At 42.0% G+C, this 288,358-nt stretch overlaps 5 protein-coding genes across 19 annotated transcripts; 1 reads left to right on the top strand and 4 right to left on the bottom strand.

Moving 5' to 3' along the window:
- Positions 1-5,927: 5,927 nt before the first annotated feature.
- Positions 5,928-48,636, bottom strand: CD47 (CD47 molecule). 5 transcript variants are annotated; one of them, XM_073306423.1, is made up of 11 exons: positions 48,451-48,636; positions 43,471-43,821; positions 28,475-28,564; positions 27,386-27,484; positions 18,930-19,022; positions 18,294-18,392; positions 15,574-15,666; positions 13,493-13,521; positions 11,770-11,794; positions 11,048-11,075; positions 5,928-8,228 (listed from the first exon to the last, which is right to left on the bottom strand). In XM_073306423.1, the coding sequence occupies exons 1-10, from the start codon at positions 48,494-48,496 to the stop codon at positions 11,050-11,052; spliced, it is 951 nt and encodes a 316-aa protein (XP_073162524.1). In that variant the 5' UTR covers positions 48,497-48,636; the 3' UTR covers positions 5,928-8,228; positions 11,048-11,049. The 5 variants fall into 5 exon arrangements, with proteins under 5 accessions (XP_073162524.1, XP_073162534.1, XP_073162559.1 ...); XM_073306433.1 differs by lacking the exon at positions 11,048-11,075; XM_073306458.1 differs by lacking the exon at positions 18,930-19,022.
- Positions 48,637-78,490: 29,854 nt separating this feature from the next.
- Positions 78,491-111,750, bottom strand: IFT57 (intraflagellar transport 57). Of its 5 annotated transcripts, XM_073306370.1 has the most exons (12): positions 111,496-111,748; positions 105,534-105,696; positions 98,868-98,986; positions 97,773-97,863; positions 94,852-94,920; positions 94,173-94,295; positions 93,792-93,830; positions 92,039-92,110; positions 87,172-87,303; positions 85,635-85,697; positions 80,222-80,288; positions 78,493-78,864 (listed from the first exon to the last, which is right to left on the bottom strand). In XM_073306370.1, exons 1-12 carry the CDS (start codon positions 111,693-111,695, stop codon positions 78,686-78,688), a joined length of 1,317 nt encoding a protein of 438 aa, XP_073162471.1. In that variant the 5' UTR covers positions 111,696-111,748; the 3' UTR covers positions 78,493-78,685. The 5 variants fall into 5 exon arrangements, with proteins under 5 accessions (XP_073162491.1, XP_073162471.1, XP_073162499.1 ...); XM_073306390.1 differs by lacking the exon at positions 94,852-94,920 and having other exon boundaries at positions 78,491-78,864; positions 111,496-111,750; XM_073306380.1 differs by lacking the exon at positions 93,792-93,830 and having other exon boundaries at positions 78,495-78,864; positions 111,496-111,746.
- Positions 111,751-114,926: 3,176 nt separating this feature from the next.
- HHLA2 (HHLA2 member of B7 family) lies at positions 114,927-143,594 on the top strand. Of its 4 annotated transcripts, none has more exons than XM_073306354.1 (7): positions 114,927-115,470; positions 127,654-127,741; positions 130,137-130,448; positions 131,067-131,327; positions 134,526-134,837; positions 138,692-138,768; positions 140,201-143,594. In XM_073306354.1, exons 2-7 carry the CDS (start codon positions 127,687-127,689, stop codon positions 140,240-140,242), a joined length of 1,059 nt encoding a protein of 352 aa, XP_073162455.1. In that variant the 5' UTR covers positions 114,927-115,470; positions 127,654-127,686; the 3' UTR covers positions 140,243-143,594. The 4 variants fall into 4 exon arrangements, with proteins under 4 accessions (XP_073162455.1, XP_073162430.1, XP_073162441.1 ...); XM_073306340.1 differs by lacking the exon at positions 140,201-143,594 and adding an exon at positions 124,417-124,462 and having other exon boundaries at positions 115,430-115,470; positions 138,692-138,825; XM_073306329.1 differs by lacking the exon at positions 140,201-143,594 and having other exon boundaries at positions 138,692-138,825.
- A 1,780-nt stretch (positions 143,595-145,374) lies between these two features.
- MYH15 (myosin heavy chain 15) lies at positions 145,375-206,347 on the bottom strand. Its single transcript, XM_073306318.1, has 42 exons — positions 206,257-206,347; positions 205,098-205,201; positions 204,033-204,176; positions 202,616-202,772; positions 199,288-199,315; positions 197,303-197,396; positions 195,485-195,505; positions 194,814-194,906; positions 193,740-193,803; positions 193,542-193,640; positions 191,741-191,844; positions 191,120-191,258; positions 190,861-190,979; positions 188,942-189,091; positions 186,151-186,321; positions 185,383-185,562; positions 182,124-182,256; positions 180,384-180,451; positions 176,442-176,529; positions 176,088-176,205; positions 175,670-175,793; positions 174,362-174,498; positions 173,717-173,972; positions 172,764-173,006; positions 171,939-172,115; positions 170,874-171,019; positions 170,014-170,104; positions 168,297-168,686; positions 167,003-167,129; positions 165,706-165,824; positions 164,833-165,029; positions 163,680-164,029; positions 162,057-162,181; positions 159,442-159,557; positions 155,369-155,561; positions 154,202-154,405; positions 152,841-152,966; positions 150,467-150,637; positions 149,740-149,844; positions 148,877-148,972; positions 148,067-148,204; positions 145,375-145,504 (listed from the first exon to the last, which is right to left on the bottom strand). The coding sequence occupies exons 1-42, from the start codon at positions 206,345-206,347 to the stop codon at positions 145,487-145,489; spliced, it is 5,814 nt and encodes a 1,937-aa protein (XP_073162419.1). The 3' UTR covers positions 145,375-145,486.
- A 45,286-nt stretch (positions 206,348-251,633) lies between these two features.
- Positions 251,634-286,946, bottom strand: CIP2A (cellular inhibitor of PP2A). 4 transcript variants are annotated; one of them, XM_073306287.1, is made up of 21 exons: positions 286,664-286,946; positions 281,260-281,407; positions 279,421-279,533; positions 275,958-276,052; positions 275,210-275,306; positions 273,459-273,581; positions 273,143-273,288; positions 272,498-272,573; positions 270,332-270,559; positions 269,557-269,716; positions 266,566-266,704; positions 265,601-265,700; positions 264,376-264,494; positions 263,529-263,721; positions 261,354-261,428; positions 261,138-261,248; positions 260,043-260,239; positions 258,670-258,783; positions 255,770-255,852; positions 255,030-255,169; positions 251,634-253,931 (listed from the first exon to the last, which is right to left on the bottom strand). In XM_073306287.1, the coding sequence occupies exons 1-21, from the start codon at positions 286,763-286,765 to the stop codon at positions 253,761-253,763; spliced, it is 2,730 nt and encodes a 909-aa protein (XP_073162388.1). In that variant the 5' UTR covers positions 286,766-286,946; the 3' UTR covers positions 251,634-253,760. The 4 variants fall into 4 exon arrangements, with proteins under 4 accessions (XP_073162388.1, XP_073162380.1, XP_073162398.1 ...); XM_073306279.1 differs by having other exon boundaries at positions 266,563-266,704; positions 286,664-286,945; XM_073306297.1 differs by lacking the exon at positions 261,138-261,248 and having other exon boundaries at positions 266,563-266,704; positions 286,664-286,944.
- Between the last annotated feature and the right edge of the window lie 1,412 nt (positions 286,947-288,358).

Raw genomic sequence — 288,358 nt, 5'->3', positions numbered from 1 at the left:
GTCTGCTAATTATTATATGACTATTATTCAACTTTCATATTTTGCAATTTTGGGGTGTAATTCACCTCTGTGCATAGGTTTATTTACCACTTAAATCCTCAGTATAGGACTACAGTGGGATTCAACTGACGCCCAGACCTTGTGTTCACACTCTGCATAGGGCTGACTTACACCCTCAGTATATTGCTCTACTCAACCAAAAACACCAAAGTGATTTAGAAGCACTAGTTCCACAAAGTGAATGAGATTTGTGCTCCTAAATCACATAGGGTTTCCGAAAAGCCCACCCCTAGTCCGTAGTTGGAAGGGATAGGCCCTTCTTAAGGGTAAGAATGATCATTTTATGGTGAAATTGTGGTTCTCAAGGACAAAGCTTTAATGTAAATGAAGATTAAGGTTTTTCTCACTGTAACTAAGAGGCTTGAGTCACCACTGTATTATGCTGCTGTATCTTCAGTGAAATAAATGGAGTTATACCAGTGTAAAACTGGAACAATGAAGTGATGAATGAGGCCCATAGTCTGTGAATGGTGAAATACATCACCCCTTAAGAGCTGTCTCAAACGCACATGGAAAATCCATCTTTGCCCAGAGAATATGCATTCTAGGAAAATTTCAGTTCCCGTGACTCTTTTTGGGGCTTTCCAGCAAAACACTGTGAGATTCTGTTTTTTGTCCAATGTCTTCTCTTCGCTACACTCCTGGGGCCAGATTCTGCTGTTCCACTGGTGAATAGCTTGTCACATCATTCACAAGCTTCAGTGGATTTACTCTGGATGTAGACCAGTAGAACCAAGAGCAGAATTTAGTCTTTGATTAATTGGCTCAAGTATGTGGGGTTGGAAAAGTGTCTTATTTTTTCAGGTAAATAGCAGAGAGGTGTCTTGTGTCTCAAACTTTATTACAGTGAGTTGATTGACCTACATTTTTATTCTTTACAATTTTCCTCCTGCCTTTTTTACTTGCATCATTAACTCCTGGAGGCTGTCCAGCAGTCATCATCTTGCAGTCACCCATGTGATAACATTTAACTGCATCACAAATGCTCCTAGTTAGGATAGACAGAAAGCACCTTCAGAGTAGGGACCATTTCCCCTCTGTTCAGTACCGTGATGGGCACAATGATGGCCCATAATAGTTCTTCAACCATAATTTGCTCACTGTTGCTATGGTTAGTTTCTTTCACACTCAGTGTGTTATTAAAAGCCATTCACTTCCTGATGCAGAGTACCAGCCTTTCATTGTTGTGCCAAGATTAGTAGCCCAGAACTCAGGGTGAGCTGTTTATTCCCTTTTTGCTGATTATCACTCAATTTTTCTTAATATACTCCCAAAAGTCTGCTAGGAACATTAGAGATTGTGTAGGAACCAGGACAGCACAGAATCTAGGTAGTTCAGGGTGGAGGAAGTGGTCAGGCACGGGGAGAAGAGTAAATAGATTGGGAAATTAGACTGGTGAAAAGGACAAGGGCCAGGAAATGCTCATAGGTGACTTTGGTAACAGTAGTTTTAGTTGCATGTAGATGGCTGATGCCAGACTGGAGAGGATGAGGGGAGATACAGGGAAAGAAGGCACGTAGGTGAAGGGGCCACAAACACAAATATTTTGGGTAAAATTGCAAATGCACCTAAGTCACTCTGGTCCAGATCCTCATCAGGATTTAGTCACCTAACACCTATTGATGGGCCAAGCTGTTATTAAAAACAAGGATGGATCAGTGGAATCTCTCCACAGCTACTCTATCCCCTTTAGAAATCCTGTTGTAACCACAGCACCAACTAATTCACTCCATACCTGACTATTCCCAGCTTTGGGAACTGGTGGGAAGAAAGGGAAAATGGGGCTGTGGAAAACATCTATATTCAGAAAGATGCCTGTGAAATTTCTGGCCTTGCACCAAATTCCAAGATACATTTTAGGACAACACTAAGGTTCTCATTGCGACTGTGAAACCTGAAAGCATTTGATGCAAACTTTCCATTTTATTAATACCAATAACTTGTTCTAGCCTGAAGAAAGCCTCTAAGGTGTTCATTGTTGTACTGACCATGGGTGGCGGGTATCAAAGGCCAGGCTATGGCCCTGCCCATTTTCTACCCCAAGGCCTCTCTCCCTTGAAGCCGGTGGGGGCTCAGGCCTGCCAGTGGCCAGGGGCTTGGGCAGCTCGGGCCAGCCTGGGAGGGGTTGGGACAGCAGCCTGAGGTGGTGCTTGGCCCATGGCCAGTGGCTCAGCCGGCCAGAGTCCCTCCAGCTGAGGGGTTAGGGAGGACTCAGGGATCTTATGGGCAGGGCCTCAGGTAGAATGTTTAGGGTCGGCGGGCTAGCCTCCCCAAAGAGGGGGGTTCACCTACTGCCCATGGTATTGACACAGCACTTGCATCTATTGCAAGTTGTACTTTAATGCTTAAATTTTCCATGTTTTGGAAGGATTTAATTGACCCTTTGACAAACAAATCCATCAAACCCCATTCTCAAAAAATAAGGGTTCAGCTTCCATTGACTGCAGCAGGAGCTGTGTGCACTTAGCCAACGGCAGACTTGAGCCAACTGTGATTATACCCTCATTTGCCATTCATGCCGGATAGAACCCATTTTTATATTCTCATTAACCCACAGTGGTAGAAGCATAAACCTGGCAGTAAACGTTTGAAAGGAGTTCACGATTTATTTTTGATAGTCTTTTAAATGGCTGAATTCTTTCCTTTCTGTGCAGCTCAAGAAATCATGGAGGAGGAATGGCATCTTTAGTTTTGAGTCAACTCCACTCACCTTGTTGTGCTCAACCTTGTACTGGCACCCTGATGAGATAAAGGAAACACCTTAATAGGTCTCTTTGAACAGCTGATCTTTTTTGTCTGGGGACATGACGAATTACCAGCGTGTATTTCTGCTGCTGCTTTGTTCTTGAGTAAATTTAACCAACAACAAACAGAGAGAAAAATTGGGCTTCCCTCAACATTAAAAGCTGCCGTTGGTAAAGGCCAAATTATGCCATTGGTTCTGTAACTCCCAATGCCCTCAAGGCGGGTCACGCGCATGTAACTGAAGGGTGAATTTAGCCTCGAGACTTTGTTCATGCTAAACTGAGATCAGTTAAACTGACCATATATAACTGCTTGTTTTCTTAGCTGCATTTTTTTTTATTACTTACAAGGGTGGCCAGAAACTTGAAAGAACAGAGTCAATTTTTTCCAGACTAAGGCATGAACTCAAAACCTTTCCGTGGGATTCAGTGCAGGTAAGGAGTATACACCAGATAGATCTTCTAAATTGAGATGTTTTACCATCTCATTCTACAAGATTCTTAAAAGGGAAATGAGCCTTTTCCAGATTAGACCATTGTACTGATCCCCTCTAACCAGTCAAATGGGAATAGATACAGCCATTTCTGAAAGTACTAAATTTGCCTAGTCCAGCACTAACAAGGATGATTGAACCTTTGCTTCTCCTGATCTTGGGTTATACAATTCAGCGAGCAGGTTTGGAACACTGCATGAACCAAGACCCAGTCCTGCTGTAGATACGGCCTCTATGCCCATGGAACAGAGGTGGGCAAACTATGGCCTGCAGGCCACATCCAGTCTACGGGACCGTCCTGCCCAGCCCTTGTTTGGGGAGGCACAGCCTTCCCTATCCGGCTCTTCATACAGTTTCGCAACCCTGCTGTGGCCCTCGGGCTAAAAAGTTTGCCCACCCTTGCCATGGAATGTAACACTTCACAATTCCAAAAAAATTCCTATTTTATCCTCTCAGATCTCCTGCAAGGTCGGGAAGGGTTGTTACCCACCCTGGAGATGAAGAATCTCCTCAGAAAGATTGCCTCAGACAGCACAGGAATCACATGGCAGACAGGGTGACTGAATCCAGCTCTCCCAAATCCCACTTAATACTTTAATCACAGGAGAAGACCTTCCTTCCTCTGATATCAAAACTGCCATGCCAGCATAGACCAATTGTTTATCTACGTTGGTATCCTGGGTTTAGGATGTTTCAGAGGAAAGTCACAAGGAAAAACAGGCAGTTTGGATTGAATCAAGTCAGAAGCACGGAGGATGGGAGGGAGCAAGAGAGAAATTTGAAATAGCCAGGAAAGCTTGAGAAAAGACATTTGAGTAATGACAGCAAGTTTAAAAATTAAATGAAACTAAAGTCCTCAGAGCTGACTGCCATCATGTTAAAGCCTCAGAAGATTCAGCTAAGAGCTTTCTGTCCTGGATAAATTTCAGTTATAATTTACCGACCTAAAATTTTCACTGCATACAGGTATTAGCCAGTCTTCCATGATGAACTGGCCTGTTAATTGCAGGATGCTCTTAAATTACTGCTATTTTCCATACCACTGGGCTGTTTCTCTGGTGAGTGAAGAGATTTCCAGATCTATTTTACGAAGATAGTGAAATCTTTGCAAGAAAAGTGCTATAGCAATGTCTATTGCCATTATTAATGCTTGAATAACTGTCCTTATGAAGAGATGAAATAAAGCTTTTCTATCAGTTAATGAAAATTTAAAGAGTACCTGTTTTTTAAAAAAAGGGGTTAAGCAGCTTGCAGGCAAAATGACCCAGATTCAACCTTTAGAATGGCCCTGATTACCATTTACATACTTTTCTAACATGTCTCTATGTTTGAAAAGTATGAACTTTGAAATGTAAACAGGTATTGTTAAAGAACTGAAAGAAGACAGTGATTGTAGTAGTTTGTTTACCTATAGCTTGTTAGAGGTTAACAGTATAACCAAACAGTTCCTGTCAATTCAGAGATCAAAAGGAAATATTAACATTTAGATGAAACTTGTGTGTAATAACTTCAATGTCTATATGTCTCTTTAAAGTTAAACAGATAAATTACCTTATATTAAGCCATATAGTTAATGTTTGAGAAACAGGTTATTTCCAAGGCCTATCGTTCATCCAAGGACTCTGTGCTGAACTGTATAAAGGACTCTTGGGACCTGATCCTTTCATCTCACATCTGCTTGAACTTTATTCGGGGGAAGTTGGAGATATCAGTCTTAGGACTCAAATTTAATTTGGATCACCCTGGTATAGAACATAGAATTAGTCAATAGGTTCAGTTCAAAGAACTCTTTGCAACTCCAAAGCTCAGTCTCTATTATGACACTGATTCAGAACTGTACTCATGTCTGTACGCATAATCTTTTAACCAATACTCTTTTTTCTAATAAATTTTAGTTTAGTTAGTAAGAATTGGCTGTAGCATGTATTTGGGTAAGATCTGGAATATTCATTAGCCTGGGTGGTAATGTGTCTGATACTTTGGGACTGCTAGAACTTTCATATTTGACTTGACTGTCTGGGAGGGAACCTAAAGGCTGGGTTGCAGCAGCTTTGGGAATTGTCTGCCACATTCTTTGCAGTTTCCCTAATTGTATAACCTCAGTGTGCCCCCCTGCAACTCCAGTCACAGGTTGTTTTGAGAAATGTGTACCTTTGGCTCTAATCAGGATGATCGGGGAGCGGCCCAATAATGTCCAAATGATTTCACTCACCTCTCAATATTGTATGTAGCATAGTATGACTTTAATGATAGTTATGAGCACTCAGCACCAGGTACTTTCAGGTTGTGAAAGCTTTGTCAGTGCAGAGGGCAGGACAGCTTACACTGCGATTCTGCAGCAGAAGTCGTTGTAGCTACAAGATAATTAAATTGCTTACCCAGGCATGGCTTAAGACTTTAAAGGGCACGAGACTGTGGTATCAAAAGTGCTACTAACTTTTCCTGTTATGATTTCAATATAAAATAGGTTTTGTTAGGGTATACTGGAATTACTTACTTGATTCAACAGTGTTTTTCACAATTTACATAGCCGCTGTTATGGAAAAAGCAGGCCAACATTCCCTGAAATTATGTCTTTAAAGAGCAGTTACACCAGTAGTTAATTGTGGCAGGAATAAAGACTCACAGAAACAGTTTAACATAGTTTTATTTTAAGTATAATAGCACACTATTTACAAAGTTATGTTAATAACACTTGGGTAAAGACTGCAGAAATCCAAAATGCCAAATCATGAAAATCTGGTTTATATATATACACACACACACACAAATCAGTAATTTAAACAACTTTGGTTTTTACTGGCGGGAAGGCAGTATTAAGTGACTTTAACTAACCCACTTTTAACTGGTGCCCAAGAGAAACCCAAAGCAGAGCCTTTGCATACAGCAGTATGATTAACAGACAAGTACTGGGTACTGAATTTTTTGGGTAATATTTTATTAAAGGAATTTGACTTCACAACAGTGGCTGCTAAATTCCAGTTTGCTGACAATTGATTATAAAGCTATATTAAGAGTAAGGCAAAACAGAATTTCAAAGCCTGCTACTTCGTGGAGCTGCTATAAACTACTAGAGGGTATCAGTAACTAGAGGTGTGTAGATGAGGAGCCCCATGCATAAATGTAGGGAAGTTCTGGATTGCCTCTTATTACTGATTCATACTATCTCCCACACCTTACTTGGGCTATTTTGATCAGTCCTTTGGTTAAGTCTCCCCCATTAATCTATATGGATTTCAACTCTCTAGGAATACCCTTGTTGAGATACCACATTCCAAAACCATACATCTTTAAAAAATTAAAGCAATACTAATTAGGTCCTTACAAAGCAGACAGGTTTCAGAGTAACAGCTGTGTTAGTCTGTATTCGCAAAAATAAAGGAGTACTTGTGGCATCTTAGAGACTAACCCATTTATTTGAGCATAAGCTTTCGTGAGCTACAGCTCACTTCATCCTATGAAGTGAGCTGTAGCTCACGAAAGCTTATGTGAGCTACAGCTCACTTCATCCAATGAAGTGAGCTGTAGCTCACGAAAGCTTATGCTCAAATAAATGGGTTAGTCTCTAAGGAGCCACAAGTACTCCTTTTCTTTTTACAAAGCAGATACAAACTTAGGGTCCTCAACATTTACACATCTGAATATCCCATTGTCTTCTGTAAGAGGGCAGCTTGGGTTAGCTGAGGCGCTCAACCCTGCAGTCCTCACATGGGGCCTAATCATGTGAGTGTAGGCTGTAGGCTCAGACCCCTCCCCCTCCCCGAAGTTAATTCCGAGGTTCCTATATCAACCTGCATCATGGCCCTGGCTGTCTAAAGGAGAACACTGCTTTCTTACTAGTTACAGTGGGTGAACCCTCAAAGTACAGCTGTTAAAAGCGCAGGCAAGGCCTCACAGACTACACAAGCATGGAGAAATTATTCTAATTAGATTTTAATAAATTTTTATATGTAAAACTTCAATACACTCAGCACCTGCATTTACTTATTCCCTGTTTGAAAGAGCCTGAGACTGGTTTCAGTATGACAGACTGAATTTGGCTGAGGGGTAAGTAATTTTTAATCAAGACTACAAAGAGGCAAAAAGCCCAGACTAAAATATCAGTAATCAAAGCACACCACACAACTACCATATATACAAGGAGCCTATTTAGTATGGGGGGGGGGGGGGGGAAGAGGAGGGATGGGACGGGCCATGGGTAACCATTAAAAAAAGCATGAGAATCAAGGTTTTGTTTATGCAGTTTTTTTCAATGTGGTAAGTGCCTCTGTTTTCGATAATACATACATTGAAAGTGGAAAGAGGAACATTTGTACAACATCCACTTCCTTTTCATACCATTTAGGCATTAATATATTTTGCCCATGCAAACACAAAACCCCACCAATCTAAATGTAATTACAACTTATATCATATTTAACTTCATAGTAGTGACAGTGGATTTTTTTTTAATATTTGAGGGGAGAGAGGGTGAGTCAGGAGAGAACAGTGTGGCATGTTTTATACAATACCAATTTGTTTAAGTTATCACAAAGGCCTGTTCCAGTAGCACAGTGCTAGTATCATTTGGTCACGGACCTAGCCCAGTTTCCAAGCGATGACTGATGTTTTTTGAAAAGGGTACCACTACTAGTGACACTATAACGAAATTGTGTGGTCGATAAACAGTGCTTTTTTATGCTCTCACTCACCACCACACACACACTCTCCAGGAAAAAACCTCTCTCTCTTGAATGGAACTACTGCAGCTGTGACTATAAAATTACATGTAAATCATTTTAGCATTTTTTTTTCCAAACGTGCAAAACAGCTAAGTTCCTGATTTTCTTCTCTTTGACTAGCGCACCATCAAAGGCCACAGTGTATAAACAAATGTATTTCTTTTCACCATCTCTGTAGCAGATTCTATCACTCTCACCAGTTAGTTACCCTGGAAAATTACAAAACAAAACTATTATTCAAGAATGTTTTGATTAACATCACCCACATCCACCTACACTTTGTGCTGCATAACTACATTCAAACATTACAATTTTTTTTAAATGTAGACAAATTCTCTCATAAAAGCAAGAGCGGCTAGTATTGGCTTGAGCCAGGTACAGTAAAAACAACTGTTGTATAATTTCTCTGCACAGCTTTGGCACCATATCTCAGTTTTGATGTTAAAACCCTTTACTCTAGGAGGCGATTTTTAAAGGTACAAATAGCAGGTGCCTAACTGACCTATGTGTTTTTAAAAGTCTTCACACAGTATCTACAAATACAGATATGATGTGAAGAATTTTGATAAAACAAGGCCCAGGAAAACATTGAATAATTCATTTAAAATTGTCAAAGCAGAATTCACCTTCAGAAGTGAAAGGTTGTTGCACTGCCCCATTTTGCTGTCTGACTTTATTGACATTTAAAAAAATGTAGATGACACAGTACAATGATCTGCTTGTGTTAATCATTGCTGAGGGAAAAAGAGTTTTGATTTCCAAAGTAGAAGCTATAGACACTTCCTCTGAAAGAGCCTTCCCCCCCAGTCTTTATTTCAGTTATACCAAATGACTAACATATTTTATCACTCTGGATGCTGGTAAAGTTATTCATTGTATCATATGAGCACATACATTCCTTCTGGTTTAGAAAGCAGTCCTTATGTGTACTCAGATGAATCACAACAGCTTAACCATGAGTTACATAAATTCGGCAGTACACTGTACTTACTTACAAACTGGAATATTAAATTATCAATAAATTAGCATCAGCCAATAATCTACTGGCTGCCTCTAGTTCCATTTGTGCTCTCCACAAGTGGCACAAGATAAAATTGGTTGGAACACCCCCGAGCCTCTAAAAATTTAGAGTTCTCAGGGTCTGGCAGTTTCCTTGAACTGGCATTCTCAGTATCCAGGGGCAGTGAAAGTAGAGTTAGTGTCTTCTAGCACTTATGTGGATGGCATGTGAGAACAGGAAATATGACATACTAGCGGGAAGGAGAAATACAAGGAGAAAAATATGTAGTCAACATGCAAGATTAGAACACAGACCATTAAAACAATAACTGAAAAGGGTGACAAACCCACAAAGCCAAGGAAATTCTCTACTGGACGAAGTCAAACAGTGCAGAGACACTATGGAATGTCTGGTTTGCTATTACAAGTTTCTACAACAATGGGTGAGCATACATACTCAGGGTAGTATTTAATTGTGGAGCTCCTCCTCTAGTAGGGGTGTGTATTTCTTTCTTAAAGTGTTTGGTGGCTGCCTTAGCTCAAAATTTCTTTGCTAAAATGTGCACCTCATAAAACTAAACAAAAAAAAAAAAAAAAGCTATTACCTGTATTAAAGCAATTTTGTCATTCTACAAGCAAGTTCATATTGTAACACAGCTATTCTCAAACTGCTACCATGACCACACTGGGTAAAGTTGCTAGATTCACCAGTGTGTAGTCATTAAGATATCCGTGTGCAACTAATGTATTGGGAGAACTGTAGCAATACCAGTCAAAGCAGATAAAATATACAGCCACCAGACTAGCTTAGTATTTAAAGTTAAATACTGTAACTATTTCAAAGCTAGTTTTTCAAATATATACATCAGTGAACAGAAAACTAAATGCACCATTAAATATTAATGTGAAATATTTTTTTAAAAATTATAATTGGTCAAAAGGCAGACATGAATATATTTTTTTAGTTTGACAAATTTAGTTTGATTATTACAATTATTACAATTGCTAGAGATTTTAAAATGACTTTAATAATTTTTTATTTAACTTCTTGGACATCATGCTGTTTGGATAGTCCATAGTAACCTTTCTGGATCTAATATACTATTAAAAAGTGATTGTTTTCATTTTAAGCATTCTCCTGTTTTGCTGGAAACCCAAAGTAGTTTTTCATTTCTCTTTGTATATTCTTGAAAAAATATTCTGTTTTTTAAAAAGAAAAATCTTCAAAGCCTAAAAGTTGGGCCCACACTACTTGACAATGTCCCTTCAAATATAATCAGCAAAAGAGAGGAAAATCTGTGTGTGTGTCTCTGTCTGTCTGTGTCTTCTTTTTGGTGCATTATAGTCCATAAAGGAGACCGAAAGGTCTACACACATGGTTTCCTTCACAACCAGGGGAAAAAAGTAAGAACTCTGCTTGTTTTTTACATTATAAATGCTGTTCTTGGTTACCCTCTTTTTACTGGAAGACTCCATAGATGATAGGAGTGTTAGGAAGCTTATGACATCACAAAGTGGTAACAAAAAACACTTTCCCTTTCAGTTCATCAGGTAACACCTATTTAATTCACACACCTACCAACTGGTGGGGGGTCAGGGGAGCTCTTTTTTGTTCATGATTCAATACCTCTAGCCCTTTTGGTAAGAGATAAGAGAGGTTCCAGTTTGCATCTCTGATTGTTACAAAGGAAACCTACAACTGAACAAAGATGATAATACTTGACATTTCTGCTTTTTCCAAAATAAAAAATAGCAGAAATAATCCAATATTTAAACAATCCTACACACCTTTCACAGTCCTTCTTTATATCATAAAAAAAGGATACAAACACATCTGTCTTCAGGTCACCTCTAACATTCCAGTACAATGCAATATAACTTAAAGATTGCACCTTCCATGCAATCTGTATCCTATGCTGTATCATATATTAGCAGCTTCCTCGGTACAGGTGATTTTTAATTTCAAAATCCCAGAGTAAATGTTAATTAACTGATCAAAATCTACAGCGGCAGGTAACATTCGACTCACCATCATTCTAACATCACTCCTTTTGCATCTTTAAAAGTCAAGCAGAGGATTAGTAATTAACCAAGCAAATAATTAGAAATGTTACAAGATTAGCATTCTGATTAGTTTTAAAATAGGTGTTGAGACATCACTACTTCCCAGTATGCCAACTAGTGAATTTCTGAACAGCCTAAGGAAGACAGGTTTCAGGGCCACCCTTCTTCCACTGTAAAAATCCCCCACACCAGGCATTAACAGTGTTTCCTTCCCATATAGTTTTACACCACCACCATGGGTCTTCCCAAACCCAAGAGACCACAGAGAAGAGGAGTGAGATTTTGCCTTACCCCACTGTGAAAGTCCCTTATCCCACTTAAATGCACCGCATAAAGAAGACTGGCTCAACAACAGCCTTACAGAGGAGCGCCCCTTTTCCTCAGTAAGAGGTGTATTTTTGAAAAGCAGACAGGAATATTGTTCCAACTGTGAAGCTACTTTTGTTCTAAAGCAGTCAGCAATCAATGGCTAGCAGATGTAGACAGTACACAATACTCCCTTATGCCCATAGTTGCAGGCATCAAACCTCGGTGATACATCAAACTTTTAGTGGCTTAGGGAGCTGGATAATTTGAGACACCTTACGCAAAGCAACAGCACTCAGTGCTAAGCTAAATTTTGACCCATCTCTAAAAGGCTTTGTATAATCCCTTAAGTAAAAACATAAGATTTTGATTACCACCTACCATTAAGTGGTTCTTCTACAGCTTTCTGTAAAATATTTAAAAATATTTATATACATATATATGTATATATTAAAAAATCCTTCATGTCTATTTTTGGCTCCCCACAGTTAAATTACTCTAATTGACATATACAGTAAGTAGTGATTCTACAAAAATGAAAGAAGCTGAAGATTAGTAACTACGGCTACGAAAAACAAATCCATCAATAACTGCACTCTCCATGTTATCTCCAACCGCATCAGGAATCTAATTTTCCTAGTGAAATGTGTAGAGGCGGAAAGAGATACACAAGACACACTACTTGTAAGTGAAGCAGCAATGGCTTCTCTCCGCAATCTGATCACTGGTGCAGAAAGCAAACAGCACCAAGATTAAAAAGCACGAGTTAATAGCTCTACAGAAGACATCCCAAATATTTATGCATTTTATCTGGTAGGGAACTAAGCAGAGGCAGAGTAATATGGACAAACAAGAAACTTGATAGATTTTAAAAGGAAATTGATTAAGGTTGACAGTCTCAAATACACGCCCTTTTCCCCTGGGCCTCAAGAAAGTGTCAAGAGTTATTTTAGAAATATGCCCCTAATAAAAATAAATCACAGGTCTCTGAGTGCAAGGTTACCATAGCCCTTCGGTTATAAAGAATTAAAAAAAACCTTTTAATTTTAAAGGGAACTGTACATCTTTTTATAAACCCCTTTAACACACAGCAATATGTGCTGAATTTCTCTTGATGGAGGCAGGCAACCCTAAACCTGATTTTCAGACCAGAATTTCATTGGGCCTTTAGACTCCTGTGTACTTTACTGCACCCACAAAACAATCTGTCTCTCTCTCTCTTTGGAATCATCCAGTGGCCAAATGCTGGGGTACCTAGCCACAAGTCCATCCAGTAATTAGACATCCAAAATTATAGGGATTCTGATTGCAGTTGTAAAAAGGGCCAGTTTGCATTTGATTACCCTTTGGAAAACAGGGTAACCACAATTTTAGGAAGCAACTGCACTTAGTATATTTTTTTTAAAAAAGGGCAGGCTGCAAAACCAGGATTACCTTCCTTAGAAAGATTAAAAAACATACACTTATTCTGCATGACCTAAAGATAACAGCCACTCTGCTTTCAGATGGCCTCTTCAGTATTAGGGGGATTGTAAAGAAAATTATAAAGGGTATAACATTTGTGTACCTGGGAACCCAAAAAAGTGTTAGACCTTCAGTGTGAAAGAGACTGACAAAGAAAAAAAATTTGGGGGTGTGTGTGGGGGAATAATTTATTAAAGACAGACTGAAATCTTGTTTATTAAATGTTTACACATCTATTAGTGCCAACAAAGGGTGCACTGTCAACTGAAGGTATCCATTCGGCCACACAAAATATGCAGCATGGTCAGTAGAACAGCAAGCTTCCTTACACAGCCTGACCACCCAATGGCCCTTCCAACTCGAGTTGGATAGGGTAGCTCTGTTTCCATGTCCATTCAAATCCTTGGCCTGTCAGAAAAATTAGCCAGCAAGGGGACCAATTACAGAGATCTGGAAGTACATAATCAGGAACTAGACTAAGGCCACCAATTCAATTAACACAGACTACTGGACAGCTACCATATAGCAGTGACTTTTGCTTGCTACCAACCTGGTCTGAATTCAAACTAGCGGTGAAAGGCTCAGTATCTCATTACCATTCCTCATCTAATCACCCCAAATTTATTATTTTTAAGCTTACCCTTGGAGGTTGATCTTTCTTGCAGGAACCTAAAAATATTACAGAACATAAAAATGAGCACATTATTAGCTATACAAAAGAATTCAACTTTTAACTGAAGAAAAAGATAAAAGTTGGAGGAAAGCAACAACAGTCAGAAGGAATCACATCCTTGGTTATTTATCCCAAACTACTTTGTGCGATCTATAAATTCTAGGAGACTGCATCACTCTTCTGTAGAGGGGATAAATGTTCCAAGCACAAGTGCTCCATGTATTAATTCAGCTAAAGCACTTCCAGATCTATGAATGAAAAACATTACACAAGAGCATTATTATTGTTACTATGGCACTCTTGTGTTGGGTGGGTTGGGAGCTATTGTTTCAACAATGACACATTTGCTAGGCCAGCTCACCGCATAAAAATCTACCACATGAATACTGATCTTGTAATGGGATTTCACTGTAATAACATCTACTTCCTATCTCCCAAAATCATATCTAATAAGACTGTAGCAGCATAATCTCATAATATAAAAACCACAAAAGTGAAGCTAAATAGTTTAGATCATTAGCATGTTGTACCAAAACAAAACTCTGCCCTGAGGTACACACAGTGCCCATCAAAATCAATGGAAGTCGTGTTCGCGTTACTCTGTTGCCTAGTCTGGTCTCTCTCAGTTCACCCCCTCAGGTGTCAAGCTCCATGCCTTTACACCTCCTGGGATGGAATTCTCCGATTCTCCTATTATTAGGCCAGGTCCAGAGTAGTATGAACCATGATAATATGGTTTTTGATACAGGTGACCAGATCAAACCATTGTTTAATCTTAGCAGCACAGTATACTGTAAGAGTCAAAGAATTTTAACACAACAAAGGGGCTACATGTATTTCTGTTTTACCCTAATCCCCACCACCCTATGTTAATAGGCCAGGCATGTTTGCTTCTTCAGACCATCATGCAGAATGTCTGTCTCAGTCAGTCTTCTCTCAGCAAACAACTGCCTGGCAACTGCCTCCCCCTCTAGAGAATAACTTTTTACAGTTTAGTGTCCTTTTGAACCATTCTGGCTTCTAGCCTGAGCAAATTTGTAACTTTGGCTGGAGCCTTGAAGTAGTATCTTCCTAGTTCACAGCTCAGGCAATGTCACTTAATAACCTCCACCTTGCTTATGGGGAAGTGGTGTATCTAGAGTCAAACTGTGTTGCCTTCCCTCTAGTTTCCTAACAGTCTTGCTATTAAACTAAATCACCATCTGAATACAATAAACAGTTCAATAATCACATATAGCCATACAGTATCTATCCCAATAACCAAGTCACAAACAAAATAAAGAACATATTACAGATCAGCCTCACAACTTCCAGTCTGCACATATCCAGAAGCAGAATTTGTCCCATAACAACATCTGATACATAGGAATATAAAAAATTTTCTCCCAAATTAATCCCTCACACCTACCTCAATTCTCCTTCTGCATTTAAGTTTCCCTCCTGCCTGGGTCATTTTACCTCCTCACTTTTTGGTCGCCCCCTTGGGTCCACTTCCTAAAGTAGTTTGTTTTTTACACGTAATTTATTGTATATTCCAAAAGCACATCATTAGATTTTATACTTTTCTGATTACTTTATTCTGATGCCAGTACTGGATGAGGAGACCAGTTCATGGAATGAGACTGAAACACAAATCAGGCTATGTTAATAAGACCCATTCTAGAGTTATCTTGCTAGCCAGAGACCTTCCCGGAACTTTGGCTTTGAAAAAGCGTAAGTGGGCCACACTGTTCACTCCAGGAGTTCCCCTCACAAAATATCTACTAGATGTTCTACCCACTCATCATTTAAAAGGGTTTTTGGGGACAAGAGTTCACATGAGGGAGGGGAATATGTCATAGATCAGTGAAGAAAAGGAAACTGGTGTCTGGAGTTAAGAGACCTGTATTTTTTTTAAAAAAACAACAACATAACATATCAGATCACATGCTATTTTAAAATACAATTATATTCACCTCCAAAAAAAATGAATTCAGGGAACAGTTCTTCTGAATATTCAGATTAAAACACCAGAAAAAATGTAATAAAAAATACTAGGTGCTACTTACCCAAAGCAATAATATAAATTAGGACAACAACTGACATAAGAGCCATAATGGCTAACCCAGCAATCACGACAGCACCATTTTTCGGAGGGCATGCTGTTGAAAACAAATTAAACATTTATATTATTTTAAGCAGGTAAAGGAACATATAAAAAATGTATTTCAGAGTAGCAGCCATGTTAATCTGTATCCGCAAAAAGAAAAGGAGTACTTGTGGCACCTTAGAGACTAACCAATTTATTTGAGCATAAGCTTTCGTGAGCTACAGCTCACTTCATAGCCGATGAAGTGAGCTGTAGCTCACGAAAGCTTATGCTCAAATAAATTGGTTAGTCTCTAAGGTGCCACAAGTACTCCTTTTCTTTTTATAAGATGTAATTTCTCATTGAAATTTTTCTGTTCATAGCATGAGCATTCATTTTCAACTAGTAAGGGACAATAGCCTAATTTATCTGTTTTAACAATATGCAGAAAAAAAATCCTTGCAATTTTTGAAATGTCATTTAACATATAAAATTATATTAATCTGTTGCATTCTAAGAGCATTTGTAATTATTCAGTGTTTTTCTCCTTTAGAGCAGAACTTCTACTCCCTACTCCTTTACAATATTGCGCAAATTTAATAAAAAATAATTTTGGTGAGAGACATACTTAAGTACATAGTAAATGTTTTGGGCCAAATTCTGCTCTCCATTACATAAGTCTAAATCTGGAGTGGCTCCAAAATATCCCCCAGATTCTCCAAATATACATCAATAGAGCTGAGAAGAGAAGTTGGCTGTTAAAATCTAACCCAGTCCCCCACCAAAATGCCCACTCACCCTGGCCCCAATAAGAAAAGAACTTTAGTTTAACTTCAGTAGGGGCTACTCTAATCTGCTCAGAGTCAGGCATAGGCTTAGACTCAAGGCCTCTAATTTCTACTGAAATATTTAAATGTTGAATTTTTAAAAGATGTTGAACATAACATTCGGAAATATACACAAAGTCGGTCTTATGCTGTAAATGGGTACTGTGAAAGGGACACAGTTTGGGAAAATATCACTTCTGTTTGAAAATGTTGCACCTACTATAATAAAAACATCACCTAAGACTACGATAAATGAAAAAGATTAGCAAAAAAGTTATCAGGTTATTTAATTGCTGCATGACAGCATTTAGGCCATGATCCTGCAAACACTTACTTAAATGCTTAACTTCATGTATTTGTGTAAGTGTTGGAAAGATCAGGATCATAGTGTAGTCAGATTGACTCTTTCACCTCTATAGTCCGTTTTTCCTTTGCTAAAAGACCCTTTGAAAAACAGAGCAACAGAAAACCCTTATTTTTCCTCAAAGGAGTTTTTTGTTTGTGATATTTTTAAAATCAAGACAGTATTTAAAGGATGCTCTATCAGAAGCAGGATTTTTTTAAAATTAGGCAATTAAAAAAATCCAAGTTAACATAGCTTTAAGAACCTGTTTTCAAAAATTATTTATAAACAGTTTTGAGGCCAGTGCAAAGACAGTATTTTTTTCCTTTTTAAAGAAGATCAGTTATTGAAAACTCTCCATAACTTTTCTTCCCAACCCCCAAACACCATTTAAAAATAGTTACACCCTGTTCACACTGGCCAAAACAGCAGAGCTACTTGACACCATTTTCAAGATAAGTTTTTGAAACTGTTTCTTAACATGGTGCATTTAGTAGAACAGAGGCATAATTCTCTCAAGTCAAATTCACATTTATGCTTTCTAGGATAAGTCACTTCAAGACATCTACAAGAGAAAGTATTCTGTATGAACACAGTTCAGTGTTCCACCATTATTAGAGTCCTGCGTGGATACAAAATTTGTATCTGCATCTGATCCGGGAGCTGCAAAAATGGTCCGCTGATAAAAAGCAGGTATCTGCGGATTTGCAGGGCTCTAACCATTATTCGCAAACACACTGCCAAGCTTGGCCAGCCCTAAATTTGTCCTCTCTTTCTTCTGAGATTACTTTGCTCTGTGTTTTACTCTTGAAGAAAAAAAGCTTCCATTTTTTGCTGGCCCACGAGAAAATAAAAATCAAATTTTAATCAGTACTGTATCAAAACACTGCAGGCATTCTTCCAAGTTTACTATTTAATGAATTCGCATTCTTGCTGAAGCTCTTGTGATTCATTTGCCTCAACGATACTGTTAAAACATACACAGCAAAAGCAAAGGTTTGACAATACACTCTACTGATTTATTCATTTAAACATCAGAAATGGATTCTGCCTCTGTGCATGTGTTCTTTTTAAGATTGTTGAACACAATCAAAACAACATACTAATGAGGGTCAATGCTGGTTGTAGGTGACTCTTTAGGGTATGCAGTACTGCAAAATAAGTAGTAAATTAAAGCAATCCTTTTTTCAGGCAACAGCTTGCAGGATGCAGCCATGCTGGATAGTCATACAAATGAAACTATAATATGTAACATAATGCCTTAAGGTTATTTTTCCTTCACCAGATACAACAGTAGTAACACAGCAGTTCTAGAATATATTTATAGCAATTCTATTGCTAAATCATGAAGCAGAAAAGTTACTTTACAAAATATTCCAGTGTTAATGTGCAAATAAACTGGTCCCACTAGGTACAGACAAAGGTAAAAAGAACAGATACAAAAAAGTATTTTGTGCAAAAGATTCTCATTATTAAACCAAATTGCTAAAATTAAGTATATTTTCTTTTAAAAGAAGGTATATTGCTTACCTGTGATGCACAGGGCAAAGCCGATGACAGCAATCAAATAACCAAGTGATTCCAGAACTACCACAAGAATTGCAAACGGTGGTAGATTATTCTTAAAAACTGGAGGGAAAAAGCCAAATATTTTACTGTAGCTTTTGAAAGGACAACAAAAGAAAACATGTGAGGTTTGTGATCCAAACTGGACTAGGAACCAGAATCTTCTGAATACTAGTCCTGGCCAGCTTGTGTGATGACTAAAGAAATCCTGAGACAAACAGCTAGGCCTTTCCCTTAAAGGACAAGGGACACAATAAAAGCAAACAGCGTAAGTGGAAAAGTAAACAAAAAATCCCTGAAGGTTGTGATTCAATCCAATCCTATGACCCTGGATGAGGAGTCTGAGCTACCCAAAGACATTCTACCCCCAACTCCATCTCCCAAGCAGACAATTCACAGTTCTTTTCTTGATCACCTAAGCCAGGTGATCTCAGGTTATTCCCTTGTTCACAGAACATTAGGAAGACCAGGACCGCAGCACACTGTCATAGTGCCTATTTATGAATGACAAACATGTAGGTTATGAGTAAAAAAAAAAATTGTGTTTCTAATATTAGACTGAGATGCTTTTAATGAGACAGTAAATAAATGAATCCTCACCTATCTTAAGCAGAAAATACTGAAGTGGCACTAAAATCACAGCAGGGAGTACAATTAAGCCAAGTCCAGCTTGATTCTTTGGCTCAAACCCATCTGTAAACAGTTGTACAAATTAGTAAAACAGAAAATCATGGCTGACATTAAGCACATGCAAAGCAAGTAACCTCTTGGGATCCTCACACTTTTAGGGGTCTGGAAATCCCAAGCATGCTCTGCAACTCACTTCCTGACCTTTGATCTCTTCAAGCAGTAGAACAGGAGGAAGAAATCAGTTTTTGGCCTAATTCTCCCCTTCTGCAGTTTGGAGCTCTACAAATCACAAGGCTGCCCTGGAGCAAATCCAAATGGAGTAATACATTTTAAATAAACACCCAGTAATTATATAACCCATTGAACCCTGGTGAAGATTTTGTACTCTTTTCTTTCACCTGGCCATGTTCAACCTGGAGGTCTGGACTTCTGCTGGGACTGTAAATGTTTGTTCTGTACATAAGGGAGTCTTTGCCCGAACTTGTTTAAATACCAGGTTCTGGAGAAAATAACATTCCTGGATGGGATATTCCAAGCCCAAGGTATAGGAGTTTTGTTTAATATACTGTGTTGTTTACAGTGATAAGGTTTGGTTCAGTTCTTTTCTCAGTCCTGTTCATTCCTCCTTAAAGAAAGTTTTCATTGCCTATATGTTGTATATTTAATACTATCTTCTCTTCCGATTCTTCCTTCTATGATAGTGGATTATCTTGGTAGTGAGATACACTAAGGTTTCGGAGTACTCCACACTCAGATCCTATTGAACTTCACTTAGATTAAAGACATTCTTCTATTCTGGTAAAGTTTGTGGCCCGGCCCAGTCAAGTACTGGACCAGACCAGTTATGGGTTAGTCTCATAAGAGGAGGAGAGAGAATCTCTTCTAAGCCAGCTCCATATATATTACCACATATGGGGCCAGATCCTCAGCTTCATCAATTTACAACAGCTCAGGATCTGATCCATTGTGTTGGATACTGATATTAATATGTTTTGATATTGCTTTGTACAGATTTGCATGTTGAACAGAGGTCTTCAGAAGGATACCTTGTGAATTTGATTGCAAATATGGACAAAGATTAAACTACTTTTTGAGCCCCAGTTTATCAAAACTGAACTCCAGATATGAAATTTAAGCAAGCACCTCTTATGAGCTCAGAATTACCCATTAGGAAATCAAAATAGAAAGAGTACACATTTGAAATGGCATCATTACCAAGAATCAATAACTCCAAACTAAGTGTTGCTTTTATGTTTACTAGATTTGTTACTTAAAAAAAAAATCCAGTAAATAATAATACATTAACACTATACAATCTATACCACGTCAACGCATTTTAACAGATTTTTACATGTTTTTGGACTCAATCCTGCAGCTGCTCCTCATTCAGAAGTCCCACTGACATCAATTGGAATTCTTGGTGAGCGTGGAACAGGAATTAAAAAGCCCTTTAATTAAATCTTTTAATCTGCATATGAAATTGATTCTCTTTCTTTTTGCAGTTTAAAAATAAAAAGATTATTTTAAACAGAGGCAAGCCTCTACAGTATGTTTAAAGAATTAGAAATACTCTTATCCAATACTCCATAGTTTCTTAATGTGTAACTTTAATAACTTCCATAATGTGTAAGTTTAATCTAACTTTAACAAGTAGTCTTATGTGACAATTACCCTTGACTTTAATGAATAACTTTATTCACATGCATCAGTGTTTGCAAAACCCAGGCTTCAGTCAGCACTTTGTAGCTGTGGAAGTTATACAAGCATTTTTTTCCTCCAGGATCTACATGGTCGCACTCAAATTTGGCATTCTCCTCTCATGAGACATATGGAGGTTGCTTTTACATTAATGGGAAAGACACACTAGAATTTACACAACTAAAGTCAATAGGAGGGCTATCATTGACTTTAATGGGAGTTCTGATTGGCTCAGTTCTTAAATTATGAATATTTTGACTGCACCCTCCAAGGAAACTTACTCTGCAGCTGATGGAATAACACTGCTCTACCCTGATCAGCCCTTGCTTCTGGATAGCACTGGGCACGTCAAGTAAATTGCCTTGCTCTGTCTCCCTGCATATGTGCACAGACAGCGATACAAAAACAGAAATCCATTAATTTCTCAACTGCCTTTCTCTCTAAACAAATTGAATACTGCAGTGCAAACACATATGGGTTACACAAGCAGAAGTCTTGGATTGTTGTTAGTTCTTTTATTTTTTGGGGGAATTCTGTAACAAGGGAAAAAGAGCAGAGCGTGCAACCAGAAAGGACGACACTGTGGGAAGAAGAGAGAACATTCTTCAGAGTGCAGCCTCTACTGCTGATTTCAACACCTGGTAACTGGAGCAAAAACTGCCATGCACGCAGGTCGTAAAAAATGCACTACTTGGGAATATTTTCACGAAATTCCTGTACCTCTGGATTAAAAAAAAAATGAACACATGCCAAATGCAAACAATACAACAAAAAGATGTAAGGCCTGGTTGCCAGAATGAAACATTATGAAAAATAATCCTCAGAAAGCAAAGACTTTGAAGATGATGATGTAAACATGTCTGAACCATCAGGATCAAATGGTTAATAAACTTATTTTTCCACCATTCTATGGACTGCCTATGATATCTTACTATGCTAGTGAACGATAACTTAAATTACTGTCATAAATTTGTGTTTTGGGTGGATTACTTATGAATTTCAAAATGTTTTTGTTTAAAATATAATTGATGTTAGTTGTGGGAGTATTTATCAATTAAATTTTTATGGTTACCGCTGCACTTTTGAAATATTTTTTTATTGCTCAAAATAATCAAATATACTAGGCGACGATTTTCTGTTTAAAAGTAGTTTTATCAGGCATTTATTAATTTTAACATTTAATTTTTTTTTCAAGCTGTTTGGTATTTTTGAGATAAGCATTTAAATAGATATAGATAATCCTTATAACTTATTTTTACTATACAACTGCGTTTAGAATAAATTGTATTCATTTAAACAGTGGTACAAACAGCAGCAGTAGGAGAAATCTTTTATTTACAATCTTCTATTTTTTAAGCAGGGCCCTGAATCACAGGGAGTGAGAGTGGCTTTTTTTTTTTACCATTTTATTTCAGGATCCAACTTATATACAAGGGGTTAAAGAACATCCATCATCTGAATGTCTACAACTTCACAGCCATCTGCTGGTAGCACCAGCAGTGCTGCAACTAAACATACATCAGACTATAAATTACCTATATTAAAAAAACCCCAAAAAAACGCCTTCTCTTCATCATCCAGTAAACATCATGGATGAGTCTGTAATCAGGACCAGCTAGTTCCATCAAGACTTCATCGATGAAAAGACTGCTCAGTACATTTTTGCAACAAATTCTCCCTTTTGTCTTGTTAAGAATAACCATTTCAATGACATGGTTCGATGATTACGATGAGGTTCCACTCAGCAGAGCAGACATTACTGAAAGGTTGCTGGATACAGTGTATGAGAAGGAAACTGAACAGCGTGCAAAAACATTGACAAGAAATTATTTAATCTGGGTCTTGATAGAGAAAGCAATGTGTACACTGATCCAATAATATGTGCTTGTGCGGCAACAAAAGATGGGGATGTCTACCTTATAGAAACAACTGGTACCGCCGAGTACTTAAAAGTAGCAGCAGCAAAAGCTATAACAAACTGATCAAAAATTCAAGTGTCAAGTGCATAGCTTTTCATAGACAATGCTGCAAATGTAGCACAAATGAGAAGAAATCTAGAAGAAGATAATGAAAGGAACATGAAACTTATAATGTATGGGTGCATTGCTCAGTTGATGCATCTTCTATCTAGCCACAGACTTAAGGACAATTCCAGCATAAAGGAAAATGTTGCTGAAAATTGCAAAATACTTCCATAACAAGCACGCCGCTTCAGCTTCACTGAAGAGAGAAAGAGAGCTAAACTAATTCTGCCCCAAGACGTACAACAGAATTCACTGGTTGACTTTTTTGAGCTATTTATCAAGAATTGGCCTATTCTGATGACAATTTATGAAGAAAATCATGACAAAATAGATGGAACTATCACAGTCAAAGAAAAATGTAGAAGATATGCTAGTTCTGTAGCCTTGGACAAACTGCAGAAAGATAGCTGCTGTATTGCTAATGCTGTTGAAATCTGGAAAGTCAAGAGACATGGTAGAAAGAAATACTCAGCAACAAAGTTAAATTTCATGCAGCAAAGAAACAGATGGATCAAGCACTTACTCCACCTCATTTTCTTACCAATATTCTCAATTAAAAAATGAGGAGGGAGTGTTCTAAAAGTTTGAAGGACAGTCGCAGTAACTTAGCCCTGGTCTACACTACAAGTTTAGGTCGAATTTAGCAGCGTTCAATCCAACTAACCCTGCACCCGTCCACATGACGAAGCCATTTTTGTCCACTTAAAGGGCTCTTAAAATCGATTTCTGTACTCCTCCCTGAAAAGGGGATTAGCACTAAAATCGACATCGCCGGGTCGAATTTGGGGTAGTGTGGATGCAATTGGACAGTATTGGCCTCTGGGAGCTATCCCAGAGTGCTCCATTGTGACCGCTCTGGACAGCACTTTGAACTCAGATGCACTTGCGATCCTGCGCAAGCCAGGTCGCTGTGTCACATGCACTCTGTGCTGTGTCAGCCTTGGGCGGGGGCATGACTGCTTTGTGAGCAGGAAGGCCATAGATATAGACATTGCATTAGGTAGCTTCTATAGCTAGAGAAAACATTCCTGTGCATTCGGCAAAGTCTGTGGCAAAAAAAAAAACAGAAGCCCCGGGACACATCAAACTATTAATAATACACAACCACACGTTACATAAAGTGTAACAGGGACCACGCGAGGGATACATTCAAGTTGGGTTTCTGTAGTGTAGTGGTTATCATGTTCACCTAACACATGAAAGGTCCCCGGTTTGAAACTGGGCAGAAACAGGTCACTGTTCCTTTTTCTGACTCCCCTCCTGCATTTTTAGCCTTAGAACAGACCGTGCTGTGAAATTTTACTTTGAATTATATCAATTATGAGTTAAATAATATGGAAGCTCTAATTTATAGTCCCGGGTTCCTTTCCCTTTCAGCTGCTCTGATAAATTAACATTTTTGTTGGGGGCGGGGGAAAATTTTCATGAAGCCTTTTATAGGGACTAAATGATATCTAGGACTCTGAAATAATCTTAATGTGGCCCACAGAGTGCAATCCTTCATTCTGGATTTGTCATTCCACAAATTGAACTGCTCCTTATTACTGTCCAGGCTTCACGAGTCTGGGGCAGGCTGTGGTAGGTGTGACCGCGCCATGCTGCTGGCTGGGAGCGCAGCCTGAGGCAGAAGCCTCCAGCTCGCATGATATTCCAGGCTGGACTGAATCTTCATGAGACGAAACTTAAAGAAGAGAATGACCTGGAGTCACTCCCATTAGGTGCTCTAAGAGGAGGATAGCCATGTCTGTCCAGGCACCCCTGATTGACCTCACAGAGGTCTGCCAGGACCACCCAGGAGATGTACAATGGCTATCAGTCCTACTGCACCGTCTGCCACGAAGGCAAGGAGCTGCTGTTGTGTAGCAATGCAGTACAGCTTTTGCCAGCAGCATCCAGGAGACGTACGGCGATGGTGAGCTGAGTGAGCTCCATGCTTGCCTTGGTATAGCAAGCATGGCAGCTGGCTGAGTGGGAGTCGGCAGCCGGGACCCCAGCTGGCAGGAGTTGGCGGACGGAGCCCCAGACCGGCAGCGGGCTGAGCAGCTCAGCCCGCTGCCGGTCTGGGGCTCCGTCCGTCGGCCCCACTCAGCCCCCTGCCTGCTTGGGGTTCCGATCATCCAGGATGGCAGTGGGCTGAGCGGGGCCGGGACCCCGGAAAAAAGGCGCAAAATGATTGTCTGCCCTTGCTTTCATGGAAGGAGGGGGGCCTGACGACATGCACCCAAAACCACCCGCAACAAAGATTTTGTCCCATCAGGCATTGGGAGCTTAACCCAGAATTCCAATGGGCAGTGGAGACTGCGGGAACTGTGGGATAGCTACCCACAGTGCACCGCTCTGTAAGTCAATGCTAGCCACAGTACTGAGGATGCACTCCGCCAACTTAATGTGCTTAGTGTGGACATACGCAATTGACTGTATAAAATCGACTTCTATAAAATCGACTTCTATAAAATCGACCTAATTTCGTAGTGTAGACATATAAGGAAACTACTGTCTCATTTTCATGAGACTTAGCCAAGTAGGAACTTAAGCTTCACTCACTTGGGCATATTTGAACATTTTTCCAGGCTGACCTGAAATAATCAGTTTAATTCACCAATTACAGTTAATCTCTTTGTTCCTTTAATAATTCATTTAGTTGTAAGTGTGAAACATATTTTGATAAAAGATGTTTATGTATCCAAAACATTTAAGGTTGCTTTGTTAAATAAAAGTAATTTTATATGCTGTTTTTTGTTTAATTAAATTCCAGTTACCATCCTAATGCAGCTTGTCACAAATCATGAACAAAAAGTTAATTTAACTAGTAAATAAGCAATATATCATTCACCATTTTCTAACATACTCAAAATGTACAATTAATAAAGAATCTGAAAATAGTAAGCTATATAACTGCTTAAATCAATGTATATTGGTATAGCATACCCTAGGCAGCAAAAAGAAGAACCAAATCTAGTGTAAATGCTCTATTTAGTTGTAAATCAACATGTTTAATGGTTATATGACCTAATGGGAATGCACCTTTCTTTAGAGAATAACTGAAGTACAAATGGAAAAACTGATTAAAATCAATTCTTTAAATTGAGACTTTCCATTTGGTGATTAAATTGTCTTGATTTAAATCAATCCACCCTGAATCAAAGAGTAATTATCAATGTTTCACTGTGAAACTGGGGGTATATATCTAGTGGGTCCTCACAGGGGTCTGTCCTGGGTCCAGTACTATTTTATATTTTCATTAATGACATGGGTAGTGGAGTAGAGAGTATGCTTTTAAAATTTGTGGAGGATACCAAGCTAGGAGGGGTTGCTAGTACTTTGGAGGACAGTATCAGAATTCAAAATGACCTTGATGAATTGGAGAATTGGTCTGAAATCAACAAGATGAAATTCAATAAAAACAAGTGCAAAGTACTACATTTAGGAAGAACTAAAAAATGGGCAATAACTGGCTAGGCAGTAGTACTGCTGAAAAGGAATTGGGGGGGTTATTGTGGATCACAAATTAAACATGAGCTAACAATGTGATGCAGTTGCAAAAAGGATAATATCATTCTGGGCTGTATTAACAGGAGTATTGTATGTACAATACGGGAGGGGCAACTGCCCAGCTCTATTCTTCACTGGTGATGCCTTAGCTGAAGTATTGTATCCAGTTCTGGGGTGGCACACTTTAACAAAGATATGGACGAACTGAAGAGAGTCCAGAGGAGGGCAACAAAATTTATAAAAGATTTAGAAAGCCTGACCTATGAGAAGAGGTTAAAAGAACTGGGCAATTTCTGTCTTGAGAAAAGATGACTGAAGGGGGGCCCAATACCAGCCTTCAAATATGTTAAGGGCTATTATAAAGAGGACAGTGATCAATTGTTCTCCATGTCCACTGAAGGTAGGACAAGAACTAATCACTTTAATCTGCAGCAAGGGAGATGTGGATTGGACATTAGGAAAAGCTTTCTAACTATAAGGATAGTTAAGAACTGGATTAGGACTTCCAAGGGAGGCTTTGGAATCCCCATCATTGGAGGTTTTTAAGAACAGGTCAGGGATATCACCTGTCACTATCACTATCACCTGTCAGGAACAGTCTAGGTTTACTTGGTCTTGCCTCAACGCATCAGACTAGACTAGATGACCTAAATTTCTATGGTTCTATAAGACACTTGAAAGATAAGCAGACTGGTTTTTTTACTGAGAAAATTTAAACATAAACTTTGAAATAGAAGGTAAAGAGGCTCCTTTGTGGTATACAACTTTAATTTATGATCCTCTATTTCAAGTAATTTTGGCTGTACTGGCAAAGGAAAATAGGTAAAACATTGTTGAGCAAGTGATCTCTCTTTCAGTTCACCGACTCCATATGAAATTCCTAGGGGAATGTCTCTAGTGAGTTCCACCTTTTCACAGCTATTGTTATGGCTCCTTTACCAATCAACCTACAGAAACCTTGAAACATTGATTCTATCAAGAAATTTCAACTCCTCCTACCTTCCCATCACAAATTACCCATCTTCCCTTTAACCATTTTTACTGATGGTGCACAGAAATTCAGCATTATACCAACTAAAACACAGAAGAGTGAACTTCTGGCCTGATTTTCAGAGGTGCTGACAACACGCATTTCTCAATGAAATCAACCTTCCGTATGCTTATCACTTCCGGCCACTGATATGTTAGACGACAAATAATTATTACACTTACCTAGAACTAAAAGGATAAAACCAACAACAGCAACAACTGAGATGATGATTCCTGCAATAATTAAGCCAATGTTCTCCTGAAATGTAGTTCCCTTTGATACTAAAGGAAAATGAAAGTAAGAGAGATAATTTGTTTAGTAATGAAGCATCATTTACAAGAATACACATCTTTTAAATTATGACCATGGTCAGAAAAAGGATCCCTTCAAGAATGGCATCTTGACGTTGTACATCTTTCCAGTTGTCTCTACAGTACTGACAGCAATAAAACTTGAGATCAGTATCCTAGATAAATTCCTAATTACAAATTAATTTACATCCTGCCTACCACAGGGCACAAGTCAACTTCCATAGATTTCACTGCAAGCTGGATCAGTTCCATAAAACCCTTTTGCCATTTCAATTAGATATGGTTAGTCTTCATTTTTTTTTTTTTTTCAGTGCGTTATGAACTGTTTGTTCAGGTGATTAGGATGCTAGCCAAGGACATGGAAAACCTGCATTCGATTCTCTGTTCAGCCACAGACTTCCCGTGTGACCTAGGACATCTGACAGATTCATAAATTCCAAGGCCAGAAGGGACCACTGTGATCATCTACAGTCTGACCTCTTGTATAAAACAGGTCTTAGAACTTCCCCAACATAATTCCTAGAGCAGATCTTTCAGAAAAACATTCAATCTTGATTTAAAAATTGGCAGTGATGGAAAGTCCATCATGACCATTGGTAAATTGTTCCTTTGATTAATTACTCTCACTGTTTAAAATGTACACCTTATTTCAACTCTCCATTTGTCTAGCTTCAACTTCCAACCATTGGATTGTGTTATACCTTTCCCCACTAGACTGAATAGCCCATTATTAAATATTTATTCCGCATAGGAGGTACTTCTAGACTATAATCAAGTCACCCTTTAACCTTCTTCTTCTAAAAGGTCTACACAAACTGGCTTCTACTTTCCATCTGATTTTTTAAAACACTAGATTCCATTTTCTGTTGCTCCATTTTACCCTGATGCTTCATTTATGAAAATGATATTCGCACTAACATTTAGCATTTGTAAAGAACTGAAACAAAATTTAATACTTACCAGTAACGCCTAACTGAATCCAATAAAACAAAATAGCGCAGACCAGGAAGAGTATGATGAAAATAGATTCTACTTGTGGGAACCATGGCTCTGAATTGACACACAAAAAGAGGGAAAGGGAACAGTGGGGGACATAAAATTTGAAGTTATTGGGTTTACATTATAAGTGCTCATTTTAGCCTAGTCTGTAGGCTGCTTAACACTCTCTCTGCTACCAATTTTAAAACCTATAACTACAACCTTTGATCTTCTGATGTAATTGGGTAAAATATGACAGGCTGTTCCCTACTCATTCAAGATTCCAATTACTGTTGTTGTACCAATAAAATAAAAACCAGCAGGATCTTATTAAAGGGAAAAAGGCAAAATACCACATTTATTGTGAATACAGAAAGAATCATAGTAAGCAGTTAGTTATAGCTATAACATTCCATTCAATCTCATATTTATTCTCACATTCATTCATACAAACACACACACACACACATACACACCCACACACACAGGTTCTGCAAGGTTGTTATCATAGTTACCAGCCTTAGAGTTGCTCATGCCAAGCCACTGGCCAGGTGGCCTGGACATGAGGAGGGAGCAGGGCCTTGTCAGATGCTCATCTGATGCTCCTGGAAGTTGGTTTGCAGAATCAGACCCCAAAGTTCTCACTTTTTAGAGTCTATTTTTATAGGAATTTCTTCCTATGGCAGTCTATGGGAATTGCTTCATCATGCTGTTGCTGAATCAATCAGCAGATAGCACATTCCTGACGGCTCCAAGATGTTATCTTGTTCTTTGGTTCTCCCATTCTTGAGGCTGTTGGGTGGATTCCAGTCTGCCCTCCGGGGGGGTCCTCTGGTTATTTCCACTTGACGCCTTCTTCAGCCGATGGACACTGGATTCTTAGGCTGGCACCTCCCTGATCATTCAGTTATCATCTACACCAAGCATCCATCCACATACATCCTCTATCTCTATTTTAATCACAATGGTTAATACAACAAAAGGGCGGGGAGTCTCTGGGTGCTGTTTCTGTTGTTAGAGTATTGCTTTGAGTCTCTCTCTCTGTGAATTGCTTTGAGAACAGACTCTGTCTTGGAATGTACTAACACAATTAGCAGCTTGCAAGTTTCACACATAGAGGGAGAGAAAGTACCAAAAACCAAGAGACCTCTTAATTAGTAATACCCTGGAATTTAAACTCTGGGGAATCAAACTCATTTGTGATTTTAATACAGAACTTCTTTAATGTGATCCAACATAATCCCCCTTTTGACACTAAGATTTATAATCGTCAGTGTCACTTTCTATGTAGCCTATTCAAGAGAAAGTACTGTGAGGCAATTTGAGTTTGTGATTCCAATTCATGCCACATACATGATCCTAGTGATGCATCTTTACTACAAGGTTCTGGGGCAACAGGCAAGGTGAGGCACACCCACTTTTGAGGAGTCCATTCGGTACAACCTCTAGTGTCCAATAGCTTCCCTCCCTCCCCAGCCCACTGGCTCAAGGTCCAGGGTAGCCAAAAGGATCCCATGTGTAATATGGGGAGTGGGTTAACCTTCAATACCTTTGCCTCCAGGGACTGTTGGTGTGCAATTTTGACAACAATTTCTCCCATTAACAAGTCTGGTTTACAATGCTGGAAACATATTGCATCCATTCATATTGATAAGTGTCAACCAATGATCTCTTTCTTTTTTAACAAATGCATCAAACCCTTAATATTTCCCAATATGACCCAGAACATTTTGTGTTCCAAAGTAGCTAGTGCAAGTATCTGCATTTCAGTGCATCCCATAGTTATGGCTGTGTAGTTTCCTATTTCTAATATTTTTTTTTTCTTATGGATAAGCCATGTGGTAGTATTAAGCCATTACTAAGGATTCCATTGGCCTTTTAGGTTACCCAGACCAATTTGGACCAAGTCTACATTGGCATGTACTTGTTTTTGTATCAGGCTGTCCTGTAGCTGGGACAGAAAGCTTAATTTATTTTTAAGTTCCTGCAGGTCTTCAGTATTTTTTTTTTAAACACACAACAGTGCGAGCAACAACACAAAACACAAGACAAAACATAGAACACAGAACACAATTTCTATTGTGACAGTAGATTCATGGTATTGGGTTGCTTTTCAGCTGGCAGCTTTTCCTGATTTTCTGAAAGACAAAAAGAACATGTTTCTACCCCTTTTGGGGTGGCAGATTATTGCTTAAAATATTTCTTTTACAAATACCCTTGCTGATTGCAGGCAAAACAGAAAAATTGCCCCCATATTTTCCTGTTTTTGTTCTATAGGCAGGCCAGGTTTCAAAGGCTTTTATCTTTTAAGGGTTATGGGGAAATTATCCCACTGTTTAGTCATTAAATCCCTGAGTTTTCCTTCTTATACAGCAGACCAAGTTTATAATGTTTTTCCTGCTGTGTTAAGCTTTAAGTTTTATTTACAGGTAATAACTGAGAAGCATCATTACCATACGACCTTAAAGGATTTTTCCAAAAATCATACACACTATACGTTGTTACAGGGATACTTATTATCATTAAATGTATTAAAATTATCTTGTTATCCCATGCCTTTTATTTAGACAATTTGTTTGCTGACCAGGTATGTCCTTTATCTGCAGCTCCTTTGTGCTGCTAGTTCTTTCCTTCCTTTATCATTTAGGTAATTTGCATTTTCACAGAAACTTCCTGCTTTTGGATTTAAAGCCATCAGCAGCTCAGAGACTCTATCTTAAAAGGGACACAATCAACTTTCACCAGAGTTTTGATTACTTTTAACTTCTGCTTCCAAAACACACCGCAATCTGAAAAAGAAAACCCAACCTATTGTGGCTCCCTTTGGAGCCCTAATAGCATTTTAATTAAGTAGCATGGTATGTTTGCATTTCTTTTGCCCCTTCTACAATATACCCTGCACATGTTCTGGGGCAAATGCACATTCCTTCCATAGTTTAACTTCTATAACATTATCCAGATCCATTTTTACATAAGGTGTCACTATTTCTTTTTTTGCTTACAGAGTTTTCATGTACCTTTATCAAAGTGACAGTCTGATTACTCAGAGCCATTTTAAGACTCAGTGTTTCTAACATTGCTCCTTTTTGTTTTGTGCACCTCACCCCTGCTGTTGCTTCAGAGAGGCACTGTCTTTTTTAATTTTTTTTTTTTACTACAACTCTCATCTGCTATTTTGTTACAAAAACAAACAAACAAAAAACAAACAAAAAGAATCCAAAATTTTTTTTATATTCTCCTGATTTTGACTGCCCTGCTGCAGCCACAACTTAAAAACATTTTAAATTTTGTAAAGCATTGAGTTACCTTTTAAGGGTTAAATGCCAAATCCCAAAGCCAAACAACACTAATTACCTGTGTCTAGCAAAAAGGTCTGTCAGTTTTGCAACTTTGAATTAAAGAGTCAAATGGATTTTTAGTGGCATTATTTAAAACAAAAACAAAACTAACTGGTCCTTAGAACTTTACATATTTACACACACACAGACAGATACATACACATTTTCTTTTCCTTAACATCCCTTCCACACTGCTCTGTTTTTTACATCTTACATTCCCTTTATACATTTGAGGCAGTTAAGTTCCAATAGAACCCTCTTATGTTCTTTTAGCAAATTTGACTAAATTGTCCAGTCAAATGATTTTAATCAGTTTATTTTTGCCTGGCTAATTTACAGACATTCCTTTGGAAAAGGGCCCATTTTTCTTTCAGAATGGCTGCAAAGAAACCAAGAATGCTCTAACACTTTTCCTTTTTAACATTTTCGGTTAAAAGTTGTTTGGGTGAAATACAAAGTTTAACTGCTTAATTCCCTCCAGCCTCTGCAGAGTTAACTTTTTTTCTTTTTTTTTTACTCTCTTTTCTCTTTGTAATTATGCCTGGGGGTGCCGTACATAGGGCCTTCTCCCCCTTTACATAGGGCCTTCTCCCCCTTTACCTGCGTCCCTCCAGCCTCTGCAGAGTTAACTTTTTCACTCTTTTTGTATTCCTGGAGTGCCTCTTTCACTATTTTCAGCTGGCTTTGGATATTTGTAGCCAGCACCTTCCAATTGTCTGCTCCCTTTTCCATTTGTGCCTTTTCCTCTTTACATGAAGACAAGCGGAGGGAAGAATCCTTACATGCCTCCCACAACAACCAAATTGCTGCTGCATCTCTTTTGGCAGCACTAGAAGGTTTGTATATGAGGATATACTGAGCCAATCTATCCTCTAGGTCCGAAATAGTGCAGACATCAGCTAGGCCTTGTTTAGTCCAAGGACTGTGCCCAAATTTTTGAAGGATTTGTTTAAAAGGTGTAATTTCTTTAACAAAAGGTGAGATTGGAGTTCCTTCTGACTCCATTCCTCCCTCTAGTACTGGCTTACCCTGTTTTCTTTTAAACATCTTAACATGGATATTTCAATCTCTTTGTCACTGCTGGTATTACTTAGCAAGTGACACAGCCTAGATTCTGAAATCATAGCTTAATCTATGCGTTTTTCCCCTGCTACCTTCCCGGAGGCCAGCAGGTCCCCTGCTACCTTCCCAGAGGCCAGCAGGTCCAGTTAACCTATTTCTCCCTGCTACCTTCTCGGAGGCCAGCAGGTCTGGTTAACCTGTTTCTCCCTGCTACCTTCTCGGAGGCCAGCAGGTCCGGTTAACCTGTTTCTCCCTGCTACCTTCTCGGAGGCCAGCAGGTCCGGTTAACCTGTTCTTCCCTGCTACCTTCTCGGAGGCCAGCAGGTCCCCTGCTACCTTCTCGGAGGCCAGCAGGTCTGGTTTAATCTGTTTTCCCTACTACCTTCTCGGAGGCCAGCAGGTCCCCTGCTACCTTCTCGGAGGCCAGCAGGTCTGGTTTAATCTGTTTTTCCTGCTACCTTCTCGGAGGCCAGCAGGTCCCCTGCTACCTTCTCGGAGGCCAGCAGGTCTGGTTTAATCTGTTTTCCCTACTACCTTCTCGGAGGCCAGCAGGTCTCCTGCTACCTTCTCGGAGGCCAGCAGGTCTCCTGCTACCTTCTCGGAGGCCAGCAGGTCTCCTGCTACCTTCTCGGAGGCCAGCAGGTCTCCTGCTACCTTCTCGGAGGCCAGCAGGTCTCCTGCTACCTTCTCGGAGGCCAGCAGGTCTGGTTTAATCTGTTTTTCCTGCTACCTTCTCGGAGGCCAGCAGGTCCCCTGCTACCTTCTCGGAGGCCAGCAGGTCTGGTTTAATCTGTTTTTCCTGCTACCTTCTCGGAGGCCAGCAGGTCCCCTGCTACCTTCTCGGAGGCCAGCAGGTCTGGTTAACCTAATAGAAATGCCTAGCTCACTAGAGCTGGCGGTGTGCACACCAATATTTACAATAACTGAGGTTTTTTACCAATATTCCCCCTTTCGCAATTCTCCACCAAAATGTTGTACCAATAAAATAAAAACCAGCAGGATCTTATTAAAGGGAAAAAGGCAAAATACCACATTTATTGTGAATACAGAAAGAATCATAGTAAGCAGTTAGTTATAGCTATAACATTCCATTCAATCTCATATTTATTCTCACATTCATTCATACAAACACACACACACACACACATACACACCCACACACACAGGTTCTGCAAGGTTGTTATCATAGTTACCAGCCTTAGAGTTGCTCATGCCAAGCCACTGGCCAGGTGGCCTGGACATGAGGAGGGAGCAGGGCCTTGTCAGATGCTCATCTGATGCTCCTGGAAGTTGGTTTGCAGAATCAGACCCCAAAGTTCTCACTTTTTAGAGTCTATTTTTATAGGAATTTCTTCCTATGGCAGTCTATGGGAATTGCTTCATCATGCTGTTGCTGAATCAATCAGCAGATAGCACATTCCTGACGGCTCCAAGATGTTATCTTGTTCTTTGGTTCTCCCATTCTTGAGGCTGTTGGGTGGATTCCAGTCTGCCCTCCGGGGGGGTCCTCTGGTTATTTCCACTTGACGCCTTCTTCAGCCGATGGACACTGGATTCTTAGGCTGGCACCTCCCTGATCATTCAGTTATCATCTACACCAAGCATCCATCCACATACATCCTCTATCTCTATTTTAATCACAATGGTTAATACAACAAAAGGGCGGGGAGTCTCTGGGTGCTGTTTCTGTTGTTAGAGTATTGCTTTGAGTCTCTCTCTCTGTGAATTGCTTTGAGAACAGACTCTGTCTTGGAATGTACTAACACAATTAGCAGCTTGCAAGTTTCACACATAGAGGGAGAGAAAGTACCAAAAACCAAGAGACCTCTTAATTAGTAATACCCTGGAATTTAAACTCTGGGGAATCAAACTCATTTGTGATTTTAATACAGAACTTCTTTAATGTGATCCAACACTGTAACTCCCAATTCCAGAAATGTATTTTTCCCCCCCATGTTCCTTATCCACATCTAGACTAAGGAAGGCATTAGCAAGGTTTTTGTTCTTGTTTCACGCATTTTACCACCACTACACATACTGGTATCTCTGCATTGATTTCTACTCATCAGTACGCTCTGATTTCACCTGTCTCTTGGTTGCCTTTCTCTCACTAATCTTTCATACCAGGTTACCAGCCCTTCCTCAACGGCTCTGGATGGGATCAGAGCCAACTGAAAGTTACATTACTTTTGTCAAGTGCATGCTGCTGTACATGGGCATAACATGCAAAACAGCAAGGAACAGAAGCAGAAGAGATTATATCCAGGTAAAGTCATATATCTTCGTATGACACCTTCTGGCATTCATGCATGCCAAGGGTTGCCGCCCAGTTACAGGACACAGCAATTTCGAAAATACCACTACTTTGCTAAAAGGCATGCATAAATTCTGGATTTCTGCACTCGGCCTTCTTGGTTTAAATTCATTCACCAAAGACCAAAGTCTACCTTTTCTATATTGCCCCGACACTTGTTCCTCTATTCCAGCCTCTCCACTCAATGGAATTTTGCACTTTCAGCTACTACTGCTAAAAAAAGTTCACACCTTCAGCTAGATTTACACTGCTCACACACATCCCTGACAACACAACTCAACAGCCAGATTCCCAGCCCCAGAAGCAAATTGTTAAGTACAACTACACCAGCATTTTGTGGTGGGACAAGCTGCCACACTCTTAACACCATGCATTGGACTCCTCGTGGTTAGCACGATGCTCAGCATTTCACATGTATGCCAGTTTGGAGTTGCTAGAACCATTGCTGCACGGAAATAGCATAGTAGCAGGCTTGGTGCCTGATGTTCCCTGGAGGTATGGGGAGGGATGCTAGGAGAAGGGCCAGGATGAGGAAATCACAAAAGGGTTGAAGGACATGAGAAGAGAGTGTGTGGGGATCAGGGGAAGTATATCAACTTCCCTATCACAGCAAGAGGCCTGACATAGTAGGTGGTTTTATTGATGGCCCTTTGTTTTATCAATGACCATACGGCAGTGGGACAATCACAAGTGATACACCTTGGGATTTTTGTGGAGAGCAGTACAGTAGGGAGCGTGATGAAATACAAGGGTAATGTATTGTTCCACATGATCTCTCTGCCAAGAAATGTTGGACTGTCTTTTCCATGTAGCTAAGCACACAGGCTAGTGGATCTCAGAAGCCATTCCAATTTATCTGCCTTCCCATTTTGCCCCACAAATGCACACCGGGGGCTGCCCATTAAAATGTCTATCAGGAACAGGGCTATGAAGTCCTTCAAAAAAAATCATAGCCAAAAAAACTTTTTTGTCAGTGAATATAACTGAGCACCAGACTCAGGTATCCACAAACATTCTCAGACACATAAAACATATCAACAAACCCAGGTACCGGGATTTATTCATTTGGTCATTCTATCTGTACTGCATGAGAGAGCATTACACTATTCTATCAAGGAAGTGTGGCCCAAAGGTCAGGAGTCAGGACACCCTGGCTCCGTCACTGACTTCCTGCATGACCCTGGGGAAGTCACTTCATCTCTCTGTTGAACAATTTCCACCACTGTAAAATGAGGATAAGTACACTTTTCTATATAAAGTATTTTGAGATCTACCAACTGAGAGCACTATATGTAGAGATCTGAAGACAGAAGGGCCTGATCATAGTCTTCAAATGTGTTATGAAGAGGAAAGTGATCAATTGTTCTCCATGTACACTGAAGGTAGACAAAAAGTAATCTGTTTAATCTACAGGAAGGGTGATTTAGGTTAGATATTAGGAAAAACTTTCTAACGGTAAGGATATTTAAGTACTGGCTTTCAAGAGACGTCGTCGAATCCCAGTCACTGGAAATTTTAAAGAACAGCTTAGATAAACACTTGTCAGGGATGGTCTAGAGCAGTGGTCTCCAACCTTTTTAAGCACAAGATCGCCTTCTGAATTTAAGTACAACCCAGGATCCACCTCAAAGAAAATGTAGAAATAACAGTTTATTATGTTATATAAAGCTGAGATCAATTGCTTAATATACATAATTATACATTTTCCCTTCTTACTAAGTCTGACACTTGTGACTGCACATTACCAACCAGTGTCTTGAAATTCGGGTTGTAATTTGAAATAGCTAGTCGGAGGCAGTCCTGCAGATGTGCATCTGTGATGTGGGTGCGATACTTGGACTTGATAATCTTCATTTGTGAGAACGCCATCTCACACAGATTGGTGGAACCAAAGTAAGCTTTCACTTTTAAAGCACAGGACAACAGAAGGGGATACTTTTCTCGGTTTACGGGTCCCCAAAAATCGCTGTCCCTTGATCTGGCTTTCAGCTCAATGTTATTCTGCATGATAATTAGCTCCATATAAACTCCATTACTTTGTAAATCAAACACCTGATGGAATGTCAGGGCCAACCCACCAATGTCTGCTGGAAGGAACGGATTTGAGATCTACATGATGACTGGCTCCATCATGTCTAATTCTTGAAATCGCCTCTTGAATTCCTCTGCTAATTTGGTCAGCTGTGCACAGAACTTTTCAGGGTGGAACCATTTTTCTTTGTCTTCAATTTTTTCTAGTATTTTCTCCATACTGGGAAGTGCTGCAGCATTTTATCCTTTAACTGGAAGGATTACAGACTCAGTTTCAATTTGAATGCATTCACCGCTCTGATTGTATGTGGTAAGTTTCTGCCCTTTCCCTGCAGTTCACAGTTCAGCTCATTCAATGTGGACGTTACATCAGTAAGTCCAGCAGCCATACATTATCTGAGAGCTCATTACACACTTCATTCCTTGATTTTAGAAAAGTGATGATTTCTGGCATTAGATCCAAAAATCTTTGCAGGACTTTCCCCCCGCTTAACCACCTCACATCTGCATGGAGGAGCAGCTCACCGTAAGTAGCATCCACTTCGTCAAGTAAAGATTTAAACAGGCAGTGCTGGAGGGCTCTTGCTCGAATTGAGATTACAATTCTGACAACGATTTTCATTACATGTGAGAAGTCCGTAACTTTATTTGCTAGTGCTTGCTGGTGGATTATACAGTGGTAATTCACAAATGAAGGAAAATCTGGATAATTTCTGCAAAATGAAACAAAGTCTGCATGTGCGCCAAGCATGCCGGATGCACCATCCATTGAGACTGAAACAAGTTTCTTGATTAGAATGATTTTCTCAAGAATGTACTTTTTGAATTCATTATAGATATCTTCACCTCTTGTTCTCTCCTTAAGGGACAAAACAGTCAGAAGGTCCTCTTTAGTTTTGTCATCCTTAAAAACCATTTGAACAAAAACAACTACCTGGGCTGCGTCGGTCATGTTGATCAATTCATCAAAAACTGCAGTGAAAAGCATTTGCAGTCATTAAAATCCTGCTGTAGTTGCTGAAAGACGTCGTCGGACAAAGATTCCACCCATCTTGCTACTGTGGAAGCACCAACTTACATGCTCTGGATTGCTGTCATCATTTCCTCTTTGTTTTGAAAGTCTTTAAATAAGGAGTCTGCTGCCACAGTCACTGCCTCTTTAAATACTTCTCCATCCGTGATTTATTGTGTTTTGCCAGCAGATGGCAAACACTAAACGATGCTTCAGTAGAGGCCTTCCCTTTTGCTGCTGGTTTAGTAAAACATGACTGTTGAGCTTTCAAAACAGCCTTTAATTCATTAACTTTCTTTGTACATAGTGGGCTAATCAAGGGAAAACTGTTCTTGAATTTGCTATGCATTGTTTAGTGGTGCTTTTCTAAATTCTCCTTTTTACTTATTTAAATACTTGTGTGACACAGAAGACACATGCACTTATCTTTCACTGTCGCGAGCAGAAATTTATTTTCCCATTCCGAATAAAAGTTGTAGGTTTTCGGTTTCTTTTTAGATGGCCCGGGGTTGTCACTCATTATTAATGCTAGCTAGCTAGGTATGTATTTTTTAGTATAAAAAGAGAAAAGAGGAGAGCACTAGCTACAACTATAGTCTAACACTTCTGAGTGGTAGACATGCGTGCCACGCATGATAAGCTTTTTTTCTTTTCTTTTTTTCCAATTCTGCACTTGCAACCAAAGGTGCCAAGAGTTATGGCGCCTCCTGGTTATTAGGAAAGAAGAAGAGAGCACCCCTGTACTTTGTGGAGATAAGACTGGTCATGCTGGAGCCTGTCTCTACCCCTGGCTCATGTGCAAAGAAGAAATAAAGTTTCAGGAAATTTAACAGAGAACTAAAACCCAACGACCTTCAATGAAAGGGCCCTCAAGCTTGGCTGTTTCTTTGCATTCATCTGTCAGGTCCAAGTGCTCAGATCTGACCAGCGCTGCGTGCAGGCTGCCCAACTCCAGAAGGAGAAAGAAGTCAGCTCTTTTGCTTTCCCCATGAACGCCTTCCTTCCTGAGCAAGCACCCAGGCCAAGGAGAAACCCCCTGCAGGGCCTGTGGGAAGCAGGGCTTTGCATTTTCCCCCTCAGCTCCCTCTAGCATGTAGGACAGCTGTCCCATGGGCTGGAGGCCCAGGGGAAAAGCCTGTGAGGGTTGGTGCGCCATGGGTCTTGGTGGAGATTGTTTGCTTGACCACAAGCCCTGTAACAGGGGGTGGTCTGGGCTGTCGCCTAACTGCGTCTGTGCTCCTAGCCGAGGAAGCACTTTCTCCTCAAGGCTCGCAGGCACCAGCCCCAACTTCCCATGGCAGCTGGTGAGCTGATTGTTTTAATCCTCCACCAGGGAGCTCCCTGCTGAATGCACACGGGCAATCAATGCCAGCAGCCTCGTCTCCCCTCCTGAGTCTGGGGGCATGGGGGGCCGAAGGGGGAGGCCGTACTCAGAGAAATACCTTCTTGTGGGCTAGATCCACCACTTTCCACGGCAGCTGGACCAGCTCTTTCTCATGGAATCCCAGCTTAGCCCCCTGAGCACCAGCAGTCTTCCCGAACAAGATCACCAGGTAGTCAGGAGGAGAGGAGGCAGCAACGGTCAGGGGTAGCAGCAGGCGAATTGGTGGCAGGGGCAGCAAAGAGTGGGAGGAAGCAACAACAAAAGGATGAAAGGACAGAGGTAGGTTGGATAAGAGGCGGGAATACCAAACTGGGGTTGAGGCAGCTGCAGGAAGGACGAAAAGTAGAGGGGTTCCACAAGGGGTAGCAAAAACTGGGGATAAGTGGGTGAGAGGCAGCAGGAGACAGAGGAGCCAATAGCACAGGGAAAGGGAAGCCATAACCCAAAGGTAACGGGGCAGGAGGAGAAGCCACTTCCTAGCAAATGACAAAAAGTTGCCTATGATATCAACATATCCTCTAGAGCCCAAAGGAACTCAGTTGAGACCTGGCTGTTCAGCCCCTCACTTGCTCTGCATGGTTATTGCATCGGCCCTTCTCCCTGCTGGTGACGTGTAAAACCAAAGAAATGTGAATAGCTATGACACCGCTTCACGATCACTAGAGTCCCAGTGCCATTCTCTCCTGGAGCTCCATGAAAGAAGGGAGGGTGCCCTGGTTTGTAGTGCAGAGAGAGGTTCAGGGGACATCGTGTCCACTGCCTATCCACCCCACTGCAGGAAGAAGAAACTCCATCACGCGCCACATTTTAAAGAAGCTCAAATCAACTCCACAGGGAAACCGGCTCTGCTGAAGCTTTGAATGTGGGGGAGGTTAGATGGGGAGTAGGGTCCGAGATGGGAAGGTGGATTGGCGGGGGGGAGGGTGGTTGTGGAGCCAGGCTCCTAGGGAAGAGGAAGGAGATGATGACGAGCAGGTGAGGTGTCTTCTCCGCTGGGAATGGAAGGAAAGCGGCGATCATGTGGAGCAGAGGGATAGGATTGGGGCTGGGAGCGGAAGGGAGGCAAATGTGGGGTTTGCCAGTATAGCTTATTTTGCTCATAGGTGCTGGATAAGATACTGATAAAAGCGCAGTTTGGCTGGGATAAGCTAGTTTGGCTAAGAACGGTCTGCCATACAGTATAGCAGTGCTCTAGCTTCTAGCTAAGTGCTCCTATCATAGGTCTGGCCTCCGTTCCTTACACACCCACCTCTCCTGGCCAGTCATGCACCCTGCATGTGTACACAGCGTGCAAACCCCAGTCCATTAGCACCAACAGGTATCCCAGATACACTAGAACTGACATGCTGGTTGTGACGGTCCCACAGACAGCTCACCATGGTACAAACACATGCACACAGCTGTCCACATAATAACAATCCCAGTCACATGCTCTCCTTGCTCAAGGCCCCAGGTAGTGACTGGATTTTCTTCTGGAAGCAGAGGCACTGTCCCTCCTGCCTGAGATTAGTGGAGCCTCTTCCCTGCCAGTCCCTTCCCGCCCTTCCTTCTCCTTATTCAGCATTAATGTCACCCCCAACAGCTCATTCATCCTCCCAAATTAGCCAAATGAATTGTGTTGTTATTCCAGTTACGACACTGAATGACCCGACATCAAAAACCATTCTGAATTCGCAGCGAGAAGGCAATCTATTATTTCGTTCCCCTGCCCGGCTGGGAGCACCAGGTTTTGGGCTGGAAACAGGCTCTGCTCCATTAATGGTATTTCAAAGCCCCAGTCAGGAGACTAGAGTATTTCATTTCATGCCATGGCAATTACCAAGGTGGCTGTTGTTGTTAACCCCCTGCAGCCTCTGACAGGCTAAGGCTGCTCTTTTGTTTGGGATGGGGTTGGTATACGCCTTGCATGTGTGTGGTTTAACCTGTGTGGGGCTGCTTGTTTAATCAGGGCTGTTCTCAAGCTGGGGCTTCCTTTGACTGGCAACACTGATTTCCTGCTCCTGCCCCACCCCCGCCACTATTGAGTGACTGGGGATTTCCTCTCTGCTGGTTTCCCCCAGATGTAGTGTCTTCTGGCTGGGTGTGGCAAGGGAGCACCCATCGGCAGTTGCTGGAACTTGTTCTGTGCAGAAGCAGAAGCGCTGCATTTCTGCCCAGGTTAGGAAATGGGTGATGGGCAGTTTTCTGCTGATGCCTTTTCAGGATCAGAGGAGAGAGCCTAGCAGCAATTCAAGGCAGTAAGCCCAGCCCTCTCAACACCTCCCTGTCCCTTTAAGCATGTTTCAAGGGTAAGAAGAAGGCAACACCACCCGCTGAGAATGCATCCACCAAATCAGCGCTGCAGCTACGCCAGCAGCATTGCAGCCTGTGGTTCGGGCAGAGAGCTGCATTTCAGCTGTACTGTGAGTTCAGCGGGCGCATCTGGCATCTGGGCTGCCCTGTTCCTGCAGCGTGCGCTTTGTTAAAGTGCCGTCTGCTACTGGAAAACCACCACCTCTTTGGCTGAGAGTGCGATTGGGTGGGATGTACTCCCCTAGCTGGCTGCGATGCTGAAGGAGGTGACGGGACAAGATGGAGGACCGAGACCGGGATCGATGCTCAAAGGCTCCAGGATTGACCAGTTGGTGACCACTGGTCTAGAGCAGTGGTTTTCAAACTGTGGGTCGCGACTGGAATGTAAGGCACTGGGTCAGGGCGGCTCTGGTCAGCACCGCTATCCGGGCCGTTAAGAAGTCCCATTGACGGTGCTGCCCAGCTAAGGCAGGCTAGTCCCTACCTGTTCTGACACTGCACTGCGCCCTGGAAGTGGCCAGTAGCAGGTCCAGCTCCTAGGCAGGGTGGCCACATGGCTCTGCGCGCTACCCTGCCCCAAGCACTGGAGCTGGAGGGGAGGCAGTGCCTGTGGGCAAGAGCCGCTTGCACACCTCTGCCAAGGAGCTGGACCTGCTGCTGGCGGCTTCCAAGATTCAGTGCAGGCCGCAGTGCCAGGACAGGCAGGAAGCCTGCCTTAGCACCTCCGCTGCGCCGCTGACCGGGAGCCGCCTGAGGTAAGCCTGTGCCCCAACCCTGCGCCCCAATCCCCTGCCCCAGCTATGAGCCCTGCAAATCCGGAGCCCGTTCCTGCACCCCAAACCCCTCATCCCTGGCCCCATCCCAGAGTCTGCACCCCCAGTCCAGAGCCCTGACCCCCTCCCATACCCCAACCTCCTGACCTACTCCAGAGGCCTCCACACACCCTGAATCCCTCATTCCCAGCCCCACCCCGCAGCCCTTACCCCTGCACCCCAACCCTCTGGTTCGGTCCTGAGCCCCTCATCCCCAGCTCCATTGGGTCGTGGGCATTAACAATTTTCTTCAACTGGGTTGCCAGAAAAAATGTTTGAAAACCACTGATATATATATTTGGATATATATTTGGTCCTGCCTCAGCTCAGGGGCTCAAGGAGGATGTGTGGACCACATGATCTCTCGAGTTCCCTTCCAGCTCTGTATTTCTATGATCTAGAAAATGGATCAGCATATACATAAACTAAAGTGAGTGTGGCACAAATACCATATAGTCTGTAAAATCTAAATCAGGTGAAAAAGCCTCAGCATCCTTAAAAGTTAACAGAGACAATGCCAGCCGGCAGGCCCAACTCTTACTCACAGAAATATTCCCCTGGACTTTGATATAACTATGCTCACAAGGACTGCTCAGGTGAGTAAAGACTGGGCTTTATGTTCTAGGTATTTTTAATGGTTCATTTTCACATTTGTTATTTTATGTCCTCTCTCTCAAGACCTGGTTTGTTTCATTTCATAGCAGGCTTACAAAATCACATGACATCAACTTACCTACACGGTATATAAGTTCAATTACAGTTTCTCCTTCCCTATTCGATTCTGTCACTTCACAACTGTAGTTTCCTGGAACTGCTTGCGTTTTTGAAATTGACAAGGAGGCACTGCCCAGACTTAAATTTTGTACAGATTCTAACACAGCAGATGAAAAATTCTTGTTTCTGTGGGTCTCTGCTGTAAATCCGTCAAAACTGAAAAATTCTTTTTTTTCTAGTTTCCATTTAACAAACATGGCTCTAATACTCTTCTGTGCTAGATTAGTCACTATGCAAGGTAGGATGACTGTTTTATTACAAATGGTTTGTTCAACAGACTTGATTGCATTGAACTGCAACTGGGCAGAACCTGGAAGAAAAAAAAAGTTTGATTAGACAGTCTTCCACAATTAATTTACCCAACACCTGAGCACCAAGAAAGCTATTGAAATATTGAAAAGTTCAATGGATGGCCAGACCTGATCATACACTTGAAACAAGCACAGATTAATGTTCTTCATTAGAGACAACAAGAGGGAAAACAAGAGATAAGAAGAAGAAAAACTCTGAGAAAGAGAGGAAGGATGGATGGATTTAAAAAAAATATTCCCCAAGAAGGCTATGCTTGGAAAGAGAGAGGAAGAGGCAAGAGGAGATTACAGCCCTTTTTTAGGCATATTTACTGCTTCTTGATTCTTATATGATGTTTGGGAACCACCACAACTGGTGTCTTAGAAGTACCTAACATACATAAGTAAACATTAATACAACATTCTCAGTGCTGCATCTAACCAGACAATTCTTCTGGGATATTTTCTGGGTCTAGGGCCACATGGAGAAAACATCTGCACTAAGGCCCAATTTCAGCAAAGCACATGTTTAACTAAGTATATGAGCAGCCCCACTAAAGTTCGACTTTGACTTAAGGCAGACATGCATGTGCCTGTACCATCAGTTACTGTTGAGGGAATTCTGTGTGCAGAATTTTTAATTTTTTGGCACAATATTTTAAAATTCTGCAAATTTTATTTGTTAATAAATGTGGAGGCTCCAGCATGGCAGTGGGGAACACAGGCCACTTGGAGGTGGGAGATCACCATGCAGCTCCCCTCCCCTGGGACAGCGACTTGGCGGTGAAGTTTCACCTGACCCTAACACACTGAAAGGGCCGGGTCTGAGCCAGAAACACCCCGGGGCCCTGCCCCACTGTGCCAGGCACATCAAGTGTGGGCAGGCCGACTCAACCCAGCAGGATCCAAGTGCAGAGGGCCTTAGTAGGGGGGATCCAGGTGTAGGGCAAGCTGGATGCAGATGGCTCAGTAGGGGATCTCGATGCGGGGGGCTCCAAGTGCAGGGGCAATAGAACTCTGCAGGGGGGTCTGGCTCAGCAGGGGGAAGTTGCGGTGCTCAGCAGGGGGATCCGGCTGCAGCTGGCTGGGGCTTGTTGGGGTGAGGGTCTGGGGGGCACATCGGGATGGTCCAGGTGCAGGGGAGATGGGGCCAGTTGGGGTGGGGGTTTGATGGGCCTTCTTAACAAGAGAGCCCCAGCGGCAGCTGCTGCCAAGGGGACACCAGATGCTGGGCTCCTGCTTCCTCTATGCCCTTCTCTTCCCCATCCCATCGCCATTCCCTAATGCCTCTTGCCCCATCCCCTCCCCATTCCTCTCCCCACTCTCTACCCCCCTCACACCAATATCCACCTCCCCCACCCTGTCCCACCCCCTTCCTTCCCCACTGCCTCTTCCCCCCACCCCACCAGCCTTTCCCATTTACCCCCGTCACCATTCCTGCCTTCCCCCACCGCAGGCACTCACTGTTGTACAGAAAACAGGATGGTTCCCAGTACACAGAAGGGGAACATGACAAGCACTAGGACTCAGGAGGCGGTGTTCAAACAGCACCCTCCTTCAGCCAGGCAGCTTTGCGCTTGCAGAAATGGGGGGGGGGGGGGAAATGGAGAATTGCAGTGGCAGGTGACCCCGTGTGGCTCCCACCTCGCCTCTGTTTGGAGGGACAATGCCCTCCCAAACTATGTCCATGGGCATCCCCAGTCCCTCCCCACGTGGCTTCCCTGTCACTTTCTGCAGGGAAGCAAAGAAATCTGCAAGGGGGGGGGGGGGGGGGGGGTTGGAGGAACGACGACATGTTTTCCATATACACGCATTGGCACAGAATTCCTCCAGGGAGTAATCAGTAAGGGACAAGCTCTTCTTCTGTAGAATTTTTCTTTGCAGCTGAAAGGGGGCTAAGGAGGGAAACAAACACCACTGTTGTTTCTGCTTCCATGCTCCCTAGAGAAGCATGGAAAGAATGAGTGATGGTTTGTACAAAAGTTATGTTTGTTATTTGTACCTCCTGTACTCTGAAGGTGGAGCCAAATCCCCTGAGGTTTAGAACTTACTTTGCAAATTATGTCTTATTTTTGTATAGAGGGATTGCTCACCCCAAAAATATGTAGATCAAATAAGAGCATATCTTCTCATTTATTTAGCTGTATCTGGTCAGTAGGTCAGATAATTCAGAAATTTCAGGTGGTATTTTCCTACACTATGAACCAAAATTTATCAGAATTTTTAAAAACAGAAGGCTAAATTCTCTCCACATATCCATCTAAAGGTTATCTTATAGCATTTATTGCCATAGTATCTAGACGCTTCCCAGGTAAATGAGATCTGCATGTCAATGATGCCATTGGGAGGCAGGGCCAGGAGTGGGGCCACAGTCAGGGCTGGGGCCGCAGCTGGGCAATGGGTGGAGCTGGGGCCACAGCTGGGAGTGGGGCCATGGTCAGGGCCTGGAGATGTGGCTGGAGCTGCAGCCAGGCCGGGCCAGAAGCCAGGGGCTGAGGCCGCAGCTGGGGGCAAATCTGGGGCTTGGAGCAGAGCCGTGGCCAGGGGCTGAGGCCACCAGCAGTGGGAGCCATGGCTGGGCCAGCAGCCCAGGCCCAGCTGGGGGTGGGGCCTGGAGTGGGCACCAGAGCCGTAGCCAGAGCAGAGCTCGGCGGTGCTCCTTCCCTGCCCCCCATGGGGGAATGCCTGACCCCACTGTCCCCCCCAAACATTCCTCTATGCCCCGCTAGGGGGTGCACCCACAGTTTGAGGACCATTGATCTAAAAGCTTGGGGTGCAAGTTTTCTAATAGCATAAAACATTCCTTTTCAACCCTAAGTTCTCAAGAATATTGGCTGCTATAATGTCAGAAGTTTAAGTCAAATAGGGTGCCAGGAGAAGCAAGATGATAATCAAAATAATCTGATTTTACAGCACGAGTGTCTATGTTCAGTATTTTTGTTAGTTATCTACAGCTCAACAACTATAGTGGTTTTTTTTTTTTAATTAAAGATTCACAATATCCAATTGCCTTCATGCCCAGAAGCCTCAAACTGGATCAAGAACCTCAATGTGCTAGACACTATATCAAGACCCGCAAATCCTGCGAACACTTGTGTGTAAAGTTAACCGTGTACATGAGTTACTGGGCATTCTGCACAAATATAAAAAATTCTGTGAAAAAAAAAAAATTCTGCATACAATACTTTAAAATTCTGCAAATTTTATTTGTCAAAACAACACTACATAATCACACCAGTTTCAATTATTTTGATAATTTATTTCAAAATACCTGTCAGCAAGTAAGTCTGTAACAATACAGACAGACACACACGAATTCTCCCAGGAATAGACATAAAGAAACCCCTATGACAACCCAGATTTCTGTTTCTCTGCCTCCTTCCCCCCAGGAGCCCAGCCAGAGGCCAGAAACATACAACCCCCCATCTCCCGAGCCAGCCACGGTTGCCCCCCCCAGCCAACCCCTCCTCTGAGATACCCAACACCCCCTCTGAGCCCAGTCACGCGGCCCCACCGGCACAGATACCCACACTATCTCCTCCATGAGCCCAGCCGCGGTCGTCCCCCTTGCCCAGATACCTGCATCCCCTATCCCCAGAGCCCAGTATAGTATAGTACAGTATAGTGGCTCCATTTAGTTTGCATTTCCCGAGTTTGTTTATGAGAAGGTCAGGCGAGACAGTATCAAAAGCTTTACTAAAGTCAAGATATACCACATCTATGGCTTCCTCCCTATCCACAAGGCTTATTACCCTGTCAAAGAAAGCTATCAGGTTGGCTTGACATGATTTGTTTTTGACAAATCCAAGCTGACTGCCACTTATCACCTTATTATCTTCAAGTTGTTTGCAAATCGATTGCATAATTATTTGCTCTACTGTCTTTCCAGGTACAGAAGTTAAGATGACTGGTCTGTAATTCTCCAGATTGTTCTTATTTCCCTTTTTACAGATTGATATGACAAGAGAATGTATTTATTTACGCAATTATATAATTACTTAGTAGGGGGCCTCTGTGCATACACACGTCTAACAACCTACAAAGGGCCCGAAAACATTAAACATCGACGTTAAAAGCTAGCTTGATTTCTAACCGCCAGTGGCCTGCTCTTTGGGGGTCCCGAGCACCTGCTGCTCCCACGGCCTGCAAGAGAACCTGTGGGTGCTCAGCACTGGCCGGCCGGACCCCCTCCCATGCAGGAGCCTAACACACGGGTGGCGACATTTAACTTTGCACCCACAGAGGCTTGGGAAGATGGCTTACACTGCCCCTAAGGCAGAGCCTGGCACTGGGCTCGGAAGGAGCAGCCCCCACCCGGCTTGGTTCCCAAGACACAGACCCACACTCAGACACACCCAGACCCCCCTCCCCCGGCCTCCTCCCCCGGCCTCTCCCAGGGACCTTTGCTGGGACCGGCGCCTTCAGCACAGCCCCGGGCCCCACCCAGCCACGCGGCGCCCGGGTGCGAGGAGCCACCCCGGGCTGGCGGAGGGGCCCGGAGCCCCGCACCCGGTCCCGCGGCTCCTGCCGCTCAGGGACAGCGCCAGGCCCCGCCCTTCACGCCCGGGGGCCGCTGCCAGCGCCGGGGCTCCTGATGCGCCGGGCCGGGGGCTCCAGGCCCGGGGGGGGGGGGGAGGCGGCGGACTCACCCGCGCACACGGCGCCCAGCAGCACCCAGGCCCCCAGCGCCCACATAGTCCCCGTCCGCAAGGCGCCACTCGGCCCGGGGGAAGCCGCGCTGCCTCCGCCTCGCCGCGAACCGCGCCGGCCAGGGACGCGCCCGAACTGACGCGCTTCCGCCGCCAGCAGGGCGGGGCCGGCGGGTTTCGCTTTCGGTTACCCCGGGCGGGGGAGGGGGCAATCGCGGCGCGCGCGCGCGGACGTTCGCGGGGCGGGGTTGGGATCCCGGCGCGGGGGCGCGGAGGTGGGCGGGAGAATCCCAGTGCGAGGAGAGGCGGGCGGGGGCGCGTGCTGCGCAGTTCCGTCTGTTTTGTCGGGTCCTGGGCTCTGTTCGGGGTCCTGGACCCTGTGGGGGGAGGCGCTGTCGCACTTGCAAGACACTGTATTGCCAGCCGCAAGCGTTAAACCCGTGAAGCAGCCCCTTCCCCCGCCAAAGAGAATGGGCTTAACATCACAAGTAAAAATTCACTTGGGGGACCTTTTTATTTGGCATCTGGTGTTTGAGGCCTTCGGCTGAACGCGGGGCACGTTTTCTAGCTTTTCTCCACACGCTCAGAGACCTGAAGTCTTCCTTTTTCTTCAAAAGAGAAGGCTGGGATTCTCCTCGAATAACATGCCCCAACAAACAAGCATGCTCTGCTCAGGCTATGTTTACGCCGCCCACCTTTTAGCGACCCAGCTGAGGCCACTACAGCCCTGCCACTAAAAGGTGCGCCGCGGGGCCGCTCTTTGTTGGCGGGAGAGAGCTCTCCTGCCAACCAAAAAACTCCGCCCCCAACGAGAGGCAGCACCAGCAGCAGCAGCAGCTTTGTGGCCGGGAGAGCTCTCCCGCTGACAAAGCACTGTTCACACCGGCGCTGTTCGTCGGTAAAACTTTTGTCCTTCAGGGGTGTGTGTCATCCTTGCTCCTTATCCTATTCCTTCATCCTCTGAATGCCCTCTCCTCCACCTCGCCTCAGCCCTGCAAAGCCTGTAAGACATCCCCTGTAGCTTGCAAGCGCTGCAGGGGCTCTTGTCATGGAGTCGTTCACCAATGTTTTAAAACTAGACGGTCACCCGCTTTGTTGCTCATGCAGGCCGATCTGTGTATGTGTTATCCAACTTTTTAAAAAAAGAAAAGGAGTACTTGTGGCACCTTAGAGACTAACCAATTTATTAGAGCATAAGCTTTCGTGAGCTACAGCTCACTTCCTCAGATGCATATCGTGGAAACTGCAGCAGGCTTTATATATACACAGAGAATATGAAACCAACAACCACATACCACACAACAGAACCACTAACCCAGGAACTTATCCTTGCAACAAAGCCCGTTGCCAATTGTGCCCACATATCTATTCAGGGGACACCATCACAGGGCCTAATAACATCAGCCACACTATCAGAGGCTTGTTCACCTGCACATCCACCAATGTGATATATGCCATCATGTGCCAGCAATGCCCCTCTGCCATGTACATTGGTCAAACTGGACAGTCTCTACGTAAAAGAATAAATGGACACAAATCAGATGTCAAGAATTATAACATTCATAAACCAGTCGGAGAACACTTCAATCTCTCTGGTCACGCGATCACAGACATGAAGGTCGCTATCTTAAAACAAAAAAACTTCAAATCCAGACTCCAGCGAGAAACTGCTGAATTGGAATTCATTTGCAAATTGGATACTATTAATTTAGGCTTAAATAGAGACTTGGAGTGGCTAAGTCATTATGCAAGGTAGCCTGTTTCCTCTTGTTTTTTCCTACCCCCCCCCCAAGATGTTCTGGTTTAACTTGGATTTTAACTTGAAGAGTGGTCAGTTTGGATGAGCTATTACCAGCAGGAGAGTGAGTTTGTGTGTGTATGGGGGTGGGGGGGATGTGAGAAAACCTGGATTTGTGCAGGAAATAGCCCAACTTGATTGTCATGCACATTGTGTAAAGAGTTGTCACTTTGGATGGGCTATCACCAGCAGGAGAGTGAATTTGTGTGGGGGGGTGGAGGGTGAGAAAACCTGGATTTGTGCTGGAAATGGCCCACCTGATGATCACTTTAGATAAGCTATTACCAGCAGGACAGTGGGGTGGGAGTAGGTATTGTTTCATATTCTCTGTGTATATATAAAGCCTGCTGCAGTTTCCACGATATGCATCTGAGGAAGTGAGCTGTAGCTCACGAAAGCTTATGCTCTAATAAATTGGTTAGTCTCTAAGGTGCCACAAGTACTCCTTTTCTTTTTGCGAATACAGACTAACACGGCTGTTACTCTGAAACCTGCCAACTTTTTAAGTGCAAATAGATGCCTGGCTGGGGAGGAACTTGTCAGAGGGAGTGGTGAGGGACCCGGTTAGAGGCTGGCCTGAAAGGCTGTCAGGAGCCCAGCGAGGGTGCAGGAAAGAGGAGGCAAGGACCCTGTTGGTAAGGGAGGGAGCTGGCTGCAGTGGGATGGGAGGAGCAAGAGACCCAACCGGGTGTACAGCTCACCCCACATAAGCAGTGAAGTGCATGGCCCTCTAATAAGTGAATAGGCTGCTGCAGAGAGCAACAGGGAACTTTCTCTGCCTGCAGCACTCTGTAAGCCAGATAGTGGAAATCAGGCTTTTCCTGTTTTCTGATTATTACCAGAATCAATAGGCTTCTGCCCATTGATACCTAGAACATTCCCTGATATGCTGGAATTGATTAGCTGCAGTTTTCAAAAGTAATTATGCTACATACATACAAATGCCACAGAGTTGAGAGTAGGGCCTCACTTCACTCCGCCCACTAATTAAATACCTTAACTGGTAAACTTTATTAAATTGGAGTTAAGGTTGTAAATAGGGAGTGTAAGTTAATTGCAAGTTCACAGTTATTTTAAGGGGGGGGAAAAAACCTTTATACTGTCATTTTTTTTTTAAAACAAAACCTGGAACTTAGCCAGGAAAATCATCCTGCAAAAAGAGTTAGGAAGTTTGGAATGGCAGAGCTGAATTCATCCAAGCAGCCTTAACTCTGTCCCTGTGTCACCTCCCACAAAACAATTAAAAAACAGGGGAGAAAAAATGTGATCTTCAAACATCACTCAACATCATAACCAGTCCTACCTGCTTTAGGATAATACACAGCTGTCAGTAAAACAAATGCTCTGCCACGGGCCTGCTAGGTGACCTTGGGCAAGTCACTTCACTGCCCTGTGCCTCAGTTTCCCCCATCTGTAAAAGGGGGATGATGATAGTAACGTTCTTTGTAAAGCACTTTGAGATCTACTAATGAAATGTGTTACTGAAGAGCTAGATATTATTTTTATTAATTATTATTATTTTATTTTTATTATTATTGGTGTTGTTTATTTGATGTCTCTTCACCAAAAGTGACCATATCCCGGACTATTTTTCAGGACAATTTCCTCCAAAAGTATATGCCATTTCCAGTCTAAAGATGTTCTATCCTGGGCACAGAGAGCTGCAGACTGGTGTTCTGGAACAACATCAGATTTGTGTACAGTTGTATAGTATGCTGCCAGTGAGAGAAAACTGTGTGCGCATTCCCTTTCTGCTGCAGAGTCCAGAGGGGTACAGCTGCAACACACCCACTCATCCCTATTGCCAAGGCAGCATATATAGCACACCCACACCCTGCTGCAAAGCCAGTGTATATAGTACACCCAAAACCCTGCTGCCAATGCACCATATAGAGCACACACTCTTCCAACTGCCAGGAGGCCTGTTATTGCCTGTGGGAGTGATCCATGCTCTTAGTGTCGGATGTTTATCTGTAAACTACAATAGTAGTCTGTGTTGCTGAATCCCAAGGAAGATGCTGTGTGTACAGCTTCCCTGTGCCATTAAGCTGGGTGTGGATCTGCAACATGCACTACTGCCAGTCTGTACCAGAAGTCTGCAGTACTCCTCCTCCCTTCTAAGTTCTTGGGGCTTGGTATGCAGCACCCTCCTTTTCTGGTGCCGGTGCTTGTGGTTCCTACCACAGAAATGATCTACTGTTGTGCTGTCACTCCCTGCTGCAGGGCTGTCAAGCACACTGCTTGTTACCAAGAAGGCTGTGTGCCTGTTACCAAGTCCTCTTCCATCATCAGGGCACTGGATGCTAGTGTGACCACTCTCCACTGCTGTTGTCATGGGATACCATGTGCTTATGCTCAATTGGTTCCTGAGGCCCGTGGGGCACATGCAGCAGCAGTTCTCAAATGTGGAAACAGAACTGCACTGTCTATGATTTACATATTTAATGCACGGTTCTATAATAATGGATTAACATACCCATGTATGGTTGTAAAAGTGTACCTTACATACACCCTGCTTAGGAGGCACAATAACTTTCAATAGGCTATCTAATCTAGTCTTGAGTATAGCTACCAGTAGGTACTAATCTGCAATTTCAGATTCTCATTCCCTAGAGTGAAGCTGACCATTATATGTGGTCACATTGGAAATGGGTGGAGATAAGTGTCACAGACACAGAGAACTGTCAAGGAGGCAGCTGACTGCTGTAGCTGGTAGGAAAATTCAGAAGAGTAGCATAAATAGGCCTGCATGCCTGAAGCCTCTTCAAAGGCTACCCGGAATAACAATTTGTCAGACTGACAGGGTATGAGTGCCATTTCATTCAGCGACAAGAGAGCAGCCAGACCTCCATCTGTACACTTGGCATCTCCGCAATACATTAACCATAAACACTGTCAATTAGTAGAACACTCACATTAAAAGCACCATGTCCAGAAGCCATGGCACAGCATTATAATAATAAATAACACTTTGCACTCATCTGTAAATCTCATTGTCCTTTACAAAAGTGGATATCGTTAGCTCCATTTTATTGATTGGGAATCAGAGGCACAGAGAAGTTAAATAATTTGAACAAAGATACATAATGAGCCAATAGCAGAGCTAGGAACAGAACCCAGCTCTCCTGATTTTCAGTCTTCTGAGCTAACCACTGTCCAAGACCTGGGGCTATAGCCTAGCTATGTGACTATGCATCACAGCTCTATAGACTATGACTATAGTCTATAGAAATCTGATGAGGTTCAACAAAGACAAGTGCAGAGTCCTGCACTTAGGACAGAAGAATCCCAGGCACCGCTACAGACTAGGGACCAAATGGCTCGGCAGCAGTTCTGCAGAAAAGGACCTAGGGGTTACAGCGCACGAGAAGCTGGATATGAGTCAACAGTGTGCCCTTGTTGCCAAGAAGGCCGATGGCATTTTGGGATGTATAAGTAGGATCATTGCCAGCAGATCGAGGGACGTGATCGTTCCCCTCTATTCGACATTGGTGAGGCCTCATCTGGAGTACTGTGTCCCGTTTTCGGCCCCACACTACAAGAAGGATGTGGAAAAATTGGAAAGCGTCCAGTGGAGGGCAACAAAAATGATTAGGGGACTGGAACACATGACTTATGAGGAGAGGCTGAGGGAACTGGGATTGTTTAGTCTGCGGAAGAGAAGAATGAGGGGGGATTTGATAGCTGCTTTCAACTACCTGAAAGGGGGTTCCAAAGAGGATGGATCTAGACTGTTCTCAGTGGTAGCAGATGACAGAACAAGGAGTAATGGTCTCTAGTTGCAGTGGAGGAGGTTTAGGTTGGCTATTAGGAAAAGCTTTTTCACTAGGAGGCTGGTGAAATACTGGAATGTATTACCTAGGGAGGTGGTAGAATCTCCTTTCTTTGAGGTTTTTAAGGTCAGGCTTGACAAAGCCCTGGCTGGGATGATTTAGTTGGGGATTGGTCCTGCTTTGAGCAGGGGGTTGGACTAGATGACCTCCTGAGGTCCCTTTTAACCCTGATATTCTATGATTCTATTATTTTGTTTAGTGGAAAACTCAACCCCGCACCCTTATTATTGCTCTCAAACAAAGTTTGAGAACAGACAATTTTTTCTTACTCCTGTATAAGTGATTATAAGACGGGTCATGTCTTGAGCAAGAGGTGGGTAAATAGGATCAAGGTCAAGACAGAGTATTCATAAATAATTACAGTCACACCATGATTTCCAAAAGAGAAACATTGCGGAGTAGGCAATGCTAACCAGAGATACAGGTTCTGCTTGGGCTTAGACTTGGCCTCTCCTGGTGAGCCCCTCTGTCTGCTAGCCTTGAGAGAGGACAAAGGGATACATCTATTTCAGTTTCAATTGACATATTTCATTAACGTTGACGTTGACATATTTCATTGACGTCTGTAAATATGTGTGCAACTCTGAGCACCAACATATAAAAGGTTCCATGAGCAGGTCAAGCCAGGTTCAAAATCCAACAACATTTCTAGAAGAACAGGTCAAAAATAGAAAAACAATTTGGCAGAAAAAATATTCACTTTCAAAATTGTTTCTGTTTCACAGGGATTGAAATGGAATAATGTTGGGTTTTTTTCCAGACTTTTTTGCAAAATATTTGTTTGAAAAATTGAAATTTCAAAATTTTGTTTTCCTCTTTTATTCCCTTTTTCTACTTAGTACAATACAATGAATAGTGTCCAGTTTTTTAATTCCATTTTTTTATTATTATTTTTCTTTCAGATACTCCTCTCGGGGTTTGTCAAACATCTTTTTCCTTCAGTGGCTTCAGAGCCCACGGCAAACCTATACAATTAAAAGTCACCCATGTTCATAGGGCCACTGAATTCACTGAGAATTTTGCTATTGAGTTCATTGGATGCCTAATCAGATCCTTAATTAACTACTCATTTTTACATTGCAGAGCACGTGGGGGGGGGGTTGTTTGAGGCTCAGCTTAAATAAAAAAAGACCTTTATGTCTGCCGGGGGAGTCTGACATCTTCTTGGGTATCACTTAATCCCTGATCCAGCACGAGAGCTTTGGAATTATGGCACTGACAAAGGGCTCAGCCAAGCAACAATAGACTAGGCTTGACAAGCAGTTGTGGGCTGATGGAGATAGGCCAACATTCCTGAGTCTTACTTGGGACTGGTCTCCCCTTATACACAATTCCTATGGAATTTAATAGGGATGAAACATGAACTATGAAACTATAAAAATTACCATATTATTATGGAAGTTTGCAATAGAAGATGATTGCCTCTCTATAGATGTTTTGAACCATTCTATAGAATTCTGTAGCATGGAAACAATCTTGTGTTCAGTTCTATAGCATGGTTAAAAAAAAACAAAACTAAGGAAGGAAAGGAAAGTTAGAATTTTCTATTAAATTCACTCCAGCCAGAGAGGCAGTTTAAAATGAAGCACTGGCTGCTGTCTGAGCATACCTACAGCATTCACTGCCTGCTGCAGTGTGTTCGCCACGCAGCATTCACTAGTCACGCACATACTTAGGCATGTTGTTACAGTTTGGAGCATACTCTCTGCACATCTTGCACTTAGCAAGTCAGCCCTCCCTAGAGGCCCTTCGCAAGCCAGCCTATTCTGCCACTACAGGTTTTACAACCTGTCTATACAAGCCCTGGGCAACGCAGTGCCGTTGCCTCCTCTGTACTAATGAAATACGTAAAATGAAACAGAAAAGGATATTTCTCTCTCTCCTACATCATGGCCAGCTGACTGAAGGGCTCTCAGGAGAGCCATGGTATAGCAGTAGCAGAACCTATGCCTCTCCTAGGTTAGAATCTCCTCTTCAGAAATTCAGAGTAGCAGCCGTGTTAGTCCATATCCGTAAAAAGAAAAGGAGGACTTGTGGCACCTTAGAGACTAACCAATTTATTTGAGCATAAGCTTTCGTGAGCTACAGCTTATGCTCTAATAAATTTGTTAGTCTCTAAGGTGCCACAAGTACTCCTTTTCTGTTCAGAAATGTTATCTTTTGGGAAGCCCAGTGTTCTACTAGGATTTCTCACAGGACAGGTACTCAAAATATGCAGGAAGGACAATCTGACCTCCTTTTAAGAGATTGTCTTAAAAGTCTTGAGTTTTTAAAAAAAATTAAAAATTGGGGTTTTTTTCCTTTGCCTTCTGGTTTGAGCCTTTATGGTTCACATTTTCAAGCTTTTTTCCCATACCACGAGGGCTAGAAATAATGTACTCGTTTTTTCTTAATGGGAGCTGAGACCTTCATGTAATCACACTACTCCTGGCACTCAGGTTTTAACATAAACACCAAATATCGCAAGAGTGGATGACATTGGATCTCTGCTCTGAGGTACTCACAAGGTAAGGCAAGAGAACCTGAAAACTCCTTCCTCAGGGCTTGTGAAAGCAACACCATTCATATGAGCAAAAGAATGTTACACACTAGGTATAAATATGATGTGGATAACAAATGAAATCAAAAGCAGTCCCTTGAGGAATGACAGAATAACGATCACATTTGGCATCTGTAGCACCCCCCTTCATCTGAGGAACTCACAGGCAGGGGAGTATTATTATTACCACTTTCCAGAGGTAGAAACTGAGCCACAAAGAGGTTAAGTAACTTTCCCAAAGTCACGCAAGGCTAGACTGTAACTTGGACTACAGGACTGCAGAAGGGAGAAAGACTCTTCCTTAGTCCTTAAGCATATACCTACGCCACAGCAGCCTTGAGGGTGCTTCTCAGCATGGGTAGAAGATAGACATGCATTAGCTCTGCTTGAGCTAGCCCGCTAAAAATAGGAGTGCAAAGTCAAGAGCGGCAGCCTGAGCTAGTTTCCAAACTACAATCCCTCCTGACCCCCTGGGTGTGTACTCTGGTGGCTAGCCTTAGCCGCTGCCATGGCACTGCAGCCACACTGCTATTTTTAGCGCCCTAACTTCTGCATGTGTCTATCTACTCAGACTGGGACGTGCCCTCTCAACTGCTCTGTAGTCAGACAGTGTATGGGCTACCCAGATCAGGGGTCCAGCGTAGCTGAGCCAGAGCGGGGTCAGTAGTAGTGTGTTCCTATTACAGGTCATAAGTTACTACCCCCCAGGAGTAAGCAGGAGGGTAGGAATTTTGACTCAAACATGTGTCTCTGAGCCACAATGCCTACTCCTTCCATGGTACAATTTACACAGTGTAGCTCACAGAAAGTAGCTGAGTCACGAATTGAATTCCATAGCCTTTTACTCCCAGTCTCCTGCGCTAACCAATAGACCATGCTGTCCATGTGCTATGAGTTAATTGTCTGTTAAATAGGATTACGATGAAAACCCATTATCAGAACACATTTAATCTGAAATGCCCTTTTAGCTAAATATAGCTAAATATATTCCCCCCGTATGAATTACTCATTTACTTCTCCTGTTATCTGAACATGTCACTTCTGCCTCCAAATGTTTTTGATACCCCCTTTTGAATGAATTGATTCTACCAGTATGTGTACTCGGAAAATCACTTAAGACTTCAAGCTTTTAAATAATAAATACAAAGCCAGACACATAAAGAGAAACAAAGAGGTGCAGGTGGGATAGCTGTTCCTTTTCTCCTAAAGTAGTTACTGATTAAATGTTGCATGGTACTAAGTTAAGGAAGGAATGGTAGCCTCAGGTTCATGGCATCCATGGAACGTGCATAAAAATAAAGGCAAATATTGCAGACATGATCACTGGTAGGTGGGGGGAAGAAAAGAGTTTAGAGATGTCAGGGAAAGCACTGCAAAAAATATTTCCCAATTATCTAGCTTTAAGGATTGCACACAGTTTCATAAACCATGCACGTATAGCTCCACAGTAACACGGCTGCTTCAGGGATGAAGTGTAGCAACCAAACCAACAGAACAGTGTGGTGAAAAGAGAAAAATTTGGCCAAGAAGCCCATAGCAAGTCCCCTACTCTTAAGAAAAGTGTCAAGAGATGTTTTACATCCATGCAGAGGAAAGGTTTTGAAGTGGGGGTATACATATACAATGTTATTCAAACATACACACTTTTAACAAGCCTGCAACACTAACCTAAATGCTCTGAAGCAAAGACAATAAGTGTAGCTGCATTGATTTCAACTAACTCCATCAGTAAATTTGGCCCAGTGCATTAGTTTAATTGGCCGCCTGTTTTGATCTTTGAATGAGATTTTGGCTTATTCCAGCTTGATTTTTTTTAAGGAATGTCTTTCTTGGCTCCAAAGAGCTTTTACTGGTTAAGATTCCCCCTCTGGTTAAAAAAAGAAACTAGACTGATCTCTTTTGGCAGCTGTGAAAAGGTTGCATATTGTGTGTGTTTTGCTGGTTAGCTTGCTTGAAAGTGATTTTATTTCCCTTCCAGATACTTTTAGAACAATTTCCACACACAAGTATGTATCTCATTCTTACACGTCTGTGCAGTGCTGTTCATACCATTTTGTACATAATTTTCAATAATAATTATAGCTGGTTGAACAGTAAAGTTGATTGAAGAATATATTCATAGCTAAAGGCATAATGCTTTACTATGATTTTCATTAGTTATGAGTATTCATGGTCTCTCTCTTATCCCGTCCAGTGTGTTGAAAACTGTATTGAAATTGTGAGCTTTCACTTTAAATACTCAGAAGGGTTTTCTAGTCCTGCTTGCAGGCTAGGGGGCTTTGCAGGGATGTGTACAATCTGGGCCTAACACTGCAGCAGTAGTCAGTCCGCAGCCAGCAAGTTTAGAATAAGGTGGCGTGAGTTGTGACTCTCTGTTTTTTAGGGAGCAGCCTGTTTTCTCTCTTTCTCTCTCTCTCTGTTTTGGGTTCTTTTGTATTACTATTCTGAAGTCTAAGAACTAGTGTTATATTGCAACATTCTAGTAAGAGTATGTTTTAATCTAACTTCTCAGTGTGTATGCTGTGAACATAACACATCTCAGAGCCAAATTCAGGTTCTCTGTATAGACGTGCAGTTCCCACTGTAGATAATGTGAGGGTCACCAAATTATTACTTAGATGAATTTGATCATTACATTATTATTAGTCCAAAAATCATCCCAGAAGTGCATTATTCACCATTAGCTATTCTGATGTTTTAAAAGCTTCATTACCTAACCAGGGAGCAGCACAACCTTATATGTGACTTAAGTAGTTAGCCCCACTTCTCCAATAATAAATAACAAAAAAGTTGAAGTGAACAGTTCTTGAACAACTTATAGGCTGAACATTATATGTCCCGCTATTTAGTGAATACTTAGAAGTATGGAATATATTTGAAGATGATCAGGATCAATTTGCAAAAAATTCACGGACCATAAAAAAAATGGGTTGGGGTAGGTGGGTGGGCTCATGCCCCCATCCTGCAAACACATAGGCTGAACTTCACTCACAGAACGTAAGAATGGCCATACTGAGTCAGATCAATGGTCAATCTAGCCCAGTATTCTCTCTTCTGACAGTGGCCAACGCCAGATGCTTCAAAGGAAATGAACAGAACAGGGCAATCATCAAGTGATCCATCCCCTATCATCCAGTCCCAGCATCTGACTGTCAGAGGCTTACGGACACCCAGAGCATGGGGTTGCATTTCCAACTATCTTGGCTAATAGCCACTGATGGACCTATCCTCCATAAACTTATCTAATTATTTTTTAAATCCATTTATAGTTTGGACTTTCACCACATTCCTTGGTAACGAGTTCCACAGGTTGACTTTGCGTTGTGTGAAGAAGTACTTTCTTTTGTTTGTTTTATACCTGCTGCCTATTAATTTAATTGGATGACCCCTGGTTCTTGTGTTATGTGAAGGGGTAAATAACACTTCCTTATTCACTTTCTCCATAGCTGTCATGATTTTATAGACCTCTATCACTCCTTGCCCCGCTTCAGGTGTCTCTTTTCCAAGCTGAATAGTCCCAGTCTTTTAAATCTCTCCTTAAATGGAAGCTGTTCCACACCTTTAATAATTTTTGTTGCCCTTCTTTCTACCTTTCCTGTTTCTAATATATCTTTTCTGAGATGGGTTGACCAGAACTGAACACAGTATTCAAGGTATGAACATACCATGGATTTATATAGTGGCATTATGATATTTACTGTCTTATTATCTATCTCTTTCCTAATGGTTCCTAACAATCTATTCGCTTTTTTGACTGCTGCTGCACTTTGAGCAGATATTTTCAGAGAACTATTCACAATGACTCCAAGATCTTTCTTCAGTGCTAAGAGTTAATTTAGATCCCATTGTTTTGTATTCAGTTGTGATTATGTTTTTCAATGTGCATTATTTTGCATTTATCAACCTTGCATTTCATCTGCCATTTTGTTGCCCAGTCACGGAGTTTTGTGAGATCACTTTGTAATTATCTGCCCTGTGCTTTAACTATCTTGAGTAATTTTGTATCACTGCAAACTTTGCCACCTCAGGGTTACCCCCTTTTTCCAGATCATTTATGAACACGTTGAACAGTACTTGTCCCAGTACAGAGCCCTGGGGGACACCACTATTTACCTCTCTCCATTCTGAAAACTGACTATGAGTTCCTACCCTTTGTTTCCTGTCTTTTAACCAGTTACTGGACCTTCCCTCTTATCCCATGACTGCTTAGTTTGTTTAAGAGCCTTTGGCGAGGGACCCTTGTCAAAGGCTTTCTGAAAGTCTAGGTATATTCTATCCACTGGATCTCCCTTATCTATGTCAGGTTTCAGAGGAACAGCCGTGTTAGTCTGTATTCGCAAAAAGAAAAGGAGTACTTGTGGCACCTTAGAGACTAACCAATTTATTTGAGCATGAGCTTTCGTGAGCTACAGCTCACTTCATCAGATGTTTACCGTGGAAACTGCAGCAGACTTTATATACACACAGAAATCATGAAACAATACCTCCTCCCACCCCACTGTCCTGCTGGTAATAGCTTATCTAAAGTGATCAACAGGTGGGCCATTTCCAGCACAAATCCAGGTTTTCTCACCCTCCACCCCCCCACACAAATTCACTCTCCTGCTGGTGCTAGCCCATCCAAAGTGACAACTCTTAACATAATCAAGTCGGGCTATTTCCTGCATAGATCAAGGTTTTCTCACATCCCCCCCGCCCCCATACACACACAAACTCACTCTCCTGCTGGTAATAGCTCATCTAAACTGACCATTCTCCAGGTTTAAATCCAAGTTAAACCAGAGCATCGGGGGGGGGGGGGGGTAGGAAAAAACAAGAGGAAACAGGCTACCTTGCATAATGACTTAGCCACTCCCAGTCTCTATTTAAGCCTAAATTAATAGTATCCAATTTGCAAATGAATTCCAATTCAGCAGTTTCTCGCTGGAGTCTGGATTTGAAGTTTTTTTGTTTTAAGATAGCGACCTTCATGTCTGTGATTGCGTGACCAGAGAGATTGAAGTGTTCTCCGACTGGTTTATGAATGTTATAATTCTTGACATCTGATTTGTGTCCATTTATTCTTTTACGTAGAGACTGTCCAGTTTGACCAATGTACATGGCAGAGGGGCATTGCTGGCACATGATGGCATAGATCACATTGGTGGATGTGCAGGTGAACGAGCCTCTGATAGTGTGGCTGATGTTATTAGGCCCTGTGATGGTGTCCCCTGAATAGATATGTGGGCACAATTGGCAACGGGCTTTGTTGCAAGGATAAGTTCCTGGGTTAGTGGTTCTGTTGTGTGGTATGTGGTTGTTGGTGAGTATTTGCTTCAGGTTGCGGGGCTGTCTGTAGGCAAGGACTGGCCTGTCTCCCAAGACTTGTGAGAGTGTTGGGTCATCCTTTAGGATAGGTTGTAGATCCTTAATAATGCGTTGGAGGGGTTTTAGTTGGGGGCTGAAGGTGACGGCTAGTGGCGTTCTGTTATTTTCTTTGTTAGGCCTGTCCTGTAGTAGGTAACTTCTGGGAACTCTTCTGGCTCTATCAATCTGTTTCTTTACTTCTGCAGGTGGGTATTGTAGTTGTAAGAAAGCTTGACAGAGATCTTGTAGGTGTTTGTCTCTGTCTGAGGGGTTGGAGCAAATGCGGTTGTATCGCAGAGCTTGGCTGTAGACGATGGATCGTGTGGTGTGGTCAGGGTGAAAGCTGGAGGCATGCAGGTAGGAATAGCGGTCAGTAGGTTTACGGTATAGGGTGGTGTTTATGTGGCCATTGTTTATTAGCACTGTAGTGTCCAGGAAGTGGATCTCTTGTGTGGACTGGACCAGGCTGAGGTTGGTGGTGGGATGGAAATTGTTGAAATCATGGTGGAATTCCTCAAGGGCTTCTTTTCCATGGGTCCAGATGATGAAGATGTCATCAATATAGCGCAAGTAGAGTAGGGGCTTTAGGGGACGAGAGCTGAGGAAGCGTTGTTCTAAATCAGCCATAAAAATGTTGGCATACTGTGGGGCCATGCGGGTACCCATAGCAGTGCCGCTGATCTGAAGGTATACATTGTCCCCAAATGTGAAATAGTTATGGGTAAGGACAAAGTCACAAAGTTCAGCCACCAGGTTAGCTGTGACATTATCGGGGATAGTGTTCTTGACGGCTTGTAGTCCATCTTTGTGTGGAATGTTGGTGTAGAGGGCTTCTACATCCATAGTAGCCAGGATGGTGTTATCAGGAAGATCACCGATGGATTGAAGTTTCCTCAGGAAGTCAGTGGTGTCTCGAAGGTAGCTGGGAGTGCTGGTAGCGTAGGGCCTGAGGAGGGAGTCTACATAGCCAGACAATCCTGCTGTCAGGGTGCCAATGCCTGAGATGATGGGGCGCCCAGGATTTCCAGGTTTATGGATCTTGGGTAGTAGATAGAATATCCCAGGTCGGGGTTCCAGGGGTGTGTCTGTGCGGATTTGATCTTGTGCTTTTTCAGGAAGTTTCTTGAGCAAATGCTGTAGTTGCTTTTGGTAACTCTCAGTGGGATCATAGGGTAATGGCTTGTAGAAACTCGTGTTGGAGAGCTGCCGAGCAGCCTCTTGTTCATATTCCGACCTATTCATGATGACAACAGCACCTCCTTTGTCAGCCTTTTTGATTATGATGTCAGAGTTGTTTCTGAGGCTGTGGATGGCATTGCGTTCCGCATGGCTGAGGTTATGGGGCAAGTGATGCTGCTTTTCCACAATTTCAGCCCGTGCACGTCGGCGGAAGCACTCTATGTAGAAGTCCAGTCTGCTGTTTCGACCTTCAGGAGGAGTCCATCTAGAATCCCTCTTTCTGTAGTGTTGGCAGGGAGACCTCTGTGGATTAGTATGTTGTTCAGAGGTATTTTGGAAATATTCCTTGAGACGGAGACGTCGAAAGTAGGATTCTAGGTCACCACAGAACTGTATCATGTTCGTGGGGGTGGAGGGGCAGAAGGAGAGGCCCCGAGATAGAACAGCTGCTTCTGCTGGGCTGAGAGTATAGTTGGATAGGTTAACAATATTGCTAGGTGGGGTGAGGGAACCATTGCTGTGGCCCCTTGTAGCATGTAGTAGTTTAGAAAGTTTAGTGTCTTTTTTCTTTTGTAGAGAAGCAAAGTGTGCGTTGTAAATGGCTTGTCTAGTTTTAGTAAAATCCAGCCACGAGGAAGTTTGTGTGGAAGGTTGGTTCTTTATGAGAGTATCCATTTTTGAGAGCTCATTCTTAATCTTTCCCTGTTTGCTGTAGAGGATCTTGATCAGGTGATTCCGCAGTTTCTTTTGGATGGGCTAGCACCAGCAGGAGAGTGAATTTGTGTGGGGGGGTGGAGGGTGAGAAAACCTGGATTTGTGCTGGAAATGGCCCACCTGTTGATCACTTTAGATAAGCTATTACCAGCAGGACAGTGGGGTGGGAGGAGGTATTGTTTCATGATTTCTGTGTGTATATAAAGTCTGCTGCAGTTTCCACGGTAAACATCTGATGAAGTGAGCTGTAGCTCACGAAAGCTCATGCTCAAATAAATTGGTTAGTCTCTAAGGTGCCACAAGTACTCCTTTCCTTATCTATGTGTTTGTTGGCCCCCTCAGAGAATTCTAATAGATTGGTGGGGCATGATTTCCCTTTACAAAAGCCATATTGACTCATACTCAGCAATCGTGTTAATCTATGTATCTGATAATTCTGTTCTTTACTATAGTTTCAGCCAGTTTTCCTGGTACTGAAGTTAGGCTTACTGCCCTGTACTTGCTGGGATCATCTGAGAAGCCTTTATAAAAACTTGGTATCACATTAGATATCCTCTAGTCATCTGGTACAGAAGCTGGTTCAAGTGGTAGGTTACATATCACAGTTAGTAATTCTGCAATTTCATATTTGAGTTCCTTCAGAACTCCTGGGTGAATACCATCTTATCCTGGTGGCTTTTTATTCTTTAATTTAACAGTTTGTTACAAAACCTCCTCTATTGACACCTCAATCTGGGACAGTTCCTCAGATTTGTCACTTAAAAAGAATGGCAAGGGTATGGGCATCTCCCTCACTTACTCTGATGCAAAGAATTCATTTAGCTTCTCTACAATGGCCATATCTTCCTCGAGTGTTGCTTTAGCACCTAGATCATGTCCCCAATGATTGTTTGGCAGGCTTCCTGCTTCTGATGTACTAAATAACGTTTTTTTTTCTGCAGTTAGTTTTTGTGTCTTTTGCTAGTTACTTTTCAAATTTGTTTTTGGCCTGCCTAGTTATACTTTTACACTTGACTTGCCACAGTTTATACTCCTTTCTATTTTCCTCAGTAGGATTTGACTTCAAAATTTTAAAGGAGACCTTTTTGTCCTCTAACTGCTTCTTTTATTCTGTTGTTTAGCCATAGTGGCATTTTTTGGCCCTCTTACTGTTCTTTTTAATTTGGGGTATACATTTAATTTGAGCCTCAATTATGATGTTTTAAAAAAGTTTCCATGCAGCTTGCAGGCATTTCACATTTCCTCTTAATTTCCATTCAACTAGCTTCCTCATTTTTATGTAGTTCCCCTTTCTGAAGTTAAATGCTATAATGGCAGGCTTTTATGGTATTTTCCCCCCACAAGGATATTCAATTTAATTATATTATGGTAGCTATTATCGAGCAGCTCAGCTATATTCCCCTCTTGGACCGTATCCTGTGCTCCACTTAGGACTAAATCAAGAATTGAGCATTTCATTCATTCATTCATTTCATAATCACCATCCTAGTCAGGTGGTCGGTAGTATATTCCCACTCCTATACTCTCATTATTCAAGCATTGAATTTCTATCCATGGAGATTCATTTAAGATTTTTACTATATTTGACTCTATGCCTTCATTCACCTCTAGTGCCACTCCCTTACCAGCATGACCTATTCTGTCATTCCTATATATTTTTTATCCTAGTATTACAGTGTCCCATTGTTTGTCATCATTCCACCAAGTTTCTGTGATGCCTAGTTATCAATATCTTCATTTGATAGCAGGCATTCAAGTTCACTCATCTTAGTATTTAGATTTCTAGAATTTGTATTGGTTTCAGAGTAGAGCTCACGAAAGCTTATGCTCAAATAAATTGGTTAGTCTCTAAGGTGCCACAAGTACTCCTTTTCTTTTAGCATTTATATACACAGTCATTCAGATAAGAAGGAATATATTGCAGCATGTACCTAAATGTTTGCAGTATTGGGGCCTACATTTGTAATGAATACTAGCTACATAGAAAGGATGGGTCTAGAGCAGAGGTGGGCAAACTCCGGCCTGCGGGACCCTCCTGCCCTGCCCCTGAGCTCCTGGCCCGGGAGGCTAGCTGCCAGCCCCTCCCCCGCTGTCCCCCCTTCTGTGCAGCCTCAACTTGCTGTGCCGCTGCTGCAACGCTCTGGGCGGCCGGGCAGCGCAGTTGCAGAGCCGCGGCCTGACCCAGTTCTCTGGCCGGTGCAGGTGTAGCGCCGCCAGCCACTGGTGCTCCAGGCAGCACAGTAACGGGGCAGGGAGCAGTGGGGGTTGGAGGACAGGGGAGTTGGGGGTGGTGGTCAGGGGGCGGGGGTGGGGATAGGGGGCGGGGAGGTCAGAGGGCAGGGAACAGGGGGGTTGGATGGGGCAAGGGTCCTGGGGGGGCAGTCAGGGGAGAGGGAGAAGCGGGTGGTGGATTGGGTAGGAGTCCCGGGGGGCCGTCAGGGGACGGGGTGGGGGTTGGATGAGGCAGGAGTCCCAGGGGGCGAGAAGCAGGGGAGGGCAGGGGTCAGTTACGAGAAGCAGGGGAGGGCTGGGCCACTCCTGGCTGTTTGGGGAGACACAGCCTCCCCTAACTGGCCCACCATACAATTTTGGAAACCCGCTGTGGCCCTCAGGCCAAAAAGTTTGCCTGCCCTTGGTCTAGAGAATAAGAGACTGGACTGGGACTCAAGAGACCTGAAACCAGTTCCTGGCTTAGTCACAGACTTCCTATACAACATTGCCTAAAGGGCTTAATCTATCCTGTGCCTCAGTTCCCCAATGGAAAAATGGGATACTGTACAGTTTTAAGCTAGACACTTCTCTTTTGGGGCGGTTTGTCCTCTGTCCAGTAATAAGAAAAAAACAGATGTGGTTTTGTCCACGGTTACAGCTGGGAGATGCTATTTTGAAGAGTATGCTGCTCCACCGCTGCTGGTGTGACCTTGCCCACCATGCATGCTCTTCAAAATGGTGTCCTCTGTGAGGCGTGACTTGGTCACACTGGAGAAGGTGGGGTCATGCAGGAGGGGACAGGCCCACTCTGTTCCTCCAAGTACCATAGTGTCCCGTGTTCTGGGGATGCATGAGTGACCACCCTGCTAGTAGATCTTTCGCACCTCACTGGCATTGTAAGAATAAAATCAGTTAATCAGTCTGAGGTGCTCAGATCCTATGGTAAAGAAGTACACTGTTAGATAATAATACTGCAAGATAAAGTAGCTGGAATTTTGCCATTTTCTTGTCCATAGCTTCACTGTTGGTAGTGACATTTTTGACTACCATAAGTCTAAGGGTTCTGTTTCCTCCTGAGATCAAAAGCCTTGGGGGAGGAGGGAGTCTCCTGGCAAGTCTCTTTCATTTTCCTCCCACAAGTCCCAAGGTCACAAGTCACCAAACTGGCATGCTGCTTAAGATGAAATAGGAGGAAGAACTTTTTTGAATGCAGTAACTCAGTTTTGATTATTGTCTTTCATCCAGGAGAGTTGTATCTCCTGGGTGCTTTCCAGATTATCAGCCAAATTCCGTCCTGGTATAGCTGACTTCAGTGGAATTACTCCTGTTTACACCAGATCTGAACATTTACTCTGCAAGCTGAAGTCCAGAAGAATCAGGAAAATATCTACATTGCTATTAACGTTTGTGAATTGGAAAACATAAAATGAAGCCCTTTTTAAAAAAATTGTATTTATTGCCCAGGAAAGTTGCTGAACATGCAGCCCTGAACACTGAAAGCCTCTCTTTCCCAATGGAACAAGTAACACAGAGGCATAAAACACAGCTTGTGCCTCAGAATAAATATCCATTGCACTGGAAAGAACTATTGTAGACATTTTTTTGCCCTTTCCCCTTAGGTAAAAGGCAATAGGCAGGCATACAATGACAATGTTATTCTGGCTTGTAGACATTACAAATAGGGTCTTGCTTGTACGCTTGCATCAGCTTGCACTTCTCTTCACTGGTTCTTTGTGGTTGCAGCAGATATGTAATATCTCTCTGCATAATAACTGGAAGAGCTCCAGCTATTCAGGGAACAGAACTGAAAGAGCTACTAACAACTGAAGACTATGTGAAACACAGCATTATTACAGTGTCTTTAGCTCTCCAGGCCCTGCTTTCCTCTCTTTCTACCCCCTCTTCTCCTTCCTCCTTAGATATCCTTTGCTTGTGTGTGCAACTCTGATGTCTCCTAGCTTTCATCTTCATCTAACGCCCTGATATAAACCATCTCGCCGCCCTAGTCCTGGCCTCTCTTGTGCTTTCTTTTTTCTTCTCCTGGGACCACATTCACTTCTGGCACACAGGGATGATGAGAGTCGCATCAGTGTGCAGAAGGGCTCAATTTGACTCTCACTTATCATTAATCTCTCTCTCCGCTGCCTCCTTGCACATCCTCCGTTAAGCAGGCTGTTTCCTCTTTCCTGGAGACCACACTCAACCACATTCCCCTCTTGGTCACTGAGACTTCTTCATCTCAAAGCAGATGTTCTAGTCCCTGTGCCAGGGCTTCTTCTCTGACTTCCTCCTTGATTCCTGCCCCTCTGGCTTCCACAATCTCCACTCCACAAGAACAGCCTCACTAAAGATACCAGAGGATTCTTCTTGCCATGGGTAAAGGCCACTTCTGAACAGTGAATCTTCTTGAGCTCTCTGCCAACTTTCACATGGCAAATTGCCCACTTCTGGAGATCCTCTTTTCCTTGGGCTTCTAGGTCTATCTTTTCTCCATGCTCTTACTTCTCCAATAGCTCCACGAGCGCTGCTTTTTTATCTGCACCTCACCCTGTTGGTGATTCCAGTTGGCCTTATTTCCTCCTTTTTTCACTCTGCATGGTCAGGTGACTTCAAGTTGCTCCTGTGGTCTGTTTCCACCTTCAAGTCCCTTTAAATTGTCTCAGAATGGGCAAGAAAAATTAATGAATCCAAAAACATGATGCTCTTGGCCATTTTACTAACACACTTTACTGTAAAACTAAATGACTCAGTATGAAAACATATCTGCTTAACATGAGAAGGTAAAATCAGTGCTGGAATTATTCCAAAGTGGACCCCAAGTAGCTGAGTAGAAAATCTGCTGGTATACCTCCTGGAAGTCAGACTTAACTGAAAGGAGACCTTGAGTTCTGGCAGCTGTATTGCAACGTGGGGTGAAAAGCTCCAGTGTGTGAACTCTAGTACTAACCTGACCAGCTACTGGAAACAGGAGGCTTTTTATTTTCACATGGCCAGTAAGAACAGATGAGCAATGTCACCATTGTCTGTAATAAATGTGTTTTTGCCCAGAGGAAACAATTAAACTACTGATTAGACAATAATCAATCACAAAAGGGCAACACAGACAATCTAAAGGGAATGGTATACGAAGCAAGGTTAAAAGATCAAAGTATGTATAGTGGAGCTGGATATATAAGACAGCTTGGAGAGGATAAGACCACTTTTTAGGATAAAATGTAAAAGTGAGGTCCTTACCATTGTATCCATGGCACCTTTTGCAATCTCAGTGTTTGGCAAAATTCCAGTTTGGATAATTATATTCTGCCCACCTCAATTCCTTTGTAATCCACTTGGATAGAGTATTATTCACTGTCCTGTCCTGAATGACACAAACTGATGTCTCATCTGAGAGATAGACCTGATTCACTGCTTGGTTACTGCGGTTCTATGCTGGGCTAACTTCACTGAAATGAAGGCAGTAATGCAGGGGGGAAACCAGACTACACACACCCATGCACTCAGGGGCACATTGCGGCAATCTGAGGGCCTAATCACACCCTGACATGGGGCCCCTTGTAACTCCAAACTCATAGCTTTGCCACCCATGCTGTGGCCCTGCCCCACCTGGAGTGACAGTAGCAGGATACCCCACTTCCTTCCCAGAGAGGTAGTGATGTAGGAATTCCCCATTCCCTTTACTCCCAAGGAGTGGCAGCACGGGCCCTCCTTCCTTTAAGAGAAGTAATGGTGGCTGTATGGGTTCTCTGGTCTCAAGAGGCTGTGGTAGAACAGGGACGGCTCTCCTGTACTAAGCCCAGCAGCCACAATGTATCTGGTTCGGTCAGTGGGCTGGACCTGCTGCACTCTTCTCCTCCTGCCTTCATTGGAGTAGTGTTGGCAACTCCCGCCCAGCAGTGGGTCTTGGAGTTAACACCGCACTCAGATGCATAGGGTAGGTCATAGCTCAGAGCTATTGTTTAAGGTTGGCTGCAGACTCAGGCAGACCCATTGCAGCAGTTACATGCAGGTCCTGTTTTCAAGATTTTCTTCACAACCATATGAGCTAGAAATTTACATGTTTTAATGAAAGCTGAGAGTCTGGTGTAATCATATGACTCCAGGAGCTGAGGCTATAGACATGGGACTTAATCTGGCTCTGCACATTATAGTATATCATATTCTTCCACTGAATTTGATAAGAATTTTGCCTGAGCATGGAATGCAGATTTGGCCCATAAATTGTACTAACTGCCTTCTGGTTTGTAAAATGCTTTTGGATCCATTTGCAAAGAAGGCTTTCTATAGAAATGCAAGATCATTGTCATTAACTGCCTGTAATAACAGTATTTCTATAGCACTCGACATCTTCAAAGCGCTTTTTACAAACATTATCTGAAGGGAGTCAAACTCAGAGAGGGGAAAAAAATGTATTTCTGTAAAGATGTGATAAATAGAGGAATACCAGAAGAGATGAGTGGGATAATAATCCCTCAAGGAAAAGCTGTAGTAGTAAAGTCAACTGGACTATGGAATAATCTTTCAAAGGAAGTTTCTTGGGCTCCAGCAGTTGAGTCTATAATCCAGAAATCAATCTTGTACACAGAGTGAAGAACTAGGTGACCTACAATTGTCTCTCTTGTAACACAAGCATCTGTAAGTGTGTTATTCAACAGAAATTTGAGAAAATTCACACTTGCATAAATCCATTTGTATTAAGTAGAAATTATCAGAGGATTAAAGTACTTGTAAGCAACTAAACTATCAATCTGCTCATCTAGAGTTAGACCTTGCATTTTCAGTACAACAGCTTTTTTCCCTGTTGCTTACCTCCAAGAATAACATGAAAACAAGGGTGTTTTATCTTGGAACGCAGGTCACAGCATAGGTATTCAGCTGAAAGCTGTAATGCAATGGCTGCCAGACAGAGTACCGCAAACTAGTGAACAACTCTCTCAAGGTCACGAACTTTCCATTGTTCGGCTGCTGTGCCTACACTGAAAAAGCTGTTGTGTGACATCATCTGTCAAGCAGGAAAGTCCCTCCCATCTAGAGCTGAGTGAACAATGGAACTTTCCAATTCAGTGGCTGCAGTCGAAATTAAAAAAAAAAAAAAAGTTTTCGATCAACCCAAAATGGAAATTTTTAATTTTTTCTTGCTGAAAAGAAAAATCATTTTGGGTCAAAGAAAACATCTTGTCCAACTTAAAACATTTTTTTTTCCATTTCATTAATTAGGGTGGGTTTTTTTTTTAACCTTTTTGTTATTTTTTAAATACATCTACATTTTTAAATGAAACACAGTTTTCAAAAAAAAAAAGGTTGAAATATTTCATTTAGAAAATGTCAAAACAGAACATTTTGCCTTTTTCTAATTTTTTTTTTCCATCTTAAACTATTCGCTGTATTTGATCTGAATTCCCAAATCGTTTCAGCTGACCTGAATTACTCCATTCTTTGGCAAATAAACTCTACATCTGAAAAATGTCAGACAGCTGTAGTCCCGCCCCACTCACAAGCTGCTGTTGGAAACTGTTTTCCCTTTGCAGTAGACAAGGGAAACTATGCTCACCACCAGTTATAAGAAAACTTGGCTGACACTTTTACACTGTTTTCAACACTGGAGTGGAGGCGAGCTGAGAACTTCCATGTTTCCCCCCCAAATGTCAACGTCAGCGTCTCTCTCTCAGCCTACCGGACAGACTCCACACTCTGCCTAATGGTCTCTTTGTTCGCAAGGCTGAATGTGCTCATCAGCAATGTTCAGAGAGGAACACCTACAGTTTAAAAAAACCTGAACCCCAGCGACATGGCAAGAAACTTGAACTACGCCAGTGGCAGAAGCTGCAGAAATAAACAAAAAATGTTTTGAATGAGATCACAAGGGTGATCTCATTCTGAGGATATTTTAATAAATGATTACTTTGTGCCTCTACAGCATCTTGCACCTGATAGCCTTAAAGTATTCCCATTCAGCAACCTTCACAATAGCTAGCTAAGTGGTATATAGAAATTACCACCAAATTTCAGCCACCTCTGGAGTAGAACACAGTAACTGTGCAAAACCACACTGTACAACAACTTAAGGCAGGCAGTGAAAAAAGAATACTGTATCCAGTAGAAACCATAGGAATATTATGTAAGAGAAAAAAAAAAGTAATTATCCAAGACGTGTCTGCCTAAGAGAAAAAAAACTCAAAACTCTGCTCATGTAAAAATTGTCCAGGGATAGTTTACAACTACACGTGATCAGGGCTGCTATTTTGCAGCTAAAAGGTAATACCTCCAGCAGCACAGCATCCTTAATACTCTCCTGAAATACTAACTTGATATCAACTGATATTGGAGAAGAGAAAGGGGATGGGGATTAGATGAAGGAAAGAACATATCTGGGAGAGGGGAGAAAGAACCAGGCTGTGGCAAAATGCAATATTTTGTTATATGAAGACACTATTTGGGCATGACCCACCATTGTGTGGGTGTCAAGACAACACATTTAAGGGCTTCCCGTCTTGTCCTCTGCTTCCTTGAACTACATGGTTCTGGTGTTGTTTGGGGACTTCCCAGAAATAAATGAACACAGGCAGTTTCTACTCACTTTGCAATCCTTCCTGGGGAAAGGCAAAGCGGATCAACCAGAATTACTATAATTGAAACACTGATGAGGAAGTGAATGGCCCAGAGGCTGCAGGGGTCAGGACACACGGTATTCACAGTCATGTTTCTAAGCTGCCAAAGCACAAACTCCCCCTTCGCTAGTCTCAGCAGAACGGCAGGCGGGAGTATGTGCAGTGTGTGGGGGCATGCACGTGCACCTGCATTGTGCAGAAACATTGCAGCATTGACAGCCTGGAAGTGGGACCTGAGCCAGAACGAAAAGAAACAGCATCTCACTTATTTATTCATCTTAGATAACGTTTGTCACATTTGGAAACAGACCAGAGCTTCAAAATTTCGATTCAGATTTCAAACAGCCCAGAGTCTGGAAATGTTTACATCTAGGATTTTGATTCAGGCCCATCTCTGTTCAGATCCTTTACATGATACACTGTCATGATCTCTTAATTGCTCCCACCTTACCTTTTACTTAGCAATGTGCATGGTGACTTTTTTGGAGTCCATATAGAAAGGCAGTGGCAGAGTTGGGAGTACTCTTATAAAAATATGACTGTTTTATAGTCTATAGCTTTTGGGGGCTTTCTTAAGAAGGAATTTTTGCAAGGCCTCCTCTTACTAGGAAAAGCTTTTTATGCAGCAAGGAGAAAGAGAAGGAAGGCTTTGACCAGACCTGGGAGGTGTTTGTAACACTCTTTATGGGTTACATGGAATCACTTGAACTTGTGACATGCCTCCTTGCAGAACCCTGTATGTAAGAACCGAGAAAACACAAACTCTCAGTCAACAAATCCTGAGATACCTCAGTGCTAAGGGCCTATATTCACGCTTAGAGTAACTCCTTTGCCCTCAAAGGATTTACACTCCAGTGTAACTGAGATCAGAATCTGTCCCCTGTAGTGCAGTTACTCTGCCACCCAACACGGAATGTATTACTCACACGCCGCCGTGGACATGAGACGGTGTTTTAACAAGAAGGAGAATATTGGCCGGGGCGTTGCAGTTATTGCCTACTCACTTTGAAAGCTGTTATCCCACCTACATAGTCACCAGAGACATGCTGAAGAGGCAGAAGCTTAACGGTGTATTCAGAAGAATGCATCTCCACTACCCTGACAGCAAGGGGAATGAGCCCAGATCCTGGTCTGACACTTGCACTCACAACATTCTAGCGTGGAACTGAGTGTAACCAGCTGAACCAAAGAGATGCTGTACACCGGATCATGCCGAAGACACTGAATCAGGTATTTGATGGGGCCCAGCAGGGCTTCAGAGCAGAAAGGAGCTCTAGGAGGATTACTGGCTAAGCCAGAATTGCTCCTGAGGCTTAGGGGAACAAATGCTGGGTTGTCAGCTCCACCACATGTACATCTCCCAGGGCACAACTCACAGATTCGTCAAGCTGTGATGGCTGGGCCTTGTCTGTTGGTGCAACTAGGGCCATTAGCGGCACTAGTCTGCAGAATGCTCATGATCACAAGGAAAGGATTTTGGCTCCCCTATCAGAGCACCCAAAGTGCGATCTCTTTGCACCTCTCCTGCACCCCTTGCTCACTACTGCAAGTCTAAACACAATCTTCATTTCAGACCCAACATTCATTTCAGATCCTGATTATTCTAATTACACATTTTCTACATTCTGTTCTATTTCATACAGCTGACGTTCATAACACGTTTGGGAAGAGGCGAGCTCTGCGTAAATGCTAAATATTAATGCTATTAATTATGCTTCTGCCCCCACAGTTATAAAAATCCCCGGAACATGGATAAATTGTATCCCTTTCCAGGACAACTGCTGCAGCTTCACAGAATGGTGCATTATTTGAGAGTGGAAAACACCACCACCACCACATCTTAATTTTATTAGCTATAAGCACTGAATCTTTTGTGTTGGATACATGAACCTCATGTGAAGGGACTGATTTAGCTTTAATGGTGCTTCTGCTTCCTGCATTGATCCATCAGTAGAATAAATTACATGGCTAACTGCTTTTTTTAAGAGCAGGCTTTCAAGCTGCCAAAGGCAGAACTCCATCGCTATCCTTGTGCTTTTAGGAAGGGTGCAGTGACTACTCACTGACTCAGTAAGAATGCCTTTAAAGCAACATTGTGCTCTCATTGTTATGCAGGCTTGGGCAGCTGTCTGCGCTGATCAGATGGTGATGTTGGGCCACATATCACCCGTGAAATATCAATGGAATTTTACATATAGACCAAAGGGCAAAAATAGGGCCCTAATTTTCATTTGTGAAGACACAAAAAAACAAACACAACCCACCTACACACAACAGTTATATTTTCTAGTTACTTTAGTATACGGATATTTTCTTGGCCCAAAGTGAGAGACACTCATTTTTCGTTTGTTTAAATGAAAACATCCTCACCAACATCCTTTCACCAAGATGTTGAGCTTTGCTTGTGGTGACAGGTTTCAGAGGGGTAGCCGTGTTAGTCTGTATCAGCAAAAAGAACGATGAGTACTTGTGGCTCCTTAGAGACTAACAAATGTATTTGAGCATAAGCTTTCGTGGGCTAAAACCCACTTCATCAGATGCATGCAGGGGAAAATACAGTAGGAAGAGACACACACACAGAACTTGAAAAAATGGGTGTTGCCATACCCACTATAATGAGAGTGATCAGTTAAGGTGAGCTATTATCAGCAGGAGAAAAAAACCCTTTTGTAATGATAATCAGGATGGCCCATTTCCAACAGTTGACAAGAAGGTGTGAGTAATAGTAGGGGAAAATTAGCATGGGGAAATAGTTTTACTTTATGTAATGACTCATCCACTCCCAGTCTTTATTCAAGCCTAACTTAATGGTGTCCAGTTTTCAAATTAATTCCAATTCAGCAGTTTCTCGTTGGAGTCTGTTTTTGAAGTTTTTTTGTTGTAGTATTGCCTCTTTTAGGTCTGTAATTGAGTGACGAGGGAGATTGAAGTGGTTCTCCAACTGGTTTTTGAATGTTACAATTCTTGACGTCTGACTTGTGTCCATTTATTCCTTTACGTACAGACTGTGGTGTTTATCTCGCTCATCCAGCCTTCCAGCAGAAGCTACTGAGACCACCGAACCTTGTTTCATGGAGGTTTTCTCCATCATCCTTTGTTCATAAATGCAAGCTGGTTAATGTCAGCACAACAGGGGGGGGAGGGGTAGCGGGAGAGAAAGGGATGTGTGCTCACCCACCCACCCCCTTTATGCAGTACAGCACATTCAACCCAAAAAGGATCTCAATGTGCTTTACAGACTGCATAGAATGTGATTATCCACCAGTGAGATATAGACTTTTGAGGCATCATATGCAGCAGCAGCACTATATAGCAGTGGATTCAGGAGGGAAAATGAATGACAACTTTTCTAAATTAAGAAGAAACTGGGAAGATTTTGTAGGCAGCAAAAGAGGTTGGAAATTGGTTTCCAGTGTGACTCAATGGATTTCTGTGCAGTTATTTGCACAGCTAAATTATAATACTTAGCATTTGTATGGTGCTTTTCATCCATAAAACTACTCTGCAAGAATGATGATCCTTATCTGAATTTTTATAAATGGGAAAACTGAGGCACAGCATAGGTAAGCAACTTGACAAAGGATCCCATAGCAGACGTTCTGACTGACTCATGTGACCATACCACTGGATCATGCAAATATTATTAAACTGACAAGGTCACTTTTATGCTATCCTAATGATTGTGAAGGACACTGAATCATGAACATACTCATTGGCTGTATTTAATGCCACTGTAACACCAGTAAAATCATTGGAATTATACCAGGGATGTACATGGTGCATACTCAGTACACAATTAACATTACATTATAGTGTACTTAAGAACGGGTAGTTATTTACTAAAGGGCAAGACTTCTTTCATCACCTCTGCCATCGATTCCACTGTCCACCTCAAGCCCAACTTAGAGAAGGCGCATCTCTGCCGCTATGTTGGTTTACTCTGCATTTACTCCCTGCATTTCTCTTTCTGCTCCACACCCCCTAATTGGACATTGAACATTTCTGCCGATCAAGGGGCTTGATTCCAATCTCAATTACAATGACGTATATCAGGAATAGCTACTGAGGTAAATAGAGTTAGTCTGCATTTATGATGGTGTAACAGAGAGCAGCGTCCAGCCTCATGCGTATTAAGGGAAAGCAGTGGTAAATGAGGGTGATCACATTTAAGAAAAAACACTACAAAACCAAGTGTTGTGTTTAATTCAGATGTAGCTGCTAAACAGTCCTTTGGGTGTTCTGAAATTTCAAAGGGGATGTGTGTTGGCCTTCTTTATGTTTTTTGAATGAGCCTCCAAAAAAGGATAAAGAACTGGAGAACAAGGTATATGCAAACCACAGAGGAGCACTCATGGAACAATCATAGTAAAAAGGAAGGGGTCATGTATCCACACACTCATTTAGGGCTCCATTGTGGCTTTGCCACTAGCCCAAAGTAATAGCAGTATATAGCTGGGCTGCCCCAGGATTAGGCTATGACTATCTCAGTCCAGTCCTTGCTTCCCCCATTGTTCCATGGAAGGAGTAATCTGTACTAGTCCTATACCTGACACACATTACTTCCTCCTCTGCAACAGCGAGGCTGTGCAGGCCTGCATATTGGGGGGTGGAGCCAAGGCTCTACCACAACCCACCCCTCTGAATGGAGGAAGCAGCAGCAACCCTGCATAAGGTGCTCCTCTCCCCGCCAGCCAAAAGCTACTACTGGCTACACTCTACTATATGGGTGTATAGCCAGGGTAATATTATGTCCTTATAGAAATAAACTAGGGGAAGTACTTATTTCAAGAACAAGTGCATTAGGAATATGCACCTGATCAAGACATCAAGGTCACAGGTTAAACTACTACAAATGTAGAGAAAGATAACTTTTCCAATGACATATGGCATAACGTTCAACCCTTAATCTAGGAAGGCACATCAAATTCAGAATTCCCCCAAATGGTGACTGACTACACACAGATTCGGTCTCTCAGAAATATCAGCAATATGTTTCTTGAATTAAACAAACGTTAGCACTTTTCATCCACAGATCTCAACCACAATTGTAAGGAGACTTAGCCATTGTTATCACAGTTTTATAGATAAATGTTACTGATGCATGGAGAAGTTACAAGAACAATGCACGGTCTCACACAGGAAATCATAGAATCATAGAATATCAGGGTTGGAAGGGACCTCAGGAGGTCATCTAGTCCAACCCCCTGCTCAAAGCAGGACCGATCCCCAAAGCAGGACCGATCCCCAAAGCAGGAAATCAATGGCAGAGTTGGGAAAAGAAGCAAGGTCTTATGCATTTTTCAGGTGCACTTGCCAGATGATACTGCCATGCTTATCGAAGTGAGGGACGTGTAGGTCCTGATGGAGTCATGACACTAACAGCTGCCTTGCAAAGTACTGAGATTTTGATTTACAACAGCCCTTCTAATCTCATCAAAACCTCCTCAGAAGAGTCTATCAATCATCCCCAATTGTGTCAAACATGGAGGTTATTTTGTTCTATATATAAAATTCAAATAGGGGCTGGGAGGGGACCAAACAATTTACTTTCACTTGTAGCCAGAATCAGATCTGACCCAGGTCTCTAGCAAGGGTAGGCGTTGTATTATTCCGATGTCAGCAATTAAATACTAATGTTAATCATATGAAAATGGGAATAAATAGCAGACATTTTAAAATTCCTTTCAAGCCTTCCACAAGTAATTTTCTTTCACCACACAATATCTAATCAAGACTTGAAGATTATAGGCTGTGTCAATAGACTTTTATACTACTTAACATACTACAGTGCAGTAGAAGAGACAAGTTAGTTAATGAGAATTTATTAATGTATTTATAAAATAAGTTTGAAAGCCTTTAAGTCAAAAAATTCAGCATGGCTCCATTTATAGAGCCTAAAGTGCTATGTACACATCTGCAACACCCTAAAATGCATGACAAGCATATTGTAAAAAAAACAAGTTATAAAAAAATTTGATTTGTCTGAAATACAAGTAAATTCCAAGCAACTTTAATAGGCACCTATTGTAGTTTCAGGAATCATAGTTGCATGCATATCTCTAGTCATATTTGATTTCTCCTTCAGCTTTGACTGGAGTAATGTGTGTTCCACTACACCAATCCGTATGTCCATCTGAACTGTTTCCTGCTTCAGTTTGGTTAAGGCCTGCTTAATTTTTACTAAAGGAGCTGTTTAAAAAAAAAAAAAGAAAAAAAAAAAGGGCAAACAGTACATGTGTTAGTCTCCTGTACATGAAAAGCATTACTTTTTCCTATAATTCACTCCCTTTGCTAACTGGAGAATGAACAAAAGGATGTTATATTCTGGAGACACGATTTTACTGAGACATCATTTTTAACACACAAGACATATTAAAAATAGAAATAAGCAGTGATAATTTTGCTGCCTTCTTGACATGTTGGATCCGATAATGTGCATAAAAATGAGAAAAGGTTTTCCAATTTCATATTTTTTTGCACAGCAATAAGGCTCACCTGTCTACCTGAGGTGGAGTTTGGTGGAACAGGGAACAGTGAAGACACTGTCATCAACTCGCAGTGGAAGATCTCAGCTAGTAGAGGCTACGGCAGTGTTCCACATACCCCATTCCTTTTCCTCCCACCCCCTTTCACCTCTGCAAAGCAGACGCTGCTTCTTCACCCCTCCACACCACTCTTTGTGGAGCAAGGCATGTGGGGAAGGGCAGGGGGCAGCACAAGCTGCAGGTTCCAGGCTCTGGAGCTTGTTCTACCCATCACCACTGTCACTGGGCAGGAAGGGTAGTATGAGGCCAGGTGATTAACTCTGTATGGTGAGGGGAGGGTGTATACATTTTGCTTCCAGGGTGAGATAGCTATTGCAGCTGGTTTATCCCAGTTAGGCATCAGTAATTAAATAAAGTTGCAGCCCCTGTGTTTAACTCTATTAGGGTGTCTGCCTGATTCTCTCCATGTCTGCATCACAATTCCTTTTACATTTGAAACAGAGCAGGTTTCTCAGCTAAAAGAGACTTTAAGACAGCAAAACATATAGGCTTTTATGACTTTTAGAATTAATTTAAAATAGAAACAGTACAACCATCACAAGTACTAGAATGAATTTTTCTACTGGCTATAGGCCCAAACCTGTGAACACTTGCCACCAAACACAATGTTTACTGCCATGAGCAATCTGATGGTAGTAAGTGTTTGCAGTATCAGGCCCTACATCACCAGCAGTGTGTTAGTTATTTAGTTATTCAAATTAGAGAACCCATGAATTTTCTGAGATTTTTATGGTAAAATTCTCAAAAACCAAAATTTTGGAACCCAATGGGATTTAGACACCTAAATGCCTAAGTCACTTTTGAAAGCAGGTCTTAGATTCCTAAATCACTTAGGCTCCTTTGAAAATTTTACCCCGATGTTTTCACTTATTTAGTAACTCATTTCTGCTTTTGTTTAGTTTATTTTTCATGTACCAGATTATTTTTCCATAACCTAGGCCTGAATGTGCACTTGTTTCTCAGGGAATGGGAGGTTTTTCCTGAGGAAGGCATGTACATACCTCCATCGGTCATACTGCTTCCCTTCTCTTCCATTTCCTGCTTTACTTTTTCTAACACTTCAGTAATCTGAAATTGATATTAAGTGTGCATTTTTGAACTTCAATTAAAAAAAATTCCGAATAACTACATTAATTTTACAAAAATGACTAATCTGTGCTCAGCACTGTAAATAGAGTAGCAATATTTCTCAATGCCAAACTACTAATCCCAAACTGGATTTTTAATGTGAAAAAAAGAACAATACAAGTCATGCAACATGAATAACATTTTGGCAGTGACCTGGGTTTACTGTTTTGAAGAGTCTTTCATCATAGAGTAATAATAATAAAAGTGATGCATTTCAGTAACTGATGGAAGACAAGAACCACTATTCTCTTAGGCCTGGTCTACACTAGTCTGGGGAGGGGGGGAAGAATCAATCTAAACTTCAGCTATGAGAATAGTGTAGCTACAAGAATAACATAGCCGAAGTCGACATACTTAGATCTACTTACCGCGGCGTCTTCACAGTGGTGAGTCGACTGCTGCCACTCCCCCGTCAACTCCGCTTGCGCCTCTCATGGCGGTGGAGTACAGAAGTTGACGGGAGAGCGCTTGGGGATCAATTTATCGAGTCTAGACTAGACACGATAAATCGACCCCCGACAGATCGATCGCTACCTGGCGATCTGGAGGGTAGTGTAGACCTGGCCTTAGAGAATGGTTGATGGACTAGCACTCCTGTCTGCATTACAACAGATTAAGGATCGCGTTTTCTGAGCTAGAAGGTGGTTTGCCAGGTGATGGTGGTTACCACAAAAAACAGGTTGGTTAAGGAATCCAGAGGGATGGTACCAGAATAAAAACAGACAATGAAAGTTCCTGGGATGTGTACATAAAGTTCATTGGGATAGGTCTGTGTATAGAAGTAAGAAAAACTTCAGCACTGATACTGTATATTGAAAGGTCTGCATGTACAGTAGTATTGTGTCTGTAGCATGGATTGTGAAAAGGGAGCAATCCGGTTCGCTAATAAAGCACTTGGACCATAATATGGAAATGAATGGGTTGGAACCATTAAGCCACATTTACCTCCCTATTTCAATATGTTCAGAGAGAGAAAAACATTTTCACTACACACTTAGGGTGTATAGGTATGTCCCAGTGGGCCAAGTGCTGATCACAGCTATACCAGCAAAAATCTGTAGTAGCACCAAATGTATCTGGCTTTACTCCAGATATGCACCAGTGTAGCTGAGATTAGAATTGTGTCCAATATCCACACACTTAGTCATGCATTATTCTTTATTAGTCACACACTAATTACCAAAGCATAAAAACATTATAAAGACTTCAAGTTCATACAGTGTTCTATTTTTAAAAATTACTTCTGCTTTTAGGATGGAGCAGTATTAAATGCAAGGTTAAATTATACAGTACAGTTTATTATTATTTTAAAACAGGCATAATTCTGCAGAGGTCCTACACTTCAGTAGACAGATTTGTACTATGAGAGATACAAGGTGGGTGAGATAATATTTTTTATTTGACCAACTTGTTAGTGAAAGAGAGTTGCTTTCAAGCTCCACAGAGCTTTTAGGTTGAAAGCATGTCTCTTTCACCAAGAAAAGCTGGACGAATAGAAGATATTACGTCATCCACCTTGTGTCTCTAACATTAAAAAAAAATCTTAATAAATGTTGTGATGATGGTTTCTGGTGTATTCTAGTAGTGTGATGAGATAGGACTATTACAGAAGTTTAGTCTCTTAGTGGATAAGGTTTTTGTAACCTACATAGTAAAGTTAGTAAGTGAATGAAATTTCCATAAATTTGATTAGGAGTGTTGAAACAAAAGACTGACATTTGCAATCAAAACAAATTGATATTTTGAAACAAAACGTTTTGATTTTCCACATCAACATTGTCATAGAATCATAAAATCATAGAATACTAGGGTTGGAAGGGACATCCAATCCAACCCCCTGCTCAAAGCACGGCCAATCCCCAACTAAATCATCCCAGCCAGCGCTTTGTCAAGCCTGACCTTAAAAACCTCTAAGGAAGGAGATTCCAGCACCTCCCTAGGTAATTCCAGTGCTTCACCACCCTCCTAGTGAAAAAGAAAAGGAGTACTTGTGGCACCTTAGAGACTAACCAATTTATTTGAGCATAAGCTTTCGTGAGCTACAGCTCACTTCATCGGATGCATACTGTGGAAAGTGTAGAAGATCTTCTTATATACACACAAAGCATGAAAAAAAACCTCCTCCCACCCCACTCTCCTACTGGTAATAGCTTATCTTAAGTGATCACTCTCCTTACAATGTGTATGATAATCAAGGTGGGCCATTTCCAGCACAAATCCAGGGTTTAACAAGAACGTCGGGGGGAGGGGGAGGTAGGAAAAAACAAGGGGAAATAGGCTTGAATAGAGACTGGGAATGATTAAGTCATTATGCAAGGTAACCTAAGTTAATTGTATCCAATTTGCAAATGAATTTCAATTCAACAGTTTCTCGCTGGAGTCTGGATTTGAAGTTTTTTTGTTGTAATATAGCAACTGTCATGTCTGTAATCGCGTGACCAGAGAGATTGAAGTGTTCTCCGACTGGTTTATGAATGTTATAATTCTTGACATCTGATTTGTGTCCATTTATTCTTTTACGTAGAGACTGTCCAGTTTGAGCAATGTACATGGCAGAGGGGCATTGCTGGCACATGATGGCATATATCACAATGGTGGATGGGCAGGTGAACGAGCCTCTGATAGTGTGGCTGATGTTATTTGGCCCTGTGATGGAGTCCCCTGAATAGATATGTGGGCACAGTTGGCAATGGGCTTTGTTGTTCAATCTGTTTCTTCACTTCCGCAGGTGGGTATTGTAGTTGTAAGAATGCTTGATAGAGATCTTGTAGGTGTTTGTCTCTGTCTGAGGGGTTGGAGCAAATGCAGTGAAGAAACAGATTGATAGAGCCAGAAGAGTTCCCAGAAGTCACCTACTACAGGACAGGCCTAACAAAGAAAATAACAGAACGCCACTAGCCATTACCTTCAGCCCCCAACTAAAACCCCTCCAACGGATTATTAAGGATCTACAACCTATCCTGAAGGATGACCCAACACTCTCACAAATCTTGGGAGACAGGCCAGTCCTTGCCTACAGACAGCCCCCCAACCTGAAGCAAATACTCACCAGCAACCACGTACCACAAAACAGAACCACTAACCCAGGAACCTATCCTTGCAACAAAGCCCGTTGCCAACTGTGCCCACATATCTATTCAGGGGACACCATCACAGGGCCTAATAACATCAGCCACGCTATCAGAGACTCGTTCACCTGCACATCCACCAATGTGATATATGCCATCATGTGCCAGCAATGCCCCTCTGCCATGTACATTGCTCAAACTGGACAGTCTCTACGTAAAAGAATAAATGGACACAAATCAGATGTCAAGAATTATAACATTCATAAATCAGTCGGAGAACACTTCAATCTCTCTGGTCACGTGATTACAGACATGAAAGTTGCGATAATTCAACAAAAAAACTTCAAATCCAGACTCCAGCAAGAAACTGTTGAATTGGAATTCATTTGCAAATTGGATACAATTAACTTAGACTTGAATAGAGACTGGGAATGGCTAAGTCATTATGCAAGGTAACCTATTTCCCCTTGTTTTTTCCTACACCCTCCCCCACAGACGTTCTTGTTAAACCCTGGATTTGTGCTGGAAATGGCCCACCTTGATTATCATACACACTGTAAGGAGAGTGATCACTTTAGATAAGCTATTACCAGCAGGAGAGTGGGGTGGGAGGAGGTATTTTTTCATGCTTTGTGTGTTTATAAAAAGATCTTCTACACTTTCCACAGTATACATCCGATGAAGTGAGCTGTAGCTCACGAAAGCTTATGCTCAAATAAATTGGTTAGTCTCTAAGGTGCCACAAGTACTCCTTTTCTTTTTGCGAATACAGACTAACACGGCTGTTACTCTGAAACCTAGTGAAAAAGGTTTTCCTAATATCCAACCTAAACCTCCCCCACTGCAACTTGAGACTATTACTCCTTGTTCTGTCATCTGCTACCACTGAGAACAGTCTAGATCCATCCTCTTCGGAACCCCCTTTCAGGTAGTTTAAAGCAGCTATCAAATCCCCCCTCATTCTTCTCTTCTGCAGACTAAACAATCCCAGTTCCCTCAGCCTCTCCTCATAAGTCATGTGTTCCAGTCCCCTAATCATTTTTGTTGCCCTCCACTGGACGCTTTCCAATTTTTCCACATCCTTCTTGTAGTGTGGGGCTGAAAACTGGACACAGTACTCCAGATGCGGCCTCAACAATGTCGAATAGAGGGGAACGATCACGTCCCTCGATCTGCTGGCAATGCCCCTACTTATGCAGCCCAAAATGCCATTGGCCTTCTTGATAACAAGGGCACACTGTTGACTCATATCCAGCTTCTCGTCCACTATAACCCCTAGGTCCTTTTCTGCAGAACTGCTGCCAAGCCATTCGGTCCCTAGTCTGTAGCGGTGCACGGAATTCTTCCGTCCTAAGTGCAGGACTCTGCACTTGTCCTGGTTGAACCTCATCAGATTTCTTTTGGCCCAGTCCTCTAATTTGTCTAGGTCCCTCTGTATCCTATCCCTACCCTCCAGCGTATCTACCACTCCTCCCAGTTTAGTGTCATCTGCAAACTTGCTGAGGGTGCAATCCACACCGTCCTCCAGATCATTTATGAAGATATTGAACAAAACCAGCCCCTGGACTGACCCTTGGGGCACTCCACTTGATACCGGTTTTAAAATATTTGGTTTCAAAATAGTGCTTCAGATAAATAAAAAAAGTCACTGAAATTGACATTTTCCATCAGAAAAATTCAAGAAAAAACCAGGTCTTCTGACAAAAACCTTTTTATTGGAAATTTTTTGGCCCACTGTACCAAATATTTTTTTAAAAAAATATAAATAATAAAATTTAGGATTTTCTCATCTTCAAAGCACTTTACAAACATTGACTGATTAATCCTCAATAGCCCTAATGAGATAGGTAAAATCCATATTTTATTTTATATATTTATATATTATTCTCCTTAGAGATGAGGAAAACTACGGGGGAGATCTTTAGTAGCTTGCCCACCTCACAGATAGAATCAGTAGCAGAGCTGAGATTAGAATTTTGGAATCTCTCTCTCAATCCTGGGCTCACAGTTCTAAACCACTTTCACAAAATGAACAAATTCTAAACGTTGATATGAAAAGTACTTCATATGAAAAAGTTTATTTCATACAATGGTAAACCCCAGTGTCAAATGACTATGCACAGTGGACTATTTTAAAAGTTAGAAAACAATGCATGAAAGATTGGAGCTCTTTTGAGAATTAAGACCATAACACAAATTATGTGAAAATATATTCTACCTCAGAAAGAGTTCTAGTCCTTTCTGTTACTCCTCCACTTCCCTGCTGGTATTTCTCTTTGGCCTGGAAGAGAGAACACTTTCTGTATTATTGACAAAACAGAAGCATACATACTGATTAGAGAATTTATTATAATAGTTGCTCTTTTAGATCCCAATTCTGGAAATCCTCATTCATGCATGCAGTGCCAATGAAATCAATGGAGTGTGAGGGAGAGTTTGCAATGTCTATCATTCAAGAATCTCAAAGCACCTTAACAAATGGCAATTAAAGATCACAACACTCATGTGAGGGAAGTAAGTTTTATCAGTTATTAACAGGTGCATAAACAGAAGCACAGAGAGTGCAAGTGCCTTATCCAGACCACAGTGAGTTTGTCAGAATTGGGATGGAACTCAGCAGTCCTGAACCCCAGGCCCTCTTTCTCAAAAGAGGAAATTAACCTGTCACCATTCTGGGTTTAACTGTACCTCTACCACATCCATTTGCTGGATTGGGCCCCGCAGACAAGTTCACACAAACCACCCAGGGGGAGGCAGGGATGAGGAGGAGGAGCTCTCTCATAACTTTAAGCCCTGTAGTTAGGGTACTCACCTGGAATGTGGGAGACCCTCAGTTTGAGTCCCATCTCTGCCTGAGGGGGAGAAGGGGTTTTAACAGGTATGACACCCCCTACCCCAGGTGAGTGCCCTAACTATTGCAGTATGGGATGTGTGGCTGCCTCTCCTGTTGAAACTGTAGCTTTGGGTACAAATAATTAAAGAATAATTTGGGCTAGAGAAAGAGAGGGAATACACATAACATGACAGCATAAGCATAATGATGACTCTGTAGCCTGGTGGTGAGAGCACTGACCTGGGATGTGGGAGAGCCAGGGTTCAATCCCCCTGCTCCGGTTACTCTAATCATTGATTGAAAGACTGAGAGCCCCCCACCAGATTAGCCCAGAGCCCAATGGTCAGGGCACCCACCTAAGAGCCAACAGATTCCTGTTTAAATCCCTTCTCACCCTCCTCAGATGGAGGGAGGGGAACTTGAACAGGGGGCCTCCCACATCCTAGGTGAGTACCCTAACCACTGAGCTAGAATTTATGAGGGAAGTTCTAGTCCTCCCCTGGCTTCTTGCTAAAATGGCACAGGTGCCTAACTCTGGAAGATGGAGAATCATTAGGCACCTCTCTGTAACTTGGATTTGGGTGCCTGTATTTATATGATGGGTAGGGCTTAGCATACATCGGCATCTACCATTAGTTAACATACTAGTTTTTATGGTTCAGTCTAAGATGACCCCTTTTCCCCCAGTCATTGCATAGGAACTCAGGCTTTGTTATCACACTGATTTTCTAGGTGCCTAAAAGTCAGATGTGATGCTCAGAATCACCATATCCAACTCCTTTTGTGCACCCAGGCCTTTGTCTTCTACCTACAGTCAGAGGGAGAAAGTAGATGTAGACTCTGCAGGCTGCACTTGATCCTTGGGCCATACTGTAGACAACTCAGCCCGACAAAAAGCAACAGCAATGGGTCAGTGCATTACCTCACTCAGCTGGGCTTGTGCTGTACGATATTCCTGAACCAAATGCTCCAACTGATTGTTGAGGTACTTTTCCCGACTGTTGACCTTTTCAAGGGTCCTACTGATTTCATTATGAAGTTTGTCAAGGTAACCCTAGAAAACGATATTCTGTGGGTAAGATTATATTTTGTATGTAATGTATGAACACAGTTAAAACTCCTCTAATTCAGAAAGGATATTGAAACATAGGAGTCTGAGATGGAAAAGAATTACAAGATCACTTGGCCTATGGCCAATGCAGGACTGCACCTATGATAAGGTTTTCTAGTGTTTAGTTTAGCCCAGATTCAAAATTTCTCAAGAAATGGTGCTTCTACCATTTCCCCTAAGATTATTCCAGTCTAATAAGTCTCACTGTCAGAAAGTTATTCTGACTACAGTATTTAGCTAATTTTTCCTTTTTAAAATTCCCTCTGATTATTAAGAAGCACCCACCACAGTATAGTCTTTAATAATTCCTCTCCATTTTCAGGATGTACCCACTTCAAATACTTGTTGTCAGCTATGTCCCCCATTACTTATCGTTGGACAAATTATACAACTTTACAATAATTTGTCCTTTGTCAATCCTGCCAGCCCTCAATCACATTTGTTGCATTTCTTCATAGTGCTGTAAAACAATCCCAAGAAAACTGAATCAAACAATTAATATATATCAAAGGGTATGTCTAACACTACGAAATTAGGTCGAATTTATAGAAGTCGATTTTTTAGGAAGCAATTTTATACAGTCGATTGTGTGTCCCCTCACTAAGTGCATTAAGTCGGCGGAGTGCGTCCACAGTACTGTGGCTAGTGTTGACTTTCAGAGCATTGCACTCTGGGTAGCTATCCCACAGCTCCCGCAGTCTCCACCGCCCATTGGAATTCTGGGTTAAGCTCCCAATGCCTGATGGGGCAAAAACATTGTGGCGGGTGGTTTTGGGTACATGTCATCAGTTACCTCTCCCTCTGTGAAAGCAACGGCAGACAATTGTTTCGCGCCTTTTTTCCGTGCGGACGCCATACTGCTTTAAGCAGATGGTGCAGTAGTACTGCTAACCGTCACCATCGAACCACTGCTTCCGCTTTAACTCTGCTCTCCTGCTTTCATGAATCCACCTCGCAGGTCCTCTTGTCGTTCTCTAGAAATATCTATTCTCATGGCATCCGTCATCAGCCACTGCTTCTGCTGCAACTCTGCTCTCCTGCAGATACCATACCACGGCAAGCATGGAGCCCGCTCAGATCACCGCGGCAGTTATGAGCATTGTAAACACCTCGTGCATTATCCTGCAGTATGTTCAGAACCAGAACCTGCAAAAGCAGGCGAGGAGGCGACGGCAGCGCGGTGACGAGAGTGATGAGGACATGGACACAGACTTCTCTCAAAGCATGAGCCCCATGCAAATTGGACATCCTGGTGGCAATGGGACAGGCTCATGCTGTGGAATGCCGATTCTGAGCCCGGGAAACAAGCACAGATTGGTGGGACCACATAGTGTTGCGGGTCTGGGATGATTCCCAGTGGCTGCAAAACTTTTGCATGCGTAAGGACACTTTCATAGAACTGAAGCGCAAGAATACCAAGATGAGAGCAACCGTTACAGTTCACAAGCGAGTGGTGATCACCTTCTAGAACCTTGCAACGCCAGACAGCTACCAGTCAGTCGGGAATCAATTTGGAGTGGGCAAATCCACTGTGGGGGCTGCTGTGATCCAAGCAGCCAACACAATCACTGAGCTGCTGCTATCAAGGTTAGTGACTCTGGGAAAAGTGCAGGTCATAGTGGATGGCTTTCCTGCAATGGGATTCCCTAACTGTGGTGGGGCGATAGACGGAACCCATATCCCTATCTTGGGACTGGACCACCTTGGCAGCCAGTACATAAACCGAAAGGGGTACTTTTCAGTGGTGCTGCACGCACTGGTGGATCACAAGGGACGTTTCACCAACATCAGTGTGGGATGGCCGGGAAAGGTACATGATGCTCGCATCTTCAGGAACTCTGGTCTGTTTCAACAGCTGCAGCAAGGGACTTACTTTCCAGACCAGAAAATAACCATTGGGGATGTTGAAATGCCTACAGTTATCCTTGGGGACACAGCCTACCCCTTAATGCCATGGCTCATGAAGCCATACACAGGCACCCTGGACAGTAGTCAGGAGCTGTTCAACTATGGGCTGAGCAAGTGCAGAATGGTGGTAGAATGTGCATTTGGACATTTAAAAGCGTGTTGGCGCAGTTTACTGATTCGGTTAGACCTCAGCGAAACCAATATTCCCATTGTTATTACTGCTTGCTGCGTGCTCCACAATATCTGTAAGAGTAAGGGGAAGACGTTTATGGTGAGGTGGGAGGTTGAGGCAAATCACCTGGCCGCTGATTATGCGCAGCCAGACACCAGGGCGGTTAAAAGAGCACAGCAGGGCGCGCTGTGCATCAGAGAAGCTTTGAAAACCAGTTTCATGGCTGACCAGGATACGATGTGACAGTTCTGTTTCTTTCTCCTTGATAGAAACCCGCCCCCTTGGTTCACTCTACTTCCCTGTAAGCCAGCTGACCTCCCCCCTTCGATCACCGCTTGCAGAGGCAATAAGTCATTGTTGTTTCAAATTCATGCATTCTTTATTAATTCATCACACAAATGGGGGATAACTGCCAGGGTAGTCCAGGAGGGCTGGGGAAGGAGGGAAGCACTGGGTGGGGTGGTGGAGGAGGAAGGAACAAGGCCACATTGCACTTCAAAACTTATTGAATGCCAGCCTTCTGTTGCTTGGTCAGTCCCCTGGGGTGGAGTGGTTGGGTGCCCAGAGGGCCCCCCCCCCGCAACGTTCTTGGGTGTCTGGGTGAGGAGGCTATGGAACTTGAGGAGGAGGGCAGTTGGTTACACAGGGGCTGCAGCGGTGGTCTGTGCTGCTGATGCCTTTTCTGCAGCTCAACCATACGCAGGAGCATATCAGTTTGATCCTCCAGTAGCCTCAGCATTGCATCCTGCCTCCTCTCATCACGCTGCCGCCACCTATCATCTTGATCCCGCCACCCCTCCTCACGTTCATTTTGTGCTTTCCTGGACTCTGACATTGCTTCCTCCGCGCATTCTGCTGAGCTCTTTCAGTGCGGGAAGACTGCATGATCTCAGAGAATATTTCATCGCGAGTGCGGTTTTTTCAACTTCTTATCTGCGCTAGCCTCTGGGACGGAGATGATAGGGGGAGTGTTGAAATATTTGCAGCTGCGGGAGGAAAAAAAAGGGAGAGTAGTATTTAAAAAGACATTTTAGAGAACAATGGGTAGACTCTTTCATGGTGAACCAAGCTGTTAACATGACAGTACATGTGCTTTTGGTACAAGGTCGCCTCCTACCCCTCCCAATTCTCTGGGATGATCGCTTCACCCCTCCCCCCACCGCGTGGCTAACAGTGGGGAGGATTTCTTTTCAGCCACAGGCAAACAGCCCAGCAGGAATGGCCACCTCTGAATGTCCCCTTAATAAAATTCCCCTATTTCAACCAGGTGACCATGAATGATATCACTCTCCTGAGGATAACACAGAGAGATAAAGATCGGGTGTTGCTTGAATGCCAGCAAAACACCGGGACCATATGTTGCCATGCTTTGTTATGCAAGATTCCAGACTACATGCTACTGGCCTGGCATGGTTAAGTGTCCTACCATGGAGGATGGAATAAGGCTGCCCTCCCCAGAAACCTTTTGCAAAGGCTTTGGGAGTACCTCCAGGAGAGCTTCATGGAAATGTCCCTGGAGGATTTCTGCTCCATCCCCAGACACGTTAACAGACTTTTCCAGTAGCTGTACAGGCCGCAAACGCATCCCAAGTCTTCAGGGCAAATTAATCATTAAACACGCTTGCTTTTAAACCATGTATTATATTTACAAAGGTACACTCACCAGAGGTGCCTTCTCCACCTTCCAAGGTCCAGGAGCCCACCTTGGGAGAGTTGGGAGGGTATTGGCTCCAGGGTGATGAACAGTTCCTGGCTATCAGGGAGAATGGTTTCATCCTCATCTTCCTCATCCCCAAAATCCTCATCCCTGTTGAGTCAGACTCCCCCCTTGCAGGAGTCCACATACTGGGGTGGGATAGTGGTAGGGGCATCCCTAGAATTGCATGCAGCTCATCATAGAAGCGGCATGTCTGTGGGTCTGACCTGGAGCGTCCGTTTGCCTCTTTGGATTTTTGGTAGGCTTGCCTGAGCTCCTTAAGTTTCACGCGGCACTGCTGCAGGTCCCTGTTATAGCCTCTGTCCTTCATGCCCTTGGAGATTTTTTCAAATATTTTGACATTTCGTCTTTTGGAACGGAGTTCTGATAGCACGGATTAGTCTCCCCATACAGCGATCAGATCCAGTACCTCCCGTTTGGTCCATGCTGGAGCTCTTTTGCGATTCTGGGACTGCATGGTCACCTCTGCTGATGACCTCGCCACGCTGACCAAACAGGAAATGAAATTCAAAAGTTCCTGGTGCTGTTCCTGTGTACCTTGCTAGGGCATCTGAGTTGAAATTACTGTCCAGAGCGGTCACAATGGAACACTCTGGGATAGCTCCTGGAGGCCAATACTGTCAAATTGCGTCCACACTAACCCAAGTTCGACCTGGCAATGTCGATTTCAGCGCTAATCCCCTCATCAGGGAGGAGTACAGAAATCGATTTTAAGAGCCCTTTAAGTAGACAAAAATGGCTTCATTTTGTGGACGGGTGCAGGGTTAAATCCATCTAACGCTGCTAAATTCGACCTAAACTCATAGTGTAGACCAGGGCAAAGAAGGCAGTTAAAAAAATGCTGGAAGACCAGTAGAGTACTCTGAATGTACAAGACATACCCTCGTCTCTTTTAAAGCAGATTCGATTCCATCTTTGTGCTGATGCATTTGATCTATGTGGATTCTCCAATCCTAACAATACATCAGAAAGATAATAAAATGCCTAGATTATAAATTCAGATAACAGCATAAGCATGAAAGAGCTAAAGAGGCTTGTATGTGACTCAAAGCTATTGTCCTACCTGCCCATATCCATTGAGTACTGTTGCTGTGTGCAGTTGCACAGCTGCCATATTCCATCCCTTCAGGCAGCTGCTTTATGGTGAAGTAATTTATCAGACTCTTAAATGTCACACTGTGACATTCATGTCCAAAACCAAATACTGAACATGTCTGAGGCCATACTCTCTGGAGTGTATTTGATCTTCATTAAAGTTCTTCTGCTACAAAACATTGTGATGGGGCCTTCCAGACACAAATATTGAGACTATTGATTACAACTCCATGAACTCTGCTAGGTCTCAGGCAGAGAAAGAGGGCATAGCTAAAATGTCAAAAGACCTGCCAATGTTCAAATGGTCAGATCTTCCCTTTCCAATTCACCTCCAGAGTCATCAGGAGAAGAGAGGAAGGAAATGAAAAAGCAAGACTACCTAACCCCCTTCTTTGTAAGGGCAGGGGAAAGAAAGGGGGGGGGGGAGAAAAACGTACGGATGACAGCAAACATACATAAGCGACATATAGATTTGAGAAAAATACCTTATAAAATATTACTCCGTTTTCTAAAATCCGCACACCAAACCATGGCCCAATGTGGCAAAATACTTTAAGCATGAGTAGCTGCACTAACTTCAATGAGAATACAGGTGTGCTTCAGTGTTTTGCTAGGCTGGTGCCTATATGAGATGAGACCAGCACAGATCAGAGCTCTAGCAGCTGTTACACCTCTGAGGCTTATTGCCTATAATCTTGCTCATGTCCAACACAATCTGTTCAGAAATTAGGCAAAGGCTGCAAAAAGAAAAGATGAATTTTACACTGGCAGGTAGTAGAGGCTTAAAGTTTGGCAGCAGACCTTAGGTTACACATGTGACTTTTTGTTGGTTTGGTGAAAATTGGTTGTGATGTCAAATTTACAGGATAGGGTTGTTTTAGTTTTTTGTTAAGAAGTACTTTGGATTTGCACATACAGTAACTCCTCACTTAACGTTGTAGTTATGTTCCTGAAAAATGCAACTTTATGCGAAACAATGTTAAGCGAATCCAATTTCCTCATAAGAATTAATGTAAATGGGGGGTGGACGGGAATTTAGGTCCAGGGACATTTTTTTCACCAGACAAAAGATATTATGTACAGTATAAGTTTTAAAAAAATTTAAACAAACTGTTTCATATTGTACACAGCAATGAATGATTATGAAGCTTGGTTGAGGTGGTGGAGTAAGAGGGTGGGATATTTCCCAGGGAATGCCTTGCTGCTAAATGATGAACTAGCACTTGGCTGAGCCCTCAAAGGTCAACCACCCCCTGCTCCCTGACTGGCCCCCGGAACCCCTTACCCAGCCCTCCCCACTGCTGCCCCCTTACCATGCCTCTCAGAGCGGCAGGAGCTCGCAGCCCCACTGCCGGGATGGAGCCAGCCATCCTGGCCGTGCGCAGCGTCACTACAGAAGAAGGGGGACAGAGGAGGAGGGGCCGGGGGCGAGCCTCCCCGGCCAGGAGCTCAAGGGCCAGGTAGGACGGTCCCGCAGGCCGTAGTTTGCCCACCTCTGAAGTAGAATCTACATCTCTCATGTGGCTGACACAAACGTACCATCCAATAGTACTCCATGTGTTTGCTGTATTTCTGTAACTGTCCCAAAAAAACCTTTTATTACAAGCTAAATTAAAGGTTCAATCTGAAAAGTGTTTTCCATGTTTTAAAAGTTTCCACTGGAATTAAATTACACATTAGCAAATGACTGAAATGCTCGGATATTAGTACAGTATAAATTACTGTAGAATGTTAGAAAAACATTAAAATAAACAATTCTCTCTCTCTCAGATCTCTTACCGGGGACAGCAAGCTACAGGTAGTTTTGGAACATCTCACTGTAAACTATTCAGTGTTTTTTTAAAGATTGGGATATATAACTTCATCATAAACTGCTTATTCAATTCATTTATACCAAAACATACACATGCTCTTACACACCTTATTGTCAGTTCTGACTGTAACTTTCAGTTGTGGAAGAACACGTTCCACTTCCAGGTTCCATTCTGCTGCATCTGTTGTGGACTCTAAAATCTCTTCTTGTTTTGTGGATTCATTCATATCCTAAACAAACATTTCAATAGAAAACAATTGCTAGGTGATCAAGTTACAATGGCTTAAGACATTCAGAACAGGGAGAAATATTCATGGTTAGGAAAATTTACAACTATTTGATTTATATTATTTTATGATTTATTGTTGTTTCTTTGCACCTGTAAGTATTAGGATTTAAAACATCTTATCTGATTTTACTAAGTATTAAAATGAATGAGTAATGCATTACCAGTAAGATAACAGACATGAAACTATTTTAGACCCAATTAAAAAAAAATACGTACATAGAAACAAGGTGCTATTTAAGTTCTTGGAAGCTGATACTTCAAGATTTGTATAACTTCAAGAGATTCTGCAATTTAGAAACTTGATTTGTGTCTTTTAAAATAAGTTGGTCCTCTATAGTTAGTATGTTTTTGCTATTTATATTATATTAATATTTTCAGATGAAAATCAAGTGACAGCCTTTATTCATAATAAATTGTAAAACCGATGTAAATAAGTTATGGTTTAAGATGTTAAGATCTGCCATACTTTATCAGGGTGTTAATAGGTAATAACTTACTGATCTATAGGTTTGTGCCTTTAGAACGTTCAGATCAATAAAGTTCTCTTCATTGTCTGTCTCTTCTTCCTTAAAAGAAATGTTGCAAAACATTTCATTAGTAAATATTGCATTATTTTCCTTCAGCTTTTCCTGAACTGAAGCAGAACAAATAATATTTTTCAAGTTTTTGTAAAATATCATGTAGTTTTTGAAAGTGCAGCTTGTGTTTATCAAAATTCATATAAGCACATGCAGCATCTTTGGGTAGTATGTTTCTTTTATAGAAGTTAGATTTTAGCTGGGATTTTAAGGGGAAAATAAGGGAGCTGGGTGTCCAGTTCCCAAGACTCTTGAAAAACCACAGCCTTAATTCATTTGTCAAACGGAAGTTACATTCCATTCAGCTCAACAAGTGACACAATATCTTACATTAACATACACAAGGCAGATCTACTCCAAGGATCAGTTTAGTATTGGTGCAAATGACTAAATCTACACTTCATGCCAGTGCAAAATTTGGTCCTTAGGCACAATCCAGTTACCTTTAAGCTCTGCCAGGCAGGGACTGTTTGACATTTATTTGTACAGCATGTAACACAGCGAGGGTCTGGTCTGTGACTGAGCACTACCATAATATAAATAATAAAAAATAAATAATAATAGTTGTGAGACCCAAAGTCTAAACTGGGGTTTTAGGATTGACCAGCTAATATTCCCCAAGGAGTCTTCACCCTTGTTACTTATTAAAAGAAATATGATTCAGTACCAGTTTTATAAATTTTATTAAAACGATTACACTTAAAATCAAGAAAGCATATCACTAAAACTAAACTATTAACACTACTAAACTGAATTAAAAGTTAAAGTATATTGGATTGGAATTAAATCATTACATTAATACAACAAATATTCCTTATAATTCCAAAAAGGAATCAAAGGAGGTGGTTTTCCATTGGTAAAAACCCCAACTAAGGAGTTTTACCATTGGCAATGAAATCAAAATTTAGAGCTGGCTGAACATTCTATAACTGAAACCAAATTATTGATTAAAGTCTTCTAAACCACAACCTCAAAGTCAAATATAAGATTCCTCCTTAGATTTCAACTGTGTGGTATTCCTCGCCACCAACATAGATCACACAACCTCAACAAAATACTCTAGTGAGTAGAAGTCTGACAATTCTTAACAGTTTACAGCTGACAGGTTAAGTTTCTTAGGATTCTCAGACACAGAACACACTTTTACTGAACACTTAGGAGACTGAGTTTAGGATTTTTTAAAATCTGGGGAACTTTCTTTTTTGTGCCTTCCCTGTGTAGATTTTATGGATACTCATACACACATGCACCTATACAACCACACTTTCCTACCTTAAGATTAAAGAAGGTAAGGCTAGGATGTCTCCCAACTAATAAAAACAAAAAGGAAAAAAAGAAAGAAAAAAAAAGCCATACATAAGATAACAGGGGTTTACAAACTCTTCAACTCTTGCAGTCCGCTAGACTCTTCTGCCATAGGAGCTGGGACTGCAGTCAGTCAAAGAGCCAGATGACATTATTAACACAGTACTTCTCACTAGTTGGACCTTGTCCTCCGGGGGCAGGGAGGCTGGCCAAAAGGCTTCCATAACACTTTAGTCAATATCTTGACTTCCTCTCCCTAAACTGCCTGGCCTTAAGTCTCAAGAACACAAGTCTTCCCTCAGGTGGTTTGTTGACCCAACAGGAGAGGCTTTTTTACTTTACCCTTAATTCTTTTGGCTTGTGAATTGCACATACTCAGCCTGGCCTCACCTCCCTCCAATGCCTTTTGACAAATCAGGTGCCAGGCTAACACATGTTTGAGTTAGGTCATGTTTAGCTAGCATCATATTTGGGAAAAGTACTCCTTAAGCCAGCAATTAAAAAAAATATTCAATGCTTGCATGCCACAGAGGCTGCATATCCATGACTCCGAGAAAATCAAAAACACAGAATGGAGGCCACTTTTGAAGATGCTGACATGATCTCATCCAGATGAAAAGATCCTGTGATGATGTCATACCACCAGTTTATGGAAAATTAGACTCAAGTCCTATAAAAATATCTGAGTGAAAAAGACCTTTAGCAACCAAACAGCCACTCAACATCCATCCATCAGAAGAAATTAAAAATACATTTGTACATCTTAAGTCCAGGTTTCACAATCTTTTGTTAACAATGCAGCCTTACAATAATCTTTATATTTAGGAACTAGGCGATAGGAATTTTCCATCTTAACCGAAAAAGAAACACCAAAGTAAATCAGCATAGAAACCATTTACAACAGAAATAATTAAAATGTACAAGGCCTACCTCTGTATGCACTGTTTTTCTTTCTGAGTACTACTAATAATTCAAGTCTGTGGAAAGACTTCATTTGGAGTTGGATTGGACTCAGGTTGCAAATGCTTCATTCAAGAAATATATCTTGTTCCGTAACTCACATTTAGGTTCTAGACTATTTGTGTAAATAAGGGTTTTAGGATTGGGCCCTGCATTTGTGAAGTGGTGTGTGACTTTTTAGCAATAGGCCAGTTCCTGAAGTCCTTGCTCAAACAAAAACTCCAATTAACATCAATAAGAGTTTGCCTCAGTAGAAACAAAGCACCTCAGGATTCAGTCCCATAGTAAATAATGTATTTATTTCTATACCACCATAAATGTCTATGATGCTTTACAATACTTGTACATGCAGATAAAGACAGATGCTCTGCCAGGTTTACAGTCTAGAGCACTATGCTCTAAATTAAATTAAATTAAAATGAGAACAAGAGGAAGTAAAGAGGAGCTGACAACACAGGAAAGTCTAGGGAAAAAAAGATGAGGGTGTGGACAATATCAAAACAATAAAATAAAGAACACTAGAACAAAAAGCTCACCGTTGAGAAGTATAACTGGAAAAAATCATATGGACCTACCTCAATTTCTTCCTCCAGTTTATTAAGTGTCAATTCTGCATCATCTTCTGTTATTGCTTCTTCTTCTAGCTCCTCTGTTGGGTATGCTGGTCTGAAACAACATACATGTTCTCAGAACATTCAGCTTTCAAAACAAACAATAAATGTACTTCTCAAGAAGAATTATAAACAAACAAAATTATTAGGAGAGAGTTATGGATGCTGACTATGCCCAGGTATAATGAAGCACAGTGATGAGGAATTTACATTGACACAACACATTACAGACTTGACCTGAAAAATTTTCACTAGTCTAGCCTTAGAACTCAACACATGGATTCACTATTGTGCCAAACAGTACAGTTTCTCTCTTGTGAAGACACCTAGGGATTAGGTTCAGATTCATTTTCACTTGTGACTTAATCTTACAAGCTTCAAGCATGAGTCACTACAGATTAATTTTTGTCTTATTGACAATGTTTAAGTGATACATAATAGTAAACAGTATATGTTAGTCATTAAATTCATTTCCTCTGTACCATTTCAGAGCCAAACTAAGGATATTTTTTTTAAGTGTTTTTAAACAAAATTTCACTTCTTGGAAATTCCTCTCTGCTCACCTTTCTCCCAAATTTTCCTTCTCATCACAATATGTACTGATCTTATTGTTTAATTGCATCTAGACACTAAAGTTTACTTTACTTACCATTGAAAGAGTCAGAAATTAGGTATTGAGAGGTTATAACAAGACATCAATCAATAGGTCACTACCCAAGTGTTTGACTAGCAAAAGATAATACTATAGAGGAAGATAAACGAGAGCATTTAAACTAACCCAGCTAATCTAATCTAGTTAAATGAAAGGGAAAAAAAATTGTCCAAATTCAGCTCTGGTGTAACTCCACCAAATTGAGTGGTAGTGCATTTGGAATTAATTTGTCCTACTGTTACAAGCTTGACTGAACTAATCTTTTGAACCTGTGTAACTACAAATAAAGATTTAACACTTATTTGTTCTGGCTTCATTAATGTACACGAGGTCTGTCATCCTGTACAATTAGCATTTGTTCATTTGAAAACAAGTCATACAGGGGGATTCTTATAAGTACACTATACCTTTTCCAGCTAAAGTCAGTATGTTTCAAGGCTTCTTCAGCTAAACAATCAAGAACATAACATGCTTGCTCTCCATAACCTGCCTTTAACTTTGAAGGAGGAAAATCCACAGACCTCCCCTAAAACAAACAAATACAAGATCACTGGCCAGCAATTATGAATGTTTTCTTTCAGACAGGTAACCAGATTTTCTTGACTATTACCAAAGTGTTCACAGCATATGGTGCTTCTACAAATTTCTACCCACTTTTATTTAACTATTTCTTTATTTAGGAAGTTTTAACAGGTTTACAAATTCTTGTCATGTAAATATCAGAGACAAAACAATAATTATAATAAATGTGCTTTTGTTTAGAGAAACATTATTCTGTAATACAATCATCAGATCTTTCTATTTAACAGTGTATTACCACATTACAGAGTGAGCATATTTACAGTACTCCACACTGTTTCTAGTGATTTTATTAAATGATGTGAAATCTCTAATTACATATATTTCAAAAATTAGGCATGTCTATTGAAAAAATTGGCCAGGTATACTGGGGTTTTTTTTGGCAGATGAACACACGGAGTATTGAATAAATCTAAATGGCTATGAACCCTCTGTTTTGATGGGTACATAATTCATACATTAATTTTTCCATATTTTTTGAACAATTCCTCTAGAGTTGGACGCACTATTTTTCTTTTTCCAATGAGAGGCTATCAACAGCTGAGCAGCTACTAGCAGATGAGAAATTAATTCATTCCCTTTTGTGTGACCATTTCCACCAGAAAGCCGCAGGAGCATTAAGTATCCAACAAGTTGTAATATTTGATTATGAATCACATCCCAATACTCTCTAATGACTGGACATAAAATCTCTTTCACCACAATTTCTCCAATATAGATATAAAGATGGAATGGGGATAAATTTTTAACCTGACTGGCATGTGGTACCATTCAAACAGTATCTTAAGAAACTTTCTTTTATGCAACAGAGCGAGAGTGACAGTCCTCTTTTCCAGCTCAAATCTCATTCCTCTGGGGTAATTTGTCTGTCCAGGCCCTTTCCCCAACAGATCATATATGGACATGTTTTTGTTAGGAAAGTTGTCTGCAAAGACTCATGTAAAATTACCGGTAGTTATTTTTATGTTTCCTAACTGGCCTGACTCCATCACTTCTATTCAAGTTAGCTTTCTGTACATGACAGTTTTTCTAGAAAGTTGGGACAAATAAAGTCACACTTGAAAGTAGTGGTACCATTGGAGAGTAGGATGGTTAAAGTTAGTTTCAATCTCTAAATAAGTTAGAAAAGTTTCTTTGCTGAATAGCTGGCCAACCATATGTAGTCAATGGCTTCCCCATTCTTTAAAACTCTCTGCAAATATCCAGATCTTGAACCAATAGGTGTCATTGGTGAGCGAAAATAATTTATTTATAGTTCTATCCCCAACCCACAGAATAACTGTTGCTATTTTTGAAGGGAAAGAGGATATTTATTAATTATTATTAATTAATAATAACAACCACCATAATCTGTGGTACTCTAGAAATATTTATAGTGCTACAATTTTCTTGTTCCATAAAGATCCTGTGTTTGGCTGAGTTTGAGCATCCCCAACCCATTATTGCTTTGAGATGGCTGGCTTGACAGTACCATCAGAGAGTATTTGGAACAGCTAGGCCACTCTGTTCAATGAATTTGCACAAAGTATCTGCGCTCACTCTTGGTCGTTTCTTATTCCATATAAATACTAACATTCTTTATATTTCTGTAATCTTGAAACAGGAAAGAAATCTTTGGCAAAATATTCATTTTGATTGTGATTATTTTTCCCAAACAAGAAACTGCATACTTCCCCAAGCACTGCAGATCTTTTTTATTTGCTGAAATAGTGGTTTGACATTTAAATCACGGTGCTCTAGGTTGTTTGAGATTTGAATTCCCAGGTATTTTATAGGTATTTTATAGAATTTGTTGTCCATTTGTACCCAAATATCTTCTGGAAGGACTTCAGAGTCTGGCAAATATATAGATAGCTAGCATTTCAGATGTGACAATTTCCTTTGAGTCCAGACGCTTTCCCAAAGTCATGAATTTCTTTAAATACGAGTTTTAAGGAAATGTTTGGGTTAGATAAAAATAATTTCATATCATCAGCAAATAAAGCTATTTTCTGATGTGTTCCTTCAAATTCTATTCCTGTGATAGGAACAATAATCTATCTCCTGTTTAAACAGCTCCATGGCCAGCGAAAAAAGTAAAGAAGACAATGGACACCCCTGCCTAGGCCGTCTGTAATTCAAAGAGGGGAGATTTAGTCCTATTAACTCGCACAGTTCCTTTTGGGCTTGTGTAAATAGCATTTATCCATTTAAGGAACTGGAGGGCCAACTTCTATACAGGACATGGCTTAGAATAGAGTGTAACCGTCCGTTTCTAAAGCTCGCTCTCTGTGTCAAGTGATAACAAAACAAATGGGGGATCTTGTTTTGATCTGGAATTACGGATTATTCCAAGGACTCACTGAATAGCATCTGAATTTGTTTATCTTTAATGAATCCAGTTTGATCTGGGTTTACATAAACTGAGAGCATGGACTGCAATCAGCTAGCTAGTATTTTTGCTAAAATATTTACGTCATGATTCAGCAGTGATACATGAGCCTCTAAGAGCTGCATAAGGTAAGGCTGTCGCCAATTTTAGGGAGAACAATGATAGGAACTTCCACAACTTATGAAAGAAACTAACAGAATGGTACAGAAGGAACCCCTCAAGTGACCACACCCCCCCCCACATCCTTGGGGAAAAAAATCTGCAGCCAAATGGGGAGGGAGAAATCAATAGCTAATGAGAGGTGGGAGTCCTGGGAGTATCTCTGAGAAGGTAACAACGATTGTGGAGAATCAAGAGCAGCAAGGCAGCTAAATGGGCAAGGAGGCAGGTAAGGGTAAATGAGAAACAGGCAAAGAACAAACAGAGCAGAAAATAGGGTATGGGAGGAGAAGCAGCAGGTTCTCACCAGCATACGGTCTGCTCATGTTCTTGTTTATAATTTTTCTGTTTATTACTGTCCTTTTTGTTTATGGAAGAACATCCTTACCATTCCAAGGAGATGCTCCATTATTAGACGTTTCCATAAGATGTCGTCACTTTAAATATTTTAAAACAGAGTATTCATTATATAGTTTCTCTTTTTACAATAGGTTTTGAATAGCTATTGGTTGTGGAGTATTGTCTGGTTGTAACCTTCCTGTAGTTGCTGTCCATGGAATATCTATCCTCATCAGTTCTTTCTTTTAATTCAATTTTAATTCTTTTAATTTAATTCCAACTTTGTTGGAAAAACATTTCCCTATAGTTCCTGTTAACAGAGCAGTTTGTGTCAGACTTTTATTCCTTAATAGAAAAATAAAGAACTCCAAAGTATGAGCCTAATTCTGAATCACTAACATCAATGGGAATTTTAACCATTGATTTCAACAGGAGTAGGAACATTAACATTTGTACAACATTTTTTAAGAGAAAAATCTTCAGTGTGTATATAACAGTGTATTTCCCAGGCACCTTTTGTAGCAATGGAAAAAAGTAAGTCTGATTTAACCCATTTTACAGAATGTTAAACTCAACTATTTTTGCGGAACACTGGTTCCTCTTCTACTGAGGTGGAGGCCATCCAAACTTCAGCCCTCTCTCCCCTTAGAAGATTGGCTAATCTCCTGAGGGACAAACCGTCTAGCAGGGGGGCGTTAAACTAAAAACAAAAGGGGAAGGTTAAAAAGAGGGATGATATAAACACTCACTTAACACAAAAAGAGAGGTTGAGAACAAAATTTTTCAAGGAAGCAAAGAACACGAAGAGAAGAAATTCCTGAATTGCCTATACACCAATACTAAGAGCCTAGGTAACAAATAAGAGCAATTGGAATCACTCATTTAATTATCATAAATTTATTCTAGCTGGTATTACTGAAACCTGGTGCAGTGATTCACATGACAGCAATGTTAAAATCAATGGTTATCGTGATGCTTGCAGACCAAGTGCCAGCTTGTGCCATGGCCCCAGGCCTCCCTGAACAGTTACAGATGCATAGCTGGAAACCAGTCTTGCTTACCTGCGTGTTGGCATTACTAAAATAGATATTAGATGTTAAATTGCTATGGATGTGTTTAGACTTTATAAGTGATTATTATATATATATATATATATATATATATGCATCCTACCAGCATTTCATAATCTTTATGGCCCATGGTATAAAGTTATCTTGAGTATTTGCACTGTAAACCTCTGTAATTGTGTAACTCACCAAACAGGAAAAGGAGCACTGATTAAGGTAAAGTGCTCATCCATTGCCCACTGAAGGCACATGACGTATCATGTAGCATCAAAGGACAGAGACTTTGCTGATTGCATTCCATACTCCCTCCAGGAAGGAGAGACCTACGCATGAACTCATCTCATCAGTTTGGATAAAAGTCCCTGACAAGGAGAAATTGAATCTCTCTTTGCTGCTTGAGCTCTCACAGGGGTTGAGCTAAGAAACAAAAAGCAGAGACCCCCACAGAGTCATTCTGGGTTAGCCCTAAAAACATTCAGTGGATAGATTACTGCATCTCTGTCACCTTTTGGAACCATAGACTGTGACTCATTTGTGCTTATATGTTGCCTGCTTTAAGCTGTAAATAACTCTCTCTCTCTTTTTCCTACTTAATAAATCCTTAATTAGTTTACTATAGAAATGGCTACCAGTGTTGTCTTTGGTGTGAGATCTAAGGTACAAATTGATCTGAGGTAAGCGATCGGTCTCTTGGGACTGGGAGCAACCTGAATATTTTGTGAGTTTTGGTTTAAGTGACCATTTATCATTAAGTCCAGTTCACCTGGATGGCAAGATAGACTAGAGTGCTCAAGGGGCTGTCTGTGACTCCATGATAAGACTGTTACAGTGATCCAGGAGTTCACATTTGTTACTGGGTTGGTGAAACCTAATTACAATGCACACCATCAGTTTGCTGTGTCTGTCCGGCTTTGACAGTCTGTTCTGAGGATGGCAATCACGGCTGTGAACCACTCCAGACAGCATGACAGTTGCAAACTATTTAGGAAGGACATATATAAAAGGGGAGGGAGAGAGGCATTCTAGGTAAAAAATGGCATTAGCTGTTTCCCAGTCACTGATAACTTGGAAGAAAATGATAGTGAATGCAGATAAAACATGAGATGGGGTATTAGTTGGTGTCCGCTAGAGAACACCAAATCACACAACGGAACAGAATGACCAGCTTCTTACGTGCCTAACTATAATGTCTTGGGGAAAAAACCCTATGTGATCATGGGAACTTCAATCAGAGTGACATATACTGTCCTGGTAATAGAATATCCTTGGAATTTCTGATTCAAAAAGTGTTGCATCCAACATGCAACCAAAGACAAACACTGGTAGCCAATTCTATAGTAAACTAATTAAGGGTTTATTAAGTAGGAAAAAGAGAGAGAGAGAGTTATTTACAGCTTAAAGCAGGCAACATATAAGCACAAATGAGTAGTGGACCTTGTCTTGACAGATAAAGAGGAACTGATCATAGAACTAAAAAATTAGTGGTAACTTAGGTACCAACTAACTTAATGTATCTTTTTGATGATATTACAAGTTTGATGGATAAAGGTCATAGCACTGATAATATACTTAGGCTGATGACCGCTCTGCCTCTTTGGCGACAGTGACCTTAATAATTTGTGTGTGTTTACAGTGAGGGACTGGAAACTGCAGGGAAATGTTTCTGGGGAACGGAGAAACTGGGGTTCACTGATTGTTACCTGCAAGGCAAGGTTTGGACTGGCAGAGTCTCGCGGAGTTTGCTGGCAAGGCAGATAGACTGGAGTGTCAAAAGGGAGCTGAGACACAGTTTAGCAACAGCACAGCTCTCAGTTGCTGTGGCAGAGGAGTAACACAGGATATGTTTACACTGTAATAAAACACTCCCGGCTGGCCCACGTCAGTTGACTCTGGCTTGAGGGCCTTGGGCTGTGGGGCTATAAAACTGCAGTGTAGACATTCAAGCTCCAGCTTGAACCAACAGTTGCTTACAGTTCTGGGTATCCTGAGGAGAGCAACAGATGTATAACAAGACCTAGTGTCTGGAAGCTGAAGCTAGACAAATTCAGACTGGAAAAAAAGGCATTAATTTTTAACAGTGAGGGCAATTAACCATTGGAACAATTTACCAAGAGTCGTGGTGAATTCTCCATCACTGGCAATTGTTAAACCAAGATTGAAGGTTTTTCTAAAAGATATGATCTAGGAATTATTTTGGGGAAGTTCTATGGCCGGTGTTATACAGGCACTCAGACTCACTAGATGATCGTAACAGTCTCTTCTGGCCTTGGAATCTATGAACTACTCAGAGCTGCGTGTGTGTGATAATAGCAATCAAGGTTAAGAGAAAGCTTACTGTAGAATGAAGCCATTTTTGCAGTTCACTACAGGGAATTAGTGGCCCCAGACTTTATAAGCTTCATGTTAAGTTTCATGGTATGAAACTTACAACTAACAAGAGTCTGTCAAGTCTTCAGAATTGTAAGCATAGAGATTGAAGAAGCAATTACTACCATTTCTAAAGTTTATAAGCACATCTAACACACCTTTGAAAACACAAAAATATTTTCAACACTTACAAATGATCGCAACTCTGAGAGTATGTTTGATATTGTTGCGTTGGGGTCATCATATTCTTGTGGCTGTTCGAAGGGATGTCCTGCTTTAGTAATCAGCCAAGCAGCAAGAGTGCAAAACATGTAGAACTGCTCGCCGGGATTAATGGGCAATGCAAAGTAGTGCCTGTTTAAAAAGGGAAAAAAGTTAAATATGGGATTCTCTGAACCTTAGAAGCCTCAGTTATAGGGCAACACAGCATTGGAAAGCAGTTTCCTTAACAAGTTAGTTTGTGATAAGCTATTCACTTTTAGTAGCTTCCACTATAAATAAGGTCACAAAATGAGACCACCCAAGCCACTAGTATCTATCATGTATGTGACACACATAGAAAGAAAGACTACAGGTTTTACATGCAGTTCACATCTCCTGCCTTTAGTGAATGAGCAACCAACAAGTATGTCTTAATGAGCAAATAATTTGAGAGTGTTTTTGGAGTCCTCTGTGGAACCAAACAGACCTTGGTCCTCCTTCTCCACCTGGCTCATGCAGTTTCAATTACTCTGAATTGAGCTAGCCTCTTGCTTTTTATAAAACCCCAAATAACTCTTCTACAGCACTCTCAGACCCTTAAAATACAGTGGGCTCAATTCTCTTCCCCCTTCCTGCTGACTTCCATGAAATCAGAATCTGGCCCTATTATTCCAAAGACATCACCATCAAGTGATTACCTTGAAAGGGTCTATGCAAAATGTTCCTTCCAACAAATTGTACACAGAATAACATTAATTTGACTGATGGTAGATTTCTAATGTTTCACTAAAGGAAAAAAATGCAGTGTGAAAATAATTAGTTTCAATTCCCACGAGTGGCCAAATGAAAAAAATTGGTAATAAATCTATAGAAAAACAATAAGCAAAATAAATAAATAATGAATATCAAAGGGCTGTTAACCCTAATTTAAAAAAAAAAAAAAAAAAGAGTCAGGAAAGAATTAATTCCAAATTTAAATATAAACCCATCTAGGAGAATACTAAAACAAATGGCTAATTTTCAAAACTTACATTCCTTAAAAAGACTTCCTTACATTTATCAGGAAAGCTCATTAGATGAAATATTAGACATTTGGAAGAACTGTTCGTAGAGGGGCCAAGGAAGAAGCCCAAAGAGGAAGAGGCAATGCAGAAGGACCCAGTGCCTGGCAAGTGGAAGTCACATTCTTTGTTATTATAATAAATGGGAGACATTTTGGGCTATGGTCCATTTAACTGTTATTTCGGAAGATATTACATGCAGGAGGTTTATTTAGCTTCTGTTGAGAAGAGAAGCAATGCCATTTCTGTGGCGCCATTTCCCTGCTCCCCAACACCACATGGGATCCAAGATAGAGTCCCAGAGAGGAAAAACAACTGAGATGCAACTAGCTTTGTTTAGATTAGCATTTACTAAAGCATGCTTATTTTACAAGATGCTTATTGTTACAAAAAGGGATCTGGGTAGCAGGCACAAGTGCATATTTCAGGAAGCTACCAGTCTGTTTGTAACGGTCATGCTGGAGCGCTGTTTTGAGTTTCACTGCTGTTGGCGTTGCTGTAGTGTCCTAGGCTGCTTTCATTACAAGTCCCAATGGCAACAAAGCTCCCTGAGGATGGCTATATTTTCTTAGGCCCCTGTTTAGTCGCAGTATGCTGTCTGCGGTGCGAGAGGGAGGCTGTCAATTCTACAGCTATATAGCACGCACACCCTAGCTCAGCATATTATCGATTTTTTTGCCCAACTTTTCATCCACGCCAGGCTGGTCAAGCTTGAAAACCAGGTGGTAGAAACTCCAAATGATCAGCCAGATTGTGGAGCAGGGCATAGTCGTAGTGCCCACCTCTGTAATTCACTAGCCGTCTCCATTCATTGTTATGCTGTTCAGTCACCAGCCTCTTAGAAAAAAAAATCTATCTATGCAAAGGAGGTTTTTCAATGTTACTGTAGTATGCTTTGTTCTTAAACTGTTTTGGTTGTAACATAGGACAAGTCCAAGTTTTAGAAAAAGTTTCATATGGATTCAGATTCTCTAATAAAACCTCTCTCCATATTTAAGCTCAACCGCCTACAAAAAATATAACTGGGAAACATTCTTAGGGCTTCCAATTTTAGGTTTTAACTAGGGCTGCCAAGCAATTAAAAATTTAATCACGATTAACTGCACGATTAAACGATAATAAAACATTTGTTTAAATATTTTTGAATGTTTTCTACATTTTTTAATATATTGATTTCAATTTCAACACAGAATACAAAGTGTACAGTGCTCCCTTTATATTTATTTTTGATTACAAATATTTGCACTGTAAAAAACAAAATAGTATTTTTCAGGTCACCTAAGTACAGTAGTGCCATCTCTGTATCATGAAAGTTGAACTTAAAACTGTAGAATTATGTACAAAAAATAACTGCATTCAAAAATAAAAGAATGTAAAACTGTAGAGCCTATGAGTCCACTCAGTCTTGTTCAGCCCATCACTCAGACAAACACGTTTTTTTACATTTGCAAGAGATAATGTTGCCTGCTTCTTGTTCACAATGTCACTGAAAGTGAGAACAGGTGTTCATATTGCACGGTTGCAGCCAGCATTGCAAGGTATTTACATGCCAGATGTGCTAAAGATTCATATGTCCCTTCATGCTTCGTCAACCATGCCAGAGGACATGTGTCCATGCTGATGACAGGTTCTGCTCGATAACGATCCAAAACAATGCGGACCGATGCATGTTCATTTTCATCATCTGAGTCAGATGCTACCAGCAGAAGGTTGATTTTCTTTTTTGGTGGTTCGGGTTCCGTAGTTTCTGCACTGGAGTGTTGCTCTTTTGAAGACTTCTGAAAGCATGCTCCACACTTCATCCCTCTCAGATTTTGGAAGGCACTTCAGATTCTTAAACCTTGGGTTGAATGATGTAGCTATTTCACATTGGTACCTCCTTTGTGTTTTGTCAAATCTGCAGTGAAAGAGTTCTTAAAATTAAAATGTGCTGAGTCATCTGAGACTACTATAACATTAAATATATTGCAGAAATTGGGTAAAACAGAGCCGGAGACATACAATTCTCCCCCAAGGAGTTCGGTCACAAATTCAATTAATGCATTATTTTTTTTAACTGGTGTCATCAGCATGGAAGCATGTCCTCTGGAATGGCAGCCGAAGCATGAAGGGGCATACGAACGTTTAGCATATCTGGCACGTACATACCTTGCAATGCATGGGACTTTTGTAGCCAGCATTGATTTGTTTTTGAGTGCAGTTATGTAACACACACACAGAAATCTACATTTGTATGTTGCACTTTCACGATAAAGAGATTACACTACAGTACTTGTATGAGGTAAACTGAAAAAATACTATGTCTTTTATCATTTTTATAGTGCAAATATTTGTAATAAAAATAATCATAAAAAGTGAACAGTGTATACTTTGTATTCTGTGTTGTAATTGAAATCTGTATATTTGAAAACATAGAAAAACATCCAAAATATTTAATAAATTTCAATTGGTATTTTACAGATTAACAGTGCGATTAAAATAGCGATTATAATTAATTTTTTTAATCACAATAATTTGAGTTAATCGTGTGAGTTAACTGTGATTAATCGACAGCACTGGTTTCAACTGTTTAGACACCCTCCAATACCCCCCCCCGGAAATAAATGCATTGTTTATTCAACCACCACCACAAAACCACCAGAAATGGTTACTCAATTCATGCTGACTTCACCCCTTCCCCAGGGCAGTATGTTTATACAAGCAACCGAAACCTCAGTATACTGCCAAGCCCACATAAAATATAGCAGTGGCACATACATTTCAAGGCTCATAACAGTTTACAAACATCACACACCCTCATCTACATCACCACGTGAACCTAGGATGAGGTTACACAAGGCATGTCTGATATCCTTTGCCTACCTGGATCCAGCCCCACTAAAGACAGGTGCACTTTCTGGTTGCTGTATTGGGCCTGCAAACCAGCAACATTTACAGTCCACTCCAAGCAAAAATGCTCTCCTCGTGCCTCATAGGTGTTGTGCAGTGTGCAGCATGCCACAATGATATTGGCAACACTGGGAAGGCAGCACAGTCTTTCCCTGAGTCTTCCGCCAAATGTGCACTCCATCCTCATCCTACAATCACTAAGCCTGAAACTGAACCTTCTTTTGCCAGAGCTTCTGAAGTCAGGGTATGGTTTAATGAGCCATGTCAGAAAAGGGTAAGAAGGATCCCCTAAAATTAGTGGGCACAGAGACCCTGTCACTTGGAGGGACTTGTGCATGCTTGTCCAAAAAGGGACCAAAGTCACAAAACTGCATTAAAAATAATAAGATTTAAAACCAAACCAAACCAAAAACAGAGTTCTTTTTATTTACCTTCTGTGTTTTGAATGTTTGCAATGTACTAGGATCACATTTTCATACTTTATGCCTGAACAATAAGGGCTAGATTATTTTTATATAAAAACAAATGAAGAATCTCATATTCCCATGACTCCAAAGCTAGGGCTTTAAGGAACACACCAATTTTCATGGGACTTCTGACAAAAATCACGAGAGCTGTCAACACTGCAATCTGCCAATGTACAACAAGTTGTAGGATTGAGACCTTAGATTGTAAACTCTTCAGGGCAGGAACTGGCACATCCTCTTAGATGCAATTACTTCACACAACAGTATGGGTCCCTGATCCCATTGGAAGCCTTTGGGCGCTAAAACGGTATAAGTAATAATTTCACTAGTTCTCCAGTCTCTGTAGTTATCCAAGGCAGATGAAACCTGAATATCTCATAATACTTATTTTTAAAAATAGACACAAACTTCAAAGAAAAAGAAACAAGACTTTTGGGAAGTTAATAAACTTGACAAGAGTTAGGGCTTGTCTACACTTAGGCTATGTCTACACTAGCACTTTTGTTGGTAAAATTTTTGTCGGTCAGGGGTGCAAAAAAAACCATACCCCGACTGCCAAAAGCGCCAGTGTGGACAGAGCTGAGTCGGCAGGAGACACATAGCTACTGCCACTTGATGGGGGTGGTTTAATTATGTCCTTGGGAGAGCTCTCTCCTGCTGGCATAGGGCGGCTACACAGGAGACCTTACAGCAGCACAGCTGCAGCAGTTCAGTTGTTGTGTCATAAGGTCCCTAGTGTAGACAGTTTTATAGTGCTGCAGCTGCAGCACTGTAGGGCTTAATGAAGATGCTACCTATGACAATGGGAAAGTATAGCTAGATCGGTATAACTATGTTGCTCAGGGGGGTGGATTTTCCACACTGCTGAGCGATGTAGTTCTACCAACTTAAGGTTGTAGCATAGACCAGGGCATAAGTAGACAGCTTGCGTACTGCAACCAGCGCCAATCCTGCTAACGAATATCTTGCCCTTTCCTTGTGCGCCCCGTTCTGTCTGAACCCGTTCTTTCCCACCTCATGCTTAGATTGTCAGCTCTTTGGGAAAGGGACCATCTTTCTTTTCCTGGGCTGTACAGGGCCTGGCACAACAGGGTCCTGGTCCACGACAAAACCCACTCCCGTCCAAGAAGCGAGCAACAAACCACTCCTACTCTCCCCGGTGTGTGTGTGTGTGTGTGTGTGTGTGGTCCGGGGGGGGGGGGGGCAGTTGCTACCAAGAGGCCCACATACATCCCCATGCCCCACGCACCCAGACTGTGGAGGGGTCAGACCCAGCAGCCCCCGTGCCCAGCACGGAGAAGAGGGTGAGAGACAACCAGCCCCCCCCACCCCCCGACGCTGGCAGAGCATAGCCCGTCCCAGTGCTGAGCTGCGGCTGCCGGGGGCGGGCGCCGCCCCTTCAATCCCAGCAGGCCCCGCTCCCGGGGACACCGTCCCCTGCCCCTCCCCCGCGTGTGGGTGGGGCGGGAGAAGAATGGGCCCGAGTCCCGGGGCGGCAACGGGGGTCAGGGGTCACCGGCCGGGTCAGGGGTCACCTGGACAGGGGCCGCAAATGGTGGCGCCGCAGCGCCGCCGCCTCCTCCTCGTAGTTCAGCAGCTTCAGCTTCTCCAGCAGATCCTCCATCATCGCAAACATGTGATAGGCCGCGCCCGGGCCCCGCTCCGCCGCCGCCGCCGCCGCCGCCTCCAGCTCCTCCCCGCCGCGGCGGGCGCCCCCGGCGGCCTCGTCCGCCATCAGCCGCCCCCCACCGCAGAGTCGGACCCGCAGCCCAGCCGCGTCACCGGGGAAACAAACCCCACCCCCTGACCAATCACCTCTTCGCCACGCCTCTCCCAGCGGCTGCCGCTACTCTGAGCTACCAATCATTTCCCCGCTGTGGCTCAGGCCGCGCCATGGAATACTTTTCACCAATCATCTTCCCAGACTCTGGCACAGGCCCGCCCCCCCGATCACTCATCCAATCACCTCTCAGAGCCCCGCCCCCTCATCCTGTGATGAAACGGGCTTCAGGCTCGGCTACGCATTTTGCGTGCGTCACTTCCGCTCGAACACTGTAGAGCAAAACGCTGGAGACGGGGCTGCACGGATAGGTTGCAGAGCAGTCACTCCCTTGCCTTCCGGTGGGGGCAGGCTTCGCTTCATCTCCCCCGCCCACTGATTGGCTGAGCGCAAAAAGGGGAGGGAGGAGCCGTAGGCGCGCACAAGGGGGCGGGGCTGAGTGCCAGAGCCGAGAGGTGATTGGAGGAACGGCCAGAGGGCCGCCCCCGCCCCTACTCCTACTTCGCAGTCTGGCCGGTGGGCGGGTGACGTCTCACCCTTAGCCGGGCGGGGGGGGCGCTGGTAGCGCCACGGGCCCCCACAGTGGGGAGCAGGCGGGGGACCCGCAGCAGCCGCCCCGCCCACGGAGGAGCGGGCGGGAAGCGACCCCCAGACGCCGTCCCTGCTGCCCACGCTCCGGGGAGGGGGCGGCGGACGCCTCGGGGGCGCCGCCCCTTGGCTGCAGGGCGGAGCGGAATATGGCTGCGCTGAAGCCCGAGCCCTGGGGTGGTGACGCGACTGGCTGCGGCTGGGCAGCTCGGGGTGGGGGGCAGCTCGCGCCCTTGCTGTGTCTGTCTGTGAAAAGAACAGGAGGACCTGTGGCACCTTAGAGAGTAACCAGTTTATTTGAGCATGAGCTTTCCTGAGCTACAGCTCACTTCATCGGATGCATAAAGTGCAACGTACAGTGAGGAGACTTTATATACACACAGACCCTGAAAAAAAAATACACAGTGTAAGGAGCGTGATCGCTTAAGATGCGCTATTACCAGCAGGAGAGTGGGGTGGGGGGAGAGAAAACCTTTTGAAGTGATAATCAAGGTGGGCCATTTCCAGCACATTTCCCGGAGTTAACAAGGACGTCTGAGGAATGGGGTGGGGGGAGGAATAAACAAGGGGAAACAACCTCAGCCTGGACCAGTCCATACAAGAGATCCACTTCCTGGACACTATGGTGCTAATAAGCGATGGTCACATAAACACCACCCTATACCGGAAACCTACTGACCGCTATTCCTACCTACATGCCTCCAGCTTTCACCCTGACCACACCACACGATCCATTGTCTACAGCCAAGCTCTACGATACAACCGCATTTGCTCCAACCCCTCAGACAGAGACAAACACCTACAAGATCTCTGTCAAGCATTCTTACCACTACAATACCCACCTGCTGAGCCAGAAGAGTACCCAGAAGTCACCTACTACAGGACAGGCCCAACAAAGAAAATAACAGAACGCCACTAGCCATCACCTTCAGCCGCCAACTAAAACCTCTTCAACGCATTATCAAGGATCTACAACCTATCCTGAAGGACGACCCATCACTCTCACAGATCTTGGGAGACAGGCCAGTCCTTCCCTACAGACAGCCCCGCAACCTGAAGCAAATACCAGCACACAAATCAGATGTCAAGAATTATAACATAACCAGTCGGAGAACACTTCAATCTCTCTAGTCACTCGATTTCTGATCTCAAAGTGACTACCCTTCAACAAAAAAACTTTGAAAACAGACTCCAAGGAGAGACTGCTGAATTGGAATTAATTTGCACATTGGATACAATTAACTTAGGCTTGAATAGAGACTGGGAGTGGTTGAGTCATTATACTAAGTAAAACTATTTCCCCTTGTTTATTCCTCCCCCCTCCCCACTGTTCCTCAGATGTTCTTGTTAACTCCTGGAAATGTGCTGGAAATGGCCCATCTTGATTATCACTTCAAAGGGTTTTCTCTCCCCCACCCCACTCTCCTGCTGATAATAGCTCATCTTAAGTGATCACTCTCCTTTTATGTGTACTTTTTCATGGTCTGTGTGTATATAAAATCTCCTCACTGTACTTTCCACTTTATGCATCTGATGCAGTGAGCTGTAGCTCATGAAAGCTTATGCTCAAATAAATTGGTTAGTCTCTAAGGTGCCACAAGTACTCCTTTTCTTTTTGCGAATACAGACTAACATGGCTGCTACTCTGAAACCTGTCTCTCTGTGACGCATGGAGTTAGTTTCCAGACCTGAACCAGAGCTGTGGGTAAGCTGGAAAGCTTTGGCTCTCTCACCAGCAGAAGTGGGTCCAATAAAACAGGTTACCTCACCCCCCCATCGTCTCTCTGGGGTCTGGCAGGGTTTCGGTGTTGAGAGTTGGTAGAGTTTTAAGAACAAGGATGTGTGAAGGTTCCACCCCTGTGTTTTTGGGAGGGTAAGTCTAGGGGTTTGGGAAGTGGGATGGTTTCCACTTGCTTCTGAGGATAAATTTGTCCTGAGCCTGTGCGTTTCCCATTGTCAGTGTCAGCTTGGTAGCACCTCGCTTTTAGAGGATGAAATTCATCTGCTGCTCCATGAAAGGCACAAACCCAGCTGCATACAAGGGTACTACCAAATACCTACTGGGAACAGATTTCTCCTGTCCCCAAAACCTTTCAGCTGCAGTAAATGAGTTTGGTAATTTTAGGTTTCAGAGTAGCAGCCATGTTAGTCTGTATCCACAAAAAGAACAGGAGTACTTGTGGCACCTTAGAGATTAACCAATTTATTTGAGCATAAGCTTTCGTGAGCTACAGCTCACTTCATCGGATGCATACTGTGGAAAATACAGAAGATGTTTTTATACACACAAATCATGAAAAAATGGGTGTTTTATCACTACAAAAGGTTTTCTCTCCCCCCACCCCACTCTCCTGCTGGTAATAGCTTATGTAAAGTGATCACTCTCCTTACAATAAAAAGAAAAGGAGTACTTGTGGCACCTTAGAGACTAACCAATTTATTTGAGCATGAGCTTTCGTGAGCTACAGCTCACTTCATCGGATGTAGCTCACGAAAGCTCATGCTCAAATAAATTGGTTAGTCTCTAAGGTGCCACAAGTACTCCTTTTCTTTTTGCGAATACAGACTAACACGGCTGTTACTCTGAAACCTCTCCTTACAATGTGTATGATAATCAAGGAGGGTCATTTCCAGCACCTGTGGCACCTTAGAGATGAATGCATTTATTTGAGCATAAGCTTTCATAAGCTACAGCCCACTTCATTAGATGCATAGAATGGAACATATAGTAAGAAGATAGATAGATATGTACATACATAGAACATGAAAAAGTGGAGTAAGAGGCTAATTAATTAAGATGAGCTATTAGCAGGAGAAAAAAAACTTTTTTAGCGATAATCAAGATGGCCCATTTGGACAGTTGACAAGAAGGTGTGATGATATTTAACATAGGGAAATCGATTCAATGTGTGTAATGACCCAGCCACTCCCAGTCTCTATTCAAACCCAAGTTAATGGTATCTAGTTTGCATATTATAAGAACAACAAACTTTCAGTCCTCAAATCTTAAGGGCATGGTTAAATAGACTTTTGACCTCCAAGGAATGTTGCTTACCCCACCCACCTCTTTTTATAGAGAGACATAGTTCAGTTTTGAACAACTGACTTTGTGCTTCAAGGGGCAGCACTGATTTTGTTTACTGTGAGTACCATTTCTGTAATTTAGACCAAATGCTTAACAAAAATAAAAATACAAATATGATTAACTGCTGTTAAAGATGAGGAAATGTGAGTTGTGCTATTTTTAGAATGGATTTGTTTGGTCAGTAATTTAACTATGTTTGACTTCTTAAAGTACTTTCAAAACTAAAATGCCATAGTTATTGTCGTATTTATTCCTTTAATACATTTGTTTATGGGTTTTGTACTACTTAGTCTGTTGCCTGAACTCAGGCTCACAATTCTTTGTCTAAATTTCAACACTGAATCTGATTTTTTATTTACTACCATTAAGTTTGACTTGCTAACAACTTTTCAAAGCTAATGTGAATTCAAATATCAGTCAGTCATTAAGAATATATGCAGTGTAGTTGTAACTCTGTCAGTCCTATTCTTAATATACAGTCTTAATGGAGAGACAAGGTGGATGAGGTAATATCTTTTATGGGACCAGCTTCTGTTGTGTTTTTGTTTTCATTTCAGGTGGCTAAATTTAGGAACTTCCATTGTTCTATACAGTGTAGTTGTAGTGGTGTCTGCTGCAGGATATTAGAGGGACAAGGTGGCTGAGGTCCAAAAAAAATAGACCTCACCCTCTTTGTCTCTCCATTAAGATATACTCACAAAATGTTTAGAACCTCTAACAATTTAAAGAATATTACACTAGGTCAAACATGGCTTTGTTCTATAGATCCGTCTCAGCCAGTATACCCACTGATTTTTATCGAGTCTATCTTTTATTTGGGCTAAATGGCAGGAGTAGTTAAATGCCCCTTTGTGTAGTAATAGCTGAAGCAAGAGGAAGCCAGCACACAAGGCAAGGTGCCACAGGGCAAGCCCAATCAGAAGCTAAGCCATGTAAGTAGAAGGGTTTACCTGGGGACTGACTGGAAAAGCAGAGACTGGGGGATTGATTGGTTTCATTTCTGTTGCGTGTTTGAGAGCGTGAGTGAGGCAGGAAGCTAAGAGACAGAGCTTCTTTTGAACACAGAACTCACTAGAGAGGCAGGCTCAGATTTCTGGGTACGGAAAACGCCTCTTGTTTAATTGGCACAGTTGAAGGCATCGGCACCTGTACTCCCTCTCTGTGGTCCAGCAAGTGCACCTGCTCGAGGCTTCTGGCTTCCTAGCTGTTGCCGCTGTTTGGTGGAGATAGGAGTCTGTTTTTCCGACTGCGGTATTTCCATGCTGAACAGTTTCCTGACTATACTGCAACCTCCCCAGCATCAGCCAGACTACCTAAGCAGGCTTACTTCATTTCTCTCCTTATAGATGTATACTGTGTAATTGCCACTGTTAACTTACCACACAGCTCTTTATAGCAAGCACATTTATTCTTAAGGTGAAAGCATTATAGAAAACATTAAAAACAACAAAAGAACAACATGCATGGTAATATGCTTATCAGAGATCACCCCATCACTCCCAAAAGGGCTCTGGTTGGTGATTAGTTCTTCAAACCCCACATAGGGATCTCTCCTGTGGTCACAAAATCATCACAACTTCAGCTCAGAATCAGCACATTCACTTTTTTGGGGCCTCAGTAAGCCAAAGCCATTCCAACAGTTTCCTAAGGAATAGGGCCCTCTATGAGTGGGAGATCCTGCCTGTTTGCTGGATCAGGTAGAAGGCCTTGAGTCAGTTTAAACTGAGGCTATTTATCCCAAAATCCTTTGTCTATTCGTCCCTGGAGAATCCAGTTTCAACCAGTATATGCAAGCCTCTCTCTAGGTGGTGGCAGCCAATCATCATCAATCATCATGGCAAATTCCAAAGGAACGTAGCCTCCTTTCACATTGAAAGCCAGCCAGGTTGGTCTCTAGCTCGGTCTTTAAGACAGTCTGACTGGATGTTCAGTGTGTCTGTCATTGGTGATCTTACTCTGCCACCAAAACTTTTTCTGACCCCTGATTACTGACCATGTCGTGGCATTCCTTAGTAAATGCATTCTGTAATTTGTTGGTCTTCCATCCTCATAATATGTCCATACCAAGAAAGCCACTGAAATTGAACTAATGCTGATGGAGGAAGTTGCTGGGTTCAGCTACCAATACCCTCATGCTGAGGTTATCCTGCCACTTAATATGGAGCAGCTGGTGAAGACAAGGAGAATCAAAAATGTCAGTCTGCTACTCTTCATCTTTCCTCACTGCCCACAATACAGTTGGTATAACCATGGTTCTGTAGAGCCACAGCTTTATAGTAATGTTGGTGGCCCAATGTCTCCCGTGATGCCACTGAAGGGCCTGACACGCAGCAGCAACCATGTAAGAGCACCCCCATCTTTTGAGCATCCTCCAGCACTGTCTGTTGCTTCCCAAGTACAGTATTTGACATTCACTAGCTGCTCGATATCATGTCTGCACAGGTTAATACTGCACTGGTGGTAATCGAGCTGGAGGCTACTTGATGGTAATAACCAGTGACTTAGTTGTATCTGGATTAATAACCAGACCAACGTGTGCTGCATATTGCCTGACCAGACTGGCCATCAGCTACAGCAATTCACCAAATTGAGCCAACACAAAATGAAAGAGATTGGTGAGGGGAAGAAGGTGCCCCTGACACGAGGGGACAGGAGGAGAGGCCACACAGACACTCTGCCATGGTGTGGAAGGTGGGAGCATAGAGAACCCCTGAAATAGAGGGAAAGTGGGCATGCAGTTCAGTGTTCATTGTTATCAGTTCTACTCCATATCATCTTAATTAGGGATATGAGTTCCAGGTTGTAAGGTCTAGCTGACATTTAAGTTTTGCTGCTATTCTGGCAAAACCCTTCTAAGTGTAGATGCAGTTTATACCTCCAAAAAAAGTGCTTTTGTTTGTATAGTTTATGCTACTTTGGCGAGCAAGATAAAATATAGTGGCAAAAGCCCTTTTATGCCAGGGTAACTGCTTCTACTAGGGCTTTTGCTGGTTTAGAAATGTAAAACACACACACAAAAAAATCACACCCTTAACCAACATTGCTATACCGGCAACATTTTCTAGCATAGACCTGGCTTCATTCTAGGATGACCAGATGTCCCATTTTTATACGGACAGTCCCAATATTCAGTGCCTATTACTCCCCACCCCCTGTCTTGATTTTTTTACACTTGCTATCTGGTCACCATACTTCTTTCTGACTTTTAAGCCACTTCTGCCTTTTTATTAAAGGAAAAAAATTGCAGTGTTGGCATATAATTCTTTATGAAAAAACTCAGTTCCCAGTTAAGTAAAGTGCCCCCCAAGAAGAATGGCGCCAAAAGAGATAGCACAAAGAACATATTACAGGATCCCATAAGACTTCTCAACTTTTGGCTACTTCTGCTGAGTTGCTACTTACATGCTGGTTTCTGATAATTTCTGAAGTAACCCATATAAGAATCCACCATTGTAAACTGAAATTATTGAGTTCTGGAACACACAGCAGCATCACGTTGCCCCCTTTCAATGCCGGCTTCTGAAATAAAGAGACAGCATACAAGATAAGGGGCTTCGAACATGTAAAATGGGCCCTGGATTTCAAAGTTGGAGGTGGAAAAATCTAGGGTTTGGCCTCCTTGAGCTAATGCAGGTATTTAACAGTTTATAGACTGTAGTCATGTATTCATTTTTGTGCAACAAAAGTCATCTGGACTAATATGGTGCTTTGGCTATCTGCTGCTTTCCAAGTTCGCTTTACTTTCTTATTGGTAGAAGCATTAAGAGCTTTAATTCTTGTAAGCACTTACACATACTTTTAAATCAGCTGTTGCCAGGTTACAATCATAAAGAGATAGTAAATGATCATCTGAAATGCTGTATGCTAAGGAATAAATAAATCCTTGTTCTGAAACCAGACAAGTTTTATAGGGTCAAAATCTGCTTTTATTTGTAAAAAATAAGAGTCACTCCCCTAGGAGTGTCACAGATAAACTATCTGTTCAATCTTGTATTCAGTGGTGGTGCTTGTAGTATCTTTCCCAGAACTGAAGAAGAGCTCTGGATGGGCCAAAAGCTTGTCTCTCACACCAACAGATGTTGATCCAATAAAATATATTACCTCATTCACCTTCTCCCTTTAATATCCAGGGACCGATCCAGTGGTGGATCCTTATACAGCGACACTGCATGAGCAACAAAATGGCAGATGAAATTAAACAGGGATAAATGCAAGTAATGCATCTTGGAAAACAACTACACATATATAATGATGAGTTTTAAATTAGCTGTTACTACTCAAGAAAGAGATCTTGGGGTCTTTGAATAGTTTTCTGAAGACTTCAGCTCAATGCACAGCAGCAGTCAAAAATGCTAATGGTATGTTAGGAACTATTTGGAAAGGGATAGAAAATATCACAATGTCACTAATCCAGTCAGTTCAGTTCCCTGGGCTACATGGCCACAATTTCAAACCAGCCTTCTAAGATCCAGTTTAGCTGTGAGTGCCATAGTTTTGATAAGGGGTGGGTTATTGTGTTTTAATAGCTCTATAAAGAGTCCTACTGGCTTGATGCTAGGTTATTTTCAGGTGTTTACCAGGGGCAGCCAGTGAGCTGGCTGCCTGGTAGAGGCTAGTCCCCGGCCCCTCCACTTCTGCCCTCAGTAGCCCAGTGCACTCCCACTGTAGTCTCTAGCCCCAGCGTTGGGTGGCCGGGCGGTGCAGCGGCAGCACGTCAGCCCCAGTGCACCGGGCGGGGCGGTCCGAGGGCCAGGTGGGCAGCGTGGCCCCAGCACCAGCTGCCCTGAGTCCCCTTGGCAGCAGGGCCGGCCCACGACATTTTGGCACCTGAGACGGGGAGCTCAAATGATGCCCCCATGCCCCCTCGCTTGGGCCAAAGCTGTCTTCTTCCTGTTCTACTCCGCTCACGGTACTGCTCTCCTACCTACCCTAATAGAGGAGAACTTAAAATGCCTTGTTCAAAAATTTTAAGTAACACTTAACTTTAAAACGCCTGAACAGCAAATGTAACTTTTCTTGCCTGCATAGTAAACACTGGCATTTTTATCTGTTTGAATGATCAAAGTGGTGCTTTCCATGCCTTCTTGGTTGCAAAGATTTGAACTGCTTCCTGAAGGTCCAGTCTGGGCCAGCTCATGGTCAATTGAGATGGCTGCAAGGCTGACCAGCCTCTCCTGTGTCATTTTGGAGCATAGATGTGTTTTTATTAACTTCAGCTTGGAGAAGCTGCGTTCTCCACTGGCAACTGTTATAGGAAGTGTTAGAAGTATGTGCAGAGCAACAAAAGCGTTTGGAAAGAAGGTGGTCATCTTATTTGTGAACATATATTCCAGAACAGCCTTTGGAGTTGATCCTGCTGAAATGTATCTTGAAAGGGCTTTCAGTTCATCACCTAAATCACTCGCATCAATATTGTGCATGTCATCATGTGTCAACATTGTCTCTAGTGCCCTGCATTGCTGGTGTCGGTCTTCTTCAGGTATAGTGAGGAGTTTTGGAATATCATACAACATCCCAACTATACTGCTGTGTTCCTTGAGCTTCATGAAATGTTCTTCAACTGCCTGTATTGCACAATCTAGCACCTGGTTAAAGAATTCAACTTTGAATTGTTGTTTGGGGTCTCTTATGGGATTATCCCGTGTCTTGTAATCAAAATGTCTTCTTCAGTGGTTCTTGTATTCTTGAATGGGTGGGAAAATAGCTTCAGTGTGAAGTTCCTCTGCCAACTTCTGTGCGCTCTTCAGAACATTTTGAAATCCCTCATCTGACTGGTAAGACTGTAGATATGACTTTGCTTCGTCCAGTTGTTCCATTGCTCCAGATATATCAAGGTCAACACCTTGGAGTCTCTTGCTTACAACATTTATTTCAAACGGTATGTCATGCCACAGCACTAAGCCACACAGAAATTGAAGTTATGTATGGTTCTGGTGATTTCATTTCCCTCTGCCAGTGTTCTCCCACAAACAGTTCCTGTCATAGCATTATCCTCCATAATGGCAACTATGGCGTCATCTCTCTTCCCAATTTGGTGTTTGAGAGGCTTAATAGCCTCCACTCGACTTTCCCATTGTGTGGCACTCAGTGGTTTCAGGGTCAGAGAGGATGTTCCCAGATGTTGCTTCAAAATTTGCCATCAATGAGTTGATGCACAGAAAAATACATAGATGCTTTGAATTACATTAAAAAATTCAGCAGCCTCACTAGAAGCTGATGCTGCATCACTGACTGAGTTCAATGAATGAGAACTGCATGGGACAAAAAAAACTCGAGGGTTTAACTCCCAGATCCGTGTTTGCACTCCTCTGTTCTTTCCTCTCATGTTGGCACCATTATCGTAGCCCTGACCTCTCAGGTCGGCTATTGCAATTCCCGTATCTTCCAGCTTCTTAAGAAGCACATTTATCATACCAGCTCCTGTTGTATCATCAATGTCAATACATTCTAGAAAATGCTCTCTGACAGTCACCATTGCAGGGACATTTTCACAAGGTTCTGTTGTTACAAAACGTACCATTAAAGTCATTTGTTCCCTATGGCTGATGTCAGGTGTGCAGTCCAGAATAACAGAGTAATATCTTGCTGACTTCAGATCTGCCACAATCTTCTGTTTAACTTTTGTTGCCAGTAACTGTATGATCTCATTTTGAATTATTTTTCCAAGGTAGTGATGTGTGTACGTTTCTTGGGTGGTGACTCTTCTGAGATGCTCCTGGAGTACAGCATCAAACTCAGCCATCAGCTCCACAATTTTAAGGAAGTTTCCACTGTTCAGCACATACAGCTGATCTGAAGTACCATGCAGTGCTAGGTTTTGGTAGCAAGCATTCTCACAATGGCAATGAGCCTTTTCAGAACATTTTGCCAGTAAAGAGACTCTGATGCAGTCTTCTCTTAGATCATATAATGTCGGGGTTGGAAGGGACCTCAGGAGATCATCTAGTCCAACCCTCTGCTCAAAGCAGAGCCAATCCTCAATTTTTGCTCCAGATCCCTGAATGGCCCCCTCAGGGATTGAACTCACAACCCTGGGTTTAGCAGGCCAATGCTCAAACCAGTGAGCTAATCATCTAGGGTGGCCTTTAACCTTAGTCTCATCTGAAGCACTTTCCACCTATGGAATGCTCTCTGGTGATTTGCTGCCTTCTCATGGCATGCCAGATTTCCAGCCATATTTTTCCAGTCCTTTATTCCTGTAGAACCCAATGTGGCTGGAACATTAGACTGGAAGAGTTTGCAACAAAAACAGTATGCAGCATTCTGGGTTTCTGAGTACATAAGCCATGGCTTCTCCACTTTGTCACCATTGGGCACTTCACACCAGTAATGTGTTGGATGGAAACTTCTATTTTCATTGTCTTTGGGGAACTTGACGTTTTTCACTTGTTGTGGCCGATGCAGTACAAGGAAGTCCCTCAGGCTTCTGCTCAAGTGGCTCCACAGTCCTAGATCATCTAGACTTAACAAACTAAACTCAGCAGCGGCTGTTTCTTGCACCTCCACCACACTCTTCTGTGATCTACACTTTTCTTCAGGAATGTGTATGGTTACATCCATTTGAGATGGAGATATGAATGTTAAAGTAGCTGCCAGGTCACCGGCACTCTGACTAACTGGAAGATGAGGCATCTCCTCACCACTCACATCCTCACTGTGGCCGGAAGTCTCACCCGTGAACATTTGTGCCTATGTATCTCAGGAGAGCTCCTTTCTGCTTAGATAGAAAAGCTTCCTTTGCTTTCTTTCTTTTTTTGAATGTTGCCACAGAGGGGCGTTTTCTTCTTTCACTCATGACTGCTGTTCTGTGCCAGCTATAGTGGCTCTCAACACTCAATTGAAGGGACAAATAAGCAAGCTGGTAGTAGGGGGTGGAGCCACCCTCTTTCTCTGTGTCTTGGGTGGACCAGTCCACCTTACTACAAGGGGTTAAAAGCCTTTGTTATGCTGCAAGATGTTAATGGCTGCCATCAAGCAGATCTTTGATCTGTAGACCATCAGAGACCTTGTTAAAGTTGATGGATGTACTAAGTACTTTTCTTTCAAGCTAAATGGAAGGAGGAATTAAATACCCCTTAATGAAGTGATAGATAGCCACTGCCTGAGGCAATGAGCCACATGGTAAGGCTGAATAGAAGTTAAACTATGTGGACTGAGGGGTTTCCCTGGGACTGATTGTGAAACACGGTGGTTTGACAATTGATTGGTTGTAGCTGTGTGTATGAGAGGCAGAAAGCAGACGAAACAAGCTTGAGCAGGGCTCCTGGGGAGGAAGCCAAGAGACAGGGCTTCTTTTGGGCTAAAAGGGTACACTTGGATTTCTGAGTGAAAACTACCTGCTGTTAGGTCCTACTGTGTTCAGGAAAACAGGACTTTGTGTAAATTGTATGTAAATAAACAGGATTGCTCTGAAGAAATACCTGACTTCTCTCACCAATTTCTCCTCCTAAGAGAAACAATCCAGCAAAGGCCCAAGCATTAGCTAGCAAAGGGGTAACAGCCATAACAGTAGTGACTAATGGAGGATGATTTTCCTTTGGCTCAAATGATAGAGGTCTGTGTTCCTAAAAAGGAGGCTTTAGCTTCTATAGCTCCCCTGCACCTCCACATCTGTATGGGCAGTTTAATTGGCAACCTTGATTTCGGTATACACGTGGCCATGAATTAATTTCAGTTATTCTCTATATAATCAAAGTTGACTTGCGAACTTTCTGGATGAAAGATGCTGCAGCACTGTAAATTATAACATGGAAGCAAATGAGATTAAAATTGGCTGGAACTCTCCAAGGGTCAGTTTTTCAGGTTCTACAACCTGGACTTTAAAGGATCTGTTCACATACATTGGCAACAGGCTGACACCTGACCGTTTTGCTTGGGATTTTCAACTCTATAGCTTTAATTTCTAAGGGGAGCTCCCCTGCCTTCCCTCTTGCTGCTTCTCAAGGCCCCAGCCAAACTCCTAACTTAACCTTTGCTGTCTAATCATTTTATATGTGATTTCAGGAAGTGTTGGATGGCTGCTTCGGGTGTCTTCAGAGGTGACTTCCAGGTAGGGACACACTGTTCTACCGCAAATCCATCAGGGTCTTTCTGATGGCAGGAAACACCTGCCCCCAGCCATAAAGGAAAGGGTAGTAGGAAAACACTTCCATTCCAGCAGCTTCTATAAAAGCAGCAGTCAGATAGTGCATCGCATTGTATGTGGCTACAGAACCAACTATTTTTAAAACGTTGACAGTATTGGACTCTGAAACTTAAATACAGTGCTTAATTTGTAATGAAAGAGATGCTGGGGCTCAGGCAATCTTTTTTTTACCTTTTACCTTTTAACGGATGTAGCAAGGCAGAGGTGCCAGGGCTGTGAACTGCCACGCCTGGAAGTGCTGGGGCTCAGCCCTGGCACAAATTAAGCCCTGCTTAACTACGGGCTGTATTGATATCACAAACACCTCAACTAAAGGAGAGATCATTCAAGCCATCAAATCCTTAAAAAATGGGAAAGCTCCTGGCAAGGATAACTTGAATGCAGAAATGTTCAAGGTAAATCCTGATTTAGCAGCATCTGTCCTGGCCCCTCTATTTACATCAGTCTGGGAAAGAGGAAAAAGTGCCCGAAGAGTGGACCAATAGGGTTATAGTGAAGATACCAAAGAAAGAAACTCTTGGTGATTGAAATAACTGGCGTGGTATCACACTTTTATCTGTGCCAAGCAAAGTATTGTATAAGATCATAGTCCAGCGTCTATCAGAGGCAGTTGATAGTGTTCTCAGAAAAGAGCGAGCAGGTTTTCAGAAAGGGCATGGATGAACAGACCAGATCTTCATTCTGTTAGGTAAGAAAAACTAAATAGGAGGCAGTTATGCCAACTGAACCAAAGTCAGGCTAAGAGAGGCTGCTGAAAAAGTCTCTGAAAGTAGAATGAAGGAATATTTGTTTAAGTTACAGAGAGTGGGGAAAAAAAGGGGAGGCCTGCATTCTGCATTTTTGTATCGGATGTGCTGAGAACAGTCCTTGAAATACAGAGGCGCCGTTTTCTACTCCCTACTCCCTGCTCCTGTGTTATGTCTGTTTTAACTCCTCATCTCCTGGTTGACACCCATACCAATAAGAAAGTTAGTAAAGCACTACAATTTGCTAAAAGTTATCTACAATAAGGGGGGTAGATGTGCATGCATATAGAGAAAGAGGATTTTAACTAATATAGGGGAGGGGTGGGCTGCTTTATAAATAAATCTGTGACGCGACGGGACTGTCTATAAAAAACCTATGAGTTTTACTTAGAGGCTGGCTGGTTCTCTTTGGAGATGGGCTGCTCTCTATTGTTGTGTGCACTCTTCAATAAAGAGCTTTGAGTTCGGACCTTGCTGGTGTTGCCTGTCTCTCTCCGGTCAGACAACGAACCGTGCCCGTCTGGGGTTCGAGACCTCGACAACTCTATGAAACATAATAGAACAATGCTTAGAATAGCAAGAGCAGCTCTACATAAATTCATAGACTTTGAGAAGGCTTTTTTGATAGCATTCACAGGGCCAGCCTATGGTGCATTCTGGAATGGAATTCCCTCTCCATATAATCATCATCAAAAGCTTTTATTCCTACTTTACGTGTAGTGTTGATCACAGTGAGCTCAGGTTTGAAGTCAAAAGAGGAGTACATCAGGGGTGTGTCATGTCTGCAATCCTCTTCAACACTGCCATCAACTGGGTAATGCGGCGTACAACAGAAGACATGCCAAGAGGCATTAAATGAACACCTTTCTCATCCCTTGAAGACCTGGATTTTGCAGATGATGTCTCTCTCCTGTCATATTCGCAACACCATATACAAGGAAAAACAACTTAACTCAATGCATTCAGCCAGCAAATTGGACTGAAAATCAATTGAAATAAGACAAATGATATGACCTTTAATATTGCCTCACCATCACGGATAGAGGATTATGTTCGCACAAATGTAGAAACATTCACATACTTGGGCAGCACCATCAGCCAGGATGGTGGAAGAAACCAGGACATACAGAACAAAAATAAAGCCAGTAACACCTTCAGGAGCTTAAGTACAGTCTAGAAATCATCAAAAATACAACTCCAAAACCAAACTCAAGATTTATCAGAGCTATGTACTTTCAACATTACTTTACAGTGCAGAATACTGGGAAATGAGAAAGTATGACATGTCCAAACTGTCTTCATCCATACAGCCTGCCTCAGAAAAATCCTCCGTATCTTTTGAACAATCTCAAACCAAGATCTAGTGACACAATGCAGCCAAGAGAATATGAGCACCGTCGTTGCCAGGAGGCATTGGAGATGGATTGGCCATGTGCTTCAGATGGAAACTGATTCCATCACCAGAGTAGCAATAAGATGAACACCTGAAGGCAAGCAAAAATGAGGCTGCCCGAAAACAACATTGTGAAGAGCTGTGGAAACCGAGCTGAAAAACCTGGGGCACAGATGGGGACCCACTCAAAGACTTGCCAGAAACAGACAGGAGTGGAGGAGCTTTGTCGCTGCCCTAAATGTCAGAAGTGTAATGGGAACACGATGATGATGATAAATAGGGGCAGAATTGAGCTGTTAGTTTAAATCTCACTGTTCTCTGAAGTACAAAGACAACCTGTTAATTGCATAACTTTGCTGCATACAATAATTATTCTTATCACATTTGTTTAAAATCAGTTTTTCTTTAATGGATCCTCACAACAGATTAAAGACTGGTAATTTTCTTTTATGTGATATTATCAGTTTTCATTTTTGTTAAATCAAGTTTCTAGCCCTCAAAGTTGCAGAGAAAATCTTGAAAAGTTAAGCGCCGAAGGCCCAGAAACCAGAAGACAATTTTTTTCCCGTTTAAATTGTGATTTTTAAGCCCCTTATGATTTTGGGGGCCTGTCTCCTGATTTTTGAACGCTTGGGATTAGCAGTGGAGTTCTCTGTACATTTCCTATTTAGGTCCATGATTGGAAAGCTGATCGCTGTGGGCACACCCCTGCATTAGCCTGGAGCCCTGTTAAAGTCAATGGGGCTTCGCAATGGTGCAAGAGTTCACCCACTTGCAATGGTGCAGAATCAGGACTTTAAACTCTTGATAACAGACCTGTACTATGTCTAGAAAGGCCCCTCCACATCTAGAGGTATATAAATAACATTATAATAATTGTTGATTGATACAGTACAATAGGATAAGCATTTTACAGGCCGTAAACTGTTTTTTTTTTTTCTCCTCTATGTTATCAGTTAGAAATGAAACTACTGTGAATCAAAGAAGGCATGAAGGTTCAGAAAATACTCATCTTTCTGTTTCATTTGTATGCTGTAGTTTCAGGTAAGTTTGAGCTGTGTGTTCATGGACATGATAAAGAAATTAAAGGTTTTGTTTGTTTTTTTTCAAGAGGTGAATTACTTAAAAGAGGCATTGTCAAGATAATAATCACGGTAAGGAATCAAATTAAGGCACTCAATTGATATAAGGCACTCAAAGCAAAATAAGGATGTCCTTGTAAATGGATTGCATTGCAGCAAAGGAAAAACAAACTCAGCCGTGCTCTTTTTTCCTTTGATATATGAAGGCAGCTTGAAGCACAAGAAAGCACCAGACTAAGAACAACAGGGTTTCTTGGATAGGTAGGTCTTTGTATGCTGGAACTTTCTGTTCTAAAGCATCAGCCCCTCCCACTTGAGAATCTTCATTATCTGTAGCAGGTCTGTTCTCCTCTGTACGCTATAGCCCTTGGAGTACAACATGATGATGATATACTCTTGAGCAGGCATGACGTTCCATTCAATAGCCGTGGTTAACATACAGTCACCCTAGTTAAAGGCAACGTTGGTCCCAATTCCAAATACATCAGTGAGGCACCAATTTGTAACAATTCTCTGGTTATACTGACAGTATCAATTATTAGCTATTCGACCCAGTGTTGCTCCCCAGGTCTTCAGGGTAACAGCAAAGAGAGCACAAGGAACTTTAGCTCCAAATCAACAGGCTCCCTACCATGTGAGATAAAAGAACCTCAAGTAATGCTATGTTTAGTCTATAAATGATAGAACAATATAAAGGGCTATGGTTAATTAGCTAATGTTGGTACAGCGTACTGGAGCTGTAAAGCTCTATAGTAACTCCTTGCTTAACATTGTAGTTATGTTCCTGAAAAATGCTACTTTCAGTGAAACGATGTTAAGCAAATCCAGTTTCCCCATAAGAATTAATACAAATAGAGGGAGTTAGGTTCCAGGGAAATTTCTCACACACACCCCCCCCCCACTCTATAAATTTTAAACAAACAATTTAATACTGTACACAGCAGTGATGATTGTGAAGCTTGGTTGAAGTGGTGGAGTCAGGGGATCGATCTAAGTTACACCGCTTCAGCTAACTGAATAAGTTGATGTACTTAGATCTACTTACTGCGGTGTTATCACCGTTGAATCAGCGGGTAATGTAGACAAGCCCTCAGACAGTGGGATATTTCCCAGGGAATGCTTTGCTGCTAAATGATGAACTAGCATTCGGCTGAGCCCTCAACGATTAACACACTGTTGTTAACATAGCCTCACACTCTACAAGGCAGCACGAGTGGAGGGAGGAGACACAATAGATGCATGACAGTGGCTGCAAACATTCCCTGCAGAAACTGAATGTGAAGATGAACCCACGCTATCCCACTCAAGCGCACCACTCCCTCCACTTTCCAAAGTATGGAGGGGTGTGCGTGTGTGTGTGCGTGTGAGAGATAGACACACACACAGAGTGTGTGTGTGTGTGTGTGTGAGAGAGACGGAGACACAAACTGTGTGTGTGTGAGAGTGATGCACTGCCCCTTTAAGTATGCTGACCCTACTCTAAATACATTGCCCTTTTATATAGATCAGCAAGTTGAGACAGCAGCTGCTGCCAGGAAGTTCCCTCAGTCCTGAGCCTTGTTGTGTCCCGCCCGCTCTGTGGAGTTGGGGTACAGGAGCGGGGGGAGGGGGGGACACCCTGACATCAGCAGCCCTCTTCCCCCCCACCCCATGCACAGCAAGCAGGAGGCTCCCAGGAGCAGCACGGGGCAGTGTGGGAGGGACAGATGAACTGCCCGGCAATTGATGGCCTGCTGGGCGGCTGCTGCACAGGGAACGTAGGGGAGCGGATGGGGGGCTGCTGGTCCACCTTGGTTCCAAGCCCCCATCCACTAGCTCCAACCGGCTGCTCTTCCTGCAAGCAGTGGACAAAGCAGGCAGCTGCCAAACCACGTTATTAGGGAGCATCGCGCAACTTCAAATGAGCTTGTTCTCTAATAGATCAGGAACTAAACAACGTTAACAGGGACGACGTTAAATGAGGAGTTCCTGTATATATATCCCAATTATTTGGGCACTGGAAGACTGCAGTCTAGAATGTTAGTGATGCAGAGTTGAGTATGTCTGAACATGAGTGTCATGTATTAGAATACTGGTGTACTGGAGTAAGGATTATGTGACTCTCATCCCACCCTCTCTGCTCAGGGAGGTATGAGGGTGACATGAAATTATAACAATGGGCATATGTTTAAACAAACAAACAAACGGTGGGAGATGTGCACCTGTTAGGGCCGGAAGATCAATTCAGCTGGACTGCAGTTGTGATCTTATTTGAGGGTGGACGTGGGGGGAGGAACCTAATGGACTTACCTAATTTATTTTTAGTAACCCATTCAGAAATGTTCATGCATTTATAGTATGTGCATTGTGTTTTCAAGGTCTTGAAGAGGTAACAGGGCGATTTTTCGAAGATTGTATCCTTCCTTGCTCTTTTGCACGTGCTGAAGGTGAAGTAATTTACTGGAAGAAAGGGAACAAAAATGTGCACAGCTACTACTATGGGAAGGATCAGCTAGAACGTCAAGACTCTGAATACAAGGGGAGAACATCCCTTTTTCATGAGCAAATTCCCAATGGAAATGCCTCCTTAAAACTGAGTAAACTGAGCCTGAGTGATGACGGCTCCTACAGCTGCTATGTGGGGACAAATCAAGATAAAACAGACGTGAAAGTCAGGCTGCACGTAACAGGTCAGAAGGATATTTAAAATACCTTAACTGCACAGGTAGCAGATCTTATTCTCTTCCCTGTCAGCTGAAATTGAAATACCTCAGACCAGTAGTAGCACCAATATCTTTCCAGTCTATCAGTGCTAAAAGGCAGCTCTATACTTCACTGTTGCATTTCAGCTGTAAATAGGGTGACCAGACAGCAAGTGTGAAAAATCGGAACAGTGGGTGGGGGGGAGGTGTAATATTAGCCTATATAAGTAAAAGACCCAAAAATCGGGTCTGTCCCTGTAAAATCGGGACATCTGGTCACCCTAGCTGTAAAAGAAATAACCTGGTTCCAGCAGAGGATGAAAAGCTACAGTGCAGTGATTTCAGGTTAAAAATCACTGCAGGTCTGTGGAATGCAATTGGGTAGTGGGTGAACTTAAATAGTAAGTGAATTCTGACAGAAGTTTGGAAACTGATCACTGATAATGGGGCAAATGCAACACTGTAGTTTGAAATAAACACAAATAATTGGATGTGACTTCTTCTGTGTTCCACAGATTTTCTCCTGTATTATTCCAGAAGACAAATCACGCCAAGTTAAGCAGAATGTTGAAAGTACCAGACTTTTTTTTTTCTTTGTCTTTACAGTTTCCCCATCTTATGCAATGGAATATGAAAAACGAGACACAGAGGGACTGTTGAAATGTCTTGCCTTTCATATTTATCCCAAGCCAAACATAACATGGTCAAATGATAATACATCTGTACAAAACACAAAAATGGAAGTAACCCAAGATGGCCCTCTCTATTCAGTTAGAAGTGAGAAGAACATTGCAAACAAAGTTTCTTCTTACCAGTGTCATGTTCAATTTCACAACCAAAATTGGACTGCTGAATGGAAAGTGGAAGGTAGGATTGAACTATGCTCCATCCCTTAAACATGTATAAAGTCCAGGACAGCTGAGCCATAATGAGTGCATGCATCTACATTGTGCTGAATTGGTAGAGAGACGATAGATAAGGTTACATAACCTTCCGTAGAACTCAGTTGATTATAAAACTAGCTAGGCTGAGATGAGTGAAAACCCCTCAACATTCACCCCCAAATTTCAGAACTGTGAAGTGCATTTATTTTGTGTGTGGTAGCTTCATACTTAGGTTTTGACCATGTGGGTTTTGCACCTCCCAAGTTGCACAACAATGAATTTAGAACTATTTCAAACTCACGGAGGTTTCCTCAATAGGTTTGTGAACCTTATGACCCTGGCTGGAGTTTTTAAACACAACCATAATGTGGTTTGGAGTGTCATTGCAAACCTATCGCACAGCACCACCCAATAGTAAGACTTGCCTATAGCCAACTCTAGATGGATGTGGCTCGGCTTGTGCCCATTTAATACACTGGGGCAGCTAACTTTGTTTGGTACACATATTAATTTTATATTACAGTAGCACTCAATAGCCTCCGTCTGGATTTGGGATCCATTGTACATATTACTGTAAAGATCACTTAGTAAGAGATGCTCCCGGCTGCGAAGATCTTAAAATATAAATATTGTTCATATGTCATGCCTAGACAGACAATGTAAGATTATGTCCTTTTGTCATTTTTTTTTTTAAATTGTCCCAATCCATCCCCCACCTCTTTCTCTCCCGTTGTCCAGGTGACCCAGCCAGACATTACCTGTGGCTGACCTAAAGCATTCTCCTTTCACCCTGCCTGCGCTGCACCAGTAGCAGCACGCAGATGGGGGAGGGGAGGAAACTGTTCCTCCTCTAGTGTTCTAGACCCATCTGTCCCTAGCTCAGTCCATTCCCTGTTGTTTCCTTGAGTCTATTCACTACCATTTGTCTTCCCTGTCTCCTTTCCGCCCCAACCCCTTCCCCAGATCACATCTCCTTACCTCTACCCAAACCCAAGGGGCCTAGGGGAAGGGGAGCGGAGCAGCAGCCAAACAGACGGTCCAGATTCAAATAACAAAATACACTTGGGCAGAAAATAGATGGTATCACTGCATAAGGAAAAACAGGGCCACTGAAATTTAGCTCTCCCCTATGGTCTATTTACTCCTGCTGCTTCAGGCTTTTTTTTTGCATTTGCTAGAAATCCATTTCAGCAAATAGCCATTGCTTTCCTGAGACTCTTATCTCTTCAGAAATATTTCTTAATTGAAGCAACAGCAATGAAAGAGCAAAGTTTCCTGTCAGATCTGCGTGATTGACCTTGACTCCACTACTCTGCGCTCCCTACAGCCCATGCACAGGGCTCATAGTTCTCAATCCACTGTGCACTCCGCAGAGCAGCATTTTGTTCTGAATGTGTGCACAGTAGCATATTAACGTAGCTCATTAATGGAATCCCACATCTCCCCATCATTAAAGGTCACCTGGTGCTGAGTGGTATAAATGCCTCACACTGGCTAGAACTAGATTTCTGGCTGCTTACCTGAACCTTTTGAGATCATGCAGCCTTCTGCTAGCCAGACAAGAAGCAATGTGGGGTGCAGTTCCCTCCCCCCCCCATTGGCCCTCAGAATCACTCTCCGTATCCCCTCACTTCAGCCACATTTACACTATGAGCTGGAGATGCAAGTCCCAGCTTGTGAAGACCTACTAGTAGTAGCTCTCACCTGAGCTAGCGTACTAAAAATAGTAGAAAGAAAAGGAGTACTTGTGGCACCTTAGAGACTAACCAATTTATTTGAGCATGAGCTTTCGTGAGCTACAGCTCACTTCATCAGATGTTTACCGTGGAAACTGCAGCAGACTTTATATACACACAGAAATCATGAAACAATACCTCCTCCCACCCCACTGTAAAATAGTAGTGTAGCTGTAGTAGCACGGGCAGCGATGACCTGGGCTAGCTGCCCCAAGTCTGTACTCAGGGATCAGGTGGGTTTGTACTCAGGTCAACTAGCCTGTGTCACTTCCGCCCGTGCTATCATGGTTACGCTACTGTTTTTAGCATGCTAGTGTGAATGTGTGTACACGAGCTGGGAATCATGCCCCTTGCTCATCGTGTAGACCTAGCCCCACACACCAGGCATACTAATGTAGTGTAGAAATGTTATGGCTTCCTGCCCCTAATACAAGTTGCCAGACATCCCTCTCCATTCATTTGTGCCTATTGAGGTGAGTCACTATTCTCAGTCAAACTCTACACCTAGCACTGGTTGCAATATTTCATCCCAAGGCACTGTGAATTTGTGTGAGTGTGTGAGAATTTCTTTCCTATTTAACACCTTCCTTTGACCACTACTAATCTGTAAGTGTCCTTTAGGAAGCCTTTTTTCTCCCTTAAATAAAAGAGGAAAAAAAACAGTAACACTCTCCGAATGTTAATATTTTCCCTCTTCTAATCCTTATAGTTGAGGACTCTGTTCCACCACTGTTGTTTACTTTAGGAGCTGTGTGGTAATACTAGATTTTATTTTAGGCAATTAACTAAGATGAAATGTTAGGCACCAAACGATTGTGGTGTCCAGATATTTTCCTCCCTTAAAGGTAAAAAAAGAAAATGATATCTAAATGTAATTTCATATTTTAAACTAGTACATTAATGATGAAATTTATTTCGAACCTGTGTTCTAAAAACCTTAGATCTTTAACCAAAACTAAATGGAGTCTAATTTTGCACCTTTTATGCTCTTTACTTTTTGGACTTCATGCAGCTTAGGTAGTAAAAATAAACTAGGTGATGCCTTTTGTTTGCATAAGAGTCAGAAAGCAAAGCTAACACAAGGTTACAGAGTTAGTAGAGATGACTCAGTAGGAAAATGTTCACATCAATGCAAAGAGGGTTTTTTCTTTGGCATAAACAAAAACTCATTTAATATAAAGCAGTTGCCACCTCTCCGCACCTTCACCCCTTTTTGTTTGTTTGCTTAAACCAACTACTAAGGCTGAACTACAGTGTCTGAAATGGCTCTTTCAAGAAGTGGTTTCTGCAGTCGGATGTCTTGCGAAGCTTATAGTGAAGTATCAGTACAATTATATCAAGATTGCTTCAAAAGTAGTGCACAAAAAGTCTGAGCATCCTTCACACTAGCTTGTTCAAACCATTGCTTTCCCATTAATTGTTGCTTTTTAAATTGTATATTTCAGATCAGATTTTTAAAAAGGAAGGAGATACCGTTTCAATCCCATGTGAATTTATGGCTCAAGGATCTCCATATACTAAAGACTTCATAGTTACTTGGACAATAATCAGAAATGCATCTACCTTGGTTCTGGCATCCTCTGCTAACTCATCACAACCCCCTGAACAGTTTAAAACTCGATTCTCTTGGGAGAAAATCAATGAACAGGACTACTCAGTAATCATAAGGGATCTTACTCTGGCAGACAGTGGAGAATACATGTGCAATATTTCAACACCACACTATACACAACTCACTGTAAGAATTTTGCAAGTTGGTAAGTTGCTGCAATTTCTACACTGCAGGCTGGGGAGAAAAAGGTCAATTCAAATCTGCAAAATGTCAGGAAAAATGACTTCAAGTCCTCTGAGAGAAAAGTTGAAATTAATTTAACCATAAATTCCTTTATTAAACCCAAAGACGTAATGTTATTTATACAACTGCTCTAAACATGCCTAAAAAGCTGTTTACTACATCCAAACAGTAACAAAACATTTTATAGGCATTTGATGAAGAGAATTAAAAATTGGCTAATCCCAAGTTTGTTTAAACCCATATTGGTTGGCTCCAACTTGGTCAGACAGATATTAACAATGAACCCTTTAACTCTTTTATACCCTTTAACAAACAAGTGATGTCATTATCAATTGTCAGATCTTAGCTAAGGGCAGATGGAGTTTCGTATACTGTATAGCCAATTCTTTACTGCATCTGGTACCCTATTAATTATATTTTATTTCTATTATTTTAGGCCAAACTTTAAATAAGATAACCCTGGTATTTTGAAGGGTTGCTACAAGTGTAACACAATTACTCTTCCTTATTATGGTTTCATTCTTTTTGGTTCCATGCTTTGGACCAATTGTTCATGCTAATATCCCAACTCATTTTAAAATCATAGTTCACCCAAATCTAGTGTGGGCCTATATTCGTACAGAGGTAGGTAGAATATTGTGGTATTTTATTAGAGAAATATTGATCTGGATGAGAGAAAAAGCAAGCTTAGACTTTTCTGAATATGGAGATTTATTTACTTGAGAGATTTGGACTTTTTTTCTTATATCTAAAGCTGATTCTGGACACAACCTTGTGAGGTGCTGAGTGTCGTCAGTTCCCGCTGACTTCAGCTGGAACTGAGAGTGTTCAGCAATTCGCAGGTTCAGGCCCTAAATGCTGTCTGTTGTTGAAGACATCTCGGCACCAACTGCTTTCAGACATATGGTAAACTCACAAACCGCACTGGTGGAAAAAAAATTCTCTACAGTGCCAGCAGATAAAGAAAATTAATTGGAGATCAACACAGTTACGTGGTATTTTTTTTCAGTGTTATGCCAAATAGAAGACTTTTATTTAGACTTACAAAAGTGAATTTTTATATGCATGGCTAAACTTTGAGAACTGTAGTGGATATTTAGCTGTGAGACTTCTTGGCTATATTTATCATTGTAGTCCCTCCATTTTCCTGGGGACTCAATGAATAGCTTATCCATCTCTTTCTAATTCTCTTTCAGTGAAGATCAAATATACTCACCAACTAATTCAGTAATCAGACTGACAGAGCCAACCGCACAGGGTCAGTTCTTACAAATGGTAATTGCAAGATTAAAGGAGGCAGTTGTCTGTTTTGCTCTAAACCCCAATTGTAGGATCTTGCTCCTGGCAACTACATTGGCTGAACGTCTCAGGGCATGGCTACACTTGCAGTTGTAGAGCACTGGGAGTTAAACCAGATTTCGGAGACTGCAGCAGGGAAAACGCTGCCCGGTGTTTACACTCTCAGCTGGAAGTGCACTGGCATGGCCACATTAGCAGCTCTTGCAACACCACAAAGAGCAGTGCATTGTGATAGCTATCCCAGCATGCAAGTGGCTGCAACGTGCTTTTCAAATGCAGGGGGTGGGAGTATGACAGGGAGTGTGTTGTGTGTATGTGGGGGGAGAGAGAGTGGGGTTTTGGGGGGGGGGGGCTGAGATCATGTCACCGTGCTGTCTTGTAAGTTCAGACAGCAGCAGCTCCCACTGCCCCCCGCCTCTCTCTCATACTCACAGCAGCAACATTCCTCAGTAATGGCTGCTTTGTCCCGGAGCAGATAAGCATGCCCGCTGTCGGAAACGGAGCTTTCAAAGGGCATATCCACATTCCTACAGCCAAGTTCAAAACAATGACAAGAGTGGCCACTTAATTTAAGGAGATTATGGGATGTTTCCGGAGGCCGATCGCAGAGCAGTAATGCAACACCCGGGCGTTTCAGCCGAGGCGCAGCAAGCTTTATGCTTCTCGTGGAGGTGGATGACCAGGAACACTCCAGTTGCAGAGTCCAGGCGCTCTAAGTGCCTTGTCAGTGTCGATGGGTCGGGAGTTAGGGCACCCGGGGTTGCTTTAATGCGCTCTGACTCGCAAGTGTAGCCAAGCCCTTAGATTGAGAATCAAACTTGTTTGCCTCTTGGCACTCAAAGAAATATTTAGCCTCCTCCCAACATTCCTATGTGGTTAGTGACTTACTGTTGGCTTTTCCCTAGTCTGTTTACCCCACTTGGATAACATAGCAGCTCTTACTTCCATTTTATAGAGCAGTGGGGTTTTGCTGTCCTCTTTGACTACCTGGCATCAGGGCCACCCAGAAGAGGGGGCAAAATGGGCAGAGAGTGCCCTCACTGAGTGGCACTGCAACCCCAGGTGCCAGATCACAATGCTACTTGATGAAATTTGACTCTGTGGTTCCTCTGTCACAATTATAAACCAGGAAAAAAAGGTTGCTTAAGGAAAAACAAAGATTCACTATTTGCTTGTGTGGTCTTCAGAGTCAAGAATGCAGCTTGTGGTCTCTGGTTAGTACCTCTTACCATCATGGTCTTCTGGGCAACTTGGCTGGTCAGTCTTGTGTTGCCTGTGGTTGTCTTTGTCCCCTCTTTCTGTAGGACCAGCTTTTGAAAGCAGGGATATTAGCCTTTGTTGGTGTTGTGGTGGTCCAAGAACACACATTCTTCCACCCGTAACCTTCAAGATTGCAGTTCTAGCTTACTGCACCCTATGGCACTTCCCTAGAGGTTTTCCGAGCAACTCAGGGCACCGTTGCATGTCTTGGACCCTCATGATGTGGTCCAATCTTGAGCAAGCTTGAACCTTGGTCAGTTTGGACAGCCTCCCTTTAACTGGCAGTTTTTACAATAATCCATCATTAGGCCACAAGCATGTGTACTACAAACATATACAGAAAGTGAGGTAAGCAGGAGATGATTCTAAAGAAGCGATCTCACCCTGAAGGAGGAGGGGAGGGGCTACAGTTGGAGGATGCAGATGGCCCCAAGTTCCTTAAAAGGCCGTAACATGTTCATGAATATAACTAATGGCCCAACAAACATCTCCTTCTCCTTTCAGGCAGGCAGCTGGGAGACCGACAATTCTGTTTTGGGGCTCCTGAAACAATTTCTTTTCTTTAAAACCCTTCCTGCAAAATCAATCAATCATGGTTTGAGGTTTCATCCTGATTTGAGACTGTTCTTCTTACAGAAATGCAAAATGTGTCATGGGAAGGGATTTCCATTTCCCAGCCATCTGTACTACCAGGTATAACATTTACTGCTGAGAGGTCCCGTTGCAAAGCAGTGGGGCTACTCATGCTAGTGAGCACTATATCTGAAGACAGTGTTTACAGGATGGGGCCAGTTGATCTTGTTTTTAATTAGACTGTTGTGGAAGTAACCAAGCCTTACCCCGCCGCCCCATAAAGCCACACATACAGGTCTGCCTTGAGACTGTGGCAGTAAGCAAAGGAGCATTTTCAGCGATTTGGGTTTCAAATGTACTTACCGGTTGAAAACTTATATTCTCTTAAAATTGCAGGATCTTAAAGCTTTTATTTAAAATTAAATTTCAATTTGGTGTTAAGATTACAATCATGTTAATTGAAAGAAAAGATTAGTTCCCAGCTCAGTTAGAAGTTTATGAATTATAAACGGGAAAGAAGTAATAGACTGATGCCCATTGTGGACTGTTGTGAGTATTAAGTCAAGCTTGCACTGCTGTGTATTTCACTTAGAAGGAGCACATAGGCTTTAAACCTTCTGAGACACTTGAGAAATGTTAACATCTTCTGTTTGTTTGAAATTAATATGAACTATGTATTTTTAGAAAAATCCTCACATTACTACTGGATAGCTATAGTGCTGCTGATCCTTATTGCCTTTGCTGTATGCTGTGCTGTGAAGGTATGTATTGCTTTAATAGCTGTTTTTGTAAAATCCTCAAGAACAAGATGTGTGTAAAAATATAATTACTACTACTACTAAGGTCAGAATTTGGATGCTTGACAAGCATATTTAATTTGGTTTAGTTAAGAAGCTGGCAAAAGACTGAAAATATAAAATCATAGGTTGTAACTAATATTCCCTGTTTCTGCTACTCCTTGTGGTTTATAGGCGGCCCCAGTGCCCCTATAGATTGCAAGCAGTGTCTGTGTTGCTCTGTCTTTTAGATGTTGTTGTTGTTGTCGTCGTTGGTGGCTGAGTGATCCGGGGTAGGTCCCTTTTGCTCCACATATACCTAAGGTGTTTTTCTTTTCAAGAGCACACTGCAGCAAGCAGATCTAAAAAACAATCCCCACGTAGTCTCTACATTGAAAGAGAAGCTGCATGCAAGTATATCTAGCCTTAAACCTGGCAAAAACTAATCTAGATACATCCAAGCTCTGTTACTGAAATGAAAAACCAATTGCTTGCATGCACCTCTACAGAGCTTCTCTTCCCCCGAACTCTTTCAAACCTTTCCTCACCCACAGATCCAAAGCTTTTAGGGATCCATAGGGATTGGGTTCGGTTTGCTGCAGATCCCAAGCCATCTAAGGTTATAGGCCCCTTCTCAGGGTATGTCCGTGCTACAGTGGTATAGCTATAGGTAGCTATTGGTACAGCTGCTGTAGTGTAGACATTTCCTACATAGATGGAAGGAGGTTCTTTGTCATTGCAGGTAATCCATCTCCCTGAGAGGTGGTAGCTATGTTGATGGAAGAATTCTTCCACCATCCTAGCTGCATCTACAGAAGGGGTTAAGTCAACCTAACTAAGTCACAGGATGCAAAATTTTTCACAGTGCTAAGCGATGTAGGTCGACTTAAGTTATAGGTGTAGACCCCGGGCCTCACTGTTTGTATTGCTTTATTCCTTTCCATGTGTTTAGTGCAATAAAGGAACCTGCAGGCTTCAATCCCTAACTCTCACCTAAACCAAATTCCCTTTAATATGGAATTCTGCTGGCCTATCAGGGAAAGATAGCTTCTTATTACCTTAATTCCTTTTGTAAACCTTGTCTAACACAATCACTCTGCATTTCCTCCATGACAATAACTGTGGTGTATTGAGGACTGCATTAGAATGGTAAGCAATCACTTCAGGAGCCTGCTTGCAGGCTAGGGAAGGTCTGTAACAAAGTATGTGATGGGAATCAGTTTGAAAAGAGCCAGTTTAAAGCAAGAAGGGGTGATTTGTGCCTCCCTGCCTTAGGGTGCAGCCTGTTTTTTCCCTCTCTGGTTTCGGTTCTTGTGTATTATTTTGAATTCTGTGAAATAGAGCAGTGTTATGTTGCAACCTTCCAGCAAGATTATTTATGTTTTTATCTAATTTCTCTGTGTATCCTGTAACATAGCGGAGAAGAACGGTGTGCAGAAGATCGAGGGGGAGCCTATAAGAGAGCAAAGATTAAATGGCTGCATATGGACAGTTTACAGTGTAATGAAGGAGAAGATTTTGCAACATATGCTCAGAGTCTTGAGCAGTGTTTTTATGCACATGCTATTTCTTAACATTGTTTGTGTAAAACCACTTTTGTAACGCTTAAAAGTTTTCCTCAAGAACCTGATGAACTGGAATATAAGGACATAAAAGAGATTCTAAGAAGCATTTTGAGCCTCTCAATGTTTTTAATAAAAGGATATGTTTCACTTCAGAAACCAGATAGAAGGGGAAAGTATCTCTGAATTTTTGGCAACCCTGAAAAAAACTGTCCACTACTCATTGTTTTGGTAATGTTCTGAAGGAGCTCTCAGATGAGTCTGAATTAAGAGAGGTTGTTGGATGTTGTGTGTCACAAGGACCTGCCACTAGATGAAGACTGCTCTATTTGAATCCACACAAAAAAGTGCACCAAAATTTGAAAATAAATTGGCCTCATCATGCCAGGCTGGAAACATGGCCTCAGCAGTGGATTAAAGAAACACCACCACCAGTTCAAACCTCTCACAGGAGCCAAACAGAACAGAGGGAATCCTATTTCTGCTGTTTAGTGACACCACACCTGCAGGAGCAGCATTTCCTTAATAAGCTGCAGAGCAAGAAGTGTTTGAAGAAGGGACATGCCAATGGGCAGGCCACAGTGCACCAGACCCAAAAGGAAGCCACCAGTGTCTACATGTAGGAGCTACCATCCTAGTTAGGTGCCTGTCAGCTTCGAATGAAAGGATGCGTGAGCTATACCATTTCACAGAACTGTATGCGGTGGGAAAGGACAGACATATTATCCCCTATATTATGTTAATGTAAAGGTAAATGACGTGATATACAGGAGTGGCCATGTCTGTGATCTCTGGGGGTGGGAAGGTGGTTAGCAAAAAAAAAAAAAAATTCCTGGGTTAAGAGCAAGAGAAACTAATGTGCTTTGATAGCTTTACAATTAGGGGCAGAAAGGAGTGTTAGGCAGCCTCCCTGTCACTGTAGTTTAGATAGATATCTGTTCACCATTAGAGTTAATAGTGAGTGAAGGAAATGCCCCCTCCCCACCCCCCCATTGATGGGCATAAACTGGCTATACAGATTTAAATTGGATTGGAGTGTGATGCACCACATGCCAGAAAGAGTGAGGGAACTGAAAAATACAAAGCTGTGGGCTCAGAAAGAGGCATAACCATGAGGCTGGTTGTGACAAGGCCTACGTTTCTGAATGTTAGACATGTGCCATATGCCCTGTGCAGGAGCCTGTGGAGAAACAAACAGTGACAAGCCCCCAACATAAACTTCCCAGTTTTTTCTGCCAAGGGCAGTGATGGTACAAAATTACAGGGGAGGGATGAAGTGAGGGGAAAAATGTGGTAAAGAAGATATTGGCCCTAATGGCACATTTACTCGAGATAATGAAGAGGTACATTGACTAACTCAGTATGATTACAGAATGTGGCCCCTGAAGCAAGAAAAGATTGTTTGGGTTTTTGTTGGCTGGAAGAGGAAGAATTGGTGCTGGAAGATGGTGGCCAAGAGAGGAAAAGTGCTCCTGCTGGCACGAGGACAAAGTTTGGATGGCCCTTTCTTTCCCTGACAGGTACTACTGGCCACAGCCTGCAGCAAAATGGCAGACCCTGCTGTAAGGTTAAACTTGTAATTTGGTTTTTATGGTTGTGTTTATTAATTAAGGAATTTACAGGGGAGGACTGTGGTGTTTTGAGGACTGTGTTGGAATTGCAAACTATTGGTTTAAGAGCAGGGTGAGGGTGATGCTCTTGTCCTGCCTTACAGTATAAGAGGGCTCTGTAGCAAAGCATGAGAGTGGCTTGGAGTCACTTTGAAAAGAGCTAGCTTAAAGCAAGGTGGGGAGAGTTGGGCCTCCCTGCTTTAGGGAGCAGCCTGTTTTCCTTCCTCTCAGTGTTTGGGTTTTTGTGTTGTCGTTCAGGGTTCTACAAAACACTGTTATGCTGCAACCTTTCAGCAACAGGATCTGTGTGTTTTAGCTACTTCTCTGTGCGTAGGCTGTGCACGTAACAGAAATCAGGCTTGGATTTCTGAGCAAGAAAACTGTCTGCTGCTGTTTGCTCCTACTATATTCAGGGAAACAGGACGTTGGACCACACTGCTTAGAATTCAGAATGATAGCACATAAACTGCAAACCAACCCTAGTATCAATAGCAGTGTGGCTGTGGAAGCAGCGGAGCAGAAACACTCCTGAAATTGAAGGGTACATGCTCAGCTGTCCACTCGACCCCAGCTACACTGCTATTTATAGTGGCACTAACTCTCTTTAAGCTACTGCAAGGATGTGTATATGTGAGCAGGGGAATCACACCCCTAACTTGTAGTGTAGATTAGCCAGAGAAAGAGAAAACAGGCGGCTTGCCGAGGGCAGGTCTACACTTAAAACGGTGCAGCTGCACCGCTGTAGTGCTTTAGTGAAGAGAGTTCTTCTGTTGGTGTAGTTAATCCACTTTCCCGAGAGGGCAGTAGCTATGTTGGTGAGAGAAGCCCTCTCGCTGACCGAATGCTGTCTACAATGGCACTATGTCGCTAACGTAGTTCTACCAAAGTAATTCTGCAGTGTAGACCCGACCTTGCTTTAAGGTGGTGCTTTCCAGACTGCCTGTGGGAAGGTTGCCATGCATTGCTAAAGAGCCCCTTAGCCTGTAAACGGGACAAGGGAACCACTCAGCCCTATCCCCCACGCTCCCACTTTTACACTGATCGTTTACAATTCGAACACTGTCATCAATATAACCCTGTCAGGCCTGTGCCCCAAAGAAGGTCTCTTTCTTAGCTTCCTCCCAGGGCCACGTTCACTGCTTCATTCACTTTCTGGGCCAATCTGCTTCTGACACACACAGACACACTGGCAGCTCCATCACTCAATCCCCAGATTTTTTGTAATCAGTCCCAGGGGAACCCCTCTTGTTCTGCCTGCGTTACTTCTTTCTCAGGCCTTCCCATGAAGTCTGATGCCTTGGGAGGTGGCTTGTATTGTTTCAGCTCTCCCTAAACCAAGGGACATTTAATCGTTCCCTCATTTAATGGGGAGGTGGGTGGATGAGAAGACCCCAGAGTGTTTCTCCATCCTTGTCATCTATGATTTTACTGCACTTGGCTAATAACAGTGGAGAATGCTTGCTTCTTCAATGAGACCTATATGGGCATTTTTGTTGTCTTTCCCATGCCAATTGACTAATTTTATATATCATGAAGTGTGGTAAACGTTGTATTTGTTTTGACTTTCAGGACACAAATAATCAAGGAAAGAGTCTCTTGGAAGACTGTGTAAAGCTTTCGTGAGCTACAGCTCGCTTCATCGGATGCATACCATGGAAACTGCATCCGATGAAGTGAGCTGTAGCTCACGAAAGCTCATGCTCAAATAAATTGGTTAGTCTCTCTAAGGTGCCACAAGTACTCCTTTTCTTTTTTCATTAATTTTCTGAAGACCTACCAAATACAGCCATACATTTACACCTTACCTATTACTGGCTTAAAAAAGCCCAAACAGGTGATGGAGAGACAAATTATCTGACCTAGTCTTCCTGAAAAGGGGTATAGGCATCTCCTCCGTCACTGAAAATCCTTACCTGTATACTGAATTAATAATACTTTTGATGTTTTTAAGGGTGTACAGGTGGGGTCCTGTTTGTGATGCCTGTGACACAGAAATGGGAAACTATTGTCTTGAAATTAAGAGAGCCCATATTTTTAAGTCAGTTGTTGGTGCTGGTAAAGGCAACATGGTGCTGGTGCCATTTTTTTTTAACACATTAGCATTTTGTAACTGATGTTGGTGACCCTGTATATTATTGTAATTCTGCACAAATCCAGAGCTAGGAGAGGCTGGAAATCATGACTTTTGCACATTTGATAAGGTACACTTTCCAGTGTTGGAGGCTAGGCTTGTTTCAGTTTATTTAATTTCTTGGGAATCTACCAGTAGTAGGAACTCATTTGTACACAATACTGCTAATAATATTTTGTCATGAAAAAGTCAGAGGTTCTGTGCCTGGCACATATATAATAGTGTAACATCAGAACCAGGTTTAACCCAACATACCACTTTCCTGAAAGGCTTTTTGAACCCTGTTAATATTTAAATGAAAAACACACTCTGAGGATTGCCCCATATGCATCAGCACACACAAAGGAAAGTTTTCTGACATGCAGGGCTGCCTGAGTGAATATGGGAAGCAAAAGTAAATTATAACCTGGTAAAGGAAAACATTAATGGAAACCTAGAATTGGGTTTAAAGTCGAAACCTTAAAAAAAGCCACAAATAAAATTTGGTATATTACCCTAACTGAGAAATTAAAACCCAATTTTTTAATTTTAGATTTTTCTATCTGCCAGCTAATTTTCAATGCACAGATGACACCAAAACCCCTCTCTCATTCTTCCTAAAACAAGTCCAGCTGAGGAGTCACGTTGCCTTTTTTCTGTCTGCTATCACTGTAGACTGTTCTAAAAAATGCAGGCCAATCTTAGTTTTGGAGCCATAGGTGAATTGCCCTATATGGGTTCCTATACAGTTTCTTCCTCACCTCTTCCCAAGATCCCACCACCTTTGTATACCCATGGATGCTTCCCTAGCTCAATTACCTTCTGTCCGCAGTCAGTTCATGGTGGTGGTCTCCCATCACAGCTATGCTGAGCCAAGCCTCTAGTGGCCCATATTCCAGACATGGGAAGTCAAGATGGTGAGCTGTAGCTCAGCTTTCCAAGAGGAGAGCAGGGGAGGGAGGGTTAAGAGGTTGTCAGTCTCTGCTCGACATGAAACTAGTATGGGACTGCGGCTGACAGGCTGGATGTGAGTAAGTGGCTTAGGGCCATAAATGTGGAAGGCTGCCCCCTGCACATGGGTAGTCTTGGTCACTTTAAAACTCTCTGTATGAAGAATGTTAACTTCAGAAATGTGAATGACTTTGTGTGTGTGTGTGTAGTTGCATTACTGACAATTAGGCTTTGTTCCAAGATAATGAGCAGGGCAGTCAGCAGGATTCAAGCAGGTTTTTTTTGAGCTCTGGGACCAGGCCTCAACAAGTGTAAGGGAAAGAAAAACACTGCAAAATCTGGTTTGGGTTTTCGTTTCATTTTTATTTCTTAAGGTGCCTATTCTACTGCTGCTTTCAACTGTGTAGCTCATCAATTAATATGAAGCATCAAACGCTGTTCGGTCTTCAGTTACTCAGCGCACAGTGTATTTACTCCTCTTCATGAACCTGAAATGTGATTTTTGTGAGAAAGACAGTATAATTCAATTAAGAATGAAAACGTTTACATCATTTCTTAAAGAGTAAATTCTCAAGTATCAGACAAAAGCTTCTATTCCCTTTTACCTATTGTATTAACAAATTCTCACTGGCATAAACATAAACTGGTTTCGCTTTCTTGAAGTCAGTGGTGTTATTACTGATTTTCACCAGCTGAGAATACTGCTTAGTTTCTTGTCCTGATACTATGTGTATGTTATTAACAGCTTATGAGTTTCATGCAGCGCTGTTAGGAGGTACACCACAGTTCTGTGGTAATATAGCCCATTCTATTGAAACTGTTCTCGCTAAGGGCTTGTCTATATGAACACTTAATTTGCAGCAAGCCGGGCTGTATATGTATCCATCACTACCTTCCTGGGCACTAAGTGTTTGTGTGGACCCTGCCGCTGTGCACTGAAAGGTCCCTAGTGCTTTTTGATCTTTCCCGCTGTGAAATGGGAGTAGGTCAAAGTGCACTAGGGAACTTTAGTGCAGGTAGGGGCACCAGTCATTTCAACCATGTCACTCCCCTCTGAGAATCCCTCTACTGCTACTGCATATAACTCAAGCTTAGCAGCTTCAGTGTTCCACATAACGCTGCCCTGTCCTACTTATCTGAGCTTGTCTTGCTGCACGGTGCCCTGCTGTTCTACGAAGGTTCTTATGTTGCACGGCATTCATCACAGGTGCTCAGATGCTACAATCAGTAGTTCAGTAAGCAACGTGACTACTGGCTGTCACATGTTTCTCTCATCCTCTCCTGAGGGAGAGAAGCATGCGCAAGTGGAAGCATACACTGCCTCTCTTCTGCTGGTGTTCCCAACCTCAGCCACCCATCTGTCAACTTCTCATATGAGCACCACCATGCCTTTTTCCACATTGCCTCGCTGCATGGCACAGACTTTCTGAGCTTATCTATAAGGCCTTTACCCTCTCAGCATTTAAGTTCCGCTTGAAGATCCACATTTGCCATGTGCCTTACAGTGAATTAGCTCACAAGGAAAACTGTGTACCCCATTCTCCCAAACCTCTATTTTAGACTGAGCTGCTTAAGGCAGGAACAAGGTACTTGTCTGTCAGTGGCTGATGAATGCAAACAATGGATGCTGCTATTAATAATTAAATTAAAATGTATTTGAATTGTATTAAGAGAAGTTAGGTGTAAAAGTGCAAATTATAATAATTTATAGGATTAAATGAAATACAAGATGGCGTTTAATAAATCTATGCAACAGCTTGGCTTTGTGTGTAACATGAATTCATGGGACTGGAAGAACTTGGACATTCACCAGAAAAATGCACTTTCAGAAACTAGCAAGGGAATAAAAAAACCCCAAAGTTTAATTTTTTAAAAAAAGCTACACAACATTGAGGGAGCCACATTTTCACCCATAGTTCCAGCACCAGCACAGGGCCTAAAGGTATAGAAGGCCAGATCCTTAGCTGGCGTAAGGCAGTGTGGCTTCATCATCGAGAAAGGTATATCAATTTACACCACCGGAGGACCTAGCCCCATATGATTTATTCTGGTGTGGGCAGGCAAAGGAAATTGGAAAAATCTTGCCACACAATGGATATCATAACAAAGGAGAGGGTGATTGGATAAAATCTCCTTTTTAAGTTCTGGGGAGAGAGAGAGAGAGAGAGAGAGGTTTTCTTTGTGCCATCATGGCTGGGGTTGGTCACCCGACACATGCATTTCTAAAATCTTGAGCCTCAGAGTTTAGATTATGCCTCTAAGTCAAGTGGACAAAGATCATTCCAACTCCTTGTTCAATGCCTCATATGTGGATGAGGAGCATACTTGCACCTGTTACGATTTGGGTAATCAAAGGCTCTCTCACTCTTTCAACTGCAGGTCAAACCACATCCCCAAAGGTAAGAAATTTGGAACCTTTATTCAACAGCTTGGTGGTAAGTTCCCTTTACTCCAAATGCAAACCCACATACAAATATTAATAAAATATGAATGACTTAGAGTGCCTATACAGCCAATCACTAACACCCCAAACTGCAAAAGCTATCACCCTGCACTGAAAGCGCAGTTTCAAGATGAAGGTGAAATTGTGTGTAACCAAAAAATCTGCCAGTGCCATAATCCTCAGGCTGCACTGTGTTGTGGAAGAGGCCCTACAGGACAGGTAGAAATCCATGGTACATTGCAAGAGACGATGCTTTTGAATACCCACTATCAAAGAATAATATTTGATTATGTATTGGCAAAAACTCTCTTCGAGTTACAGCTGCTCAAGTAACAAAGTTTGTATTGGGATATATTAAGGACATGTTTCTTTGGCAGGTTATAAGGTTCAGGTCACTCTCCCAAAGTTTTTCCGTAATGTAAAAAAATAGAAGGCTGCAATAAAAACTCACATTTCAATCTGGTTCAGATTTATGATATGGAATAATTTTCCTATCTCGTATAGTACTGATGTAGAGCTGTGCTGATCAGTTCTCCTTCCTCTGCGTGTATGTGTGCACATGTGTCAGTGTGCAGAGACTCACTTATTCTGCAGAATAACACCATACCTTTTTTATCCCAATATCTCTTGTCTTGGTCCTCAGTTTATTAACTTGAGATTCAGCTATTTCAGCCCGTTCTTCGGCATCATCCAGCTCATGTTGCTGCTTCCTGTACTTTGCAAGATACTGATTGGATTGTGCTTCCTGGTAAGACAAAGGATTAGACAAATTTTTCCCTTGTAGATTTGAAAACGGTGATCTTCAGTACCAGGCAAGGTTCAAGTGTGTGAGACTAAGCGGCAAATATCCGTGGGGCTTAACCAACCTTTGCGATGCAAACATTTAGTCAAATGTTTTGCTGGTTTCACCAGTACTCCCCATTTTAAGGGAAACTTTCAGGATGGGGAAAAAACCCTTCTAACATGGAACTACGTTATAGTCATTTTTCAGTAATCACCGACTTAGCGGGTTAACAGAATGTCATGAAAAGTTTCACTCTGGTTGATCCAAACCCCTTGCCCAGGATACACAGAAAGACAGCTCCGGAAAACTATATCCATACACAACACCAAGTGCAAGCTGCTTAAGATGGAACGGGTAGGGAGTGTACAGTGTAAATCAGTACTACATAGATCTTCAGCTAAGCTGAATATATTTAATAAAACTGCTAAATGATTTTTAGTATATGAAGGCCCTGAGACCCAGATCCTCAAAGGTATTTAGGTACCTAGATCTCATTGGTTTCAATGGGAGGTGCCTAAATGCCTCTGAGGATGTGAGCTCAAATGACCAAGGATGCAATTGTCAGTGAGGGCATGACTTGATTAAATTTAAAAAAAAAAAAAAATCCATGTCACAACTGTTCCTGTCACTTACAGCTTCCTCAGCTTGATGCTTATAGCTTTTCACTTTTAACTGCAGCTTATCGATCAGCTCCTGCATCCTGGTCAGATTCTTCTTATCTTCCTCTGCCTACATCAAGCAAACAGAAAAAATGCTTTAATGGTATGTATAGGCAGAAGGTACGAGTATGTCACAAACTGAGTAAGTTTTGTGAGGCAATTATTTCTATCACATTGGAAATTTAGGACTTTGAAACAAAACAGTTCAACTAGTATCACTATGTATAGAGATAAGAAAAATATTCTAGTGGACTGACCAAGGGTATGTATTTGTTTCAACGGTAAAACCAACACAGAGCAGTGGAAGGAACTATCAGGAAATATATTTAGAAAGTATCAAGCATAGTGATACAGACTCCCTAACGAATAATGCAGAGATGATGAAGGACATTTCTACTCTATAGAGTAAAAATGGTACCCCAGTGCATATCTTCTCCCTGTGCGTGTGGAAGCTTATCTTTTTATTCCAGTGACAAAAGTAAATTTAATCTATTTTATTCTGGTTAGTAGGGTCAATACCTGAGTGAGAGAGCTGGAGTCTCCTTCTCATGCATCAAGAAAAATGGTACCTACGGATGCTCCTTGACAGGTTTAAATAGCACCGTGTTAAAAATGCTAAAGCTCCAACTACACTAGATTAACAATTGTTTAGGTTAATTGAGGGTAGCATTGAAAAGTGTTTTTCTAAAATTCACTAGCACAGACAAAGCTTTTGGCAGTGCTCATTTCCACTGGGTGAAGGATGCAGCTCAACACTGTATTTGAAAGAAAACATTTCCTCCAGGGACCCACAGTTTAGTATAATACTTAGAAGGACTGGGGTTTTTGCTACAGTACCTGATAAGTCAGCTCCTTTATGCGTCTCTCATATTTGCGGACTCCTTTCTGGGCTTCTGTATTGCGACGAAGTTCATTCTCTAGATCATTTTCCAGCTCACGTACCTGCAAGAGAAGAAACATTATGCAATTCCACATGTTTAAACATCAAATAGTTTAATTTACAGTTTAAGTGATGTTCATCTTTGCAGGACCCTTTGTCACATATCTCCAAGTATGTGCTTCAGCAGTAGACCAAAATTTCCATGTAGATGTTGGTTTTCTACCCAGTTTATTATGCATTTTTATTACATAATGTTCATATTGCACTAGCAGTTCCAATCAGGACTGTAACCCCAACATACTAGAAACTGTACAAACATACAAATACTCCAAAGAGGTCACAAGCTAAGCTGGAAGCATAGAGGCTTTTCCATTTTCAGACTTTATGCCTTATTTTAAGCATGGACTTCATCATATACTTGGTGTTGGCTACAACAACCACATTGCTATGCCAACCAAGTCAGGTGATAAAAGGGAAAGATGGGTCCATGTGGACCTCACACCTGGCCTAGGTGTAACTCTTAAAAGAGTTTACGCTTAATATAATCTCTAAAGAGTTCTTTCTACTTTATAGATGGTCCCTAAGCCAAGGTCAGAAGTGACTGTGTCCAGAGCAACCATATTGTCTGAGTTTTATGAAGTATCTTCTTCTTTGGCAGGCCTATAAACAGGACAGAAAACCTACCCTGGACTCCAGCTTTTGGATCTGCTTCTTGCCACCTTTCAGTGCTATTTGCTCTGCTTCATCCAGTCTTTTCTGTAGATCTTTAATAGTCTGTTCCATGTTCTTTTTCATTCTCTCCAAGTGGGCACTAGTATCTTGCTCCTTTTTAAGCTCCTCAGCCATCATTGCTGCCTAAAATACAGATAAAACATCACAGTGAGGTCTGTTGGACTGTGGGAAGAGGCTTGTAAGAGAAGTGAGGGAAGCCCCACTGCTTGTATCATTTACACTAGACTGAACAAAGTACCAGAGAGTACTCTGTAGAGAGTTGTCCTTCACAAGTAGATTTGATGGACAGACAATGTGACCTTGTCATAAATATAAAGGGAAGGGTAACCACCTCTCTGTATACAGAACTATAAAATCCCTCCTGGCCAGAGGCAAAACCCTTTCACCTGTAAAGGGTTAAGAAGCTTGGATAACCTCCCTGGCACCAGACCAAAATGACTAGTGAGGAGACAAGTTACTTTCAAAGCTGGTGGGTGGGGACAAAGGGTCTGTCTGTCTGTGTGATGCTTTTGCCGGGACCAGGTCAGGAATGCTCTTCAGAACTTCTGTTAAGTTAGTAAGCAATCTAGCTAGAAATGTGTTAGATTTTCTTTTGTTTAATGGCTGGTAAAATAGCTGTGCTGAATGGGATGTATATTCCTGTTTTTGTGTCTTTTTGTAACTTAAGGTTTTGCCTAGAGGGATTCTCTATGTTTTGAATCTGATTACCCTGTAAGGTATTTACCATCCTGATTTTACAGAGGTGATTCTTTTACTTTTTCTTTAATTAAAATTCTTCTTTTAAGATCCTGATTGCTTTTTCATTGTCCTTAAGATCCAAGGGTTTGGGTCTGTGTTCACCCATGCAAATTGGTTAGGATTGTTATCAAGCCTTCCCCAGGAAAGGGGGTGTAGGGCTTGGGGGGATATTTTGGGGGGAAGACGTCTCCAAGTGGACTCTTTCCCTGTTCTTTGTTTAACACGCTTGGTCGTGGCAGCATAGGGTTCAAGGACAAGGCAAAGTTTGTACCTTGAGGAAGTTTTTAACCTAAGCTGGTAAGAATAAGCTTAGGGGGCCTTTCATGCAGGTCCCCACATCTGTACCCTAGAGTTCAGAGTGGAAGGAACCTTGACAGACCTAATAGGTCTTTTCCATCTCTCTCTTCTAATTCTGTGATTTAAGATCTAGCTTCCTACTTCAATACCTGTATGTGGCTTTTCTGTTGAGTAAAACTGTGCCATTTGTTACACACATTTTATACAGGCTGTACTAAAAATGGTCTAGATGCAATGCTTGTGAAAGTTGCTGGGCTAACAGGCCTGAAAGACCAATTCTCTATTTATCCATAGAATAGGTAGAGTCTGGGCAGTGTTAGGGAAGCTTCCCCAGTCTGTGCCGGCAGTGACTGTGAGGTACCACATCTAGGGACGAAGAGTTCAGAGGCCATGCCCTATTGTGTCTTGGGTCTTTCTGCTGACATTGCTAACAGCGGTGCAATGAGTCTATTTCTGAACAGACAGATATGATAACACCAAGGTCCAGCTACATATTTTGGATAGGTCACTGTACAGCCATCAGAAGATAATTGCTGTGCTGGAGTTGAACTGGTGACATCTCCCACCTCCAAAGGAGATAGACCAGCTGAAGAACAGTTGGGAAAAAAAATACAGGAAGAACTTCCTCCAGGAATTCTGGGTGTACAACGCATGGGGATTCAACACTGTGAAACCTGGGTCCCTGAATTTCACATTGTTTGCTGATATAACCCTTCTGGCAACATTGATTTCTCCAGTTCTGCTGGAGCTGAAACAACACTAGCTTGACTCCTCTGCTCTCCAAGAGAGGTCTTCGATCTCTCTTCTCTTGACCATAGTCTTGTGCTGAGAGTAGTGTCATGTGGATCCCACATCTCTGGCCGGCATCTGACTTTAAAATTACTCTTTTGGGAATCTGGAATGTCCCCCCTCCAATCAGAGCCTTTCTTGTGATCTACGCAGCTGCCAAGTGGAACTTGGAGGGTGGGCTCCCAACTGTCTCAGCTTGTCCAGATGCAAAGATCTATTTGGAGGTGACATGACCCAACCCAGAGTTTCAGGATCAGCAGATGTGCCCCTTCTTGGAGAAGAGAAATTGACCAAGGAGAAAATGTTTCTCTTTTCCTCCCTCCAACCTTTTCTGCACCAGGGCAGCATTAACCCCTTTCAGCCAGCTCTGGAGCCCACTGAATAAACCGTTCCCCCTCCCCCCCGCCCCATAGCCACAGAAATGGAAATTCAGGGGGCACGAAGTGTTGTCAGAATATGGTGCTATACCTGCAAAAAGGGAACAAGCAGCCAATCTACTTACATCGGTGATAGCTTTCTTGGCTTTTTCTTCAGCATTCCTGCACTCCTGTATAGCCTCCTCTACTTCATTCTGCATCTGAGAGATGTCAGTCTCCAGCTTCTTCTTCTGATTGATAAGGCTTGTGTTCTTTTTGTTAAAAAAAGGAGGGGAAAGATTATTAGGGACATAGATAAATTGTTGAAGTCCTACAACAAACCTATGACCACACGTCTATTTTTGCAGCTCCCTAGACTTCACAGGATACAGTATCTATTAACATGGTATGGGCCTGACTTTATTTTTTAGACCATCTTTAGATTGTGTGTATTTTATCTTTTTTAAAAAAGTTCCCAGAGCTCTGAATATCCGTATTTAACAAACAAAATGGAACTAAACAAAAAAATTCAGCCAAACACTGAAATAGGGGACTGGTGCAGTGTTTTCAGCTCTGGTCAATGAAGGGCCCAAATTCAGTTATTCTAAAAGGTGATTAAAGTGGAAATCCAATATTGTGGCTGCAGTTCAGGAGGTAGCACATAATGTGTTAGCAGCACAAGTTTTGCTAATGCATGACAAGCTTTCATCGCCTGCTGGTATTTAATTATTTAGAGATGGGCTCATAGGGGTTTGGAGTGGACATCCCCGTCTGTGAAGACACAGCCTCCTAGAACCTGCTAAGAATTACAGTCTCCACTTAAGGAGGTAACAAGCAACAAGGGCAAATCACTTATTTTATCTGCTCTCCCCATCCCAGCCCTCATCAGCCTACCATTTGATGGCCCTATATTGATGAAGATCTTTGATGTGGTATGGAGCCACTTGCTGCCAGTTAAAATGTACTGTCTTGCTCAATGTAGCTATACATAATGAATGGACTTTGCATGTTTTACTGAAGGCTTCTCTAAGCAGCTTGCATAAAAAGGTCACACATACCACTTCCCCTGACCCCCCCATCAAAATAGCGTCCATACAATCCACAAACCCAACTGGGTTTTAACATTGCTGCGTGTAAACACTAGTAGTAAGATAGTCTGAAATTCTATGACACCCTGTGAAAGAAGGTAAAGACCCAATTATCATCTGACTTCCATCTTTACCCTTTCTAGGAAGTGTTTATTATAGCAGGCTAGATCACTTCTGCACTGATATCATGATGGGAATGAAGTATAATATGGGGAGAGAGAGAGAGAGACTGACTGACTCATTTTCTTTAGTGGAATGAATGAAACTTCTCTGACAAATGATGGTCGGTGGTTATGGCATTCATATCCTTCTGGCATGTGCAATCTTTAGGTTTCTCCAATGGCCACTACTGCTGCTTGTTGAGACTAGTGTACACAGCGCTTAGGAAACCGCTCCCCTCCCACTCCTTGAAATCCAACCTGGGTGTGGAGAAGGTTCACACGTTCAGTGGCTTCCAGTAGCTCTTGCTCCGCCAGCTTACGCCCACGTTCAGTCTGGTCTAGCACGGCCCTCAGCTCATCAAGCTCTGATTGGAGAAGATTGTTCCGCCTGTCAGTGACCGCCAGCTGCTCCTTCAGGTCTTCACTCAGGTGTGCTGAATCATCCATCTGCACTTGCAGGTCCTGGAGCAGAAACAGCAGCATTCTCACACACTAGCGTGACAGGACTTGAGCTTAGGGTGACCAGATGTCCCGATTTTATAGGGCCAGTCCCAATATTCGGGGCTTTTTCTTATATAAGCTTCTGTTATGCCCCACCCCCTGTCCTGATTTTTCACACTTGCTATCTGGCCACCCTACTTGAACTCAAGTCTTTGCTGTTCCATGCCAAAGCCTCTGAAAATCTGTCTGAACAATGCGGAATGGAGGCTTATCCAGGAGGTCTCGAAGCTGTTTTAGCTCCTACTTAGAAAAGTACTGCAAAGACTTCCTCCCTCCATGCTGTGAGAAATAGCACGTTTAATTCACCCTGGCCTGCTGTGTTGGGGCCATGAACTGCATCTTCCAAGTCAGTGGTGGTTTCAAGTGGGGGTATTTTGTGGATTCATCCTCTGGGGAGTGCAGGTGAGGGATTAAGGAGTCTCCAGGAAATCTGACTTTATGCCCCGACATCAGTTTAATAGGAAACTATTTGGCAGAGGCTGCTGGAGAATTAAGTTAAATGAAGCTACGCAGATCATCTGGCCATTCTGACTCCCTGTCAAATGGCTCCTCCTTTCAAGGACCCATCAGCTGGGGACAGGAAGTCCCTTGTACTGCTGCTTTTCCCCCTCACAGAGGGCTGTCTATTCATCAGGACCCTGTGACCCTCGGGAAGAATCTGATTAAATTTTTATCAAGCTCTTTGAAGATGTTATAGGCTAAGAAGTACTTTGTAGCAGACACACACCCAGGACTGGCCATGCGCTGCATGGCACGCTAACTGCACCTAGTCTTTTGGAACAGAGTCTCAGTTTGTACTCATAATAATTGCTGTAAAAGCACTTGCTCTGTGTGTGTGTGTTTTCTGTTTGAATTGCTACATATTAATAAAACCCAGCCCTTGCTTGTGGTTGGGTAGTTCTGAGTAGCAGCTCAATGGGGTACCTTTATTTGTGCCTGCAGGATACGTGCAGTCTTTGTTGCCTCTGAGGCATGCCTGTTAGCATGGCTGAGCTGGATTTCCATCTCGTTGAGGTCCCCTTCCATCTTCTTCTTCAGCCGGATGGCCTCATTTCTGCTCTTGGCTTCAGAATCAAGGGTGGACTGCAGCGAGTCTATGGTACGCTGCTGGTTTCTCCTAATTTTGGAGTAATATTCAGAAGACATTATAGGGGTAAGGAAATCTTTCCCCTCCCTCCCCAGAAGTTTTAATTACCTCCAGTAACATTTTATTTCCTGAAAGAGTTGCATTTTCAGGAATGAAATCATATATGGATGAGTGTATACAGCAGTAGTACATAATGACCCATTGTGATCACTAGTTCGGTCTGCTCCCCTCAAAAAGCTCCTGATCATAGTCAGAGTTTAAGGCCAGAAGAGACCACCAGATCCTCTAGTCTGTCCTCCTCTATATCACAGGCCACCTATACCAATCAGCACCCACACACTAAACCCAACATCCAAAATTAGACCAAAGTATTACAGCCCAGAGGAGGCTAGACTATTATGTGCCACATAGCAAGCCACATCATTCCCCTCTTCTTCCTCCCTAAATGTCCAAATAGCACCTTTGAGGCTATTACACTGGGGAGGGTCACAAATTCTTTCTTCTGGGTTTGAACGCAACAAACAATACTTAATTCTTGGCACTACTTCAGTGCTTTACATCTGAAGCTCTAGACGAATTTTGTACCATTTTGTACAGGCATTAACCATCAATCAATACTCACACCTCTGAGAGGTAGGCAAGTATTCCTATTTTATATATGGGGAAACAGAGACTGAGAGGTATGTAGTTTGTCCCTTGCAATACAGTGAGTCATTAGAACTCAGGAATTCCTGATTCTGAGCCACATGCTTTGAGGTTTTGGCAGGTTCTTCATTATCCCCTCTCTCTACCAGGAAATGATTCAAGGAATTGTAAGTGTCTGATATTTGCTGAATTTTTTTAAAGGGCTTCTGGCAGTGACTATATTGACCCATAATTGGTCTGTTTCCTGTCCTTTGTTATACAAAATAAGTGCTGAGATTCATATCACTCACAACAACCCCAGAGTTCTCAGGAACAGCCCAGCATGTCTGGGAATCGTTCCAAGTCTCACATAATCAAAACACCAAACCATTATTCAGACATATCAGGGATGGAAAGCACCTGTCAGAGACCTCGGAGACATTGCAGGACTGTTCCCTATAGCACATTTTCTAGAATTTTGCCCAATTTACTTCTAAAGGAGAGGTTTCAAAGTAGCAGCCGTGTTAGTCTGTATTCACAAAAAGAAAAGGAGTACTTGTGGCACCTTAGAGACAAACAAATTTATTTGAGCATAAGCTTTCATGAGCTTCATGCATCCGATGAAGTGAGCTGTAGCTCATGAAAGTTTATGCTCAAATAAATTTGTTAGTCTCTAAGGTGCCACAAGTACTCCTTTTTTTTTTTCAAAAGGAGAGTAATTCCTCAGCCTAATAGGGCTCACTCAAAGGGGAAAAAAATAACCCAAGGAACAAGAAAACCCTTGCTTTCATCTCCTTGCTTCCTGTTACATCCCCCTCAATTCTCAGATAATCCCTTGTCCCCCTTGATAAATCTTCCCCGTTCTGTCTCTGCTGAGCCAAACTGCACACCTTTGCTGGTAGCTCTTCATCTGCCCTCAAAAGTCAATTCAGCATTTTTAGTGCTTTTTGTATAAACTCACGACACATGGATCTATGTGTTGCTGGCAGCGGGCTGCCCGGAACTAAAGGTAGTGTCGCAGGTGTGGGCATCATGGGGACCTAAAAAGCACAGGCTACAGTAAGGGAGAGTGGGATGAGTGCAGCTCCCCTCCCCCCCTTCTGCTAACAGCAGAGGGAGAACTCCCCGTCCAGTGCTCCTCTCTGGCGGCTTTGTCTAGAGCTCTGGCTCCTGTCTCAATCTATTTTAACCACTGACAGAGGAACTGTCACCTGCCTACTCTGCAGTGTGATGCCTCTCTGTGACCTGTCCAAAAATCACTCTCTAATGTCCATATCACACGGCTGACTCAGTCACGCCCACACTTCTAAAGTTTCTTCCACTAGTACTGCTTTCCAGGCTTCTCCTGCCCACTGAATATGTATTGCTGATGATAGCTCTTCTATAGCGCTTTTCCTCAGTAGATCTCAGAGCACGTCACAAAGGGCAACGTCATTAACCCCATTTTGCTCATAGGGAGACTGAGACTTACAAAGGTGAAGCAGTCCAATGGCAGATCTGGATACAGACCCCAGATCTTCTGAGTCCCACTGTGGTGCACTATCCACTAGGCCACCCTGCCTAGTAGTAGCTTTTTATTGCACACCACATCATTTCTGTTTTCATTTACTAGCTATGTTCCTTGATTTAGTGCCCTCCGGTTGCTCCCTGCTCTCTTTTTTCCTAGTAGTCCATCCAGCTCACCAACCACATTCAGATCCTTATGTCATTATTTCCCCTCCAAGACAAGGTCCCTGATTCTATTCATTTGTGGGCCGTACTTTTAGGAATGTTCCTCAGAACCCTGTAGTGCTGCTTCCAGGCATGTACCTGGGGAGCCAGCACAAAGATTTCCAGGGTGCGTTTTGCAACTTTAAGGGCCTGCTGCTTACAATGGAGTAGAACCCCATGGGGAGGGGAGGCTGCGATGGCAGACACTCCACAGGCAGAACAGTAATTCAGTGTAGGCCTATTGGTGAACATGTCCACAGGGATCTTAGTTAAAACCGAACAAAATTTTTTCAACAAAAAATGACCGGTTTTCAAAATCAACCACTTTTTGTGAAAAGCTTATACTTTCTCACAGTTTTTTGGTTTTTAATCAAATGCTGAATTTTCAACTCTTCCCCCCTGCCCCCCGGTTTCTTCCCTCATTCCTCTTTGCTCCCAAATATGACAGAAAGAATGATTTCTAGATGGCCCCTTTTGCCACTAACTTTTCAGAACGTCTTCAACTTTGGGAAAATTACAGAATTACAGGAAAAATGAAACTAACTCTAATTTCTAATTTCCCAAAAGGGTGGAGAAGTTTTTAGAAGTTGCAGGGCGGCAAAAGGAAAAATGAAAGCAAAAAGTGGAAAAAAATGGAAAGAAATCTGGATATCAGACACTTTCTATTGCACTGAGTGGCAAAAAAGAAACAGGGAAAACACTTTAAACATGTCAGAAAAACTTTAAAAAACCCCCAAATTGTCCCATTTTGAATCCTGCAAAAAGGAAACAATTTAGAAGTTTTGAAATGGTTTTTCCATTTTTCAACCAGCTTTAGTCTCAGTGTTGTTGCAGCATCTTCTCAGATGTGGCACCCTAAGCAGCTGCCTACTGTGGGGCAGTTCTTGGGCGGAGTGTTGGAAGGCATTAGTGTAATAGCAGCCCTTGATGCGAGTGTTGCATCACTAGTCTGTTTCCACACTACAGATTCTTTGACTTAGTGGCTCTCAAGGTCTGCCTTATACCCCCGCTGAGTTGTGTTATTACCACCACTACACACACAAATGATGGATGTGTGTCTGTGGGCAGGTGTCACGGAGCTTTACCTTGTGTTAAGTTGCTAGTGAAGATAAGCCTTTGGCCTATCACTAGGCATGCCCTTATATCTAGCAGGAGAATGTGTCGTCTTTGTTTGGCTAATCTACCTGGTTTTCATATGCTCTCTTACTGCATTCTGAGTCATGATACTGCAGCCAGGATTAATCCCACTATGGAACACCCCTCCCTTTTAGGTAAACGGAAGAAACTGTAAGTATTTTTAGGGATGGCCAAACTGGTTAGAAAAAGTGGACTGCATCCAACTCTGACCCACACATGACCCATTTAACGGAACAACTGTTCAACGGTTGGTTTTGTTTTTAGCTTTGCACATCTCTGTGCTTCCTTCTTTGGCCAGAGATGAAAATACCGAAAGCTTGCAAGAAACTTTATTCCAGCCAGATTTCCAGGATGATCAGAAAAGCTGGCAGAAGCCTTGAAGAAACGTCAGAACTTCTGAGTTTCACCAATTACAAACCATTTTCTCACTGTATAGTACCTAATGTTTTCCATTTCCTCCTCCTTTTCTGCCAGTTTTCTTTCAAACTCTGCTTTAATCTGAGAAATTTCAAGTTGAAAACGAAGGCTCTTGCTTTCTTCATGCTCCAGGGCTCCCTGAAATAAAAGGCACACAACTGAACAAGTCTCTTAGGCCAGAGATCCTTAGACTTTTTCAAAGTATGAATCGCAACATTGAGATTGACCCTGGACACCACCTCCTCATTCCTGACTGTCTCCTCACCCATCACCATCTACCTGTGGCAACTACAGTTGCTTCTTGAGAAAAGTAACCTAGCTTTCCTAATGTGTTTACCTATCTTTTAATGCAATTTGGCAGCTGGAAACATGAGCAGTCACCTCTTCAGACTACACATGGTCAAACAGTTTGAGAACTGATGTCTTAGGCCTTGTCTACTCAGTTTTTGTACCAATACAAAAACTGTATACAGACAAGCTTTACACAGTAATGGTAAAAGGGCTCCATCCTGCTCCCACTGAAGTGAGTGGCAAAACTCCCAAAGACTTCAGTGGTAGCAGAACTCAGCCACAGGATTGTTTGCAAAACCTCTCTAAATCTGTCTTTCCCCCCCCACCTCCCCATCAGCCTTACATCAATAGGTACATGTGTTTGCTGAAATTAACTATACTCATTCACATGATCATCAATACTATACTCCTTGCCAAATCTTGTTCTAGAAGCATGCATGGCTCCCATTGATGGCAGTGGGATCTGTGTAAGTGAATCTCTAACCTGACACCAAAAGGAAGAGAAGGATGAAAAGTATCAGGTTTTCATGACAAAATATGTAGCTATCAAGATCTTCCCCTTTTCCAGTAAAACCTGTAAGGAAACTATCTGGTAACCTCCTATTTTAAATCCCATGACTTTTGTTTTTGTTTCCCCCCCATAAATTGCGATCAAGAGACTTTACGTAATATGGTTAAATACTAAGGCCCCAGACTTGCAGGTCTTACTTAAGCAGAACTCCCATTGAAGTCAGTGGGAATTCAGACTGATTCCTGACTGAGCCAAAACTTCCTCTGATTTAAACAGGCAGATTAGCTGGGTAAGGATTGGGTACTTGTGAAGAGAGCAGTCACTCATTGATCTACATTTGTCTCAAGAGATATCATCAATAGAATAATGACATACAAAAGACACAGATAAGCAAATTATCCCTTATTTCTGGTCACCATGCACCATCTATATTCATTTTAACAAACACGCCACACTAATAAACCACCAATGGTAACAGCACACAAAAGTACTGCACATTAAAGCAACAGCCAGAAGCCGAGATTCACAAGAAAAAACCTTATTAAAAAATATTGCACTCCACAACTGATTTTTAAATAAGATACATCATCATTTTGGGGATGTAACACAAACTTTCCTTGCACTCATTAGCCTGATCTGCTCACAGACTTAGAATTCTGGGATGTATTCCACATAATTCATGAAAGTCAGGTGTGTCATTATAACCCCAAGAACGGATGTATTCTCTCTCATGAGATAAATATGTACACTGCACATATAATCACTCTCAGCACCCCAGAGCTCTGGAAAAGGATGCTATTTTCTCCGCTCTGATTTTAACACCTGTCTACATGGCCATGAAATCCCTGCCAAGTATAAAACATCCTGTAACAGACCAAAAAAAGTTACACATATTTAGTGTATTAACATTTTACAGTTATTTGGTTAATTTCATTTTTGCAAACATTGTTAAGAGGAGGGCAAAAAAAATATTGACACAAAAAATTCAACACTTGACTTTAATGAAAAATCCCCCGCCACATGCTATATTAGCCATCAGACACTGATGCACCAACCTAGCCCCACAGTGTACCAAAACCTCAAGAAATCTACAAGCTGACCTTTTAAATGAATAACCAGGAGCTGATTTCCACCTGGCCTGTAATGAATTTTGTAGTGCTGGTTCACTCTCAGAAATTGAGGTGGGTCCTCCATGTATGTATGCATGCCTGTCACTGCAGAAAATTACTGTGATTTTTACCAGACTCCTTTGGGATTTAAAGATTTTCTAAATGGCCTCTTTTCATTTGGGTTTATGAGACTGCTACTCTTGCTTAGCAAACTATCATTGTAGGAAGAAAGCAGGGCACTAATCTCAGTGCAATCCATAGTGAGACATTATTTACAATAAAACTTCATAAAGTTTATAGCTTTTAATGCTCAAAGAGGAAGATGAGAGTTACGAATTTGCTGATGAATACAAGATATTTGGCATACTCAGTAAGGTGTTAAATTGGATGAACAAAACCACCACCCGTGGCAGCTTGCATTTTAAAAAGTGACTGGGAATTTGGATGCTCCAAGCTGAGCTGCTTTGAAGAGGCCTGATTTTCAGAGGAAGGGTTTCTTGCAGTTTCTGAAAATCAGGTCACTATAGAGGTGTCTCAGTTTGGACACCCAAAAATTGAAGCTGCCAAAATCATGTTACTTTTGAAAATTTAGGCCAGCAAGATTGGTGTGTAAATACAGAGGAGCAGAGAAAGATCTCCTAATAATAAGCAGTAAATTTTTGCTGTGTGACTGAGAAAGTGATGCAGCAACAGACAAACCTCCTTCCCTCCCTTCCTTCCTCTTACCTCAGCTTCTTCCAGGGCTAACTGAACTTCTGACTTTTCTTGTTCAACCTGTTTCTTGATTTTTTCTATCTCATGAAGGCTCTTGTTTCCTTCACTAATCTGATCAGTCAGATCAGAAATCTCCTCTGAAATGACAAGAAGAAGAATTTAGTATCAGAAAGTCCCAGAAACATAGTACTGTACATACAAGTGTAACATTATGATTTTACCACCTGGCACAGAGAGTGATTACAAAAATCACCTTCCAAATAACTTGCTAAAGGTTTGTCTATACACAGAAGTTGCACTGATTTCACTTAAATCTGTTTAATTAAAGCAGTGCATCTTTTGTGTGGGGACTCTCCACAACCCGTTTTAAACTGGTTGTAGCAGTTTAGCAAACTTGCTAGTTTCTGGAAGGGCTCTATGGTGGCAGATGACAGAACAAGGAGCAATGGTTTCAAGTTGCAGTCGGGGAGGTCTAGGTTGGATATTAGGAAACACTATTTCACTAGGAGGGTGGTGAAGCACTGGAATAGGTTACCTAGGGAGGTGGTGGAATCTCCATCCTTAGGGGTTTTTAAGGCCCTGCTTGATGAAGCCCTGGCTGGGATGATTTAGTTGGTGTTGGTCCTGCTTTGAGCAGGGCGTTGGACTAGACGACCTCCTGAGGTTTCTTCCAACCCTAATCTTCTATGATTCTGTCCACCAAACTTCAAATGTCCCATGCAGCAGTCCATCTACATTCCTCACTCCTATTCCAAGTAGCACCTCTAAACAATGACAGAGTACGTTAACTCTCCACCCCCATTCAATACTTGTGCTCACTCAAGTGATTGCCAAGAAGGACAACAGTGATGATTGGGGTTATTTTGTGATGTGAACTCCTCTGGGCCTGTATGAAGAACTGGTTGGATTTCCTGTGAGTAACATACACCTGAGAGTTCCTTTATGATTCCATGATCTTTTGAAATAGGACCTACTATTTTAAGACTTTAACTCTGGTCATAAGTGTCAGATGGATGGTACAGCTCAAAACAAAATTCTAGACAACAAGCCAATAAAGTTGAAGAACTTAGTACAGTTCCATTAAAATTTTTCTAATTACATGGGACTGGATATTTCAAAATATTTGCTAAGGGATTGTGGCCAAAAATCTATCACAAAATGGCTGTTCAGAGGCCTCAGTGAAACTATTTGTCTCTCATACACTAGTGGAGAAGTGTTCCATGTTACAAAAAGCACCATAACTGGTACCAGTTAGGTCCTTTGTCGGCAGGCTCAGCAGTTGGCCAGTGATGGAAAGGGTTTGATTTCTTCTTTATCCCATGAAGATAGACCCTGCTACAGGGTACAATTGGGGTACTTTGGCAGGTTAGTGTAGAAAAGCATGCACTAACTGCCTGTATGTTGCTCCTGTTCCTGTGGATAAATGCTGTTAATTCAGCATCTTTCACCAGCACCAAATTCGTTTAAAAACTGGATGTAGAGAAGGAAAATAGAACAGATTTCAGTGACAGAGGGAACATCCACTGCTCCAGTGCAGTAGTGAGACTAATTTTATCCCACTTCTACAGGGGCACCACATCTCAAGACAACCAGGTTCTCTCTTAACTACTGCTGAGCCTGTTATGCATGGCCTACCTTGGAGGTTCTTGTTTTCCCTTTTCACTGTCTCCAGATTGTCCAGAGTTTCTTCGTAGGCATTCTTCAGTTTAAACAGCTCTGTGCTCAGGCTACGGGCTTCCTTCTGGGAAGCTTCAAGCTCTGCTTGCGTCTCCTCGTACTTCTGCTTCCAGTCACTGATGAGCTTGTCAAAATTGCGCTGCTTCTTGTCCAGGGCTGCCGCTGCCGAGTTAGCCCTTTCTAAGTCAATCATGATGTCCTCCAGCTCGTTCTGCAGCCTGTGCTTTGTCTTCTCCAGGGAAGAGCACTTGGCATTGGCTGCCTCAATTGCTTCCTCAGCTTCCTGTAGGCGAGCCGCTAGCTTTTTTCTAACATGGGGAAAAATGGGGCAGAGCAGTAAGACAACCATGAACAGGCCTGATTAGGCCTCAGCTGGAGTACTGTGTCCAGTTCTGGGTGCCAAATTTCAGGGAAGATGTGGACAAATTAGAGAAAGTCCAGAGGAGAGCAACAAACATGATTAAAGATCTAGAAAACATGACCTATGAGGAAAGATTGAAGAGGTCTGTTTAGTCTGGAGAAAGAGAAGACTGAGGGGGGACATCATAACAGTTTTCAAGTACATAAAAGGTTGTTACAGGAGGGGGGAGAAAAATTGTTGTTCTTAACTGCTAAGGATAGGACAGCAAGCAATGGGCTTAAATTGAAGCAAGGGAGGTTTAGGTTGAACATTAGGAAAAACTTCCTAACTGTCAGAGTTGTTAAGCACTGGAATAAATTTTGCTTAGGGAGGTTGTGGAATCTCTGTCACTGGAGATTTTTAAGATCGGCTCAGACAAACACCCGTCAGGGATGGTCTAGATAATACTTAGACCTGTCTTGAGTGTAGGGGACTGGACTAGATGACCTCTCAAGGTCCCTTCCGGTTCTACGATTCTATGAATAGCTCCCAAACAAGTTATCAAGTAAGTGTGGCTCCTGATTAATGGCAAGAGCCACTTGGAGATGGCAAACACAACACAGACAGAGCGTACATTCATCTGACAGTGTGGAAACTACTAGCACTGTAATCCTCTTATTCTGTATATTTCAGTGTGGTTAAAAAATGCTATGGAGTGTAGTTCTCCCAGTGGAGTACAGGAAGAAGGCAACAATAATAGAAACCACTTACTTGGCTTCTTCTAGCTCCTCAGTTCTTTGAATGGCATCAGTTTCATATTTAGTCCTCCACTGTGCCACTTCTGCATTTCCCTTGGACAGAGCCCGCTGCAGCTCTGCCTTGGCTTCTTGCTCCTCTTCAAACTGCTCCCGCAGAAGATCGCAGTCGTGCCTTGCAGCTTGCAGTGCATGAGCAAGGGCGTTCTTGGACTGCAGGATTAATAGGTTACATCGTTATAGTCAAGGATGGCAAACCAGTCTGGGACACAATAAGCCCCAACCAACAGGTCCCCAACAATCCAAACTGAGCCTTTCTAGGTTACAAAAAGTTCAGTTCCTTTTCCTCTTTGTCTCCGAGTGTCTGGCTACAGCTGAGGGGAGGGGAAGAGAACAAGAAAGGACATTCTCAAGGTATTTCTGGTCCAAATGGAAGTAAGAAACACCCTAAATGCCACGAGAAAGCCCGTTTCCCGTGTCATGTCCAGCCCAGCATTGAGACCAAACATGTTCTAATTCATTCGCATAAGCATCCAAACATTCAAATGAAAATTCTAAGATTTATCAAACACTTTTTACTGCTTGGAGCCCCTGTTAGAATGATTCTTTCTAGAAAGAGAGAGTATAACTAACTCCTCTTCCTTACCTCTCTGACTTGTCCTGGTCAGATGCAGAAATTCCTATTAGTACTGCCATCAGAATGTTTAGGCTCAAATGTCTGGTTTTAGTTTTCCTCCTCGTTAAAAGTAAACAAATCCATTCCCATTCATCTCAGTCAACAAGCATTCCAGCCATCTCACCCTTTTTTTTTTTAAACTATAGCTAGTGAAATGTATCATTGTCAAAAGCTGACACATAAGCAAATGGGGTGAAAGAGCCAAAGCATTACCTTTGTTTCCTCTTCCAGCCGTCTTCTAAGTTCTTCAATCTGCTGAGTGAATGACGTCTTCCCTCTGGAAAGCTGACTTATCAGTGACTCTTTTTCTTCTAGCTGCCTTGCAAATTCACCTGCCATGGGATTTTAACCAAGCAAGATTGGAACATTAGTTGCTTGCTATCCCACTGGGCCAAATTCAAGGTTTAGTTACAACCCTCCAAAGAGAAACCCCACCCTTCCCCAGTGAATATGGCTGATCTCTTGTTAAGAAAAGCATCTGAGTCAGCCTTCTCAGATATATGCGAGGTTTCTTTTAGTTTATTTACACATGGCATGTACAGTGGTACATTAATTTTAGTTGGACTCTTGCATCATTCACTGAAGTAGACATACACTAGCTTCCATGTGCAATTACTGTTTTTTTCCTTCATACTTTTTATTACTGTACATTGTACTTCTATAGACCTTTTCCCCAATGTTGCAAAGCAGTTTAGAAATATCAACTTCACAACTCCTACGAGGCAGGTCAGGAGAATACATGGGAACACATTAGCCACCACGTGAATACAGCCAGTGTGGAGATGGTATGCAGCAGCCATTTAACAGTGCACAGCAATGCTGCACACTAGTTTAGGACAGGAAATGAAAAACATAACACCCAAGTGAAAATACATAGGAATGTTGGTTAACAAAACAGTGATCAGAGTTGGAATTTGGTCAAGATGCAGAGATTAAAACTCTGACTCTGGCAAAAAGTGGCATAGGATCGTGAATTATCACTAATAAAACGCTGGTTTCATGTCTCACTGCAAAGAATGCCTGTCCAGAAGCACAATGCCCTAACACCATGTTGGGGCATAGCACACTCACAAACAATAATGCCGCCTACGTGAGGTGTTCCTTGTTCAGGGTCTTCACAGCTGAACCTTGCTCAGCATTGCCCTGTTTAGCTGAGATGATATGATGGCAGCATGGCTCAAGGGTAGCCTTAGGGTAAGCTTATTCTTTTAAAAAAGCCAGGTGTATTTGAGTGAGCTTCTACTTGCACACATAGGTGTCACTACTAAATGAGACCTGTGAAAGGCAGGGGGGATGCTCTTTGATTAAAAAAAGATCCATCTGGACTTGTTTATAACCCAGATGAAAGGATGTGAGGCAAGGCTCACCTGTGGTACCACACAGGTAGTATCTAACTAGGTGTTTACTCTTCACTCAGCTACCTGTATGCAACAGAATTCCAATTCCCTGCAGGGTCTAGCACATTCCTGCAATGAACTCAAAGAAGCTCACTGATGCTGCATATGCCTACCATTCTCAGTTTGCAGCTTTCCTTTTTGGGTGGTGAGGTCATTCATTAAGCGAGTCATTTCATCCAGTTTAGTCTTTGTCTCATTGAGGTTGTCTTCATATGTGCGACAAAGTTTTTCTGCATTCGACTAATGGAATTGAGAGAAAAGATACACAAAGCTGCAAACTTCCCAGCCCAGGTACATAACTATCTGCTTTACCCTACAATACAAGCCTTCACAATAAAAACACTAATGATATTTTCACCCCAGACAAGTAGAATTTTGGAAGGCAGAAGTTAAATCTTCTGTTCAATGAGCTTTGGAGTGAGAAGACTTGCATTGCATTTTGTTAATATTATACTTATAAGCAAGGAGTTTACTTAGTAAGATTTTTATGCTGTTTGCCAGTTTTATACATTCTGCCTCCGGTTTTCTTCAATAAAAGTTTGCCTGAGTAAAACTTGAATAATGACTTTAGGATTTAGCTCAGATTTTAAGGTGACCCAGAAGAAATGATCTCCCCATAGACTTTTTAAAAAATTAAACTCTTAAAAATAAAGTTAGTGCAAGGTGGTGATGCAAGAGGGCAGAAAAATAGTTATTTTCTTTAATGGGAGCCTTGGATTCTGAATGGAAATAATGCAGTAGTAAGCTCCTGCAATGATTTCAAAAGGTATCATATGCACAGGTGAAAGTTTCTTCAAACGTCTTCTGAATTGCTGGATGGGATTAACCACCCAGAAGACTACACCCACAATTTATCTACCCACAGAAACAGTCCAGGCAATGGCTGTGTAAGCTACCTCCCCCCTCCACACTTCCCTGCTGAGACTCAAACCAGTGATCCAGAGGGACTTCTTTGTGAGGCGGAGGAATAGTTCAGTCTCCATCACCCCCCAGCTCTTGGGTGCTCTTCAGAGAATGCTAAGAGGGACCCCTTATCACAGTACTACTTTGTGAGATAAGGGCCTATGACTGGTAAGGCCTGAGCTGCAGGACAAACTCATTTCAAATAAGCCACACAATAGCTATCAGAAGGTCGTCACCAGCCTGGGATGGAGTGAAACAAATGACCTAGATGTGAAAGCCTCCAAACCCTTTCTGCAAAAAGAACAGGAGGACTTGTAGCACCTTAGAGACTAACAAATTTATTTGAGCATAAGCTTTCGTGAGCTACAGCTCACTTCATTGGATGCAACTTTGAGACAAACCCTTTCTATTGCTCTCATAAATCACCCAACCCCCCTCTGCCTCTCTGGAAACTTTAAAACGAGCCCCTGTTTGCGTGTTTGTGTACAGTCTCAGAAGCCCTACTTTTCCTTTGACCATCTGCTCCATGTTGGATGACAGGTCGTCCACCTCCAGCTTCAGCTCGCTCTTCTCTTTCTCTAGTTTCTGCTTGACACGCTGCAGGTTGTCCACTTGCTCCCCCAGCTCCGCCATGCTGTCTGCATGCTTCTTCCTCAGGGTGGCAGCTGTCGCCTCATAGTGCAGCGTGGCCTCCTCGAGGTCCCGCCGCAGCTTCAGGAACTCAGCCTCCCGCTTCTTGTTCATCTCCAGCTGCGCTGCAGTGGCTCCTCCAGCCTCTTCCAGCCGCTCACTCAGCTCCTCCAGCTCTCGAGCCAGATCCGATCTTTGCTTTTCCACCTTGGCTCGGGCAGCTCTTTCTGCTTCCAGCTCCTCTTCTAGCTCCTCTATACGAGCCTACAAGGCAAAGACACACATGCACGTAACACCCTTCACCTTCATAGCAATTGCCATAGGAGCTCAAAGCACTTCATAAATAATGACCCTTCACAACAGCTCCATGTTATATGTACTGCAATTTATAAATAGCAAAACCAGGCCATAGCAGTGTTGGAGCTGGAATAGGACTTAGCATTGTATCTCCTACTAAAACCACTCAGTGCTTTCTCTACAAACTTTAGTCCAAAGTCTGCAGACCAGGAATATAAGAAAAGCAATTTATTTGGAAGTGGAACGGAAGAGTATCTCTTCCCCTCCCAATCACTGTTCAAGAAAACTGTAAGAGGCTCTTTCCGGTTATTGTAATAGTCATTGTGTAGCAAGTACTCTTCAACCTCTGCCTGGGATGTGAGAGACTGAGGAGTGCCTGGGTAATGAGCAGGCCTCATGACCTCTTTCTTCAACTCCCTCTCTCACCTCTGAACTGGGACAATCAGAGCTATTCAGTCACAAATTTTTCCCTGGGAAGGAGCCAATGCATACTTAGTGCAGCATCTTGTAAACTCCAGAGAAGCACAGGAAACAACCTTGGCAGATACAGAACGCAGGAGAGTAATGGAGCTTCCATAGATCAGCAGCATTTATTCTGGAATGGACTCTGGGTTTTATGTCTTAGTGATCATTAGTGACAAATTCTAGCTATATCACATATCACTGCAGTTTGTATCTCTCCTTTCCTTTATGACACAGTGTGTCATTTCATGAACATGCAGGGCTGTGACAGCCTGTAACTCAAGATCTGTGAGCCAGATTCATAGTCTAATTCTTCAGTTTGCACCAGTGGAATCCAGGCTTTGAGCCTTCTGATGCCCAATTTCCCTTTTTATGTTCTCCTGCTCCCACTCTCATGTAGATTTCCTTCTCAATCTCCCTCCTTATTGCCTTTCCTGAACCCCCATGTCATTAGTTAACCCGGGGTCCCTCTAGTTAAGCCTGGGCTTCTCTGTCCCCTGTGCTTGAGGGTGGCCTCCCAAAATTGCTTCTTCTTCGTCAAACTAGCCTCAGGCTCCTTCTCCTTGCTCCAGGCTTGGGGATGGTCTTCTAAGCATAAATTCTTCTCAGATGGCTCAGTCTCCTTTATTACGGTCCATGCTTCAGAGTAGTCTGCCACAGCATTTGTGCTTCAGGCCTACCAGCTCACCCTCTTCCTTCTCTGTGCCATGTATCCAGGGCAGAAACATCTGAGATCACACCACTTCCTCTCTCTTCCCCTCACTCTCCATGCTTCTCTATCCCCCGCCAGGGTTCATTCCTGACACAGAAGAAGTGAAGACAAAAAAATTACCTGCAACTCCTTGATCTTCTTCTGGAGTTGCATCACTATGGTTTGTTCATCCTCAAGCTTGGAGTTCAGCTGACTTATTTCAAATTCTTTCCTGTCAAGGAAAATAAAGTTCTGCAGTGATAGATTTACCCTACCAGCTGAAGCAAAGATTTTTCTAAAGCAAATTTTTATAGTCTGCTTATAAAGACCTGGGAATAAAAGTGCTGACTCAGTCAGAGCTGAAATGGGAAGAATGCTGCTGTTGTAATATCACTAAAACTCCCAAACTCACCACCACTGGTTTGGAAAAAATACAGTCTTCTATCAGAACAGTATTGTCCAAGCTAAGACCGTCCAGACACTCATATGTTGTGCTACTATATGTAAAGTGTCCTTACCTTGTACAATATCAGTGCTGGCTGGACTTCTGATATTATGAATAACTATAGGTGAGAACTTCTTACCTCTGTTATTTGCAAAAGGTCACACAGAAATAAAATTGCTTGTCAAACTCAGTGGATAGGTACATTTAACAGAGCTGAGGTCTTACAACTGTACTGTTAGCAGATTCGATGGGATAGACACCTTTTTTAGATTTCTGTAAGCCTTTTTCTCTGGTCAGCTAAAGGGCTCACAAATATTCATCTTATGCATATGAAGATGGGGATCAATCAAATCTCATGCTTCAGGGTACATGCTGCAGGCACCAGGAAGGAATTCTCTTATCCCTATTCAGCACTGGACAATATTCTTGAGTCACCTTCCTCTGAACTGGCATTCAGTGTCTGCCACTGTAGCAGGCAGGATTCTGGGGTTAATGGGCCTGGAATGGCAAATCCCAGGTTCCTGTATTATTCTGTACAATACAAACAGTATCTTACTTCTTCAACTTTTCATCCAACTGCAGCTTATCATTTTCCAAATCCATGAGACTCTCCTGGGTCAGCTTCAAGTCCCCTTCCAGTTTCCGTTTGACCCTTTCCAGGTCCATCCTTATTTTCTTCTCTTGTTCTAGTGAGCCCTCAAGCTATGGGAATGAGAAACCAGTCGTTAAACATAAGGTCCAGTTTTGTGCTACACTCTAATGAACGCTGAAGCAGAAGAGTTAAAGTACCAGTATCCTGTTTTCCATTTTTTCTTTCTAGCTGCCATCAGCCCAGTCAAGAACACAAACTGGGATTAATATGATGTAAGGGCCACTCCATGCTTCCTGTTTGTGCAGGCATTACTGCCCTTTCTCTCCAAGACAGCTCTGTTGGATTACAGGTTAATTACACTGCAAATACAAACCAAACGGATTTTCTCTTGTTATTGTTATGTAACACACACACTTCCTGGGTGTGGTGTTCTGTCCCATCTAGTGGCACCGAGACCACTTAGAGAGAAAGAGATTTATCAGTTGGCTTTTGGCTCATGCACTAAGCTCCAGAGGTCCCAGGTTTGATACTGCCTGCCCATGACCGGGGTCTGTCAGCATTACAAGTGGGGGGCTCGTCTGGGATTTCAACTGGGAAGTCCTCTGAAGCTTGGGATGCACTGCCTCAGCTAGGGGAAGTGTGTAACCCACACACCTTCTGGGTGTGGTGTTCTGTCCCATCTAGTGGCACCGAGACCACTTAAAGAGAGAAAAAATGAGTCTGCTCTAGAGCCTTAGCTAATAGCCAGCTTGTTTTTAGCTCATGCTGTAGAGACTCATGCACTAAGCTCCAGAGGTCCCAGGTTCAATCCCACCCACTGACGAGCGGGGTCTGTCGGCGTTACAGTTGTACTTTATAAAAGGTTAACTGTAGAGGAAAATAATACACCCTCCCCCTTGTGGTTTGCACTTTTACATCCAAGTTAGTCTAGTTCATTTACAAAAGAACAGAAAATGTTTCCCAGCTTCCCAAAAGCCATAAGCAATGGAGAAATAAGTATTATGTAAATGAAGAGAAGGACAAACTCACATCATCTACTTGCTGTTCTAGTTTCAGTTTAGTTTTGCTCAGTGTGTTGACCTTGTCTTCCTCTGCCTGTAGGTCATCCAGAGCTTGCTGGTGAGCTTCCTGCAAAGATTTCTTCTCTTTAGTAAGTTTGCTAATGGTCTCATCCAGAGATGCCATTTCTTCTGTCAGATTTTTGACCTGTGTGGTAGAAGAAATGCAATAGCAGTGACAGATGTGCTTGTAAGTAATTTCAGCCGAGGATTATTGTAACCTGGCCTGAGGGAACTGCCTAGACCGTACTCATATTGGAGAATTAGAAAGTAGTTTATACTAAATCAGTTGGAGATGGATATTTTGGAAAAGCAGTTAACCTGGCTATTAGGATGATACAGTGAAGGGGGAGTTCATTTAATTCTGGGTTCTCAGCTGACACTGCCAATTAATGCCCGTTCTTGCAGTGGCTTTGTTATGGGGACATCTGCTTTCCAACTCCACCAATTTTTTTTTCAGCATCACTGGGGAAGGTTATTTTTTTTGTTCTCTCTAGGGAAAAAGGAGAGGAGAAGTTTTCACTGTGCAAGAGAAAGAGTTTAAAGAACTCTGGTTAGTTACAAGCTGGTTATTTATTAGGGTAAAACCAGACACTATTCTCTGGTTTAGTAGCAGCAGAACTCACTTGGGAAACTGGAGATCCAGGCTCAACCTCAACTGTGTATATATTCTGATCTTGCAGGGTGGCCTTTACTATACATGCCTTTCAATTAGCAGAACAACATCTCCTCCATAAAGTAGCCCACCCTATGTATAAATTCTCTGTGGAGATGTATGGCCAAGTTCTAATGGTACCTTATTTTCAGTAGCATGTTTTTCTTTCTCTACTTTTGCCAGTGTTATTTCAAGGTCATCAATGTCTTTCTTCAATTCAGAGCACTCATCTTCCAGTTTTCTCTTCTTGGAGGTCAGCTCAGAGTTCATCTCCTCTTCATCCTCCACCCGCTCTGTCAGTTCTTTGACTTTTGCCTCCATCTGGATCTTGGATTTAATCAGCATGTCGCATCGTTCTTCTGCATCTGCCAGTGTGTCTTGCTCCTGGCATAATATAGAAAAGATGACAACAATGCCTGGGAGTTACCAACTTAATTATTTGCATTTATTCCCCACTCATTTAGTTCTCACAGAACCCAGACAAATACACGTTAGTACAGCAGATCACAAGTGTGTAGCAGAACAGCTCTGGAAATGTTTCAGAGTAACAGCCGTGTTAGTCTGTATTTGCAAAAAGAAAAGGAGTACTTGTGGCACCTTAGAGACTAACCAATTTATTTGAGCATAAGCTTTCGTGAGCTACAGCTCCATCCGATGAAGTGAGCTGTAGCTCACGAAAGCTCTGGAAATAAGGTTAATATGGGCTAACTCTGGGTCTACTCCTTCTCTCATTTGATGTCAAAGACAAAACTCCTGATAAATTCAGTGGAAGCAGGATGGAGCCTTTAACGTTGGGCATGCCCACTCATGCATGCAATCTGATTAAATATAATTCACAATATTAATTAGGACATTAATATTTCCTTGAACACCAGAATTTTTGCATTGGCAAACCATCAGCTTGCGCTCTCAAACATGTGAATTTATATCCATTGTAAATTTAACCTAATTTCCTAGCCAGAGCAGCTACATAATTTAAAACTGCTTGTGTAAATACCTAAAGCCAAGTCCCCTTTGACTGCTTGGTTTGCAAGATGTCATGTCTGAAAGAACATTAAATAAAACACGAACCAAAAATAGCTTTGCCTACTCACTGCCTGCAGCTGAAGGAGCAAGTCATTCTTCTCCTGAACCAGAGACACTTGCTTTTCTTCCAGTTCCTTCCTCCTGGCTTCAGATTTTTCCAAGGCCTCCTTCAGCTTCAAGAATTCCTCTTTCATATTGGCCATTTCCTTTTCAGTTTCTGCGGACTTCAGAAGGGGCTTGATCTTGAAGAAAAGCTTCATCCAGGGCCAGTTCTTCACAGCCATGAAAGCTCGAATGTTCCACTGGATCACGAGAAGGGCATCCCTGGTTTATAAAAATTAAAAAAAAAACAAAGTAAACCCAGCCTGCATTGAGGGAGCTATATACATTCTTTGAGCTTGTCCTCAGATCAGTCGTACTTTTGTGCTCTGAACAGCATTAGGAACTTGTGCTAACACAGGCAAAACATTTGATTATGGCTGGACTGCCAGAGACACTGAGCATCTACAACTGACTGATTTTAGTTGAAATTGTGGGTGATCAATATGGAACTACTGTTGTTGTAAATCTATATTAAAACTACTCTGTGTAATCCTTCATTTATGTCTAGCTAGAGACTTAAGTACTACTGTAAGGGCTCTATTTAGTCATCAAGTGAGACAGGAGTGGTTTCATCCCCCAGACTGAAGGGAATAATCCAAGATTGCCTGTACCTTCGCTCCACTATTTTTTGGAACTCAATACGCATCAGTTTGCCTCGTACTCTTGCTTGGATCATTGTTAGGATCTTGGATAGTCGCTGATCCCTCATTTCTTCCAGATGGCCCAGGAGACCAGCCTTAAAGAATACCTAAAATATAGGCAGATGTCATTTAGGAACAAGCTCAGAATAATCCCATCTTCACGAAACATGGAGCAATGTGAGTCCATTTTTATTGTAACAGCAGTGGTCAAGGGAAGACTGGTAACAGAAGCAGAGTGATGGCTAGGTAATAGAAAAGTCTGTGTCAGGGGATTGTGTTATAACATTATAGTGACCCAATCACAGTACGCATCATAGTTTGATCTCACCTTTTTCAAATGTGCCAACCTCATGTAATAACCATGCTACTAATCGGTGTTAGACCCCGGGAATGTTTTTAACGTTTTTACTTGGGCGCACAAAATAGGAACCAAACTGTTGTGGTATCATTGTTAGTCTCCTGAGCCTTTTCAAGCTAGAAAATCAACCACCCCTTGGTAAAAATGGGTGCGTCTGAACTGCTGCTAGTATCCATTTCACTGCCAGTGTAGACAGGACCGAGTTGTGTTTAGCACCATTTCACAAACTGTAATCAAGACTTGCTCTGTGTAAATAAGACAGCTGAAATGGTGCTGATCATGGTTTGGTCCTGTCTACACTGGCAGTTAAAGCGTTAGCAGCATTGGTTCAGCTACACCTGTTGTTGGTAGCATTATTCCTGTAGAAAACAGTATGCAGTGCTTGAGCCACCTCTGTTGGCTTATAAAGCAGAACTCCTCTGTTTTATTTTTTGTACTGGTACCTTAAGATTAGAATTACTTGTGCTGCTAGGTCTCTCGTTTTAATCGCACTCAGGTTCTAGTAACCATAACCACTGACAGCTGCGTGGTGATTTACGTGCAAAAAGATTTTAGTATCATCCAGGAATTAGATGGACTAACAAGTGTCCCCACAATGCCACCACAGACCAACTGCACTACTCCATCCATCTTACAATGAATATATACTGCCATTAGAAAGCACGTTTAAAATGGTTGCATCAATATATAGACTACTTCCTGATGGAAATGTCAATATTTATGACAGGAATTTACAGCTGGGTTTTTCTATTTTATTAAGCAGTGCCTTTGTTTATTCTCTGTTTTCAAATGTGGGCTTTGCTATGGTCATATATCTCTGTATAAAACATTATCTTCAGCAACATTTAGATCTAGATCTGAACCCTGCAACTCTGAAATCTTTGCTTTCAAAAAGGAATTACATGCTCTTTTCTGGTTACCTTTGTGTGTCCAAAACGATACTGGGTTTGGTCAATATCTAAAGAACTGAGCAGTTTTTCAGAAGCTTTTCTGCTGTCCACAAACTTATCTTCTGGAATGGCAGCTGGATTCAGAATACGGTACCTGTTAACAACAGGTGAAGAATGAGTAAAGGGGACCAGGATGCTGGGCCAGAGTCTGCTCCCATTAAACTGTAATAAGTGTGGTATAACCGCAGTGGAACTACTTCAGATTAAAACCAAGGGGAGAATACTGCCCTCCAATTCCAGGCGTTTTGAACTGAAAATTAACCTGAGGAAAACAAAGAGGGGAGAAAGTACCCCGGCTCATTTTTATAGAGAAGGCTACGGTAATTCTGACTGGAATTGGATCATGAGAAGAAACATGACCTGTGTCTGGGACTGGTCTCTGTGTTACCTTTGTTTAAAGTCAGCGTAAAGCACTCTGTTTGGAAATCCCTTACGGCAAATACGGATTCCTTCCAGGACACCGTTACAGCGAAGCTGGTGGAGGACAAGGTAAGCATCCATTGCACCTTAAAAAAATTCAAGAACTTAATTAAAATCAGATCGTTCCATGAGGATTTAACCCTCATTTTGCTCAGTAGGTGAGAAGAGTTGGGAGTAATGTCTCGAAACGACAGCTAGCATTGGAGGAAGAGTACAATCAAATTGCTTTTAAGTGTGGGCTGATGACTTAGAAATGGCTTCTGGGATAAAAACAACAGGATTAAAATGCAGATAGAACAACAAATTGCTGGATTTTCCATACCTGGAGTTTTAGTTTCATTGGGGATAATACAGCGCACAAAGTGAGGAGCTGTAGATCTCAGGTTAGTCATCAGTTTATTTAAATTTTCCTAAAAAGGGTATAATAAAAAACAGAATTAGCTAAATCATTAGAACTTAATATTGTACTAAATGTATATGTGAGCAGCAATGCTATAAAATATATATTGTCTAATAAGCAGAAAATAAGGCAGATGTACAGGTGGATATTAGCACCAACCCTGCAGACTATTCAGAGTGAATACTCTGCATATGTCAGTGCAATCATGTCTTCATAATGACTGTGTTGGGGGAGATTCTCAAAGGCACAATGGGCATTTAGGTGCCCACCTAAAGAGAGCTTGGCTGCAGGGGGATAAGTCTGAGTGACTATAACAATTAGAAAGTCACCAAGTTGCCAAGGAAGGTAATTGACAGAATAAAGGAAAGCCAATACACCTCACCAACATAACCTAAACTTAGGTGACATTAAAAAGCCACAAGAATAAAAAATTGCAGACAGAAGTCCAGCAGCAGGATTTGGGCTACCCAGTTTATTACACCGAGTGCAACAAATATGATTACCTGCCTCATGGGAAGGTGGCATATGTGTCGTGGTGTACAAGCAATCCAGGGCCCTCAGAGACAGAGTATGGGCTCTGGAGACCAGAGTGGCTGAACTGGCGGAGCTAAAGGAGACAGAGGTACATGAGGAGACTTTCAGGGACATAGAGCGGTCCCACCTCCTGTCCAACAGCCCTTGTGCTGCTAAGGAGGATGAAAGTCCCGGGGCAGGAACCAACAAGCTGGAGTAGATGGAAATGTGCCCATAGTTGGGACCCACCTTCTAGATGATGTCCTGATATTCTCTTGCACCTAGGGGATATCCCTCTGGAGGAAAAGACCCCCGTTATTAGGAAGAGACAGACAATACTACTGGAGGATTTGATTATTAGAAATATAGATAGCTGGGGGTGTGATGCGTGGGAGAACCGCATGGTGAATTGCCTACTAGGTGCAAAGGTAGCGGATCTCACAAAACGTACAGACAGACTTATGTGCAGTGTTGGGGAGGAGCCAGTGGTTGTGGTACCTGTACATACCAATGACATAGGGAAAGGTAGGAGAGAGTCCTGGAGGCCAAATTTAGTCCGCTAGGTGTAAAACTAAAGTCCAGGACCTCCATTGTAGCACTCCCTGAAATGTTTCCAGTTCCATGGGCCAGGCCAGAAAGACAGGCAGAACTGCAGGGTTTCAATGCATGAATGAGATGATGGAGTAGGGAGGAGAGATTTAAGTGTATTAGGAATTGGGGAACCGTTTGGAGAAGGAATGGCATATACAGGAGGGAATGGGCTCCACCTAAATCAAAATGGAAACAGACTGCTGGCACATAAAGTCAAAAAGGTTGTAGGGCATTTTTTAACTAAAGGCTGGGGAAGACCAAGAGGGGTGGAGGAGCACATGGTTTGGGCAGAGATGTCCCTTAGGGATGAATTTATTAAAGGGGGAACTCTATATCCTAGTAAAGAGGATAGCAAAGAAGTTGATATAGTACAGGTAGGAGATAGTCAAATGAACAGGCAAATGAAACAGAGTCCCAATTAAATATAATACATGAAGGCAAACAACGGAATATTGACAAAATGTACGAGTGCTCATATACAAATGCTAGAAGTCTGAATGCTAAGATGGGTGAACTAGAGTGCTTGACATTAAATGAGGATATAAGAGGCATCACAGAAACTTGGTGGAATGAAGATAATCCATGGGATACAGTTATACCAAAGTATAAAATACATAGGAATGACAGAGTAGGAGTGGGTAGTGCTAGTGGGGGAGTGGCATTAGATGTTAAAAGAAGCATGGAGTCAAACCAAGTAAAAATCTTACACGAAACAATACTACAGAAACTCTATGGATAGAAATTCCATGCTTGATTAACCAGAGTATAACAGGAGGAATGTACGACCAACCACCTGACAAGGATGATGACAGTGTTTGGGAAATGTTAAGGGAGGCTAGAGAAGCTACAAAAGCAGAAATAACGGGTGATTTAAACTATCCTCGCATTAGCTGGGTAAATGTCACCTCAAGATGTGATACAGAGATACAATTTCTAGTCACCTTAAATGACTGCTTCTTGGAGCAGCTAGTCCTGGAACCCACAAAGGAAGAGGCAGTCCTTCATTTAGTCTTAAGTTCAGCATGGGATCTGGTCCAAGAGGTAACTGTAGCTGAACTGCTTGGTAATAGTGACCATAATGTAATTAAATTTAACATTCTTGTGTGGGGATACCATCAAACTGTCCCTTCACCTACTGTAACATTTAAGAGTAACAGCCGTGTTAGTCTGTATTTGCAAAAAGAAAAGGAGTACTTGTGGCACCTTAGAGACTAACCAATTTATTTGAGCATAAGCTTTCGTGAGCTACAGCTCACTTCGTCGGATGCATACCATGGAAACTGCAGAAGACATTATATACACACAGAGCCCATGAAACAATACCCCCTCCCACCCCACTGTCCTGCTGGTAATAGCTTATCTAAAGTGATCATCAAGTTGGGCCATTTCCAGCACAAATCCAGGTTTTCTCACCCTCCGCCCCCCACACACAAACTCACTCTCCTGCTGGTAATAGCCCATCCAAAGTGATAAGTTTCTATCCAACAGAGGCAACTAATAGAGGATATGTTGGAGGTCTATAAAATCATGAATGGAATGGAAAAAGTGCATAGAGAAGTATTATTTACCCTTTCCCACAATCCAAAAAACAGGGGTCACCCAAAGAAATTGATAGGCAGCAGGTTTAATACAAACAAAGTGAAGTACTTTTTCATACAACAGACAATTAACCTGTGGAACTCATTGCCATGGGATGTTGTGATGGCCAAAGCATAACTGAGTTAAAAAAAAAAGAACTGGATAAATTAATGGAGGAGAGGTTCATTAGTGGCTATTAGCCAATATAGTCAGGGATGTAATCCCATACCTGGGGTAATCCAAAGCCTCCACTGCCAGAAGACAGAGTACTAGGCTAGATGGAACATTGGTCTGACCCAGTATGGCAGTCCTTATGTTCTTAACTCCAAGAGAAAGTCAATGAAATTGGGCATCTTGCTGCCCTTTGTGAGTTCTTATCAATTATCAAGCTGCAGTCTGTGGAAATTTGCTTCAGCTATCTTCACACTTCTTTCACCTTTGTCTACACTGGCCAAAATAGGACTCAGTTCACCACTGATTTCGCTCTACTGGCAGTAGCTCTAAGCAAGATTAGATGACATGGCAGGTCAAAACCACTCAAAGCTTGCTTACATTACAGCTTCCTCCATTGTTATCCCAGGTGGAGTTGCTCCAGTGGTGAATAACTGGTCCTATTTTTGCCAGTGAAGATATGGTCTTTCTGTCCACCTTCCACAAATAATACAAATGTATTTCAGTTTTAGTAGCATGGATGGTTGCAGAAAATGAGTTTTAAGCTCCAGTACTCACGTAAAGCAAATTTTACATTGGGTTTCCATGAACATTCTAACCATGGAGCCTGATTATAAGTAGTACACTCATCCAATCAGGGAATAGAAACAATGTCATGTGACCATCTCCATTTTCAAATGAGTATGAAACAATAACCAGAGAGTAAACAAAAATCAAAAAAGTTCAAAAATTGTGAATAGTCTGTTCAAAACGATTAAAAAAAACCAAATTTGTTCAATGAACATTGAATGAACAGAAGAAGAGAAATTAAACAAATAAATAATTTGTTAGGCATTAGTCACTTTTAGCCCTTATCAACACCTAAACCCAGACCCAAATTCAAACATTCAATTTCAGTTTGATTTGGTCTACTAAAGCACTTGTGGTTCTTCTTTTTGATTACAATGGAACCTCATAGTTGAAATTACACAGAAACATTATGAGCCATTTAAATAAAAAAATTAAAATTACTTTGTGTAGCGATGACACTGTTTGGAAGGAAGCTCCTTTCTTGCGTTTCTTTTCTGTACTGTGATCAACTAAAAAAATTAAAATAAATGAAACACATAAAGAACAGCTCAATCAAATGTAGTATTCAGGTAAGAAACAAAGTCAGTAAAAATATTTCCAGAAGTACAATGTAATTAATATTTGGAATCAAGGTAAAATTAAAGTCATGTGAGTCTCTTTGGTCCTCAAGTGTTGTAGAAAAGAAATCCAGTATTCTCACACTTTAAATATTATAAAGGATATAGTTCTGTGTTAGGCTTTTGGTGACTCGTGCTAAAGCACTCTCTTCCTTTCTGTGGTTTTCATCAGAAACCTTCATAAATTTACTGCATTATAGTTCCTCTACAGTTGTATATGGTGTTAACTATTCATTTCTGTAACCATGCCTCATAATAAGGGCATAAAAATGAATTTCTGACAAAATATTAAGTAGTTTGGGATTCATTTATTTTTATTTCATACAATCAGATATATCCAGAAAAACATCAGACGAAAGAAAATGACTAACCTGGTTACATAGCATGTGAACTGTAGAGAGTATATGGCCTGGAATTTGTCTCCTGAGAACAGCACAGCCATGTCAAGGAAAGTGAAAAGTACCATGTGTTTGATGTTATTCTCAAAAATACGTCTCTCCTGACAGTGACAGTGCCAAGAATGGCTATTTCTTTTGACTGGTACGGTTTGCAAGACAAGGTAGCACTCCTGGGACTGATGCTCTGTGGCAGATAGGCACTTAGCTACCTGCAACAGTTTGCTAGAGGCAGGCTTTTTGTTATTTTTATTCTGCTCCATCTCTAATCCACATTATGAAGTCTGCAGTTTCTAATTCTTTCATAAGGGATCTTATGATTCATGACAACTACATCTACATAAATGAGGTTCGTAATAAATAGGCTATAAGTGATTGTGACTTTAGGACACAACAGCTACGTCTCTGTAATGAGTGCCAGTCCTATTTCCTTAACATCAATTTTATGGAAGCTTGTGACTTGCCTTACCTCACATAAAACGGCTCAGTAAAAGAGAGAGAGTTTATTTCAGAACTACTAGAAGCCTCATGAAAACCTATTCTTGCAAGTTTTTCCTACCTAATTTTGCAGACTTTAGAGGTTTGGAGAAGCACTAGACAGGTATCATTCAGTTTGTCCATCACGAATCCAATAACATTTTGATCATATGAACTTTTCTTATCACAGCAAGTGCATTCTCCTAAATGTTAAGTGTCACTTTAGACACTGTTTGGAAGCTTTGTAATTCAGCTAGAGAGAGGGCCATAATTTGGAGACATGACCTGTTTTTGTTGATAAACAATCATTTATACATTTTTGTGTGCATCACTTGCACACACAAGTGAGACTTTGCACAGTTCAGTCCCCATTGGCATGCTCAAACTGAGTGCCAATATACATATAGGATATGCATGCAGAGATTCCAGCATTTGTGCACACAAAATAGTGTGCCAAAATTGCTCAAAGGAATACACATACAAAATGGCAGGCACTCAGACAAACAGGGATAAGGCTCCTTTTAAAATATTGTGGCACACTAGTATAGATGCCATGCCCATTTAATTAATGAGAAAATGCCTGATTTAATGTCAGTCAGTGGATGCCTATAGTATTCTTTTGTTTTTTAAATTCCTTTCCAAGCATGTGCCCTGGAAGCGAAGGAAAATCCTTGTAAGCTTATTCTACTTACCAGAGTCAGCACTGATGTAGTTTTCAAATAGGCTTCCCAGCAGTTTGTTGGCAGATTTTTGAAAAATGCCCACCACAGTTTCATTAAGTGGGTCTTTGTTTTTCTCAAGCCAGCCAATGATGTTATAGGGCACCTAAGAAAGAACCATGTGGTCCAAAATGTAAGAAAAATAAACCATGTCAAACACTTTCCCCAGTAGTCTATGTCTCACACTTTCTTCCTCACAAGCAGCTACAGTTCTTTACAGCTTGGTTTGAAATTAATGGCACAAGCTTTATCCTGTAAAACACTTCATAGGGAATCACTCTCATGAGCCATACCTGCCGTTTAGTCTCCAATTCTCTGCTTTCTGATCCCTGGCTCCCACTCCCAACAATTCCCCATCTGAATCCTCTATATCCCTTCCCAATCTTGCATTTCCCTCATCTTTCCTGGGTCTCAATGTGTTCTGTGGCCCCACAGGCCACTAGAAAGAGCCCCATGTGCCCCGGGTGGGTATATCTTGAACCATACCTTGAGAACGGCTAATAGAACAGACAAGTTATTATAGGCCTGTTAGTTTGACATCTGTAGTATGCAAGGTCTTGGAAAAAATTTTGAAGGAGAAGGTAGTTAAGGACTTTGAAGTCAATGGTAAATGGGACAAAATACAACATGGTTTTACAAAAGGTAGATCGTGCCAAACCAACCTGATCTCCTTCTTTGAGAGAGTAACAGATTTTTTAGATAAAGAAAATGCAGTGGATCTAATTTACTTAGATTTTAGTAAGGCGTTTGATACTGTGCCACATGGGGAATTATTAGTTAAATTGGATAAGATGGGCATCAATAGGAAAATTGAAAGGTGGATAGGGAATTGGTTAAAGGGGAGACTACAACGGGTCCTACTGAAAGGTGAACTGTCAAGTTGGAGGGAGGTTACCAGTGGAGTTCCTCAAGGATCAGTTTTGGGACCAATCTTATTTAATCTTTTTATTACTGACCTGGGCACAAAAAGTGGGAGTGTGCTAATAAAGTTTGCAGATGATACAAAGCTGGGAGGTATTGCTAATTTAGAGAAGGACAGGGATACCCTACAGGAGGATCTGGATGACCTTGTAAACTGGAGTAATAGGAATAGGATGAAATTTAATAGTGAGAAGTGTAAGGTCATGCATTTAGGGATTAATAACAAGAATTTTAGTTATAAGCTAGGGACGCATCAACTAGAAGTAACGGAGGAGGAAAAGGACCTTGGAGTATTGGTTGATCATAGGATGACTATGAGCTGCCAATGTGATATGGCTGTGAAAAAAGCTAATGTCGTCTTGGGATGCATCAGGAGAGGTATTTCCAGTAGGGATAAGGAGGTTTTAGTACCGTTATATAAGGCACTGGTGAGACCTCACCTGGAATACTGTGTGAAGTTCTGGTCTCCCATGTTTAAGAAGGATGAATTCAAACTGGAACAGGTACAGAGAAGGGCTACTAGGATGATCCGAGGAATGGAAAACTTGTCTTATGAAAGGAGACTCAGGGAGCTTGGCTTGTTTAGCCTAACTAAAAGAAGGTTGAGGGGAGATATGATTGCTCTCTATAAATATATCAGAGGGATAAATACCAGAGAGGGAGAGGAATTATTTAAACTCAGTACCAATGTGGACACAAGAACAAATGGATATAAACTGGCCACTAGGAAATTTAGATTAGAAATTAGACGAAGGTTTCTAACCATCAGAGGAGTGAAGTTTTGGAATAGCCTTCCGAGGGAAGTAGTGGGGGCAAAAGATCTATCTTGCTTTAAGATTAAACTCGATAAGTTTATGGAGGAGATGGTATGATGGGATAACATGGTTTTGGTAATTAAATATTCATGGTAAATAGGCCCAATGGCCTGTGATGGGTTTTTAGGTGGGGTAAGATCCAAGTTACCCGGGAAAGAATTTTCTGTAGTATCTGGCTGATGAATCTTGCCCATATGCTCAGGGTTTAGCTGATCGCCATATTTGGGGTCGGGAAGGAATTTTCCTCCAGGGCAGATTGGAAGGCCCTGGAGGTTTTTCGCCTTCCTCTGTAGCATGGGGCACGGGTCACTTGCTGGAGGATTCTCTGCTCCTTGAGGTCTTCAAACTACAATTTGAGGACTTCAATAGCACAGATATAGGTGTGAGGTCTTTTTTAGGAGTGGTGGGTGAAATTCTGTGGCCTGCATTGTGCAGGAGGTCAGACTAGATGATCATAATGGTCCCTTCTGACCTAAATATCTATGAATCTATAAGTTATGGTTTTATATTACAATAGGCCCTTTGCTATGCCACAGCTCTCTATTGGATTGTCTGATGTAAATCTCTTAACGGAAGTCTCTTAAAGATACAATTCCTGGCTCTGCCAATGGCCTACAGGGTGACGTTAAGCAACCCACAGCCACCCGTGCCTCAGTTTCCCCACCTGTAAAATGGGGATAATGATATTGACTCCTTTGTAAACTGCTTTGAGCTCTCCAGATGAAAAGTGCTATATTAAAGCTAGATATTAATTATATTATTATTAAATATACAAGTAGGTTAAAGTTCAATGGCACTCTGAATAGTGAGTCTAAAAGTGGCCTCATGGGGTGCCTACATTTTCTCAATGACTCCATATCAGATTTGCTGCATTTGAGGAAAAGATGCTTTTTCTTCTGCCATTTCTGCAAACTCAATTCAGAATGAGAAACCGGGTTCATTCTGATTCATGTATCACCTTCACCACCCATCCACAACAGATTCTGAAGTTAGACCTTAGAATAATCCGGTTGATTGTGCAAGGGGGAGAACGGAATTCATCCTACTTTTAGCTGTGTTGGCTCTGCAGCACTAACAGGAGTAAAAAGCAGTAAAACCTTGGTTTGGTTGCCAACATAGCCACATATGACTGAATTCGTACAGGGAATCAATATGTCAACTAAGATGGTAGCATTTTTATATGGTCACTTTTCTGAAGGTAGGTAACTTAGGGTGATTTCACAGACAAGACTAGAAACACCTTGGCAAATCTTCACTAAACCACCATGCGCCCTCCTTAACGTGATCTGTTCTATCCATGTTTCGATGCACCTGGATCCCTATATCTCAATGTGCTGTAATACCTAGGGCACAGAGGTTGATGTTATCCTTATTTCTGACCAGTCCTGTTTTTTTAAAATTTTAAGTATAACCTTTATTTTTTTGGTGGCTCTCGGATGAATCCATTTGTAGGAATTCTAGTACAATGTCTATCTCTGATGATACTAGAAACTTACCACACCAGCATAATGAAGAAGTTCAAAGTGAGCTTCATATTTCCTTTTCTTGTCAATCCGAGGTTTCTGAAGGTTGGGTGACTTGCCAAGATGGTTGTCATAAAGTTTGGCTTTGAATGTCATGTCCGTAGCCTTTGGGAACATGCACTCCTCTTCCAGGATAGACAGGATGCCCAGTGGCTATTGATCCAAAGAGATTTTAATTAGAAAAGCTTTAGGATTCCATTTTTATGATTAAGCAGATTTTAGTAGCTGTGTCACAGCTAGGCTTGACTTGATGGAATTCCATATTCACAGGGTTCCTTGTCATAATGACTGGGCAACTCATGTTTATTCTGTTAAATCAGCAAGCAAACTTTTGACAGCTCACTATGACACTTCTGCTTTGGGAGGTTTTACACTGACTTCTAATAGCATTTCATACGGACTTTCAGATTTTGCTTTATTAACTTCCAAGGCATTTGACTGATATTTTAAAGTTGGTCATTCTGGACCTGATCCAACTCAAGCTAGCTATTGTGTAACTTGATAATTTCTGTTGGTTCCATCTCTCTCTCTCTCTCTCTTATTTAGGCATTCGAAGCATCACACAAATTAATCTTCCTTAGATTTTGCTTATACTGCAGCAAGGAGAAGAACTAGAGCTTTTGTTTGTTTTGCTACTCACACTAAGCCTACTTTAATGTTGGAAATAAAAGAACTCTCCAACGAGAGCATTATGCATGAAAACAGGTCTGAACATACATGCCTTTGTGCTCCTGTACGTACCTTTTCAATTAGGTCAATGCAGGCCTGCAAGTCCAAGCCAAAATCAATGAATACCCATTCGATGCCTTCCTTTTTGTATTCTTCTTGCTCCAAGACAAACATGTGGTGATTGAAAAACTGTTGCAGTTTTTCATTTGTGTAATTGATGCAAAGTTGCTCAAAGCTGTTATACTATGGTGCAGAAGGGGAAAAGAGAAACAGTCACACAAAATTAAATATGAAGGGGTCAGGCATGGAAGAAATAGTCTAAATCTAAAACTATGTATCAGGTAACTGCCAGAGAGGCTACGGGGGAGTTTCTCAGGCTAACTGCTTCCTAACGTGCAGTACATAGGAACATGAGAATTTCCATATTTGATCAGACCACTGGTCCATCAAGTTCAGTATCTTCCTCTGGCAGCAGTTAAAACCCAGTGCTTCCTAGGAAAGCAAAATCAACACATAGGCCAATTTGTGAAGCACTGTGCATGGGAAGTAACATTCCTCCTTGGCCCCTGTGGTAATCAATTTACTTCCTGGATCAGGTGATTTGATCACTAGAGACATTTAGCATCTCCAAGGCTGCCAAAGCACCAAAAATATACACCAACATTCCTTTGACGTGAGCGGCAAGTCAATAGAAAGCAGCATCATAAAGAGTCAAAGCAAGGGCTGACAAACCAGGCTGGCAAAATGAGTTTACATTGACCTGGCAAATAAACAAAGAACTATTGCCATCCACTGTCTCAATTAATTTCAAGCAGACTTTCTACAACCAGGAGTTTCTGAGTGTCAGTGGGTACAGGACCGTTATCTGGTCTGCAGTGAACAAGGAATTAAGTCCAGTTTAGCTCCCCCGCCCCCATTGTATAGGTGTCCCTTGAAGACAAAGCAGGAAAGGATACCAGTGGGAAGGCTGGGCTCCACACCAGCATTCCTAGGACTAGGCTGAACTCATAGAATCATAGAATATCAGGGTTGGAAGGGACCCCAGAAGGTCATCTAGTCCAACCCCCTGCTCGAAGCAGGACCAATTCCCAGTTAGATCATCCCAGCCAGGGCTTTGTCAAGCCTGACCTTAAAAACCTCTAAGGAAGGAGATTCTACCACCTCCCTAGGTAACGCATTCCAGTGTTTCACCACCCTCTTAGTGAAAAAGTTTTTCCTAATATCCAATCTAAACCTCCCCCACTGCAACTTGAGACCATTACTCCTCGTTCTGTCATCTGCTACCATTGAGAACAGTCTAGAGCCATCCTCTTTGGAACCCCCTTTCAGGTAGTTGAAAGCAGCAATCAAATCCCCCCTCATTCTTCTCTTCTGCAGGCTAAACAATCCCAGCTCCCTCAGCCTCTCCTCATAACTCATGTGTTCCAGACCCCTAATCATTTTTGTTGCCCTTCGCTGGACTCTCTCCAATTTATCCACATCCTTCTTGAAGTGTGGGGCCCAAAACTGGACACAGTACTGCAGATGAGGCCTCACCAATGTCGAATAGAGGGGAATGATCACGTTCCTCGATCTGCTCGCTATGCCCCTACTTATACATCCCAAAATGCCATTGGCCTTCTTGGCAACAAGGGCACACTGCTGACTCATATCCAGCTTCTCGTCCACTGTCACCCCTAGGTCCTTTTCCGCAGAACTGCTGCCTAGCCATTCGGTCCCTAGTCTGTAGCGGTGCATTGGGTTCTTCCGTCCTAAGTGCAGGACCCTGCACTTATCCTTATTGAACCTCATCAGATTTCTTTTGGCCCAATCCTCCAATTTGTCTAGGTCCTTCTGTATCCTATCCCTCCTCTCCAGCGTATCTACCACTCCTCCCAGTTTAGTATCATCCGCAAATTTGCTGAGAGTGCAATCCACACCATCCTCCAGATCATTTATGAAGATATTGAACAAAACCGGCCCCAGGACCGACCCTTGGGGCACTCCACTTGATACCGGCTGCCAACTAGACATGGAGCCATTGATCACTACCCGTTGGGCCCGACAATCTAGCCAGCTTTCTACCCACCTTATAGTGCATTCATCCAGCCCATACTTCCTTAACTTGCTGACAAGAATACTGTGGGAGACCGTGTCAAAAGCTTTGCTAAAGTCAAGAAACAATACATCCACTGCTTTCCCTTCATACACAGAACCAGTAATCTCATCATAAAAGGCGATTAGATTAGTCAGGCATGACCTTCCCTTGGTGAATCCATGCTGGCTGTTCCTGATCACTTTTCCTCTCATGCAACTCCAAGCTGGGGAATCTTTCAATATATTTTCTAGTTATGTTGGCATATATTGAATTTCCTTCTTGCAAACGCTGCCCTCTAGCCTTCAAGAATACATTTTGAGGAAGAGGCCTTAGCAATCAAGATGCTTTACTCTCACACTTCAGTTTACAAAGACATTATAATGAAACATGAGCAATATCACAGAACATAATAAGATTCCTCTCTAAGATGAAGACTCCTTGAAATAAAATACCCTAAAGCACACCTTATTCCAGTCAACTTCAAATGCATGAGTCAAGAGCAGATGAGACAGAAGTCCTACCTAACTTTTGGAGCTGCTCATCTTTATCAAATGTCCCAAACCTCCCCAATTCGAGCATGAATTGCATGCCCGATCTTGCAAGGTGTTGAGTGCCACCAGTGCCCACTGATATCTCAACAGCTTTGCAGATTCTTGTTCATGATTCTCTCTTCGGTCACGTTTGTTCTTTACCCTACTGTCCTTTCAGAAGAAAGATGAAACCCAAGAACTATGGCTAAGTAGTATTTGGTGACCTTCAGCTGAGTTCTTACCAACCAATACTCACATCAAAGATTTCAAAGCCAGCAATGTCCAAGACCCCAATGAAGAACTGTCTTGGCAGCCTAGTGTCCAAGGTCTTGTTAATACGGAGTACCAGCCACTTGAACATTCGATCATACACTGCCTTGGATAAGGCCCCAACAGCATACACAACCTAAAGGACCGGTTTCAAACACAGTTATCAGATAATCAGGATGACTGTATGCCTTTACAGTACACAATACTTTTCATCTCAGGGCATTTTAGCTATTAAACCTCTGCTTGTAGTTTGAAGACAGTTTCACAGTAATCCTGACTCTGAGTGATGAATGCCTAACGAAATTAGGAAAGCTTTCCCCATAAGCTGTGCTGCACCTTATTTCTGTAGCACTAGCAATAGTGTATTTTATTAAATCTATTTATCTGGGGCCAAATCCCAGCCTTACCCCACTCCTTGCTGAAGAGCTGGGCAGCACCTTGCAACTTGGGATAACATGGCAACCCTGGAGTGTAGCCAGAATCTGGAGAGGGACGCAGACTGCCACTGATGGCTGTGCACCCTTCTACTGACTCATGAGGGTTCTGTATCCCAGACCCATGGTGGTGAGGTCAAAGAAGCCTGCTATCTCCCTGAATGCGGTGGGAATTGAAGAGGTCCTCCACAGATGCAGAGGATCTGAATAGGCCCAAGTTTACCACTGGCTAACTGCTCCTTATGTTTTGGAAAGTGCCATGGTCCTCAAACTTGTATCTGTGATGGCTAACTGTCTGTGATGGAAGGGACACTCAAAATATTAAAGCAACCCAACACAACTAAACACACTAAACAGCACCAGGCAATGCTTCTTCATTATCCTCTCAAATAGCCAACTGTGCCAACAGGAGAGGATGCACATAATATCTGATGGTGCTCTGATTACGAATCCTACACCAGTACCTTGTCTTCAGAGACCCCTTTTCATTGTAACCTAAACTCTTCAGCACCATCCATGCTGTTACGACTCCAACTTTTCAGAGAAGCAGCAACACTAACTTATTGCTGTCTTTACTAGGTAAATTAAGAGATACTAATGCATGAGGTTGCTCTGATCCAGACTGGGGCCTTTGGGTTCTAAAATTATGTAAGTGACCAATAAATAAATAATAAAAATCCACGACTCAGTTCTCCTAGGTGACTAATTCAGGTCCAGAGTTAGATACACTGACCTGTGCAGTTTATGCAAGTGGTTTGAGTGGGTGCTGCTATTAAATAATGGAAACAATGCTACTGGAAAATCTCCTCCTTCCATTATTCCCCTGTAGCCCTGCCCTTGGACTCATTACCCTATATCACTTTTTTAAAATAATTAATGGCAAGAACCTACTCTGTGGCCCAGATACCAACAACAGTGCAGTGAGAGGCAGAGTAGCACATGGCAGCAGCACAAAGCAGACTGCTGGACTGAGCCCCTTACTTGGGAAAGAGATCCAGGACTCAGGAGTAGATGAAAAACAAGAGTCCAGCTGGGTGAGAGAGTCCATTGTACGCCCGGACAAATGGTGAAGAAAGGACCAGGTGGGAAAGCTTTTTAGAGTTGCCCAAAGTTTTGACAGAACTGGACCCAATTCAGTTTTAAATCTACCCATGGCCAACACAATTATTAAAAAAAACAAACATGGGTTTTAGTAAATGATTGAGATGCCATTTCCACAAATCAATAAGCTGTCCGCACCCAGGAAAAAATTGTTTTCCAGGGGAAAAAAAACCCCTTTGAGATAAGATATAATTTTGGATTATAAAGAGATAAATTAGAAGTGAGTCCAGTGCTTGTATAATGCACAGAGACATTACGTTAATATTTTTAGCTATCTTTTCTTTGTGTAAAGTTCTACAGCAAAAAGCTGTCAGCTTGTAGAGCAGACATCCAGTCTGTTGGATCAAATGCTTTGAAAGCTTCTTCTCACCTGTTCGACACTTTGACCTTTGGTGACATACTCATTTCCAACTTTCACTCTGGGGTGCAACAAACCCTTAGCCAAATCAGAGGAGTTAAGTCCCATCAGGTAAGCAGCTTTATCAGTACCTAGTCCAAAGAAACAGGATTTCAAATTAATTTTAATTGATACTTGAAAACATGCCTGTACAGGAACAGGAATTAGGTCTATCAATTTCTAAACAGAGAAACTGGATAATGGCTTCTGAATTATTCTAGGTTTGCCTTACTTTCAGTGCCATCAGTCTCTGCTTGCTCCTCCCGGGGTCTTTGTTTAAATTTCATGTTCCCAAAGTGCATGATCGAACCAGTAAGCTTGTAGGCACCATACTTTTCATCTGGACTAAATCCCAAAATGTCCATGGCTTGCTATCAAAAGGAAACACGAGAGAATATTTTGTTACTTGCCTCTTCGGTAACACCAGCATCTTACAGTTCCATAAGGCATCCCTGAATGGCCGGCATTACAGACTATGCTGGAGATCCTCTCTGAAACAGGAGCTATTGTAACAGTCTTGAGATCACCCATTGCAGGGGGCATTACTTACTCACACCGGAAATCCACATTCTTCTCAGTGTCTCCACCCCACGGACCTTTTATATGAAAGCGAAGAGGATTTTGTGCCCAGGAACAATACTTGCCAATGTTCAAGCCCAAATTGTAAGGATTATCAAATCCCAGGCTTCATGGTGTGAAACAATTAACACCTGGGCTCCACTCCTGCTTCCATTTACATCAATGGTCAAAATCCCAATGATTGAGAGTAGGACTGGGCCACTGACAGTACTTTTCCCTCAACACACACACTCATTTAAGGTATCAAGCAAATGCCAAATTAACGAGGTCTTACATCCGTTGCCATCAGCTCTTCTCCGTCATCCAAATTGTCCACAGTCACTGCCCCTTGTGAACTAAAGTGGAAGTCATAGGGATTCGTAGATACCAGCAACATATCTGCAAAAGAACCACCATAGTCAAGCAATGCCACTCCAAATGGCCTGAAACTGATTCAAGATGAAAAAGAATCCATTGTTTGACAGCTCTCTCTCTCTCTCTCTGTACAACTTCACATGCACTTAGAGCATGCATCTCCTGAAGAGACAGTTTTTGTTTTAAAAAGGGGAAACTAAGGCTTTAAACATTCAGAAGTTACACCCTGTTGGCATCTTCTACACACAGGTAATCAGATGGTACCCTCTGGTAATCTCAAATTCCACCAGGCAAGAACATTGTTTTCATTATCCATGATTGACTGCTGACTGTAAACACAGCTAGGCTATGCTAAAATACCTTATTTTGGTTACCCCATCCTTTCACCCAGTCCCCTGTGCTTGTTTCATTCACCTTTTATTATTGTCTTTTAGACTGTAAATTCTTTGGGGCAGGATTAACTAGATGTTCGAACAGTGTTTGGCCCCAACCTTATTGAGGCAGTAAGTCAGTGGCAGGGCCAGGTATCAAACCCAAGAATCTACCTTCTCAGTTCTCATTTCAACCACTGTACCCTACTCCCTCTCTCAGACTAGAGACCAACAGTTGGAGAGAGAGCAAGAATAAAAAAGTGTCGTAAATACAAATCTATTACCCAGGAAGTAGGAAGTATTACTTCACTGTTTTGGAGTACGTGAAGGTCATTGGTCATGCATGTGGATGTGTGTTTTTGGGCACATGCCCACAGGACATCTTTAGGGATAATAGGACCCATACACATACAGAAGAGCAAATATCTCAGCATGATCCAAGACAGAGGCGTTGGACAATAAATAAGGTAGAGGACCAAGTATGGGTTTTCTGTGCTCTGCCATGTTTCCAAGATACACTCAGAGAATAATGTATTTTAAGAATCCTTGGGCTGAGTTGTCCTTCGCTAGCCTGTTGTTTTAGGGGAATTCTCACTATCCCGAGGCGAGTAGAAAAAATATTTCACACAGTTGTCAATTAACAACAGTGCAACTAAGCTTCTGCTCTACTGCTTCCTTCTCTTCCATAATGGAAAACAAAAATTAAAGATACATATTATAGAAAGTATTTGCTCCACAAATGTTTGTGGAATTTGCATCGTCTGAAACCAATGCGAACACTATACATTTGGGCAGGAGTCTTGCCTAACGGCAGAAGCAGGGAATTGGGTTATCTTCCTGCCTTTACTACAGATGTCCTGAGTGATCTTTGGCAAGTTCTTTAAACTTTTTGTACCTTGATTTCCTCACATTTAAATGGGGATACCCCCCAAAGCTTACTACCTCAGAGGGTGTTTTGAGTCTTATTGTTTCTAAGATGCTTTGTGATCCCTGGCTACATAAATGTTAAGTATTATTATTTATTGTATATAGTAGAAAACAAAATATTTTAAAAATCCAACCTGGGATTCCATTCTCCTATTCTAACATGTAACACTTGTTAACATTAGCGGGCATTCTGTATCTGCATGTCAAAATGAAAATTGTCCTTCCTGTTGCTGCTATCAAAAAGCCCTCATTTTAAAAGATCCACAGATTAATGACATTTCATTTTGACAGACTCCATTTTTTTGACAAGTGGAAGCATAAGGATCCTCTTGAACATAACAGTATTTTTTTTTCCTTTGGCCATTTACCCAATCAGATAAGGCCTGGCTTTTTGCGCTGACCCACCCAATATTTTAGGCTTACCTTGTAGCTCTGCTTTCTTTCCTGACACGATTTGGTAGAAGATATGATAGGATCTTTCACCTGGCTGCTGGAAAATCACTCGGGATTTCTCCAGCAAATCTGGGCAGATAATAAAAAGTTCAGTAAGAGAAAGTTTCTTCTCTGAAGTGTCAGACACAAATTTGTGATTCTATAGCAAGGAGAACAATTGTTGCTTACAAATTTCAATATCGGCAGACGACAGCTTGCCTGTGGTTCCAAAATGGATTCTGATAAATTTACCCTAATTTTGCAAAAGAACATTCTAATTACTTCAGATAAACTGTAAAGAGGCACAACAAATGTCAAAATACAATGCCTGCATGACAGTCAGACCGCTTAGGGCTCTATTAGCTTTCTGATGTGGGGAGAGGGTATTTGCCAACAAGATATGCTGAAGGTACCAAATGTAGTGCTTAACAGTTTTCGAGGCCTAAACAAACACACACACTGACGCACACCTTTGTTCAGGCTTTGAAAACTGTTAAGCACAATATATAAGTACGTTAATCATAACACTTAGTAGTTTTTTTACATATTTTACACACACACACACACGCACACATACCTGTGAGAAGGCAAGAATTATCGTACACTTTTGACAGACTAAGATACAAACAGGCCCACCTAGCAAGGCTATGTAGTGTTCAACTGCTCGGTGCATCTTCACATTTTCCTTGGTTTGTGTGGCTATCTAACTCAGGTGGAGCAGTCAGGCCATAAATGGTAGTAGCTCTCTCCTGACCAGCGTTCTTCTTCCATTTCCCTGTTACTTCTGGTCTTGACCTTACATCATGCTGCCCAACCTGTTCCACCCACTAGGTTATAAAAACAGGGCTGTTGTTTTTGTGGTCCCTTGCTCTTGGAATTTGCCCAGATAATAGGGCTCAATAGCTCATTAAATTTTACCCAATTTATTAACACTTAAGCTGATGCATGCCCTGTTTAATCATTTTCAGTATCTGTGTTGAAAAGAGCTAGTATATGCGTACTTCTCTCTCTTTTTAAGTTATGTTCTTTGGTGTGTCTTTTTTTTAATATCGTCAACAGTATTTTTTTCTTGATTTGATCATGGTTAGTTATACCTCAACCATGAAGCAATCCAAGCACCTCAGTGGAGGAAATGAGAGGCGTTTTATAAATAGGATGAATATGTTATTATTATTATTATTATTACTACATTACACATTATTATTATATATGTTATTAATAAGGGCAGGTTAACAAGACATTGGAACGACAGACTGGACTTACAAAACGTGAGGAGTTGTCATTTCTCAGGGTTTTGGCATTCCCAAAGGCTTCTAAGGCAGGATTTGCTTGGATGATTTGATCTTCCAAGGTTCCCTAAAAATCCAAGGGTTGAAACAAGGTTAATAACCATCAGCATAGAAACCACATTATACAAATCTAACTCAGCATGTGTACAGGTGTGACTTAGTTCACACCTGTAGCTAGTACAGCCTGGACAGAGCACAAAAGCAGGATTCTCAATATTCTAAAATCCTTGAACTCTAACTGCGGTCTTGTAGATTTCATGCCTAATGGCAACTGAAAACAAGTAAACCAACCATGTTTTTGAAGTGCTATAGCACAGGTGTATATGGAAGTGTGTGCATGTATGGGAGGCAATATAGAATAAAGTGAGAAGCACTGGCTAAATAACAGATACGTTAGTATTAGTTGAAGGCACTCAAAATTCCTAATGGGTGAGATTTTCAGTCACAGCTAGAGTAGACCCCCACAGAACTCCCATTAATTTAAATTAGTTTATGACTATGTGCTGAAGTGAACTTAATTTGAATAGTCTAGGCTCAGGGGAATATGGGATTATATCAAACAGAGGCTCATGACCTGCCCTTGGCAAACTAAGTACCATTTTCAGATTGAAAATATATGACAAAATAGCGAAGTCATCTACTTACCCCAGTCCTGGTGGCTGGTTGCTACCAAAGGAGCAACAAGAACAAGAACAACAACAAGAAAGAAAGAAAGAAATTATGATTACTACCATGAAGGAGTTTATGAAAGATGGAAAGGTCAGCAAGGATTAGAGATCTAGTCAGCACAAACCAGGCAAGCTCTAGGCATATACAGTGTGTGAAACTCACACATTTTGTGTGGGGTGGGGCTCACTGACAGCACCCCCTCTTCCAGTGCGTACTGCTGGCCTCCCGCTGCTGCTGTTACCCCCTGCTCCTGGCACATCTTGGAATAGGAAAGTGTAGGTCCAACCTTGTTTGTTCCCACAATCCCTTATCCAAACCAGCTGCCCCAATGGATTCCAATCAGAACAACAGACAAACTGGACACAGAGCTAAGACATGGCATCAGAGAACAAGAGAGAAGGGATGCAAGCAGAAATAGACAAGCTTTAGATAACTGGATCCTGTGGCATCTGAACTTCTGGAGCTGTAATATCTATTATTGATCATGATGAAGACAATGGAGGTAAAGTGTTACCTCATTTATCAAACTATGGCCGCTCTTCCAATTTCAGTCTCCAGTCTGCATGACTCAGTGTGTATGCCCAACTGACTCCATCCCTCAAAATCAGGCACCCACCTGGTTTGCAGCTATAAGTTTGACTACTGGGCACTCAGCCACCTGGTAAGCATTTTGCATGCATAAAATGAGTGCATACATGGTTTCGTGTTGTCATCAGTTACATGTACAAAATCAGGGACTGACTGACAATCGGGCCCTGTATATGCAGTATAGAGGACTCACTTAATCCACCACAGAAGTGTATTCGGTTTAAAGGTGAAATGAGGCAACGGTTGGTTGAACAGCTCACAACACAACAAAATTCAAATGGAATTCCAGGCAGTGATTACAGGCAGAATGTAACTTACCAAACTGGAATTTAGGAGAGCTGGTTGAATTTTTTTTGTCAACATTCTTTTTTGACAACCCCTCCTCCCCACCTCAAACAAACTATAAAATGTTTTTCAACAAAACAGAAGTTTTGGTGAGAAATTTTCCAAGTTTTTGACAACCAAAAACATTTCTATGGTTTTGTTTTTTTTAAAAAAACAAAAAGAAAAGGAGGACTTGTGGCACCTTAGAGACTAACCAATTTATTAGAGCATAAGCTTTCGTGAGCTACAGCTCACTTCTTCAGATGCATCTGAAGAAGTGAGCTGTAGCTCACGAAAGCTTATGCTCTAATAAATTGGTTAGTCTCTAAGGTGCCACAAGTCCTCCTTTTCTTTTTGCGAATACAGACTAACACGGCTGTTACTCTGAAACCTTTAAAAAAACAAATACCCAAAACATTCAGCAAAAAAAAAAAAAATTAATTGAAAACAAAAAGTTCATTTTTATCTAAATTTTTCACGGAAAAGAAAAGATAGCTTTTGATCAGCTCTAGAATGCAGTCAGGACACCAAGGCTAACAGTTCCTGGAAAAAAGTGCCGTGCAGTCTTTAATAATCACAAGTGGCAGAAGCCTTGGTTTTGCTGTCCCCTCTGGAATGCAGCAGCTTCAGCAGAAGCTATGTCCCTACCACCATGTTGGGGAAGACTAGTGCTAACTCAGAAGGAGAAATGCCACTTATTGAGTCATTAACACCTTTTCCCCAAGCACCCAGTCTTTTCCTTTTGGACCTCCTGTCCAAGTGGTGATCATGTCCACAGCTGCTTAGCATGTGAGAGCTGATGTTATGGTTACAGACTCATCAGGTAGGTTTCCCACAATAGGAAAATCTTGGCTGTCACAAAATAGCCCCTTGCATACTCACACTCTTTTTACCAGGTTCCCCGAGTGCTGCGACTGTGGCAAAATACTGAATGACACGCTTTGTATTCACAGTCTTGCCGGCACCAGATTCTCCACTAAAAGCAGAGGGATAATAAGGACACTACTAAAACCAGCCATAATCAGTCCTTTCCCCCTCCAATCCTGCCAACTCTTCATTCCTGACAGGCTCTTCTCAGCTGCTTATTGTGCTCCTACTGCTGATGCTTGGACTTCTGAGTGGCAATTCATACCACTGACCGAACGAACTGGGATGAATGTTGGCAATAGCAATAACTAACTATTCACCTGACTGGGCTCAGAAATATAAGAATAATTTGCACTGTGTGGTGACTTCCATTTAAGTACAGTGAGCCGCATTACAAACGTCAAGTCTCAACACTTGAGATAGGTGAACTTTACAGCGGCAAGGTAACAGATCCAGAAAGGCAAAGTTACTTGCCCAACATTACACATCAAGTAGCTGGGCTGTGAATAGCATCCAAGCACCAGGCTCGCCAAACTGTGCTCTAGCCACTACTCTAACCATACCCCCTGCTTTGATTGTCCTGGTTTGCTCCCTCCCTGCACTTGACTGCCTAGTCAAAATGCCTAGTTTAAATACATTTTGTGCTGGTGAAAGGTGCCAAATTAGCCACTTTGGGAAAAGAGGTCTTCGATCTACCCATAGGACAGATAGAGCAAGGGCAGCAACAGCACACCTTTCTTCTGTGCTGCCTTCCCAGGGTGCCTTGTGCTTGGACTGAAAGGACCACATCTAGTTGGTTAGAGAAGAGGTCACAGTCTGTTAAGGCCTGAGCTACTCGTTTCACACTGGCTACAGCACAGCCATCTGATGGCAACAACTTCCAATCACCAACTCAGACTCAGACTTTAAAGTCTGAAGGGACCATCATGATCATCTAGTCCAATGCTCTGCAACCTTTTTACGCCCAAGATCACTTTTTGAATTTAAGAACAACCCAGGATCTACCCCGCCTCTTCCCTGAGGCCCTGCCCCATCCCCAAAGCCCCACCCCACTCACTGCATTCCGCCACCCTCACTCACTTTCACTGGGCTGGGGCAGGGGGTTGGGGTTCGGGACGGGGTGCGGGCTCTGGGCTGGGGCCGAGGGGTTCGCAGTGTGGGAGGGGGCTCTGGGCTGAGCCTGGGGCAGGGGGTTGGGGTGCAGGAGGGGATGAGGGGTGCAAGCTCTGGGAGGGAGTTTGGGTACATGAGGGGGCTCCAGGCTGGGGAAGAGTGTTGGGGTGCAGGAGAGCATATAGGATGCTGGCACTGGGATGGGGGTCTGGGCTGAGTCAGGGGTTGGGAATGCAGGAGGGGATGGGGGTGCAGGCTCTGGGAGGGGGTGAGGGGTGGGGTTTGGGGTGCTGGCTCTGGGCGGGGGTGAGAGGCTGGGGTGCGGCCTCCCGCCGGGCAGCACTTCCCTCCAGTGGCTCCCGGTTGGTGGTGCAGCGTGGCTGCCGCTAAGCAGGGCCATGCTGGCTGCTTCTGGGAGCGGCATGGGGCCAGGGCAGGCAGGCAGGGAGCCTGTCTTAGCAGCAGCCCCGCTGTGCTGCCGGAGATCATGATCGACTGGGAGATCCTCTAGGATCAACCAGTTGGTTGCAATCGACTGGTTGGTAACCACTGATCTAGTCTGATCACTGCAGGCCACAGAACCTCCCCCACCCATTCCTGTAATAGACCCCTAACCTCTGGGCTGAGTTACTGAAGTCCTCATATCATGGTTTAAAGACTTCCAGTTACAGAGAGTTCACCATTTACACTAGTTTTAAATCTGCAAGGTCAAGTTCAAAATGGTCACTCTAGCAGTCCAAGACTGTGTACTCCATTCTTAAGCACATTGAAACTGGATTCAAGGGTTAACTGAGTTTCTGTCCCACCCATTCTCAGACATTGCATTTCAGGAGGACTCTTCCCCCCCAGTAACAGATTCTCAAACCAGATGAAAAATAAACACCTACGTGATCAGCATAGACTGGTTCTCTCGATCTAAGGAAAAACAAAAGGAGAAGAAAGGCAGGTCATTAAAAGTATTAGACAGTAATAGGAAACAAATGGAAGGATCCAATCTTTAGAGGTCACTGTAAGGTATAGCACTACACTGAATGCTCTGTGCTTTGTCCAATCCAGTTTTAAAAGTCAAGTGATGTTCATTCCGCCACTTCCCCTGAGAAACTATACCATAATGTAAAAGCAGAATGGTGCTCCTGTTCCTCCTAAGCATAGCTTTGCTCACTTCCAGTTGGTTCTTCTGCTCACGCCTCACTGGACCACCGTGAACTACTCCTCTCCCTCCTCGATGTTGACACAGAGATGGTTCTTTTATATGTATAATTACTGTAAGTACACTTGGAGACCATACTACATTAATAACTCAAGTTTCGTTGTAGACTTTAAAAAAAAAAGAAAAGACAGACAAAAAAAGAACTTGGCCCAAATTTATCTTCGTTTTAATTCCACTGGCCTCAGTGAGTTACACCCAGGATTTATTTGGCCCATTCTGACCATAATTGTGCCATTAGCTGATAAACCAACTTCTTTTCAGAGCTATGTTTTGTCAACATCTCTGTGTTCTCCACCCCCTCCCATTATCTTCCAATTCTTAGTCCCTTTTCGAGAGCAGGATGAGACTCCTGTAGTTTCTAAAAAAAATGCGTTAAAAATCATAGCTCCAGTAATTGCTGTTTTGCATTTCCACCTGTACAGATTTCCTTCGAGTAGCTGGCATGTGTGAACCGTCACTGCCCTCTAATGGAAGGAATCAGACTTGATGAAATATTTATTGCATTGTTTCTAGTGCAGTGGTTCCCAAACTTTAACAACCTGTGAACCCCTTTCACTAAAATGTCAAGTCTCACAAACCCCCTCCTAAAAATGAATATTTCCAGGGATTTTCTCCTTTACCTGAGTATAAATTATAAAATCATTGATCTTGGAAATATAAAATTTGTTTTTATGACATGCTTATTACACGCTATTTATTATTAATTATTATTGATCATTACAGTATTTTTATTACATTATGAAAACGGCAACACTTTTCCAAGATCTCACTTTCGTCACTTGTATCACTTTGAAAAAGCCTGTTATAAGACAAGGCTCCTATGTTTCATGAAGGAGCATCAGATGTGAAACAGCATGAAGAGATTTAAGAAGCCAACTCAAAGAGTTCCTACACAAGCATTCATGTCTTGAGCAGTCCAGGCAAACAACGCATGTTACAACAAAGCTTAAACTTGTTCTTCATAACAATTTTAAAATCAATACTAGCTGCCTATTTAATTTTAAAAACAGCAAAAAATATCTACCTCCCTTTCCATTTCTTATAAGGAGTCTTGAAGTTTAAATCTCCTCAGTGTGATAGATATGCTTGCTTTGATCTGCTTAGCTCTTGGAAGTCCAGGGGCTCCGGGTTGCTGGCCCCATGCTGCCTGGGATCCCTAGGGACAGCTCTGTCCGCCATTAGGGATTTTTTCCCCGAGAGCCCCCTGTAACGTTTTACGAACCCCAGTTTGGGAACCACTGATCTAGTGGATATAAAGCCTAATACTACTAACTGCTAATGAGATTTTCCACTAATTCAAGAGGCAGTGCATGTGGACTTGATGCAGAATATCCAGCTTTCCTTCCTCCATGACTAGGTGTTCAGATTTCACAGCAATTAGTGTAGAATAGCTGCACAGATGATGCATGTATAGTTTAGACCAGTGGCTCTCTCACTTATTTGATCATTTCCCCTTTCTTCGTGTCTGTAGTAGGTTATGCCTCCTGGCCAGACAAGTACATACACTGATAAAAAACCCACCATGCAACTCTCACTAATATTAAAACAGTAAGGCATTGATTCAATCCGAGCCAATGATCCATTGTAATAAGAGCAAAAGCAAAATTGTGATTGTGGTTGAAGCTTACAATTAAATGTGCACGCCACACTTAATTGTAAGCACCTGTGTAGTAACAGCCATTGATTTGTGGCTCTCCCTCATTTTTAGCTCTGGTTTGGTTTCCCCTCAATTTGTTAAAATCCTCTGCAACCAACTACTCTTTGAAAGTGAACCAGCATTTCCCCAACTACAGAAATAGTAAGGCCTTCAGGAAGTAATGAAAAGACAGACAGCTCCGAGTTCTGAGCCAAGGATTTCAGACAGGTTGCATCAAAACAAAAAAATCAGATACTTATTTTCACATAACATATTATGAAGGTAGGGTTGCCAACTTTCTAATCACACAAAACCAAACACCCTTGCCCCACTCCCAGCCCCACCCCTTTCCCAAGGCCCTGCCCCTGCTCACTCCATCCCTGCCTCCCTCTGCTGCTTGCTCTCCCCAATCCTCACTCACTTTCTGTGGGCTGGGGCAGCGGGTTGGGATGCAGCAGTGGGTGAGGACTCTGGCTGGGGGTGCAGGCTCTGGGGTGGGGCCAGAAATGAGGGGTTCAGGGTGCAGGTTCCAGTTGGGTGGCACTTACCTTAGATGGCTCCTGGAAGCAGCTGGCATGTCCAGTTCCTAGGAGGAGGGACCAGGGGGCTCTGCGCCCTGCCCTCACCTGCAGGCACTTCCCCCGCAGTTCCCATTGGCCAGGGTCCCTTTCTGACCCGGCGTTCCGGTCAAAAACCAGACGCCTGGCCACCCTATATGAAGGTGCTCATGAATCTAGAGTTAATTTCCATTTTAACTCCTATTTTTCCTCCTCCTCTACCCCTCATTGGAGTAACTGATTTCTTTGCACATGGGGATTCTTAAACTCGAGGGTAGGACACTTTTTTACTGAGAATTTGGAAGTTGCAAGATTGAAGAGGTTTATTCCCTACTTAATTGAAAGTTACGTGCCTTGTATTTTTCCTTAGGCCCTCATGGCTTTTTTTTTTTTGGTCCTCATCTTTTCAGCAGTTGTAGATTTTCAAAGCTCCAAGAGTCACACAGAGATAGCTCTTCACACACTCCTCACAGGACATGCTTTAGGAATGTTCACGATTAGGGACTGGAACCACAGAGAGTATAGGAGGAGATCAAACTAGTTTAAGCCAATTTTATTACCCTGGAACCTATTTGTTTTCAATCCCTTGATTGGATAAGCTTATTCTTCTTATTAGAAGACTTGAAGAAGTCACTGGGGCTCTGTATCTCTATGTTCTCAAGTCTAGACCCTTTTGTAGAGTACTGGGATACTCAGTGCTAGTAGGTTTCACGGTTAAAATTCGATCCAGTTTAAAAAAAAAAAAGGTCAGCATCAATCCCGTAGGCAAAATAAAGTAAATTCAGGTTTGAAAAGCAAACGATGGTACTTACTGCGCAGCATGTCATTGTATGCGTTATCTGCAATGGAGAAGATGTGAGGAGGAGCCTCTGACCGCCTCTTGCCTTTGTATGCACTAACCACCTCCGGGTTGTAGACTGGAAGCCATTTGTAGGGGTTTATAGTCACACAGAATAAACCTGAATAGGTCTAAAAAAGAACCCAAGATGGGGAGTAAATGGCCTTTATAGAGAGTGCGATTTAAGAAAAATTTATCATTTCTCAGTTTTAATATCTGTCATCCATTAGCTCTTACATAGTGCCTTTTGGCCCAGATTTTTAAAGGTATTTAGGCGCTGCTACACTCCGCATTAAAAGGCCTAGGTGGCTAAGTCCCATTTTCAAAAATTTTCACAGGGTATATGTACACTGCAATTAAAAACCCACGGCTGGCCCATGCCAACTGACTTGGGCTCACAGGACTCGGACCGTGGGGCTGGTTAATTGAAGTATAGATGTCTGGGCTCAGACTGGAGCCCGGGCTGTATGACCCTGTGAGGTAGGAGGGTCCCAGACTTCAGGCTGCAACCTGAGCTGGAATGTCTACACTACAATTAAATAGCCCTATAGCCCAAGGGCCAGCCACAGGTGTCTAATTGCAATGTAGATATACCCAGAGGAGCCCAAGTCTCACTCAAAGTCACTGTCCTTTATCCATTGATATTAAAGGGCTTTACAAAAGGAAGATAATAAGCATGATCCCTGGTTAACATATGAGAAGCTAAAGGACAGAGATGAATTTTGCTTTGAAATATGCACATACAGCTTCCAATGATTTCAGTGAGAATTGCATATATCAAGCTGAGGAGAAAATTTGGCCCTTTTAAGTTAGTTGCTGTTGAAGCTTGTCCTTGCAGTTGATAGAAATTGATCTTTCTTTTTGGGGAGCTACAGTACCAGGGAAGGGTTTAGAGCCAAACAAGATAGACAGACAGCGAGGCTGCAAACAGGAGAATAGAAAGCCAACTTCCTTCACCCTCATGTGCCGCTCCCCCCATGCCCCCAAAACCAAAAAAAAGTTACGCACATTTTAAGCTTGAGCCACTGATGCCTAAAACTAGGAATGTCTACGGAGGGCCCTTGATTAGTACTGAGAGCAGTATAAAATGAACCAGTTCTCCAGTGTTTGGATGAGCAGAAAAATATCCTGTTGTCCATTCTGCTGCCCCACCCCACTCCTTGAGACGAAAACCACTGCCTTTGTTTATTTGCTTTTGTCTTTAGCTTAGTGTTCAGACACAAAATTGCCACCTCCCCCAACACATTTCCTTCCTGAAAATGTGTGAATTAACCCGAATTTTAGGGTCAATCAATGTTGGAAGTAGAATATAAAGTACAGGCAAAATTGTTAGCATCGTGGCATTTGGGGAATACATTTCTGAACACATACGTTGAACCAACGACCCTTACATAAATCATCCAGTGGCTATAACGCCTGTTCAAATTGTGCAGCACAGATGCCTCATTAAGGTGGGTCAACATAGCCATGTCCTCAATCATGTCAAACTTCGGGGGGTTCATCGGCTGAACATCATCTTCTTTTACAGTGATGGTCTGCAGAGACAGACAAGTACAACATTGCTGGCAACTACTGTCACCTTGTCTTTCACACTGCCTACAGTGTGACGTTAAAAAAGCAACAAGTGAGCTGACAACACACCTTTAAAGAGATGCTCATATGTATTGAAGAGTCCACTTGGGTATGAATTGACTATAGTATTTTTTAACCAGTAGAAAATAAGCATTCCTGTTTTTTTATTTATTTATATTCTGATACCACCCAGAGGCCTGAACTGAGATTGCAGCCCCATTGCCCAAACACAGGGCGACCAACAGTCCATGACCCGATCTAATTACACAGGACAGGCAGGGAAAACTACACAGGGTCAGAGGGAAAACAAAGGGGGGGATGCAGCTTGACCAAAGGTCACAGAGGAAGTCAGTGGCAGAGACAGGAATAAGACACAGGTCTCCTCAGTCCCAATACAGCACACCCTGCACATTATACCACACCACTTGCCTGGCAGGCTCTTTTACTGAAATTTCAAGTGACTCTCTCAGATCACACACATTTCTGATTCTTTGGGACTGCAGAAGAAATTTTCCCAGCATGAGGAAACTCTTCAGATCAACCTGTACTACATACATGATGTTGTTTACTGTTATGGGTAACCAATGTCAGATGAGCACGAGGCAGAAAAACAGGGAAAGACAGACAGAGGTGGTAAACTATGAAGCTGTATGATCTTGGAAATCATGAAGTACAATGCAGTTTAATTTTTTTCCTCTGGGATAAGATTGGTCAGTTGCATACTTTGTTCTTCAATGCCAGAAAAGTGGAAAAATGTACCAAAAAACCCAAACCAAAATAATAAAATAAAAAAACCACACACATGGCCTGTGGTTATTAATTGGTTTGATTCTGTTTACACCAATCATCGTGCATTGATAGACAAATGGAAAAATGTTCCATACCTTTCCAGCCACAGTCTCAACAGTGACTTTGCCACCGCTGCTCTCTTTAATATCACCTTCAATATAAGCTTTCTTTTCATCAGGAATCCAACACCTCCTCTTCCCTATAGAATCAAACAGGTAATGATTCACCATCTTGTACGGCTATTGATTAATAATTGCTAAGATTACTTCCATACCGCAAGCATGCTGAAACCCGTTAGGCCATATCACACTGTCAAACCAAGTGCTTTACGTCCATCAATAGCCATGGGAGCTGCATGTGTAGTTGTGGGGTATAAGGTCCCTTAATATTACTTCTATGTTTCCCATTTTCAAATTCAACTTTTCCCTTCTATAGATCCTTTCCTCAGGGTAGGCAAAACATTTCACAAACATTAATTAAGTCTCAACACCCTTGGAGAAAGGTAGGCATCATCACCAACTTACAGATGGGGAAACTGTGGCACAGATGTTAAGTATCTTCTCCAAAGTCATACAGCAAACCGCTATCAGAACCAAGAATAGATCCCATGTTTCTTGCTTCACAGCCATGTGGCATAATCACTGCCTGTCTACTACTGTTTGCCATGTAAATCATTAATAGTAGTAACAATGTGTATCCAGCTACACGCATCTCCTTTCTGGAGCTAGGAGTAACTTGACTAGCTCCAAGATGCCTAGAAACTATTACTCTTTACTATGGAATAGTACAAATAATTTATTGATATACACTATAAATCCCTCCCCCTTATCTATGTATTTATACTCTGACTCATTACTCTACCTCAAGATCCTCTATGAATGGGGTGCAAGAAAAGTAAGTTATGGGAAACAAATCTTACAAAGTGAAGCCTGCAGACTACATTCAAATCATACACTGTTATTAAAAATTTAAGTCTGTGTATACAGACTAGATTTCAGGTGGGTATGTAGACAGTAGAGATACAATGTACAGGTAGCGTAAATACAGATGCATTAGTCAGACCAGGGAAATTAATGTTTTTATTATAGTAGCATCAGTGTGCTACACTTTTTAAACAGACAAATATGAAAAAGTCCCTCTCCTGAAGAACTTACAGTTGCAATGTTCCTAATTTGTAAATCCAATTAAGTATTCAGTTCACCAACTATTTCAGGTTAACAGGCCAAGAGCAGAGGAAAACATATTCTGTCTTACCATCAAATGCCACTGTTTGTAATACCATTATCTCCTTATCGCTCTTCCTGAGGAAAGGTGCAGCCTCCCCGAATTCCGATATGTCCATCATCTTGGCGAGTTCTCTAGACAGTGCAGCCCAAAGAGAGAAGAAAAGGATCTAGTCTACAAAATAGAAAATACTCCCATTTTGCAACAAATCTGAGTTACGATCCAAAACATACAGAACAAAATGACAGGGATTAAAGCTGTCAAGGGTTCCTGTAATAAGGGTGGCTTCAAATTTCAAATGCAAATTTGATAAGTCAACCAAAGATTGTGGGCCACATTGTGTCCTTAGTTAACCTCTTCCCTTGCAAGCTCTTGGAAGTCAATGGAGTAGTAGCCATAGTTGTGGATCACAATTTTTTCCATGGGAGAATTTGGTCTAGCCTTTTTTTCCTGGCACAAATGGTAAACTATCATTTTAAACCAAAGTTTAGAAGACAAATGGACTTTATGTGAGCTCCTGCATGTGAAAACTGATGCACTTCAGCCCTGCTTGAGTCATTCACAATCAAGTTGGGGAAGGGGAAGATTTTCAAAACCACACTATGTTGCCAAATTCTTCTCCTGTTGAAGTCTGTGGGAGTTTGCTGAGCTGTTTTGATTCCATTCCATCTTCCTAGGATTGCTTAACTGCCAGATGTTCCAAGTATGGTTCCATGTAAATGAATTTTCTTGATATGCAGATTAAATGGGATTCAGTATTTTATTGTTCAAGCACATTTTAAGGCAATGGCTTTATGGTCTTTCTGATTCAGCCTAGTGGTCAAGCTTGGTTTTTTTTGTACTTTTGTTTTCTCCAGTGCGCTCTGCCAAAAAATGTGCAATGTGGGGAGCCAAACAAACACGTGTGTCTTATCCATTTTGCTTCTCTAAATATTTGTTTGTCATTATAAGTCTGAAGATAAATCCTGTAGTCCGTGCTCAGACAGAGTTCTAACCGGGCTGAAGAGGAGTTTTAACTGAGCAAGAACTATAGGGTTAGACTGTCCGTGAGAGTTCTTTTGCAGACTATATTAGAAGTATTAAGAAGTCAAGGAAAAGTCATTGGGGATTGAAATGACCCTAACGCTGAAAAAAAGACAGCATGTGAGGTAGGTTAGTGAGAAAGAGACTAACGGAAAACACAAATGTGTAAAAGTAATGCAAGACGCTTAGAAGTTAATTGGATAGCCCAGGATATCTCTGCCATTTTTATTGCTGAGATAATTTTAGTCCCCTCAAGTCAGCAGCACTGATATAATCGAAACCTGTTAAATGTTCCATGTTAGAGCACACAAGTGTCACCCTTTAAACAGCATTAACACATTCAAACAACAGTTCAAAATGTTTTAGAAATAGTGGGCCAAATGCAACTCTGAAGTCAACGGAGTTGCACCAGGGGTTAGTTTGTTCCTATATATGTATGGTTTACCTTTTCATAAAGATTATATCTCTATCTCTATTACAATAGCATGCCTAGGCCCTTCTAAGATTGGGGATCTATTGTGCAGCATGCTGTACAGACAGACAATAAGACAGTCTATTCCCGAAAAGTTTTCAGTCACATTTAACAGATTTTTTTCTCTCTATTTTCTTTTACTCAAGATGCAATAATTATACACTTTTTTATGCCTTACAGTTGATTCTCACAACAGATATTCGCTTCAGAAGTTTTATTGATTGTGCCAGGGCCAGAAGCTAAAGAAAAATTTGCTGGAGGCATAAGTTAAGCAAGACTATCTTTGCAGTTTCAGGGTTTTTTTAATTTTTGCTTATTTATTTTACAGGATTCTTATGAAGCCAAAATGTCTCCTCCAAGCAAGAACGAAGTCTCTGGATACGTGCCTTAAACACCAAAATAACCAATCATTTTTAAACACGCAAAGCAATACAAACGAGGCAGCTGTGTCTCCAGAGCTCTCAGTTCTAGCTGGCATACAGTAATCCATCTCTTTCTTCTGAAACTAGCCTAGGCTCTTGTAAAGAATCTGAGCCCACGTAGGCTTGACTGCTGACAATTACTTCAGTGTCACTCTGAGCTGACTGAAAAGTCCTGCAGTGATTTAACTTCAGCATTCTCATAACACCATCTGAATTGCTAGGACCTCTCCTCACCAGGGAGGGGTGCATCATGGTGGCAGGAAAAGACCTCTCATGGCACCACGGGTATGTCTACACTGTAATTAAACACCAGTGGCCGGTCCCTGTCAGCTGACTTGGGCTCCTGGGGCTCAGGCTGCAGGACTGCAAAATTGTTGTGTAGGCTTTGTGGTTCAGGCTGGAGCCTGGACTCTGGAACCCAGGGAGGATCCCCCAGCCTGAGCCCCAAAGCCTACACAATAATTTTCAAACCAGCAGCCCAAGCCCTGTGAGCCTGAGTCAACGGATACAGGTCAGCCACAGGTGTTTAGTTGCTGTGTAGACATACCCCAAGAGACTCATGAAACAGAATTGTGACAAGAGTATGTGTGTGTCATTCCATGTTAAATGTGTGAATAGAAGCGTGGCCACTTCTATATTAGCCCAGTATATGATTCTATAAGTCTAAAATCTAAAAATAAGCTATTTCTATACCAAATTCACATTATATATTTTTTTTGTTACCAGGCTTCTTTCTTAGCTCTTCCATGCACTATTGAGCTACACCCTGCCAACTCTTAGTAAATATGGGGCAAGCACATAACTTAGGCATTTTACACTATTACAAAGCAGCACTGCTAAAATTAGGGGGCATGTGTTGGGTTGCCCTCAAAGTTATATAAGTATGATAGAATTATAATTATGTAGTAGTAGAAATAAAGATAGACAAAAGAGTATATAGGTATTGTAAAAAGGTATGAACATCAGTTCCATGCTGTTGAATTTCACTCTGTAACAAATGCAAAGCCAAAGTGCTAATTATTTCAGGCCGGTACAGGACAAAGAGTCTGTGCTGGAAAGTGATAAGAACTTTGAGGAAACAATGCTGTTCTTTAAAACAACACCCAGATGCTCTTCCCCCGCGGGGGCCCCTTGTCATGCCTATGTAAATCTTGGTATCCAAACAGGGAAAAATAGATAGTGGGATAAAACTTGTTAAATGAATCAAGAGTCATAGATTGTGTTGTTAAGTAAAAGAATGAATGATGAGTGCATGGAATTGAGAGCCTGAAGCAGGGAAATAATTGGTTAGTAAATGGTGCCAGCCTAATCCTAAGAATTTCAACCTTGATATCGATGGGCTGAAGAATATGCAAAGTGGAGATAACCGGATGACCCCCGGAGGGCAAACCGGAATCCACCCAAAACACATCAAGGAAGAACAAGAAGATAACACCTAGCCATCATGGAGCCGTCATGGATGTACCTACCACCTGCTGATTGAGCTGATTGATGGTCATCTCAATTGTAAATTCAGCATGATGAAGCAACTTCCATAGACTTGTACTGAACCAGAGACCTATAAAAATTGGGTCCAGGGACTGTGTTTGAGTCTGGTTCTACGACCACCCTCCAGGAGCATCGGATGCGCATCTGACAACGACTCGGCTCCACTCTCGTGTCCAGGCCACCTGGCCAGTGACTTGGCACGAGCAACATCTAGGCTGGTAGCTATAACAACCTTTATGTAGAACCTGTGTGTGAATGTCTGTGTGTGTGAATGGATCTATATAGAAATTGCATATAGGAATATTTTGTTGTATTTACAATAAACGTGAAAATTTGCCTTGTCCCTCTTACAAGATCCTGTTGGTATCATTTTTATTAGTAAAAAGAAAAGGAGTACTTGTGGCACCTTAGAGACTAACCAATTTATTTGAGCATAAGCTTTTGTGAGCTACAGCTCACTTCATCGGATGCATGAAAGCTGATGCTCAAATAAATTGGTTAGTCTCTAAGGTGCCACAAGTACTCCTTTTCTTTTTGCGAATACAGACTAACACGGCTGCTACTCTGAAACCTATTTTTATTAGTGTAACACATGATCCTGCAAGACATCTGTGTGCGAAGATCCCATTTACTGTACTTTAAATGGAGTTCTGTGAATGGAGGGCTTGCAAATTTGGGCCCTTGTATGTATATAGAAGGCAACATCTTTTAGGAGTCTACATGAAAAAATCATTATAAGACAAGAAATTGAGGTTATCGTTCAGCCCATTGCATGTACAAACGTATTTTTTAAGTTACCATAACCAGCAAACGTTAGCTTGAAACAAATACTCTGAAATCTGGGAAGCCTAAATCTCAGTCCATCCTAATCAGTAATAAAATACTACTACTACTTCACACTTGTACCTTTCATCTGAGGGACTCAAAGCACTATATAAGCATTAGCTAAGCCCCCCAAACCCCTTGGAATTCAGTTATATCCATTTTCTAAATGGAGTAACTGATAATACAAAGAAGTTAAATCATCCAATATCATCAATAAATCAGTAGCAGAGCCGAGATTAGAAAGCAATAGCATTAGTTTACCAACCCTGCCTTTGCTTTAGCCACTAGACTACACAGCCAGTGAAGACTGATTTGCAGGAGCAACGAAGGCAATCAGAATATACGTCCGAAATGGTACCCAATGATTCTCAAAGGATTGCAGCTCAGGTCAGTCTTAAGAATTCCTTGGGTAGCTGAGCTGCTTGAAAGTTTGAACATAATTCATAATCTTCCTGGGAACATGGAAAATGTGACTTGCATATAATAGCTGATCCATCCACCAGCTGCATAATAACAAGGAACCTGCAATTTTGGCTCTTCCAGTTGGCTAAATGAATAAGCAAACATTAGATAGAGAACATTTCAAGAGCAAGACATGTTTGCTACCTTACCATTAAGACAGTATCCCAGGGTTATTAATAGAGTGCTGTGTATTTATTGACATCACTACTAAAACCTTAAGCTGGTAGCAGCATAAAATCCAATGATACAACTGTAGAGCATAGCTGACTATAAGTAAGTACACTTAGCAGTAAAAGAGATAGGTACCTACCCTGTAAAGCAAAGAAGAAAAGTATGAGGATTCTGCTTGATGCAGACTTTTTATACACCTTCCTCAAGGTCACTGGTGGTGATAACAATTTAAAGGCATCAGTAGTTTTCCTTTGTTTCTATATTTGTCTACTGGGTCCTGGAAGAGGCAGCAGTGTACATGTGAGGGTATGATTCTGGAGACTGAGGGGGAGTGGCATGCTATTGAGTTGCTTCCCTATCCACTCCATTCTTGCTAGATGACTTCATGGAATAACTCCTATCCTTGCCAAACTGCCTGTATTTTAACAATGGCAAGTGCTACTTTTTCTGAGAACCAAATTGCAGTTGGCTAAAAAGAGAAATAAGAAAATTCAGATGTCATTACTTTGGAAAATGAATTGCCCACCTTTCTTATACAAAAGATAAGTGATCAGAAGGTGCTTTAGGTTCTTTGTGCTTCCAGTGACTATGGAACAAATATACACTGTCCACAAATAACAAAGCTAGGAACTGATCCCAGGTCTTCTGAGATCTCCAGTACCTTAAGCACAAAACAATCCTTCCTCTTACTTTGATGGCCCCAGAGCATTAAAACCAAGCCCAAGGACCTTGCAATTCCCAATTGTATGCAATGGCTAGAGAATGAAGATGGTGGAGCATATAATGTTCCTATCTAAAAAGTTAAACAGCAGATAGTACTTAAAACAGCCATCATCCTTGGTAGTGTAGAAATTAAGGGTGGATGTTGAGTCTTGTGCTTCAAGAAATAGTCCAGGATCAGGCCTTCTTGTGGTAAACTCAATTCCTGGGCAGTGAAAATAGCCTAACAAGTCGAGATCTCACTTTCTTTCAGCCCATAAATAACTAAATGAACCAAAAATCCCTGCCAAATATTGAGATATCCAGGTTTATTAGGTTCACCAGCATACTAAGTTATCTTCGGGTTCCAGTATAAGTTGAATGTATATACTAGTGGAATGTGAAAGTTGCAGATAATGTTGGTTGACTACAAGACAAGTAGTAATAATAGGGCTCTGAAGTGTGTTAGTTGGAAAACTGAATTCCAAGAGTTAAAAAACTTAGACAAACATCCAATGTTATATTCCTAGATTTACACTGAGGCAATTATTTTTGTCTATAATCAGACTGGAATAATGACTTACAAATTGAATCTGCTTCTTTTAAAGCTGCTGTCCTGATGGAATGGACAAGGACAGGTTACAAAGACAAGGGGAACACATGAGAAGAGAGAGGCTCACAGAATAGATAAACTAATAGAGGAGATGTTGATGTGCTATGCTTTGAGAGGGTGGATGCTTTACAGACAGGATATGCTGAGTGTTCCAGGACGGGAGGGGACATGACATCAACCCCTACAGGGGAAGTTACCAATACCAAGTGATACAGAAGCAATATTCCTTAACTAGAAACTATGTCCAGTTGGGTTAAAGGAGTTAGGGAGATAAAGGCAAAAGTTTCAATATGCTGTTCAATTTGGTTGCATTCATACAAGCAACATGCATTTGAACACAAAGCTAGCTACGTGCACCACGTCCCCTAAAGTCCAAGCTGCTGTGGCAGAGGTGTTTTTCACATTTCCATTGAACCAGTTTCATTTCACTCCCTCTCTCAAGCCACTGCTCCAGAACTAGTTAGCACTTTTCAGCATGAAAACACTGATACATAATAATCCACACCACACGAGGGGGGATAAGAAACTTGTCTAAGACCACAAAAGAAGTCAGTGGCAGAGCTGAAAGAACAACTTATCTGTTCCTGCTCCCATTCTTGTACCTAGAACACTTGACAACAGTTTACTACAGTTTTTTTCCCTCCAGATCAATCCCATACTCTAGCTATCTCGTGCTCAGGCCTCAAAAGATTTGTTCTAAAGCCCTGCACTTCGTAATTTATTGTTTTATATCTGGCTCAGAACAAACAGATTTGATTGTCTGGATTTAGACTATTTAGGTGAATAATGAATGAATGACCCTGTAAAACTTGATTGGATGTTCCTGATAGTGCAATGCAAAACATGATAGATTGCATGCATGGTCCAGATTAACGTTTATGGGGATGCTCTTAATCTGCTACTGAAGATTGGGAATGCTATAGCATTTCACATCACTCATGGCTGCGGGTGTAATACACACATGCTCTTTCCTCACGTCTCCTTTCATACTCTGTTAGTAACTATATTTCCAAACCTGGAATTAAACACTAACACCTTCTTATGTTAAAAAACACCTTTTATAGCCACCGTATTATTTTTTCATCTTCTGTACTGCACATATTCATCCTCCTTACACCCGTGTTCAAGAGGAGGACAGACAAACGGCTGTTTCAGCAGCTGATGCCAATGCCATTTCATGGTTTGTGTCACTTGAAAGTGGCGTAGGTAGCACTGGGTCCAGCATGATCAATCTGTTTTCCTTGCAAATGCTGACATGGTTGGTCACTGCTCATTTGTTATTCTTGCCTTGTTGGGCTTCTCTCTCGTTTTTTACTACCCACTAGAATAGACAACTTGATTATGATTGGTAACAATGACAAACAAGGGCATTAGCCCCTGCACAGCTACATTTAGAAAGGTTAATACTGCTCACTATTTCTTTAACAGATGGTTAGGTTTGGAAAAGGAGGAACTTTGATAAAGTGCACTTGTGACTAACCTATTTTTAATAACATTACATATTGGAGAAGAATGCAATGCCATTTATCTTCTCTAGACCCAGATAGTGTCAACATGGATGGCATGGTCTTACTTAGAGAGGTTGTCATCTGGTTTGTGTAAAAGCCCATTTATGACACCTTACTGTTTTCTAAAACACAAAATGCATCTTGTCAAGGGCTAGCTGTCCCTTAAAACATGAGATGCATAATAAAGTCTGTTCTTTAATAGCATGCCTTGGAAATAAAATAGCTTATACTACTGAAGAGAGCTCTGCAAGTTAGAGGGATGCTATTGCTAATAAACAGATATTTGGAGACTTTGTCTTTTGATTCACGATTCCTTGGTCACTCCATAGAGTAAGCTGTAAAAGAGTATCCCTCAGTGAGGTGCATCATAGCTGTATCTAAAGAGATTTAGAGCCCACTGTTGTTGACCCAAGGGCCCAGCTAGGTCATTGCTCATTGCTGCTTGTGCATCCACAAGTGAGGGGTGTTATATTAATTTAGGTGGAATATATGGGCCCAAAGAGTCAAAGGTGCTGATATGACCTTCTCACCGTCCAACACGAAACAGTTATAAACAAGGATTGGCATTCAAAGACCTCAAGCTGCTTAGTATCATGGCAAACACATTATAAATCAGAGGTGCTGGACCAATTTCTCCTGTGAGGTGTTCAGAGCCATGGAACCAAACTGTAAACCCTGTATGTGATGGAAACCACTTCAAGGGCAGCACCCTTAGTTCCAGCACCTATGTTATAAATCCTTTTAAACTTTTTATTAAAGATACAGGAAAAGAAGAAAAAACAGTGAAAGCCTTTGAAATGTAAAGTGTTAAGCAATGCTTTCGTTTTAACATCCCTCATTCCCTTTCACTGGAGTAAATTTTTAGAAGGATACCCTCTCCCCTGGTTTGACAGTCTTTTAGATGGTATTACCATTATAAATATATTATATATCATATGTAATGGTAATACTGTCTTTGGGGAGAATAGAAGGAGATAGTTGAGATGGGTTGGAGCTGTTATTGTTAAAGTCTGATTCCATTTCCTATAAGACAAGAGAAGGCAAACAGACACTAGAGGGGAGAGAAAAGAACAACAAAGACAGAAAATGCAGTTTCTGTCCCTGGTGTTGATTTTCACTTGCAACCTCACTTCTGGAGACACACAGACACAGCACACAGCCTTATCCAGCATTCTGAAACGTGGCACACTTGAACCAGCATCGGGCTGTTGAGGGCATTGAAAGTAGCTGCCTTTCTGGTCACAGGTTCACAGCAGTGCTGCAAAATATATAGTCTTAGCTGGCTAAGCCAGACTTTTCTTCAACAGAAGGAAAAAGGAGAGGGATAGGAAAGAGACACAATAAAGGAGGGAAGAAAAAAAAGACAGATGGGGTGTGTGGGGAGAACAACAAAGTCTCATGTCCCAGGTAGCGTTTGGGATTTAGCCAGAGCCGGTGGAGATGGTGATGTCATCCGGGTCTCTCTCATGGCCCAGACTAATCATGACATCTCTGAGGATCAGGACAATGAAGGCCCAACAGCGTTACAGTAGAGCCCGTGGTCCCTGGAGAAGGTGGGGCTGACAGCTACCATGACACAGCTCACTCTCTTCCCCTTTTCAGTCAGTCACCATTGAAAGAGTGAGCTTTTCCCCCAAGTCTCTTTTTGAGGACCTCAGGAGGGAGTGATGAGTGAAATAGCCCTCTCATTATTTTGTCCTCCAGTTAGGCCTGACTTCCAACACACCCGTTTTGGTTCATTGATTTCCAGTCCCACTCTTCTCTTACTTACCAGACATGGTCCTAACACAGTCCTTCAGTTATATCAGTGGGCCTTTTTTGTTTGGACTAGTTCAATCTGTTCCCTTTTTGCACCTTTCCCCATCAACATGTGTTATAGGCTATTGTGACACTTTATAAACTTTTATCCACTTTCCCACAGTTAGGCTCACAAGTGGGGTAAATTTGTAGGCTCAATTATTACAACAGGGCACAAATGAGAAGAAAGAGATCAAATGAACTAGAGTAGTTTGGTGTGCTTTTTCAGAGACAAAGGTCATCTGCACAGTAGTCATTCCATGGGGAGAAAAATGTTCAAGTCACATAGAGAGGGAAATTCATGGGCATTATGTATGGACTGGACCTCTTTCCTCTTTCCAGAATCTTGGTTAAATTCTTTAAGGATTTGTGCTCTTTAAGATAGTTTTGGGAAGGGACAGTAAGAGGAGTCAGAGATAAGACTGTTTCAAAAAGTAGAAAAAAAGCTAGCTATTATTTTAAGTGGGTTCAGGAGCTTACACAATTACACAGGAGCTCTGCCTACACAATTATGCTCTGCTACACCAGTAAAATTAAGCATGATAAAGCTGACATTATTACACACACAAAATTAAATTACAAAACAGGATTGTTGTTTTTGGAATGTGTAAGACAGCTAGATCATATCATTAGCATTGAGGGGTTTCTTTGCACGCCTCCCTGAATTTCATCCAGAGGAAGCAGGCATGCTAGATAGCTTTCTAGGAGAATACTGAGTCAAATGGTTGCAATGACAAGTACCACCAGTTCAGTTTCTGCCCACTATAGAGAAATAAATTTCACAATACTCATTTCTGAAGAGTTTAAATGGTATTCATTTAAATTGTGTACAACATTTACAACTTTGCTGCTAACTAGATCAGTTCTCTGGTGCGCAACAAGCAAGCTACTACTGAGAAATATATCTGCTCCTGCCCTCAAATTTATTCAGGCCCTGCCCACTGAGAAACAGTACCTCAGGATCTGGCTGTCCAGTATGGGACCTTTCTGGTGGATAATATTACCTTCCCCATCTGTTCCTGTTACTCAAGACAGAAAAAGCTAGATTCCAAACGCTAAGCAGATCTGAAACAGTGCTCTGCTGTGGTTGCCAGGCTGCTCAGTGAGGGTCATCTGCAACAGCATCCTTCTTTGAATGACCACATGCAGCAAAGGCAGATTACAGCACCCCATCTAAAAGGTTTACTTACAACTGCCACTGTCAAGATCCACCACCTGCACTTGGTAACACCCAAACAGCTCATCAGAACAATGTATAATTTCAAAACAGCTGTAGACTCCCTGCAATGCCTTAAATGTCATCTCACTTTTTCCTTTACCTAATGGATGTTGCTGAAATCTACATCTTTGTATGGAGTGAACTTTCAATAAGTTGCACAAGCTCACATTCTGTCTAAGGACTTTACCAGATAAAAGCAACTGAATCATTTAAAAAATTACCTTTCATAAAAAAAAAATATATATGCCGTTAGTTTACATAGCATTTACAAACAAAAATGTGTTTTCCTGCCTTAATGAGCTTACAGCTGAAGTAAAAATCACCAGTACCCTAAGAAATACAGTATCAAATGAAAATATGAAACCTCAAAGGAAAATAATCTAACAATATATCAACTTCATACCACAAAAAGGTATTCACAGTCTCTGTTGTGTTTTCAGAAGACCACAATATCTGGCACATGATAATGCACTATGTTTCATACGGAAGCATCATGTGTGCTCCAATTCCATCCCAGGCTAAGATAATATATTACATTTTACATAATATATTACATATTACATAATATAATACATTTCAAAGCTGTCATTATGCTTTCCCCCTTGCTGACATTTGATCATTATGGTATCTTAAGAACTTCTAAATAGGTCATGCCTTTAGCGGGAGAAATCAGTTTCAGGAAGTGAGGCTGACAGTTCTTAAGCCTCTTACTAGTGATTACTGACATTGATGGATCCATCTGAGATTCCAGTGATGGACTTCTATACCCATTAGAGAAAGTAGAAAAACAGGAGCCAGCTAAACAAATGGCTCTCAGCTTTTTTAACTCTGCCCACTACTCCAAAAGGAAGGACTTTATCACATTCCCTCTTTTTGATCTTATTTCTAAAAGCAAAAGCTGTCCTCTTCCCTTAAGTCTCTCCTCAGACAAAAGCTTTTCCATGCTTCCAATCATTTTCATTACCCTACTCTGAAGGCATATTTTGCTCACATGAGACCAGACATTAATTTATATAATGACATATTTTTAGAATTATTCTTTGAAGCTTTCTTAATAAAATCTTTTTTTAAAACACCATTATATAATGAGTGTATTTTTTTTTCTTGAGCTGTCAATTTAGGTTCTAAATTAATTATGATCACCTAAGGAAAAGACCTATCAAGGTGTAAGTCGTTCAGGTTGTTTTTTTCATTATTCGGCAAATGAGATTTTATGGAGACAAATGCTATCATCTGGCCCATTCACCAGCATTTGTAGGCCCTGCTAAAGTTCCTCAGAGCCTGACTGTCTTCTCCAGCCTTGACTAGCCAATACAATGATGTTACCTACACATTTTGCCCAAAAGTTTTCATTCTACGATCTACTTCATAACACAGACCATCTCATTATCCTTACCTCCACCCAGCACCTTGCTTGTAACATTCTCTCTGCTCAAGTAGTTCAAGCACCATCTTGTGATAAGAGGCTCCAGCCTAAAATACACGTACGCCTTCAAACATGAGAGATATTCAGCTGAATTCCTCTCAGTGCCAATATCTGCTGTGGCAAACTCAACTTGGCTTTGCTTTTTATATCAAGTCATCCCCTTCATATGGGGGCAGAATTAGGGATGGTCTATGCTGGTCTCCTGGGTCTTTTTGAACATAACATTTTCAGGTTTATTCCCTTCAGACACTCCATATCAAGGAACAATCTTGCTATCAAACAACTTTACAGGTTAGTTGGTAGCTATGTCTGGTTGAAGCTAATATCAGACTGTACTACACATTTAGAAAAAATAAGCAGGGACAGTTTAATCTGTGAAATAATGTTTTTATCAGGATACTTTGAATACCTTTGCAAGTGCCAGAAAAACAAGGCTTACATGACTTAGGTTGAAATTAGACATCAAGGAGAAGTAATAGCAGGAAGCAGAGAGAAACAGATAGTTTTTCCTTTACGTGTACTCTGTATGTAAAGGGAGGATTCCACCCCCCCCCCCCCCACAAAGGTACAGCTGTGGTGAGCTGTCCACCTTGTCAGGAAGCTCAGACAGTAAAACGCCTAAAAAGCAAGTCATCCTATATACTACCAGAAACCTTGCTTTTCACCAAGAGCTTGAACTCCTCCTCTGCTCTTCTAGGATATTCTGAAGATCTCAAAAGTGGTTTTACAGATATTACCACAACAACCTTCATGAGATAGACATTATGGACTTTTTACAGAGAGAAACTGTCACAAATCAAGCAGGTGGTATGAACAGGAAAGGAACCAGGGAGTTTAGTGCTCTGACCAATAAAGCACATTCCCTGCGAAAATATGATGCTTATAGAGTCAGACTAGGTACAGTGAATTCGCTGATCCATAATCTATGTGCCAAAGGGCCTTTTACATTAGAGAATTGCTAGCTATGAGTAAGGAGTTTGAGCTGATCTAAAGGCCAACCCATATGCTGACCTTCAGTGCAGTGCTCAGCTCTGCTTCAGTCACACTCAGATATGCCCCTGGCCTTGCTTCCAGAGAGTGAGTAATGAAGACGAAAAGTTGCACCTCTAAATACGAGTTAACCCAACAACCAGCAAAGCTCCTGAACTGCCAGAGGGTGTTCCAGACCGAATCTGTGGAATCAGTTTCTTCTGAATGGAGTGTCTATATTCTCCTTCCTCCCTTCCAGCTGTGCATGAATATGTCAAGTCTGGGGCTAGATTGGTGCCTGTATTGAAAAGCCAGGGAGAAAAGAGAGGTAAAACAGGTAAGATAGGCAAGGTAAGGGTCAGAAACAAAAGAGGTATAAATTGAACTCCAGCATATTAAGATACTAGACAAGTCCAATTTAGCATAATTTGGCTGCAGAACAGAGTGGAGAAAAGAACTATACTGTCTGATGGGGTACACGATAGGTTAAGAGGCTGAGTGGAACATCAGGACTAAGTTGGAGGGTATTGGAAATGGGTTTATGTTGACATCAGACACACAAAATCCCATACTGTACTGTGCATGTCTGAGATTGAGCCCCACTTTGAAGGTTTTTTTGTTAGTGCTCTGATCAGAGATCTACTCTGACTGGACATTACAGCTACCGTCAGGTAGTTTGAAGTCAAGTTACCTTTGCTAGAAAGGAAAGCAACAGGTTAGTTTTCCAGCCACATTGGAGTAGGATGTGTAGCAACTTCTACAGTTGAACAGTTCTACAGCAGAACAGTTTGATTTGATTTTAAATGTATTCTCATCTTTGAAAGCTTAAAAAGATACTCAGAGAAAACAGATCAAATACTCGAACGTATATTTGCACCAAGCTACAGTAACCACCATTCTGATGGAGTCATGTACTTTGATCCCATACAATGATCTAGTGACAAAACACAATTTGTCCTTGTATGGTAATGTACAGAGTGACCCTCTGCTAGACCACTTTACACACATGGCGAGAGGATGGAAAACAGAGTGTCTACTTCAGTGATTGCCTCTAAAATTGCACATAAATACCACCACATCCAAAACCCAACCATGCACATGCATGTAGAACAAAACTTTATATCTAAGGGCACCTGAGAGCTGGTTGAAAGTATTTTCATTAAAACTTTTTTTAGATGGAAAACTGGGTTTCTGACTAAACAATTTTTTTTTCAGGAAAAGCGTCTGCCTTGTGCAGAAAACTAACACTTTTCATCACAAACCTGAACTATTTCAGCCCAAACATGAAAACATTTTGATTTGCAAATGCTATCGCAGTGCTTCCCTTGTAGTTTGGTTGCTTCATGTCCTGGTTCTCTTCTATGGGCCACACTCCCCAGCTGGATGACCTCTCCCATGACAGGCTGGCTTCCATCTCCAAGAGAATGAGAACATGAGGTACGTGAACTACACCTTCCCTGAGGAACTGCTGCAGCAGGACTTCTGCCTAAAAACAAAATGTTCCATGGAGAATTTTGATGAAAACTCTTTATTTGAGTCAAAAATTTCCATGGGAGAAACCCAAACATTTTTCACCCAGCTCTAGCCACTTGCCTTTCCAGACCTCTTGCTCTTGGTGGAAACATTGTTATCATTGTTTCTAGCACTGCAGTTGTACACTGTGGCTTTTCCATAATGAAATTAAAAAACAGGCCTCTCCCTTACACATGTGCAGCAAAACATACTCCAAAACCTCAGAGACGTGTTTATAGCCCAAGCAGAAATGTTTTCCAACCCATCAGGGCATTATCCATCTTAGGACAATTATATGGCCTCCATTAAGGTAGCACCTCAGCGTCTCACAATTTTTTAATGCATTTATCCTCATAACACTCCTGTGAGGTAAGGAAGTGCTATTATCTTCATATTACAGATGGGCAACTGAGGCCAGTGTCTCAGGCACATCTAGCCCAGGGGTTCTCAAAGTTCATTGCATCGTGACCCCCTTCTGACAACAAAAATTACTACATAACCCCAGGAGTGGGGACCAAAGCCTGAGCCCACCCAAGCCCCGCCACAGTCCAAGCCCCACCACCTCGGGCAGGGGGACCAAAGCCAAAGCCCAAGGGCTTCAGTCCCAGGCAGGGGGCCTGTAACCAGAGCCTCACCACCCAGGGTGGGCTTCAGCTTTGGCCCCGGGCAGTGGGGCTCGGGCTTTGGCCCCAGGTGGTGGGGCTCAAATTTCTGTCCCAGCAAGTCTAATGCCACCCCTGGCGACCTCACTCAAATGGGGTCACGACCCACAGTTTGAGAACAGCTGATCTAGACAGTCAGTGGTAGCCTGCAGCAGCAAGCCTACCTCAGGCTCATGTTACCATGCTAAAAATAGCTGTGTAGACAGATCTTTTTAGGTTGGAGCTTGGGCTCCAGCTAAGGCTCTGACACCCACTCCCATCTATAGGCTTCAGAACTTGAGCTCCAGCCCAAGTAACAACATCTACACAACTACTTTTACTGCGATAGCATGAATCTGAGTTTGTCAACCCTGGGCTGGAGGCTTGCTGCCATGGGCTGTGTAGATGTACCCTAAGTGACTTGCCCAAGATCACACAGGAGGACCAGGAATAACCCCCCCGCCCACCACACAAACAAACAAAATGGACCCAGTCACAACAAGTACTCAACAGCAGGCAACTTTAGAGGAAGGCTAGACTGCAAGATCACAATTAGATTTCTAGCCAGATGGACATTATTGCAATTTTTACTTGAATTGGAAATAAACGTTATTATGTAGTCTCATTTCTGATTCTCAGACTAGCGGTGGCAGAGTTATCGTAATTTATATTGAAGCCAGGATAAAACTAAACATGTCAAACCAGGGGAGTCAGACAATTAAAAAACTTGGCACTATAATCCAAAAGCAGAACAAGAAAAATGCAGAAAAATGCCATTGCATAATAGTAGCAGCCACTATGTTTCATTTCGAAGTACGTGAAAGAATGAGATGTAGTCAGAAAATGTGGGCCACATTTAATCAGATAACCAAATTTGAGGATTTAGCCACCAAGTAAATCAAAAATAGCCCCAGCGTGCACTTGTGTTTCTAAGAGGTTTCATCTTCTCTTATTGATGTACACGCGGAAATTCCATTAGTGTTTCTGGGAGTTGCAGCTCACATGGAGTATAAATGCCCTAAGGGAGGGAAGGGAAAGAGGAGCATGAACTGAGCTGCAAAACAGCATTTTATAATTTATTGCAACCTTGAAAGGCAACAGAGAAGGATTAGGAAGCAGCTCTATGGATTTAATCTCTAAAAACAATCAGCACAGAAATTCTGTTTAACAAAGTCTCTAGCACCTGGAAAGGACCCTATTCCATAGATATTTCATGCATACAACTCCCATTGACTTAATTACATGAAGTAGGTACGGGATCTGGCATGGCACAAGAGGTGAGCAGAGAGCAAAAGGGAGCATGGCCTGAGAAACAAAACATTTTATAACACCAATCTCACAGACAGAAATGATGCCGTGTTTCAAATTCTGACTTTAAGCTTTCTGATGCCTTCTAAAGAATACCTTACATGCTTTCTTCCTTCAGACAATTTATTTCTCTGCTCAAAAGCCAAAGAATCCAAGACAGGCTCTTGCTCTAACTATTAGTCAATACTCCCTAATATGGAAAAATCTTGAAAGTGAAATTTCAGAAGAGCTCCACATGAGTAGAGAAAATAACTTCTCATCATTTCCAGCTCTCTACTCTATTATTCCATTTTATATGCCACACTTTAAAGGCCATTTGTCACATATTATTATGGCCAGGGTGTTACATTGGGTTTTCAGAAGATTGAGATTTGTGCCTTTGATATTACTGCCAATATATTTTGTTCAGGTTATCACATTACTTTAATAATAATTCATTCTGCTTAGTTTGATCAAGACTGTTTCATCAGAACTGCCTCGGTGCATTTTACAGACAATAATTCACAAGAAACATTTTTTTTTCATTCTCTTTCTTCTAAGCTAAAAGAAGCTACATCTCCTTTATGAATTTGATTTGCCCTTTGGCAAATTGAAATTATTTCCATCTGTAAAGTCCCCACTTTGAAAACCTTTCAAACCCTTGGGCACTGTAAACTGTCTTATTCCAGTTGCTCTAAAAAATAGACACTACACAACTGTTGTGATAATTGGGCCTTCAAATTTACCCTAATTGTGAGCTCAACAGTAAAAAGTGAGTAAAAGTTCATAGGGGTTCACAACAACTTATAATAATAAATATTGATGGGAACAGTTGCAAAAGGAAGACTGAATGACTGAATTAGTACAAACAAAAAGGCCTTCTGATATAACTCAAGGACTGTGTTAAGATCACACCTGGTAAACAAGAACATTGAGAGACCAAGTATCGATGACCCAAAACTGGTGTTATGGAAATGAGCTCTGTTGGTGGCCAAAGTAACGAGGGGATGGGCTGCTCCGCCCACCACTTCCTTTTGGATTTCTTAAAAAGAAAGACTTTGGGAAAAATATTGGCTCCAGAGTGAGCTTCACCTTCGTGACTGCCATCCCTAGACCTCCATCATCCTTATCTTCAGAGATGCCCTGACCAGACTGGGCCAAAGAGAGGGAACCGGATGACACTGCCACCTCTATCGGCTTCAGCTATATATTCCAACCACCACCTGGGATTGGAGATGGTCTTCCCTCCCTTCACCCTCTCCACGGTGTCCATTTCCCTCCCTAGCTTATTTCTTCTTTCCTATCGTTCTCCCTGTGCCTTTAGCTGGCCAAGACTGTATATTTTACAACACTGCTGTAAGCGTATGAGCAGAAAGAAGCAGCTAAATGCAATGCCCTAAAGAGCCCCAAGCTGATACAAGTTTGCCAGGTCTGATAAGGAGTGACTGATAAGCCCGTATGCTGTGCCATGTGTTTTTCCATCGCTGACACTGCACGGGAGTCAACACCAGAGACAGAAGCGGCGTTTTCTTTTTTTCTTGTTCTTTTCTCTCCCCTCGTGTGTGTTTGTCTTCTTAACTAACTACTTCTCATTTCCCTAAAAGGACAGTTATTACCATCTTTAGTACTGCCTAAAGACTATCAAACAAGGCCTTTTTCCTTCTAAAGGCTCTCTACAGCTAAGAGGGATGTTAACAGGAAAGCCTTTCTTAATGCCTTACCTTTCAAAGGCTTTAACTGCTTTTTCTTCTTTTTCTGTCTTTAATACAAGTTTAAAAGGATGTTTAAGGGGGTGTTTGCCATGGTACTGAGCAGGCTGAGCCCAAACCTCGTTTAACACTGTTGGGCAGTGACTGGGTTACGTTAACACCCGTTAGCCCACATAGTCCATCTAAATTCACACCATACCACCGAGGAAGTCTTCACGAGGCCTCTGAGGCCATTTGCAGGCTGATGACTAAGGCAAACAGTACAGGCTTCTGGAGCTAAAAAATCCATCATTGCCCATCATTATTAGAGCTCCCCATATTACTACCCGCAGCTGGAACTGAAAAAGTGTTAGCATGGGTAGGACATTGTACACAACTGCCCAAGTTTAAACAGGACTTCTGCAGCTCCTCTTTTTTCCAACAGTGCAGTAATAAGCAGAGGTATGGCTCAGAGTGGCATGCAGCGAGAGAGAGAGCGCACGAGCTGCTGCTCAAAGGACCTGAGAGCCAGTTCAAGTGCAGGGAAGAAGCTTTTCTCTTCCCTCCACCACTTCTTCAGCAAGTAGGGGAAGAAGCCCAGTAGCAACTGTTACTTAGTAGGATGATGATTTAATTCCCCCAGGTGACAGCTCATTTCTCTCTTTTCTCCCAGTAAGGGGCGGAGAAACCCAGAGGCAAAAGGAGAGCACAGCATGACTTCACTACTCATAGCAATGCATTTATTTATTATATATACACACACACACAGAAAGAGGGGGGGGGGGCAGAAAAATTAGCTGATTCCATTCCAACATGGCATCCCCCTTTTTTCATCACTGCTTTTAAAAACAATGAACACATCACCTTGGATGTTTTCACTGCTGATCAGTTCAATAAAAAGCTTTAAAGGTTGATGTTTAACTTGTCAGTGTTTGGTTTCAGCATTAACACTTGCCCACACCTGTCAGAGCTACTTTTCAGACTGGCTGCAGATTTGAGGGAAGGAAAAAAAAAAGAAAGAAAAAAAGTCCGGCATCTAATAGTAGTGGCAAGTTAACTACCTTCAGAACCACGAAGGACCTCACTTTTAAAATAAAATCCAAAGCTTCAGTTCTGCAGAAACTGATTGGAGAAGAGTGTTCCTGTTAAAGTTTGAGGGTGTTAAACCACCATCCCCATTTACAGAAAATTGTCTCTGCTGAATAGATCCATGTAAACCCAGCCTGGTGCTTCATTATATAAATAAATATTAATACCGATAAAACTACATTAAGATGGAGTTATGTTTGAGATTATGTACCAATAACATAAGTGTGGAAAAATTACATGGATGTTGTAATTATCTTCAAACTAAAAGTATCTCAAACCCAGGAAATTCAGAGACAAGGTTACACTCAAAAGAAATCCAAACATGTTAGAGTGGGAAAGGCACAGTTAAGGCCCCCAAACAACTGTAACTCTCCTGCATAGCGATGCCATGCAATAACTGTATGATCATGATTAAGGCATTTTAGTATTTGTGGGCCCTGATCAGAATAAACTGATTTTTAGAGACATTACATTTTAACCCCATGTTTTTCCCTTAAGTGATCTGTACTCTCAAGCTCAACTTTGTCTTAACAATTTTTTCTCTGGGACTTTCCCTAGTTTTTTTTTTTAAACTAAAAAAACCTCATACACAAACACTAAACAAGAAACTCAGAATACTACGAGGTGATATTTCTAATGGTTTGAAGGTATGTAGAATCAACTTGAGATCATGTTGTAAAATGTATTTATTTAGTTAGTTAGTTCCAACTTTTAAGGGCAGATTCACCAATAGGCCAAAGAATCACAGAGCAGCCAGCACCTACTGGTCAGTGAAATGGAGTTGACCACTGTTTCAAGTTGCTAGAGCAGTGCAATCCGTGAATCTGGCCTTTTGTTTGCAATTGACTTATTGGCTTGGAGGGCTGTGTTAGTGAGACCAATGCTATGTCAAGGGAGGGCAGAGAGAGCCCAGTCCCTGAGCCCCAACAGCTCTGAGTTTTAAGGGCTCCCGTGTGCTTCTGCCCCAGTTCCCCCGGTCGTACTCACTCAATGGACAGTGCAGTCAATGCATCCATGCCCTGGAGAGCTTTGATGCCCAAACCTGCATGTGGCCATGGACGCTTTAAAGAGCAGGGACGGTTGAGACAGTAAATCTACCAGTGAGAACTCTTGATGCATGTGCTCTGTGTCCCTCATATCACTGAGTCATTACAGCCAATTTGTTGCATGGAAATTTTATGTAGAGGAAGGGGGTGATTTGATTAGTTGAGTTACATCTGATGTCACAATGGACCCACTTAAGAGTTATTTGAGCCCGTCTGTAGCCCATATAATCACAACAATTAGATATAACAGTTGCTTATAACTTAATTATAAACTAAGTTCTTCAAATACACCCCATGCACAAGATTTCAATTAGTTTTAACTATATGGAAAATGTCAAGTGTCTGTGCTATTCCATTTTCATTCAGAACAAAGAAAACAGTGACAGATCTAAATTTCTTAAAGGATCCAGTTTGGAATGTATTTGAACTCACATTAATTAATGGAACTGTAAATTCTCAGTACATTTAATCAATTCTCAAAGAGTAAGTGCTGTAACTTTTGGGATGCTACACTTTATGTTTCATACAGGAGCTAGAAACACAACGATATGTATAACACTTATTGATACAAAGGTCTACAAATATTCCATTTGCCCATAGCTTCTGGAACATCTCAATATAATAGTCTGAAGTCTCCATGCTTCCAATGTCTCACATCTGTCACATCTCCCCTCTGTAAACGATCAGTGACAATAAGAAGCAAAAGAAGTTAACCCTTTCATCCTGGTAGGTAACAGTATGTATTGCGGGGTGGGGGGTGAGGGAGGGAGAGAGGACCAAGTACATGTATTCTTTCATAAAATATAAATCTGAAGTTTTCCAGTTCTCTACCCCTGGCAGCAATCTATTTGCATCATGAAACAGATCTGATTTCCTTTCTGTTTTGGCATATACTACTGAAATAATCCAACTGGTTTAAAGAACCTACTTAATTAAAAAAAAAACTATGAAAATATTAAATCCTTGACTGCAGTGACCAAAGTCACATTTTTACCCATGACAGAACTTCTTGAACTAGCTTTCAATGAGATCATCATATCAAAATATGTATAATGTACACCATGATTTATTAGCTTGCTGTATCAAGTTACTGTGAACAATGTAGATAGCTACAGGAAGTAACAACCTCCTGCCGTTGTGTTTTACATTTCTTTAGAAGACATTCTGTTTACACTAGGAATTTACGGAAATCAGCTGACTGAATTGCAACTGTAATTATCCCAACTGGAAGAGTAAGCATAAGAGAGAATTGGGTTCATAGTCCTGCAACACCCTGCCTAAATGACATGAAGTGACCTTGTCTATTGTTCTCTAAGTGGTTTTTCCAGAATGTCACATGCATCTATTACCCACTTAACCCACTTGAGCATATAGAAACCAGCCAATGTTCTCCTTGCTACATATGGTTATTAAAAATGCAGTATCAATGTGCATTCAGTATCTCTAAACAAAATTCCTAATCCATATACTGTAGAAATATGATCTTAGATTAAAAATGTCACAAAAAACGTTTCACCTGAAAATAATAGTTCTAGAATAAATGTTTATATGTAGTAATATGCATCCAAAGGCTTTTAAGCTTTTAATGTTTAAGAAGTGAGCTTCATAAAACCACTCTGACGTGAGAACTATGCCAATGTCACACAGGGAAACTGAGGCAGAAAGTCTAAGATTTAGCCAGGGTAATACAGGAATTGTATGGAAAATCTAAAAAGAAAAGGAGTACTTGTGGGACCTTAGAGACTAACAAATTTATTAGAGCATAAGCTTTTGTGAGCTACAGCTCACTTCATCGGATGTATGCAGTGGAAAATACAGTGGGGAGATTTTATATACACAGAGAATATGAAACAATGGGTGTTACCATACACACTGTAACAAGAGTGATCAGGAAAGGTGAGCTATTACCAGCAGGAGAGTGGGGTGGGGGGCAAGGAACCTTTTGTAGTGATAATCAAGGTGGGCCATTTCCAGCAGTTGACAAGAACAGTAGGAGGGGAAATAAACATGGGGAAATAGTTTTACTTTGTGTAATGACCCATCCACTCCCAGTCTCTATTCAAGCCTAAGTTAATTGTATCCAGTTTGCAAATTAATTCCAATTCAGCAATCTCTTGTTGGAGTCTGTTTTTGAAGTCTTTTTTGTTGAAGAATTGCCACTTTTAGATCTGTAATTGAGTGACCAAAGAGATTGAAGTGTTCTACGATTGGTTTTTGAATGTTATAATTCTTGACGTTCTGATTTGTGTCTGTATGGTAACACCCATTGTTTCATGTTCTCTGTGTATATAAAATCTCCCCACTATATTTTCCACTCTATGCATCCGATGAAGGGGGCTGTAGCTCACAAAAGCTTATGCTCTAATAAATTTGTTAGTCTCTAAGGTGCCACAAGTACTCCTTTTCTTTTTAAGGATACAGACTAACACGGCTGCTACTCTGAAGCCTATGGAAAATCTAGGAGCTGAACTCCTTAGTGCCTCACCCTAGTCTTTATTAATTTATATATTTTCCAAAGTATACTAGAACAAACACACCCTGCCCCTTGTTTTCTTAGTGCAGGCTCATGAATAATGAAAATACCACAAATGGGGGAAATGCAAGGGTGAGAGGTCTGATGGTTAAAACAAATGGTTATAACAAAAGGACTTGCAGTTACTTTGCTGAGTTGCCTGCATATTAAATGGTTGTGTTTATAAACAAATTTAAAAAGCTAGATTGGGCTACTTTCACCCATGCCAGGAAATAAAGCGGGGCGGGTGAGGAAAGGAAAAGAACCCTCCCTCGCCTGCAGCTGTATGTGGACTACCCAGATCTGGGGTGTGGGCATGACAGAGTAAGCAGGGGAGCTAAGGAGTGAGAGGAATGAACCACCCCTCTTCTTGCTCTCACAATTTCTTTGCAAGGGTGTTTCTGGAGTAACACAACTACATGTCCCTTAATATGAGCAATGTCCTTGGAACATAGTCTAGCCCCAAACTGTTTTTATGCTTCCAGTTGAAGTGATCACTAATTTAATATTTCAGTTCATAACATATTTATGGGAATTAGGTTGATTGCCACTGTTTATATTTCATGAGTCTGGGTTAAATCCAAGAAAATGTTACCACTTCACAACAGTCCGAGACTAATGCCAGACTTTAGCTACCTTATTTAAAACTTTATCTCACTTCTCAGCACTACAGTGAATGGAAAATACTTACCAAAGATTAACACCACTCCTTGCAATCTGACCCTTTAGTTACTTAAATGAATTTGTACTGTAGGTACTTTGAAGCAGAAGATTGTAGGAAAAATCTATATGGGGTGGCCAACCTATCGCTCTGGAGCCACACGCGGCTCTTCAGAAGTTAACATGCGGCTCCTTGTACAGGCACCGACTCTGGGGCTGGAGCTACAGGCGCCAGCTTTCCAAAGTGCCGGGGGGGCTCACTGCTCAACCCCCAGCTCTGCCACTGGCCCTGCCCCCACTCCACCCCTTTCCTCTCCCCCGCCCCCCGAGCCTGCCGTGCCCTCGCTCCTCCCCCCCCCACCCCCCGGCTTCCTGCATGCCACGAAGAAGCTGATTGGGAGGTGTGGGGAGGGAGGGGGAGGCGCTGATCAGTGGGACTGCCAGTGGGCAGGGGCACTCGGAGCGGAGGATGGGGGGAGTGAGGAAGCTGATGGGGGGCTGCTGACATATTACTGTGGCTCTTTGGCAATGTACATTGGTAAATTCTGGCTCCTTCTCCGGCTTAGGTTAGCCACCCCAATCTATAATTTTACTGTGCAGGTGATCTGACATTTGATAGCCTGTAAGAGAGGAAACATTCATATCTACTGTACATCCACAGCAGCCATGCTACAGAAATACTTTCAGTCTGCAAGACATTAAAAGTTTCTATCGAAATTCAGAACATTTACATTTTAAAATCTCCTCACCCCCAATTCTTTGGGTCTTATTCATGTAGAATGACAATATTTTATGTCTATGTAGGATCATATTAGTGAGAGACAAGAGACCTATTGAGAATCCAACTTCCTACAAATTCAGGATACAGCCTTCCTGGAAAGATATAATGTAACAAAATTGATCTTGGCCAAAAGGCCTTTTATTCTAAAAGATCCGAGTACAATTTAAGCTATAACCATATAGCACTGCGCTGGAGGATCGCTCTGCTTTTATTGACTGAATCAGCTTCTTCATGGCCCCCTTGTAGTGGATGGGTTCTACAGGTTCTCATCAGCCACCTCTAATGCAAAAGCTGCTGGTGCACCTGAGTCAGGCAGGATACAAGGAGCATGATCAAGTAGGGAGACAGAACTGGAATTCTAGCGCATGGGGTAGATGAACTGCTTTGGTCTCCTAGTATAGCTGGAGCTCCTGGCAGGTGGGGTGCTTTAATGTCTTGCGACTGGAGGGGCTGCAAAAATGTACCGGGTTGGTGTTATGCCACTGGCCCTGACTATGCTGTGGCAGGGGGTAAGAGCCACAAAGAAAGGCATTTTTATTTCTCAACAGATATATACTGAAGAAATTGACAATTTTTCACAGTATCGAATAGGTTCATTGTCCTCCACTTTTATTAAGTGGTAAAATTGTATTATGGCCAACATAACGAAACCCCCAATACATGTGGAGTGTGGCATGTTGCCACATCTCAGTGTACCAGGATAGTAATAATTTCCATAGCAACTTGTCTAAAAAAAAATTCCTATTTAAAATAGAGCCTTTCAAAGCTCCAGTACTTAGTACGGTGAACCAACAGCTTCATTTAAGGTTACTTGCTTCTGAAGGTTTTACAACTGGCCTAGGCCTTGTAATGGCACCACCACCAGATGTCAAAGTAAAATGTTTAGAGATCAAAATGAACATCTTACATTTCCACAGCATTTTTTCACCCTAAAATACATCAAAGCACTTCAAAATGTATTATCGGTGGGGAGGGGAGCACCACTTATTAAGATGCCTAATGCTTCCCATTGTAACACCCTATTTTCAATTACTTATAACTTTCCCCAACTTTAATGGCTTGGGCTAAAATTTTCCACGCTGAGTGACTGCCTCAGGCAGAATTGGTCAGGGGGTTTCCTGTGTGTTTGGGTTTTTTTGAAAGTTTTGCTCAAAATGGTTTAGCCTTTTCCCAAAATTAGGCTGAGGAAAAACACTTTATTTTGCTATATAAAAAAATTCTGGCCACCTTTTCTTTGAGAAGCTCCATCACCTCTATGCTTTGGATCAGGGACTTAAATTTGGAAGGAGGTGGCCTTTGTGGCAGGGATGTGTGTCTTTTGCTGTTCCTGTGACAATCCACCCAAATTTGGCCTAGTGGAAATATCACACTTCACACATGCTTAGTAAAGACTTTAGAGGTTTTAGCAGCTAAATTCTCCAAAAGTTCCCTCATCACTGAGCATGCTCCATCGCCTCAGAGCTCCCAGTGCTGACCAGACTGAGCATGCTTCAAGCCCAGGGCTATATGTGCAAAACTGGACATTTCCTGTAATTGCTGCTCCTGGCTTGTCAAGGCCAGAGCAGGGCCAGGTTTCAGAACTGAGAGCAGGGAGCATGTCTCTCTTGTACTCCCAATCATCACCCAAACTGGCACCCAGGCAGCATAGAGGAGGAAGCCACCTGACTCGAATGCACAGGGGAACAATAGATAGAGCAAGAAACTTCTCCCACATTGTCGAAGGCAAACTGTTTTTTATATACTGATGCAGTCTGCTTCTGAAAAGCTGTGAAGGTTACAATCCCTCATTGAGAATTCCTATTATTTTACAAGGCCACAAGAACAAAAGAGTTATATTCAGAATAGGAGAAATCCACACAAGCAAGAAAATTCACAGATATTTCATTGTAACCTAGATTTCAGGTTGGATATGGCATAAAAATAAACCAAGGATTCGTTGAAGCCAGTGGTTCCCAAACTTGTTCCGCCGCTTGTGCAGGGAAAGCCCCTGGTGGGCAGGGCCGGTTTGTTTACCTGCTGCGTCCGCAGGTTTGGCCGATCGCGGCTCCCACTGGCCGCGGTTTGCTGCTCCAGGCCAATGGGGGCCGCTGGAAGCGGCGGCCAATACGTCCCTCAGCCCGCGCCGCTTCCAGCAGCTCCCATTGGCCTGGAGCAGCGAACCGCGGCCACCGGGAGCCGCGATCGGCCAAACCTGCGGACACGGCAGGTAAACAGATCAGCCTGGCCCACCAGGGGCTTTCCCTGCACAAGCGGCAGAACAAGTCTGGGAACCACTGGTCTAAGCTATATCCTCAGGAGATAAAAAGAGAAACAATTAAGGCACTTGATGTGACACAAATAAGCAAGCAGCAATGGCTTTTGACCTTTTTTTCTAAGATAAAACAAAATATACTGTAACTGATCAGTGTTGTATTTTTCCAGGGCTTACCATAAGCCTCTGGATTTTTAAATTACAGCAGCTTTATACTTCCTTCAAAGGTCATAGGACTTTTTGGCTGTCCAGTAAAACTCAGTTGAAATGCAACACTTGAATACCAACATAAACAAACAACACACAGATACAGTATTCTAAAGTAAAACCCAGCCAAGATAACAGCTGCTTACTAACAAAATTAGTTTTTAATAACATAATCCAGTGTGAGACCCCAAAACACATTATAAACTCACAGTTACTTTGAAGAAGAACTTAGCCCTTCATGAGGTATTTGTCCGCTAGTATAAAGACTCAGTTTATGTTTGCAGAAATCAGTGAAGAGGATTACAATTCCTGAGTAGCCATTTCTGCTATGTGGAAGATCCTAGCCCTATATAGAATCTGCTTTTCATGTTTGGGTAACTTTTTCCAGAGATGATATGCTTTGTCTTGAGGGAAAGGAGCTGCAGAATTTAATCTGCATGTATTCAATGACAACCCATTGGATGGAGTCAGAACAAAGACAACATATTGGGATTAGGAGACAATCACATTAAAAGAAAAACACAGCTGTCAGTTATTATGCTATTGCTAATTTAATTTAATGTAGCCATATCCAAGGAAACCTGGGACTCTTTTCTTCTATTTAGTTCCCCTACTGTGAATCCCTCCATTGTCAAAGAAGTGTTGCTATCTAGAGCCAGTTGGGAACTTTGTGATGAAACATTTTTGCATTAGAAAATGCAGATTCATTGGGAAGCTTTCACAACTCCAGGATAGAAATTCTGTTCAGAAAATGAGAAAGACCCACTCCAGAATAGCCAGTAGCCTGGTGGTTAAGGCACTCACCTTACATGTGGTTTTACTCTTTGGGACTGGGGCTTTACCAGTCTTGTGAAGCACCTAGCACTTTTCTGGATGCTCTTGAAAAGAGTATTACCTATCTCCTGCCCCCACACATGCTAGAAGTGAAAATCCTGCCTTATCTTCCCTCTTTGCAGATGACTGAAGGTTCAGCCATTAACTTGCTCCACTTCTGACCTATCTGGATACATATATTGTTCCCATCACAGTTATATCCTAGAACCTGTGATAGCAATGAGTTTGTCCATGCAGAACCTTCATTTTACATTGAGGGAACAGAGACATGAAATTCAAGAGACTTTCTCAAGATCACACAGGCAGTCTTTGGTAGCAGAGCTGGAATATGAACTCAGATTTCCTGAGTCCCAATCCAGGGCCTTAACGATAAGAGCATCCTTTTTCTTCACAAATCCCATTGTGAGTAAGCATGAAGATTCAGCTACAACATGGAAAGTGCAGCAGCATGCAGTCAGTCTCCTCAAGGGTTAATGGTTACAATGAGTTTCTCCTGTAGGTGGCTTCTGCAGAAATCTTCAAGTTGAAGGGCAGGAACCTGAGGTGGAATTTCTGGTGAGTTTAAGTGGATGATGTGGCCCTGGGGTTTTTTCCAGCATGGGGTATGGGTCACTGGCTGGAGGATTCTTTGCACCTTGAGGTCTTTAAACCATGATTTGAGGACTTCAATAGCTCAGACATAGGTGAGAGGTTTATTGCAGGAGTGGGTAGGTGAGATTCAGTGGCCTGCATTGTGCAGGAGGTCAGACTAGATGATCATAATGGTCCCTTCTGACCTTAATATCTATGAGTCTATGTCTACGTGCTTAAGTAAGAGAGAGGTGCATAAATAGCACCATATTATTATTGAAAAATATTGTTAGACTTTCAACCCTACACAATAGAGTTTATATTTTCAAGAAGTTCTTCACTGGGCCTGCAGACATGAGTGAATTGCAACCAAATTCTTGATTTAGTCCTAAGTGTAGCACAGGATCTGGTCCAAGAGGTGATTATAGCTGAACCACTTGGTAATAAGGACCATAATACAATCAGATTTAACATCCCTGAGGTGGGGATTGGGGGCAAATATCAAAGAAGCCCACCACAGTCGTATTTAACTTCAGAATGGGGAACTACACAAAAAATGAGGAAGCTAGTTAAACAGAAATTAAAAGGAACAATCCCAAGAGTGAAATGCCTGCAAACTGCATGGAAACTTTTAAAAACCACCATAATAGAGGCGCAAATTAAATGTATACCCCAAATTAAACATAAGAGGATAAAAAAAAAACGTATGCTACCGTAGCTAAATAGCAGAGTAAATGAAGCAATCAGAGGCAAAAAGGCATCCTTTAAAAATTTGAAGTCAAATCCTAATGAGGAAAATAGAAAAGGAGAATAAACTCTAGCAAGCCAAGTGTAAGAGTAGAATTAGGCAAAAGCCAAACCAGAATTTGAAGCGCAACTAGCAAAAGAATCAAAAACTAACAGCATTTTTTTAAAGTACATCAGAAGTACATAGGAATCCTGCCAAACAATCAGTGGGGCCACTGGACAAACTAGGTGCTAAAGGAGTATTTGAGTAAGACAAGGCCATTGCTGAGAAGCCACAAGAATTCTTTGCATCAGTCTAAATGGCAGCTGATGGGAGGGAGATTCCCACACCTGAGCCATTCTTTTTAGGTGACAAATCTGAGGAACTGTCCCAGAGCTCTGAAGGAACTCAAATACGAAATTGCACAACTGTCACTTAAATCATCATTCTCCCTTACTGCAGATTAAGCCCGTTACTTCTTGATCTACTTTCAATGGGCATGGAGAACAAAGTCCTCTTTATAGCAGCCCTTAACATATCTGATGACTGTTATCAGGTCACCCCTCAGTCTTCTTTTCTCAAGACTAAACATGAGCAGTGTTTTTTAACCTTCCCTCATAGGTCAGGTTTTATAAACCTTGTATCATTTTTGCTGCTCTCCTCTAGAATGTCTCCAATTTGTCCACATCTCTGGCACCCAGAATTGGACATAGTACTCCAGCAGGGGCCTCACCAGTACCTAGTAGACCAGGACAGTTAGCTCCCATGTCTTACATACAACGCTCCTGTTAACACACTCCAGAATATTAGCCTTTTTACAACTGCACCACATTATTGATTTATATTCAATTTGTGGTCCACTATAAGCTCCTGATCTTTTTTCACCACCTACCCGCTTATTCCCCATTTTGTTGTTGTGCATTTGATTTTTCCTTCTTAAGAGTAGGACTTTGCACTTCTCTTTATTAAATTTCATCTTGTTGATTTCAGATCAATTCTTTAATTTGTCAAGGTCATTTTGAATTCTAATCTTATCCTCCCAAATGCCTTCAAGTCTTTGCAGGTTGGTGTCATCTCCAAATTTTATAAACATACTGTCCATTCCATTATCCAAACCATTATTGAAACTATTGAATGGTACCAGACCCAGATCAGACCCCTTTGGGACCCCATTAGTTACACTCTTCCAGTCTGATAGTGAACCACTGATAACTACTCTTTGAGTACAGTCTTTTCAACCAGTTGTGCACCCACCTTATAGTAATTTCATCTAGACCGCATTTCCCTAGTTTGCTTATGACAATGTCACATGGGACTGTGTCAAAAGCTTTATTAAAATCAAGTCTACAGCTTCCTCACTATCCAACAGCCCAGTAATGCCGCCAAAGAAGGAAATTAGGTTGGTTTGACATGATTTGTTCTTGACAAATCCATTCTGGCTATTACTTATCACCTTATTATCCTCTACATGTTTACCAATGGTTTAATAAATTTGTTCCAGTATGTATCCAACCATCGAAGTTCGGCTGATTGCCCTCTAATTCCTTAGATCCTCTTGGTTCCTCTTTACCCTATTAACCTAGTCTTTCCCCATTTTGGCTTGCATTTCTTCCCCCTTGTTTTTAATATTAATGGTGTTAAGTATCTGGTCACAATTTACCTTTTTAGTAAAGGCTGGAGCCTCCTCATCATTCTAATACAAGCCTTCTAATAGAAACTTAGGTGTAATACTGATTCTAATAGAAAGCTTCTAATATAATTGAATGATCCCATCACAAATCAATTTCATAAAGGCAACTTACAATGCAAAGAAACGTTACTTTGAACCTAACAGCAATTCTTCTCCTGAAAACATCAGTTCATGAATTCATGAATCACACATTAGGAAGCAAGTAGCAGAGAATTAGACAGTAGAGGGTCTCTCTTTGGAAGGGTTACATGGAATGAGAGTACGAGAACCATTGACTTAACACGTGTATGCTGTGATGCAAAATCAACAAGCAAAAGAGTTTGCTTATCTCCATTGTAAATGAATATAACAGAAGTTGGAGATAAAAGCTGGAAAACATGTTACCTGACAGTGTCTTCTCTGACATTTACATCTTCCCTCAGAGGGTTGCAGGACTCTTCCTGCAGTTACCAGAGCAGTCCAGACCCACCACTCAGGCTCTGAGGCATGGCCATGTCCCTTCCCCTGCCTACTAGTTGAGTATTTCCAAAGCTGCAGAGAAACATATATCTTGTTAAGTTCCAACTAATATTTAATTTTGAACATGACTAAGCATGCATTACATGCACATCTGATAAACATCAGATTTTCGAGAAAGTCATCCCGCACAGACCAGATGGGAGATCAGGACCCCAGGAAATCTGTTATCTGTGATACACTACGTGCAAACTGCTCCTGGCTTCTGTATCCCTCTGCAACAGGAAAATACTGGTGAGAGGAAGTTGGCAAGATGGAATTGCTATGTGTTAAGTTATGTTCAGTTTTGCTCAGCCTTTCAGAAATAGCCAGGCATGGAAGAGTCATTCTATACGTAACTCTGCAAGGCTGAATGAGCTTTCTTCACTCAACTTAAATACCTACAAATACTCTCTCTTTAGGTGGCAGAAAGAGACTGTTTTAGCTTACAAAGGAGTAGAGGGCCTCTCTTTGCAACTGACCTGGGAACAAGGAAGTACACTCATTTGTTTGCAATGACTAAGTTTTGCACAGACAGCATCAGTGGAATGGACTTGTTCAGATCTCTGAGAGCCAAATTTGTGCCTTCTACAGAGCAGAACATTCCACTAGATGTATCAAAGCATGTCTAGATTAATTTGGCCCACTTTTAAAATCTGTACTGTTGATCAGCGTTAAACTTGTTTGCAGTCCCAATTTCAGCTGAACCAGAAAATGAGTGAGGCTAAAGGTCCACTAGAATGACTTGACAGAGTGCTCAAATGGATACCAACCACGTTCAGCGAAGTCAACCTATTAAGATTGCTCTAGTCATCCAGTTATGTTAGACGACTGCTACGTCCAAAGAGGCCTCCCTAAAAAAAGCACTATTTGAAACAAGAGTCTTATAAATTTCAACGAGCCAAGATAATATCTAACCAGACGAACCTGCATCTCTAACACATGCAGACATCTGAAAGGTCTAGAAAGCAAGCTGGAAAGAAGCTTTTATCTCAGCTTAAAAGCCTATGTACAATTTAAATGAAAAAAATATATGCAGCCCTAAGGCTCCTGGCACATAGCTAACTCAGCTCTTGGCACTGCAAAGATCATTCACTACTGAAATCTATAGGTGAACTTTTGCAATTCTCTGCTTTGATCTGACAGAACTTTAGATCTCCCTTTCTTGACTTTTCCCAAATCGATCTGATTATCCACGTATTTAGATCACTAGCCAACACACTCAGATTAACATCTGTTACAAATATGAACAGTGTAAATAATGTCAGCAATTCAATACATTGCTTTGTATAAGCAGAGCTGGCAGCATCTCATTATAAAGACCCTGTTTTCAGCTGATTACAAATTTTCTAAACTTAACTGTTTGGGCTGCAGTTTCCTATGCTCCAGCATATGCCTCAGGCCAATTTATTTTTTTGAAAAATTTCAACCAAAATAGTTATGCTGTTTCTGGTGACCTTTTCTTTGGAAAGAATTTGTGGCCCCGTCCTCCCCCCCATGCTTTGGAGCTAGGACTTGAATTTTGGCCATTGTTTTAGAGATGCGGCTTTAGAAATCTGCCTAAATTATAAAACCTTAGGGAAAAAAAGTTAGTTTGCACATGCTCAGTAAGGACACTTATTTGATTTCAGTTAAAAAATTCCCAGGCAGCCAGGGCTGAGCATGGCTTTCCCAACAATTGCAACTCTGGGCCATAGTGGGTTTGGGTCCCAGACCATAAACGGAGAGCAGGGAGCCTGTGATTATGCTCTCAAAGACCCTCCTGCCAGGCTCAGGCATTGTGGAGGAGGAAACTACCCAATTCAAATGCAGAGCAAAGATGAGTTGGATGTGTGGGAGGTGTAGATTGGGCCAAGGAGCTGTGGGGGAGGGGGGACACACATAAAACTGAAACCCAGGAGAAGGGAGACAGACAGGGAGCCGACAGATTGGATGAGGAACTGGAAAGACTAGGACTGGCTGAGTAAGGAGACTAGGACCAGTGGGTTAGCTGAAAAGGAAGAAGTTACTCACCTTGTGCACTAACAATGGTTCTTTGAGATGCGTGTCCCCATGGGTGCTCCATTGTAGGTGTGTCTGCATCCCTGTGCTGCTGATCAGGATACTTCAGTAGCAGTGTCTGTCAGGCCCGTGCAGGTGCTGTCTCTTCTTGTGCTGCACCATGAGTCTAGCCAGCACGCATGGGCTAACCATCCTCAGTTTCTTCTCTACCGCAGAATCATACATGAGAACTCTGAAGTAGAGGGGAGGAGGGCGGTTGTGGAGTACCCAGAGGGGGACACATTTCAAAGAGCCATTGTTACTCCACAAAGTGAGTAACTTCTTCTTTGAGTAGTGTCCCTATTGGGTGCTCCATTGTCGGTGACTCCTGAGCAGTAGCCCTTCTGGAGGGCTGGGACTTCGGCATTGGGTCACTCACAGATGACAGAACCGTGGGGCCAAAGACGGCATCAAAGACAGCGTCACCCCAATCATTGCAGAGTGTTCTGTAAAGGTGTGGGCTGATGCCCATGTCGCTGCTCTGCAGATCTCTGAGATACAGACATCATTAAAGAAGGTGACAGATGAGGAGATCAGTCTTGTGGAATGTGTAGGGATCGAGTCTGGAGGGATCATGTTACGAATTTGGTAGCACTGTCGGATGCAATTTGAGACTCACTTAGAGAGTCTTTGGACTGATATTGCTGAACCCTTAGATCTTTCCTCCATAGAGAGGAACACTTTAGGGGACATCCTGAAGGCTCTTGTCCTGTTGAGGTAGAATTGTAGGGCTCTCCTAGTATGATCTCCCTATTGTCTTGGTGAGGCTTGGGGTAGAAGATGGGAAGGTGGATTGTGAAAAGTTTCATGTGAAAAGAGGAGGTTACCTTAGGAATGAACTTTGGATGAAGCCTGAGCGTAACCTTGCCAGGGAAGAATACTGCATACAGGGGATGTGCCATCAGAGCTGCTACCTTCCCTATTCTTCTATTCAAGGTAACTGCTATCAGAAAGGCTCTTTTCATTGATAGTGAGTGAACAGGTGGCTACAGGTTCAAAGGTGGACCTGGTCAGCCCTTTCGGTACCAGGTTTAGGTCCCATGATGGGGTAGGAAGCCGAGGTTGAGGGAAGAGGATTGTTACTCCCTTAAAAACCTTTTTGTGGGTGATTGTGATAGTACTGAGTATCCCTCCATGGGTTGGTGAAATGCTGTGATGACTGCTAGGTGGACCCTGAGAAAGCTCAGGGATAAGTCTGATTTTTTAAGGGTCAGAGCATGTTCCAGAATATGTGGAAAAGTTGCTGACACTGGAGAGGTTTGTTGGGACATGCACCAAATCTGAAACCTGGACCACTTCTGCAGGTAAGTGCATTGCATGGAAGACTTTCTACTGTGTAACAAAACTTCTTGCACTTCCCTTCAGCATGAGCTTTCTAGGTTCTGGAACCATGTAGGAGCCATGATTTGACACAGACAATCCCCAAGTTGGGATGCAGGGTTATGATAAATATAAAGGGAAGGGTAACTACCTTTCTGTATACAGAACTATAAAATCCCTCCTGGCCAGGGGCAAAACCCTTTCACCTGTAAAGGGTTAAGAAGCTAAGATAACCTCGCTGGCACCTGACCAAAACGACCAATGAGGAGACAAGTTACTTTCAAAGCTGGAGCGTGGGGGGGGGGGGGGGGGTAAGGGAACAAATGGTCTCTGTCTGTCTGTATGATGCTTTTGCCGGGAACAGATCAGGAATGCTCTTCAGAACTCCTGTAAAAAGTTAGTAAGCAATCTAGCTAGAAATGCGTTAGATTTCCTTTTGTTTAAATGGCTGGTAAATAAGCTATGCTGAATGGAATGTATATTCCTGTTTTTGTGTCTTTTTGTAACTTAAGGTTTTGCCTAGAGGGATTCTCTATGTTTTGAATCTGATTACCCTGTAAGGTATTTACCATCCTGATTTTACAGAGGTGATTCTTTTACTTTTTCTTTAATTAAAATTCTTCTTTTAAGATCCTGATTGCTTTTTCGTTGTTCTTAAGATCCAAGGGTTTGGGTCTGTGCTCACCGATACAAATTGGTGAGGATGTTTATCAAGCCTTTCCCAGGAGAGGGGGTGTAGGGCTTGGGGGGATATTTTGGGGGGAAGACGTCTCCAAGTGGGCTCTTTCCCTGTTCTTTGTTTAACAGCCTTGGTGGTGGCAGCATAGGGTTCAAGGACAAAACAAAGTTTGTACCTTGAGGAAGTTTTTAACCTAAGCTGGTAAGAATAAGCTTAGGTGGTCTTTCATGCAGGTCCCCACATCTGAACCCTAGAGTTCAGAGTGGGGAAGGAACCTTGACAAGGGTACATCCTTTGTCCTGTGAGAGGAGGTGAGGAGTGGTCAGAAGGGAAATCAGCAGGCACATCGCGAGCTGCATCAGGCAAGGATACCAGGTCTGGCTTGGTCAAGTAGGAGCAATCAGGATTACGTGAGATCTTAATCTTTAGCAGGGCCTTCAACAGAAGAGGAAATGGAGGGAAGGCAGAAAGAAGGTTCTTGAACCAGGGGAAGAAAACATCGACCTCAGAGTGCTGTCCCATCCCTGCCTTGGAGCAGTACCATGGACACTTCTTGTTCTGGTAAGTGGCGAACAGGTCTGTGGACGGTGTTTCCCACCCTGAGAGCAAGTCGTGAAGTACGGGTGAATGCATTTCCCACTCGTGGTCATGCGGGAATTTGCGACTGAGCTTGTCTGCCATCAAGTTCTGTGTGCCCGGGAGGTAAGTCACGGACAAGGTGACATTGTGAGAGATGCACCAGTTCCATACCCTAATCACTTCCGTGCATATGGAGGGTGACCTGGCCACTCCCTGCTGGTTGATGTAGTACATGCAGGCTATGTTGTCCGTTAGGATCTTTGTACGTGACCTGCTATCTGAGGAAGGAAATGAGTGCAGCCATTCCTAACTGCTCTCAATTCGAGGAGATTGATGTGCAGGGATATCTCCCCGGTGACCATCTGTCTTGCATCATGAGGCCATTTAAATGCACCTCCCGATCCTATAAGCAATGTGTCAGTGGTAAGGAGCGACGACGGCGCCTGCGAGAAGGGAATCCCTTTGCATGCATTGGCTGGGTTCTTCCACCAGTCCAAGGAGTTTTTGATCCTGGTAGGCAGCGATAGGGGTTTATCCAAACTGTCTCTGTTTTGTCTGTAAAACAAACTGAACCATAGCTGTAGGCGTTGCCTGTGTAGTCTGGAACGCAGTATCAAAGCTGTGCTTGCCACCATATGCCCCAAGAGTTGGAGGTGGGGTCTGGCCAGTATTTGAGGACTGTATTGAGCTGCATCTGAGTGAGACCAGGGATAGGAACTGGTCTTGATGTAGGAAGACTTTGGCCTGTAGTGCAGCTAGGTCGACCCCTTTGAAGTCCAGGTATTACATGGGCACGATGGTCAACTTTTGGATGTTGATCTGAAGGCCTAGATCTGTGAACAACCATATTGTGAAATCGATAGCTCAACAAGCCTCCTGGAGTGACCGGGCTCTGAGAAGACAATTGTCCATGTAAGGGTAGATCATTATCCCTTGTGATCATAGATGAGTGGCTACCACAAAAAACTTTGGAAAATATGCTTGGGGCTGACAGAAGTCCAAAGAGGAAGACTCTGTGTTGGTAATGGTCGTGTCCCAGAATAAATCTGAGAAATTGTCAGGGAGACAGTAGTATTGAAATAGGAAAGTAGGCGTCCACTAGGTCGAGGGACAAAATGATGGAATGATCATTGATAAAGTGACCATCTTGAAATTTTGAGCTTTGACAAACTTGTTGAGAGCTCTGAGGTCCAGAATAGGTCTCCAAACTCTCTTTCTTTTGGGTCTTAGGGAGTAATTAGAGTAGAACTCCTTGCTTTGCAGATGTTGAGGTACCGATTCTACAGCTCCAAACTCCTGACATAGTAAACTCTCATGAGAAGGAACCCTGAAGGGGGATGGAGAAGAGTGTTGTGGAAGGGATAGAGAGGTGAAATGGATCCAGTATCTGGATAGAATAATCTCTAGAACCCCTCTGTCTGATGCTTTGCACTCCCAGGCTCTGCAGAACACAGCTAAATGGTGCATGGTCACAGACAGTAGTGGGGAGGGGTCTTGTGGTGCCTCAATCTGCCTGTCAAAAGTTGTGTTTAGGGGCAGGGACGAAGATTGAGAACTGGAAGTTTACAAATTTTATCTTCTTTCCTTTGGGGCTCATAGTGGCACTAGATGGAAATTGAGACGAATGGGACCCGTGCTAGGACTGGGTGCTAAAACATCTCTACTGCCCCAGTGTGTAGATTCCCAGTGACCTGAGAGTAGCCTTGGAAGCCTTCAAGGTGTGGAGAGGAGTCTGTCTCCTCCACAAAGAGTTTCACACCCTCAAAGGGGAGGTCCTCTACTGTGGTCTGCACCTCCTTTGAGAATCCCGACAGGTGGCTCCATGGTGGCTGTGGAGCCATCCAGCCGTGGAGATGGATCTGGCAGCTGTGTCAGCGTCATCAAGGGCCAAGTGTAACAATGTTTTTACCACCAGTTGTCCTTCCTGGATGATGACCGTAAACGATTCCTAAGAACTCTCCAGCAGCTTGTCAAAATCACCTAACTTATTGTAATTCATGTGGTTATATTTTGGCAATATGAAATTGTAAGACGGCTGAGGAATACACCTTCCTACCAAAGAGATCGAGGCACTTCCAGTCTCTGTCGTAAGGCATTGCTCTGAAAGGATGTTGTCAGCCATGAGAGTTTACAGCATCCACCACAATGGATTGGATGGCGGGTGGGAGAAAAGGAATGCTGATTCCTTTGCAGCGACATACTATTTCTTGTCTGCTGCTTGCGCATTGGTGCTACCAATGCCAGGGTTTGCCACACCGTTTTAGCTAGGTCTAAGATTGCCTTATTGAGTGGGAGGATGATTTTTGAGGACAACGAAGAATGGAGGATGTCGATGAGCTGGTGGTGCATGCTTTCGACCTCCAATGGTATGTGGAGGGTATCCGCTATTTTCGCCAGCTTCTGACACAGGGGGAAGTCATCTGCCTCGCTGCTGAATCTGAGGAAGCATGCCTGGAGGGTTGTTGGTTGAAGCTCATGAGGCAGGTTGTCTGTGTGCAACCCAGGGGTCCCAGTTTGGCCATTATGGTGGCATATGGCCTGGTGGAGGTGTCCATCAGTGGCTTTACCAAGATGGTAGTGGTGCCATCTGCTGGTACAATTGTGGACCCTGTGGATAGTCTGTCCCATATGGATCTTGGGAGGAGTACTGTGAAACCCCATCTGGCTCACTGTCTAATCCCTCACTTGATAGTGGGGAGGCATGGCATGATTGCAGGGATATACGCCATACCCAGCAATGGCTTAGTGCCATGATCTCGGTACCGATTGGTGGAGAGTTGGGTGCCTCCATCATGCTTAGGTTACTGGCTTGATGGAATCCCACTGGTACTGAGTGTCCCAATGTCGGGGGAGATGGAGACCTCATCTGTACTGGGTTCTCAGGTGCCAGGTGGTCTATTATCACTGGCAGTATTGATGTCAACTCGCCTACAGGGAGTGTCCTAGGGCCTTCACCCTTCTCTCTTGACACTGTAGATAATGTGCTCATACCCAAAGGGTTCATGGGCCTATCAAACAATTGCTATGACTTGTAGGTGCCCAATTGTGGTCTGGTGCCAGCAGTGTAGAGGATACCGAGTGAGATGGTGATCGCTTTTGGCTACTTGTGGGCTTGCTGAGGGGACTTCCCACTCTCTTTTTTGACTCGTGAGAGGAGTCCCCAGGCCGTTTCTTCAACCCACTCTCCTTCAAAGTCGAAGGTTGAGGGGAAGGCTGGGGTCGGAGAGCTGCCTCCATAAAGATGATTTTCTGGCAAAGCTCTCTGTCTTTGTGGGTTCAGGCAAAACTGCTGGCAGAGGGATCACTTCTGCTGGATGTGGCCCTTACTGAGGCAGCAGATGCACTGGGAGTGCTTGTTCATGACCAGGACAGCTGTGCTGCAAATGTGGCAATTCTTGAAGCCCGGAGAGCTGGGCATACCCTTGTCCAGGAGGATTCCCCACACTGAGGACTTGACAAAAGAACAAAGTCCTTCTTTTTTTTTTTTGTAAGGCACAGCCAACTAAACATTTAGAATGAGGAAAGAAACAAAAGACATTTCAAAGGAAGCTAAAATTTAGCAAATGTAAGAAAGTTAAAGATCCGCAAATGGACAGCTCGGGCTCTGACTCTAGCCAGATGCGGTTGAGAAGGGACTGAAGATGATTAGCCTGCGCGCGCTGCCTATCCTCATGGTGCAGCACAAGCAGAGACTACGCATGTGTGGGCCCGACAGACATGGTTACTGAAGTTCTCTGATCAGCAGTGCAGGGACGCAGACACCTACCAAGGAGCACCCATAGGGATGGTACTTGAAGAAGTAAGATGTTAAGAGGCAGGCAGAGAATTGGGACAAAGGAGCCAAAGAGTGAGGTCATTGAAATTGGATGAGGATCCCTCGGAGGGACATTGGAACTGCGACCAGTTGCTAATAGAGGCCAAAGTGAGAATAGGGAGACAGAGCAGATGAGGAGCCAGTAAGGAGTTCGAGGGGCAGGACTGGTATAGTCTGAAAAGAAAAGATTAGGACTTAATGGGCAGGAAGACTGGGATGGGAAATGGAGATGGGAATGAAGAACAGGGGCGGGGAAGACAGAACCTGGCAGAGATAGATTGGAAAGAACAGGACAGAAAGAGGGGGGGTCAAGCATGGGGGAACTAGGAAGGCCTTTGCTCATTAACAGAATCCTCTCCTATGAAGCCTGGAATGGAATCTAAGGCTATGTCTACACTACGAAATTAGGTAGAATTTATAGAAGTCGGTTTTGTAGAAAGCATTTTTATGCAGTCGATTGTGTGTGTCCCCACACAAATGTTCTAAGTGCATTTAGTTGGCGGAGTGCATCCACAGTACTGAGGCAATTGTCGACTTCCAGAGCATTGCATTGTGGGTAGCTATCCCACAGTCCCTGCAGTCTCCGCCACCCATTTGAATTCTGGGTAGAAATCCCAATGCCTGATGGGGCAAAAACATTGTCGCAGGTGGTTCTGGGTACATGTCGTCAGGCCCCCCTTCTCTCCCTCCCTCCATGAAAGCAACAACAGACAATCAATTTGCGCCTTTTTTCCTGGGTTAACCGTGCAGATGCCATAGCACAGCAAGCATGGAGGCCGTACTCCAGGGTGCTCTTTTAGCTGACCTCGGAGAGGTCGGTCGGGGCGCCTGGGCAAACATGGGAGTGACTCAGCCAGGTCATTTCCCTTTTAAGTTTCGTCTCATGGCGATTCAGTCCTGCCGGCAGTCGTACTGCACCATCTTCTGCCGAGCACCCAGGAGATGACAATGGCCAGCAGTCGTACTGCACCCTCTGCTACCAGCCTAAGATGTATAAAAATAGATGAAATGGATCAAAACAAGAAATAGACCGGATTTGTTCTGTATTCATTTTCTCCTCTCTTTCTCCCTCCCTCCGTGAAATCAACGGCCTGCTAAACCCAGGGTTCTGAGTTCTATCCTTGAGGGGGCCATTCTGTTTCTCCTTGATTCAAAGCCACCCACTTTGTTGATTTTAATTCCCTGCAAGCCAACCCTGTAAGCCACATTGTCAGCCGCCCCTTCCTCCATCAGAGCAACAGCAGACAATCGTTTTGCACCTTTTTTCAGCGCAGACGCCATAGCACTGGGAACATGAAGCCCGCTCAGATCACCTCAGCAATTATGAGCACTATAAACCACGCATGTATTATCCAGCAGGATATGCAGAACCATAACCCGAAAGAAAAGCAAAACCAGGCGAGGAGGAGGCGACTGCAGCGTGGTGATGAGAGTGATGAGGACATGGACATAGACATCTCACAAAGTACGGGCCCCTGCAATGTGCACATCATGGTGTCAATTGGGCAGGTTCACGGCAGGGAATGCCGATTCTGGGCGTTCTGGAAACAAGCACAGAGTGGTGGGACCGCATAGAGTTGAAGGTCTGGGATGATTCCCAGTGGCTGCAAAACTTTCACATGCGTAAGGGCGCTTTCATGGAACTTTGTGACTTGCTTTCCCCTGCCCTGAAGCACAAGAATACCAAGATGAGAGCAGCCCTCACAGTTGAGAAGTGAGTGGCAATAGCCCCGTGGAAGCTTGCAACGCCAGACAGCTACCAGTCAGTCGGGAATCAATTTGGAGTGGGAAAATCTACAGTGGGGGCTGCTGTGATGCAAGTAGCCAACACTATCACTGAGCTGCTGCTATCAAGGGTAAGACTCTGGGAAATGTGCAGGTCATAGTGGATGGCTTTGCTGCAATGGGATTCCCTAACTGTAGTGTGGCCACAGATGGAACCCATATCCCTATCTTGGCACTGGAGCACCAAGCCGCCGAGTACATAAACTGAAAGGGGTACTTTTCAATGGAGCTGCAAGCACTGGTGGATCACAAGGGATGTTTCACCTACTTCAACGTGGGATGGCCGGGAAAGGGACATGACGCTCGCATCTTCAGGAACTCTGGTCTGTTTCAACAGCTGCAGCAAGGGACTTATTTTCTGGTCTGGAAAGTAACCATTGGGGATGTTGAAATGCCTATAGTTATCCTTGGGGACCCAGCCTACCCCTTAATGCCATGGCTCATGAAGCCTGGACAGGAGTCAGGAGCTGTTCAACTACAAGCTGAGCAAGTGCAGAATGGTGGTAGAATGTGCATTTGGACGTTTAAAGGCACGCTGGCGCAGTTTACTGACTCGCTTAGACCTCAGCAAAACCAATATTCCCATTGTTATTACTGCTTGCTGTGCGCTCCACAGTATCTGTGAGAGGAAGAGGGAAGACATTTATGGCAGGGTGGAAGGTTGAGGCAAATTACCTGGCTGCTGATTATGCACAGCCAGACACCAGGGCGGTTAGAAGAGTACAGGAAGGCGTGGTGGGCATCAGAGAAGCTTTGAAAACCAGTTTCATGACTGGCCAGGCTACGGTGTGAAAGTTCTGTTTGTTTCTCCTTGATGGAAACCTCCCCCGGGCTCACTCTACTTTCCTGTAAGCCAACCGCCCTCCCCTCCCACCTTTGATCACCGCTTGCAGAGGCAATAAAGTCATTGTTGCTTCACATTCATGAATTCTTTATTTATTCATCACACAAATAGGGGGATAATTGCCCAGGTAGCCTGGGAGGGGTGGTGGAGGAGGGAAAGACAAGGCCACACAGCACTTTAAAACGTATTGAATGCCAGCCTTCTGTTGCTTGGGCAATCCTCTAGGGTGGAGTGGCTGGGTGGCTGGAGGGGCCCACCCCGCGTTCTTGGGTGAGAAGGCTATGAAACTTGGGGAGGAGGAAAGTTAGTTACACAGGGGCTACAGGGGTGGTCTATGCTCCTGCTGCCTTTCCTGCAGCTCAACCATATACTGGAGCATGAATTTGATCCTCCAGCAGCCTGAGCATTGACTCCTGCCTTCTTTCAGCAAGCTGACGCCACCTACCATCTTCAGACCGCCACCTCTCCTCGCGGTCATATTGTGTTTTCCTGCACTCTGAGATTGTCTGCCTCCACTTATTTTGCTGTGCTCTGTCACTGTGGGAGGACAGAATGAGGTCAGAGAACATATCACGTGTGTGTTTTTTTCGCCTTCTAATCTTTGCTAGCCTCTGGGAAGGAGAAACATGTACAGCTGGTGGAGGGGGGAAAACGGGGAGAGTGGTAGTTAAAAAGACACATTTTATAGAACAATGGGTACACCCTTTCACGGTAAACCTTGCTGTTAACATTACATAGCACATGTGCTTTCATTACAAGGTCGCATTTTGCCTCTTATTGAGGGTGTGCTGGTTTGGTGTGAGAGATCACTCACGCAGGGGCGGGCAGCAGAATTCGGCTTGCAGGCAGCCACGGTAAGTTACAGTCTTTTGGCTTCTTTAACCTTCGTAACATGTGGGAATTGTTTCAAACAGCAGCACCCTCATTTCCCATATGAAGTAGCCGTTGGGTTGGCCATTAAAAATGGGTTGGTAATTTAAAAGGAGGGGCTGTGGTTTCCGGGTTCACATGCAGCAGAAACCCAACTAACTACCCTCCCCCATACACAATTCTCTGGAATGATGGCTTCACTCCTCCCCCCACCGCGTGGCTAACAGTGGGGAAGATTTCTGTTTAGCCACAGGCAAAAAACCCAGCAGGAATGGGCACCTCTGAATGTCAGTTTACTAAAACCACCCTATTTCAACCAGGTGACCATGAATAATCACCACTCTCCTGAGGGTAACAGAGAGATAAAAAACAGATGTTGTTTAAATGCTAGCAAACACTGGGACCATACGCTGCAATGCTTTATTCTGCAATGATTCCCGATTATGTGCTACTGGCCTGGCGTGGTAAAGTGTCCTACCATGGAGGATGGAATAAGGCTGCCCTCCCCAGAAACCTTTTGCAAAGGCTTTGGGAGTACATCCAGGAGAGCTTTATGGATATGTCCCTGGAGGACTTCTGCTCCATCCCCAGACACGTTAACAGACTTTTCCAGTAGCTGTACTGGCCATGAATGCCAAGGCAAATCAATCATTAAACACGCTTGCTTTTAAACCATGTATAATATTTACAAAGGTACACTCACCAGAGGTCCCTTCTCCGCCTTCAGGATCTGTGAGCCCGCCTTGGGTGGGTTTTGGGGGTACTGGGTCCAGGGTGATAAACAGATGCTGGCTGTTGGGGAAACCCGTTTCTCCGCTTCCTTGCCGTGAGCTATCTACAACCTTCTCCTCCTTGCCCCCAAAACCTGTTATAGCCTCTGTCCTTCATGCCATTGGAGATTTTTTCAAATATTTTGGCATTTTGTCTTTTCGAATGGAGTTCTGCCAGCACAGATTTGTCTCCCCATACAGCGAACAGATCCCGTACCTCCCATTCGGTCCATGCTGGAGCTCTTTGGCAATTCTGGGACTGCATGGTCTCCTGTGATGATGAGCTCTGCATGGTGACCTATGCAGGTGAGCTCTCCATGCTGGCCAAACAGGAAATGAGATTCAAAAGTTTGCGGGCCTTTTCCTGTATACCTGGCCAGTGCATCTGAGTTGAGAGCGCTGTCCAGAGCGGTCACAACTGAGCACTCTGGGATAGCTCCCGGAGGCCAATAGTGTCGAATTGCGTCCACAGTACCCCAAATTCGACCCAGCATGACTGATTTCAGTGCTAATCCCCTCGTTGGGGGTGGAGTAAAGAAACAGATTTCAAGAGCCCTTTAAGTCGAAAAAAGGGCTTCGTCGTGTGGACGGGTGCAGGGTTAAATTGAGATAACGCTGCTAAATTCGACTTAAACTCGTAGCGTAGACCAGGCCAAAGATTCCCAAGTGTTACCATTCTTCTGCAGTCACCCTATACCTGTGGTAAAAAGTGTTTCATCCCCCTTGAATACTGGTCCATATATAGGATGACAACCTACTAAGCTCTACATTACTATTAGCTCAGCTCAAGTGGCAGAAGCCTGCAGTGGCTCTAAAGATTTCAAACCCTGCTGGTGATCCATGTGGGTCTGAATCTGATGCCATCTGATAGAATTTATTTTTTTGTTTTTAAAGAGACCTACCATATTAAGAGCATTCAAGTTGAAAGGCCAAGCACTCAAAAGTTAAGTGCCAGAATTAAGGTTGCCTGTGCAAACTTAATCCAGTTCCCCCTTGTGTGTATGCATTATGATAGTCTTTAATTACATGTTCACATACCCCCCCCTTTTTTTTTTTTATAAACACAAGACCCCTGCCTCATTCAGTGCACAGGGTTGCGTAGTGAAGAAGGCTGTTGTCTGTAGGACCCTTGCCTCGTTTGTTGCAGAAGTTGGAAGTGTGTAATAAACAAGGCAAGGGATTGTAGAAAGAAAAAGGAAAGTCTCAATTTAGGCATCTCAATGTTGCCTTAGAGAAATGGATTCTATCCCTGCTTCTCCCATAAGAGTTTCTATATGTAATGCTAGACAAGTGCCTTAAACCAAAACTTTTTGCTAGGAGTCACTATTTTCTGGGTGCACAACTTGAGGCTCTTGGGTTCTGATTTGCAGAAGCACCAATGCCTGCAACTGAAGTCAAGGGGAGCTATGCTTAATTATAATAAAGTAATTAATGCTGAAACCAAAAGAGGCCCTGAATATCTCAAATCCCCCCCCACCAAAACAGGATTTAATTATGACTGGCAGAAAGTGCTTTGTTTAAAATATGCCTAAGTTATTTGTAATTTCCATTAGGTAATATTCAGTATTACAGGTCAGAGAATGCAAATTACAAGTAATACCAATACACAAGTTCAATCAAAGTGGTTTGATGCGTCCATGTATTCATTTGTTCAGAGTATTAATAAGGCTCAGCTAGCAAAGTAAAACTGGGGTAGTACATTTCTACAGAAACATTTATATAGAGAGCCTATCTTTGTGGATTCTGTATACTAAACCCTGAAACATTCATTTCTAATTGGCTGTGGCCATTAAACATTTTTATTGAATAGTCTCAATTCAGTGATCAGAATGCCTATTTTTAAAAGGGGAGAAAAATGCCATCTCAACATTTATCAGTTAAAATTAGTAAAATGCTTCATATTTTGACTAAGTACTACCTTACATAAAGGAGTTTTTGCCTGATGAAAATATTTACTAACTTTTCACCCATGAGAAAGATTTTTCAAAAATATACCTGTGCCTGTAAAATGATTTTATGACATTCCCTCAAACTTGTTAACCCCTTACACTGAACTATACATTTTAGCTAACAGGCTATTTCCTCAATATATGCATACAAGTCTAAAAAACTGACAAGCAACTGAGCTGGTAATAGAATATTTACCTTCCAAAGCACCCATTATCAAAGTCCGGGAAATGCACCAAAGCTGGAATTTATTATAGATTGACTAGTAGCTGTATCTCTAATTAAGGTTGCCCAACACTTTCTATTATAGTATATATGAAGCACAAACAAAATATGGAGTCTTTTTTTTATTCCCCTTCCCGTCGTGGAGGCCAATGATATCTATAAACTGGCCAACAGCCAAAAGATACACCAAGTTATAATAAATATACAATTGATAAGCAAGTTAAAATAGCCACTATTCAGCTGGAGTTTACAGATGTGTCTAATATGTAAAAGATTGTGCTCAGACTCTGCAGTTGAGCAGATTTAAAAGAGATGGACCCATAATACAACTGAAAAAACATAAGGCATCTACACTTATGGCAAGACCTTAAAGGCTGGTCAGTGCAAAATAAATAGTAAAATAATGGCAGTAATAATACAATTGTGATACACATTACATCATTCAAAATGCTGCTATGTTTTTTTCTAAAATGCACACAGCCATTCTTGAAATTTGAGGTTGTAGACATGTTATTCATGTCACAGCCAATGTTGGTAAATTACAAGGAAAATAATGTTCCCATGACCCAGAAAAAAGCATGTCTTTTACATAAAAAGTATAAAATGTTCTTCACATGAAAATGGCAAAAGTAGTTATACTGTAAGTTTAAAACAGTATAAAATCCTTTATACAATGCACAGTTGACAATGCTGAAAAAGCTAGTGTGTGCCAGGTAAAACTGACAAATTAATTGCAGACCTCTAAGAATCAGAAGAAAGTGCTGTAAAATTTAAGAGTAATGTACTGATGGAGTTTAACAGATATTTGAAGATGCATAAAGAGATGTACAGTATTCCATAAATCTACCTTTTCTAATTGACACTACTTTCTGGAAATTTGACAAGTATGCATTTTTTTTCAAATTCACATCCTTTCACAAATGTGTGGAGGCATTTCTAATATTAGTTCAATTTTAATACTTAATGTAATTTCAACTAAAGCTATGTCAAATACAGTTCTCGCTGTAAAATAGGTCTCTTGCAACAAATACTACCTTTTAATCCACATTATCAACTCCATTTTATTTCTAGATTTGTACCTTAGACATTTGGAATCAATATTGCATTAATATTTCTATATCTGACATCTGTATAATTCCATACTGCTTATTTTGAGTCTACTTACAGAAGTGGCACTTAACCCTTCCATAATGAAAGTCTCAGTATATCTCACTGGCAGTAATAGGATGGGTAGCAAGAAGAGAGGACTCTTTCTCCTCTTTTTATTCCGGTGTCAAGGGATAGTTAGTCACATTAACAAGACCAGGGCTTTATCCTGCTTCCACTGGAATCACTGGGAATTTGGCCATTAAATCTCAACTAAAGCAGCAGCAGGCCTACCTTCTGTAATACGGCTCAGATTTTTCAAGCCAAAGTGTTTTTTTAAAAACAAGCAATCAAGTTTTTCTTCAATTAACAATGGTTTACGCTTGTGTCAATTTCAAGTGGGCTACGAAATTTGAGCAAGATGGTGTATAAACTTTAGACTTACACAAACGTACAAGATATCACAAAACCAAACTTTATACTACAGAGCCCTATAAACTGAGGTTCACAGTTTCTGCATTTAGTTTACCACCACTTAAACTGTGAATCATTGCTATCATATGAGAATGTTTGCTCAGCTCTTCTTGCTGCAGTTTTACTATGGCTTCCTTTTCTTCCAAACGTCCTTCCAGTTGGGACTTTTGAACTTCGAGGGAAGATGCCTGCAACATGAACAAAATCCAGTTCAACAGTCTCTTCCACAACAGAGATCACAGAACACTTTCACTTAATGTGTAACAGGCTCAAGTAACTGATGTAATACATTTAAGCAACATATTTAATAGCAAAGGCACAGTTTCAAAACAAAGGGATTTGTTTTGGATGTGTCTTCCCCCACACATACATACATTTTGTTCATAACTAGTGCTGTTATGCTTCAGAAATGATTTGGGCATTAATTTTTTTTTAAAAAAATAGCTATTTGTTGTCCTGTCATCTTCCTAATGGTCAGGACATTGAGTTAAACCCTAAACAAAAGTTTGTGGTTGAATAAAAACTAGCTTTTTTCCCTTAGAGAGGCAAATTGTGTGTAAGAACAAGGGCACTATCAGTTTTGTAGCAGACACTAGTTTCTTTGGATAATTAGCCTGCATTTCCAGGGAATAGAATATTATTATTGGTAAAAAGCACATGCTGTAATTTGCATCTTCAAAATTCTGTACAAATATCAATACTCATCACTGATGAGTAAGTATTAGCCCCATTTAAAAAATTTTAAAGACCAAGTTGTGCTGAACCCTTGCAAGAGCACACAAAAAAAAAAGTGCAAAAAAGTCTCTTTCTCCACAGCCTCCAACCGGGGTAAGACCCCGTGTTGTGCTCAGTGCAAGGACAGGTCCCTAACTAACTCTAAAGTAGAGATGTCTGTCTTCTAGACTAACCAACAGAGCCCATCAGTAATTGCAGAAGAACATACAGCACTCTCTCACAACCTGGTATAGCATATGTGCATGCTTCAACATGCTAGATAGTTCCAGGAGACATTGTGGCTTCCAGAAGCACATCTCCTATAACTTACTGGACAGGGTGGACCCACACCAACTCAAACAGAAGCTCATTGCCTTAACAGCACAGATAACCCAAATCATACCTCTCTGGTTTAAATCTCAGAAGTCCCTTACTCAATTAACTATATAAGAAATTGGGGCAGCCTTAACTTTAGCTATTTCTACCATTTTCATACAATTTTTCATTTCTAGCAATTATTTTTTAACTCTGGCTTTTATAGTTTTCAGTAGGCTACCAAAAAAAATTCTTACCTTAATGCTCAATTCTTTTCTTGCCTGTTCTGTTTTACTTAATTCCTTTCTGAGAATGTCAATAGTTTCTTCCATATCTGTTTTTTCTTTCTGTCGGGCTTTCAGTTTTTCTTCCAGAAGCTTTATTTTTTGTTGTAAGCCTTTTGAAAGATTTGTTAGAGTCAGTTAGCAAGTTTTAATTCGTCCAATTACTAGTAAAACTCCCAGTATGTTTAAGTTTTACACACACCAGGGCTGCTCATATAAATTACCCAGTACTGCCATCTACTACAAAATTTTAGTAGGAAGCTACAGACTTTTCATATTCACTGAAGACTTTGAAAATTATGATCTATCTAATCTAATGTCTAATTTGTAGTTTAGCAAAAAAACTTTTTAGTGAACTTGTTCTAAAAAGAAAGTTTTCAAGGAAGCAGCTATGGTTTTTGACAGCATGTAAAATGCAATGGTTTAAGTGTAGGTTTGGCAGACTTTTAAACTTCCTTGGACTTTCCCATCTGTCCTTAAAACAATTCCTCATTTTTTAGTTTACAAATATTTAAGTCTATGTTTTGACTAAAAGTTACAGGCTTTTCAGGAGCAGAAGGCAGCCAGAGAAGTGCATTTTGGGCCTTATAATCTATTTAGCAAAAAGGTAGCTGCCCACAGAACTAAGAAATTCACCAAAAAGTCTATTTAAATCCAGTTAATTCTATCCAGTATGGATAGCACAAGATTTACAAAATCAGACAGTGACTTACTTGATATTTTACTATCTCTATCCTGTAGCTGTTTCAGTAATTCTTTTCTATGATCTTCTGTTTCCATCAATTGTGCAACAGTTCTGAAATTGGAATAAAATCCCGATTACCAGATATTTCAAAGATAACAGACAGATGCAAGATTCATGTCTCTATCTCTTAGCAGCAACAAGCTAGAATAACTTGTGCAGCATTGCTTTGCACGGTCATGAAAGTTCTTTTTAAACCAGGCAGGCTAAAGTGCACCTTTAATTCTGTGCTATACAAATATATTATTTTGATTCCTTATTTGGTTGAAAAAATATAGTATTCAAGTTTTATTTCCTTCCCTCTGTCAAACACACAGTAGAAACTCCATATCCTAAGAAACCTCATTCCTTCCTAGAGCTTGAATCCTGGAGAATCAGTCCCCACAACTACAAGCAGTAAAGCATTCTTGATATTACCAAGGAAATGAGCCCAACCATCCTACTAAAACTCTAAAAACCCATTTATCTAGTGTTTTAGATTTACTAATATTACACTATCCCATATTGAGCAAATTAGAAAAATCTGCTTCAAGAAAAAAAAAGTGTCTTCTGCAACTACTGTGCAAAGTTTCCAGTACAATTCTGTTCATCCATTAGGAGGACCACATATACTAGACCTGTGGTTCTCAACCAGGGGTATGCATACCCGTAGGGCAGTGGTTCTCAAACTTTTGTACTGGTGACCCCTTTCATACAGCAAGCTTCTGAGTGTGACCCTCTTATAAATTAAAAACACTTTTTATATATTTAACACCATTATAGATGCTGGAGGCAAAGCGGGGTTTAGGGTGGAGGCTGAGAGCTCGCGACCCCCCATGTAAGAGCCTTGTGACCCCCCTGAGGGGTCCCGACCCCCAGTTTGAGTACTCCTACCATAGGGGTATGCAGAGGTCATCCAGGTGGTACATTAGCATCTAGATATTTTCCTAGTTTTACAACAGGCTACATAAAAAGCACTAGCAAAGTCAGTACAAACTAAAATTTCACACAGACAAAATGTGAAAGTACGTACTTTTTCAGTCACAGCGTGCTATGACACTTTTGTATTTTTTTGTCTGATTTTTTAAGCAAGTAGTTTTCAAGTGAGGTGAAACTTGGGGTACGCAAGACAAATCAGACTCCTGAAAGGGGTACAGTAGTCTGGAAAGGTTGAGAACCACTGTCCTAGACAATCTTTTTTGCTGGTAGCACATCTACACTTTAAGGTATTAATTGCTTAAGTTACAAATTTTAAATGGTTAGAATTTAAGTTTAGTTCGACTCTATCACTGTGACCACTAACTTATGCAAATGCACTAATGTGGGTCACTTTGTCCTCCCTCTAGTTTGTCTGTTATTCACCTGTTGCCTATTGTCTAAATCCTAACTGGAAACTCGCAGGGTGGCGGATGGGGAGTGAAGGGAAGTGGACTTATTTATTTCACAGTACCTATTACACTAGGGTCCCTAGGCACTATCCCAATAGACAATCTGAAAACGGCCATGTGAAACACAGAACAGCTTCCTGGTGTATGGAGTAATATCTGATTGCTAATACACATTTTTACACTTATTAATGCTGAAGACACAAACTACAAGAATGTGAATGGCATTCCAGTCTGCCTCATGAATCAGACTTGTTAACTAAATTCTGATTGCAGAATTTTTACTACTGGCAATACAAGAGCCAGGAATAATGCAGCTTGACCTCCAGGGCTGGCAGCTAGAAAAAAAAATCAAGCATTTTACTTATAAAGTGAACTTGTTTGATCTGGCCTGACTGTCATTTTGAAGAAGAGTACCAGACTTTTAAAAAAAAATATTTTTCTTGTTTCTAACTGATATTTTAGTTATTTACAACCAGGAAGCCTCTTCCCTCAGCTGCTGTAGTGAAATATAAATTTTCCTGCCCTGCCCCGCTCTTGTCAGACCACCAATTTGCACCAAACTGTAATTTCTATCCTCAAAAACCTGGGTCAGGTGGTAAGCTGGAGGATTAGGAAAGATGAATGAAAAACAAAATTCAGAATTCTTGCTCATTTGGTATAGGAGTATGGATGTACACCTGTGCTTGTGAAGAGAAGAAAGAAGTTAAATAAATAAATGATGTTTGAACATGTTTCAAGTCCTACATCACAGGAGGAGACTGAAATGCAGCAAAAGTGAATTATATATTGAATTACAGTAGTGATTATAGGTTGACTCCCTGCAATCAAGGACAGCCATCTACCACCATTACTTCAAGTTGTACAGAAGACCCCTGCTATAAAGGTAAGTGATGAACAAGTTAGAAGCTCTACAACTGTAGAAGAGAGTTTAAGAGTCAAGTTCTTTTCTGCCTTAACTACTACCAGCTAATAAAGACTGTCAAATTTAGCCACATATATTAATCAAACAACTCCTGCTGGACTTTAATAGAAAGTTGCCTGCGTCATCAAGGATTGAAATTTGGCCCACGGTAGTTAAATGATAGTGAATTTCAATAAACTCTGGCATGGATTTAAGATACCCTCTAACGAGAGGGCATTAATTAGCAAAACTTTTGACCCCATCTGCTGACAAAAGCAATATTCTACGTGAGTAGAGAGAATCGTTGTACATTAGAAGGGAATCTTGAAACCTACTAAGTTCCATAAAATATGCTGTAAGTAGTCTCAGGTATTATACATGACCCCAAGTTCTCTTCCTGTTTGTGTGTAAGACCAGAAACAAAACCAGAAGAAACCGATTACACAGAGGAAACAGGTGAGAGTAACTAATTAAAGCAAAATGGAGAAGTCTCCCCCCCCCCCACACCTCAGGTGATACTTGAAACCACAGACACTTAAACAATCAGTATTGATGTGACTTGATGGTTTCCCTTTAATTTGCTTTTAAAAAAAATGAACTTACTTGTCATTCTGTTGCTTGAGCGATTCATTCAGCTTTTTCATGGCCTCAGCTTGTTTATTTAGTGAATTACATGTAATCTGCAGATCTTTATATTGTCTTTCAGTGGTTTCATGCCTAAAAGTAAGTTAGTTAATGGGTTATGGTTAAGAAGCCTAAGTAAACTTTTTAAAAGGTTTACTGTGTCATGAAAGAAAAAATACTTTTGACATCCAATGAGCTATTTTTCCACTCCACTTCCAAGCAAAACATAGTTATGCCCACTTTTGGCAAAAAAAATTATTAAAAAACCTGCAGTGCATAAAATATAAAAAGCAAACAGCAACTTTCATCTTAACCTCAATCCTCATTGGAACCCTTACACATTATCACTGACTGTTTATTAAGATTAAGAATTGGATTGAGACTACACGTTTCTTACAGACAAAGTTCACCACAATCAGGTGGTTCACACAAATGTAGCGAGTTATACATAATCAGACCAGTAGCTGGAAGTAGCTTGTCTGACAGAGGCCAGACCAATGCTTCAGAGGTAGTCAAGAATTCCCATAATGGACAATTACGAGATTATCTGCACATAGGAGACGTTCCTTCTTAAGGAGTATCTGGTAGAAGTTAGTCTCTGCCTAAAGTACAAAGGTTTTTATTCTTTAGAAAATTTTTGATCGTCTAATCTAACTCCGAATGGTCTCATCCAAACAAGTGCATTCCTTTTTTGAATCCCACCAACCTCTTAGCCTAGTTTTTTTTGTATTCGCTTTAAAGTTGTTGCCTTTATTTCACTAAGTGTCCCTTTATTCTTGTATTATAAGGACAGGCAAGTAGGAGCACTCTATTTGCCCTTTTCAGCCATTAATTTTGTACACCTATCATGTCCACTCAACAAACTAGTTCCATTCTTTCTTTACATGGAAATCTTCATTACTCAAATCATCCTCACCCATTCCTTAACTTAATAGCTTTGGAATCTGCACCTTCATCCATCAATTTCTATATTCTGCTCAAGTTACAAACTTTTTCAAACACAGGATTAATTTGATCCAAGAACAAATAAAATTCAACTACATTAGCAGTGACCCACTTAAAACCTATATACAGAGTGTTTTAACACACTGTCCTGCAATACGATTAGCCTAGAAAAAGACAGTGCTTTGAACGCCTCAAAGCCCTTCTTCTGCTTCAGCTAAATTGGGCACTTACTGGATTCAAACAGAGCTCTAACCAGCATTCCTTGGCTGAAAGGACTAATCAGGTCAAAGTAGGTCCTTTAAGAAAGGCCTGTGTAAACCTATTTTCTCTTTTAATCTGTTACCTATCCAAAAATTTTCCGTTTTGGGTTAGTAAACAAGTAGTGCAGATAGATTTTAAGTTCTTACTTCTGCAGAAGATCAATGGAGGATCTTTTCAGTATCTCATATTCTTCAGCCACTGTTTGTAACTTCCTATTATGTTGAAAGAGCTGCTCTATGTCATTCTGCGCCCGTTCAGATTCTACATGCTGAGCTTTCAGCAATACATCTAGTTCTTCATTTTTTCGCTCTGCATCCTTCAACATTGCAGCAAGCGTCCTTGCCTTTTAGCAAAAAGCAAATACACAGACTCCTTTACATGCTTAATCTATGCTATGTTACTTATCTCACTCAAAACAACGGGGAATTTTACATGGAATTAGAATTTACCCTACTGCTAAATTATCCACAAAAACCTATATGATCAAATGCTCCATGGTCAGTGCACTATATTTAAAATTAGATAGCAAGTTTTAAGCATGTCTAAAGTTTTGGCAAATGATGACCGAATCAGTTATTTTACACTCAGATACAGTAGTCATTTGTGACCTTAAAAATAAACCAAAAAAAAAAAAAAGTTTAGATACTCTTTTAAAAAGTATCTGAAGTGCTTACACTTGTGGCTTAAGCTTCATTTGAAAGCCCAGACTAGCTGTTAGCTTGCACATAAACAGGAAAAGGTTCTAGGGCTGTGTGCAAACCCCTAACATTTTAGTACTGTACTTAGAAGTACAGTACTCTAGAATAGTGTTATAAAACAAACAGTAACACTAGTACAGTAAATCTTGTTGCGTAGATGGGGGAGATTATTGAGGCTGTTCTGAAAGACCAGCCATTAATGGGGCATTAACACTAGATAGCTATGTCAACAAAAGGTCATATACATAATTTAGCTAAACAGTGGAGGAAGGGACAGCTTCAAAAATGACATAAGGTCATACCTAAAGGGCAAAAATGTCAAATATGGAGGCTCAAGTTCCTTATAGAGAGAAGGGGATGAAACTAAAAGAATATTTACAGTAAGTATCAGAAAAATCTTAGAACTTGAGTTTCTTTTAAAAACTAAACACAAAGATTATCTTAATACTCATGTAGAGAACCATTCTGTACTGGGGCCTCGACTAGATGACCTTATAAGTATCTTCCACCTCTTCCTTCTAGAGTGTGGTTGTTCATACTCACCTCAGATTCAGCTTGGACTCTCTGACAACGGTACTGAGCAATTAGCCTATCAGCCTGAGCAAGCGCTAGTGCCTTTGCCTCCAATAGATCTTGTAACCTGGTTTCTTTGGACTAAAGATTAAGAAAGATTAGTAGCGCTATTTCCTTAATTTTATCTTTCATAGTAAGTACACATACTCTACAGTCACGTAAATACACATGTTCATTTGTACTCACGGCTAATGCCGCTAGTTTCTGTTCGTAGACATCCATTATGTCAGACATCCTCACATCAGTGATTGGTTCCTTCATCTGTGGGAGAAGTTAGAGTAGTAGAATTCAACAGCTTGAAGATAAATAGTCTAATTTGTAGCTTCTGGATGAACAGTCATTCATTTTATAGATGTTGATGAGAGGATATTAATTAAATAAGCCCACAGGCTGGCAGCTACTCTGCCTTCAAAGCCTTGCTGCATCAACTTGATTATAGCTCAATCCTGTTCAGTTTAATGTAGGAAAGTATTGGAATTACTGAATAAAATTTACCCAATAAAGGGACAATCATAACATCAGCTATCATGATAAGTTAATGTGACTCCAAAAATGAGGAAAAACTCATTACGTACATATTGCTGGCTACTACAGTAAACCTACTGGTTCGGTTGGGTGTGGGAAGCTTAAATGTTCCTCCTGACAAATGGTATTTCAGTTCTGCAAGACTAGTGGCAGGGCATTATGGCCAAAAACCTAATCTCAGACTTCATTGAGCTTGACAGAGATAGGTCAGAATATTTTGATGAAAATAATCAGAGAAAGTTTTTGTGAAATGTCTCCTCCATCTTTCATTAAGATTCTTTAGTATGCTAAAGAATTTACTGACCTTTATGGCACAATATAGGGCTTATATGTTTACTCAAATGAATACTTGTGTAAACATTTACATTTGTATATATTCAGTTAAGTAGGTAATTGAGGAGACAGTCTTCCATGGGTGGGCTGGGGATTAAAAAAAAAAACTTTCCATGACGATAGTGCTCGGGGAGGTGCCAGTGCCAGTTCTGGGGAGACCGTTCAGTGTAGGCTGATGGATGATGCTGTGCAAGTGAGCCCAGCTGTTTGTGCTTTTCAGTACAGAAGATAAATGTCATCCAGTGGTAGTTTACTAACATCTTGTTTTCAGAACAGCACCAGCTCCTACACAGGGAAAAATTAGTTCAAAATTCCAGACTGCAGAAGGAGATTAGATATCTATTCTTTTCCCCCATTTGTATGTTTTTCAGTTCTCTCTGTATTGTCTTGGACCCTACCGCTGTTGTTGTTACAAAGCTGAAGGATCACGTGGCATAAGTACTTTCATCTAGAATTTTATTTAAATGTACAAACAAGTCAATAACAAAACATGACTTGCAATATTCGGTTTTCTGCACATCTTGTATTTAATTTATTTAGCTTCTTCACGTGAAGAACTTAAACTACATTACAACAAGATGGCATATTCTACAGTGTCCACTTTTCTTCTGTAGCTTGTGTTAAACATTTAAGGCTGAAGTGTTTGATGTTCATGGAACAAAAGATCAAACTATAAAAAGTCATTCCCTCCTAGAAGGAACAACTCCTCTGATCAGAAGAGTTAAGTGCATCGCTAGGTATATGCCAATAAGCTTTCTTTCTGTCAGAAGTTCATCTTATGGTCTGGGTTGCAGGAACTGTTTCTGTATTTGGAGTTCCTTTGTGTTGGAGAAACCACAGTTAACTTAATGCAACAAATTCTGCATTTGGTGCCTAGACACTATGGTGACATGCTTTAGAAAATTCAAATAAAAGGAATGATAGTGTAATAAAGTTATTCATCAACTTACGATGCACACTATATCGGAGGGAAGCAAGATTTCCACTGTTGTAAAACGACTTCCCTAGGGATGCTATCAAATATCAAGATAAGGAGGTGCTCAAAATACTACCGTGTTTGGAGGGCACATACAAGTATCTAAAAGATGGGTGATTATCCCTGATCCTATACGCCAGAATGTCATCTGCCCCCCAGGGAGTGTCTTTCTATAAAAAACTTCTCTCTCTCTTATCATTGCAATAGCTTAGATCTTCTGGGACACATCTGCTAAGTCCCCATGTCTGAAAGCTAGGTAAACGTAAGCAATACGCTCTCAGGGTAAAGTTTCTGAACTATGAAAGTCTGACAGACCAGACTGTTGACCTTTCTGGACACAACAGGGATCCTCTGCTGGAGCCTTCTGCCTGAGAATGTAATAGCATACGATTGAGTTCTGGTGAGGTGTTTGAGTTTACATTTGTCAACGTATACACCGTAGTCTAAAAGTTTCAGGTGCTACACCCCTTCTGTAAATACTAAGAATGTTAGTAGTTATCCTACCAGAAATATTAAATAGTATTAACCTCCAGTCCAGACTGAAGTTTCTGTATAAGCTCTTGAATGTTCGAAGTTGTTGCATCATCATTTGAAGGGTAAGAAGTAGAGCACTTCATGGACATAACACTAGTAATGGATGACTGCACATGGATTTTTTTTGGTGCATGCTCTGTCTCTTGTTGTCTGTAAGCATTATTTGCTGCAATGCTTTCACCAAGCCTATATAACAAGATAAATGAAGTAAGCAATAGAACCTGGAAAGAATGTTAATGTGAAGGCAGGAGACAATGATTTTATACGTCTACAACAATTACACACTACACTTCAAAAACATATCAACCCTTCTTGTACTATCATACTGAATTAGGTACTTCAGTTAGATATGTGCATGAAGTATTTCGAGATATAAAAAAGGAGAAATGCTAAAAAAACAAACAGAGGCTGATCATTCACTCATAGCAGATTTTCTCTACAATCACTGTGTGTATTTTAAGGTTCCATAACTCATTATCTACTATATCTAGAAACAAGTGCCATATCCTATTGGAAATGATATTTCCAACTCCTCTCAAATGGCACAACATCTGTTTCTAGCTTTGATAGTTTGAGTTATTGGACTTTAAACCTCTCCGAGAACTGTGAATGTGGCCCAGCATGCATGACAGACCAGCATTGGGGGTGATGAGAAGAAAGATTCAACTATGAGAGCAGAGAAAATGTTTTGAAGAAGGTAACAATTACTCAAACATTTGGAACATTAATAGTCCTAATGAAAAAGATTCAAACACAGACTTTACACAAGTCACTCAGACTAAAGTAAGGAAAGTGAAAGACACCACATTATTACCCCCTTACCACACACAAGAAACTCACACTATGGCAGGGAAGTCTGGTAATGGTGCTGCCTCAAACAGTATTCTAAGTCCAGCCTGTACTTGTTCTCTGTGGTCTGATGTTAAAGCAAAAGCCATAGGTGTAATCAAACGTTGATCCTGGGCAGAAACCACTTACGTCAATTTATAATCAACTAAGAATCCAGATATTTCAACAGACCGAAGCCAATGTGAATAGATATAAATTTTTAAATTTCAGTTACCCTTTAAAAAAAAAATTATGTATCCACACATACTTGCAATTTTCTGAAAACCCATTTAGTTAACCAGAGCAATGACCTTTTACAAATCTGCAAGACTTGCTTTCAGGATTCTGTACATTATCTGCACAGAATTATGTAATAGAAGCATTCAGATCAGATAATGTGTAACGAGTGAGTGGTATTATTGTCCCTGAGCGTAAAATCATCTGACGTATCTAAATACTAGTCTTCCTCCCATCTGGCCTGGATAGCAGAGGGAAGACTAATGCCCCAAACCTGCAATCCATTAAGCACGTGCTTTACTTTGAACATGACGGGTCATGTGGTAAAAGGGTTTAAACCTGATCATGCCAGAAGCATGCCTAGAATAGCTTAAGTCATCCACCCTCCTGAAAGCTACACAAATCTTGTTTTAGATGGTCACCCAATGAGAACTAGAAGGAAGTTGAGTGTCCTTGCATTTGCAAAAAAGGGTGCAAAATACAGGCATTATGATGGTTTTTGCACTGTGAACCCTTGTCCACATGAAAGCGTACTGAATACTATTCATTTGACTTGTCAGTAATGACTGATATTGTACCATACGAACAAAACAGCTAAACTGGATTCAGACAAGAGGTGAAAAGTTTCATTTCCTAGTAACCAATCATCCGAGCCAGCTACATGATATAGGAAGCAAAATAATTTTCTGAGTTTAGGACATTTTAAATTTCAACCCTAATACTATTGCTGTAGTTGATCATAAATGCTATATTTAAGTATATCTTAACATACATCACTGGAATAAAAGGCTCAAAACTTCAAAAACTAAATATTTTAAACAAACAAAAAAACCATTTGGACTGAACAAGAAACATGAGGAATCTCAGCTCCCTGGATAGGTTCTTCAATGTGTTATGGACACTTAAGATTTATACTGGAAACACATTCAGAATCAAATCAAGGGTGATATAATATACACTCACTTTCTTAATGATTCTCTGTAAATCATTTAAAGCCTACCTGAAGAATTTTGTAGAAACTGACTTCCATACTAGGCACCAACTGTTTAAGTCTGCTCATAAGATCAAGCGTTTTCAAAATGACAGCAGCAGCAAGTTTGCTTTAAACAAAATAAAATTGGAGTGAAAAGTCTGAAATATACACTGAGAATAAGTTTACACTTACTTAGAAAAAGTATGTGTTTATTTTTAGAAAAAAGGTTGACTTGAATTTAATGATACAATGGCAAACATGGAGATTGAATAGAACTGAAACAGGTGGTAGCAATGCAGGCTTCCCCTATTCTACCATGTAATGTGCACCAACTATATCTAGCAGAAAGTTCAGTCATCACACCATGGTCTCTCTGCTTCGATCAATGATAAGGAAGCCAATAGCAACAATGGAGGATTTTACAGAAGACATTTGTAAAACTTTAAGCTGACATAAGAAATTCATTTCATATAAGCCAATTAACAGAGGATAAATGAAAACTCCAGGTCACCAATCATTTGGGATAGATCCAGATTGGTGACATTATGGTGAAACGTATGATGATCCCATTCCCATGCCCCAGCCCATTTGGTCCCCCTGAAATCATGTATTTTCAATGTTTCTACCAAAATAATTTCAAATAGATTTCTGAAGTTCAGTTGTCTAAACCCAAGATGTAAAAGAATGGATGGCTTGAACATTAAAGGCTCCTAGGATATAAACTGATAACTAAGGTTGGACTAGTATATATTAGGTTAGCTTTTCCATAAAACCAGAATTCCAATTTAGCCTGAAAGAACTACAAAAGGTCTAACAATTTAAGAAAGACACTCAATGAACAGCTAAAGCTATCATTCTGCTCTCTCAGTGCTGCTCTCTATTGCCAAGAAAATTAGCCTGAACAGAAGCATAGTTTTTTTTTGGTACTTTATAACCCTCATTTTCAGAGTAAATTAGGTTTTAGACTAATTTGATTTTAGCATGCTCACCACAGTTCAGAGTCCACTACCTTTGTCCCAAAGCCAATGTCAATCCCACTGCACGTAAATTGGTGTTCTATAAGAGATGTGCATCTGCTTGCAGTCAGTGCCTTAGAGACATGCATTTTCATCGGGTCATCTCCACAAAGCAGTAAATTCAGTTAAGGATGCAGACTAATTTATTCTTTTATGCATTATAATAAACTAAAAGCTTTCTGAATTAGATTAAAAAAATCAAATGTTTGAGACACTTGACAAGTGAACATAACTTCTCAATTACAATGAAGCGCCTTAAAGACACAAGGGAGTAAGCTTTTGTTTGTTTTTCTCTCTCCAAAACAAAACAATTTTTTTTGGCACTTAAGAAACCTAAACTCATACCATATTAAGCTGCAAATCACTAGCAAAGCAAAGTTTGCCTAGGCCAGTTCTTGGATGGGAATCTCCCAAGAACACCAAGATGCTACAGGAAATAACTGATGACTGAAAAGAAGGCACCCTTCACTTTAGAGCTCATGCAAAAGAATACCCCTCCCCCCCATCACAGGACATGATCATTAATGCTGTAGATGTAATCTTTCCAAATTTACAAAAGAGGACTGACAAATGCATGAATTGAAAGCTTTATGGTGCTCCTCATAGTAACTGACCATTCCACATTGTTATTACTTTATCCTCAACACTGATGTGAAATAGCATAATAGCCCCCGCTCCCCCACTTTTTTTCTTAAATAGATGGGACACTGATAGGGAGCAAGTGACTTGCTCAAGTCTGTGTCAGAAACAGAACACAGACTGCCCAAACAGCAGTGCAGGTTCTTAATCACAAAATAATCCTTGCAAAAAGAAAAGGAGTACTTGTGGCACCTTAGAGACTAACCAATTTATTTGAGCATGAGCTTTCATGAGCTACAGCTCACTTCATCTGATGCATACCACGGAAACTGCAGTAGACATTATATACACACAGAGACCATGAAACAATACCCCCTCCCACCCCACTGTCCTGCTGGTAATAGCTTATCTAAAGTGATCATCAAGTTGGGCCATTTCCAGCACAAATCCAGGTTTTCTCACCCTCTGCCCCCCCCCCCCCAACAAACTCACTCTCCTGCTGGTAATAGCCCATCCAAAGTGATCACTCTCTTCACAATGTGTATGATAATCAAGGTGGGTCATTTCCAGCACAAATCCAGGTTCTCTCACTCCCTCACCCCCCTCCAAAAAACCACACACACAAACTCACTCTCCTGCTGGTAATAGCTTATCAAAAGTGACCACTCTCCCTACAATGTGCATGATAATCAAGGTGGGCCATTTCCAGCACAAATCCAGGTTTTCTCACTCCCTCACCCCCATACACACACAAACTCACTCTCCTGCTGGTAATAGCTTATCTAAAGTGATCATCAAGTTGGGCCATTTCCAGCACAAATCCAGGTTTTCTCACCCTCCGCCCCCCACACACAAACTCACTCTCCTGCTTGTAATAGCCCATCCAAAGTGACCACTCTCTTCACAATGTGTATGATAATCAAGGTGGGCCATTTCCTGCACAAATCCAGGTTTGTGAGAGACTAACACGGCTGTTACTCTGAAAATAATCCTCCTTCTTTTCCGATCATCTAAAATCCATGGATTTTTTGCAAAAGCAACCTAGCAAGTATGTGCTACTTAAGTTTCCCCTGCAGTTTCAACTAGAAAAGGTTATTTTCTGTCATAATTGTGGGTAGTGGTACCATGTGCTGTTAAACAACTGCCTGCCACATTTCTGTAGGCACCTGTATTGAATGTTAAATAAGGTGATCTTTGTATATTGGTTACAATCAGTGATGAGCTGCCAAAATCTTAACAACCGATTCCCTCCTCACACCACGAGGGGGTCGTGGCCCCCCCGGGACCCGTACCCCATCCACCCCTCATGCCCTGTCTCCTGACTGCCCCTGGAACCAGGCAGAAGGGTCTCGTGGGCCACCGTAGTGGGTGCCCACTCCGCCCCACCCCTAAGAGCCAGAAGGACCTGCCGGGGAGCGAGGTGGGGAGTCCCAGCGGTGCTTAACTGGGGCGGCTCCCAGGAAGCATCCGGCAGGTCCCTCTGGTTCCTAGGGGCGGGACAGCATAGCTAGGGAGGGAGCAGGGGGAGCGACTGATCACATCAAAAGTGGCACCTTAGGCACCCACGGGGAAAATTTGGTGGGTGCACAGCACCCACTAGCAGCTCCCCACCCCCAGTCCCAGCTCATCTCCGCTCTGCCTCCTCCCCTGAATATGCCGTCCTGCTCTGCTTCTCCCAGCTTCCTGTGAATCAGCTGTTTGCGCAGGAAGCCAGGGAGGGCTGAGAAGTAGGCGGCGGCTTCGCGCTCAGGCCCAGGGTGGCGGAGGTGAGCTGCGGTGGGAAGCGGTTCCCCTGCGTGGCCCCGCCCCCTTGGGTTATCTGCTACAGCCCAGACAGCCCTCCTCGCGCCCCCCCGCCCCAGCTCACCTCCTGTCCTTGGGCGTGAGAGCGAAGCCACTGCTTGCTTCTCAGCTCTCCCAGGCTTCCTGTGCGAACGCGGGAAGCCGGGGGGGCGGTGAAGCAGAGAGAGGCAGAGCATAACTCAGGGGCGGAGGCAGAGCGGAGGTGAGCTGCTGGTGGGTGCTCTGGACCCAACAAATTTTCCCCATGGGTGCTGCAGCCCTGGAGCACGGACTGAGTCGGCGCCTAAGGCGCAACTTCTGGCTTAACAACTGGTTCCAGTGAACCGGTGCCAACCGGCTCCAGCTCACAACTGGTTACAATAACTAGTAGAGTACTTTTCATCCTAAAAGATTCCAAGCTGCAAGAGAAAAGGAAAATTTAATTTTCAAGTTTCCTTTTAATTAAGATCTATTAATTTCAGGTCATCTTAATATCTTTGAAAAAAAAAAAAGCGATTTTATATCTAAAAAAATAGCAACTGATACTATCCTACAAGAACAGAGCTCATGTTATACAGCCAACAGGAATAACTTGCATAAGGATATTTAGCATGACTTCAATGACTTTGACTATTCTTTCACATTTCTTCTTTGCTAATAGCTCATCCAGATTCTGTTCTGGCAACTGAAGGTGATCAAGGAGGACAGGGAGCAAAAGATCCACAAAGCGTTCAGCTGAAGTGCTGTTGCCGGTATCAATAACATCCTGCAGCAAAACACATAAAGATTCCGTATTTAAACCACCAATCAAGGATGTGCAACCTACTCTTATCCCTAGATCAGCCTACTAACTTCCTCACCTTGGTCCCAGTGACATTCATGCATCCAAGCATAGGGGCCTCTCCAGCTCTGCCACCAACTGATCATGCTGTTTTTAGATTTACTTTTCAAACTATTGACCAGCATCATCAGATTTGAGGAAAGACTTGTTAACTATACACAATCAGCAGAGACCACCACACTTCTGCAAGTCCTTCAAAATAGCTACAATTGTTTATTATTTCTTGATGAAATTTTGTATTCTAAACATTTTAGAACCAAATGCAAGACTTTATGCATTTGGGTAACAATTTTAATGTATATCAGATAAGATCTAGACTGACAGTGCCTTCTTAAGTGGAAAACCGGGTTACAAAATGCAGAAGTCTAGAAAGAAACATTACAGCAATAACACTTAGGGTTTATCATCACACTTTGCTTTCTAAATAAAAACATGTATGTGATACCCCATTTATGATTGGTAAAATACAGGCGCATATGTTTCTGAATTGGATAACATATAATTCAGATACAAGGTGACCACTAAAATCAGTCTTGGTACCTCAAATATCTCCTTGAACAATTCTAAAGTTAGAACACAACAGTTTTCAGATCCTTCCAATGGCTGGTTTAACCAGTGCACTAAAACAATAGATGGCTCTGAAGGTTTAGAACGGGCTGTGAATCTGGTACTTCCAGAGACTGGCACACCAGATGGCTCCAGTATTGTCTGACGCACAACATGGCGCAGTTCAGTCACTGAACAAAAAGCAAGTAGTAATTCCAAGACCTGTACAAATCAGAAGTACATGAGGAGTTAAATATTTTAGTCATGCAAATAAAGCAAATACATTGTTTATTAGAATTGTGCACAGTGACATCTACTGCCGAGGTTGTCTCAGCATATCCATGAAGGTGGATTGATTTAAAGTGATTTAAATCACTGATTTTAATTATGATTTAATACAGCAAACAGGAAATCTTGATTTAAGTCACTGATTAGGAAAATAACTAAAGTACAAATGCAAAACAAGATTATAAACAAAAGTTGATTTTCATTGGCATTTAACCATAAAAACATTTGCAACTAAATATAGCCTTTACACTAAATTTGGTACTTTTTGCTACTAAGAGGATGCACTATACACATTTGAACAATTTCATATATTCAGATTCTTAATTTAAGCTACGTTAATGTTAGAAAATGGTGAATAATGCATTTCTTATTGACTAAATTAACTTCAATTTGTGACTTGTCAGGCTGCACTTGAATAGAAATTTAAATTGAATTATTTAAGCTAAATTTTTTTAACTACCTTAAAGTGCTGGATACATAAGAAAAAAAGTTTATCAAAACATATTTTGCATTTAAAACGGATATATTAAAACGTAAGTATTAGCTGTAATAAAGTTAATTGAACTGATTTTTCCTGGTCACGATGTCCTTCAAGATTATATAACTAGCAGACCTCATCCTCTCAGATTTTTATTCATAGATTCGAAGAGAAAACAAGCTTTTTCAGATCCCAGTCTGTTTCTCAATTTTAAATGAGCTACTCATTGAATTGAACTAGCTGAATAAAACAAAATGAAGAAAATACTCTCTCACACCTGCACAAGCAGCCACCACTGTCAAAGCTGGTTTAGGATTTCAAGCTAATTCTAATTCCAGATATTTAGTCAGCGACTTCCACTAGTACAGTAGTTTGTCGCTATTTAAAATTTTGGCAGCAAACATGTATTGTTTGAGTATTAAAGTCATTTAAATTAATAGATTAGCCAGTTTAGGCCTTAAAATAGGTTGTGAAATTCAAATTTAATTGAAATTACATTTAAAAAAAATTATTAAAATAAAAAAATCTAATTTAAATCAATATCCACCTTTTCATTAAAAATGAATCATCCATTACAAAAGATCACTCGGTTGCTTGCAGCTCTCTCAGAATATTATTCTATTAAATAAATTAGGTATGCTTGCTCTCTTTTAAGGGCAATTATTTTTCTTTGAAGGTAGCAGGTTCAAATTCCCTAAGATGTAGATATCCCTTTAAATGGTCTGATGGAAACCGCACTAATTTGACCAAGATATAAGGGTTATTAAAATAAATAAATAAATAAATAAATAAATACTTTGCCCATGCACACTGGATGTTAAACAATAAGACTATTGCCCAGCAACCTATTGGCAGTGCACACGTATATATAATAGGATATTAATGGATGAAAATGTGCACATTCACAAAAGAGATTTCAAATAACGAATCTCTAGGAACCTTCACATATCGAGAATGTATCTTTTTGTTCACTAGTAGACTCAATGTCCAACACATTAAAATGTTTTAGCATTTATCGTCTGCCATGTTGTAAAATTCATTCTAGGAAGGTTTACAAAAACCTTTAAAAATAGCTAAGTTTACATTATATGCAAGGTACAACTGCAAATATTTAACCTGTAACATTTTCAGGTTGCTGTATGACTATTAATCTTCAAAACAAGAGGAATTATTTCATTTTATGAACAGTGAAATTGACACAGAGGTTAATTGCCTGATCCCAGAATATACTGAGCACCTTCAACTCCCACTGATTTTAACAGGACTGAATACCTGTGAGAGAGATTTGGTTAAGGCCGCAAAGTATCTAGAGACAGTATTAGAAGTTAGCAGCTCCTGATTTAGGCCAAATGCTTGGTAAATTAGATTCCATAGTTTCTCTCTCTGTAAAATACCTTTGATGATGAATCAGGATCCCTTCCATGAAGAAGGCCTAATACTTGATTGAGGCATGAGGTGAAGTGTTCATATCTAGATTATAAATGAGAAAAAGTAAACTAAGCTCTTACTTCAATGACGTAGTTACTCGATTAAACATTTATGAACAGCAGTGGATTAAAATGCCCTCTTCCAGCCACATCCCTGGAATAGTTATGAAAAGCCAATAGGAAGAAATAAAAGACAAAGGAAACATCCTCCATCTTGTAACTGCTATATTCAAAAAGACTAAGCTACAGTTTAAAAATCACTTTCTCCTGAAGCTTGTTTTTGTATTTTATGTTTCTATCTAAACATTTTTTTTTAAATAAAAGGAGTACTTGTGGCACCTTAGAGACTAACAAATTTATTTGAGCATAAGCTTTCGTGAGCTACAGCTCACTTCATCAGATGCTGTAGCTCACGAAAGTTTATGCTCAAATAAATTTGTTAGTCTCTAAGGTGCCACTAGTACTCCTTTTCTTTTTGCGAATACAGACTAAGAGGGCTGCTACTCCGAAACCTTTTTTTAAATAGGAACTCAGGATGTTAAGTTTCTTTCATCATTATTTGAAGATGAGTCTAAAACTGCAACTGGCTAATTTTACAAAGCAAAGTCATACCTAGTGAGATAATCTGCAATTTTGGGGTTCTTCAGCAGATCCATGAGTAGATCAACAGAATATTTTCTTGTCAGTGTGCCATCGCCGTTTACAAGAATGTTGAATATTAACTGAAATGTCTGATGAATGTTTCGGGCATGGAAGAGCTAATAAAAGGAAATGAGAGCTATTTATGCTACAACACCAATAAATCATCTCCCACTAGTCAAAACAATCAGAACAACCGACTCAGTCATTGTGGTTACTCGATAGTTTTACTCAAAGTTTACAAATTTCAGTGAGATTTTCATTACAAGACTCCGAAATATTTACTTACCTTTTCTCCAACTTCTTCATTTAAAGTCAGGCTTGATAATATCGAAAGTGCAAACACGACCATAGTTAAACTACTATGGGCCAAGAAACTGATCAAGGTACGATAGAAACCCTTCACGTCATTCTATAGCAAAAAGGAGAAACTCATTAGCATTTGACAGTTTTGATGAGAATATAATTGATAGAACTGTCTGGAATAATGTTTTATAAACAAGGATTCAATCTAGCCTAAGAACTATTCTAAGGTGATACCCAGAAAAAGGTCAGTGAATTACATGGGAAATATACAAAATGTGATTTCCACTTAAGGCACATACCGGTATGCAAAGTATCCTCTAGAACAGAAATTTTAAGTCAAACTTGAATGGTAAAGAAAAAGGGGAGGAAGGATTTTCACTCATTTTACAAGATGAATGGAATGCCATTTCATGAACATATGTCTTTATAGATAAAAGATAGCTATCATAAATGGACACCCGATTCCTGTCTAATTCGGCTATATTTTTTTCTTTATAAATATCAGGGTTACAATGGAGGTATACTTTCAATGACATCTATGGAAGGATTAACTTCCCCACATGCTGGAAATATCTATGTATGCTCCTAAATAGTTTGGAAAAGCTGAGGGTACATTTCACTTTTCCATTTTATTCCCTTAATTAGGGTGAGAATTATTTGGTGAAAATTTTAGCTTTAGTTTGCCCTAAGGAACCAGGAGTAACTTGAAGGGTGTTAACTACTCCCTAGGCTTTTAAGTAGGATCCTGTGTACTCTAATTCTGCAGCACTAGACTTCACCTCATGGCACATAATTATGCTCCAAATTCTCAGCTTTCACTAAAAAATATGTTTGGAGCCTATATCATAGTAGAGAAATCTAAAAACAACCAAGACAAGCCAAATGTAAAGCAACAGGATGATGTCTGCTTGAGTCTGCAGAGAAGCTAACTGAGATGTGGATTTCCCTTTTCACTTTAATCTGGCCCCCTGGATTAATTCCAATGGCATGGAATCTGTCTTTCCCCCCCCATAAAATGCCACAGTTTTTCAACTTTGCTGGGAATTCATCACTCAACTAAAAACCACACTTAACATTAATTTGTGTAGTGGAGGGAATAACAGTGAAAGTATACTACTGTTGAATAAACTGGTGTCGATGCTGAATAAGGGCATGAATCCAACACCAAGATGACGGGTGATTTTTGCTTTCTTCTCAGATGGGCAAAAGCCTTAAGTATTCAAGTTATGCCAAAAATCAACACTGGTTATCCAAATCCATCTACAATAGTAACATGAGACTGTTTTAATGTTAAAGATATAAAGAAGATGCCATGCTTTTACACTGACAAAACTTAGCTTCTCCCACAAGATCTCAACTGGTGGGTCAGAATCAGACCTCAACTTAAATCTTTCACTAACAAAGCGTGGAAGCAGTACGTGCAATCTGAACTAGGTGGTAATGGTGTGGACAAAGCACAGAGAAGAGCCTGACCTCCTGAGGTCCCTTCCAACCCTGATATTCTATGATTCTAAGAGTAGGCGCTTCACATTAAAATTGAGGAAAACGATCAGTGGGATAAAGTGGGACTGCAAGCTCTGGAGGGAAAGTTGGAATCATCACTGCATGAGGGATGGGGAGAAACAGGATGTCTGTGAAAAGGAGCTCTAAGTCCTCAAATGATCAGATTCCGACTACTCTCTTCCTTTCCTCTATCCCCAGAAGAGAAAATACATAATCAGAGAAGTTTCTTACCAAAGATTTTATATGAGCTTGAACAGAGAGATTGTGTCGACAAAGATTTGCCATTAGTCCCAAACATGGTATCGTTAATTCATCTTCTGTTGATTGACTAAAAAAAGTTCCACAGGACTTAAGAATTTAACGGTTACAGCCATTTAGCTTCATTTATATATTCAGAATTCAATGAAATCTCCTTCTATATATAAACATCCATCCAAATTACAGTCATGTATTAAAAGGACATTTATAAACTTGCAATGCATATTCAGTATGGGAAAGCTACCCACAATACAAAAGTGAAACCAATCATATGACAGTTCATTCATGTCTATGGTCCTGAACCGGCAACGGGCTTCAGGTGCATGTATTAAAGTCACTAGAGCTCTACACAGGTACAGGGATCTGCCAGCACAGAGCTTGTTGTAGAGTTGGTGGTTCAAATTGTGAAATAAGTCTAAATGACAGGCAGAAGTGTTCTGCTATTTTAGTTTTTTTGACTTATTTCTTCAAAAAGCTCAAATTCTCCTTAAACTCTACCAGCTGTTGAAAATCATAAGTAAATGCCCCATCTTTGAATATTCTTTGCAACAATAGCATTTTGAAAGAGACAAATGTCTGGTAATTTAGAAGCAATTACTACATAATTTATGCTACATCCAAAGCTTGTGAAATAACACATTAATGAAGCTATTAAAGAAAGTTTAGAAATGTGTTTAGCTAAAGATTTCCTCCCCAGAAAGAAAATTGGACACATACTTACATATGACGCATTAGGAATAAAATCAATTCATCAGTATTAGTGCTGGCTTGAAAAACTCTGACATTGTAGGTTAATCTCTGCAGAAGTTGAATACTCTGAAGAAATAAAATGAAGTCAATTATATAGCCTTCCCACGGCATTCTACTGTAGAACGTGGACATTTGGTGTTCAGACTAGAGGATACTTCTCTACAGTTTAATGAGTCATAAGAACAAGCAGTGTTAATTTTGAGACTTGATCACATTTAGATCTCATTAAGTATAAAGTTATGGTATTACAGAAACAATGTAGTATTGATACATGTGGGATATTCACCTAGCATATCTTTACTTAATTAATGAAAGCAAGGTAACAATCTTGGATTAGTACATTTGAATGCTCACAAACACATACAAATTGCTTAGAAATAGGTTGCCCAGTTCTCCCACACAGCTTGGCCAATAAACTTGCAATGAGGTGGAGGGATTCTCTATATTTAACTGGGTTTCAGTGGGGCTCCTGAATTTTTTTTATTTTTTTTTTAAACAAATCCCATATAACTATTTAGAGACCTCCAAAATGTAATCCACAACAGCAATAGTATATTGTAAGCAGACATGCATACTAAGAAGAACAGTATAATTTTTTTTTTTAACATGAAGGCTTTTCCCCCAAAGGAATATGGCTTTTTTGTCAAAATGGAAAATTTCCATAGGAAATGTCTGTTTACAACAAAAATTTTCCCAGGGAAAAAACATTTTCCTACAAACTGTACTATAAATACGCCCCCATTCCCCTTTTTATGTGCAGAGAAATGACAGTGACTCACTCAACTCACTCAACTTCCCAAAGTAGCTAATTTGAGATTTGACTGTAAACCTTTACATAGCATAGCCAAGGTTATCACCCAAATACATAACCTAACTTAGAATTTCTAAGTTAGGGAAGTGGGGAAAAATATAAATATGCTGGTTGCCACTACCCTCAACACTTCACTGCTATTTTAAATGGGAATTTTCATATTGAGAGAAGCTTTCCTATGTTAGACACCAGACAAACCCATGAGCTGCTTCAGTCGCCTAGTGCCTTAACAGTCCCCCACAGGCCCTCTGACCTGTGGAGAGTCCCCTTAGATCAGAAGAGGTGGGCTCCAATGGTGACTCAATCTGGTCCCTGCAGATCCCTGTCTAAACACCATCAAAGGAGTGCAGTATTGTAGGCAGATCCTGTTCTTTTGTCTGTCTTTTCTCTCTACCATAAAGAAAGAGAGAGCTGCAACACAACAAGGATGGCAGTGAAGTGACAGCTGGGAGACCAGTACCAGCTAAAAGAAAATCTACAGGGATTAAAAAAAGCATTGCCAAATGCTCTGGGTTAATAAAGAGTGAACCAGTGAAATCAATCTGGGGAGGACTGCTTTAAGAAGAATGAATAGGATCTGCCTGAAGCTGCTGGTGGCAGAACATATATGGCAGGGTCTAAAAAAGTACAGCCATTCCCATTCTGCCTTGTCTGATAGGTCTGGTTCCGCCTTCAAACAGCAGTGAACAGATGGCAAAACGAAAACATGGACACGCTGTAAGTAACCTGCAGACCGTTCAGTGGGAAAAAGCCAGTTTTCCTTTCATTAATGACTGATGTTAGAGTAGACACAAATAAGTTGACCAGAGAATCACTGTCTATTGGTATTTATATCATTCATTCTCCCATCTATGAAAAGGGATAGAGATGTCTGTCTCCTTTGTAAAGTGCTTTGAGATCTACAAATGAAGGGTGCCGCAAGAGATGGGGGGTTAAAAGGGTCTGTAACAAAAATTTAAAGATGGAAATATGCAAGACAGCAGAGAGATATCAGACTATCAAGAGTGATATCCTAAAAGCTAATACTTGCTTCAAAATAATAGAAAATGAACCCACTCCCCCCTCACTCATTTCTTGAAGTAAACATTGCCAATTTCTAAGTTAATAGTTTTTGTAAATTAGAGCGAGGTGAAAACACAAGATAAAAGTAAATAAGCAGTTTACCATAAGTAAATACTGAAAAGTAGTCCTAAAACCATTCGTACATCACTTAGATACTACGATGATGATGATATAGAAAACTTTGAGACAGTAAATAAAATATACAACTTAAATACTTTGATTCTATATATCAGGGAGATCACCTTGAGCAGCATTTCGCAAATGCGGCCACCAAGGGCTCTTCTTGCAGCCACAGCCTCCTGAACAGCAATTGAGGAAGGGAAGAAGTGGCTTTTCCTTTCTGGAGCCACAAACGCCAGAGGAGCAGGCAGCTGATGTGAGTTGCCCACATTCCCAGGGGCAGTGGGACATGGGCTTCCACCCTGGGGTGGTGGGTGGCAGGCTCTGGCTGCAGGGCTTCAAGCTCAGGCTGCAGGCTCACCAACCCCCCAAATGTTCCGGGCCCTGGCACTTCCCTCAGCCCTCCATCACCCCTGGCCCCCACTGCCTCCCTACCCACCTTTCTATCCAGGGCTTAATTTATTGCCCGGCTCGTGCTAGGGCTGAGTAAGTCTGCTGTGAAAAGTGATATTTGTTATCATCACTCTTCACTGCCTCCGAGCTATATAGTAAGTCTGCTGTTTAAAGTATATTAGCAAACATACAAGTATCAGTTTTCACAGCAGTAGACAGGTTTCAGAGTAACAGCCGTGTTAGTCTGTATTTGCAAAAAGAAAAGGAGTACTTGTGGCACCTTAGAGACTAACCAATTTATTTGACCATAAGCTTTCGTGAGCTGTAGGTCACGAAAGCTTATGCTCAAATAAATTGGTTAGTCTAAGGTGCCACAAGTACTCCTTTTCTCACAGCAGTAGACTTATGCTCCCCAGACTTATGCTCCCGAGATGCTCCCCAGGTTACGCAAGACCCAACTTACGCAAATTCACACTTACGAGAAAAGTTCCGTAAGCTAGAAATAGGAGGGTTTTTTGGGCTCCGTAACTGTTGGGTATACGTTTCCGACTTACGCAAAATTTGAGTTACGCAAGGTGTACTAGCGTCTGTACTAGCTAGCAAGTCTAAAAAAAGGAATAAAACAAAACAAAACAAAAAAGACAAGACCATGCAAAGCACCTTATTTTGTTTCTATTCTGTTTATGTCCAGTAAAGAAGAGACAATTGTACATTATTTTTTATTATTGAGACAGCAAAAAACCCTACTTAAATAAATTGTGATTTGGACATGTATATGTGCATATTTGTTTTTCCTCAAGTTAAATATTTTAAGAAACATTGTCAGAGCAGCCACCATCAAGAGTTGGTGGCTGCACGCTAAGGCCACCAAAACATTTTTTGTGAGAATTCCTGACCTTGAGTTTCCTAAAATGCATGATTTCTATTAGGGATCCCTGCTTATTAAAAATATAGCATTTTTGGTTTTGTTATAAATGTTTGAGAACAGACTCTTCAGAAGAATTAACTTTAGGATACAGATAAAATATTAAGCATTATTTTGTCTTACCTGTAACAATACTGGATCATTAGGATTTGTAGAGCTTCGGTGAACCACTCCTGCCAGCACGCTAGTCAAATTATAAGTATTCTGAAGAGCTTCTCTGGTCTCTTTGTCCAAAACTACAGTGTAAAGTCATTTGTTAATGTTGTCCTGCACAATTGCAGTTAATAATAAAAGCAGCATTAGCTAGCAGTCTGAGCACTGAATTGGGAACCAGTAACTCTGAGCTCTATCCCTAGTTTTGTTGTTGTTGTGTGTATGTATTTTTTTTTAAACCAGCTTTTAAACTTTGTACATGCTCTGTGACCATGAGCAAGTCAAAACTTCTCTCTGCTTGTTCCAGACTACCTTCTGCCTAAATGCAACATGGGAACACTTCCACTTACTTCACATGATGTTGTAAGGACCATTCCACCCTGACTAAAAAACCCTCTTGAAGTATTATAGGCCAGCTGCACAAAACTGTCAAGCAGCTTTATTAGCCTGTGCAGAAAAATCTACCTGTAGTTCTTCAACCAAGATGCGCAGGGGGGGGGGGTTTAAAACTAAGTTTACTCACAGATCAAACACACGGCAAGATACAACTACTCTTCGCTCTAGTGAGTAAACAAGCAGACTTTTACAAAGGTGATCACTGCCATTGCAAACTATCCAGTCTCAAATCTACCTCTAACCATGACCCATCACCCTCAGATCACATGACACAGAATATAACTTAATAGGCTTAAAACAGGCATTTTGTCTAGGTTACTGCTACACATTTAAAAAAAAAACTGTTTCAAGCTCTAGGAACCCATTAAAATCCTTTACAAAAAAAAAAAAAAGATTTAAAACAGACTCCAACTATCCCGTATCATACCAACATACAACCCGATGTAATAAACCTAAGACAACCAGCCCCCTTCAAATGCCCTGCAACCTCTTTCATTTCCCAACTTTTATGGGCTAGATGCCAGAAAGCAAAGATCATCCTTCAAGCATGCCCTGGAGATTGGCTTGAATCACCCGGAGTCTGTTAAAGAGCAGAAGCAAGTTCCAAATGTGCAGCCCCATAACAAATGCCCTGCCAGCAACCCTCTCTTTTATCTCAGACACTTCTGCTAATTGCACTGTGAAAGAATCTCAAAGGGAAAGCAGCTGTCAAAGAAAGTGAATACTGCAAGTGTCATTCAGTTACACAAGCTAGGTTGATGGGGAGAGAGAGAGAAGACAACCACGAACTATATGGATTGAGGAACAAACTTCTCCTATGGGTGTATTACAGGGGTTCTCAAACTGGGGGGAGGTCATTACATGGAGGGTTGCGAGCTATCAGCGTCCACCTCAAACCCTGCCTTGCATCAAACATTTATAATGGTGTTAAATATATTAAAAAGTGTTTTTAATTTATAAGGGGGTGGTGGTGTCACACTCAGAGACATACTATGTGAAAGGGATCACCAGAACAAAAGTTTGAGAACCACTGGTGTATTAGATAGCTGTCAAGCACAGGAGCTTTTACGTAGTTCTCTGAAACATCTGGTATGGGCCATATTAGAGACAATACTAAACCAGATGGATATATTTTCTGATTCAGTTTGGCAATTTCTGTGCTCCCATAGAATGCAAGATATTACACATTGCCAGGAATAAGATATTAGAAAACTAAATACTTAATTTTGTTACAGTACATAGTTAATTATTCCCCATCCCTCAAATCAATGCAATTTACACAGATAGTATAGCAGATAACTCACTTGCAAATGCAACCTGTCACAGATTCCAACTGTTTTAAGACTTATTAACAATCTTTGAAAATTTAGCTTTAATTCCCCAAAAGAAAAATTAAAGATGTGAACAACTTACCTAGTTGTGACAGCAAAGTAATCACAGACAGGATTAGACATGGACTTATATTTGGGTCCTCAATGAGCTCCGCTAAACAGCTCAGACATTCACTTGGCAGTATTTGGTTTGATGCAAACAATCTTGTTAGCTTCAATCCAGAGATAACCTAAAAACACATTTTAAATTAAATAAGTATTATATAACTGCAACAATATTTGTCTCAGTTCTGCACAAGATTCAGAGGGGAGTTGTATTTTCAGTTCAATGCAATATACTGCCAACACCAGTGGCATCCTTGATAGCACACAGATACTTTCGCTTGCCTCTTTTAACCCACTTTTGTTGAATTTGTAAACTCTGGAAACATGTTTTTCATTACAGTAACTCCTCACTTCACATTGTAGTTCTGTTCCTGAAAAATGCAACTTTAAGTGAAACGATGTTAAGTGAATCCAATTTCCCCATAAGAATGAATATAAACAGGGGGGTTAGGTTCCAGGAAATTTTTTTTTTTTGCCATACAGTACAGTACTATAGTTGAGAGGTGCCCCCGCCTTACCCCATACAGTCACAGCCCACTGGCATTGGAGACAATGAGGCAGGCAAGGAGGCTGAAGGTGCTGTAGGCTAGGAGAAGCACGTTGCTCAGCAGCAGCTTCCCCTATTCTGCAAGCACCAGGGGCAGGGGGCTCAACCCTCTGCCCGCCCACTCCACCCCTTCCCCAAGCCCCCACTCTTAACCCTTCTCTTCTTCCCCCCTCCTTTACTCCGCACGCAGCATCCTCACTCCTCCCCCCTCACTCCCGCCCACGGCAATTAGCTGGCTTGCGACGTTCAGGGGGCAGGAGGGTGGACACGGCGCGCAGCCTCCCCCCTTCCTCCCCGCAGCAATCAGCTGGTTTGCAGCATTCGGGAGGCAGGGGGAGCCTGCATGCCAAGTCCTCACTCCTCCCCTGCCCCCTCCTGAATGCCACAAGCCAGCTGATTGCCATGGGCAGGAGGAGGAAGGGGAAGGCGCTGATCCGCGGGGTCTACCAGCGGCTGGGAGATGCTGTGGGGGGGGCCATAGGGGAGCTGATGGGGGGCTGTCAGCTGTGGACAAAGCAGGCAGCCAAACAACATTATAGCAAAGCATTGCACAACTTTAAATGGAGCATGTTCTGTAATTGAGTAGGGACGCAAGATCAAAACACCGTTAAGCGAGAGGACATTAAGTGGGGAGTTACTGTACTGTATGTGTCCCCTTTATATTTGAAAAACATACATTTCTTCTGTTTCGGACTCATAATTAACAGTTGGTTTACTTTGTGCACAGCTCTACCAATTATACCACTGGGAATTGATTTTAAGTTAACAGCTGCTGCAGCGTGAACACAAATCATTACTAGTTTATAAATACAAAAATACTACAAGTCTGTATTTGTACATAAGAAACATACAGCATCAGGTAAGTTACCCACCAGTTTATATATCTTTTAGGATAAAAAAAATATTGGTTTTACATAGCCTGGAAATGTATTGTTTAAACAGAATGTTTGAAAATTAGTTCCCAATTAAATATGATAGACTAATTCACAGTAAGACACAGATTTCAATAAAAAGGCATTATTCTGTACAAAGATATGAAATATCATTCACAAAGAACTTATCTGTTGTATTAAAGAATGCAAGGCAGAAAGACTGAACTCTATTTCTTCAACTCCAAATTAGTGGTTGTCAAAGAAAGACTTGTTTTCTTTTATGTAGAACCATCAAATTAATTAAAACACGCTGGAATTAATCTCATTTTAACTCTACAGCCTATACCATGGAATAGCTTGCTAGAACTAGTATATACAATAGACAACAAAAAAATTACAGCAGTTATGTCTACAGTTGGTTGCTATAGACAATGAAAAACAAAAATGAACGAACATGGAAAAGCTACAGACAGACTCATTAAAATATTAAATTAATTATCTTCATTTGAGCATATTTTGAAAGTTATGCAACTGACAATTTCAGCTGTAAAACATTCATGTACCACTCATAACTCGCACCAGTAGACTGAGCGATTGGCTGAAACAAGAAATAGGGCTGAGTGGACTTGCAGGCTCTAAAATTTTACATTGTTTTATTTTTGAATGCAGGTTTTTTTGTATATAATTCTACATCAAGTGCATTTTGGGAAAACAAGGTTGCTTAGAGTTTTAACTAGGGCTGTCAATCGCAGTTAACTCGCACAATTAACTAAAAAACTGATCACAATTAAAAAAATTAATCATGATTAATCATAGTTTTAATCGCGCTGTTTAACAATAGAATATCAATTGAAACTCATTAAATATTTTGGATATTTTTCTACATTTTCATATATATTGTATTCTGTCTTATAACTGAATTCAAAGAGTATATTATTTATTACAAATATTTGTACTGTAAAAATGATAAAGAGAAATAGTATTTTTCAATTCACCTCATACAAGTCCTGTAGTGCAATCTCTATCGTGAAAGTGCAACTTACAAATGTAGATTTTTTTTGTTACGTAACTGCTTTCAAAAACCAAACAATGTAAAATTTTAGAGCCTACAAGTGCACTCAGTCCTACTTCTTGTTCAGCCAATCGCTCAAACAAATGTTTTACATTTAATCGGAGCTAATGCTGCCCTCTTCTAAATTACAAGATCACCAGAAAGTGAGAACAGGCATTTGCATGGCACTTTTGTGGCTGGCATTGCAACTTATTTACGTGCCAGATAGGCTAAACATTCATATACCCCTTCATGCTTCGGCCACCATTCCAGAGGACATGCTTCCACGCTGATGACGCTTGTTAAAAAAAAAATGCATTAATTAAATTTGTGACTGAACTCCTTGGGGGAGAATTCTCCTTGGAGGAGAAACGGCTCCGTTTCTGCCATATATTTCATATTATAGGCAACTCAGATGATGACATGATGTTCATTTTAAGAACACCTTCACTGCAGATTTCACAAAACGCAAAGAAGGTACCAATGTGAGATTTCTAAAGATAGCTACAACACTCGACCCAAGGTTTAAGACTCTGAAGTGCCTTCTAAAATCTGAGAGGGACGAGGCGTGGCGCATACTTTCAGAAGTCTTAAAAGAGCAACGCTCCGATGAGGAAACTACAGAACCAGAGAGGTGTTCTGATGGAACCACCAAAAAAGAAAATCAACCCTCTGCTGGTGGCATCTGACTTAGATAATGAAAATGAATATGCGTCAATCTGCACTGCTTTGGATTGTTATCAAGCAGAACCCATCATCAGCCTGGACGCATGTCCTCTGGAATGGTGGTTGAAGCAAGAAGGGACATAAATCTTTAGCACATCTGGCACGTAAACATCTTGCGACTCCGGCTACAACAGTACCATCAGAACACCTGTTCTTCAGGTGACATTGTAAACAAGAAGCAGGTAGCATTATCTCCTGGAAATGTAAACAAACTTGTCTGTCTGAGCGATTGGCTGAACAAGAAATAGGACTGAGTGGACTTGCAGGCTCTAAAATTTTACGTTGTTTGGTTTTTGAATGTAGGTTTTTTTGTACATAATTCTACATTTGTAAGTTGAAATTTCATGATAAAGAGATTGCACTACAGTACTTATGTTAGGTGAATTGAAAAATACTATTTCTTTTGTTTTTTTACAGACTAAATACTTGTAATCAATTATAATATAAAGTGAGCATTGTACACTTTGTATTGTTGTAATCCAAAAATATTTAATTCTTAAATAACAGCATTTAATATAATAAATCATATTTAAATAATCTATTACAGTAACTCCCCACTCAACGTTCTCTCGCTTAACGTTGTTCTGATCTTACGTGCCTGCTCAATTATAGAAAATGCTCCATTTAAAGTTGTGCAATACTTCGCTATAATGTTGTTTGGCTGCCTGCTTTGTCCACAGCTGGCAGCCCCCCCATCAGCTCCCCTTTGCGCCCCCCACAGCACCTCCCGCCCGCCGGCAGACCCCACAGATCAGCGCCTTCCCCCTTCTCCTGCCCGCGGCAATCAGCTGGCTTGCAGCGTTCAGGAGAGAGCAGGGAGGAGCGAGGAATCAATACACAGACTCCCCCTCCCTTCCCAACGCCACAAACCAGCTGATTGCCGAGGGCAGAAGCCAGGGGAGGAAGGGGGGAGGCTGCGCGCCTAGTCCCTTCTCCCCCCACCTTCCTGCCCCCTGAATGTCGCAAGCCAGCTGATTGCCGTGGGCAGGAGGGAGGAAGCAGCATGCAGAGTAAGGCGGGGGGAAGAATAGGCAGGTTAAGGGTGGGGGCTTGGGGGAAGGGGTGGAATGGGCAAGCTGAGGGTTGAGCCCCCTGCCACTGGTGCTTGCAGAGTAGGGGAAGCTACCACTGCTGCTGAGCAATGTGCTTCTCCTAGCCTACAGCACCTTCAGCCTCCTTGCCTGCCTCATTGTCTCCAGTGCCAGCGGGTTGTGTCTGTGTGGGGTAAGGCGGGGGCACCGCCCAACTATTGCAAAAAAAAAAAAGTTTCCCTGGAACCTAACCCCCCTGTTTATAATCATTCTTATGGAGAAATTGGATTCGCTTAACATCGTTTCCACTTGCAGTCGTATTTTCCAGGAACACATTTACAACGTTAAGTGAGAAGTTACTGTATTGTTTAATCACGCAATTAATTTTTTTAATCGCTTGACAGTCCTAGTTTTAACATGTATTTAGATTTTTTTAACCCGATCCACAGCGCTGGGGAAGGAGGCTAGAACCACATTTTAACTGTAAAGACACATGTTATAAAATAGATTCCAGCAATTTCTAAGGAAATTGCTTCATTCAAGTCTCACCCCACGGCTTTGTTTGTTAATATTTACAATTTCTAGTTATGAAATGACCCCCCATTGTATTATCTGTAGATCAAACTAAGAAGTGCTTTGGCGTGCATAAGAGACTACATAAATGCAGAATACGATTATTAAATGACAGCACGAAAGTATTAGCATATCTTCCAAGGACAGTCATCCTGAAGCTTTGACCAATTCAATAAGTTAAAAAGTCTCAAGCGTATACCTGCCTTTTAGGCTCCCTGACAGTTGCCACTGTTTTGTTTCATAAAGGCATATTTTTTAAAGTATTTTTCCTTTTCTCTATTCCTGTGTGAAAAGGTCCAAACGAGCAACAGGGTAAACCGACTTTTCCAAGCTTAACACGGATTTAAAAAAAAAAAAAAGCCGCCCCCCCACGCTCATCCCGGGACTCCCGGAGCTGGGGCTTTAAGGAAACACCCACCCAGTATTCTAGGACCCCACAGTAACTCCCCACCCGCCGAGCAGAGAGAGACCAAGGAGGCGGGCTAGGAGCAGCCCCCAGCCCGACGAGGGGTGTGACGCAGGGAGCTGCGCGGTGCCCGGCTCCGTCTCTCCCAGGGGCCCCGGGCTGACCGCGCGCTCACCTCCAGACTGCGCTGCAGCAGCGCCGCGTGCGCTGGGCTCTTGGCGGCCCGGTACTGGGCGGCGGCCAGCAGCAGGGACTTCATACAGGCCGAGGCGTCCATCCCGCCCCGCCCGGCGCCTCACGCGCGCAGCCGGCTCGCAATCGTATTTGGCGCCCGCGCCGCCATCTTAGCTCCGCGAGCGTCCGAACCCCGGGGAACCAGCCCGCCCCCGCGCGGTGCATGACGGGACCGGCGCGAGCGGAGGCGCTGGCCATGACGCTGTGGGAGGGGGACCCTCTGCGCGGGCATCCTGGGAGCTCGGCCCAGCGGGCGGGGCGGAGTCAGGTTCCTGCTGGTGCATGCTGGGAACGGCGGCCGCCATCGCTCTGTGGGGATAGGGTCCCGCCCGCTGCCCATGCCGGTGGACCGTACCGTGGGAAGGGAGGCCGCCATTGCTCTGTGTAGAGAGAGCTTCGCCCTGGTGCATGCCGGAAGCCCAGGGAGCGTGGCGTCCGCCATCGCTTTGTGGGGGGGGTCTACCACGTTCGGTGCTTGGGGCGCCCGCCATCGCTCTGTGGGGGTGCGCTCGGCAGGCGGCGAGACCAGGCAGCTGCTCGGTGCTTTGTCCTTGCTGGGCGGGTGGCCCAGTGCCCGGCTGGCAGCGGGGCTGGCACAGTGTGTATCCTGGGGGAGCTGAGAGGCATTGAACCAAACTGCAAACCCTGTATGTGACAGGGACCACGGCAAGCCCCCGGCGGGGGGGGGGCAGCTGGACCCCTAGTTCCCTCACTATGGGAGGGAGCAGGGTAGCCGGCAGCTGGGCGCGCCTCAGTGCAACCCCCTCTGCTCCAGCCACATGGCAGGGCAGATGCCTCTGCCTGCCTGCCCCGCCCCTGGAGCCAGTGTCCCCAGCCCCCATCGCCATGACACAGCAAGCGTCCCGACATGTGTCCTTGGCGCAGCCCAGCCACTGAACAGGGCAGGATGCTGCCCACGGGCTGCAGAGGCTACATGAGCTCTAAGTGTCCCTGGCCCCTAGCGTGGGCCACCTGCCCTGGCCAGTTAACATGGCACCTGCTCTATGGCACGTGAAAGTAGCACTGACAGAAAGTATCCCGGGCAGTGAGACCACGGTATAATTTTGCATCCTGAGTAAAGCATTGTGGGCTGTAGGCATCTGAAAACCAGCATAATGCTTTCTGTATGCAGAGTTGTTGGGGTGTTGATCTGACAATATTAGAGAGACAAGGTGGGTGAAGTAATATTGTTTATTGGACCAAGTGCTGTTGGTGAGAGACAAACCTTTGAGCCACTCACAGCTCTTCTTTATGTCATCTTCTGCTTTGTGAGAGCATGAAAGCACCTTTTTTGCACCAATAGAGGTTGGGCCAATAAAAGATACCACGTCTTGACACTTTATGTCCTTCAAATGTACAGCACAGTAGAATGAGTCCATAGGGAAAGTGTGATAGGCAGGAGAGTGGGTAGCAACATGTTAGGCCAGAAGGGGGAGAGCTCAGCTAATACAAGGGACAGGACCTCTCCTGATTTAAATCAAGGGGCAGAAGACAGTGGAAAACAGGCTGCCATGGGTTTCACCCCTACAATTTTCTCAAGATAGTAACCCATCCCTCCTGTCCTACCCCCTAGAAAAACAGCCTTCTCTTTGGATTAAATGGTTTTTGTTAACCTTTTAGCTCATATGATAGCAGT

This window comes from Lepidochelys kempii, chromosome 1 (genome assembly GCF_965140265.1).
Source record: "Lepidochelys kempii isolate rLepKem1 chromosome 1, rLepKem1.hap2, whole genome shotgun sequence".
Taxonomy (NCBI): domain Eukaryota; kingdom Metazoa; phylum Chordata; order Testudines; family Cheloniidae; genus Lepidochelys; species Lepidochelys kempii.
Note: the sequence above shows the minus strand (reverse complement) of the source record. Positions and strands in the feature narration are given on the sequence as shown.

What these genes read in the sequence shown, in the direction of transcription:
- CD47 (XM_073306423.1), bottom strand. Translation starts at nt 48,496, where the DNA reads ATGTGGGCGCTGGGGGCCTGGGTGCTGCTGGGCGCCGTGTGCGCGG. An exon ending in GCTGGGCGCCGTGTGCGCGG is followed by an intron (nt 43,822 to 48,450) that starts GTGAGTCCGCCG and finishes TTTTTCTTCCAG; the next exon opens with GTTCTGCCCAGTTGCAGTTC. An exon ending in AGAAAGATCAACCTCCAAGG is followed by an intron (nt 11,795 to 13,492) that starts GTAAGCTTAAAA and finishes AATATTTTACAG; the next exon opens with AAAGCTGTAGAAGAACCACT.
- IFT57 (XM_073306370.1), bottom strand. Translation starts at nt 111,695, where the DNA reads ATGGCGGACGAGGCCGCCGGGGGCGCCCGCCGCGGCGGGGAGGAGCTG. An exon ending in CATTTGCGGCCCCTGTCCAG is followed by an intron (nt 105,697 to 111,495) that starts GTGACCCCTGAC and finishes CTTTTTAAACAG; the next exon opens with GCACTACTTTGCATTGCCCA. An exon ending in CACAAGCCCAGCTGAGTGAG is followed by an intron (nt 85,698 to 87,171) that starts GTAATGCACTGA and finishes TCTCTCTTCCAG; the next exon opens with GCCAAAGAGAAATACCAGCA.
- HHLA2 (XM_073306329.1), top strand. Translation starts at nt 127,687, where the DNA reads ATGAAGGTTCAGAAAATACTCATCTTTCTGTTTCATTTGTATGCTGTA. An exon ending in TTTGTATGCTGTAGTTTCAG is followed by an intron (nt 127,742 to 130,136) that starts GTAAGTTTGAGC and finishes TGTGTTTTCAAG; the next exon opens with GTCTTGAAGAGGTAACAGGG. An exon ending in TGTAAGAATTTTGCAAGTTG is followed by an intron (nt 134,838 to 138,691) that starts GTAAGTTGCTGC and finishes ATGTATTTTTAG; the next exon opens with AAAAATCCTCACATTACTAC.
- MYH15 (XM_073306318.1), bottom strand. Translation starts at nt 206,347, where the DNA reads ATGATGGACATATCGGAATTCGGGGAGGCTGCACCTTTCCTCAGGAAG. An exon ending in ACAAACAGTGGCATTTGATG is followed by an intron (nt 205,202 to 206,256) that starts GTAAGACAGAAT and finishes TTGATTCTATAG; the next exon opens with GGAAGAGGAGGTGTTGGATT. An exon ending in TAGAACAGCAAGTAGATGAT is followed by an intron (nt 171,020 to 171,938) that starts GTGAGTTTGTCC and finishes TCATTCCCATAG; the next exon opens with CTTGAGGGCTCACTAGAACA.
- CIP2A (XM_073306279.1), bottom strand. Translation starts at nt 286,765, where the DNA reads ATGGACGCCTCGGCCTGTATGAAGTCCCTGCTGCTGGCCGCCGCCCAG. An exon ending in ATGATCCAGTATTGTTACAG is followed by an intron (nt 276,053 to 279,420) that starts GTAAGACAAAAT and finishes TTATTTCTTCAG; the next exon opens with AGTATTCAACTTCTGCAGAG. An exon ending in AGAAACTAGCGGCATTAGCC is followed by an intron (nt 261,249 to 261,353) that starts GTGAGTACAAAT and finishes CTTAATCTTTAG; the next exon opens with TCCAAAGAAACCAGGTTACA.